This window comes from Manis javanica, chromosome 2 (assembly GCF_040802235.1).
Source record: "Manis javanica isolate MJ-LG chromosome 2, MJ_LKY, whole genome shotgun sequence".
In the NCBI taxonomy this organism is placed as follows: domain Eukaryota; kingdom Metazoa; phylum Chordata; class Mammalia; order Pholidota; family Manidae; genus Manis; species Manis javanica.
In genome coordinates, this window is record NC_133157.1 from 27,784,224 (window position 1) to 28,072,581 (window position 288,358).

The window sequence follows — 288,358 nt, forward strand, 5'->3', positions numbered from 1 at the left end:
ACAGCTATATCTGTGGTTGGAGCAAAACACATAACCATGTACAGTGGTCTAACCTGCAAGTCATGATAGTAAGTTCACAGTGCCTGAAATGCTGCCTGACAATTATTATATATTTCTCTAGTCCATTCCCATTCTTCTCCACTCTTTCTCAGTAAGTTCACGTCTGTTCTGTTTTCTCCTTAAACATCTCCCATAACCCCTCTGATGCTCACTCTTTGTTGATAACATTACTTTATATTTCATTGAGAAAACAGAAGCAATCAGAAAAAGTATTTCACAAAAAAGACCTGGCACTACATCAACTTAACATATACATGTTGGTGTGCATACACTTTGCCTTCCCTCTTATTACTGTTAATAAGCTATGCTTTATGGCGAAGGTCAACCCTTCCACCCATACAATAGATTGTATCTCCTCTCACCTTCTGAAAATCATCACTGTCTTTAGTTCATGTCATTTTTTTTCTTGTCACCTGAGAGTCCATCAACCACACAAAAAGATACATTTTTTTTGTAGGAGCCAAGGGAAAAGACTTCTCTGTTCTCAAAACCCCAGTGCATCTAGTCTGTCATTTTTCTAGAAGTACAACCTTGATGTGATCATTTTCAGTATTTTAAACAATTCCCTAAAACATGGCTTGTAAAAGCTACCTATATTTCACAAGATATACATGGATAGATACAGGTAGATATAGAAATATAAACATAAAATATCCATTCAGTTGTTAAATGTTTAGATTATTTCATAATTTTTCACTTTTATATATAGAATTTAAACATTCCATATTTCTTAGTGGTGAAATAACTGATCCAATGGTTATGCACATTTTTTTTGGCTTTTGATGTATTTTGTCAAATAACTTAGAGAAAAGTTGCATTTATTTAAATATCACTAACATTGTACAATTATGCCTATCCCTACTTTGGAGAATAAGCATTTTTTTTCATATCTTTGCTAATAAGAGTAAGACATTTGGTTACTAGAGCAAATTTTTAAATTTCATTTCAAGACTTTGTCCACATAGAAATGGCATTTCCAGTTTTTTTCTTACTCAACTGTTTCTCATATGTAAATGGTGTTCACTCTCATTGGTATATATGTGTATGTACAATTATACTTTTTATTATTTTATTTTTGAGGTGTTTTAAAATATGGGCACTTATGGTAAAATCTAACAAATTTCCATATTAGGCAATGTGGTTTCTCCATCTCACAGACCTGGGTTTGGATTTCTGCTGTGCCATTTACCATTACAGAAACCACACATATGGCTTTCTGTCTCACAAGGTTGTTGTAGGAATTAACTATTAATAATCCATGTGGAAAAGAATAATAAAGAAAGAAAAACAAAAACAAAAAATTCATGTGGAGTGCTTAAGCAAATAACAGCTAACAGCACAGCAGGCAGTGTGCTAAGTGCTTTCATAATATTATCTCATTTAATTCTTAAAACAACTCTGGAAACTAGGTAAGGTAGTTGTAGTTTACTAAAATTTAATAACTTGCCCCAAATGACAATATGAAGAAGTAGCAGAGCCTAGAGGCTGCCCTTCTAATCACTGTCTAATCACTGTCTAATCACTATCTCCCATGCAAAGTGAAAGTTATTTCTTTGGCAATAAACCACATAGAAATAGAGGTTTCTTAAGCAAAAGTTTCCAGTAGTTACCAGAAGACGAACCCGCTTGGAGTGTTTTTTACAAATACACACTCCTAGGCTCTGCCCAACTCTCCTGAATCAGAAGCTCCAAGGGAGTCTTGGTAACCTATAAGTTTAATAAGGAGCAAGATGCTTCTTCTAATTAAGTAACTTTGGAAAACACTTATTAGGTCAAATATTTGTGGTCATTGCTGTTCATGTCATTTGTTGTTTTGTTCCTGTCTAGACATTCAGTGGGATTCTACGACACACATAATCACTCATCACCCAACCATCTTGTCTTCCATATTGCATATGACATATAAACTGGTCAGTCCTTCAGTTGATTAGGTTCTATCTCTGTTATATTGTATAATAATTCTTAATATTTTCTAATTATGGATAGCACTCTATAGTATTTATTTCAAAATGAGATTTCAATCCTAGTTTTTATTTTATTGTTATAATTGTGATGGAGAATTTATGAGATGACTGGATCAAAAACCTGAAGAAAGACTTCTTTGTCCCTCATTAATTCTTTCCTATAAATTTCTATGAGTTTTCTTTTCAACATTATTACAATCTTTAAGTTCTTACTTCATTTTATTGCTTCCCTTTCTTTGTTAAAATTCAAAGCATGTTAGCTGTGAATTTTCCTATTATTTTAGCTTTTGGTATATTCTTTTTCTTGTATCTACAGTCAGAAATTGTTTTCAATTTCCTGTTTATTCAAGAATTACCTTGAGCCATCTCTTTGAAATATAGTTTCCTTGTGCCTATTTGCTAAACCTTCTAAAAACATATTTCTAGTATTTTTTGTATGTTTGTTTTTGTCACAGATATGGCCTGCATAACTTCTGCTACATGGAAATTATGGGACCACTATATTTACAATATTTTAATTATTTCAGTGATGGGGATAAAAAAGTATACAAAGTATAGCATATATTTCAACATATTATTAATCATAACATTTGAATTCTCTCAATCTGCATTCATGTTTATGTTCACATGAGCTATTAAGAAATGAGAGAAGTATATTATTTTCTCCCATCTTTGGTTAGCTTCTATCAACTTCTCTATGAATTATTAAGCATTTTCTTCTACATGTTCAAGTGTTATATTACTCAGCACATATATATTTATTCACTCATCTTTTTGTAATGGATTACAAACTTTATAAATATAAAATAATTACTTTCTTTCAACTTAATGTTTTTTATATCAAGTTGTACATTGTCAAACTCTAATAATATAAACTCTTTTCTTATATTTTTATATAAAATCATTTTCTGAGGTGGTAGTTCAAATTATTAATGTGCTTTTTCAAAATTTTTCTTTATAAATTTTTCTTTATAAATATTTCTTTATAAATACTGTTCTCAATGTTGCATCTATACAACTTCAACTTACATACCAAGGTCCTAAATTCAATCAGATGGCTGCACATATCTGCAGAAGAGATTAGGCAATGATGTCTTTAAGAAGGTGTTTATGTTCCCACCTAAAATCTTGGCAAGGGAAGAGACCATTGAGAATGAACACTGGGGGGACAATTAACAAAATTGATAATTGTGTTAATTACACAACTGGGCAATTACTCTGTCACAAACAATACTATGTGCTTTCTAGATGATCTGGACTCTCCTTTTCCCCCCAGAAATCCTTCATTTTAAAAAACTTATTCCTCAGCAAATGTGAAATATATCCAGGTTTGGTTTTTGCCTACAGAAAGGGAGTAGACTTTGTTCTCGGCCTAGAACTCAGTTCTTCTAAGTGGCTAGAATCTAAAACTCATAAGCAACTGGAAATAATGCTCTCAATTTAAATTCTAAATTTTAAAATATACCTTATCATGACAACATCTTCTGTTAAATATTTCTGCTAGTAACTACTACCTAGAAAACTACTACCATCTGGGATGCAACTTCCCTTAGGGATTTAGAGAAATGATAGTAAGATAAATTGTTTCCTGATTGCCTCAAGTATCCATCTTTCAGTTTTCTGTCTCATTCCCTGAGACGAGGCAGATAGTGAAGGAATCATGAAACAGAAGACATGATATAAAAAGGCAGTTTTCACCTCTTATTGATAGTCTTGGACAAGTTACTTCATCTCTTGCAGTTTGAAGTTCTTTAGGTGGTGATATAAGTTATTACTCAAATAAACTCCAGTATTATTATTAGTGTGTTATTTCATGGGATGTCTCAATGCATCAGAAACACTAAAAACAACTGAATCACGAAGAACAGTTCTAAGTTAGTAGGCAGGGAGGTTCATGAAGGATCTAAGTCATCATTAATAGGAGAAGTAATTCACGTAATGAAAATCATGGTAATATTTAATGAGAACCTACCCTGTGCCAGGTGATATTTTTGGCACTTTGCAATATGTAAATGTGAGTAAAACAGTCTGCTCTCGGAGTGTTAAAAATGGGGAAGGACATATACTAAAATAAAATATGTTTAATGGAGGGGATTTTTTCATGTTTCCTGAGACAGTTTATAATATGTCCCCAAATTACTCCTCAATTCTGAATTATCACTTACCAAATGTTGTGTTTCAGCAAAATGAATAACTTATAATTTCCAAAACAGTGCAGGTTCATTAGGACCTCATCTTGGAAAACTCTTCAATATCCTTTCCACTGTACCTTGTGCCTCCCTCAGAAATATTCATAAAAATAGTTATCGTAATTTTTTGAAACTGCCTGTTTACTCGTCTGGATTTGCCCATGACATTATCAGCTCTAGGAAAACAATATGAGTCTCCTTTGTTCACTGTTATATCTCCTGTATTCACTTAAGTTGGTACAGGTCCTGACAATAGTAGATTCTCAATAAACATTTATGTTGACTTCATAGATAATAAGACACAAATATTAGCACAAGGTACTCATTGACTTGTCCCTTTTCCTTCCTGCCAAGGAGAGAGTTGTTTTTATCTCCCAAGATTCCAATTTTGGAGAGGAAAAACGCATTCCAAATTGGAGAGGAAAGAAAGGTTAACTTATCTATATAATTAAAAGTGAAAAGGCAAGGGAAGGGAGAAAATGAGAGTAAGAGACATATAGTAGGGGATGGCAGAGAAAGAATGTGAAATATATTTCAGGGCTTAGAAAGAGATGTCATAAAGTAGTTTAAGAGAATATGTAACTAGGAGATGAAAGCAAATATAGTGGTTGTTGTGAAATATATATTGAGATCACTTTCATATTCTTTGAGAAAATAAAAACATTAAAAATTCTTAATAAATGCTCTTTAAAAAATGAACTTTTAGAATACTGCAGAACTTCAAGATTGATCCCAATGGATTTTTTTTAAAGAATCTAAGAGATACTGGAAAAACTTAATTACATGAAGCAGTGATCATTTCTAGCTGTATTATTTAGCAGAAAGTTTGTGAAAAATATTGAGCAAATGGGTAGGATTTGCATATAGAGATGTAGAGAAGAAAGCTATTCTATGTATAGTGGCCTAGCTGGACTAGCATTGATTTGAGGAACAAGTAACCATTTCCATCATAGATGTAAATGTATTTACACATCAGTTATCTTGCCTCAACTACTTAAGTTTAATCAGTCTTTTAATTTCCTTTTAGCTTCTACATATATTTGTTATAATTAGACAAACAAATCAAATTGCTAGAGGTGATCTTTATTTCAGATTCACTGCAGATTTAAGTCAGACTACCAAACTAGAGTTAGTTAGCAAAAAGTTGTTGCGTTTATTTGTACAGTAGTGCATTGATCAACACAAGGCTGGTGAGTTCAATCACTGCTAAAGGGAGCAATTTCATTACCCAGTAGAGGTACATTGTATGGTGGTTAGACTGAATAAATACACTTGCTCAAACAAATAGTTTATACAATTTCTGTTAACATAAACTTCAGAGTTGTTGGTTACATTCCTGGAAGGTTTATAAAGTTACGTAGAACCACTGACTATCACACCAACTGTAAATAAAAAGGAAAGATTTCTAATTATGACAAATACAGATGGTACATGTAACTTGAAAACTTCGAAAGTGTGTTACCCTAACTGGACAGCCTACACAGTCATTTTCATCCAATATATTCCTATGATCACAGAACTATATATGGTCTCTAAATATCCTTTTTTATCTGATTAAGATACTTAATAATAAATAGCCCAGGATTTGAAGTCACAAAATAGATTTGTTCTTCAACATTACCAATTATTTTAAAGTAATTGGCTGACTAAATAATTAGAAATATGGCTGGGAAGAAGGAAAGAAGGAAGGAAGAGAGGAGGGGAGGAAGGGAAACCCTGTACTTGGTTCATGGTAATCCTCCATATAAAGTATCATTTGTGCTTATAGTTATTTTATATTTAACTAAGATCAAGTAAAAATTTTAGCCTTTAGCATTTGCTGCATGTGCTCTACATTTCACACAACGTGAACAAAAATATAGTCTCTTGAGTTTCTCAGAACAAAACAAAGACACAATGAGGTCTTTATTAAATTTCATTATATTCTATAACTATGCCCTTTGTGTGCCTTCACAATTGAAAGACTTATTTTTAGCAGGAAACAAACAAAACCTCTTGAGTATTACATGCTATTTGGTCACTGAATTTACTGAAAACAAGTGAGACATGGGATATATGCTTCTTTTACAAGATGCACTCATTTATAAGAAACACAAAGAAGTTTTTCTCAACTCAGTTTTGTGTCTGCCTGAAACAAGTACTCTAGGCTCATAACAAGCAAACTGAAAAGTGGTTGAAAATATAGCACTGACCTTTGCTGAGGTAATCAATGACTAGATCTTTAATATGCTTTAGGGACACTAAAATGTGTGGTATTTTCTTTGTAAAATGTGCTCATTATAAGTATAATATGGTTCTATCTGTATCTGCTGTTCAAATATGGTTTTTCTAGTGAATTAAAAAAAGATAAAACTCACTCCAAGAATGGATGTGTGAAAAAACTGATTGTATGGCTGTGAAATGACTTCAGTATGTCAGTCTTCATAGTGAATTTATTTAAACTGTGTAGAGGTGAGGAAGAAGCAGCTAAGTGATATAAAATAGATGGTTTTACTATATTATCTATGTTCAAGAATATTTGGGAAAACTGGAGTGGCATGATTTATTGGTACACAACAAATGTTTTCTCTAGCAAACAGGTTGTGAAACAATTCATTGAGATTTTTTTTAACTTAGAAGAAATTTGAATCAGGAACACTGACCATATTGACCAGAACTGAAAGATATTATAGTATGCTTACTAATGCACAATTAGAAATGGATTGATGGTTTCAGCATCTTCGGGTTTTAGGTTAAGAGGAGAGTTTATGCTTTGTCATCACTCCTTTCTGTTCTATAGAAGACAGTGAGTTATCTGTCAAAGACCAAACCTTAGGGTACATGGCTGCCATAGAATGTGCCTTTCAGATCTCTCACTGCAGAAAGCATGACTGACCCATGTCCCCACCTGCTATGCTATGAAATTCATCTCCACATTCATGGAAGGCCATGCTTTCTACATGCCTCTCCAAGCCAATGGTTGAGAGCAGCAGGGATACTACAAGTCTGTAGTATGCAAACAAGTCTGTTTCCAGGAAATAGAACTACTGTGGTGGGCAAATTTTGAATCTGGAAGGCCCCAAAAACCTTATTGAACTTTCTTTACAACTGCATTCTCAGATACTTCCACCCAATTTTCCTTTACTTCTTCCCTCAGAGTCATAACTGTGTGCTCTGATGGTGCTCTCAGCCTTCCAGGATCTCTCCATGTCTTCTCTTACTAGGTATCTCCTCTCACAAGCTTTTAAATCTTGTCTTAGTGTCTTCTACCTAGATAACCTGACTAACTCAGGGCAAATGTAGTATTTCCCTGACTTTGCTTGTATAATAGAGGTTTCCCTAGGCCACACCCCCTTGGTATCACTATAGCTAACAAAGAAAAGCAAAGCTGTTACTCTTGAATTATCTAGCCACCTGTTCTTTCCTAACGCCTTCTGCCTTTGGTCAAGGAAAGGCCAAGAGGCAGTGCCTTTACTCAAAAACAGATGTCCTATTCTTATGTAATTCCCCATGACTCCCATGAGTACGACCTGACTTTGATGAAATTGCAGCCTGGAATAATCAAGAGTCCTTCACTTCTGATTCTGAATCAGTCACACTGAGAGAAGTGAGAGGGTAGCAATACTGCTTATTGCAAAAACAGGGAGGCTGAAAGAACAAAGGCACAGGAGGTTTTACCAGAGCAGGTCTGACCATACAGAGGAAGAACTATAAAGCAACCTCATTCCAGATAATTTATTAACTAGGCCACCAGGTAATAACCTGCCTCTGTTATCATCTTATGACTTTTTACCTTTTTGCTTCATATGAACAATTTATATATTTCTTGGTATCAATACATATATTCATGCAGGATAAGAGATCTGAGCCACACTCTTGAGATGTTTAGTAATGTCAGGATACTTAAGAATGCACCATCAGATACTGAAAGATTCTCAAAATGTTAGCATTGCAGAAGAAGACAACAGAGAGTACCATGAATTAGGGGGAATTTATTGATGTTTTTTGCATGCTTTTGCCATTTCTTTTTAAATGATGAAAATATACTATAAAGTGGGCATGAAAAAGTCTGCCTTAGAAAAAAAGACACCCTTAATATTGTCTTAAAATCTTCTAGTGTTATCCTTTTGTGGAATCATGGATTGAACAATTCTCATGTTTTTGCCAAGCTGACTGATAACTGCATGTATTCATTTATCCATTTATTTATTAACCAATTCACTCTTAAATCATTAAAAAATATTAACTGATTAGTATGAACAGAATAAGGCACTTGAATAGCAGTGGAAAACAAGACTATTTCAGTCATTCTAGAGATCAAGACTTCTGAAGAGGAGTCCTAAAATGGTAACAAAATTATAAAAAATCTGAAATGGCAATGATGAATGAAATTACCTAATTCCTAGCCATTTTAGCAATCTACAAAATATAAAACCAATAAATAATTCTATTTTCAATATATTTATTTGGTAAAGATGGTCCTTTAATGGCAATACTCAGTTATGGCAAAGGTTCAGACTTTTTGATTCACTGATTGTGAATTTCTTCTTGGGATAAATAGAAAGCAATGCATCACAAGCTAAAATGGGCAAAACAAATATCGCTTGGACTTCACAGTCCCATGTCTGGAAATCAATATTAAAGAAATGATATGAAACACAAAATAAGACATCATGTTCTATAGTGAAATATTTATTCTTTAAAAGGATAAATTGGAAACATTCTAAATGAGTATTAATGCAAGTATTTGTTACCAAAGATTGGTAAATGTTAAAATTCTTTTGTTAAAAATGATGCTTATGGAGAATTTGTAATACTTAGATTAAATAAAAAATGTTTAAATATTTAGAGTAAGTAGAAAAAAAAACCCAAATGCAAAATGTGTAATAGAATGAGCTTTAAAATATTTAAAAACCCATGCTTTCGGAGAAGAAAAATGGATGCAGAACCCTATGTTAAAAATAATTGTTTCTGGGTGAAAAATTGTGCATGATTTAATTCTCTTTAACATATGTTGTACTTCCCATTGTTATATCTGGATGTTATTTTTTTATATTTGAGTGAAATAATTTAAAATATAGAAAAATTGTTCTCCAGAAAACCACGGGAGGAAAATTTTATTATGTCACATTTGTTAAGAGCTACAGACTAAGCTGACTGGAAATTATGACAACATAGACAAAAAGTAGTACAGAGATGATTAAATTTGCTCTTCCATGTACTTCTGTCTTAAAAAATACTTATCTCAAATTTTCACAAATGCCTAGGGTGCCTAAATGGTTTTCTTGGCTTCACTGGAGATGGATGGTAATTATAGATTTGCTTTGTTTATGTCACCGTATTCCTATTATGTTAATATGTGTGTGCAAATTAGTTAGTAGTTTAAAACCTATATATACTTAAGGTACTCTACAAGAAGATATGTCAAAGAAATAATCAATCCTCCCATGTTTCCTTCATATGCTACATCTATAGCTTTTCTTCTTCCTTCCTAATTACAACCCTTAAATAGAATTCGTGCCTCATATCGAATTTACCGAGTATCATAATTCCTCCAGGTGGTAAAGATAGCTCGAGACAAGTGCTGGGCATAGAAGCCACAGGGCATAAATCTGCAAAGAAGTAAAAAGCTAACCTTTGCAAACAATATGGCTTCTCTCTCACTTACCAACTTTACATTTCCCTGTATGGCCCCGGAAGATGACTGGTTAGCCAGAGACGGGTAAGATTCCTCAAGGGAGGAACAACCTAAGACAGGCACAGTCGCAGGGGGGCCATCAGGTGAGAATTTGGGGATCAACAGAGGTGAGGCTCAGAACCTCCCCCCCCCCGCTTTGAGAGAAATCTTCTGCATCCGTGGATGTCTTGCTGCCCTTGTCTAGCCTGGATTAATACTTAGTCCATAGGCACACACCTGATCATCTGATCATCTACATTTGCCTTCTTACAGCACTAAACTATGTTTTCTACCTTTATCTTGCATCTACCTACCACTTCAGCATTTTATTAAAAATAAAAATAATAATAATAATAGGAGAAATGTGGGATCAACATATAAATCAAGTACAAAAATCAAACGAATATTCATATTTGACCTGATTGTTTATAGGTCATATTGCATGATCAAAACCGAAAGTTTCTGTGATGACTGCCCTTGTACTGTTCACCATGTAAGAATTTATTCACTGTGTAAGAATTCGTTCACCATGTAAGAACTTGTTCGTTATGCTTCAGAAGATTGGAGACTGACGAGAATTAGGCTTGAGATGGATTAATGATTGTACATTGAGCGTTGACCCCCCTATACTGAATTTTATTGTTGTTAACAACCATTTGATCAATAAATATGAGAGATGCCCTCTCAAAAAAAAAAAAAAAAAAAAAGGTAATCTGGTTGGTCTTCTCTCCTTGGAGAATTCTTTTTTCTCCTACCATTTAGACACGTTACTATAATATGCCTTGTTAATAGTTCTGGTTAATGTTACTTAGAGCAAGAGGAAACCTTTCCATTTCTAATCTCATTTATTTTCTCAGTCTAGGAAAGCTTTTTTTTCCTTCACTGTATTGATTATTTTGATTGCAGGCAAGCTGCCTTTCATTCAACAACAGCCCTAGAGTTAACCCTGCTAGGTTTTTTCCCCCTGAACCACAGTAAGCCTTTCAATTCTTCTTATTCTTGTGATACAGCTTTACTTACTGAGGATGAAATTAAAAGGTAATGAAGAATTTCAGAGAATAGAAAGATCACAGCTGGACCTATTGGTGAAAAAATGACAAAGAAAAGAGTATTCTCATAATAAAATTTTCCCACTTAAAAAAAATAAATAAATAAATAAATAATTGTTTCTGGGTGAAAAATTGTGCATGATTTAATTCTCTTTAACATATGTTGTACTTCCCATTGTTATATCTGGATGTTATTTTTTTATATTTGAGTGAAATAATTTAAAATATAGAAAAATTGTTCTCCAGAAAACCACGGGAGGAAAATTTTATTATGTCACATTTGTTAAGAGCTACAGACTAAGCTGACTGGAAATTATGACAACATAGACAAAAAGTAGTACAGAGATGATTAAATTTGCTCTTCCATGTACTTCTGTCTTAAAAAATACTTATCTCAAATTTTCACAAATGCCTAGGGTGCCTAAATGGTTTTCTTGGCTTCACTGGAGATGGATGGTAATTATAGATTTGCTTTGTTTATGTCACCATATTCCTATTATGTTAATATGTGTGTGCAAATTAGTTAGTAGTTTAAAACCTATACATACTTAAGGTACTCTACAAGAAGATATGTCAAAGAAATAATTAATCCTCCCATGTTTCCTTCATATGCTACATCTATAGCTTTTCTTCTTCCTTCCTAATTACAACCCTTAAATAGAATTCGTGCCTCATATCGAATTTACCGAGTATCATAATTCCTCCAGGTGGTAAAGATAGCTCGAGACAAGTGCTGGGCATAGAAGCCACAGGGCATAAATCTGCAAAGAAGTAAAAAGCTAACCTTTGCAAACAATATGGCTTCTCTCTCACTTACCAACTTTACATTTCCCTGTATGGCCCCGGAAGATGACTGGTTAGCCAGAGACGGGTAAGATTCCTCAAGGGAGGAACAACCTAAGACAGGCACAGTTGCAGGGGGGCCATCAGGTGAGAATTTGGGGATCAACAGAGGTGAGGCTCAGAACCTCACCCCCCCTGCTTTGAGAGAAATCTTCTGCATCCATGGATGTCTTGCTGCCCTTGTCTAGCCTGGATTAATACTTAGTCCATAGGCACACACCTGATCATCTGATCATCTACATTTGCCTTCTTACAGCACTAAACTATGTTTTCTACCTTTATCTTGCATCTACCTACCACTTCAGCATTTTATTAAAAATAAAAATAATAATAATAATAGGAGAAATGTGGGATCAACATATAAATCAAGTACAAAAATCAAATGAATATTCATATTTGACCTGATTGTTTATAGGTCATAATGCATGATCAAAACCGAAAGTTTCTGTGATGAATGCCCTTGTACTGTTCACCATGTAAGAATTTATTCACTATGTAAGAATTCGTTCACCATGTAAGAACTTGTTCGTTATGCTTCAGAAGATTGGAGACTGACGAGAATTAGGCTTGAGATGGATTAATGATTGTACATTGAGCGTTGACCCCCCTATACTGAATTTTATTGTTGTTAACAACCATTTGATCAATAAATATGAGACATGCCCTCTCAAAAAAAAAATACTTATCTCTTATTAGAGATAATCAGAAATGAACATTTTATCAAATCTATTTCCTAATTTAAGCATGATATGATAAATTTCTAAAACAATCAGATCTTTTAAACATTTAGTTACTTTACACACATGTAATGTTTTAGGTTCATAAGTCATTAGTGATGCACATGAAAGATATTATATGTCTTTTCCAATCTGCAATGCCATCCATCACTTTCATAGACCTAGGACTTCCAGCAGTGTAGGCTGATTACATTTTTATTCTGTCAGGGGTTTTTCTGCCATTTAACTTTATTAGTGTTGATCATGCCTGACTTTACTAAGATTCTTTTGGCTCCTTTAACCTTGACATTACTGACCTGGAAAAGATAGTAGCCAGTGACATCTTGGCTGACTGTATTTTTAAACAATATCCTATGTTGTTGAAGAAAAACAAAAAGGCATTGTTAAAGGATAAGTTAAATGAATCTACCACAGATAAAAAATAAAGTAGTATGTGTAATGCTTCCAATTTTTAAACGTTTTGTTCAATATAAGGTAAGATTCAGAAGAAGTTGCTTTAGTATGTGATTGTATTGGGCATAAAGATAAACAGAAAGAGGTTAGTAGAGAAAGAGAAAGAGAGAGAAGCTGCATGTATTTATAAGTTCGTAAGATTGATGAAACAAGGTCATGAGAGGAATGAGAGGACACAGGAATCAGTGCCCATGTGGAGAGGTTACCTTTGGACTAGAGAAGAGAAAAAATTGAAACAGAAGAGAAGAAATTAATAATACATTTAGTGGCAGGCACACTTTCTAAATGTGGTTGGACGGCTGACTGGGTTCATAATTAGTTGCTTTTCTTTTCCCTGTGAAGAAGGAAGCCATTTAAGTAAAAAGTAAACTAAGTAGATTGAAAGCTTGAAGATGCTGATGATATTCTTATGAGGAAGAAAATGGGTAAGTAACAGGCTGATTAGGGAGAACATTAAGTGCTTGGTGAGCATACATCATTGATGTGTGAAAGGAATCAAGATATGGTTTCCCTCAGATGCTGGCACCTATTGTATTCACAAAAGACAACAAACCATTTCATTTAGCCAAGCTAAAGTTTGAGTGTACAATATGTGACAGATACTCTGTTAAACACTGAGAAAAAAATGACAAATAAAATTTAGTCTCACATCTCAAAAGACCTGCCTAACTAGTACAGAAGTTAGGCATATATATATATATATATAATTAAAATGCAAAGCAGAAATTTTATGCACACATGGCAGCTATTAAGAGCCTGGGCTTCACCATCAGAGTATCTGAAACTGAATAATAGCTCCAGTACTTTATACTGGACATAAATAAACAGTCTCCTTAATTCACATGCCCTTTACTTTACCTGGCTAATAGACCACATAGCTGGAACATGTATGTCAATCACTTTATAAATACTAAATCTCTATGAAAATGTAGTTTTCTTTATTATTGTGCCTTACATGAATATTTTAAAATTGTAAAAGCCCTTACAAAAAAAAAAAATGAGAGGGAGGGAGAGAGAAAAGGAGAGGGGAAAGAGAATACTGACAGAGAGGCAAAGTCTATGACAGAGACAGAGAGGGGTACAGGCGCTCCTGTTAGAATGTTTAGAGATGCTTTGAAGAGGAGGTGAAATTTGCCCTAGGCTTTGAAGGATGTAGCGAACAGTAGGTAGAATTAAGATAAAAAATTATAATGAATAGAGAAAACCACCTAGGACCATTTTAGAGAACAAAAAGCACAAATCATATTTGTAACTCCAGGGAGAAAATCCCGGGGCAAAATACCTTCGAAACCAAAATCAGTCAAAGGGAGAAATAAAGTGTGAGAAACCTGTTTATTACTTACAACCAGTCATCTACTTCTGCTCTCCCGTGTCTCTCGCATCCTAGCTGCAGAAGAAGAGACCCCACCCAACCTCTCCTACTGATATGGAGATGGACTACTCTCCACCCCTTGGAAACACCTATTGATAAGGAGATGCACTAAAGCCAGGCGAGAGATTCTGGAAATGTTGCCATTTTACCCACAATATTGAAAAATAGAAAGCAGAAAGCAGGTCCTATTACATAGAAAGAAAGAGAGTAAAAGGTTCATGTAGTTGTGTCCATATTTTAAGGGCTTTGAATTCTACATTAAAGAGTTGTCACTTAAATTATGGTTAGAATAGAAATCAAAACTTAGATATTCCACACAGGCTTATGTGTTCTGCCCCTACCTTTATGTACAACCTCATATTGTTTCTCTTTCCTCTAGTTTTCCATGCTCCAGCAACACTATTTTTCTTTTGGCTCCCTAAACATGACAGAATCTTTCATGCTTTTGGGTCTTTGCAAATATTCCTTTTCAATCATTTTCATTTGGTGGATTCATGGCTCAGTCTTATCATTCAGGTCTTAATTTAAAGTTTCTTAAAGAGGTCATTCTCGACTACCATAATAAAGTAGAACACCTTCTATTATTCTGTATCTTAACATTGTTTTCCTTTAGAACACTAGCTATAATTTTAAATTACTGTTGTCTGTTTACTTCATTTTGCATTGCATCTCCGACTCTCTACATCTCACTAAGAATAAAATCCATGACGACAGGGAGTATATTTACTTTGCTTACTGTTCATTGTCTAGCCCATTACTTAGTATATAGAGATGCTTCATAAATATTTATTGAATAAAGTATATTAATGGAGATTTTCCTTAAGGAGACAGTAAATGATTTTGAGCATGGAAGATATTTTGGGGAAAAGGAATGTGACTTAGAGAAAAGTAAACTAATACTAGATTATGTCATATAAAATATGAAGGTGAACACAAATCACTTAATAATTATTGCAATAGTCATGCATTTATTAATGAAGATCAAATCTACTAAGTATTGCAGAAGTGAAGGGCATAGCATGAGGCTGTCCAGAGATTGTGAAGGAAGAAGAAATAGGAGTAGAAATTGGGTAGAAGATTGAATCCAAAGATTAAAAAAGCAGGAGGACATAATTCTTTTCTTGTTTCACCTAGTGTGGAATATTCCAGCTCTGTTGAACCTTCTTCTAGCTGGGTGATACGGAGGCATTTCAAGAGTCTCTGATAGTTAACTTGATTTAATGCAGCATATTAGGAAGAACGCTATAGCTGAAGTGCACTGTTAAGGTATTATTTTGGAGAAATTTATTATAAAATTTCCATTTTTATCATTTAAGGGTAAGGTCATTCTGAATTTTTCTTATAAGTTTCATGTGTTAGTACTTTATATCTCAACCATTTCAAATGGCAAGCAGATCATTCCTCACTAGTTGTCAACACAAAGAATTTTACGTTTTAACTTTTAAAAACATACTGAGAGACTTTTTCAGTTGAACCTAGTCAAAAACACATATCTAAAAACATTTGGGAAATTTCTAAACCCTAATTGTAGGGTTTGATAAAATGATGTACACACAGAAGTCACATTAATTTCAACCAATTAATTTCAAACCATTATTACAACTAAGAATTATTTAAGCAAAACCTATTTCTTCAAGCATCCAAACATGAATACCTTCAAGGGGCAAATATAAGCTCAAGCAAAATTAATCAACATCACTATTGAAACACAGTTGTTCATGGAATACATAACTTCTCTACCCAGCAAAAAATTAAGCAGCTTACCTGACTGGTAGTGCTGCTGGTTTTGGTGATACTAGTGGTTTCTTTGTGATTCTTGTGGCTTCGTAGAAAGCAGAAGTTAATTATGTGATGTTTACCATACGTATTAAAGAAATGGAATCCAATTACTATCATGCAAACAAATTTAATTGGATTAGATTGTATTGTATTTTTAATTTTTCAAATATGGTCAAATGTATCACTTCATTTTCTCCTCAGGGACATCCTGTGTAGTATATGATACCAATTTATCATTTCAAAGAGGAAGAAATGGAGTTGGCCATAGTATACAGCATATCCAAGGCTCAACAATGATTAGAATCTAGCGTTTTAATCAGTGTGACTTTGTGCATGTCATTTAATTTATTCAGCCTAATTTTTCTCATTGGCAGATATAGATAATATTATCTGCTCTCATCCTCTGTCAAAAATAGTAAAACTGTCAAGTGATGAGCAGGTATAAGTATCATTGTGTAGTCTCAAGCATTCTTGATAAAACCCTTTTCCTTGGTTTTTATGAGAATGATAAATCTGAGGAAAGAATTTGTCACTGTACTGGTCTTTGAAATTACTATAGTTCTCACTTAAATTCAGATGAAATAAATAAAGGTTGGGGAGAAGAAATCTATATACTATGTTAACTAATGTTGATATTATTTAAATTTTACAGATTGGAAAAATAAATAAAATAAGTAATATTCACACTGGATATGAGTTTATAGACTTTTTATTTAATTCTAGGCCTGTCTAACTTTATCACTCTGAAACTATAGTACAATGGATAAAAAGTGTGAGCTATAGAGTCTGAAGCTGTGTGACTTTGAATTCTGCCTGCACCATTCATTTTAGGACCACAGACAAGTCACTTAACCACTATCATCTCAATTTGTTCATCTATAAAAAGAATATAACAGTATCACTGCATAAGCTGATAATGAGGATTAAATGCAGAGTTTAAAACAGAGCTGGCACATAGTAAGAAAACCATAAATATCACTAATGGTGGCTTCCTCTTCTTTTTCTTCTTTTTTTTTAGCATTCCACATTTTACTTTTATTATTTTGGAATTAAAATATGTATTTTTTTTACTTTCAGATGTCTCTAAATGGTAAAAATTGAGATATATAACACATTTCACTACATTCTTTAAAGTGTGCAAATGACTTTAAGGGACTATTGTCTGGATTTTAGAAATTAAAATATACTAGGAATGTTCCGCTTGCAACAATAACTTATATTTACCACATTTTTTCTTTCTGAAGTAATTCCTGATGTCAGTGAAAATTTAAAATGGAGATATGACTGTTATCCATTTGAACTATTTTTGCTGAAGTGATCATCATCGTAAAACAAAGGAATGATGAGAACTTGACAATAGATATTAATAAAAAATGACTGCAAGAAAAACCTATCCATCAGTAATGCTGACAGATCCAGAGATTATAACTCAGTTACAATGAAATGACTGGAAGAATGATTTCTTGATTGATTCTTTGTAAAATCCAGCTTCACAGGAAAGATCAACAAAACCCATTTAAAGATATTTTTAGATATAGCCACCAGTATTGTTGGTTCTTTCTGTAATGCCTTATCATAATTTAAAATAATCCAAAAGGTAGCAAACATTTTATTTTCTTGTTTATCAAAACTGCAACACTTCTATGGTTTGCAAGTAGATAAAAGTTTCAACTTCCTGCTTTGTATTACAGTTGCCCATAACAGATGAACATTTTATTAGTCACTTTTTCTAGCCAACTTTGACATATCTTCTTAAATATGTTTTCCATTCTTAAAGTTATTTATGCTCATCTTTGAGAAATGAGGATCAGAACTGTACATATAATATTGAGTAAAACAGTGTAATATTTTTATAGCCAGATCTAATTTTGAGTAAATATACATATCTATAAATATCTCAATATGTAGGTAGAGATACATAAATATCTAAATATACAGAACAATTCTGTAATACCATTCACAGTCATTGTAAAATGAAAAAAATTTAAAAAGGGTACATGTTTAAAACGTTTTCAACTTGAATTTATCCACATATTTACAAAGTTGTAGATATATGTAATAATAATAAACACAATATATTTTCTGTATTTCTATATTTTTTTCTCAGTATAATGACACACATTTTCTATCCTTGTGCAGGTTTTTCATAGTTATAATTTTAAGAGTGAGCATCATTTACCACTTATTGCTTGGTTATTAGAATTACTTGAGATGACTGTTAAACATGTAGATTTCCAGAGTATATTCCAGAAGAAAAGAGGCCAACTCATTCTGAATATATTTCTTGGGAGAGAACACACCTTTGTCAGAAAATCACCGATAGACTTCCTGTGTGTTATTTGCCAGAAATAGATCACCTTATTTATCTTAAATGAGGCGCTGGTCAAAGAAACAGGATTATCAGGATGGGTAAATGCAAACAGTATGTTCCTCTAAAGAGGGATTGAGGTAAGCAATTTGTGGGATTTGGGAAGTAAAAATAAGGAAGTAGGCAACAAATAATTCTTAATATAATAATCATTTATAGGTAAACTACCAATTTTTTTTGGTTTTTGATTTTATGTTTCTCTTGCTATGGAAGTGTGTCACTTCGATCTCCTAGAGATCCCTCTACTGTGAGAGCAGAGCTGATGAACAGCTTCTTGCCACCCCTTTGGATCTAGTACCACTTTCCCTCAGGCTGCTCGAGGTCCATTACTAAGCTACCATGCTGGGGTTACTAGTGATGTACCATTCCTTCCTAAGGCTGACATTCTCCAGCAGGCAACCGTGGCTCAGGGACACCCACAGCCTGGCTAAGACTTTCTGAGAATCTCACCAGAGTATGAGACTTTTCCTATCCAGTCCTTTCTTCCCTCTCTCCTTTTACAGGTATCTGACCTCCATTGGACTCTTCCTTCCTACTTAGGGCCTATCCCTCTTTGTTTTTCCTAAGACTTTCCCCCAATAAATGTCTTATACTCTAATTCTGCTTCTTGGAGCAACCGAATTGATACAGTATTTAATCATTTGATTCATCCCACAGTGTGGTATACTGTGTAAGGTATATCCGTCTATACTGATAATTACTTTTTTATTTAACTGGCAATTTTATTTAATTGTCAAGTATGTACCAAGCTCTGTATTAGGCAACATGGATATAAAAATTAATAGAAAAAGTTTACTATTCTCAAGTACTCATAGATTTAAAGGGAGACTCAGGCAGATAAATAAATAAAAATAACACAAAATGGAAGAGACTCTAAAAGAGGCATAAACAGAATTTGAAAACCCAATGAAGGGAGATACCAAGTGTTCCTGCTTCTGGAAATCAACACAGACTCTCAAAAACATCCTTTTAAAGTTAAATTCTCTAGGTGGAATGTGGAGGGATAGATTTCACATTATATTAGTTGAGGGCAGTGCTAACAAGATAGATAAAAAAATGTGTAATGGCCCAAACCAAATAGACATTCATTTTTCAGTTATGCAACTATTTGATTCTGGTGGTCCTGGTTTGTGGGGGCTTTCATTTGGGAACTCACATTTGGAGTTAGGGATGTGGCCATGTGAATTGAGAGATTTAGTAAGTAAGGAATAGAGAAAACAAATGTAAATTGGGTAGGTAAGAAATAGGGTCCAATGTTATAATCGTTCATGGGCAGATAGGCAAATATCCTATTCTTTTTTGAATAGTTTGAAGATTTGATTTTATATATTTTGATGTCTATCAAAGTGTGCCACTTAGATATCCTTTAAGAGAGAACTTAATGTGTTCCATTATCTGGACAAGGGAAAAAACATGAAAGACCATGTATGTGGTGATTTAAAGGTAAGACCTAGAAATGGCATGTCTCCTTTGCTTACATTTTGTTGTCTGGAATCAAGTGACATGGCATATTCAACTATGTGGGAAGTTGGAAATTAGTATCTCTGTGCTAAAGAAAAAGAGAAAACTCACAGCAGTCTCTACCCTGCAGGCAAGAACAACGTGCACAATGGTACTGAGTTGTTAAAGTTCTTGGAGGTTTGTAGAAGTAAGAATTTAATACAACTGGAAAGTAGGGTGAATGAGAAAAATGAAAGATAGTAAGGGTAGAGAAGCTAATAGTGCTATTCACTAAATAAACTCAAATTTATGTGAAATTTTTTATGCTTAGGTTATTATATTAAAATTTTATCCATAATTCAATTTATTTTTGGCATCTCATCTTTTCTCTTGATCAATACTGCTATTTTTGTGACATTATTACACTGATCTAATTATTTGAGCAACACTACATTGCAAAGAGAGCTTGTTTTAATAGGTCGATCCAGGATAATTATTTCTTAATTATAAACAACACATTTGTAAATTTAAAATAGCTCTTACCAAAGTCTATAGCAAATCTGGCTTTCATTTGTTCAGGGTTACTTCAGGTAGAAAACTTGCATCTTAATGTTTTACTTACTCAGCAATATGTGTTCCCCAAATAAATCTAAAATAGCAGAATAATAAAAAGTTCTCTGGCAAAATACATGTTGAGTCCTTCCTCGGAAACATCTTTACATGGATCATCTCTCACATACTCAAATGATTTCATTAATGAATGGGATTCACAATAATGTTTTATGTTTTAATATTTCTTTTAACTGTTTAAAATTGCTGAGAAATAAATTGACTTACAGAGGTACCTTATTCTCCTATCATACTGGCAATAACAAAGTCTGACAATAAAAACTGCTGGTGAGACTGCAGAATGGAAATTCGCACACCTTCTGGTGAGTATAAAATGGTGAAAAATATTTTAGAGTGCAATTTGGAAGTACTTAGTAGAACTACAAATGCACATACATCAATATAATAATTCTGCCTAAGTAATTCTCTAGAAAACGTTTTCACAAGTGCACACAGAGAAATTCCCTTTTCACAGTTTGGCATGTAGAAAAAAATCAAATCAGCCAAAATGCCCTTTATCAGAAGGATGGATAAATAAAATGTAATACATTTATGAGATGAAGTTCAACACTGCAGATGAAAGACTGAGCAAGAATCATATTGAATATGGATATATTTTTCAAAATGATAATAAGAGTAGTATAAGAAGGCATACAGTGATCATTTCTATATCATGTATGGTATGCAAATCCAAATATACCTTTAGGAGAAGGAGATGAATAATGGTTCTAGCAATGGGAACAAGGATAATACAACTTTATCTGTAACACATTGTTACATTTAAAATATAAAACTGATATGACAATATTTGAGAAACTGTCCACCTTAGGATATACATATTTATTTTATTACTCATCATAATTATCTAATTAAAAATATTCTTAGGAAAAATATTTAAAAGAAAAGTGAAAACACATGATACTTTTCTAACTAGAGTTAAATTAGTGGAATACTAAGTTATTGGGCAAAAATATTGTTAGTCCTTCTTAAGACCTTACATTTAGAAGGGAGGCTATAGGATAATAAATCCCATTGCTTAGTCTGATATCTGTTCCATATCCTATATGAATAGCATCTCGAAAGAACGATTTAAAACTGATCTACTTGTGTGCATAATTAACTCATACATGGAGTGGTCCTCAGCTCCAGGAGGAAAGCAACACTTAGATAACAGTGTCTCCAGAATTTCAGCCAATGAGTGTTTCAGGAAAATTAATAAGACAAATAAGCTATTTACACACAGAGAGACACACAGAAATTCTCACAGGGAGGGACTATTTGTTCTTATAATAAATATGAAATTTAAGTCATAATATTTTAACATTTATTTTGGCTACTTAGAGATCTATTTTGTTTATGTCCTCTTATATGTACATGTATTGTTTCCAAAACAGATAGATGAGGTTGTTGTGTTTATTAAAAGGGTAACATACATACAGATTCTCACACAGAACTTAGCAAATAACAAAAGTAGCTATTATTATTATTAAAGCAGAATTTTATCTGAGTTTTTAACTAAAGCTAAATTGTTATGTAATTCTTTTCCAAGTTTTCCTTTTGTAAGGGGTTAATAAAAAATAAAGGAGTAGACTCTCAACTGGAGTATTAAAGGAGAATAATTAATCTACAGAAAGACAAGGAAACAGTCTTTTGTTAAATTTGTTGACCATAATGATATTTCACCTGTAATGCCTCCTTATACTCACAAGAACTTTGGTATATTAACAAACTAGCTTAATAATCTATATATACATTGTTTTGTTCCTTATTCTTTCCCTACAATATCCCATTTGTGCTCTAATAGGAAATTTGAATATTCCAGTATTTCCAATGAGAAGCCAGGACTTTGTGAAAATGAAACCACGGGCAAGTGCCAAAGTTTTCCATTTATATATTATCATTCATCTAAGCCTTCCAAAGACTGTGCAGGGCAATACCCTGAAGGCTCCACCTCAGCCCCTCATTTAATCAGAAGCAAGTTGTGCCTGCCTGCTGCTCCTCACTTGCAGTGTCCTTGCCCAGCCAAACAGAGCGAAAAAGCAAGAAAGGGCAGAGAGTGAACAGCTCTACCTCAGCAACGACGTTACCTTCAGAAACTGCTCCCTTGTCAGGTGGCTGCCTTCTGAGCCTCTGCAACAGAGAATTCTCCCCATTTCAGCATTTAGATCACTGATCTGTAGTTGTCCATTTTCCTGTTTATTTCTCTCACTAGCTACAGATCGCAAGGCAAAATTGGTGCCACGTTCATTCCTGTATCTCCAGTACTAAAGATAGGGGGGAAAGCCATTAGCCACTCAGTATGGTTTGTGTGAATCAAAGAGTGAGCAGTAAATGGTTAAAGATCCTAATCACTTTTTCTTCAATCCAACTGTTCATCCAGATTCTCCACTGGCTAAGTCCTTTTGTTTATACTGATTCTTGAGGGAGTCCTGACTGAGACTGACATAAGGACAGGATGAATTCATGCCCTAGTTGAGGCAGTGCAGGGTGATTTGACACTACTTTGGTCCCTGAGATCAGAGCCCTTTGCCTCCCATCACCAAGGATCTTCAAGACTCCTTTGTTGCTTAACAAGGATCAACACCCTTAGCCACAGTAATTTGGTTTCAGCTAACCCAGTCGTGCTTTGACCACACTTGCTACAAGAATTTACAGCAAAGAGGGGAAAAAAGTAGTTTCCAGCAGCATGACGCTTTTACAGAGGTGTAAGATTAAATAACAAAACACTAAACAGCATTACAAAGGGCTTCTAAAACAGTGAAGAAAAAGAATATAAAGTAAGCAGCATGACAGTGCAGGGAGCTCCCCCAAAAGAGAGTAGAATTTCCTGAAAAGAAAGATACATGACTACAATATCTTTATAAACAGAATCAGAGGGCTCTCAGAAGACATATACAACATAATATTTATTGAGATAGTGCACTGTTTTATATATGCTGATTGGTTAAATATTTATAATAACCCTTATATTACCATTTTCACAGATGAACAACTGAAGACACAGAGAAAACAAAACAATGATTTGTCAAATGATCACACAAATTGGACACACAGTTAGCCAGGACCCATCAAAGCCAAGAGATGAGGTTCCAGAGCCTGTAGTTTCTATCTCTTATCTTACTCTGCCTTTTAAGATTAATTGAAAATGTATACTGCTAAAGGTAATGGTTTAAGTCTTTCTGATCTTGTCATACCCTTCAGTGATACTAACACCATTTCATTGCCAAACAGACGCAAATATAAACAAGCCACTCCTGTTTCAAAGGCTCCCCTAAAGATACTGGTTAAAAAGGATACTGTGCACAAGAATATCTGCTATACATTGTCCTCTGCCACTTCACCTTATTCAACTTCTGTTCCAGTAACAACGGATACTAATTTTTTTTTTAGTATCATTAATCTACAATTACATGAAGAACATTATGTTTACTAGGCTCCCCCCTTCAACAAGTCCCCCCACAAACGCCATTACAGTAACTGTACATCAGCGTACTAAGATGCTTACATAATCACTACTTGTCTTCTCTGTGTTGCACAGCCCACCCAGTGTCCCCCCACACATTATGTCTACTAATTGTAATGCCACCTTTCGTTTTCCCCACCCTTATACCTTCCTTCCCACCCATCCTTCCCAGTCCCATTCCCTTTCGTAACTGTTAGTTCATTCTTGGGTTCTGTGATTCTCCTGCTGTTTCGTTCCTTCAGATTTTCTTTGTTCTTATACTCCACATATGAGTGAAATCATTTGGTACTTGTCTTTCTCCACCTGGCTTATTTCACTGAGCATAATACCCTCTAGCTCCATCCATGCTGTTGCAAATGGTAAGATGTATTTTCTTCTTATGGCTGAATAACATTCCATTGTGTATATGTACCATATCTTCTTTATCCATTCATCTACTGATGAACATTTAAGTTGCTTCCATTTCTTGGCTATTGTAAAGAGTTCAGCGATAAACATAGGGGTGCATCTGTCTTTTTCAAACTGGGCTGCTGCATTCTCAGGAGAAATTCCTAGAAGTGGAATTCCTGGGTCAAATGGTATTTGTATTTTGAACTTTTTGAGGAACCTCCATATTGCTTTGCACAATGGTTGAAATAATTCACATTCCCACCAGCAGTGTAGGAGGGTTCCCCTTTCTCCACAACCTCGCCAACATTTGTTGTTGTTTGTCTTTTGGATGGTGACGATCCTTACTGGTGTGAGGTGATATCTCATTGAGGTTTTAATTTGCATTTCTCTGATGACAAGCCATGTGGAGCATCTTTTCATGTGTCTGTTGGCCATCTGAATTTATTCTTTGGAGAACTGTCTGTTCAGCTCCTCTGCCCATTTTTTAATTGGATTATTTGCTTTCTGTTTGTTGACGTGCATGAGCTCATATTTTGGATGTCAACCCTTTATCGGATCTGTCATTTATGAATATATTCTCCCATACTGTAGGATGCCTTTTTGTTCTATTGATGGTATCCTTTGCTGTACAGAAACTTTTCAGCTTGATATAGTCCCACTTGCTCATATTTGCTTTTGTTTCCCTTGCCCAGGGAGATATGTTCATGAAGAAGTTGCTCATGTTTATGCCCAAGAGATTTTTGCCTATGTTTTTTTCTAAGAGTTTTATGGTTTCATGACTTACATTCAGGTCTTTGATACATTTCGAATTTATTTTTATGTATGGGGTTAGACAATGGTCCAGTTTCATTCTCCTACATTTAGCTGTCCAGTTTTGACAGCACCAACTGTTGAAGAGGCTGTCATTTCCAAATTGTATGTCCATGGCTCCTATATCATATATTAATTGACCATATAAATTTGGGTTAATGTCTGGAGTCTCTATTCTGTTCCACTGGTCTGTGGCTCTGTTCTTGTGTCAGTACCAAATTATCTTGACAACTGTGGCTTTGTAGTAGAGCTTGAAGTTGGGGAGTGAGATCCCCCTACTTTATTTTCACTTTTACAGGATTGCCTTGGCTATTTGGGGTCTTTGGTGGTTCCATATGAATTTTTGAACTATTTGTTCCAGTTCGTTGAAGAATGCTATTGGTAATTTGATAGTGATTGCATTGAATCTGTAGATTGCTTTGGGCAGGATGGCCATTTTGACTATATTAATTCTTCCTAGCCAAGAGCATGGGATGAGTTTCCATTTGTAAGTGTCTTCCTTAATTTCTCTTACGAGTGTCCTGTAGTTTTCAGGGTATAGGTCTTTCACTTCCTTGGTTAGGTGTATTCCTAGTTATTTTATTGTTTTTGAGGCAATTGTGAATGGAATTGTTTTCCTGATTTCTCTTTTTATTAGTTCATTGTTAGTAAAGGAAAGCCACAGATGTTAGTGTATTAATTTTGTATCCTGTAATTTTTCTGAATTCCAATATTAGTTCTAGTAGTTTTGGAGTAGAATCTTTAGGGTTTTTTGTGTACAATATCACGTCATCTGCAAATAGTGACAGTTTGACTTCTTCTTTACCAATTTGGATTCTTTGTATTTCTTTTTTTTGTCTAATTGCCATGGCTAGGACCTCCAGTACTATGTTGAATAACAGTGGGGAAAGTTGGTATCCCTATCTTGTTCCCAATCTCAGAGGAAAAGCTTTCAGCTTCTCACTGTTCAGTATGATGTTGGCTGTGGGTTTATCAAATATGGTCTTTATTATGTTGAAGTACTTGCCCTGTATCACCATTTTGCTGAGAGTTTTTATCATGAATGGATGTTGAATTTTGTCAAATGATTTTTTGGCATCTATGGAGATGATCATGTGGTTTTTGTTCTTCTTTTTGTTGATGTGGTGGATGATGTTGATGGATTTTTGAATGTTGTACAATCCTTGCATCCCTGGGATGAATCCCACTTGGTCATGGTGTATGATCCTTTTGCTGTATTTTTGAATTCGGTTTGCTAATATTTTGTTGAGTATTTTTGCATCTATGTTTATCAGGGATATTGGTCTGTAATTTTCTTTTTTGGTGCGGTCTTTGCCTGGTTTTGGTATTAGGGTGATGTTAGCTTCATAGAATGAGTTTGGGAGTATTCCCTTCTCTTCTATTTTTTGGAAAACTTTAAGGAGAATGGGTATGATATCTTTTCTGTATGTATTGTAAAATTCCAAGGTAAATGCATCTGGCCCGGGAGTTTTGTTTTTGGGTAGTTTTTTTATTACTGCTTCAATTTCACTGCTGGTAATTGGTCTATTTACATTTTCTGTTTCTTTCTGGGTCAGTCTTGGAAGGTTGTATTTTTCTAGGAAGTTGTCCATTTCTTCTAGGTTTTCCTGCTTATTCGCATATAGGTTTTCATAGTATTCTCTAATAATTCTTTGTATTTCTTGTGGGTCCATCGTGATTTTTCCTTTCCTGTTTCTGATTCTGTTGATGTGTGTTGATTCTCTTTTTCTCTTAATAAGTCTGGCTAGAGGCTCATCTATTTTGGTTTTTTTTTCTCAAAGAACCAGCTGTTGGTTTCATTGATTTTTTTCTCTTGTTTTATTCTTCACAATTTTATTTCTTCTTTGATCTTTATTATGTCCCTCCTTCTGCTGACCTTAGGCCTCATTTGTTTTTCTTTTTCCAATTTCGACTATTTTGACTTTAGACGATTCATTTGGGATTGTTCTTCCTTCTTTAAATATGCCTGGATTGCTATATACTTTCCTCTTAAGACTGCTTTTACTGTATCCCACAGTAGTTGGGGCTTTGTGTTGTTGTTATTTGTCTCCATATATTGCTTGATCTCTATTATAATTTGGTCATTGATCCATTGATTATTTAGGAGCATGTTGTTAATCCTCCATGTGTTTGTGAGCCTTTTCACTTTCTTTGTATAATTTATTTCTAGTTTTATACCTCTGTGGTCTGAAAAGTTAGTTGGTAGGATTTCAATCTTTTGGAATTTACTTAGGCTCTTTTTGTGGCCTAGTATGTGGTCTATTCTGGAGAGTGTTCCATGTGCACTTGAGAAGAATGTGTATCCTACTGCTTTTGGATGCAGAGTTCTGTAGATGTCTATTAGATCCATCAGTTCTAGTGTGTTTTTCAGTGCCTCTGTGTCCTTACTTACTTTCTGTCTGGTGGATCTATCCTTTGGAGTGAGTGGTGTGTTGAAGTCTCCTAAAATGAATGCATTGCTTTCTATTTCCTCCTTTAATTCTGTTAGTATTTGTTTCACATATGTTGGTGCTTCTGTATTGGGTACATATATATTTATAATGGTTATATCCTCTTGTTGGACTGAGCCCTTTATCATTATGTAATGTCCTTCTTTAACTCTTGTTACTTTTTGTGTTTTGAAGTCTATGTTGTCTGATACTAGTACTGCACCACCTGCGTTTTTCTCCCTGTTGTTTGCCTGAAATATCTTTTTCCATCCCTTGACTTTTAGTCTGTGCATGTCTTTGGGTTTGAGGTGAGTCTCTTGTAAGCAGCATATAGATTAGTCTTGCCTTTTTATCCATTCTGTTACTCTGTGTCTTTTGATTGGTGAATTCAGTCCATTTACATTTAGGGTGATTATTGAAAGATATGTACTTATTGCCATTGCAGACTTTAGATTCATGGTTAGCTTAAGGTTAGCTTCTTTACTATCTTACTGTCTAACTTAACTTGCTTATTGAGCTATTATAAACACTGTCTGATATATTTTTCTATATTTCTCTCCCTTCTTATTCCTCCTCCTCCTCCATTCTTTATGTTAGGTGTTTTATTCTGTGCTCTTTTGTGTTTCCTTTGACTGCTTTTGTGAGTAGTTGATTTTATTTTTTGCCTTTAGTTAGTATTTATTTGGTCTGCTTTCTTTGCTGTGATTTTATATTCTCTGGTGACATCTATTTAGCCTTAAGAGTGCTCCCATTTAGAGCAGTGCCTCTAGAATACCCCATAGAGGTGGTTTGTGGGATGTAAATTCCCTCAACTTTTGCTTGTCTGGGAATTGTTTAATCCCTCCTTCATATTTAAATGATAATCATGCTGGATACAGTATTCTTGGTTCAAGGCCCTTCTGTTTCATTGCATTAAATATATCATGCCATTCTCTTCTGGCCTGTAAGGTTTCTCTTGAGAAGTCTGATGATAGCCTGATGGGTTTTCCTTTGTAGGTGACCTTTTTCCTCTCTCCAACTGCCTTTACAACTCTGTCCTTGACCTTGATCTTTGCCATTTAATTATTATGTGTCTTGGTGTTGTCCTCCTTGGGTCCCTTCTGTTGGGATTTCTGTGTGCTTTTATGGTCTGAGTGACTATTTTTCCCCCAGTTTGGGGAAGTTTCCAGCCATTATTTCTTCAAAGACACTTTCTATCCCTTTTTCTCTCTCTTCTTCTTCTGGTACCCCTATAATGTGGATATTGTTGCTTTTGGATTGGTCACACAGTTCTCCTAATATTGTTTCATTTCTGGAGATTCTTCTATCTCTCTTTGCATCAGCTTCTATGCATTCCTTTTCTCTGGTTTCTATTCCATTAATGGCCTCTTGCATCTCGTCCATTCTGCTTTAAGTCCTTCCAGAGATTGTTTTATTTCTGTAGTGTCCCTCCCAACTTTGTCGGTTAGCTCTTGCATTTTTTCTGCATATCTATCAGCATGGTTATGACCTTTGTTTTGAATTCTTTTTCAGGAATATTGGTTAGGTCTATCTCCCCAGGTTCCCTCTCAGGGGAAGATGTCTCTGTGATTCTGGTCTGAATCAAATTCTTCTGCCTTTTCATGGTGATAGAGGTAGTTGTGAGGAGTTGGCACGTGTGTCAGCTGGGAGAATTTCTCTTCTTGCTAGTTTGTGACCTTCCTTTCCTTGGAGAATGGTGACTAGCGGCTTGTGCTGGGCAGCTGTGCCCAGATGGGGTCTCTGATTTTGCCTGGCTGCTGTGGAGTAAGCTCTGTGAGGTTGCTGTGGGTGTGGCTGTCCTCTGCTATGGTGGGGCTGTGCCAGAGGGTGAATGAGCGGGAGGCTGTTTATCACTGTGAGGATCCTCAGAGATGTCCTGCCGCCCAGGGGTTTAGGGTGCCTGGAATTCCCTGGGATTTCCAGCTGCTGGGCTGAGTGTGCTGAGATGCTACTGTCCAACTGTAAGGCTCCTGTCCCTTTAGGACGTTCAAAAAGCACTCGCTTTTCTTTTTTCCCAGGGGCACTGGCTGCGGGAACCCACTCGCAGGTTTTATTGTCCCATTTCCCTAATATCCAGCACACCATGCACTGTATGTCTGTGCTCCCAGTGTGGATGACTAGAGCTGGGTATTTAGCCCTCCTGGGCTCCCTCTCCCTCCCCGCTTCAACTCCTCTCCTCCCGCTGGGAAGCTTGGGTGAGGGTTGCTCGGGTCCTGCTGGGTCACAGCTTGTATCGTACCCCACTTCATGAGGCACTGGGTTCTCCTCGCAGATGTAGATGTAGTCTGTCTGTTGTACTGTATCTTCTGGTCTCTCTTTTAGGAATAGTTGTATTTGTTGTATTTTCAAAAATATATATGGTTTTGGGAGGAAATTTCCGCTGCTCTACTCACACCGCCATCTTGGCTCCTCCCCCGGATACTGATTTTAAAGGCTATTTAACAATTTTATGTTTTCCTAAAAGATCTCTGTCCTGCTTAGAATGCCTTTCCTATCCTTTTTGGTCAGGTTATTCTTGATTTAATAGGTAGATAATTTTCTTAGAACTACACATGCATATTCACATTTGTATTATACTGTTTATATACCATTTTTATCCAATGAACTGTATTCCTTGAAATATCATGCTCATTTTTGCATGTCCAGGTTTTATAGTAAGTTCATAATATAGCTGTTAAATGTTAAATGAAAAATTGATTGGGAGATTTAGACTTAGATTTTTTTTTCCTAATGTAAATCTTTCAGAAAGTCATGAATCTCAATTAAAAAATTAGGCAATCACGTTTTGTACAGTCAGGAATTAAGGACTATTTCCTATACTAAGACTTCAATGCAACTCTAAGTATTCTTGAATTTGCCAAAGATATTTTGAAAAATAGAGAGGTGGTACCACTTTTACCTTTTTAGCACAACTTTGCATAATATTAGAACCCAGTCATTATATCAAACCAGGTAACCAATTAATGAAATAAGAAAATAAATTAACTGGATTTAGTTGACCAAGGATTCAAAAAAGTTAGCTGTCATTAGATAATCATTTGACTGAATTTATTCACATGGTCACCTCCTGGATCCCTGCATACAGGCATAAGAATGTTCTGATGATGAATAGGTGCCCATAAACATATTTCACTCTCTAAAATAGGTGTTATGTAAAAATAAGGTATTACTTATATCTGTCAATAGAAGAAGGCACAGAATGAGGTATTTTATTGTTCCCATTCTCATGTTATATCTTTTTCCCCTTCAGACAAACACTAGGAGACCATAAAAATGAATCTATCTACAAAATGACTGGCTCACAGGATTCATTTTCATTGTAGCCACATTGAGTTCTCCATCTCCATAAACTATACAAGGTAAACAAAACAGTAGGATATAGAAGTACCTGTGCAAATTCATTCTACTTTATCTTGTGCTTCAATAAATCTCATATATAATATAAAACATTTTTAAATAACTGAAAGAACACAGAGCTTACATATTTTTTTATAAAATAGCTTGTTTTTTTCTGATTAAAGAAGTGAAACTGTGGAAAGTTTCAGATAATACAGAAATGTCTAAAAGTTGCAAGTAAGGTTCACAAATGATCCAACACCCAGCAATATCCACTATTTACAGCATGATTTATCTACTTCCAAATTCTTAATATGTACATGTAATAAGCACCTATATTTATTTTAAGAAAAAAAAATTTATTTTAGACATAGTCTGTGCAACTTGTTTCTTCTTAATATATTGATACTTCCCATGTTAATGCTGATGCATCTACCAGGTTATTTTAACAGTTAAATGCTATTTCATTGTACAGAGAAACCTATTTGTTGTAAATATTGTTTCAGGATTTAAATAATATTGCAATGTGTGTATGTGTGTTTGTGTGTATGAATTCATGAAGAGAATTTTTAAAGCTTAAATCACTACAATCAAATTGGTAAAATTACATTTAAAAGTGATGGATTCTGCCAAACTGCCTTCACAGAATGTTGTACAAATTTATACTGCTATCAACAGTCAATATTAATATAATTTTTCTTATATTTCTCTAACTTCCAGAATCTTCCTGACTACTTATAGTTTTTTTATTACAAGTAAACTTAACATTACTTCAACTTCAGAACAATTCTGTTGTTTTAAATTCTCAAAATCAAAATGTAGACTAGGGTTAATATACTTTCATAACCAGATTTCAGGCATATCTCTATTATTCAAAGTTTTATTAATATTGGACCATGACAGTTTTCCTTGTATAAGAATTACACGTATTTCATTATTCCACCATGTTGTGTGAATATTGTTATTGTTGTCATTATGCTACCAAGAATGGAATAATTTAGTGTCTTATATATTTGTATATTGTACAATATATGCATAATCAATAATGTATGAATATATAATACACATTTCTATTATATTGTTCTTTCTATTATATTTATGTCACTGCATTTAAAGGGAAATTATTGGGTTGCTAGCTTATATTCATTTGTAACCAACAAACTTAATGAGCTCTTATGTTTTAAAATATTTTCATATTTTTCTTAACATTATTTCTAGGCATACAACTCCCCATGCTTCCTTCAAATAATGTTATATTTGTGTCCTCATATTTATAAAATATGACAATATGCTATAATAATATATACATAACAGAACATATAACCATATTACATCTAATGCAATATGTAACATATGTATTTATATGACTCTGTGGTCTTCTTCAATGTCATTGACTAATATTCAGAACAGTACATGGTCTCAATGAAGATTCTTACTCTTCAGTATGATATATTAAACTGATTTATCTAATGCTATTGATTTGTAATTAGCTGTGTCCCATTTTAATATTTTGACCTATTATTTCTTTAAGGCATTGGCCTCATATCTTTGCCTATCTTTTTTGCTTCAGCATGTTCATGTAACATTTAAATGTATATACTTCAATATATCTGTGTTTTTTACAACATTTCCCATCTCCTCTGACCCCCACACCTCCAAAACTTAGAACTGTAGCCTAGTTTTACTAATAGTTATCTTTACGAAATCAAATAAATTTTCTCCTAATATCTCAATTAAAGGAATGATGAAATAATCAAACCAGTCAGGATTCAGTCGGGAAAGTTGAAGTCACAGTCAACGTAGAAGAAAGAGTTCTAATGCAGGAAATTAGAGGTTTACACTGGAAGGGTGAGTGGGTGGACAGGGAAGCAGCAGTAGTTATCTCAGCTGCTGGCAATTCCAAAGACTCCCAACTCGCTTAGGAAAGTCACTCTCCAGAATCTAGCTGCCTACAGAACAGAAGCAGCTTCCTTGCCACTGTTGGGAATTTCAAGAATAGCAGAAAAACTACTAAAACTGACTCAGCTGCCTGTAGCACGTGATCAGTTGATCACAAGAGCTGCGTCCTCCTGCCTGCAACTAATAATGAAAATATGGGCTTTTCCTTGGTGTTTACCTCTTGAGCCAGTGCTCTCACCAACAGACTCTAACCCAGAAGTAAACATGGAAAATGATTCTGGGACACTTTTTCTAAGCTCCTCCCCATTGATGCTAATAATAATGTAGCAGAGAGGAATCATGGATGGAGAAGAACAACAGACAATAAGCAATACATATGACACAAACCCATTAAAATGAAGAACAAAATTAATGCCAAATGCCTTTTTCCCTTATGCACCTGAAACTCCTTATTTTTCTAGAAACTTATGGAAGAATTTATCCACACTATTATTAAAAAACTACTTTTATATTAGGTAGTTTATATTTTTAAAACTATAGTATAATAAATAAATTCTGCTTTTATTACAACTAATTTCATTTTTTTAAAAATTTAATTCCATCTTTGATTGATTCCATACTTACTGCCAACATTTTATTATGTTAATTCTCCATTTCCAAGTTGTTTTTACTAAGGTTTGTTTTGTGTTGACTTGATTATGTCTTAAGGAAATCTATTTTATGCATAAATTGTTTTGTTAAAGGTAATATTTACCCTTGATCTCCATTGTCTATAATATTTTATCTAACTGCAGTACAGTCTTTTTATTTATTTTGTGTGATTTTTCTCAATCCTTTTATTTATCTTATGAATTTAGATGATTGGGATATTTATTGTAAACTGTTGCATCTATTATGACTTTTAGGTATTTTTTCCTATTTTGCTCCTAATATAATTTATTCTTTTTAAATTTATTTCTGCTGCTCTGCCATATCTTCTTTGATAACACTGCATGTCTTCATTTCTTGTATTGTTTTTACTTTTGTAAAATAAAACATACGTAGGTAAAGGAGCATGAAACATTAATGTACTACTTAAAATTGTTGCAACACTCTAGAAGCTTCTTTCATCTCCTGTATTAACCACAGTACTTCCTCTTACCATAAAAGTTAGGATAGGTAAACACCATCCTAATTTTATGGGAATAGTCCCTTGCATTCTTTATAGATTTATGAGTCATGAATGATATCTCTATACCATATTATAATACAGTATTATCTGTTAAGGTTCTCAGTATAAGTGTACTAATTGTGGCTGTTTTTCCTTTCAACATTTGTTGTGTATAGTTATGAAACTTTCCCTTTCATTGCAGGGCAGCATTCCCTTCTTCGAATATGCTGTAATTTATCCAATACACTTTGGATGGGAACTTGTGTAGGTTTCAGTTTTTGACTTTTACAAAGCAGACATACATATTTCTATGTGTATTTTTGTACAAAATATACATTATTTTCTGTACGGCCTTGCAATTTAATGTATGATCTGTGTAGAAGTAACAGAATCACCTGGGTGCTTGTGAGAAATGTACTGTCTAAGGACCTACCCAGGATTATGTCTGAATATCTAACTTAAAACAAGAATCCCTAATAAGATATACACTAAATATGGGAAACACAGCTCAGTGATACATTCATAGGGGTACAACTGTTCATTGACAGAATATTCATATATATAATGATTGATAATACCAATCTGTTTCACAAAAAGGTTGGATTTAACATTCCCACTAAAAATGAATGAATTTCTTCTGTTTCACTCCTTTTCAACACTCTGGTTGCAATAATTTTCAACTTTTATTAGATGGGTGAGAAACTGGTTATTTTCCTGTAGTGTATGTTTATTCACTTTCTTTTTAAAATTGCAAAAGCAGATTTTGTTCAGATAGGTATTTGGTTTATGTTGTAATTCTATATTAGTGTAATTTTATCTATCTTTGCATGGTTATTTTATTGATTTTGAAAGATGTGAGTGAATTGATTATTTTTTCACCCCTTATCTGTGATGGCCTTCCTGTGATGGGTATCTGCTTAATTAAAGTGAATGAATCTATAAAATCAAAGCTATAATATAGAGGAAGGGTTATATAAATATAATAAAATATTTACTAAGGAGTGGTCAGGTAAATATAAAACAAATATTTGTAGATTCAATTTAGAAATACATCTGTTCCAGATTTCACTTTTTCTCATTTAATGTTGTCTAGTTGAGAGGTAGAAAATAAAATTGGCAATAGGTTACAGTTTCTTATTGTTGAAAGTAGATAACACAGGCAGGCATTTACTTGGTATAAATCTTACATCAAACATATGTGTTATAAGTAAAGCCACTCTGGGTTGTATTGGATATTGGAAGGAAAACACTGAAGGACCTTTGGATCATATCTAATGTAAAACTGGATAACACTGCATTTTTAAAACTTAATTACAAAGCATACTTTTTGGGGTGTATTTACACTTCAAAAATGTTTAATAGTGGAATTAAAGGTCCAAAGATTTGGTTTACTAGAGTGAAAAAATACTGTTAATCAATGGAAATGCTTTATTCTTTAATTGCCCTTGTAGAGAGGTATGCTAACTGTTATAAAATTATTCAGTGACTTCTTTAACTTAAAACATGAAATGCCATCTTAGCTGATAAAACTTAACCAGAAATAGCAGGCTGCTCATAAAAATACCATTCTCTAACATTAGTAAATGAAATGTAGGGCAAGGACAATAACGTAAATGTTAAAACAGGTTATGCCAATTAGACAGGAACTGGTAGGTCTCTCCCATGAATATTTAAATTCTGAAATACTTCAATTCTCAGGAACTTTCAACCTTCTATTTTCCAATGGTTACCTACCAGTGCCTTTGTTCCAAATATAGGAGGCAGAATTATGATTTTTGCTAGTAGCACATAAATACAAAAGGAACTGACTTAGCAGAGGGGATGTGTGCAATGGAGGAAACTGAGTGAGGAACATGGCTAAATAAATTAAACCTTAGAAATTAAAAAAATTCCCATGTAGAAATGCTGTTAAACAAACTTTTTGTACCCTCATCTGCATTTGTGGGGTAAGAGAAAAAAAAATTTCCAAGTGAGTAAATTTTATAATTTTTTTTGCAAGGCTGAACAAGTGGAATTCTCTCTTTAATGGCATTTAATGACAAAAAGAACAGAAATGGGCAAATTTTGTCTTTTTGGCAAATACAAACCTGTAATCCTTGTGTTAACAATATCAATGACCCCAATATACCATTTTCAAACACTGGGATAACAAAAGTAATAAAGTTCTGTCAGAAATTTTCCTTATGTTGAATCTTCTTAGTTGAATCTTAATTTCTTAGGTCATCTTAGCCAAATATTGTTTGATATATGGGGCATGTCTGTCTTGAGAACTGCTTCTAAATGATCTGCTTCCTAGCAGGTCCACTGTGATGTTTGACCTGTACTTGTTTCAATAATCTCACATTAATGGAAAAGAGGTTTCACACATCACTAAACTAGCAAACTCTCCCAGTAAAACAAACTTCAAAAATGCCTCACTGGAGTCTAAGACTTCAATCTTAATACCCTTGCTTTCCATTCTTACAGAGAAAGTTCCTGTGGATTCTTAGATTTTCATTTTGATTTAAAATATTTTCTTATATGGTTTTGGCCTGATCCATTCTGCTACATTTGATGATATTTATGGTGAAGATTTATTTCTCTTTCTATAGACTACATAAATTACATTTGGGCATTACCTCTTACCAGGACCTGCAGAGCTGGTCAGACTTCTTAAACCAAGAGCAGAGCTCAAAATTGAAACAGAGTCCGGATATACATGCACTGAGTCCACTAACCAATCAGTTAAGTCCAGAAGATTGCTGAAGCCAAGCTGGTGACTCATGTGAAAAGAGACGTGAACTCCCAGGACTTCACCATTCAATATGTGAAATTTTTCACTAAATCAGACACAGGTATCCATAAAGGAATGGTGAGAGAAGCCAGTATTTTTACAAAATGTTAATAACCAATAGCAAATTGGCCAGAAGTAATTCAGAAATCACAAAATGACCAGCTATTTCTGGTTAATATTTAGTACAAAGCTAAGGAAATAAGTTTGTTGCCATGTATAGGAACCAGAAAAGAAAGCAGAAAACCACTCTAAATTTCAAAAGAAAGGAAGAGATGCTCTGATAGAAAGCCAAAAGTCCAATCCCTTTATAGCAGTGGTGCTCACACTCAAGCTGTACACTGGGATCAACCTGGTAAATAAAAATAATCCTGAGGCTTGGGTGCTAATTAAGTCAAGGATGCGGCCTCTGCATCGGGGTTTTTTGTTTTGTTTTGTTTTAATTCCCTAGTTGATTTCATTATATAATAAAGGTTAAAACCATTGCTTTAAAATGAGTTCCCAGCTTCCAGAAATAGGAAAATAGGTTAAAGATAATTTGAAAGTGCTTTTAATGCTGTTTCCCTATTAGATTTAGAAATCTAGTTTTTTGGTTATAGATTAAATATCAGATATTAGCTATGAGATACACTGTTGATTACTAATTTACTTATGTGAAGGAAGATCCTATAATTAAACTTATATGGCAACTGGAATAAAGCCACCCAGATTTGAAAGCAAGTTCTGCCACATATGTTGGGCAAGTCACTTACCATTTCGCCTGTATTTATAAGTAGTGAAAGAATGCCTGGAGCAACACCAGCCTGACTTCCTCATGGGGTTGTTGTGAGGCTCATAAAAGATATTATCTATTAGAGTGCCATATAACCTATAAACTTTGGCAAAATATGTTTTATAATTACAACTGATTGATATCATCGTCATGACTAAACAACTCTTATTTTGCAACTGAAAGTATTTTGATTTTCTCTGAAAATATTTATCATTGTTATATTTAAATAACACTTTAGAAACATCTAGTTTAGTGCAAATTATAAGGAGTTTACTTGTAGGGAAAACTCCAATTGAAATTTAATGATATAATTTATAAAAACTAAAATTTACATACAGTAAGTGGATGCACTTAAAAATAATGTGTAAATATCTTGTGCATTGAGAATTGAGAGCAATTGCATTACATGTAAATAGCTGTGGACACAATTTTAAAGAATTGGTAACCATTAAATATCATTTGAATGTATGTGTATTGGGTTTTAATTATAGCAAAACTATGATTAGATTTTTAAGTTTGATAAAGATAGTTCTAACTTAATTTGGGGAGTAATTGGCTGCTGGAGATAGATTTTGGATAGAAATTAAAACCTCTATATCCTTAAGATATAGAGATATCTTAAGGAGGCTCTGTTAATAGTCCAACAAAGGAAATAAATGTTGAATTAAAGTAGAAAACAGGTGAGGGAAAACATGTGATATGATATATTCACAAAATAATATTGGATTGTCTTGATGACAAATTACTGAAAGGAATGTGTTTAAAATATTTATAGTGATAACAAGTTTAATATGTATTACTGTCAATTGTAACTGGAACCAGACTATTAAGCAAAAGGAGTTCAGGAAAGATGATGGCATATTAACTTCTATCTCTTGCACCTACTGGATGACTTTCCAGTTAGGTAAGCCCTCTTCATTGTGTATTCAGTGTGGCACTGCAGATATAGATTTAGGACTGAAGAATGTATGATAGTTGAGAAGATTACAGGCTGAGGACAGAACTCAGTAAGATTACATATACATATATATATATATATATATATGTATAGCAGAAGGGGAATGCCTGAAAATTAAGAAAGGAATGAAATATAAGTAGAGGAAGGTGACATTTAGGTACTGTGCTTTGTTATGTGTACTCACAAACAGTAGGTAAAATGGGTGCATAAGTGTGTGCATTTGTGTGTGTGTTTGTGTATGTGTGTTCTATAATCACACAGATATACAGCTTGCAGTTTGTAAATGCAGCTGTGATGTAACTTTGGCCTTCAATAATTTTCCTTAAGTAATTTAACACCTGACATTTTAGGGGTATCACCCTAAATAATAACTTTTAACAGAGGCCATAAATTGAATGTTCATTAGTAAAACACGTATTTCACAAATAAGAAATGCAGAGGTTAGAAAACTTCATCTAAAATAGTTAGTGAAATATCAAAGCTAAAGGCTATTTTTCTTTTTCACGTTATTTCATTGCTTTTTATTGTAATTATGCTAAATATAGCCTAAGAGGAAGGCACTGAATCCCTGATGCCACTCCAGATATTTTCTGGTAGACACTCCTAAGTATTGAAAACATATTTAAAATGATATTTATATCTACTAAGTGACATCTGAGATCGGATAATTTGTTGAGAGGCAGAGCAGATGAGCCTAGAGGATAGCAGATATTTGTCTCTAAGGAAATATTAGCTACAGGAATGAAATTAGGGAATCAAACTGTGTTTTTAATTGAAAGTGAACCAAGAGCATGCAACTTTTTCTTTTTTTTAAATGAGCTATGCTATTGAGTATGAGAGAGCAATCTTGTTAGGGTTTTATTTCAGTCCCATAACATATCTTTGTTGTATAGTTTTAAAAATTCCAAGACAATTTAGATTTAAAAATCTTAACTTTTTTACTCAGACAGTATAGAATTTGTTGGAGATAATTACTTGGATATTTTGGGATGTTAAGCATATATGAACAAAACTATTTTTTTTCTCAAAACATCCAATGTATCTATTCTTGGGCGCTTTCTGTTAAATATGTGTATACACTAAATGAAATGCTTCTACACATTTAAAGTCATTTTACCTTGCTGTAGTTATTTTATACTAAATTTCAAGATTACAGATTTTAAAAATTGTTCATTCTAAAAAGATGCCAGTGTTAGAGATCTAAATTGTATTTTATAGTGTCCATGAAATTGATGGCCTTTTACCTGACTAATTCACTTTAGTTTTGTTGCTCCAAATTCATCCAAAAGTTATTTGAGACAGCTTATGCTAGAAAAGGTGGAGAAATAATATGACAAATATTTAATGCAGGAAAAAAGAAATAATAAATGAAGCATAGGAAATTGCAAGGGGGGACAAATAATATTCAGGCACAATAGTTGATAATTACATCCTAGTAAGGATAAGGGGTTACACTTTAATAATATAGATGTTATTTGATTTATGCATTTTCCTCTGTTTTACAGATAAGAAATGGAGGTATCCTGTGACAGCGGTGATGAAAAAGGTGTCAAATCAGTCAGCTTGACACCAAAACCTTTGTTCCTCCCATTGTAATGTGATGATTGCTTCCACCCTGACCCTTCTCAATAGCCTTAATCTGACTTGCTTTAATATAAAGTGCCAGCTAACTAACAGAGTTTCATATTTGATAAAAACTTCACAGTTGTTGAAGACATTTTTGGAAGCTTATTTTAACCTCTCAATTGTCTTATATTATTAGGGCCACAGAAAATTAAAGTTTAGAGAACTTGAAAATGACATGCTGAATGTCACATGTCTAGATAGTGACTGAAGAACATTTCTTGCATTTCTGATACTGAGGACAGCAGCTGATTAACAGGGATAAAAACCTCAAATGGCATCAACCTAGTAATCAGCTAGTATATTCTATAGCAGTCTCTTTGATCCTGTATGGCTGTGAGGACTCAGTGAAAGGACTTGTAAGCAAACACATCTGAATGCTCAGTCCAAGCATTTTCCACATGTAATGATGGCAGAGGAAGTAGGAAGATAATGGAGGAATGTGGTCTCTAAAGTTGACTATAGGCAAGTATACTTGTCTGCAGAATATCTGAAACTTAGTATTAAACAAATACCTAGTTATCTATGACTACGTAGCAGTGCGCTACTCTCCTTCAGTACATTTTCTCATTCCTCCATTGTATAGAAAATCAATTCAGAACTTTTTGGTCCTCAGGTTGATAAAAGTCAAAGAAACTAATTTAGTATTCAGAGGCATAAATTGATACATCTCAAAACTCCCTGTTCTTTTGATCAGTTAGATAATCTGTGGGTCCCAGTGTAAAGTGAAAATGTAGGATTCCTTCATTCAAAAGCAGTAATATAAAAAAGTGACAGAAGAGCATTAAAGTGATCACTGAGCATAAACTGATTGACTACCAGGTTGCATGTCCACATAAACAGACACTGTTGGATTATGTTTTCTTTTATTAACTGGGTTTTCCATTATACACACACATGCACACACTCCTTCCTTATGTATTGCCCACCCTGTAGAAGAGGCATATTTAGTGCTGGAAGGTTGCACATTCTACTGATTAAAGAAGCAAAACAGCATCCAGATTTGGCCTGTAAAGGGCACAGAGAATTAAGAAAGTGATTATAGATCTCTAATTCCCCCATGAATTTATCATCTACTTACAACACAGGTACTGAAATTTCCTTCATTTGGATTTGTCTTTTCCTTTGTCTAATGTTATTGTTTTATTTATAGGTTCCTTGTTACTCATTGTCAGTAGAGATTATCACTATTCAAATCTCCTGTTCCTAGAAACACACATACTACTAATATTTTCTTCAAGAGAGCTTTCACTCTATTTAGTGATTACATTTTTTGTGGTTCTTGAGTAAAAAGGCTTCTTGATGAAGAAAATTCAGAAAGACATAGAATCTACAATTAATTTTTGAAGTGCAACACAGAACAGTACATGAAATTCCTGTGAAAATCTCTTACGAGTTTCATTTTGAAAAGCTAATGGATATATAAGATGAAATTATCCTAGTCTTGTGTTAGATTCTAATACACTTAGAAAAATAAATAGCATATCAAAAGCAATGAAAATAAGGATTCCATTGCCACATAGGGTATAGGAAGCTTGAAAGTGCATTGTTTCCATAATAATATCAAGACAGGTCAAATAATAAAACCATCTCTATTCATCATGACAGTATTCTCAACAGAGAAAATCTTAAACAATATATAGCAGAACTACTAGAACTAATAAATAAGTTTATCAAATTAGTAAGACACAAATTAATGTACAAAAATAATTTTTATATAGGTAATGAAAAATTGGAAATTGAAAAATTTTAGAACACTATTTACAGTAGCCCCAAGGACACAAAATAATAGGTATAAATCGAACACAATATGTCCATCTTAAGATGTTGAAAGTTAGAAAACACATATGAGTCAAAGAAGACTTAATCAATGGAAGTATATAATGGATTCATAGCAGATGATACTAAGATGTCAAGGCTCCTTAAATGGATATACAAGTTCAACTTTCATTTTGTTGGTTTCCTCTATTCTCCTTTTCATTTGTTTTATCTCTAATATGTGTAACTTCCTGTCCTCTACTTATCTTGTATTATTTGTTCTTCAATTTCCAATTTCTAAGAGTGAAAAGTTAGATTATGGATTTGAAATCATTCTTCTTTAATATAGGATTTTAGAGCTATAACTGTCAGTATTTACTCATGCATATTTATTTTATAAATCAATACTATTTTATTTTGCCCCTCAACAAAATGGATGAATCATTAAAGAAACAACACAGTATGGCCCGTGTATGTGGAGAAAATGGAACCAATAGAAACGGTCTCTGTGGAAACTCAAATTCTGAGCTTAAAGAAAAATTTTAAATAAGTTATAGTAAATATGTTGAAAGAACTAAGAAATGTACAAATGATGTCTTATCAAATAAAGAATATAAATAAAGTGATAGAAACTATAAACATAAAATTCTGTTGCTGAAAAGTACAATGACTAAAATGAAATATTAACTAGAGGAGCACAGAAACAGATTTCACAAGTAAGAAAGAACTGTGAACTTGAAACCTGATGAATCATTATTATCAAGTCTGAGGAGCACAATAGAAAAAGAATAAAGAAAAATGAACAGAGTTTTAAAGATCTCTGGGACACCAAGTATCCCAACATACACATAATAGGGGTCTCATAAAGAGAGGAGGTAGATGAAAGGAAGAATGTTTGAAGAAATAATGCCTGAAAATATTACAGACTTGAAGAAGATACAGTCATCCACACTTCCAGAAGCTCAAATAAGAAACCCAAAGAACTCCACACTTAAAGACATTACAATCAAAAGGCCAAAAACTAAAGATAAAGAGAATCTTGGAAGTAGTAACTGAGATGTGATGTATCATTTCACACATACAAGTGATACTTAATAACATTCACAATGGTTTATCATCAGAAACCGCTGACCATCAGAAGGACAGAAGTCAGTGGGATGACATATTTAGAATGCTGACAGAAAAGGATTATCAAACAAGGATTCTATATCTGCCAGAACTGTCCTTCAAAAGTGAAGGCCATATCAAGATATTTTTAAATAAACAAAAACTGAGGGAGTTCTTTGCTATCAGACCTTCTTTAGAACCACAATAAAGGGAGCCCTTCAGGATGAGTTAAAATTATATTATACAAGTACCTTAAGTATACATGAAGAAATAAAGAACACCAGTAAAGGTAAAAAGGTAAATAGATAATAGGTAAATACAAAAGATAGTGTAATTTATTTTTATGTGTAATTTTTTTCCTATCTGATTTAAAAGAAAACTGCCTAAAATAATTCCAAATCTATGTTGATGGACACACATGCATAAAGATGTATTTGTTACCATAGCACTGTAAAGGAAGGTCAGGTATGGAACTGTAGAGGAGCAAATAATTTATATACTATTAAAATTTGGTATCTTAACCAGATTATTATAAATTAAGATGGTAACTGTGTTCCCCAGGAAAAATGACTAAGAAAAAATATGCTCAAAAATATGTAATAAAATAAGTAATAAAAGAATTAAAATGGTACATTAAAATTTTAACACAAAATAAGGAAGCAGTGGAGGAAATGAGGAACACAAGACATAAGATAAATAGAAAAATAATAGCAAATGGCAGAATCAAGTCATTCCTCATCAGAAATTGCAATAACTATAAATGAAAACTCTTCAGTTAAAATGCAAAGATTGGCAGGAAGGTTTTTTTTTAACATATTATTTATAAAAGATTTATGTTATATTCAATGATATAATTGCACATGATACCTTTCTTAAAATGCGTAAATCTTCAGTAAAGTTACTAAATAACTGCCATCTAAAGCATTATTAGCTTTCTGTGAAAAATGATTTTTTTAAAAAAAGGTTTTTCCCTGGGTAGGTAAGGCCTATGAGTTTCCAAACTGTCACAAGCATAGAAACACACAGAACCAACTATAAGAATGTAACACTGGTCAGTTAAATTATATTTTTTAATTTTCATTTTCTCAGATTATAATTCAAGTTTCTGAGAATCAAGGACAAAACAACTTTTGTTTTAATGTCCTAGAGAATTCTGAAGATTTTGATTGAGTAAAATGACTGTTCCAGTATCAGAGAAATATATTTTCCATCATTCGTTTAAAGTAAAACTGATAACTTAAAAAATATGCCTCAACTATTACGATTGCGATGGTCTGAGACTTTTTGAAATGAAGAACAAGGCACTGGTGTCAGCTAAGTCATATTCTTTATTTCTTAGAGAGCAACAGAGAGTGAAAGACAAAGGGGAAATATAGAATTAGAAATTGACTGGTTCTATTAGGAAACATACAGAAGTAGCATTGGGAAGGAAATGAAGAAGTAAAAAAATTGTTAGAGGAGGTTTTCTCTCTGCTATATAGCTTTTCTTTGTTTCAAAATGTCTGCTTTTTTCTTAAGGGCATCCTGGGCCTGATCACTGCGAAAATATTAATAGTATTTTAAACCCTGCATTTTTAAGTGAGAACCTGATAGAAATTTTAGAAGAAGAAATGATAGGGACAGTAAGAAGGCAAATGCTTGATAAGTAGTGTTCCTCAAGCTTCATTACTTGTCATAAAAAACCTGAATGGGTTTCAATGTCATTGGAAGTTTGGGGAAAACAGTTGAGGACAACAGTTGGAGGAAGAATAGAACATTTGAAAGGAGGTAACTTACAAGATTCTATTAATTATCTCTTCCCACGTAAGGTCTACCGTGACAAATTCAGTGTATCATATTGTTGCCTTGGGAACAACAAAATCATTATTATTGATGTAGATGAACTTGTTTTGAATTGTGGAGCTATGAGTCTTCTCAAGAGTTTCTGAACTTCATTGAGCCTTCTGGTTGCAGTGCAGTTATTAAATAAGTGAATGCTTACATCATGTAAAAACATGCTATTTTATTACCATTTTCCTTCTCAAACCTGGGCTATATCTTCAGCTCATAGGATATCATGGACTTTCAAGGCAGAAATTCATGATGATTTAAATTTTCCAAAGAGTAACACAGAACAACAAAAAATCTTCTTCAGCCCTTTGGATTCATAACTTGTGCTCTCCTTGGCTTTATCCTAAGTGTACTCTTCCCAAAACTCAACACTATACATTGTACTTTCCAATTTCCCTAGTTCAAGTGTGCCACTTAGTAATTGTCATCTAACATTATCTGTTTTTTGACCATAGATATAAGAACACTGTAAAGATTGCCCTTTGAAGTAATTTACTGAGGATGTTCTATGTGCCAGGCACCATACTAGATGCAGAAAATAAAGGGCAAATATGACCTACACTGCTCCTAAGCAATTTTAATTTAGAAAGAGATAGAGATAAGTACACAGGTAAATTTAATGTCAATAAATGCATTTGATATAGGTAATACAGGGAATGGGAGTATATAAAAGAGGCATTTAACTGAAACTACTGTGGTAGGGATTGGAGAAACCTTGGCAGTTATGAAAGCTTCCTAGCACAAATGATAGCTAAGTTGAGGCCTGAAGTATGAATAGCAATTATCCAGATGGAATAAGTAATAAAAAAAAATACATAAACACAAGAAATAACATGCCTAAATGGCTGGAAGAGAGAGACAACTTGAGATGTTAGAGAACCTGAGTACAATTTTACATGCTGTAACATAGTATGTGTGTGTGTGTGTGTGTGTGTGTGTATGCATATGCATGCAGGTGTGTACGTGTGTATGTGTATAATGTCTAGTCAGGAAAATATAAAGGTAAACAGAGGCCAAATCAAATTAGTTCTTAAATAAAAATCACTGTTTAACATTCCAATAAAATGTTTTATTCCTAGTAGACTCACTAACGCTGCACATCACAAATCTTTCTTCCACAAATCATATCTATCACATTTAGTCTTGTTCCATAACAACAGGATTCTAAGACAGTCCCATTTTCACTCTCTACAGAAGGCAAAGCATGAAAATGGGAAAACTCCCAGATGTTCATGTAAAGAGAAAAGAAAGAAAAGCAGAAAACTGGCACATGCCCATTGTTAATATAACATATTACCTGCTCCTTATGCATTACCATCATGCTCTTTCTGAAAAGAAGATATTAAAAATAGAACATGTTTTTTCAGGGCTTACTATCAAATAAAATCATAGATTCAACTCCGAACAAGCTCAGAGGAATAGGAAGTTCTGTTTATTAAAAAAGGTTTTTTCCTAGAAAAACATGTATATTTACATACATAATACATGATAAAACCATGTATGAGGCATCTGTTGTTCATTTATTTATTCGACAATCACATCAAATACTTTTACACTGTCACTGAATTATATGGAACTAAATGAATAGTTAGACATATTACTATGAGCTCCCTTTATAAACTGTTGTCTAAAGGAGCTTTGCTTTTGGTGGGAAGTTAGCCTTATTTATTTGGATTTACTCCTTTCTAAGATGATTATCTTATTTTGATTTTTATAGTCAAATGAATACTTTTTCTTCTTTCTGCAACCCTGAAAAAGTCTCATTTAAAAAGTGTTTTATTCATTTCTGAGCATCTTAGAAAATGGTGGAAATTAATAGAAATTGTTTTATGGTTGTTTTAGGTTATTGCTATGTTTCTTAAGCATAATAAGCAGGCTAATTATTTAGTAAACTTCTTAAAAGACAACATTACTTTTCAAGGAAGAGTCCAGCTATTCAGTTTTATACTTTAAATTACTCTAGAGGCATATGGTTGGTGTTAATAAAGTGTACTTACATACTTCAGTTAGTTCCCCTACAAATTCAAGGTGTAGATTTTACTTATATAAATGTAGGTCACTTTGTGGTACATAATTGCAAGAGACCTTCAAGTATTGCTCAATGTGGGTTATTCTGTTTTTAAACACTTCAACACTCCAATGAGTATTTAAGTAATATGGGTGGTTAAGATGAAAGGCATTTTTTTACAAAAGTATTACCTTTGAAGTAGAGAAATATATGGAGAAATTTTTAAAAATCAGAACTCTGCCGAAGTCCATAAGGTAATACCCTTCACCTTAAAAACTTTAATTAATTCATGGCCAGTGTGGACCTATCTTTTGTAGTTGCTATCCTTCTGCTTCTTTATTTCTCACATTCTTTTTATTGGGGTAGCTTTTACAGAGGAAAAAGTCTATCCTCTAAGATAGAGCTTTGTATTTCAAGTCTTCTCCCTGAAGATTTAGAAATACCCGTGATTTCAGAAAAAGAGATCAGAGATCACTTCCAAAAGTATTCACCAGACTAGTAATTTAAGTAGAACACTTTTCTCCCCCAAAATAGCTGGGAGGCAGTGCATGTTAGTAGGAAAAGTCTAGGCTAGCTGTTAAGGGACATGAGATCTTATCAGGTCAAGGATAATAGAACGTGTGTCTTTGTCTCAATACTTTTTTCTGTCTTTACCCTCATGGATTTTATTGGCAGAGGAGAGTATTTCTAGCTAGCCAAAATAGATTTGAAAGTGGTTTAGTAGAAATATCCATAAATATTATAGCTTCCATATATGTGAATTTGGCCACACAGATGCTGAGTTTTAATTTTGTCCTGATTAATTTGGGAGCTCTCAAAATAACTATTTTATATTGCTCTGAGGCATTCATTTCAGGTTTAGGTTTTCTGATCTTATCAGTCATGGACATAGGAGGGCTGTGGTTCACAGCTGCACAAAGTCTTTTTAATTTGCAAATGGTTAAAAGACATTTTTTTCTTATTTAAGCAAGGAGGTATTTTATTGATAGGACATTTTTTTAAATCACTCAATTGATAAGAGATTGAGGGGCAAGCTCAGATGGGCAATAGCATAGGAATGCAAGAGTCATGCCACAAAGCCAGTCCATAAGGAAGCCAATGCCACCAGGGAAGATTAAAACCACAGGTTGCTCCACTGTCACTGTTTTTCCTGGAAACTGGATGTAGCAGCCCCCACTGCAGCATCCTCCTGAACCCACTCTCCCTTCTTCTTTCTTCCCTAGGTGCTAATTTATGGAGTCCTAGACAGACTCAAGTAAGTATCCAAGCCCGAGTGATACTTGAAGTTCTCTTGCAGAAATTATGATGCCTGAAAACTATGAAATTGATATTTTTCCCATAATAAAGGAGCAGTCCTGTTGCGTGATTACCATCTGAAATGAATTTTTTTCTTTGATTCTGGACTGCTAGTGACACATTAGGGTTCAAATTACAAAGGTACTGAAATGGTAGTAGTTTAAGTCCCTGACTCATATTTACATTATAGTCTAGTGTATAATTTACATAATTAATGGCAAGAAATATGTAAGTTCTATAAAGCAGTTTGTTATGGAATGTATAATAAGAATGATACATTTTTAGCTAAACATAATTCCATGGGGTGTAACATCTTTAGAAGAGAAAATGCTGTTCATCCATTTTACATGCTGATTAGATAAGAATGGTATTCGGTCTTCTTCCTTCATTAATATTTGCCCTAATAACAAGTCATTTTAATTGATACTAGGGTTCAATATAAAAATAGATGTATTACTCTAAGCATTCTGAATATAATTCTGTTTAATTAGATGGCAAAATATATAACTGTCAGGAAAAAATTATTTGTCACTAGTTCTTTTAATTATCATGTTATGTGTTATGAGCATAAATAAAAATTGAGGTGTGACATATACTTAATGGTACTTCCCTAATAAATAATAAGGCATCTTTTCTACAGAAAAATGCCTAGGAAAGGAGTGTGGGAACTAAGAAATAGGGAGCATATGGGAGGATTCAACAGAGATGAAAGGGGACTTCCTGTCTTCCCATACCCAAAAGAAGTGAAAAGAGTTACAGGAAAGAATTAAAGACAAAAAAATTGAATTCCTTTCCTGCTAACTTGAAAAAGTGTGAATGAGGATGGTGCTTTGGTCAGAAATAGGCTAGGTAGACAATTGTTATTTTGTAATCTTTGTTTTCCTGAATACATGCAAGTAAAGAGAACCAGTCAAAAACACACCCTTGCTGGGGGTATAGGAGATATTTCCTTGCTGGGAAATAGCAGATAATGGTTTCTCTAGTCTTGAGAAGACAGAGAAATCTTGATCATTTTATTTTTATCAACAACGTTCTGGGAAGGTTGAGAGACTGAAAAGAGAGGTAAGTTCTCACTGAGATCATTTTTGCCTTACTATGGGAATAAAATGTCAGTGGATTAGGTAAATGGATTTTGCAGGATGAAGTCACTTAGAAGTTTTCAGTGTCTAGATACACAGTTTATTACTTCATCTGAAATATTTACAGAATTTCGTGGTATTTAGAATTGTAATAGCTTTTTCAAAAAAATGTCATAATAAGGACTGCTTGCATTTTCAGCCCTTCCCCATAAATTTTGAGAAAAAGGAAATGAAACCTAAGATAACAGGCATTTTACAAAATTAATTTACTTGAGTGTTTACCAGAACTTTTAAGTATGGTGTTGTGACCATATTTCTATGGGTTAAGAGGAGACTTGAAACTACAATTAGAGCTCATTCACAACCTAAGAATAGTGAATGAAGGCTGACATGTTATCAAAGAACAGGATCTCCCCAGGTAGAAAAGCAGGGATAGTAAGACTAGGAGAATAGGTAAACCACTGGAAGAGAACTAGGCCTTAGTAAGGCAGTTGATACACTTTAACCAACAGAGTTCTGTTTTCTTGTGTTTTGCAGTGATCAAATGTTTTTATTTTACTGGTACTTTTGGGCATCTGTTATTGCTGGTATCCAAGCTATGACTACCAATGGGTGTTAGCAAAATTTTTGCCTTCAGGAAACTCTCATTTAAAACCAGATCAGATAAAAGATACATTATGTGCACTTGCTCATTCTTTTCTATCAGACTGATATGTTAGACTCCATCAGTATCATTAGGTTGACTACAGAGCTTAAAATGCTCAGATCGGAACCCCTCAAATTCTATTCCTTAGTATTTTTTTATTGCTCCATTGAAGGATGTTGCTGTTAACAGGCTTTATTTTACTCTTGACTAAGGAGTGAGGTGACACCCACATTGAGCATTGCAAGTCCCTAGATTATATTCTGATTCTTTTTCAAGCAATTAACAAGCTAAGAATTTCATTTTATCTAAAATTGTTTTATCTTGTTCATTTTGCTCACACTCTGAAAAATAAAAATAAAAAAGAACAAACAAAACACAAAACAAAAATTAATGGCTAAGTTGAGAGACTATAAGATTGCTCCAAGATAAGCGTATTCTCCCCATCTTGTGGAAAACACGGGTTAGTAAGGAGTTTGACATTCTCTATATGAGATTTAAACACTGATTATGTCCTTTACTGCTCTTTTTAGTATAATGAGATGCAAGGAAATAGTATCTGTAATTTTATATCTAAGTCCATGACTTAGATATAAAAAGTAGTCTCCTGTTACACTTTTCCAAGAAGCCTAACTATTGTCCTAAGATAAAGCAAATAATGCCTATTATATTTTAGCATTAACATGCTGGGATATTTCTAAAATCCAAAAAATCAGAAAAATTAGACAAAACAGAAAATTTTAGTTTACCACAAATTTACAGAAGATGAAAAAATCTTGGAATAAAACCACAATACTAGGAAAAATAAACCCTGATGTGTTAAGAAATATTGGAGTTTAATATCACATTAAAAGTTGCAATATATAACTAGGATTTACAAAAAGATAAAATCAACTATTTGTAATGGAAGTATTTCTCTATATACCAAATTGGGATATCAGCATTAACTCCTTATTTAAGACTGAGAAAAGGAAAATCTTTCAATTTATATTCATATTCTATTTAAGGATATTGTTCATGTAATGTAGTAGTACAAGGAGAATCTCTTGAGAGAAGAGCAGCTGTAAATTGTAAAAATAGTTAAGGGTTACAGTTACGGGGGTGGAGATTAGTAGACGATCTCTGGGCTGGGCTTTGAAAGACTAGATTCTATTTGTATGCTGGAAATTATTTTATTTTGTGACCTTGAGCAAGCTGCTTAATTTCATTGTCTCATAATTTTCCATAAGCATACTGAGTTTAGAATTACTTGTTCCTCCATTCTAAAGATTGATTGAAATGTTCTTTCAGAAGAGTGATTATATATTAATCTCATTAGTATTATTTTTAATATTTCATGTCTTCTCCATAGAATACTTGTGTGAAAATACTTCAACAAGGTTTTCAAAGAAATATCTATACTAATATTCTGTGGTTATCATAAATAAGAGTTTATGTTCACCTTAGAACTTCTTCAATTAATAAAAGGATCAGCCATGAATGTTGAATGGTCTATATAGCAATTTTGCTCATTAAATTAAACAGCTCATTTCTTAAATTTTTTGCTTCATAGAAATTGCTTTTCTGCATTATCAATCCTTTCTTTAACTGAGCAATTAACTTGCCCATGGGTATTCTGTGTGTTGATCTGTCATGAGCACTAGGTTTCCTTCTGATAGATTAAATATTGTACTTTAAAACAGTCTATATTTCTGAAATTATATTTCTTCATAAGGAATTAATAGTAATAATGACTTTACTACTTAATTATTTGGAGAGCTTCCCGTAAAAGTATTCAACTTCATGGTATTTTCCTTTACAAAAGAATAAAACATTGTCTTGTTAACATCACAGTATCAGTCTTACAATATACTCAATATTAAACATTTTAAAAGATGCATGTCTTGCTGCAAGATAAGGGGAGGCTAAATGATACCCACTCTAAGACTTGATGGTTGGCTGTGGGGAGAGCTCCAATCTTATTTATTGCTACCTAAAATTTATCTGAAATATATTAATGATTGATAATGCTTATTTCTCAGAACTCTTTATACTGTTTACATATAAAATCTCCAAAAACTTGTTCTGGGTGGAAAAAAAAGTTTCCTTTAAAATCCCAATTCCTGAATTTGAAGATTTCTCTACTTACTGGATAAAGGGTCTGCAATAAAATTCAGGTCTATTCTTGATTTCTGTACATAATTAATGGTACTTAATTACACTCACTTAAATTTTTTTGAAGGGAATATTACTCAGTTTTATTTTCTCAATGTGTAACATTATCTAATAACTATTTGAGTGGAGAATGAATAAATAGATGTGTTTACAAGTTTGCTTTTAATTGATACGTTCTAGATTCAGAACAAACCAACCTTTCTTTACAGTTTACTTCATAGGTTTTGTCATATTTTAAAATTTCTAGCATGGCTACCACTATGGTACTATATTAAAGTAAGAGAAAAGTCATACACATATTTTTAAATTGAAGATATCCACAGGGGATTTACAAATTCCATTCTCTCCCCCCTAAATTCTTGGTGCTTATATTTCATGAGCACCTAATACAGCTCAGATACTTTATATAAGTCATTTCATTTAATCTCCAAGGCAACCAAGTATATTGCACAAAAAAGCCTTTTCCTTTTTTTTTTTTAAGGAAGGACTTTGACCAAATCACAAATCACATGGTGGATAAGTGGTATAGACCCAATTAAACTTCAGGATCATTTTATTAGAAACTCAAGGCTATTTTCATTTTCCTCAACTGTCTTTTTCTTTCTTCCCTCTATTTTTAGGATTGTGAAACACTCTCCATTATTGGAGATTGGCCATCTTTGAAAGTTAGCCAACTTATCTGTCTTTTAAAATCAGGGGAAAGACAAAAGGAGATAATTAAAAGACTGCAAAGGAGTATGGACAGAGCTAAACTGGATTGTAATAAATTTCCACATCAATCTTAGCACACTGATGTACGACTATAGAGCTGAACTGAAAGTCTGACCAGCATGTACAGGCTAACAGCCCAGAAGATACGCACTTCAATGACTACCAATATGGATCCAGATAAATGACAGCAGAAGAACAGTGATCAGTGTATCCTGAATTTAGAGATAAGGGAAAATCATACAGTTAGCCACCTGCCAGCTCCTTCCCCATTTCCTATACAAATAACATTAAAATGAACAGTAAGAGGAACTCGCGTGTATGTGTGAGAAATGAGAAATAGCATATTTAAAAGCATGATCTTTGGAGAGACACAGTCAGCTATGGGACAATCGAATCCCATTGTGTCACAGTAGCCTTTTCTGTAAAATGAGGATAATATAAAAAGTTTGGAGGTAGTAGGTGTTCAGTTAATCATAGTTTTCCCTCTTTGGGTCTTAATGCTCCTGGCTTTTTCTTATGAGTGAAAAGCAAGTCACAAATACAGTCCAAGAGCTGTATTTGATACAGCAATATTTGACTAGGTGATGGCATAAGAGTTTATGGACTTATTTTTGCTGAAACAAAAATAGCACCAGTAGGCAAGGGAACTCCTTCTTCCTTCATGACTTCCAACAATAACAGTATTTATAAGAGAGTTGTTAAGAGGGTTAAATGAGTAATGTAAAGTTGAAAAATAGTAATATTACTATGTTAATCACCATATTATTATTATTATGATGATGATTGTGTCATACATTATAGAGTCATTTGGGGATTCAAGGAGTTAATATTAATAAATCTCTTAGCACAGTGCCAGATAATAATAGTAAATTTTACTCCTTATGTATGTATACTGTGAGACTATTAGTATCTCGACATCTACCAGTTCCTCTGGGTTTAGTATTTCATATCTTCAAATTAATGGTCTGCTATTGACTGGACTCAAAATATTTACCTTGTACTTCACGTGGCACTTACTGATAGTTATGTTATCAGAGGAAATAAGTAATGTGTATATCTAACATTTAGCAAAGTGGTTCCAAAAATTGGAAGCATTTAGCTTATTAGAATATAAATATATATTTTGAACTCTACATTTGAAAATGGAATTTTCAAGTGAAGTTGAATTTTTCCTTTTCAAATAGTGTTAGCATTAGTTAGTATTAGCTTCCAAAGTTCAAACCGACTAGGTAGTGCTCTCATTTGTAGCTAACAGTCTGGTTCCTTACACATTCCCTCTCTTAGAGGTCTTCTGAGGACAGTAAAAATCATAACGTCTTATCAGGGCTTCAGCTCTGGCAAGGCTTATTTCCCAAATCCTCACTTAGAGCACTCCAAATAAACCTCTGAGCAGCGATTTTCAAAGAGCAAAAGAGTATGATGAAAATATACCATATACAGCCCCCTTTTGTGATTCCTGTGCAGTGATTTACAGTACATTGCTTATATTCCTAACTCTTTCTCAGTGTCTGCCTCTGAGAGGAGCCAGTCAACATATCTCCTCTGTCCAGTCATTATCTCAAGGGTTTGATACTTACTCCTCATCGCCACACTCAAAGGCAATACCTTTTTGACCCCATTTATTACAGGTGTACTCCTGCTCACTGTTCTTCCCTTATTTTTCTTCCATCAGTCAAGGTCGTTCCTGCTGTAGAACTTTACCTTTCCCCTGCTTAGAAAGCTCTTATGCTCTCAGCTTAGATTTGTGCCATCTGTTTTCTTGTCATTATTCAGGTCTCTGGGTAGATATCACCTTCTCTAGAGTCTCTCCTGGATCACTCTAATCAAAACATTCTGTACAAAACTTATTCTGTTTTCACTAAATGCATTCATAGTCTTTACAATATTTTTAATATCTGAAATGTTACTATTGATATATTTGTTTACTGTATGTCTTGCTCTTCAAAAAGTAACTCTTGGGGACTTGGTCTCTGTCTCTTTGGTCCACCACTGTCTCTCCAGTGCCTTGGATAGTATTTGACAGAAGCAAGTTGGAGCAGTCATATTTGTTGACTTAATCATCAAATAATCAATTTTCAGCTTTGAGACTTACTTTTAAAAAATAGCTACGTGTCTTAGGAAAGCTGTTAAAATCTCCAATGTAGTTTTTCCATTTATTTAAAAAAAAACTAGCTCACAGAGAGTTATGAGCAATATATGAAATTATACGAAGTAATGTGAACTGTAGTGCTTGCCCTTTAGTAATCCTTCAAATGTTTGTTGTTGTGGCCACAGAAAATATTTATTTAGTAAAACAATTCAGTGAAGTAGACTATTTATTAAATGCGCACACATTTATGCACAGATTTTACAAGCAGAGAAATTAAGGCTAAAAGAAAGCAAGCTGGTTGTTGATAATCATAGAGTCAAAAAGTGTTAGCGTCTTAATTCTGAACCCGTGTTTCTAACTTGAATCTGTAACCTGCTTCCTAAGGCAAAGGGGTGACTAGAGACTCTATTTACCCACAGTCTTTTGGAAAAGGTAGTAGATAATACTGTGGAACTCTGCTAACCTCATTAGTTCATTTCACTTTGAACAGCCAATAGTCATTAAGCAGAATGGATTTAAAGCAGTACCTAGAAATCAAAGGCGGTGTATAACCTATTACAAATCTCTTGAGCCACCAGGCCTGCCAACAATTTTTAAACACTTGAGATTTTGAATTTGGTATGTCATAAAATAACATTTTGGAAATTGCAGAGGAAAGTAATATGATGCATATATGCTTCAAGTCTTTAAATATCACTGTAATTACTAGACAAGAGCAATGGTAACTTAGTAAAATCCAATTACTTTTTTTTCCAAAGGATAAGAGAGAGAGAAGTGGTAGAGAGAAAATAGTTTATTTGTGCCCTACAACTAATTTTTTTCTCTTTCCATATCGTATTCTGATCCTTCTTTCTCTCTAATTTTCAGTGCTATGCATATCATCACACTTTATCACCAATTAACATGTAAGTAATTGTATGATGATGAAAATGATACCGTGGCTTTCTATCTCTTTTCTCAAGCAACCCTGCAGATAAATGATAAGAAATCGATTCCTGTTGAAGTGAACAGATGGCCTAGTTTTGCTGCAATATTTAAGATGTTTTCCCCTGCAGTCAATTCCCAGTGTCCCAGTGATTTATTTACTTTAGCTAAATTTTGTGTTCATGTTCCTTTTACCAGTGGCATGGAATTTTAATGAGCTTTTGATAAAATGTGTAAGAACACTTTAACTAGGAATGGAAAAAAATTACATTTTTTCTACCTCTACATGTCAAGATTTCTGCAAGCTGGTATAAGCTAAAAGGCATTAATAGTTTGTGTATTTTTAACTAAGGATACATAGAGCTATGTATAAGGATAATGTGACAGTCCCAGATTACATCCTGGGAAATCATAAGTTCTGTCATGTTTCTCAATGTAATACTATGGGCTGAGGAACAACTGAGTGTCTATTTATCATTATTTTATGTTTTTATTTTAAAATAATTTTAAATATTGAGAAAATTTGCAAAATCATACAAAATAACTGAAACTTTTTTGCACAGATTTATTAATCTTTAACACTTTCCCACATTTTATTATCCTTTCTCTCTATGAAATTCTATAGTTTTCTAAACCCATAATACTTCAGCATGCATTTCCTAAGACCAGAATCGTTTAATCACATATCCATAATCCATAATACAAAAATCAAATTCAAGAAATTTTACATCAACACATCTTTTATACAGTCTACATTTCATTTTTAATTAATTTAGATATTGATGAATTATTTTTAATTTCTAATTTGTCCCATTATGATAAGAGTGTATTGTTTTTAACTGTTCTATTTTATGGATTTTTTGTAACCCAACATATGATCAATTTTTATATCTGTGGCATATTCTTGAGAAGAACATATATATTTGCTATTATCAGGCTATATTATTTGATATATATCCATAAGATCTCCCTTAGATCTTCTTTACCCCTGCTTATTTTTTAATATCTGTCAAAGTCTTTGATTATTATACTATTTCCTTTTCTTCCATTCTCTGTAGTTTATGCTTTACATAAGTGGTTGATGGGTATATGGAAACTTGTAATATTCTATTGATACTGTGAAGTCTGGTTCAATAATCTATCTTTCTTATTAATCTACAATTACATGAAGAACATTATGTTTACTAGGCTCTGCCTTTCACCAAGTACCCCCCACATACCCCTTCACAGTTACTGTCCATCAGCTTAGTAAGATGCTCTAAAATCACTACTTTCTTCTAGGTGTTGCAAAGCCCTCCCAGTGCCCCCCCAGACACTATTCATGCTAATCGTAATGCCCCTTTTCATTTTTCCCGCTGTTATCCCTCCCTTCCCACCCATCTTCCCCAGCCCCTTTCCCTTTGGTAACAGTTAGTCCATTCTTCGGTTCTGTGATTCTGCTGCTGTTTTGTTCCTTCAGTTTTCCTTTGTTCTTATACTCCATATATGAGTGAAATCATTTGGTACTTGTCTTTCTCCACCTGGCTTAGTTCACTGAGCACAATACCCTCTAGCTCCATCCATGTTGTTGCAAATGGTAGGATCTGTTTTTTCCTTATAGCTGAGTAATATTCCATTGTGTATATGTACCACATCTTCTTTATCCATTCATCTACTGATGGACATTTAGGTTGCTTCCATATCTTGGCTATTGTAAATAGTGTGGCGATAAACATAGGGGTGCATTTGTCTTTTTCAAACTGGGCTGCTGCATTCAGGGTAAATTCCTAGAAGTGGAATTCCTGGGTCAAATGGTATTACTATTTCGAGCATTCTGAGGAACCTCCATACTGCGTTCCACAATGGTTCAACTAATTTACATTCCCACCAGCAGTGTAGGGGGGTTCCCCTTTCTCCACACCTTCACCAATATTTGCTGTTGTTTGTCTTTTCGATGATGGCAATTCTTACTGGTGTGTGGTTTTAATTTGCATTTCTCTGATGATTAGTGATGTGGAGCATCTTTTTATGTGGCTGTTGGGCATCTGGATTTCTTCTTTAGAGAACTGTCTATTCAGCTCCTCTGCCCATTTTTTAATTGGATTCTTTGCTTTTTGTTTGTTGAGGTGTGTGAGCTCTTTATATATTTTGGATGTCAATCCTTTATCGGATCTGTCATTTATGAATATATTCTCCCATACTGTAGGATACCTTTTTGTTCTATTGATGGTGTCCTTTGCTGTACAGAAGCTTTTCAACTTGATATAGTCCCACTTGTTAATTTATGCTGTTTTTTTCCCTTGCCTGGGGAGATATGTTCATGAAGAAGTCACTCATGTTTATGTCCATGAGATTTTTGCCTATGTTTTTTTCTAAGAGTTTTATGGTTTTATGACTTACATTCACATCTTTGATCCATTTTGAATTTACTTTTGTCTATGGGGTTAGAGAGTGATCCAGTTTCATTCTCTTACATGCAGCTGTCCAGTTTTGCCAGCACCATCTGTTGAAGAGACTGTCATTTCCCCATTGTATGTCCATGGCTCCTTTATCATATATTAATTGGCCATATTTGTTGGGTTAATGTTTGGAGTATCTATTCTGTTCCACTGGTCTGTGGCTCTATTCTTATGCCAACACCAAATTGTCTTGATTACTGTGGCTTTGTAGTAGAGCTTGAAATTGGGAATGAGATCCCATCACTTTATTCTTCCTTTTTCAGGATTGCTTTGGCTATTTGGGGTCTATCGTGGCCATTTTGACAATATTAATTCTTCCTAGCCAGGAGCATGAGATGAGTTTCCATTTGTTAGTGTCCTCTTTAATTTCTCTTAAGAGTGTCTTGTAATTTTCAGGGTATAGGTCTTTCACTTCCTTGGTTAGGTTTGTTCCTAGGTATTTTATTCTTTTTGATGCTATTGTGAATGGAATTGTTTTCCTGATTTCTCTTTCTATTAGTTCATTGTTAGTGTATAGGAAAGCCAGAGATTTCTGTGTGTTAATTTTATATCCTGAAACTTTGCTGAATTCTGATATTAGTTCTAGTAGTTTTGGAGTGGAGTCTTTAGGATTTTTTATGTATGATATCATGTCATTTGCAATAGCGACAGTTTAACTTCTTCTTTACCAATCTGGATTCCTTGTATTTCTTTGTTTTGTCTAATAGCCATGGCTAAGACCTACAGTACTATGTTGAATAACAGTGGGGAGAGTGGGCATCCCTGTCTGGTTCCCGATCGCAGAGGAAAAGCTTTCAGCCTCTCACTGTTCAGTATAATGTTAGCTGTGGGTTTATCATATATGGTCTTTATTATGTTGAGGTACTTGCACTCTGTGCCCATTTTGTTGAAAGTTTTTATCATGAATGAATGTTGAATTTTGTCGAATACTTTTTCAGCATCTATGGAGATGATCATGTGGTTTTTGTCTTCTTTTTGTTAATATGATGGATGATGATGATGGATTTTCGAATGTTGTACCATCCTTGCATCCCTGGGATGAATCCCACTTGGTCATGGTGTATGATTCTTTTGATGTATTTTTGAATTCGATTTGTTAATATTTTGTTGAGTATTTTTGCATCTATGTTCATCAGGGATATTGCACTGTAGTTTTCTATTTTGGTGGGGTCTTTGTCTGGTTTTGGTATTAGGGTGATGTTGGCTTCATAGAATGAGTTTGGGAGTATTCCCTTCTCTTCTATTTTTTGGAAAACTTTAAGGAGAATGGGTGTTATGTCTTCTCTGTATGCCTGATAAAATTCCGAGGTAAATCCATCTGGCCCGGGGGCTTTGTTCTTGGGTAGTTTTTTGATTACTGATTCAATTTTGTTGCTGGTAATTTTTCTGTTTAGATTTTCTGTTTCTTTCTGGGTCAGTCTTGGAAGGTTGTATTTTTCTAGGAAGTTGTCCATTTATCCTAGGTTTTCCAGCTTGTTAGTATATAGGTTTTCATAGTATTCTCTAATAATTCTTTGTATTTTGGTGGGGTCTGTTGTAATTTTTCCTTTCTCATTTCTGATTCTGTTGATGTGTGTTGACTCTCTTTTTCTCTTAATAAGTCTGGCTAGAGGCATATCTATTTTGTTTATTTCCTCAAAGAACCAGCCCTTGGTTTCATTGATTTTTGCTATTGTTTTATTCTTTTCAATTCTATTAATTTCTTCTCTGATCTTTATTATGTCCCTCCTTCTGCTGACTTTAGGCCTCATTTGTTCTTTTTCCAATTACGACAATTTTGACTTTACACTATTCACTTGAGATTGTTCTTCCTTCTTTAAATATGCCTGGATTGCTATATACTTTCCTCTTAAGACAGCTTTTGCTGCATCTCACAGAAGTTGGGACTTTTTATTGTTGTCATTTGTTTCCATATATTGCTGGATCTCCATTTTAACTTGGTCGTTGATCCATTGATAATTTAGGAGCATGTTGTTAAGCCTCCATGTGTTTGTGAGCCTTTTTGCTTTCTCTGTACAATTTATTTCTAGTTTTATGCCTTTGTGGTCTGAAAAGTTGGTTGGTAGGATTTCAGTCCTTTGGAATTTACTGAGGCTCTTTTTGTGGGCTAGTATGTGGTCTAATCTGGAGAATGTTCCATGTGCACTTGAGAAGAATGTGTATCCTGTTGCTTTTGGATGTAGAGTTCTATAGATGTCTATTAGGTCCATCTGTTCTAGTGTGTTGTTCAAGGCCTCTGTGTCATTTATTTTCTGTCTGGTGGATCTGTCCTTTGGAGTGAGTGGTGTGTTGAAGTCTCCCAGAATGAATGCATTGCATTCTATTTCCTCCTTTAGTTCTGTTAGTATTTGTTTCACATATATTGGTACACCTGTATTGAGTGCATATATATTTATAATGGTTATATCCTCTTGTTGGGCTGAGCCTTTTATCATTATGTAATGTCCTTCTTTATCTCTTGTTACTTTCTTTATTTTGAAGTCTATTTTGTCTGATAGCAGTATTGCAACACCTGCTTTTCTCTCCCTATTGTTTGCATGAAATATCTTTTTCCATACCTTGACTTTTAGTCTGAACAAGTCTTTGGGTTTGAGGTGAGTCTCTTGTAAGCAGGATATAGATGGGTCTTGATTTTTTATCCATTCTATTACTCTGTGTCTTTTGATTGGTGCAGTCAGTCCATTTACATTTAGGGTGATTATTGAAAGATATGTACTTATTGCCATTGCAGACTTTAGATTCATGGTTATCAAAGGTTCAAGGTTAGCTTCTTTACTACCTTAGTGTCTAACTTAACTAGCTTATTGAGCTATTATAAACACAGTCTGATGATTATTTCTCTCCCTTCTTATTCCTCCTCCTCCCTTCTTCACATGTTGGGTGTTTTGTTCTGTGCTCTTTTTAGGAGTGCTCTCATCTAGAGCAGTCCCTGTAAAATACCCTGTAGAGGTGGTTTGTGGGAGGCAAATTCCCTCAACTTTTGCTTGTCTGGGAATTGCTTAATCCCTCCTTCATATTTAAATGATAATTGTGCTGGATACAGTATCCTTGGTTCAAGGCCCTTCTGTTTCATTGCATTAAATATATCATGCCATTCTCTTCTGGCCTGTAAGATTTCTGTTGAGAAGTCTGATGATAGCCTGATGGGTTTTCCTTTGTAGGTGACCTTTTTTCTCTCTCTGGCTGCCTTTAATACTCTGTCCTTGTCCTTGATCTTTGCCATTTTATTTATTATGTGTCTTGGTGTTGTCCTCTTTGGATCTCTTCTCTCGGGAGTTCTGTGTGCCTCCGTAGTCTGAGCAACTATTCCCTCTCCCAGTTTGGGGAAGGTCTCAGCAATTATTTCTTCAAAGACACTTTCTATCCCTTTTTCTCTCTCTTCTTCTTCTGGTACCCCTATAATGCGGATATTATTCCTTTTGAATTGGTCACACAGTTCTCTTAATATTGTTTCATTCCTGGTGATCCTTTTATCTCTCTCTGCATCAGCTTCTATGCGTTCCTGTTCTCTGGTTTGTATTCCATCAATGGCCTCTTGCATCTTATCCATTCTGCTTATAAATCCTTCCAGAGATTGTTTCACTTCTGTAATATCCCTCCAGATATCATCCCTTAGGTCTTGTATATTTCTCTGCTGCTCTGCCAGCATGTTTATGATTTTTATTTAGAATTCTTTTTCAGGGAGACTGGTTAGGTCTGTCTCTGCAGATCCTGTCTCAGGTGTTGACTGAACTATCTTGGACTGGACTAAATTTTTTTGCCTTTTCATGGTGATAGCAGTGGCTGTAGGTAGGTTGCGGGTATGTCAGCTGGGAAAAGAAAGTCCTTTCCTGCTTGCTAGATGCCTTGCCCTTCTCCGCTGCCTGTGTCAGTTACCCGCACTCCTGGAGCAGCCACCGGGTTAATCCCCTAAACTTCTGTGGGAGTGGTCTCTGCTCCCGGTAGGCATGCCAGGTGTGCTCCTCTGCAATAGCAGTGCCCCTGCCATGCAGCTGTGTGCCATCAGCGGCCTTTCAGCCTGGCCTGGGCAGCTGCACATTGGGTCGAGATTCTTGTCAGCTGCTGGGAGCATGGCTGCTCCCTCTGGTACCGCTGCAGGTGCATGCGGGCCTCTCCCGTGTGGACCTTTCCTGGGCTCCTCTGGCGCCACTGCCGCCAGTGCACACGGGCCGCACCTGGGCTGTTCAGTCGCTGCCACGGTAGGCTCGCATGACCCGCTCCTCTGGCGCCATCGGTGCATGCGACCCGCTCCCGGTCCCCTGGCGCCGCCACCCCTGGCACACATTGCTACTCTCCCAGTACTGGGCTGGTGTGTCAGGGTCCACGCCAGTTGGAGGAACAACTGGCAGGCTGCTTAGTGCTGCAAGGTGCTTCAGAGCTTCGCTGCCACCCTGGGGTTTAGGATAGCTAAAGTTCCCCATGATTCCCAGCTGCTGGTTAAATGTGCCAGGACGACTTCGTCCAGCTGTGGAGTCCCTGTCTCTTTAAGACTTGCTGAAAGCCCTCACTTTCCTTTTGTCTGAGGGGCACTGATTGCAGGGACCTGCCCACAGGTTTTGCTTTTCTGTTTCTCTAATATCCAGCACCCTGTGCACCTTGTGTCTGCGCTCTGGGTGCAGATTTCTATAGCTGGTTGTTTAGCAGTCCTGGGCTTTCACTCCCTCCTCATTCTGACTCCTTTCTTCCCACTGGGTTCTGGGATGGGGGAGTGTTCAGGTCCTGCCTGGCCATGGCTTGTATCTTACTCCCTTTGTGTGATGTTGAGTTCTCGCAGATGTCGATGTATCCTGGCTGTTGTACTGCATCCACTGGTGTCTCTTTTAGGAGTAGTTGTATTTATTGTATTTTCATAAATATATATGTTTTGGGGAGGAGGTTTCTATTGAACTACTCATGCCACCATCTTCCTGTGATCCTTTCCAAGAATCTTTTTAAATTATGTCTTGGGTGTTTATGGTCAATATTCCCAAGTGCACATGAGGTGTTTTTTTTTTTACAAGAACATTTTTCATGTACTGCAATTTTAAACACTATTTCTGCTTCTTGGTTTTCTTTTCCTTCTTCAGGTCATCCAATTATGTTTTTCTTCAGTTCAATCAACCCTCACTGCATTTCATATTGACTTTCAAAATTTCAAATTATTTCTCAAATTTTGAGATTCCATTCTTGTTTAATAATTGTTCATGTTGGCTTGAGGATTTGAGTGCTATAGAACAACTCCATTCATTTTGAAGTTCTTTAGTTTGTGAGAAATTGAAACAGCTTATTTATATTTTTCTATGCTTACTATAGTAACTTCATACAGACTTGTTCTGGCTTTTCCCTATATCTGGGTAACCCATCCCATCTTCTATTCCATTCTTGCCATTTCTCTAAGAATCACCACTTGTCTCTACATTTTCCTTTTCTCCTAGAAAAAGAGAAAAAATGTTTCTCTGAGGGTTTGACCTCTGAGAACTAACTCCGTTTTTTGTAGCTAGTGTGGTGAATTACTAAGTCCCAGATGTGTGTACAGTATTTTGAACTCAGTTTTAGACTTTCTCTTTCTGTGGGTGAGAGACTTTGCAGACTCTCTTAAATTCCCTCTTCCTCATTCCCTGTCCCCACAGCATGGACTCTTGAAACTTGGTGTTTGTTAATAATTTCATTTGTGAAAATCTCTGCCTCCTAATACTGGTAAGTTGTAAAGCCTGTGTATCTATTTATGTTTATTTTATTTTATTTGTACATAGCATGTTTATCTCAGAAGACATGTCAAGAAATTAAGATTTAGGCAACTGCTATTATTCTAGAGCAACTCTATTCATCAAGTAATTCAGCAGTGCTAAATGGTGGTATAATAAAAAATATAAGTGCAATCATTAAAAAATATATGTTACCATAATTGATGATATACTTTGTTTCAAAATAATATTATTTCTATGTTTTTTCCACTTAATTCCTGTGATACTCCTAAGATAAACATTTATTTTTGTTTTAAAGATAACTAAGATTTCAATGATAAGTGGCAGAAGTGATATTTCAACCAAGTTCTACTTTTCCACAATGTCTGTGCACTTTTCACATTTCAATGTACAGATTTTGCTCTCACTTCTGTTAGGTATATATTCAAGCTCCTTAAACAATGTATGTATTCAAGCTTCTTAAATCATCTCAACTTTCTGAAAATAAAAGTTAATTCATAAATAATAAATTCTACTTAACTCAGTTGCCGAAAAGATTAAATTTATATAAATCACCCAGTTTGTTGCCTGGTAAACCACAGGCATATAAAGAATAGCAACTTGCTATTACTTATTCACTGGTTGTAATTTAGAATATGGTGATTTGTGCCATGTGCTGGGCACTGAGATTAAGGGAATTGTGCCCATTGACTATGGTGGGTTCAGCTAAAGGGTTTGGAAAAAGCTTAGAATCAAGACAAAGAGAGGCAGACTGTTACATGATGAAACTGAAAGGGTGAGCTACAGAGATGCTGTTAAACATGGAACCTAGGAAAATGAACCAAGAATGAGGATCACAAGCTGAAAATAGAAACTGGAGTCTAGTTGCTTCTACTTTTGTGGTATATCTAAGCATGTGACAAAGGCTGGGAGGTCAATATTCAGGAGACATAACTGGTTCCAATACTGAAGAGTGGCTGAAATTTTTCTCTCTTTTATTTTTCAACTGAACCTGATGGAATTTATTGCTTCTGCTAAGGGACAGGGTAGATTTCTGGAATTCCATTTAATATGCTCACAATTACAATAAATCAATGTCTAATGCACATCACATGTTAAAAATCTATGAGCAACATTTGGGCCAGTGTGACATATTCTCTTTAGATTACTTGTTCAAAATTTTAGCTTATAAGCTTTGAAGATAGAGGGTTATTTCAGACAATTCAACTTTAAAATTATATTATGTCCAGAGGGTGGAGCCAACATGGCAGCGTGTGTATGACAGTGGGAATCTCCTCCCAAAAACATATATATTTTTGAAAATACAACAAATACAACTAATACTAAAAGAGAGACCAGAAGACACAGGACAACAGCCAGACTACATCCACATGTGCGAGAGCCCAGAGCCTGGTGAAAGGCATAAGATAAAATCCCCAGCCTGGCGGGACCCAAGTATGCCTTCCACCAGCTCCCAGCGGGAGGAGAAGTATTGGAGCACAGGGAGGGAGAGGGAGACCAGGACTGCTAAACACCCAGACCCAACCACCCGCACCAGAGCACAGGCACAGTGCATGCGTGGAGGGCTGGAAACTAGGGAAACAGGGCAGAAAGAACTCTGAGCAGGTTACAAAGCTCATGCCCCTGTGACAAAGAAAAGCGAGCGCTTTTTGAAAGTCTTAAAGGGACAGGGATCTAACAGCTGGATGGAAACAACATAGGGCACAGCCCAGTGGCTGGAAATTACAGGGAAAACCGGGTGCACTAAACCCCTGGGCAACAGCTCTGAGACCCCTCACGGAGGTAAACAGTCAAACAGCCCCCCCGTCCATTACCCCTCCGGGGCACTACCTCCATACCGGCTGGGCAAGACACAAAGACCCAGTCTACATGCAATTACCCAACACAAGCCACTAGGGGTCGCAGTTGTCCCATTAAAGAAAGGCCAGTAGCAAGTGAAAAGTTTGGCCTTCCCAAGTGACAGTCAATAGCACCTATCAACATGAAAAGGCAAAAAAATATGATCCAGATAAGACTAACCCAGACAGCTTCGGCATCTGCTACATCTTCCCCTGAGAAGGGACCTGGGGAGATAGATTTAACCAGTCTTCCTGAAAAAGAATTCAAAACAAAAGTCATAACCATGCTGATGGACTTGCAGATAAATATGCAAGAACTAAGGAAGGAGAATACAGAAATAAAACAAGCTCTGGAAGGACATCAGAACAGAAAGGAAGAGATGCAAGAGACCATTAATGGATTAGAAAACAGAGAACAGGAACACAGAGAAGCTGATGCAGAGAGAGATAAAAGGATCTCCAGGAATGCAAGAATTCTAAGAGAGCTGAGTGACCAATTGAAATGGAACAATATCCACATTATAGGGGTACCAGAAGAAGAAGAGAGAGAAAAAGGGATAGAATGTGTCTTTGAAGAAATAATTGCTGAAAACTTCCCCAAACTAGGGGAAGAAATGGCCTCTCAGACCACAGAGGTACATAGAACTCCCATGAAAAGGCAACCAAGGAGGGCAACACCAAGACACATAATAATTAAAATGGCAAAGATCAAAGACAAGGACCAAAGTATTAAAGGCAGACAGAGAGAAAAAAAAAGGTTACCTACAAAGGAAAGCCCATCAAGCGATCATCCGACTTCTCAACAGAAACCCTACAGGCCAGAAGACAATAGCATGATATACTTAATGCAATGAAACAGAAGGGCCTCGAACCAAAACTACTGTATCCAGCACGATTATCATTTAAATATGAAGGAGGGATTAAACAATTCCCAGACAAGCAAAAGTTGAGGGAATTTGCCTCCCAAAAACCACCTCTACAGGGCATGCTACAGGGACTACTCTAGGTGCGAGACCTCCTAAAAAGAGCAAAGAACAAAACACCCAACATATGAAGAAGGGAGGAGGAGGAATAAGAAGGGAGAGAAATAAAGAATCATCAGACCGTCTTTATAATAGCTCACCAAGCGAGTTAAGTTAGACAGTAAGATAGTAAAGAAGCGAACCCTGAACCTTTGCTAACCACAAACTTAAAGCTTGCAATGGCAATAAGTACATACCTTTCAATAATCACCTAAATGTAAATGGACTGAATGCACCAATCAAACGACACAGAGTAATAGAATGGATAAAAAAGCAAGGTCCATCCATATGCTGCTTACAAGAGACTCACCTCAAACCCAAAGACATGCACACACTTAAAGTCAAGGGATGGAAAAAGATATTTCATGCAAACAACAGAGAGAAGAAAGCAGGTGTTGCAATTCTGGTATCAGACAAAACAGACTTCAAAATAAAGAAAGTAACAAAAGATAAAGAAGGACATTACATAATGATAAAAGGCTCAGTCCAACAAGAGGATATAACCATTCTAAATATATATGCACCCAATACAGGAGCACCAACATATGTGAAGCAAATACTAACAGAACTAAAGGAGGAAATAGAATGCAATGCATTCATTCTGGGAGACTTCAACACACCACTCACTCCAAAGGACAGATCCACCAGACAGAAAATAAGTAAGGACACAGAGGCCTTGAACAACACACTAGAACAGATGGACCTAATAGACATCTACAGAACTCTACATCCAGAAGCAACAGGATACACTTCTTCTCAAGTGCACATGGAACATTCTCCAGAATAGACCACATACTAGGCCACAAAAAGAGCCTCAGTAAATTCCCAAAGATTGAAATCCTACCAACCAACTTTTCAGACCACAAAGGCATAAAACTAGAAATAAACTGTACAAAGAAAGCAAAAAGGCTCACAAACGCATGGAGGCTTAACAACACGCTCCTAAATAATCAATGAATCAATGACCAAATCATAATGGAGATCCAGCAATATATGGAAACAAATGACAACAACAACACAAAGCCCCAACTACTGTGGGACACAGCAAAAGCAGTCTTAATAGGAAAGTATATAGCAATCCAGAAAGAATAATCCCAAATGAATGGTCTAATGTCACAATTATCAAAATTGGAAAAAGAAAGAACAAATGAGGCCTAAGGTCAGCAGGAGGAGGGACATAATAAAGATCAGAGAAGAAATAAATAAAATTGAGAAGAATAAAACAAAGCAAAAATCAACGAAACCAAGAGCTGGTTCTTTGAGAAAATAAACAAAATAGATAAGCCTCTAGTCAGACTTATTAAGAGGAAAAGAGAGTCAACACAAATCATCAGAATCAGAAACGAGAAAGGGAAAATCATGACGGACCCCACAGAAATACAAAGAATTATTAGAGAGTACTATGAAAACCTATATGCTAACAAGCTGGGAAACCTAAGAGAAATGGACAAATTCCTAGAAAAATACAACCTTCCAAGACTGACCCAGAAAGAAACAGAAAATCTAAACGGACCAATTACCAGGAACAAAATTGAATCAGTAATCAAAAAACTACCAAAGAACAAACCCCCTGGCCAGATGGATTCACCTCGGAATTTTATCAGACATACAGGGAAGACATAATACCCATTCTCCTTAAAGTTTTCCAAAAAATAGAAGAGGAAGGGATACTCCCAAACTCATTCTATGAAGCTAACATCACCCTAATACCAAAACTAGGCAAAGACCCCACCAAAAAACAAAACTACAGACCAATATCCCTGATGAACATAGATGCAAAAATACTCAACAAAATATTAGCAAACTGAATTCAAAAATACATCAAATGACTCATACACCATGACCAAGTGGGATTCAACCCAGGGATGCAAGGATGGTACAACATTCGAAAGTCCATCAACATCATCCACCACATCAACAAAAAGAAAGACAAAAACCACATGATCATCTCCATAGATGCTGAAAAAGCATTTGACAAAGTTCAACATCCATTCATGATAAAAACTCTCAGCAAAATGGGAATAGAAGGCAAGTACCTCAACATAATAGAGGCCATTTATGATAAACCCACAGCCAACATTATATTGAACAGCAAGCTGAAAGCTTTTCCTCTGAGATCGGGAACTAGACAGGGATGCCTACACTCCCCACTGTTATTTAACATAGTACTGGAGTTCCTAGCCATTGCAATCAGACAAAATGAAAAAATACAAGGAATACAGATTGGTAAAGAAGAAGTTAAACTGTCACTATTTGCAGATGACATGATACTGTACATAAAAAACCCTAAAGACTCCACCCCAAAACTACTAGAACTGATATCGGAATACAGCAAAGTTGCAGGATACATAGTTAACACACAGAAATCTGTGGCTTTCCTATACAGTAACAATGAACCAACAGAAAGAGAAATCAGGAAAACAACTCCATTCACAATTGCATCAAAAAGAATAAAATACCTGGGAATAAACCTAACCAAAGAAGTGAAAGACTTATACTCTGAAAACTACAAAATACTCTTAAGAGAAATTAAAGGGGACAGTAACAAATGAAAACTGATCCTATATTCATGGCTGGGAAGAATTAATATTGTCAAAATGGCCATCCAGCCCAAAGCAATATAGAGATTTGTTGCAACCCCTATGAAACAACCAGCAACATTCTTCAATGAACTGGAACAAATAATTCAAAAATTCATATGAAACACCAAAGACCCCGAATAGCCTAAGCAATCCTGAGAAAGAAGAAGGTAGTGGGGACCTTACTCCCCAACTTCAAGCTCCACTACAAAGCCATAGTAAGGAAGACAATTTGGTATTGGCACAAGAACAGAGCCACAGACCAATGGAACAGACTAGAGAATCCAGACATTAACCCAGACATATACGGTCAATTAATATTTGATAGAGGAGCCATGGACATACAATGGTGAAATGACAGTCTCTTCAACAGATGGTGCTGGCAAAACTGGACAGTTACATGTAGGAGAATGAAACTGGACCATTGTCTAAACCCATATACAAAAGTAAACTCAAAATGGATCAAAGGCCTGAATGTAAGTCATGAAACCATTAAACTCTTGGAAAAAAACATAGGCAAAACCTCTTAGACATAAACATGAGTGATCTTTTCTTGAACATATCTCCCTGGGCAAGCAAAAATGAACAAGTGGAACTATATCAAGCTGAAAAGCTTCTGTACAGCAAAAGACACCTTCAACAGAACAAAAAGGAACCCTACAGTATGGGAGAATATATTTGAAAATGACAGATACGATAAAGGCTTGACATACAGAATATATAACAAGATCACATGCTTCAACAAACAAAAAGCATATAAGCCAATTAAAAAATGGGCAGAGGAACTGAACAGACAGTTCTCCAAAAAAGAAACACAGATGGCCAACAGACACATGAAAAGATGCTCCACATTGCTAATTATCAGAGAAATGCAAATTAAAACTACAATGAGGTATCACCTCACACCAGTAAGGATGGCTGCCGTCCAAAAGACAAACAACAACAAATGTTGGCAAGGCTGTGGAGAAAGGGGAACCCTCCTACACGGCTGGTGGGAATGTAAATTAGTTCAACCATTGTGGAAAGCAGTATGGAGGTTCTTCAAAATGCTCAAAATAGAAATACCATTTGACCCAGGAATTCCACTCCTAGGAATTTACCCCAAGAATTCAGCACTCCAGTTTGAGAAAGACAGATGCACCCCTATGTTTATTGCTGCACTATTTACAATAGCCAAGATATGGAAGCAACCTAAATGTCCATCAGTAGATGAATGGATAAAGAAGATGTAGTACATATACACAATGGAATACTACTCAGCCATAAGACGAGGGCAAATCCTACCATTTGGAGCAACATGGATGGAGCTGGAGGGTATTACGCTCAGTGATATAAGCCAAGTGGAGAAAGAGAAATACCAAATGATTTCACTCATCTGTGGAGTATAAAGTAAAGGAAAAATTGAAGGAACAAAACAGCAGAAGAATCACAGAACCACAGAATGGACTAACAGGTACCAAAGGGAAAGGGACTGGGGAGGATGGGTGGGTAGAGAGGGATAAGGGGAGAGAAGAAGGCGTGTATTAAGATTAGCATGCATGGGGGAGTGGGAGAAAGGGGAGGGCTGTACAACACAGAGAAGACAAGTAGTGATTCTACAACATTTTGCTATGCTGATGGACAGTGTCTGTAAAGGGGTTTATAGGGAGGACCTGGTATAGGGGAGAGCCTAGTAAACATAATATTTGTCATGTAAGTGTAGATTAATGATAACAAAAAAAAATAGAAAGAAAGAAAAGGGGGATTACTCCCTGATAGGATAAAACTACCTGTAAATCAATGATTAATGCATGCTTTAAATATCCTTAATTTTGATCACTTAGTGTGTCAGAAGATTGGCTATAGAGGTACATTTTTCTGATAATATTCCTTTCTCTTAAAAAAAAAAGCAGTTCCTGTGTGGTGACCTCCAATGAGTTCTACACAATGGTATAAAGGGCATAACAAAGTGTAGACAAAGGGTCTGTTTGTGTTTGTACAGAGCCTAATTTGGCTACCCAGAAAATGAACTAAGATACGATATGAAGAAGAACTTCCAACATCAGCACTCTATGGAAGACTTATACCAGAAGATGACCATCAAAAAACCTCCACAAAGATCCAGGCGCTGCTACAGCTGTAGGTGCACTCATTCCACCAGTTTCTGGACTTGCCATGGGAATGAAGAAGGAGATATCTAAGCTGGCCTGTGCATACAGTAAAACAACAAATTTGACTGGATCTATACTGTTGTAACTCAACCAAGAGTTAGGAGAAGTGCAAGTTGTAGTGCTCCAAAATCTTACAACTATAGACTATTTACTGTTAAAAGAACATATGGGATGTGAACAGTCCCCAGGAATGGGATGTTTTAATTTGTCTGATTTCTCTTAGACTGTTCACGTTCAGTTGGACAATATCCACCATATTGTAGATAAGTTTTTGCAAATGCCTAAGGTGCCTAACTGGTTTTCTTGGTTTCACTGGAGATGGCTGGTAATTGTAGGTCTGCTTTGGTTATGTAACTGTACTCCTATTATGTTAATGTGTGTGCGCAATTTAATTAGTAGTTTAAAACCTATACATGCTGAAGTTACTCTACAAGAACATATGTCAAAGAAATAATCAATCCTCCCATGTTTTCTTCTGTCTGCTACTTCTATAGCTTTTCTTCTTCCTTCCTAATTACAACCCCTAAATAGAATTCATGCCTCACATTGAATTTACTGAGTATCATAATTCCTCCAAGTGGTAAAGATACCTCAAGACAAATGCTGGGCATAGAAGCCACAGGGCATAAATATGCAAAGAAGTAAAAAGCTAACCTTTTCAAACAATATGGCTTCTCTCTCACCAACTTTACATTTCCCTGTATGACCCCGGAAGATGACTGGTTAGCCAGAGACAGGTAAGATTCCTCAAGGGAGGAACAACCTAAGACAGGCACAGTCGCAGGGGGGCCATCAGGTGAGAAATTGGGGATCAACAGAGGTGAGGCTTAGAACCTCACCCCCCCTGTTCTGACAGAAATCTTCTGCATCCGTGGAGGTTTTATTGCCCCTGTCTAGCTTGGATTAACACATAGTCTACAGGCACACACCTGATCATCTACATTTGCTCTCTTACACTAAACTATGTGTTCTACCTTTATCTTGCATCTACCTACCACTTCAGCATTTTATTAAAAATAATAATAATAAAGAGAGAAATGTGGTATCCACATATAAATCAATTATAAAAATCAAACAAATATTCATATTTGTCCTGATTGTTTATGGTTCATAATGCATGATCAAAACCCAAAGTTTCTGTGATGACTGCTCTTGTACTGTTCACCATGTAACTTATTCACTATGTAAGAATCTGTTCTCCATGTAAGAACTTGTTCATTATGCTTCAGAAGATTGGAGACTGATGAAAATTAGGCTTGGGGTGGATTAATGATTGTGCCTTGAGCTTTAACTCCCCTATACAGAATTTTATTGTTGTTAACAACCATTTGATCAATAAATATGAGAGATGCCCACTCAGAAAAAAAAAAAAAAAGAAGTACAGACTTCCAATTGTAAAATAAATAAGTAACCGGGATGTAATGTATAGCATAAGGAATATAGTCAAAATATTGTAACAACTTTGTATGGTGATAGCTGGTAGCTAGAATTATCCTGTATATAAATGTTGAATCACTGTGTTGTACACCTGAAACTAATGTAATACTGTGTGTCAACTACCCTTCAGTAAAAAAATAATTAACTACAAAAAAAACTATATTATGTCCATTTTCCACATTAAACATTAGGCTAGAATTAGGTGCACAGTGTGCATTTGCAGAAATACGGTCTTATAATCGAGTTTCTAATTTAAAAAAACTTCTAAGCAGAATGTATAAGAAATTAAGACATTGAAAGATACAATTTAACAGACTTCAGATCTCACATTAAAAATAGTGAGTTTTTAAGTACGCATTATCTATGTTCCTACAACACCCATTTTGATAATTCTAATTAAATATAATTAAACTGAATAATGTATAGAGATAGGCACCATCTGCCAATTCCTGATGTTTATACACAACTTATTAACACTTCTTGAATAAAATCCAGAGTCAGCTTTAGTGGAAAGAATAATAAAATCAGCAAAACTAGGATCATATCCTGGCATTCTACTTTTTTCCTGAATAAATAAAAGGCAACTCACTAAATATCTCTGAGTTTTATCTTCTTATTTCAAAGTAGTAGTAATAATATGAATCCCATGCTATTGATGTGAGAATCAAAAGCAAAGTACTTACTGAGCACAACATAATTTTGAGAATTTTTTTAACATGCATACATGCATTCAGCTGCATGCTTGAAAAAAAAAACCTAACTACATGCATTGATCTTATATATCTTCTTTTTCAAAATTTAAATATCTGCTGTGAACTGAACTGTATTCCTCCTAAATTAATATGCTGAAGCTCCAAACCCCATTACCTCACAATGTTACCATATTTAGAGATAGGTCTTTAAATAGATTATTGAGTTAAAATGAGGCCTTCAGGGTGCAGACTAATCCAATATGACTGGGACCTTAGAAGAAGAGAGATACCAAGGATGAAAGTGCAGAGATGAAGGGCTAGGTGAAGAGGGAACAGAGGGAGGCCAGCTGAAAGCTATAGAGCAAAACCAAGTTTGCTGGCTCCTTGATCTTGGATATCTGGCGTCTGAACTGTGAAAAAACATTTCTGTTGCTTAAGCCATCTAATTTGTAATATTCCATAATGGTAGACCTAGCAAACTAATGCAATATTCCACTTATCCCCATTTATTCTCATATGCTGAAACAAAACATCACAGAATAAACAACATAGAAGAGACATAGTTTTAAGACTGTGATACTTGTGTTTTTTAGTTACGTAAAAGTGTTAACCTGCTAATAATGCTTCACTTATCAATATTTTGAGTCTCTTTGTTCCATCTTCCTAAGAAAAATTCCTATGAGTAACTGCTCATTAAGAGCTGTGTAAAAGTGCAAATAAAGGCATCACCACTACAAGATGCTGTTGTTTTAGCTGACCATTGACCTGATACAAAGTTGATACATGCATTTGGGAAAAAATTAGTGGCAAGAAAAGCTGACAACAGCAAGCAACAAAATCACTTTGTGTTTTTCTGTTGCTATCACTTGTTTAGAGGCACGTGGATGATTGCAACATACTACAAAGAGTAAAAGGCCAGTGCCCTCCTTTTGAGATGTATTTTGTTCATGGAAATTTTTTTGCAGTATCTGCTTCCACTGTGGCTTTCCTGTGTCTGTTATTTCTTAAACCATCTTTGGCTCTCTCAGAGTCTGCTACACTTCAGATTCCAACAGGTTAAAAGCATGACTAGGTAAAATCAATCATTGTCTCTGCTCTTCCATCAAATGTCTACTGCTTTTCCTAAAAAGATCCTGTACCACTCACCATTCATTTTATACACTAAAATGACTTGCATAATCATATAAAAGCACCTATTTTGATATGAAATAATTTCATTCCATTTTTGTTTATTACAAATTATTCATAGGATTGCAGACTTTACAAGATATCCAAAACTATTTTTCTAAAACTCAAAGCTTAAAATTAAGTCGTTGGCATGAAGCAAATTCTGAATTATGCTTACACATAAAACACACATATTTCAGTTTTTCTTTCAGACACTGCAAAGCCTCAAACTAAAGAATGACTCAAGAAACAAAATTTCTCATTCTGTATTCCACGTCACCCCAACACACACACACATGCACACACACATATGCAAACACCATATTGCCACTGCAAAGAACTACTTTAATTTATTACTATGTTTTAGGGCTCCATTCTCAATTTCCAATAGCTCCTTATCCTTCTGTCTTACTTTGCTTTAGGCCTCATACATGATGTTTATGTGATGTATCATTATTTATCAAATCTCTGATTCTCTATCTTCCAAGCCCATCATCTGAATGGTGAACAGCTTTTTCCTTCAAATTTTCTAATTTTTTAATGTCTGGAACATAATGATAGAGGGCTTTTATTTGTTTTGCTTAAAAAATTTTTGTTTATAATTATGTGGAAATGGGGGCAATGAATATTGATACCATTTTGAAATGAGCTCAACGAAGTATTATAGTCTTGTCTGTGTCAAATTGGCTAAGCTGGTGTCAGTTTGGCTAAGTTGTGTGCTACTCTCTGTAGTGCCATTGTGACCATTTTGAACCATATTAACTTGGCTCAGCTGAAACCAAATTTCTGAATACCTACTCTGTTCAATTTCAGGTTAAAATTAGTAAAAAAATTGAAGAATATCATGAGATTTGGGATGTATAAGGGAAACAACAGGCACTAGATATGAGGTGTACTTGGAGTGTGTCATGGTTGGACGCAAAGTTAGATATGCCAGCAGCTTCCAGCTTATCCTTGTTCTTACCTACTATATGTCTGTCTCTTCCCAACTTTGATCCATCATGGCCAACAGCAACCCAAAGCTGTATCCAAATACTTGGCTGTGAAATTATGGAGGCTTTCACCATCATGAGACAACAATTGCCTATAGAAAGCAAATATCTGGGAGACCACAAAATTGGTGCAATAGTGAACATAATGGCATCAGTAAACATAAGGCATGTAATAGGTTTAATCTGTTATTTCTAATTGCATTGAAAAACTTGGAGAAATAAGATGTTAAGCTTGGGCTTTTAATTTTCTACTCTAATTTTGGTAAGGATCCATAAAGCTTTGATAACTGCCCTGAAAGAAACCACTTCCATAACTACAGGACTGACTTTCTCAAAACTAACTACAGCCTCTATTCCAATAGGTCACTGCATTAATACATAAATTATAGTCACAGTCTTGCAGAACTACTGTTAAAGTTTTGATTGGGAAGGAGCCCCTAAAAATTTGTTATGTAATTATTTGGGAAATTTCCAGTAAAGCTCAGGATTTTGAAACCTTACACTGTTTTGACCTTCCTTTGCTAGCCTAAGCAACCCTTTTCCCACTTCTGAGGTGAATCTTTCCTTGAATTAAGCATCTGATGAGCCATACTAAGGTAATCCTATATGGACCGAGGTTCTCCCTGATCTCCACCACCCACGTCACTTCTCATTGCTTCTAAGCTGGAAAAAATGTGACCACTTTTATGTAGTGGTGAAAAGTTAAGCCACAAGGTTACTTAAGATAATGTGTGAAATGAAAAATATATCTAATCGAATTGAATATTTGGGTAAATAAATTTCTGGGCAGAAGTTTCAAAGTGCCCACTGGTTTCAATAAAGCCATCTATTTATCTATAATCATCTGATACACAGAAATGAACTCATAAACACTGAAGTTTTCAATAGAATCTAGAGAAAACATTCCCATGTAAGGACATGTTGAGTTTTGAACAGTTTGTTTCACAGAAGTTTCAAAATAAGAAATGGCTGCAGGTTAAAGATCACATTCAGGGCTCTGTCAGTAAAAATATGGTCTCAAGGTTGGCAGAACTGAATAGCTACATGTAAGAAAATGAAACTGGATCACTGTCTAACCCCATACACAAAAGTAAATTCAAAATGGATCAAAGACCTGAATGTAAGTCATGAAACCATAAAACTCTTAGAAAAAAAAATTGGCAAAAATCTCTTGGATGTGAACATTAGCGACTTCTTCATGAATATATCTCCCTGGGCAAGGAAAACAAAAGCAAAAATGTACAAGTTGGACTATATCAAGCTGAAAAGCTTCTGTACAGAAAAGGACACCATCAATAGAACAAAAAGGTACCCTACAGTATGGGAGAATATTTTCATAAATGACAGATCTGATAAAGGCTTGACATCCAAAATATATAAAGAGCTCATGCTCCTCAACAAACAAAAAGCAAATAATCCAATTAAAAAATGGGCAGAGGAGCTGAACAGACAGTTCTCCAAAGAAGAAATTCAGATAGCCAACAGACACATGAAAAGATGCTCCACATTGCTAGTTATCAGAGAAATGCAAATTAAAACCACAATGAGATATCACCTCACACCAGTAACGATGGCCACCATCCAAAAGACAACAACAACAAATGTTGGCAAGGTTGCGGAGAAAGGGGAACCCTCCTACACTGCTGGTGGGAATGTAAACTAGTTCAATCATTGTGGAAAGCAGTATGGAGGTTCCTCAGAATGCTCAAAATAGAAATACCATTTGACCAAGGAATTCCACTTCTAGGAATTTACCCTAAGAATGCAGCACTCCAGTTTGAAAAAGACAGATGCACCCCTATGTTTATCGCTGCACTATTTACCATAGCTAAGAAATGGAAGCAACCTACGTGTCCATCAGTAGAAGAATGGATAAAGAAGATGTGGTACATATACACAATGGAATATTATTCAGCCATAAGAAGAAAACAAATCCTACCATTTGTAACAACATGGATGGAGCTAGAGGGTATTATGCTTAGTGAAATAAGCCAAGCGGAGAAAAACAAATATCAAATGATTTCACTCATCTGTGGAGTATAAGAACAAAATTAAAACTGAAGGAACAAAACAGCAGCAGAATCACAGAAGCCAAGAATGGACTAACAGTTACCAAAGAGAAAGAGACTGGGGAGAATGGGAGGGTAGGGAGGGATAAGGGCAGGGAAGAAGAAAGGGGCTATTATGATTAGCATGTATAATGTGGGGGGTGGGGGAAAGGGGAGGGCTTTGCAACACAGAGAAGACAAGTAGTGATTCTACAACATCTTACTTTGCTGATGGACAATGACTGTAATGGGGGTTTGTGGGGGGGACTTGGGGTAGGGGAGAGCCTAGTAAACATAATGTTCTTCAAAAAAAAATATCCCAAGGGTGTGGTTATAACGCACTTTTGTAAGACCTCAGAAAGATTTAGAATTGTGCCTCATAAATCTCTACTAGACACAGAATTTCTAAGAATTTTACAGGCATTCTTTTTAGACCCTGTCTTCCAGATAAGAGGTAGAAAGAGGTTTGTCTCAAAGAGATTTGTGGATATGGCTTCTGTCTAATGTAGTGGATTGTAATTTGATACACAAAGTCTACAAAAATTTCAAAGAAGTTATACAGCTTGAAAATAAAAGTATAAACAGTTCAAAATGCAAAGAGATCTTTGAGTCTCCAGCTTCCTACAGAGCAGGCTATGAAAGCTAATCAAATGTTAAAAATAGACCATTTTTTGTGTGTGAAAATTGGAGGGGTTATGAACCCAGTGGGCTGAGGAGAATCAAGGAGTAAAAGTTTAGCCTAATCAGTGGAGCAGGGGAAATTGTTCACCCGTACGTGTCTGATTTTAGCATTGCTATGGACTAGGGGCTGCCCTGTGCTCCCATTTTGACACCCCACCCACCACTTTGGTTGTTGCTGTTTGTTTAATTCTTCTGTACCTGTTTCACAATTGTATGTTGTGAATGTGGAGGAAAGATAATTTGTCATTTTAGTTCATATGTCTTCATATCAGGACGAACTGTATATACACAAGGAACCTCATCTATACTGTGACCTTGTTTACATGAAGATATATTAAGCCTCAACATTGAGCCTAAGGTCACCATAGGATAATGCTTTTAGGGTTCTTGGGTCTGAGTGTACTTTTTAATGTAAGAAGAATATTAATCTTTGGAGGCCAGAAGGTTGACTGTGGTACCTAGTCTCCAAAGATCATCTATATTTTGCAATAACCAATAGAATGTGGTGGAACTGGCATTATGTGTGATCTAAGCCTTGCCTAGAGCTCATGCTTCTTCTCTCTTGGAACTCTTGATTTTTGAAACCCTGACCCTCTATGCAGAAAGTTATCTACTATTCTGCTGGAGAAACCATGTATAGAGACAGATGTAAAAGCTATGTGAAAAGGAGAGGTACTACGACTACATGAAGAGGAGGAGAGGCTCATCATTCCAGAATCTCAGCTGAGCCCATAATGATGCTAGTATCAGCTGGAGCCTTCATGGCACTTCATAAAGGACTCCAACTAAGGCCACCAGAAGAATGACCAAGCTGACTTCATAACTGACAGAACCCTGCTACATGATAAAATAAGTGATGTATAAATCCACTAAATTTAATAGTGGTTTGTTATAAATAATAAATAATGGTGTTTTTTATCTTCTCTGCTGAGATGATAAATAGAAGCTCCTGCAGTTGTATTTTATTTTTGAGGCTGCATCTATACTCTTTCCTGACTCTAACTTATCCTAGGTAATACATAACATTTCCTTCATGGTGGTCAAAATTTCCAGGAATAAGGTGAAATCCAGACATGAATAATGCCTCTTGTTTCTATGGGGTATTTTGAGCCTCTGAGACTAATAATCCTGGATGAGCCAATTCACTAGGTTAGAGATTTTCTCTGAGAGCATCACCATCGGATATTAATATATAAAAGGGTAAGGTTAAGGTTGTCTGATTTCTTGAACACAGAGACATTTTGCATTTTTTCTCATCAAAAACTTCTTTAGCAAATGTTTTAAAATTGTGAAATATTTGTAACATTTAAAGGCTTTTAATGAATCTAGTTTCAAATTTTCTTCCAAAATGCTCTATCATTAATGTTAGAAACTAAAAGAGGGAATCAAGCGTGTATCATTTTTGTTTCTCCTTTACCTCCACACACAAGACAAATACTGTTAACTAACTATGATATTATTTCCCATTGAGCTCAGACTTGACTTAAGAAAACTTCACAACACATTTCTCAAAACAACTACTATTAGTAGATTGGATTTGGCATTGTAATACAAAACAAACTTGCTATATTTACAATAGAGGCATTTCCATTGCTGTCAAAAAAGAAAATTATGTATGCTTTCAACAGTATTATTTCATATTGTTCTTTAAATCTCAGCAAATGCAACATAGTAAAAATATTTAAGAAAAAAAGGAAAAGAGAATGTTAAGGAATCAATACTTAGAGATAATATGATCATATACTTTTTGCCCTAGCATGTTAGCTGAGAAAGAATGAAATTTTGGCAGATATTGTAATTAGAAGTTATTATATAAATATTTAGATATAATCTTAGGTATCAATACTTTAAAAATGCTGATGTTTATTTTAATATTTTTAAAGTCAAATATTTTACTTTTATAGTATTAATTTACTAAAAAGTAATGACAGTAACAATGTACTTGTGATTAGAGAATAAGGATAAGTGAAATGAATGACAGCAATTTTATGAAGGAGAGGAGGGAGTAACTGGGAATGTTCTGTTTTGAAGTAACTGCTATCACTGAAACAGTATAGTGTTCATTGAAAATGGACTTGTTTGAATGAATCAGTAATTCCAAATTTTAGATCTTACCCCTAAACAATACATTACCTCACAGTTTTCATGAAACTACATAGATGAAAATATGCATTTTAAATTGTGAAGTGTGTTGCATATTTAAGTTTTTTTTTATTAGTTGACAATATATACTTGGCTTCTAGATTATTTTTTGTTTGATACGTTTTACCCCTTCACTGATTTCTCTCACTCCCAATCTTTCACCCTGGCAATTACCACTCTGTTCTATCTGTATGAGATCCTTTTTTTTTTAACATTGTACATGTAAGAGAGCTCATATGTTGTCTTTCTCTGACAGCCTGATTTCACTTAGCATAATGCCTTCAGAGTCCATGCATGTTGTCACAAATGGCAAGATACTATTCTTTTTTTATGACTGAATAATATTCCATTGTGTATATATACAATAATTTCTTTATTTTGTATCTATCAATGGACAGAGTTTGTTTCCATATCTTAGCTATTGTAAGGAACCCTGCAATGAACATGGGAGCACATATATCTTTTCAAATTAGTGTTTCCCTTTCTTTTCAGATAAATTCCCAGAAGTGGAATTGCTGGATCAAATGGTAGTTCTATTTTTAATGTTTCAACATGCATTCACAACATGTTACAGTTTTTTTACAACAGTTTTTCCAGTTTACAATCCCACCACCAGAATGCACAGGGTTTCCTTTTCTGCACATCTTCACCAACTCTTGTTACCATTTGTCTTTTTGATAACAGACATTCTAACAGGTGCAAGGCGATACCACATTGTAGTTTCTTTTTAAATTGAAGTACATAAAATAAATTGCACAAATCTTACAGCTTGATGAATTCTGAAATGTGTATATACTTATGTAACTATCTCCCTGATCAAGATACCAAACTTTCTGTTTTTTTTTTCCTTCATCTATTTCACCCATCCTATCCTCACTATCCTATGGTAACCACCAGTCTGTTCTCTGTGTATATGAATCTATTTCAGGTTTGTTTGTTTTGTTTTTCGATTCCACATAAGTGAAATCATGTATTATCCATCTTTGCCTGACTTAATACACTTAGCCTAATATCCTCTAGGTCCATCCATGTTGTCACAAATGGCAACATTTCTTTTTTTATGGCTGAAAAATATTCCATGGTAAAAAATGTACCATATCTTTTTTATCTACTCGTATATCAATGGACATTGAGGTTCTTTCCACATTTTGGCTGTTGTAAATAATGATTCAATAAACATAGGATTAGTTTTTCTGGTAACTAATCCAGTGACTTTCTTTTCTTCAGGTAAATTGCCAGAAGTGGAATTTATGGGTCATATGGCATTTCTATTTTTAGTTTTTTTGAGAAACATCCATACTGGTTTCCACAGTGGCTGCACTAATTTGTAATTCCGCCTCATTGTAGCTTTGATTTGAATTTCTTGATGATTAATAATGTTGAGCATCTTTTCATGTACCTACTGGCCACATGTATATCTTTGGAATAATGCATATTCAGATTTTCTGCCTATTTTTTAATTGAATTATTTGTTTTTTTACTATTGAGTTGTAGGTGTTCTTTATATATTTTGGACATTACCTCTTAATAGATATGTGATTTACAAATATTTTCTCCCATTCATTAGGTTGCTTTTTCCTTTTGTTAATGGTTTCCCACTAATGTTTATTTTTATGACTGATTTAATATACCTTGGTGTATTATTGAATTGGAAACAATCTTTTGATAATTTGAAATGTCTCCTGTAATAAGAAATATAAACTTTAATTATACACACACATACAGGCATATAACTGAAGCCACATGTTAATTCATTGACTAGGATAACATGTCTTTTTGAAAAGCAAGACTTCACTTAGAAAAAAAACCCTGCCATCATTTAATGTAGAGCTAAGTTTTGTTCTTTAAGACTGCTAATTATAGTCAATACAATCTTTCCTACATAGACTGCAATTATAGTACATAATCCATGGCACAGTTTGACATTTCTTTAAAATATAACATAAAATTAAAAACACTTGCAAGAATCCACTCCAAAACTACTAGATCTAATATATGAATACAGCAAAGTTGCAGGATACAAAATTAATACACAGATATCTGTTGCATTCCTACACACTAATGATGAACTAGCAGAAAGAGAAATCAGGAAATGAATTCCATTCACAATTGCATCAAATAGAATAAAATACCTAAAAATAAATCTGACCAAGGAAGTGAAAGACATATACTCTGAAAACTAAAATACACTCATGAGAGAAATTACAGAAGATACCAATAAATGGAAACACATTCCATACTCATGGATAGGAAGAATTAATATTGCCAAAATGGCCACCCTGTCTAAAGCAACCTATAGATTCAATGCAATCCCTATCAAAATACCAACAGCATTCTTCAACAAACTAGAGAAAATAGTTCTAAAATTCATATGGAGCCACAAAAGACCCTTAACAGCCAAAGCAATCCTGAGAAGTAAAAATCAAGCTGAGGGGATTACACTCCCTGACTTCAAGCTCTACTACAAAGGCACAGTGATCAAGACAATTTGGTACTGGCACAAGAACAGAACCATAGACCAATGGAACAGACTAAAGAGCCCAGATATAAACCCAAGCATATATGGTCAATTAATATACTATAAAGGAGCCATGGATACACAATGGGGAAATGACAGCCTCTTCAACAGTTGGTGTTGGCAAAACTGGACAACTACATGCAAGAGAATGAAACTGGATTATTGTTTAACCCCATACACAAAAGTAAACTCAAAATGGATCAAAGACCTGAATGTAAGTCATAAAACCATAAAACTCTTAGAAGGAAACATAGGCAAAAATCTCTTGAATATAAACATGAGCAACTTTTTCCTGAATGCATCTCTTCAGGCAAGGGAAGCAAAATAAAACATGTACAAATGGGACTACATCAAGCTAAAAATCATCAGTACAACAGAGGACACAATCAGCAGAAAAAGGCATACTACAGTTTGGGAGAATAATTTTGTACATGACATATCTTTCATGGGGTTAACATTTAAAATATATAAAGAACTCACATGCTTCAACACCCAAAAAGCAAATAACCCTATTAAAAAATGGGCAGAGGATATTAATATACACTTCCCCAAAGAAGAAATACAGATGGCCAACAGGCACATGAAAAGATGCTCCACATTGCTAATTATCAGGAAATGCAAATTAAAACCACAATGAGGTATCACCTCACACCAGTAAGGATGGCTACCATCCAAAAGACAAACAACAACAAATGTTGGCGAGGTAGAGAAAGGGGAACCCTCTTACACTGCTGGTGTAAATGTGAACTAATTCAACCATTGTGGAAAGCAATATGGAGGTTCCTTAAAAAACTAAAAATAGAAATACCATTTGACCTGGAAACTCCACTCCTCAGAATTTACCCAAAGTAAAAAACTTCTCAGATTCAAAAATACATACGCACCTGTATGTTTATTGCAGCACTATTTGCAATAGCCAAGATATGGAAGCAACCTAAGTGTCCATTAGTAGATGAATGGATAAAGAAGAGGTGGTACATATACACAATGAAATACTATTCAGCCATAAGAAAGAAACAAATCCTACCATTTGCAACAACATGGATGGAGCTAGAGGGTACTATGCTCAGTGAAATAAATCAGGCAGAGAAAGACAAATATCAGATGATTTTTGTCATTTGTGGAGTATAACAACAAAGCAAAACTGAAGGAACAAAATAACAGCAGAGTCGCAGACTCCAAGAAGGACCTAGTGTTTACCAAAGGGGAGGGGTGGGGAAGGACAGGTGGGGAGGGCGGAGAAGGGGATTGTGGGGTATCAGGATTGGTGCACATTGTGTGTGTGGGATCACAGGGAAGACAGTATAGCTCAGAGAAGACAAATAGGGACTTTGTGGCATCTTACTACACTGATGAACAGTGACTCCAATGGGTTATAGTGGGGGACTTGATAATAAGGGTGAATTAATAGCCACATTGTTTTTCTTGTGAAACCTTCATAAGTGTGTATATCAATGAAACCTTAATAAAAAAATTATAAAAAAAAATACTTGCAAAGCTTTCTGAAAGAAGAATCACCTTATTTTGTACAGGATTTTTCCTTAATTACTTCCTAAAATTAATGCTGCAGGATTTTTAAAACAAATATTTTCTAAGACACTTCATTGAATTGTCATATAAATCACTTATTTTCACATGTATATTTTAGTTTTTGAGTAATAGTTAATGAAGCTATATACTTGTATTAACAAATGTAATAAAAATTAACAATTACTCTTACCAAAAACTCTTAACTTTTCGGTAGACATTTTAACTCTACTGGTGTAACAGAAGCGTTCAGGTTAATAAAGAGAAAACCACTAGCCATGAGGGTTCAGTGTTTAGCATAGCAGGAAAGCAGTCTTTATGTGGAGTAACTAATAGTGTTAGCCAACCTCTCTCTCAGTTAAGTGTGGTTCTGTGAGGAAAACTATACAATGTAAAGCTATTTTCCATTTATGGCCCACCAAATGCACACTCCTCAGGAATGCAATTTTAAATATGTGTCATACTAGATTACTGGATAAACTCAGTAGAGTACAAACAAGAAATTGCATTAATGGTTATTTTTAAAATTTATGTTTTTAAAAAAGTACATATATAGAAAAATGTATAAAACACAATTGTGCAATTTTGCAAATATTGTAAAGTGAAGTGCATATAATTACCTCCTGGTTCAAGAAGTTGCTAACATACCTGACCAATCAAAATGCCTCTCTTCCCACAAAAATAACTGCTGTCCTGATTTTCATGGTTATTTGTTTTCTTTACATTTTTTACCTTTACTTTTTATGACTTTTTACTAACCAGTCTTTCATTTGTAAGCAACAGTTTACTTTTACCTGTTTTTTAAAATACGTAAATATGGAATTTGTCTACCTTTTTTTCTTTAACACTATGTATGACATACATCAGAGAGTTGCATGGAGTGCCAGACTTCTATGCCTTCTTGGTGTTCTTTTTAGAATGTGGATATACTTGATGACTGTTACCCTTAGATTTGGGGCTAAGGTCAAAACATGAAACTAAAGTCCCTTTCAACATTAAATTTCATTTGTATCTTTACCTGTGTTCAAATCCATATAAAGAGACATATTGTTTAAATAAAATAAACTTTAAGAAGATTCTGTGAATGTACTAACTTTCTCATTTCAATTACATATTAACTAAATGTTTGAAATCCAACTAAAATTTTTGGTGTTCATTGCAATATATTGTTCAATAATAAATAATTGAAGAATAACATTATGTGACAAATAGACAACTATTTATTTAAATAAGCAATATAAGGTCTAGAAGGAAAAATACAAATGCATTAATATAACCATAGTATTAAAGTAACTTTCTTGGCCTTTGAAAGGGCTCGAGTGTTCCTATATCCAGGTACTTTGAAGATTTTACTATTCTACTATTTACAAATATACATACTAAAAGAAAAAATGTTTACTTTTTGTTTTTAGCCTTATAATAAAAATTCACAAATGTTCAATTACAGATAAAATAATAATCCTAATTAATACTGGTAACAATATTTATAAATGTTTCTGATTTTTAATTATTTAACATTAGAGGTTTTTGAGATATGCACCATTATTGATTATTTAAAAAAGGTTATTTGCCTAAAGATTTGATAAGCCAAGCTCAAATATAACCTTTACTAAATTATAAAATATTTAAATGCTCTATCTTTATTGTGTGACAAGCATAGATGATTCTGAGTTTAAAACCCATCAAATTTCAACACAGATTGCTGACCCTTTAATTTATTTCAGAGATGAAATTATTAATACTAATACAAACTACTGATAATTTTTGAGCTAATATACTCTTATTCAGTATTTATTAGTTACTTCAATGAAGGATTATTTTAACAGACTACTTCTGTATCATATAGCAACTAGTTTCATTTACCAACTCAAGTTATCCCAACAGAAGCAAATAATGTATCTTAAAGATTCTCTGTAAACTAGTCACATTATAAGTATTCCTTGAGTAAATTGTTATAAATTTGTTTTGATAAAACTGGAAGTTCTAGGGAGTTGGAGCTAGAGTAATTTAGTATATTCTGTCTGTATTCCACCATCAAAAACTGATATGATACCAGAAAGTTAATTTTAAAAATTCATTATAGTTCTTCTCCAAACATTTTAATGAAGGGTAAATATGATACCAGAAAGTTAATTTTAAAAATTCATTATAGTTCTTCTCCAAACATTTTAATGAAGGGTAAAAATGGCACATTTAGAGCATCTTTAATTTCAAAACTAAAGTGCTTAACAACTTCAAAATCATTTTCTTTCACCTCACTGATGGCTCTAATTTTCAAAGGTAGATTACAAGCAGCCCCTGTATTTCTCACGAAGCAAGATGAAATAGTGCCTAATCAGTTATTTTGAAAGAAGTGATTATAATTACCTCAAAATAAAATACCTCCCCAGGAAGTAAATTTTGAAATGATTGCAACTGAACACATTCAAATTATTATTTTTACTAAATCTAAGAAATATAAGTTCTTTAGCATAGTTCACATAGAATCACTAGATCTAAGTTGCAGTATTTTCTAAGTTAGAGTCTTATTTATCATTTTGCAAAACTAAGGTAAGGTTGTTACGGTCACTTATTGCTACACTGCACAAATACATACCTGGCCAAAAAAAAAAAAAATGGAAGTAAGAGTGTGATTTACATGAAATCATATCAAAACTTAAAGGATAAAATTTAGAAAAAAATAGCACACTTAAACAGAAATACATTGGAGAATAATTATACCCAGGATTAACATAAATCATACTTTCAGCCTTGTTGGTATTATTCAGTTTTACAGGAGATTAGACACTTCACTGCAACTTATTTTTCTACATTTGTCAATACCCTCATCCTACCCATCATAAAACATAATAAATGCACATACACATTAACCATCATTCCTCAGTACCAGCCTCTGAATACTCTGAAGACCTACAAATTGTCTGTTTTGCTCAAATCTTGAATTTGTGATGTAGGGAGGGTTGAAAGAAAGTATAAGGCTAGGTGGGGTAGGACAGCAGAGCTGGTAGAAAGAATCATTATTTTTTAGTAAGAAGTCTCTCTTTTGGGTTTTATCATAGGAGGTTTCAAGATGGTGGCCTTTCTGTTTGGACCTATCAGTCATTTTTTAGCAATTGCTCCAGAATTCTGGAAGTGGGACTATCAGATTTCATAACTCTTTTGACTTTAAAAGTATTTAAGGGGAAACTTGGTGAGTCAGAAATTGTTTTTAGGGATTGCTAGCCTTTTAAATAAGCATTTTATTTCAGAATTCTTTGCAGGAACACAGTACACAGTTTGTACATACCCCACACTCAGTATTCTCCATTAGTAACATCTTTCATTAGGATAGTACATTTGTTACAGTTAACCAAATTTAGTACTTTATTGTTAACAAAAGTTGATATTTTACTCAGATTTCCTCAAATTTTCATTAATGTCATTTTATGTCCATTCAGGAAATCATATTTAGTAGTCATATCTCCTAAGGCTCCTCATGGTAGTGACAATTTCTCAAACTTCCTTGTTTTTGATGACCTTGACGGTTTTAAGGACTGATCAGGTAATTTGTAAAATGTCCTGCAGATTGGGATTTTCCGCTGTTTATCTCATAACTAGTCTCGGATAATGTTTTGGGGAAGAACATAACAAAGATCAAATGCTATTCTCATTATATTATATCAGGGGTGTATATTACCTATATGACTTATCATTGTTGAAGTTAACCTGATCACCTGGCTTGAACTGGTAATCAAATTTCTCCCTTGTCAAATTTAAAGCTAATTTTCTTCTCTCTTTTCTCACAATATTCTTTGGAAGAAAGTCACTATGGGAAGTTCCCACTGGAAGAGTGGAGAATTATACTTCACCTTCTTATGGTGAAATATCTACATAAACTATTTGGAAAATTTCTGCATGGGAGATTTGTCTATTCTTCCCCATTTATTTATTTATATCAGTATGGATTCATGGATATTATTATTGTATACTTTGGGTTATAATCCAAGACTACCTTATTTATTTTCCTGTTCAAATTGTTCCAGCTTTGACTTTTGGGAGCTCTTTAAGTTGACTACTGGATCCTTTTGACGTATGCCCATTATTGTTATTATTACTATTTTTAGCATTTTCTTACTTCCTGTCACTACAAGATGATGCAGGTTTATCTGGTGTAATTCCTATCCCAGTACAAGTTCTCCTTGGTTGAGAAATGATTTCTTTGAGGGACCCTGGTTCCTTTTGTTGGAAAGCAGTATTTGAATTCAAGGTCTGGATGCTACATATGCTCATTGTTACTGGAGCATCATTGCTACTAGGCCCTCTCAGCTGACAAAGCAAGGAGGTACATGTGTGTACACGAACCCATGTATGCACATCAACTCCTCCACCCCAACATGTATTTCTATATAATCATTACTTATCTACAGTAAGTTAAACATGAGTTTATACTGATATCTCCAAAACTAATCCATTAATTGCCACATGGAACAATTTTAGCCTACCACCTTTTCTTATCTGTAGCCTCTCACTCCAAAAATGAGACACCTGGATCCCACCATTTTGCATTCATTTACTTATTTGTTCAATTATAATATACATGTACAGTGGTTTCTGAACTATTAATCTATACTCCCATGATAAAAACTTTATCAATGACAGTACAACGTATAAATAGTTCCTTTATCTTTAGTCTTACAGAGGCCACTCATTTCAAAAGCTATAACTTCAGTCAGTATCTCATATCCCTGCTCCCTTCAGTGAAGTTGGTTTATGCATTTGTACTATATTTATATTGTTTTTTAATATCCTATATTTCATCCTGAGAGTCCCCAACTTTCTCACTGATTTTTAAAATTTGCATTCATTAAGGCTTATTTAAAGTTGTGAAGCTCTGTATAATGTAAAGTTCTATGGTTTTTGACAAATGCCTAATGCCCTGTATTCAACATTATAGTAGCTATCATACAGCATAATTTCAATGCTCAAAAATCTCTGTGCTTCACCTATTCAGTCCCCTCATCACCTCCCAATTCCCTGGAAACCACTGATTTATTTAAAATTCTATAGTTTTGTCTTTTCCAGAATGTCATATAATTGGGAACATGGAACATGCAGTTTTTTCAGACTGTTCTCTTTTACTTACTAATATATACTGAAAATTCATCCATGTCTTTTTTATGTTTGATAGGTCTTCTTTTATTAATTATTAAATAGTACCATATTGCATGGATATACCACAGTTTATCCATTCTACTGAAAGATATCTTTGTTGCTTCTGATTACAGGCAATCCTGAGTAAAGCAGCTATGCTGCTATAAACACGTGTGTGCAGGTTTTTGGGTGAGCATACATTTTCAAATCAGTTGAGTAAATAGCAGAGTACAATTGCTGGATTGTATGGTAAGACTACATTTAGCTTTGTAAGAAATGTCAAACTGTCTTCCAAAGTGTACACTAACCCATGTATACAAATCAGCTCCTCCTCCCCACTTATTACCACTTTGCATTTCCAAGTGCAATGAATGAGAGTTCCTGTTGCTCCATAGCCTTGCCAGCAGTTGGCATTGTCCATTTTTTGGATTTTAGCTAGTCTAAAGATAGATTATCTTACTGTTTTAATTTGTAATTGCATAATGAAAAATGCTGTTGGGTGTCTTTTTGCATGCTTATGTGTCATTTAATATTATCTTTGGATAAATGAATGTTCAAATATTTTGTCCTTTAAAAATATGTGTTAGCTGTTGGAACTCAACCAAGAATTAGGAGAAGTGCAAGTTGTAGCGCTCCAAAATCTTACAACTACAGACTATCTACTGTTAAAAGAACATATGGGATGTGAACAGTCCCCAGGAATGGGTTGTTTTAATTTGTCTGATTTCTCTCAGACTGTTCAAGTACAGTCGGACAATATCCACCATATCATAGATAAGTTTTCACAAATGCCTAAGGTGCCTAAGTGGTTTTCTTGGTTTCACTGGAGATGGCTGGTAATTATAGATATGCTTTGGTTATGTAACTGTATTCCTATTATGTTAATGTGTGTGTGCAATTTAATCAGTAGTTTAAAACCTATACATGCTTAAGTTACTCTACAAGAAGATATGTCAAAGAAATAATCAATCTTCCCATGTTTTCTTCCACCTGCTACTTCTATAGCTTTTCTTCTTCCTTCCTAATTACAACCCCTAAATAGAATTCATGCCTTATATCGAATTTACCGTGTATCACAATTCTTCCAAGTGGTAAAGATACCTCAAGACAAATGCTGGGCATAGAAGCCACAGGGCATAAATATGCAAAGAAGTAAAAAACTAACCTTTTCAAACAATAAGGCTTCTCTCTCACTTACCAACTTTACATTTCCCTGTATGGCCCCGGAAGATGACTGGTTAGCCAGAGACGGGTAAGATTCCTCAAGGGAGGAACAACCTAAGACAGGCACAGTCGCAGGGGGGCCATCAGGTGAGAAATTGGGGATCAACAGAGGTGAGGCTTAGAACCTCACCCCCTCTGTTCTGAGAGAAATCTGCTGCATCCGTGGATGTTTTATTGCCCTTGTCTAGCTTGGATTAACACATAGTCTACAGGCACACACCTGATCATCTACATTTGCTCTCTTACAACACTAAACTATGTTTTCTACCTTTATCTTGCATCTACCTACCACTTCAGCATTTTATTAAAAATAATAATAATAAAGAGAGAAATGTGGTATCCACATATAAATCAATTATAAAAATCAAACAAATATTCATATTTGAACTGACTGTTTATAGTTCATAATGCATGATCAAAACCGAAAGTTTCTGTGATGACTGCCCTTGTACTATTCACCATGTAACTTATTCACTATGTAAGAAATTGTTCTCCATGTAAGAACTTGTTCGTTATGCTTCAGAAGAGTGGAGACTGATGAAAATTAGGCTTGGGGTGGATTAATGATTATACATTGAGCATTGAGTCCCCTATACAGAATTTTATTGTTGTTAACAACCATGTGATCAAAAAAAATAGGAGAGGTGCCCTCAAAAAAAAAAAAAGAAAAGTACACACTTCCAATTGTAAAATAAATAAGTAACCGGGATGTAATGTATAGCATAAGGAATATAGTCAAAATATTGTAACAACTTGGTATGGTGATAGCTGGTACCTAGAATTATCATGTATATAAATGTTCAATCACTGTGTCGTACACCTGAAACTAATGTAATACTGTGTGTCAACTACCCTTCAATAAAAAATTATCATCTAAAAAAAATGTTAGAAGTTTTTCATTTCACTGACTTTATCTATTAATTTTTTATTTTCTATATCATTAATTATTCTCTACTCTTTATTATACTCTGCCTTTTGCTTGCTCTAGATTTAATTTGCTCTTTTTTAGATTTTTTAAAGTGTAAGGTGAGATTATTGATTTGAGATGTTTTCTTTTTAAATATAAGCATTTACAGCTTTAAATTTTTGTCTAAGCACTGAGTTAGTTAAATCTCAAATTTTTGTATGGTGTGTCTTCATTTTCATTCATCTTAATATATTTTTTAATTTATCTTATGATTTCTTTTTGATTCATTGGTCATTTAGTACTGTGTTATTTATTTGTTTATTTATTTTTTAAAAAGTTCATGAATCTTTGAGTTTCTCAGGCTTCATTTTGTTACTGATATCTAGTTTCATGCCGCTGTGCTTAAGGAACAAACAGTAGCATTTCCATTCTTTTAAATTTATTTGAGGTTTGTTTAATGGCCTAACATACTGAATTTTTTTTGGAGTGTGTTCCATGTGCACTTGAGGAAAATATACATTCCATTATTGGGTAAAGGGTCTATAGATGTCTGTTAAGTCTAGTTGGTTTACAGTTAAGTCTTCTATTTCATTGTTGATTTTCTACCTAGTTTTATCAATCTTTGAAAGTATGGTATTAAAGTATCCATCTATTAGTGTTGAATTGTTTATTTCTCCTTTCATTTCGATTGTTTTCCTTCATCATATTTTGAGGCTCTGTTTTTAGGTGAATACATATTTATAACTGTTGTATCACTTTGACACATTATTATAAAATTCTCTATTTCTAGGACCCTTTTAATTTTTGGTTTAAAGTCTATTTTTTTCTCATTAGTATAGCCATCCCAGCTTTCTTACGGATACTGTTTGCATGGCTACCTTCTCCCACTCCTTTGTAATTACTTTATTTCTATGTATGTGCATCTCTGAATCTTAACTGTGTCTCCTATAGACAGAATATAGTTGGCCCTTATTTTTTCAGTCTGACAATTGCTGCCTTTTGATTGGCTTATTTAGTCCATTCACATTTAGTGCTATTATTGACATAGTTGTGTTTACATCTGTCATTTTACTTAAAAAAAAATTATCTCTTTTATTCTTCGATTTCCTTTTTACTGCTTTATTTTACATTAAATTACTATAGTGTAATGTAGCACTTAAAATTTTTAGTGATTTTTCACTATATCTTTTGAGTTTTTTCCTTTTTTGTTAGTGGACTTATCATGAACAATTTAGCAGAATTAGCTTGCAATATATATAACTCAGATATGCTATTTCTTCTTGGCTTTTTTTTTTCAGGGGAAGTATTACTTATTTTATTTTATTTTAAAGTATCGCTGTTATACAATCTTATATTGGCTTTAAATATACAACAGTGGTTCACTCCCACTTCACTCCCACTAATGTGGTTACTATCTGTCAACAGAGAAAGATGTTACAGGAACATTGACTATATTCTCTATTACTGAACTACTATCCTTGCAATCAACTTATACTATGATTGAGCATTTTTGTGCCCCTTATATATGCTATTTCTTATTTAGTCAGTTGTGGTATTTAGATCTTTCTAGGTATTTCACCTATGTTATTTAATTTGTTGGCAGAAAATCCATTTTTTATTTCAGTAAGGTCTGTAGTGTTATTCTCTCTTTCATTCCTGGTTAGTAATTATAATTGAGTCATTAATAGAGGACAAGTTTGAATTAATAGTGATTTTTTTTCTAGAAAAGTGTTAAAAAAACACAACCTATAATTATTGAATGATGAAGAGAAAAAGAAGTATGCTGGTTAGAATACTCTTTGAAGACTGAAAGTAATCATTAGTTGGTTGGATCAAGTGAAAGAAAAAAATGCTCTTTTCAATTAGTTGCTACAAAATAACTATTTTACTGTATTATTGGAGACAGGAAAAGCAACATTGTTATATCGCTAAGACAAATATTGAGAAAGATTGTCCATACCTAGGTAATGCATTTTTAATAAAATGACAGTAAATCACTTCCTAATGATTTAGAGATATATAAAAATGATTGTATTTATGACTTCTGCTGTAATGAATTATAATGAATTGCATCAAAACGTCCAAGTCAGAGAAATACACATAAGAAAAATGCAAGCTTCTTTACAACTGCAAGAAAAAATTAAAGTTTTGGGAGGATGTATACAGGCCTTCTTTAAAGTTACTACATGTTATATAAACACACACATACACACACTCCTAAGTAGTCTGCCTGGTCGGGAGCTATAGCAAGGGTTGTGATATGTTGTATATATTTGTGTGCCTCTCTGATTGCTTGTCTTAGAGTTGCAAACATGGCCTAGAACTGGTATATTAAACAAATATGTCAAGAAACACAACATACTTAAAGGTGGTGGCACAGAAAGAGCAAATATGTTATCTTTAGTATACAAAACTGGATTACTTTAAATTATCAGGATTCCTCTCAGTAAAAGCTACCAATTTTATTAGCGATACAAAGGATATTTTTTGAAAGATAAATATTATAAGGAATGTTATGTACTTTTAGCCTATTCCTTAAATGCAATCAGAAACATTTGGAATGTTAAGTTTAAAATGAAACTTAATTTATGAATTTATAATTTGTAATGTCAGTATGTAGTATATTAGCTTTAGCTACATGATATAACTAAAGTTAATGAAGAACTTAATTATGAATAAGAGTTTGGGAGGTTATAATTTAAGCTGAGGGTTACAGACATGGAGATTTTCAGAAATGGCTTATCCCCAAAATCTGAAGGATTACTATGGAATTTAGAGTTAGTTTATTGAAACAATTTTAGTATTGTAAAGAACGAACAAAGTGCAAATCAAGTTCATTGCAAGGTCATATTTGTTTTAAATCAAGTACCAGTTTCTTGTGTATACAAAAATAATACTAAAAAAATGGTGATGTTCCAACCACCAGAGAGTCTATCAAAGAGTATCTAAAATTGTATGTTTAGTTGGTCTTCAGACTTGAGGAACTAAAAATTAAAGCTAATAGCCAAATTTTATATTCCCTCTTTGACAACCTATAGAATCAGGTACTCAAAGGTAAGCATTATGAGTGAGGAAGGCAAATAAAACATGATTTTCTACATAGAATTAAATCAATTAATTATGATGAAAGTTTCAATGAAAGAGATAAGATCAAAAGATATAAGGGTTTTTGCATGGCATCTAGGATCCATTTGATCTGCATTCATAAACTTAATTTCTACACCTGGAAAATGGCATAATAATACTTACCTTATATGGTTATTGTAAAGATTAAATTAAATAATATTGATTAAGTCCCTGGCATCTAATCATTTAATATTCTTGGTATGAGAATGTCACTATCTTCTCAAACTTGTTGATACTCTAGTTAAAAAAAAATAACACAATGCATCTACACATTTACTGAGCACTACTACACATCGTATACTACTAGTAGTATACATTGTATACACTACTGGTAGTATGTGCCAGATGCAAGGGAAAAGCAATCTTTTCATTACACTTCAGCCACATATCCCCATTTTATAAGGAGGAAACTTAAGACCCACCCAAAAAGCTAAGTAAATCACCTAAGGTTACATGCCTAGTTAGAAGTAGCACCAAAACACGAATCCAGGCAGACTGGCAACAAAGAACCCACTTTCATTCTCTCATTGAGGGGCAAAGGTTAGGGAATGCTTCACAACAGGCATTGTCCCAGAAATATACATTTAAAATACTGTAGTTATATGTATTGTTATAATCCATACATACCACAATAAATGGTATTAAAATTAATTCAGTTATACCTTGAACATCTGAAGAACCCAATTGAATCTATGTGATATAGCAAGCATATCAGCAGACTGAATCACACTGTGATTTCTGTTTTCTTTCAAGAGTTAATATATGCCATTCAGACAAAGCACAATATCATTCCACCCCCTACCTCTGGCCTTAAAAAAGATTTCTATAGATATTTTTAAATATATTTAACAATTCCCAGTATTACTTTACTCAGATTATGAGCTTTATCAGTCAACGTGTTTGGGGCATTATGAAGTAAAAGCACAATGGGATGACTTTCCAAAAGAGATACGCACTTGACCAGGATTACCACCAACTATTATATTTAATTCTTTTAATGTTAATTTGGCAACTTCATAATAAAATTTAAACACCTTTAAGGAAAACAAGAATTTCATTTCATGAATGAAAAATGCATATATACGTTAATTACAGAAAAGTAGACCACTTGATATCCTGCTTTATGACAGAAACCACAACAATATCAGCTGCCATACATTGAGGACCTGTGGTATGTCAGTCATATGGCTGTGACTGTATGTCTTCATCTGAATATGATCTATAACACTACACTATTCCCTGTTCCTACTGCTGCCACCTGCTGTCTGACAACTTATTCTGTTTCTGGCTATCAGTTCACCTTTGACATTAATTCCTTTTACAGCAGAATTTATACTGCCTAGAAGTTTCCTCTGTATTAAATTCTCAATTCTTACTTTCTCACAATATCCCTGTCTATCTTACAACATGTTAAACCTTTCAATTTCACTGTTCTTTCCTCCACTTATTCTTCAAATCCATTGACTCTTGTTTTTTTTCACTACAGTAATTTAAAAAAATGATTTCTATTACTGAATCTTAACTAAAACATTCTCTGGATTTTATGATGGACAATTATTTTAAGTGCTCAGGGCACTTTTTTTTCCTAAAATTCACTCCTCTTTAAATAAACAGATTTTTACACCTTTGATATCTGCCCAAAAGCAAGGAAAACGAGATTCTTTGCCAATACCACAGTGCACCTGTTTACCATTAGTCACTACCCAGTGTATGCTAGATTAAATGGTTAGTTGACATAAATTTACATTACTATCTTGGCATTGTACCAAAATGAAGAGAGTTGGAGCTTTTGGTGGTCCCAGCAGATGTTTGACAAGAGTTCTATGATGAAGTTTTTGTGTGCACTATATAGGAGCCAATTTTGCATATCCTAGATTTTTTTGGCCAAGGTACCACATTAGTTACAAGTTGTGTCTGTGCCTCACTTTGTTTCCATTGTTATGGGATGGTTGCCCTGCCGAATCCAGGACAATGTAGATACTATTGTTTGCCTTTGATTAGCTGCTACTGTTTTACATTTAGCCTCCTCAGAAAAATGTTTTCTGAGGCTGGTGATCCAGACAAGTAATAAAGAGCTTCTACTGGCATATGGTCTCCTCTAGTCCTTACTCCTTAGAATTTGGAGGACATTAATGAGGATTTGTATTTCATTGTAGAAAATGCTACCATTTTCTCTTCATCTTCCTCAGAAGAAGCAACTACAAATCATTAACTTTCCTACTCTTCCTTTGTATAAGTAAAAGAGTCTGGCCTATGAATGAACAGTTTTTCAAGTTTCAGGGACATTTGGGGTCCTCCTTGATTCTTCTATTTCTGTTAATTTCAACACTGTTCAGGGTATAGGAGGAGTGGATTAGTTTCCTGTCAGCACTGTACACAGGAGTCTTGGTAAAGATAACTTTACAATTACTTACAGCCTTCTAATTCTACAAAAGAAATAAACCTTGAAATAATCTACTATTTTTCAAGTTTAGTTTAATTAGATGAAAAATTCATTATGATAATATATAAGTTGAAAAGAAAACTAAAGTGCTTGTTCAATAAATAATATTTTTTAATTTTTCATATAAAATGTCATCCATTCAAGGTCTTCTATTCTAATAACCTTTCATCTCTAATATTCTTATTTGAATCTAGTCTGATAGTAATTAAAAATTGACAGAAGAACCCTGTAGCAATAATGATTTTTAAATTCAGATGCACACACATACATACATATACACACACCAGTACAATAAATTCACAAATAATTTTTATATATTCAAAAATAAATTCTTACAAATAAATGTATAAATAAATTTAAACTTTTATGTATTTGAATACAGGTAACTTAAAAACACTGAGCTTGAGTGTTATAAATCATTTCCTTATTGTATCTGGAATAGTTTATACAACTTGTTCTATTAAACTCATTATAAATGTTCACACATGAAATTGAGTTGTACTGCTTTCACAGTTATTTCTGTGTAGATAGATTTTCTATTCTCAGCAGCAAACGTTACTAATTTCTCACATAATCTATGCTAAGATTATATGTATCTATATCTTTTGATAGATTGTCAGCCATCAAATGAGGAATTTAAACAAATAGATGAATCAAGGTATTATAAAAGAAAAAAATACCATAACTTTAATGGCTTTATTTGTGTATGTTTTAAAACAGATCAATTATAAATTTAGTGAATATTTTACTAATATTAGATTAATGTTGGTTATCACATGTATTCATCAGGGCCCTGACAAGAAATGAATGTCAAAATAGAAATGATTTATTTTTAGAGCAAAAGAAAGCATTTCTGTAGAGTGTAGGGAAGTCACGAGGACACTGCAGTAATTTCAGGCTAGTAATAGTAAGGCTATATATTCTTCTTAGGTATGAGAAGACAAAGGAGAGAGGAGAAGGATGGGCTGAGGCAGTCTGCTAAGAGAAATGCAGCCAATCCTAGATGAGGTAAAGTGGCAGGTATGTAGTCTGACCTCATCTACCTCCTCTTATTGACATTTCTTAATGGTGCTCCCCTTTGGCCAAATCCAATAGGACAGCAGAAGGCAAGAGAGCCAGCCAATTTAATGAATGTAGATCAGTTTCTTGGGGCAGAGTCAGATGAAAAAAATGAAGACTGAATCTTGAGACGCACATGAAAGACAACAAAGCAGGTTTTATATTTAAGAAAACAGCAATATCCTTATTTGCTAGAGACCTAAGCCATTTGGTAATGACCACTTTAAACTTATGTGCAGTCCTTACACCAAAACAAAATAAAACAAAAAACTGTATTAACAAGGTTGGACAAATACAATTCCATTTAAATTGTGGTACCTACTCACCCCATTTTTCTCTCTCCTACAACACAACAATAAAAATAATGCAGTCATACTAATGTGAATGGGGTTCAATCTGTATGTTATAGAACACTTTCCAATTCATTCATTCAATGGACCTCTATTCAGCACCTTCTATGTGCTTGGAATATGCCAGTTTTTGGATACCAAGATGAATCAGCTGAGGCTTTTAAGTCCATGTATTTAAACTATAGCTGTATTTCTTATGCTTTTGCAGGGCTTTGTATCATCTTCCTCTTCCCATGACAGTAATTCTATTTTTCTAAGGGTACTGGTTTGTATATTTGATCCTGACATTACACTTTTAATATATTCCCTTTCCAAAGGGCATTTGTATTGAGTACTTGTGGCTTTTTCTGAAAATTAGACAGTGACAGTGGATCACACAGAAACTCATGCGGTAGACCAATGAATTCCAGGTAAAGTTGAGTTTATTGTCTTTTTTTTTTCTAAGTATTGTTGATACACTATCTTATGTTGGTTTCACCAGTTATCCATATTATTAAATGCTCAACCCCTCTAGTGCAGTTTTTATCTATTAACATAGTAAGATGTTACAGAATCATTGACTATATTCTCCATGCTATACTAACGTCCCTATGACCAACTTAAATTGTGATTACAAATTATTGTGCCCCTTATTCCCCTCCACCCTCTTTCGCAACCCACCCTAACCCCTCCTCTATGGTAAACACTAGTCCCTTCTCGGTGCCTATGAGTTTATTGTTATTTTGTTTCTTCTGTTTTGCTTTGTTTTTATACTCCATAGATCAGTGAAATCATATGGCATTTTTCTTTATCCACCTGGCTTACTTCACTGAATGTCATATTCTCCCGATCCATTCATGTTGCTGCAAATGGGAAGATTTCTTTTCTTTTTATGGCTGATTTATGGAATATTCAATATCCCACTGTGTATATGTACCACATCTTCTTTACCCATTTATCTATTGATGGATACTTAAGTTATTTTCATATCTTGACTATTGAAAATAGTGCAGTGACAAATATAGGGATGTATATGTCTTTTTGAATCAGAGATTTTGTTTTCTTCAGGTAAATTCCTAGGAGTGGAATACCACTGGATCACGTGGTATTTCTATTTTTGTTTTTTGAGAAACCTCCATATTGCTTTCCACAATGGTTGCACCAATTTACATTCCTACCAACAGTGTAAGAGGGTTCCCATTTCTCCACATCCTTGCCAGCATTTGTTATTTCTTGTCTTTTGGATAGTGGACATCCTAACTAGTGTGAGGTTATATCTTGTGGTTTTAATTTGCATTTCTCTGATGATTAGTGATGTGGAACATCTTTTTATGTGCCTGTTTGCTATTTGTGTTTCTTCTTTGGAGAAGTGTCTTTTCAGGTCCTCTTCCCATTTTTTAATTGGGTTATGTTTTTTAGGTGTTGAGGCATATGAGTTCTTCATATATTTTGGATATTAACCTTCTATCAGATGAGTTATTAATGAATATATTCTCCCATATTGTGGAATGTCTTTTCATTCTGTTGATGGTGTCCTTTGCTGTACAGAAGCTTTTGAGTTTAATGTAATCCCATTTGCTCACTTTTGCTTTTGTTTCCCTTGCCCAAGGAGATGTGTTCAGGAAAAAGTTGCTCATGTTTATATTCAAGAGATTTTTGCCTATGTTTTCTTCTAAGAAATTTATGGTTTCATGACTTACATTCAGGTCTGTGATCCATTTTGGGTTTACTTTTATGTATGGAATTAGATAATTCAGTTTCATTCTTTTTTTTTTTAGATAATTATTTTTTATTGAAGGGTAGTTGACACACAGTATTACATTAGTTTCAGGTGTACAACACAGTGATTGAACATTTATATACATGATAATTCTAGGTACCAGCTATCACCATACCAAGCTGTTACAATATTTTGACTATATTCCTTATGCTATACATTACATCCCAGTTACTTATTTATTTTAGAATTGGAAGTGTGTACTTTTTTTTGTGAGGGCATCTCCCCTATTTATTGATCAAATGGTTGTTAACAACAATAAAATTCTGTATAGGGGAGTCAATGCTCAACGTATAATCATTAATCCACCCCAAGCCTAATTTTCGTCAGTCTCCACTCTTCTGAAGCATAATGAACAAGTTCTTACATGGAGAACAAATTCTTACATAGTGAATAAGTTACATGGTTACTGTCATGCAGTCATCACAGAAACTTTCGGTTTTGATCATGCATTATGAACCATAAACAATCAGGACAAATATGAATATTCGTTTGATTTTTATACTTGATTTATATGTGGATACCACATTTCTCTCTTTATTATTATTATTTTTAATAAAATGCTGAAGTGGTAGGTAGATGCAAGATAAAGGTAGAAAACATAGTTTAGTGTTGTAAGAGAGCAAATGTAAATGACAGGTGTGTGCCTGTAGACTATGTGTTAATCCAAGCTAGACAGGGGCAATAAAACATCCACGGATGCAGAACATTTCTGTCAGAACGGGGGGGGGTGAGGTTCTAAGCCTCACCTCTGTTGATCCCCAATTTCTCACCTGATGGCCTCCCTGCGACTGTGCCTGTCTTAGGTTGTTCCTCCCTTGAGGAATCTTACCTGTCTCTGGCTAACCAGTCACCTTCCAGGGCCATACAGGGAAATGTAAAGTTGGTAAGTGAGAGAGAAGCCTTATTGTTTGAAAAGGTTAGTTTTTTACTTCTTTGCATATTTATGCCCTGTGGCTTCTATGCCCAGCATTTGTCTTGAGGTATCTTAACCACTTGGAAGAATTGTGATACACGGTAAATTCGATATAAGGCACGAATTCTATTTAGGGGTTATAATTAGGAAGGAAGAAGAAAAGCTATAGAAGTAGCAGGCGGAAGAAAACATGGGAAGATTGGTTATTTCTTTGACATATGTTCTTGTAGAGTAACTTCAGCATGTATAGGTTTTAAACTACTAATTAAATTGCGCACACACATTACCATAATAGGAGTAAAGTTACATAACCAAAGCATACCTATAATTACCAGCCATCTCCAGTGAAACCAAGAAAACCAGTTAGGCACCTTAGGCATTTGTGAAAACTTATCTATGGTATGGTGAATATTGTCCAACTGAACTTGAACAGTCTGAGAGAAATCAGACAAATTAAAACAACCCATTCCTGGGGACTGTTCGCATCCCATATGTTCTTTTAATAGTAAATAGTCTGTAGTTGCAAGATTTTGGAGCACTACAATTTGCACTTCTCCTAATTCTTGGTTGAGTTCCAACAGTATAGATCCAGTCAAATTTGTTGTTTTACTGTATGCACAGGCCAGCTTAGATATCTCCTTCTTCATTCCCATGGCAAGTCCAGGAACCGGTGGGATGAGTGCATCTACACCTGTAGCAGCACGTGGATCTTTGATGGGGTTTTTTGATGATCATCTTCTGGCATGAGTCTTCCAGAGCCTGCTGATGTTGGAAGTTCTTTTTCATATCATATCTTAGTTCATTCTCGGGGTAGCCAAATTAGGCTTTGATCCTCTGTATAAACACAAACAAACCCTTTGCCTACACTTTTATATGCCCTTTATACCATTGTGTAGAACTCATTGGAGGTCACCACACAGGAACTGCTTTTTTTTTTTGTTAGCATTAATCTACACTTACATGACAAATATTATGTTTACTAGGCTCTCCCCTATACCAGGTCACCCCCAGTTTCATTCTTTTACATATAGTTGTCCAGTTTTGCCAACACTAGCTGTTGAAGAGGCTGTCTTTTCCCATTGTATATTCATGGCTTCTTTATCATATATTAATAGACCATATATATGTTGGTTTATATCTGGGCTCTGAATTCTGTTCCTTTGATCTATGAGTCTGTTTTTGTGCCAGCACCAAATTGTCTTGATTACTGTACATTTGTAGTAGAGTTTGAAGTGAGGGAGTATAATCCCCCCAGTTTTGTTCATCTTTCTCAGGATTACTTTGGCTATTCAGGGTTTTTGTGGTTTCATATGAACTTTAGAACTATTTGTTCTAGTTCATTGAAGAATGCTGTTGGTATTTTGATAGGAATAGCACTGAATCTATAAATTGCTTTGGACAAGAAGACCATTTTGACAATATCAATTCTTCCTATCCATGAGCACAGGATAGATTTCCATTTATTGATATCTATTTTCTCTCATGAGTGTATTATAGCTTTCAGAGTAGAAGTCTTTCACCTCCTTGGTTAGGTTTATTTCTAGGTATTTTATTCTTTTTGATGCAATTGTAAATGGAGTTGTTTTCCTGATTTCTCTTTTTGCTAGTTCATTGTTATTTAGGAATGCTAAAGATTTATGTATATTAAGAGTGTACTATCTTTTGAGTCTAAAAGCAAGAGAGAAGCAGAAATTAAGAATCTTGCTGATTTTGTCAGTATAACTTCCTTTGTTCTTCTTTCCACCTCTTTCAACCATCCTTCTCAGACTGAGATCATTGCATGTGGTCACCTTTTACTGTAACCTCTTCTTTGGGTTTGTCTTCATTATTTCTGTTATTTTGTGGCACTTTTTACTAAAGTCCATCACTCTTGTGTGTGTACTTACTTAAGTACCACTGTGCAGTGGTCCCCAGAAAAAACATCAGGGACTGATGAAAACAGTTTTTAAAGAGTACCAATTAGTTAGAGGTGCCGGCATCTAGTAGTACTACTTCCTATGGACCTTTCTCTTGTGTGCAAGGCTACATAAACTGTTTTAATGGCAATGTTAGCAGGATAGCTCCAGATGAGAGAGTCAATCATTCTGCCATTTGTAAAGTCTTGAATAGGAATTAGGAAGATGAGCTCTAAATCTTAGCTTTTATAATAATTTACCTCTCTGTTTATCATGCCTGTTGCCTTCACTAACCCCTGGCTATAATGATTTTACTAAAAGTCCAAACAAACACATTCTATTCCTGCATAATGATATCGCCATCTTCTTCATGCTAAAATCCAGAGTGGCCACAGACAATCCCTCTTAACTCATTCTGTTTGTCCTCAAACTTATACATTGGGACATATACCAAATTAACTGTAAGATCCTAAGATTTCCATCCATGTTCATGCTCTTGTGAGTTTTCACATGTCCTCTGCCTTAGCTAGAATGTCATCTCCTTTAAGACCAACTGTGTAAGACCAACATATATTTCAAGAAGGCAAACCTTCCCTCCTCTCTAAGGATCCCCTCTATTTTCTCAACATGTTACTGTATCTTCTACCTTTTGTGTCCTCATTGTAATCTATGCAGGTCTTCTGGCAGGCTTCTTCTTTTTGCGTGGATGTTTGTACCTTTCTTAAACCACCCTTTATATTATAATTTGTACAACCTCATTACTTTATCATGGTATTATTTTTCTTAAAGATGATAATTATCCTTTTATTTTTATGGCTTTCTTGTGAATTTGAAATTACTAAGCACCAAATATATATTTGCTGAATAATTATATTTACTAGGAAGTTTCTGGAACATCCAGAGAAATGGTATTGCTAAAAAGTACAATAATTCTGCCTTCCCATCACTATTCATAAAGAAATTATGTGCAGAGTTTATAAATTCTGGTTATTCTTTTGAAAAATTAGCTGAGGTAGGAAAGGCATGAATAATTTAGTTTCAATTATTCTAGTATATTCTGCCTCCTTAAGAAAGGAAATGAAAGAGAATGTTAACAGAAACAAAGCAAACCTCATTGGGAATTTTGTATTGATTCTTCTTTTTGTGTAAGATTATTAACATAACTATTACATGGAGTTCATTTACAAATAAATCTGCTCATAGAAATAATAATAATTTAAGCACAAAGTTTCAGATCTTTGTTCTAATTGTAAAAGCATAATGAATGTCATAAATCAGGAGCTTGCCAGCTACGAGATATCCTTATTTCCCCTGTTAGTAGTTTTCAGACATTTTCTGCATCTTGATTAAATCAGTAACACCCATTTTTTAAAGCTCAGAGAACTTTCATTTCACAGATATCTCCAGTTTATGCTTAAGAAATATAATGATTTGGAAAATGGATATATAGCCATCAATTAAGGAGAACAGTTCTTGAAGTAAAAGGGTCTGTTTTTATGAATAATTTTCTTGTGGTTGATTCTTGAAGAAATCACAATACTGCCTAGCTAAAAATAGGAAACGATGAAAATAAACGATGTAACACTTTCTACGTTCGATTATCTATAGAACTGTTGAATATACAAAAATTTGCTTAAAAACATATTATCTATTTCCCACTATATCCTGATACTGAAAGCTGAATAACATATTAAGTTAATAAAAACATGAACAGTGTGTATAAAACATATTGAGTAAGACAAAACCAAAATTATATTTTATACATGTTGGAAATGGAAATGTGAAAACACAAACCACAAAGTGGGAGAAAATTTCTCAAAATTCTTACTCAGAATATACAAATAATAAGTATACATCGATAAGAAAAGGTAAAATTGGCATTCAATATTATAATTAAAAAACTCGAATAGATACTTCACAAATGAGAACACTCAAATGGCCATTAAGTGTATACAAAAATGTTTGATATCATTATGAAAATGGGAAATGAAATTTAAAACTACAATGTGATAAAATAATACCTGCATATTAGTTTATATATCTAATCTTCAATGCATATGTAATTATGGATATATATATATATATAAGTAAAATTAATTCAGATATATCTTTAAAATGTGGATATTTTAACAGTCAAAATTACACCTCAGTATAGAAAAGGCAAAAAAAATTGCAAATCAGAAGGACTTGGATCATCAGATAAATAAATACATATATGGATCTGGGACTCTTCTGAGAGGCTTTTCAATAATTTGTAGCGGGGCCAGCCATATGTATTACAATCCAGTTTGTTCATATGCCTGTCAATAACTTTCTTGTATTTTTTCAATTTTAAACAAAAACTTTCCTTTTGATATCAGGGGAATGTGCTCTACAGGTTGGGCATGGAATTAAATGAAACAGAATGACAGTTTAGCAGCAAATTCCCTTGAACAAGTAAGAAAGAAGGCAAGTGGGAAGGGAGAAAAGGAAGTAGGAACAAACAAGGAAATGGAAAGAGGGAGGGATAGAAAAGAAAACAGAAAAGATTTATTCAAATCTTTCCATTTTGTCAAATCTATGTTAATGAATGCTTTGAGTTAGGATTTAATCATCTGTAATAATATACAGCTTGAATACAAATCAAATTTTGTTACTATATGTTTGGAACAATCCTATATTCTAAATAACTAGTTCTCTATTTTAGATACTAGGGTATCAATTTTATAAGGTCTGTGTTAATTCGTGGATCTGGTTGTTAATGTTAGATTTTTGGATGAGAAATATATCCGTATTTCATTAAAGAAAAATACAGTAGACTGTATTTTAATGTCTAAAGGCTTCACAGTTCATTTTCAGAAATATATTTAAACTAGTAAAGGAAATAATTTTAATAATTACACAAATAAAAATAAAACGGTATATGTCAATTATACTTCAATTAAAAATAAAATTAAAAAGAATTTCCAATATGTAAAAATTAAATTAAAAATTTTGACAGTTTTTGAAAAATAAAAATACTATCCAAACTACCATATTGTACATTTTTATACCTGTGCTCTTTGATAATTGACTATTCAGACACTGAAACAAGGATTAAAAACACATTGGGCGATAGAAGAACACTCATTTGCATATTGTGTTTAGTTTCTGTGGGTAACTATGTTGTAAAATAATTATAACAACAATCAGATATCAAGAGCTGAAATACACACATGAAAACCAGGTTTTACTATTACAAAAAATCAAATATATTTGAAATTATTAAGAGTTCTGTGTCTTTAGATAATTTTAACATGTCATCAGTAACTTCCACTATTCTATTATCAATTTTAAAAAATCAGATTCACATAAATAACTATCTCATGAGATTATTGGATACACACATTGGGGTTGCCTTCCTTTCAAAGTATTCCAATTATCCTTAATGTTTGTTCTATTAATATTGTACTATCTGTTCCAAGTGGCTAGCCTTTTTTTTCCTTTGTCTTCTTGTTCTAAAACTAATGAGAAACCAGTCTTCTCTGTGCTTTCAGAATATATTGCAATGCTCTGGTGTGAGCCCTATCCTTGTAGACATTATGGTTAATTGGTGGCATTCTGTCCTGTCTGTTATGGAAATTGGGCTATTTAGAGATTTCTGAGAGTGTCCTAAATTGTTTTAACGATACCACTCACCCCTTTCTTTTCACATTTGGATCAGTTATGATTGCAGCCAAAATTACTTAGTTTAAAGCCCATCAACTCTCAGTTTAAAGCCTGTCATCTCTCAGGAGCTGTCATCTTTCAAGTCTTACATGATGGGTTTTTCCTGGAACTATTGAACTTTGCTCTTATCAGGTCATCTATTTGACCCAGGTTCCTCCCATACATCAGCACAAAGTGGACTTGCCAATTTTTCTGAGGATTCCTGCCATTTCTGTTTAACATACTTTATACATCTTGATTTCAGTTAGACACAAGGCATGAACACCTCTATTGGTTATATCTTTAACACATTTCCTTGGTTAACATTTCTTCTTTTTTCTTTCACAGACATGGGCAAAATATTCTAACTTACACGTCGTTGGCATTAATTTTCCAGTACAGAATTTTCCCTCTATTATTCCTTTTCTGCCTTACTTGTAATGCACTCAGCCTCTAGCAACTCATCAAAATAACCAATTATGTGCCTATTGATTTATGGCCTCTAGCAGTTTCTGTTCCAGGTAGGCAAATTCTGGTTCCTGCATCTCTATAGATGCGTCTGAGTCTCCAGATCTCAGGGTACAGTTTTCCATGAAACCTAAGTTCAAAAAAGGTTATTGATTTTTAGTTTATCTACATTTGTTTTATTGTATAAATGGGAGGGTCATCTTCCAAGCTCTTTATATTTCAAGTTAAAACCAGATAGATATACTTGCTTTGATCTGTGTGGTTTTGATACCTTCTATACCTAACTTTTTTATTCAGTCAATCATTTGTCTAATGAACAGTTATTTCATACTTGCATTACATATATTTAAATTTTTGGTGTCTTTGTTGTTTGCAGTATTTAATTTTGGAGAACTAAGAATTATGTTAAAGTTCAATAAACTAATAGAAAGAGAAATCAGGAAGACAATTCCATTCACAACAGCATCAAAAAGAATAAAATACCTAGGAATAAACCTAACCAAAGAAGTGAAAGATTTATACTCTGAAAACTACAAGTCAGTCTTTAGAGAAATTAAAGGGGACACTAACAAATGGAAACTCATCCCATGCTCATGGCTAGGAAGAATTAATATCGTCAAAATGGCCATCCTGCCCAAAGCAATATACAGATTTGATGCAATCCCTATCAAATTACCAGAAACATTCTTCAATGAATTGGAACAAATAATTCAAAAATTCATATGGAAACACCAAAGACCACGAATAGCCAAAGCAATCCTGAAAAAGAAGAATAAAGTAGGGGGGATCTCACTCCCCAACTTCAAGCTCTACTACAAAGCCATAGTAATCAAGACAATTTGGTACTGGCACAAGAACAGAGCCACAGACCAGTGGAACAGATTAGAGACTCCAGAAATTAACCCAAACATATATGGTCAATTAATATTTGATAAAGGAGCCATGGACATACAATGGCAAAATGACAGTCTCTTCAACAGATGGTGCTGGCAAAACTGGACAGCTACATGTAAGAGAATGAAACTGGACCATTGTCTAACCCCATATACAAAGGTAAACTCAAAATGGATCAAAGACCTGAATGTAAGTCATGAAACCATAAAACTCTTAGAAAAAAACATAGGCCAAAATCTCTTAGACATAAACAATGACTGACCTCTTCTTGAACATATCTCCCCAGGCAAGGGAAACAAAAGCAAAAATGAACAAATGGGACTATATCAAGCTGAAAAGGTTCTGTACAGCAAAGGACACCATCAATAGAACAAAAAGGTATCCTACAGTATGGGAGAATATATTCATAAATGACAGATCTGATAAAGGGTTGACATCCAAAATATATAAAGAGCTAACACACCTCAACAAACAAAAAGCAAAGAATCCAATTAAAAAATGGGCAGAGGAGCTGAATAGACAGTTCTCTAAAGAAGAAATTCAGATGACCAACAGACACATGAAAAGATGCTCCACATCGCTTGTCATCAGAGAAATGCAAATTAAAACCACAATGAGACATCATCTCACACCAGTAAGGACGGCTACTATCCAAAAGACAAACAACAACAAATGTTGGTGAGGTTGTGGAGAAAGGGGAACCCTCCTACACTGCTTGGTGGGAATGTAAATTAGTTCAACCATTGTGGAAAGCAGTATGGAAGTTCCTCAAAATGCTCAAAATAGAAATACCATTTGACCCAGGAATTCCACTTCTAGGAATTTACCCCAAGAATGCAGCACTCCAGTTTGAAAAAGACAGATGCACCCCTATGTTTATTGCTGCACTATTTACAGTAGCCAAGATATGGAAGCAACCTAAATGTTCATCAGTAGATGAATGGATAAAGAAGATGTGGTACATATACACAATGGAATATTACTCAGCTATAAGAAAAAAACACATCCTACCATTTGCAACAACATGGATGGAGCTAGAGGGTATTATGCTCAGTGAAATAAGCCAGGCAGAGAAAGACAAGTACCAAATGATTTCACTCATATGTGGAGTATAAGAACAAAGGAAAACTGAAGGAACAAAACAGCAGCAGAAGCACAGAACCCAAGACTGGACTAACAGTTACCAAAGGACGGGTGGGAAGAGAGGGATAAGGGTGGGAAAAAAGAAAGGGGGCTTTACGATTTACATGTATAGTGTGGGGGGGGGGGGGCACGGGGAGGTCTGTGCAACACAGAGAAGACAAGTAGTGATTTTATAGCATCTTACTACGTTGATGGACATTGACTGTGAACGGGTATGTGGGGGGAACTTGGTGAAGGGGGGTAGCCTAGTAAACATAATGTCCTTCATGTAATTGTAGATTAATCATACCAAAATAAAATTAATATAAAAAAAAAGAATTATGTTAAAGGTGCTTTGCTCTGGAGCGAATCTAAGTGTGATTCTACTGAATCTCATTAGGTACTACGATCTACAGCCACTTTCTTTTAATATCTTGGTTTAGGGTTTCCCTGACTACAAGGATACTAAATATTTTATCCCCAGGAACATGTGTAAGAAGATTATCACTACTTATTCTCAGAAGGGACTTTTATTTCTATTTTCTGATTAGAGCAAAACAGACACATTTCTCATAATTTTATTTAATTTTATCTTAGCCTTCACTTTCACTGAAGTTGTAGCTACTGCAAGGGACCTCTTTCAGGTTTCGCTGTTGATTTAGACTACATATCCCTAAAGATCTATGTTCCCAGGTCAGGTAAACTTTTGCTGGATATCCTTGGTCTTTGATTTTGCTTTATATTTTTGTTTCTGACCTTAGTTTATTTTTATGAGTCCTTTAGTGATATCCTCACTTTTCTATTAGGTCAGCAATACATTTTAAATGCTTAACAAATTTTTTTTGTTAAAAAATATATGTATTTTGCAGCATAAGATCTTTTCTTAACATTTAGTCTATAACTTCTGGAAGCTGAGTAACTCATTCATGCTTTAAACTTCTCTGACTTCTCTCTTCTCAGTTACAATAAAAATGACCTGTAAAAGTCACTGATTATCTCTGTTATGACCATTCCTTTGTCTACCTGACTTTTCTTTTTCTTTTGAAATGAAAATTTCAAATGAATCATCCTTTCATCAGTATTCTGCACTGGCCTCACCTCTCCTTTTGAAGTGCTTTCTTTTTGTCTGCCTGGCTACTAGTAGTCTAGGCAAACTTCCTGATTGTCAGTATGCATCTTATTTAAAACATAAAAAATTAAAAAGGAAGGAAAAAAGAAAGAAAGGAAGGAAGGAGAGAGAATAAGAAAGAGAGAGAGGAACACACATTGCTGAAAATTTAGGAACATTTATCTGATATTTCTCACTTATCTAAAGCCGTTATCTCTCCTGCGTTTTCCTTAAAATACTCCATGTCTTCTCTATGTCATACCATTTCAATTCTCTCAACTTTTATTGCACATTTTGACATCACCAGTAGTTTAACACTAAATTACCAACACTTTAAATAACCAGTTTTAAAATTAAACACTAAATTTTTGCTCAATTTTTTACATACATTATTCTTAAATCAGACACACTTAAAGACTCTAAAGTCAGGAATTATTGTGTTTGTAAGCAAGATATCTCTCAACTATAAAATTTAGCACAGGGCTCAATCACGAAGCCATAATACTTGTATTCTAAGTTAATGATAGTACAGTGCTTGGAATATGGTTGTTACTCAAAAAGTTTGTCAGATTCTACAAAGGCTTCCTATTTTGTTTAGTTCTAAAAAAGTGCCACAAGATCCCTTCCTCCATTGTTTTAATATCTCTGAAGTCACTTACTGATTTTATTCTTACTCCACACCAGCCACTTTGGCCTTGACAAATGCTGGGCACACAGATAATTTTTGCAGTTGCTGACTTCTTTACCTTTATTTTTCCTTCTTATAATTAAATGGCTTTCTTCTCTATCACCTTTTCTGTTTTTTATTCCAGTGTTAACTTACTTCTCACTGCCTACACATTTTAAAATTGCATCTTTTCCCAAACTTTCTATACTCTTCTCTCTTTCCTCAGATTTGTTTTTTCTATCTTTGTTAGAGATATTAGTTGGTACGGATATACACAATTTGACAGTCTACAACTTTTACTCATTTATTGTTTTATTGTATTTTTTCTCTAGGAGAATGAAAGGTGCAAGAGAGCAGGTTGCTTTATTTTATTTTTTTCAAGTTCCTGGCACACATCCTAAAACATAGTAGGAGCTCAGTAAATATATATTAAATGCATAAATGAATTAAGTGGTGAACTGTATTTAAGGCTTTGCATATAATGGTAATTTCTTTCTCTTTTCTTGCCATCATCAGAAAGATTTCCTGCATTTTGTAAATCCTGGTCTTAAGACATCTTGGTGAGGACAAGAGCTTGGTTCCCATTTAACAGATTAAATTAACAGACTGACTTTCAAGGCCTCCTTTGCAGCTAGTCACATGACCAAATAAAATCATCAGATATATCCTTCAACTTTGAATTATGAATTAGGGTATAAAGTAGGAGGTTCAGATGAAAATGCACACAAGTGTGATAAGAATAGCATTCATTTTCTTGGAAAGCCAGGGTAGGATTTCCAAGGACAGAGTCTATTCTTCAGTGCTACTGTAGAAATTACAGCATGTGGTACTTGGCAGCAGCAAGATGGTAGCATTCATCTGACTCTGTAACATGATTTGGGTAGATGCTGGCTCCTGTCGATTCTTCTGATTACACCTCTTTTCCCAGGCTTGTCATCACACTTACATAGTAGATATAGAAATACATTACAGATAACAGCAATTATCTTTTTCAACACCTTGCTGCAGTCTGAATGCAGGTTCCATTTAGCCTGAAGTAATCCAAAGACCTTTTACTTGGTTTCCTTTCCTTCCTCCATTTTCATAACAATTCTCTCCCTGCTCTCCACTCCATTTTCAATTCACCTTCAAAGATATTATTTTCTGAAATAAAATTGTATTATTTTATTCCCTTACTTCTTTTTGAGTAAGTCCATAGATTTTATTCAGGCCTCTTTGGGAATCTGAGGAAAATACACTTTCTACCCACAAAATGCACATATGGGTAGAATTTTATATGTAATTTGTTGAACAGCACTTCATTTACATTAATTTTATAAACAACATAAATAACTATGTCATTTTAGCTTGAAATTAGTCGTCACTTGATAAAAAAGGGTTACAATATCTAAATTAAGAAGTCAAATTTTATTCTTACTCAGATGTCAATTTTTTAAGAAATGTACTGTTTTGCTTGAGAAGGTGAAGGTAGTTCAAATTATGGAACCATCTTTGGTATTGTAATGCAAATTATCTTTGAAGTTCATTATATATTTTTTAATGGACTTTATTTTTTAGAGCCGTTTTAGGTTTCCAGCAAAACTGAATGGGAAGGGCAGAAAGTTCCCATATACTTCCTGCACTTACACTTGCACAGTCTCCCATACTATCAACATCCCACTGATGAATCTACATTGACACATTGCTATTACCCAAATTCCATAGTTTACATTAGGGTTCATTCTTGAGGTTGTATGTTCTATGGGTCTGACAGATGTATAATGACATGTATCCAACATTACAGTACCAAACAGAATAATTCTGCTGTCCTAAAAATCTTCTATGTCATGTGTATTCAACCCATTCATTACATTTGAGTTTTAATTTGACTTTTTTTCCTGACTAATGATAACTGCTTTGCACTACTGAACTTAAAGGGCAAAACAAGGTTCAAATTCAGACTACCTTACTTGAGCACCCTGGCATCAGCCTTTATCTATGAAGAGAACACCTATTCGTTTTTGAAAAGTAGCATTTTCCTGCCAAACTTGAACTCTCTTAACTATAATTTTAAGAAAAGCACTGACAGTCTGCTTTACCCTAAAAGGATAGGTCTGTGTCACAGCACAACAGAATTATTGTTGAATTTATGTTGCAAAATTTCCTTCATAAATAATCACAGCCATATTTAACATGGGGCAAAATTTCATTCCATCTTTATCAGATGAGAGAATTATGAAACTTGTATCCATCATATTTTGACACAATAATGCTTAATAATAAAAACACATAAAATCTCAGGGATATACATTTGGTATATACTGCTCATGCACGTGTAGACTGAGCTGTGCTAATGCAATTTGGTCCTGCAACATGTGTCTCTCATCCTTCTCCTGGGGCTGGAAGCTAGTCTCCTTCTTATCAAAGAGATTGCAGAGGTGTAAGAAGGCAAGTAGGAACAGACTAGTGGTCTTCCAATTTCCAATGGCTAATGCAAGTTGTGGGAAAGCCCAATGGGAGGGCACTGCAAAGTTGCATGACTAATGGCAAGGATATGAGAAGAGATGAGGATTGAGGATAGTAATGCCTTCTTAATAGTATGGCTCTAGCATACATTCATACTTAAATGACATAAGTATATGTCAAAAGATTTAAGTAGTGCATCCATGTATTTGCAGGATTCAGTCTATAGATATATTTAAAGACTTTCAAACATGCTGGTCATAATAGCAGCATGTGTAGAAATGCTTCATCCAGCACTGAGAAGTTAAATTGTCTATGTTTATGCCCTTCTTGTTGAGTGACAACCTGATCGCCCCTCCTCCCTCCAAAAAAATGGATTTCAAAAGTACCCATAATGGTAACAAAAGGACTTTAAAAGGCATCATTTACTAACTCCCTTGAATAAAGTAAGCCAAGCCATGCAAAAACTAATCATTTTTTGAAGTGAGTTTTCATTTTCTTTCAAACAAAAGAAAATGTCTTTAAGTATTTAAAGATGTAGTTTGTGGAAATAAAGAAAATATTTGCTTAGTAAAGAACTGTATATTCTTTTTTCATTTCTGACAAAACTTCTTGAAAATGCCTAGGTTCTGATGGTGACATTTTTCATTTTAATAAATAAGATGGTTTGAAGTCCTGTAAGCCTCTGCTTACCAATCAAAAACTTACAGATATGTCTGGGCTTATTTCTGTATAAAAACAGCAAAATCATATATATTAAAAAGCATCCCTGTGGCTACATCAGAGAACCAAGATTTTCATTCAAGGCAATTTTCTAAGAAAGAGTATACTTGTCTCTTTAAAGAGGCACTGGCCATAAATATTTCTTAAAAGAGTCTCAACCATTAAGAATTCTGCTTTGCTGATAACAGCAAGGATATACAACAGTTAAAAATCAGTTGCTGACTGAACTGAAAACTAACAGTAAAATTATACAATTGCATGCGAGAACCTAAAGGTCAGAGTGGAAATTTTTTCTCTTTCCCCATGAGATGCTTTGAAATATGCAATATAAGGCAGATATGGTGTAGGGTTGAGAGAATCATTGTTAGAATAATGTTTCAACTATCCTTCACTACTTTAAGTGATAAAACAGCTCAGCCACTCCAAGAAAACGTTTTTCATCAATATGCCCCCAATTGTGTCTGATTTATTTTTGCTTGGAAATACAATTATAAGCTTTTCAACCAGCTAGACAGGCAACGTTTTTAGTTTTATGTTTCTGCTTGATCAGTTTCATGTTTCTAGCTTTTCCCACTTCAGCATCATTCTCACTGAAACAGCAGGAAAAAAAATTATTTAGAAGATTGACACACTTAAGGTGTCTCTATAGGTTTGTTAGCTTCTTGTTTTCATTAGTAAGATAATTGAACAAAAGGAACACTGTAACTTTTGGACCTAATAACATGGATATTAAAAATAAGACAAATTTTATGAAGTACTTGTATTTTTTCTTGACACTATCTACTAAAGCTAGACAGTTTGTAAAAGTAAATAAAGACATCCATATCCTTAACAGCAAGGCCACAGTCCCTTTACCTCCATTTAAGAGAAACTTATAGGATTCATACATGATATTGATAATGGTAATTTGTTAGTTTAGAGTATAATCATAAATTTTTACTTGATTTATGATGCAAACTCACCTATCACTTGTTTTTAGTGAAACTCTAGCACATTAACATAATTTTACAACAAAGTTGATAATATTTTCCAAAGAATGAAAGAAAGTTACAGATATAAATATTTTGTTTTCACTTGTATTGGATGCATAGGAGACTAGAAGTCTTAATCTAATTATTACCTATTTCTCCAATCTCATTTCTTAGAGGTTATATGCTCATTTTATGAGTCAGATAAATAAAATTTGAATCCTCACTCAACAACTTACTAAGTGGGGCATCTTATACTAATTACTTAACTTTTTGGGAAATGGGTTTTTTTGAGCTCGGAATTTTTCTTAAATAGGAATATATTCTATGTTACTATTTGTTACATGAATTAAATGGCATATATATATATATCCTAATAAAAATATACGCTACACATAAGTATGTATACATAATGTATACAAATATACACATTTTAACTGTTACACAAATTGAATCACATTATATATACTATTTAAAACATACACACATGCATACTCATGCACACACACACACCCTGCTTTAAATAATATCAGATACCTAGAAAGCTCACTATAAATTGTATTTAGCTCCTACAAAGGCATGATATATAATAAGCATTCTGGAAGATTTGTTGGATGAATTAATACCTACTATAATTATTATCATTGTTTTATTATGTCCTGCTGTACTTCAGTAATATTAATCTACTTTCAATTTTATAAGTACACAGCGATCTTTTTTGTTTCTGACACTCTCCATGCTTTTTTCTTCCTTTTGGAATGTATTTCCTATTTTATTTCTACCTAGTAATTACCTGCTCTACTGCTATAACTCATATCCATTGTCATCTAATATTTGACTTTGACCAAACCCCTGACACCTAAGTTGTTTCAAAAATATTGACTGCATTTCTAATATAATTGACAACTAATATAAGGTGCTTTAAATGTTCTCTACTATTGATATCCCTCACTAGACTATTAGCTCATTGAAGGAAAGGGTTCTGAATTGTTATTTATCTCGAAGAACTAGCATGTTGTGTTCTGATGAAAATGGCTGATTATATTGTTTCTTTTTGCAATTCAACACTATTATCTTCTCTAAGGCATTCAATATTCTCTGTCCAGCATCTAATATTCATCTTGAAGTCATACTGGAATTAATTAGATGCAAAGAGAGGGGAGAGCATGATCTGTGAACCTACATATCAAGCTTCATTTCGCAGTCTCTATAATATTCAATGGTAGATGAGGAAGTAATTTGACTGAATATTACTGAAATAGTCATTCAAGCTACTGTGCATTGTACATTTCTCTGAAAGGAAAAGACACATTATATTCCATTTAGGAAAATCAAGATGATTGTCTCTCTTTGGAAAGGTTATGAATGTTCTGTCATACATATAATTTGAATAGTTTTAAAATATAATTTGTTTTCAGATAAGGGTATGGCACTATAGAGATTCTTAGTAAACTGACTGATATTCCTGAAAAATTTTTGGTTGTACAGCATACATTTTTATAAAGTCACTAATTATGTGGCTATTGCACATTTTCAGAGCCCAAGTACAGGTAAATTCCTTGCAGTCCTGAATAAAATACCTGAAAAAAAATCACTTAACTGATGAACTAGGTTTAAATTTGGATAATCTAGAGAGACAAATATTCTTTCTATTTTCAAAGATCTCTACCAAAATATATTTTCTCGCTTTGCTCTCTCATTGCCCAGTGCAGTTAATTACATGTCATGTAGACCCATGAAAGTATGATCCTTTACATACTTCTTATTAAGGACAGGGACTTTCAGGTTATCCTCATTTATCTTCCACTACTAAATCCATTCTTCCCACTGTTTCAGTCATGATAGTTTCCACACACTGGTTTCACCCTACCCTTGTACAGTGGCGTGTTGCAGAAAAACTGAAGAAACTAATTGCTTTAAATCTATGTATTCGTTAGGTTGAGCTTTTTCGTCAGATTCAAGGTGAATACTTCTAAGCATACATTCTAAGCTTTATTTTACCTTAAGCTGTATGGAGAGGTCAGTAACTAAAATTTTTGATAAGTGAATTATTTTCTGACATGTACCTCTCAAGGACTACTTCTTGGAGTGTAACTGATTAAGATCCACAATAGGGAGATACCAACTGTTAGCTTTTCTTTTTTTTTTTTTAAGGCTTTTTTTTGGTATCATTAATATACAATTACATGAGCAACATTGTGGTTACTAGATTCCCCCCATTATCAAGTCCCCACCACATACCCCATTACAGTCACTGTCCATCAGCATAGTAAGATGCTATAGAGTCACTGCTTGTCTTCTCTGTGCTATACTGCCTTCCCCGTGTACTCCCCCGCTGCATTATGTGTGCCAATCATAATGTTCCTTATTCTCCTTCTCCCTCTCTTCCCACCCAACACCCCCAGTCCCTTTCCCTTTGGTAACTGTTAGTCCATTCTTGGGTTCTGTGAGTCTGCTGCTGTTTTGTTTTTCTTATATGTTTTTTTATTTCAATTTTTAAATTGTGTTAAAATACACATAGCATAAAGTGTACCATTCTTAGTCACTATTAAGAGTACAGATCAGTGGCATTAAGTACATTAACACTGTTGAACAGCCATCACCACCACCCATCTCCACAGCTCATCTTGCAAAACTGAATCCTTATTACCATTAAAAAATAATACTCATACATGCATCCCTTCAGCTCCTAGAAACAACCACTCTTTGTCTCTATGAATTTGACTACTCTTGGTGTCAAATATAAGTGGAATCATATAGTATTTGTCCTTTTGCAACTGGCTTCTCTTAGCATAATGTCCTCTAGTTTCATCCATGTAATTCTGTGATTACAGGTATGTATATACATATACTGTCTAATATGATAGGCAGTAGTCACATGTGGCTATTGAACATCTGAAATATGGTGTATAACTTAAAATCTTCAATTTAAATTTATTTTAATTAAGTTTTAATTGCCACATATGATTAGAGGCTGGCTATTTGGTTAGACATCCTAGTTCTATATAATCTTCATCAATAATTTTCTTGGTTTATCAATTTTAGATATGATTTTTATTGCTATGATATAGTTTAGCTCATATTCGTCTTCCATTCAATTACTATCAGTTTTTAAAATAAATTTATCTCTCACTGATCTTTGTAACTTTTAAAAAACACACAAATCCTTTACATCCTTCTTTTAGCAACTACCCAGAGGTCTTTTGAATGGTATTAACTCTCCTGTCTTTTCTTATAGTTTCTGTACTTTTATGTTTACATGCCATGAAAATTTATAACAATTTATAGTTTCTTCAGTAATCATTTTTCAGACTTCATTGTTTTGAACTGGCAAATATTATTTACATAGTGCAAATCCTAATAAGAATTTTGTTTATCTCTCCTTTCTTATACTGATCTTTTGTTTCTCTAGAATTTTTAAATCAATACTTTTTCTGGCACTATTTGAACTTATTATTTTTAATTTTCTTCCCAACTTCTTCATTCAATTAAATATTCTATACGGTTTCTGTTTCAGAGACTCTTTGCAATAAATACCTTACTGTTCTCCAGCTTCAATATAGAACAGTTGCTCTTAAGTCCTACTCAACATTAGCAACTTGACCTTTATATTTTCTGCTTTCCAGAATTTTTCACACTGCTTTCTATGTCCTGTTTCTACATTTTTCTCCTTAATTTTGAGTGGTTTGTCAAGTAATTTCCCAAGAATGGATATTCCAAAGGCAAACTTTTGAGTCACTGCCTATTTTAACATTTTTATTTACTAAAACATAAACACACTTGGTTGCAAACTTGGCTTGATATCGAGTTCTGTGCTGAAACAGTTTCCCTTCAGAATATTGAAGCCATTGTAGTTTTGTCTCAGTACAGCTTTTGAGAATCTGTGTCATGTGCATTTTCTCGTTTTAGGTGACCATTTATTCTACCTTAAAGCTTTTACTATCTGCCTTTTTATAATTGACTCCATTTTTTCTTTATATTTTTTGCTACATCAAGCCAAGCTTCCTGTGTCTGGAACATGTGTTGATAAACTGTGGCATCTTTTTATATATTTCATGCAGATTAGGGTAGGTCTTACTATATGACATAGATTTCTGAAGAATGCAGACGCTCTAAAACCCTACTTCTAGTAATGAAAATGGCATTAACATCTTTTTTGAGATGATTTCACTAAATAAATATAGATTCCAAATAAAGGTAAGTTGTATCCAACATTGCCATACACTTCAATCAGCTTGCTAATTAGGCAGTCTACTCTCCCTTTTTTCCCCACCTTAGGAATAGCACTCCTTGAGGTGCGGTGTCTCATACTCAACAAAGAAATGTAGAAATGAAAAGTATTTACATTTTAGATATTAGGAGAATGGAATTTAGGTCATATCAAGCCCAAAGCAGTATTTCTCTCGTATATTAAATTGAAATTTCCATCTGTTTACTGAAAGTGTTTTATAGGAACCACCATGAGGATATTCAGGTTAATTATCTTGGCAACTTAATAGTACCCAAGAGTTTCCTTCCCTCATGCTTCAGCTGAGTGAGGAGCTATTTCCTGTTAATACCAACTCCCAAAGTGGCAATCCACTGTTGATATTCATGTGATTATAGAAAAGATATGTACAATTATTTAATTATTTTACTCTTTTTTCTTAAATGGCAATGTCCTGGACTTTGGGCACAGGCATATCTTCTTGAGGTAAGACTTATGACAATCCATGATTAATAAAGGGCTCTATGCTTAGAATAAACTCAGACAATAGCCCAATGATTCCTTTTAGTATTTTACTAAAATAGTTAGGAAACTTATCCAAACACTAGAATCTAGAATTATTAAATCCCAATTTTTATCTTTGCTTCCTCCAATAAAATGCTTTACCACAAAGACAGCAGAGGTTCTTTCTCTCATAAACTAAGTGAACAAAGGATTCGAGAGAGCTAAGAAAATTGAGAGATTTTTCTTATATTAGAAAATTCATCAAGTCTCAGTTTAGAAAAGGAAGGTCAATAAAGAGCAATGACATCATCATTCTCCCTAAGGTATTATGTCAATTCTTAAAATGGTGAGTTCAAAGTTTTTTGGGTAATTTCAAACTTTTAATGTAATATTTTTCTTCATCTATGATAATTTATTCCAGTTATTTCTATCTCATCTCATCAGCAGCTCACAACTGATTCAAAAGTGAAACACTCAAAAGAGCTGTGTCTCTTTTGATTTTAGTGGCTGTCAATGGAATTTTTATGACAAAAATCTTGTTAGAAAGGATAGCACACATGACAATAATTTGATAATCTAGCTAAATTTGAAGTTGCTCAAAACAAAATCACAGTGACAACTAATTCTTTAGTTGCACCTGGAAGATTTTAACCATTTAAAATCTGGAAAGATTTTACACCCTTGGGTACAGGTCTAAATAGGGTTTAACTGATATAAAATATCACCTAAGCTTTATTCAATTTTTATGTTGCAATTTCTCAGTTAAGGCATAGAATTACTTCCTTATAGAGGTTTTGCCTTCCTCAGACTCTTAGTTTCAAGTTTCCATTGACAAGATAATTTTTAAAAATGAGAAACATAACTTGTGCTTGAGAATGTGTTCTGAATTTAAATGTTTAGCCTACCAAATTTCTTCCTATTTACCCATATGTCACTAAAACTCATCAAATTTCTATTTTTTGTATCGATTAGTTTCCTTTCCATTTTATTCTGATGGCAAAGACGGACTGTATTTTTGTCCTTTCATTATTTTCTCAAGTATGTTTTCCCTTATGATTAATTAACTCTGACTTTTGTTTGAATCTCTTTCTCTGTGCATCAGGATGATAGAATTTCTTTCCGGTAGGAAGCTTCTGTTGGGAAGTAAGAACTGAGATCAGAATAAACTTCAAAATTAATCAAAACGTATGGCTTGTCTTGGGAGCAACAGTAGCATTGTATACGCAAGCAGATTTATCTATTGTATTTCTGTTTTTATTTCTCTGGACTGTTGGTGGTCAAAATGATTAAGGAAGATACAAATAATTGTGCCAGTTTTTAAGACACTCAAATAGATTTGTTTCCTATTTTGTAAAAAGACATAAGCAAGGAATAGTATGTTTTCCCAGTTGTTTTGGAAGTTGTGATTTTGTTATCCATTTAGCAGCTGTCACCTTTGTTTCTAAAACTAAAGAAAACAATGTGGTAATAGTTAATAGATGACAAATAGTTAACTAATAAGTACCTCGAGAGAACCATTAAAAAAATGAATATTTTTCATTGGAATCTATGACAAAGCCAATGCTACCCGTAAGTGTGCAGGTGTGTGAATACAAGTGTGTGATTGTGTGTATGCTAAAGGGTAAAACTGAACCCCATGTGCATCCTAACCACTTAGTGCCTCCCAACATATGCTGCTCTCCAGAATAGCATGACCAAGACACTGCTGTGCTGATGCATAAATGTAAGTGCACCAAGTGTGTTGTGGATGTTGTTCAGGTGTGCAGTGGCAGCAAAAATGTTGGAAAATAGGCTTTTAGTGGATAGACAGCTTTTAAGTGTTGGTTAACAAGATGATAGAAAGCCACCCTCAAATGCATTGGGGCATCAAGGCTGTTTTTTCCCTAATTGTGACTGTTAGAATTCCAAATTGTAAGACAGCCCAATAGCCATTGAATAGGTGAAGCCTGAGAAACCTATTGTTCAGATGAGAGATGTGTTAATTATTGTGATTTTTAATACTCCTGGACTCTTGTCTAGTGATTATGGTGCCACTAAAAAGAATCTAAGTAGGACTACTGTATCCACAGGCACTGACTGCATTTCAGTCTCTCTATTATGACCATCTACTAAGGTCCCCTATTTTAATAAACCCAAATGACTATCTTTCTTTTTTCTATTCTCCAGGGGAAGTTCTAGGTGCTAAATTCTGTGCTACATTCTAGGCCCTAATCAAATTAGTCTTTCAGTGGTAAGGAACCACAAAAATGTGTTTTGTCGGTGAACAACCTATACAAAATATCCCTGGGCTTACCTACATGACTTTCATAAAATATAATTTCTCTTCATTAAAACTAATCAATTCAAAACCATGTATATCTCAAACAAAAACAAGCACACATACACACTCATAATGAAATGAAGAACAACTGAAAATTCTGCCACATTTAACCTTACATAAAAAAGTTACATGGTGAAGTCTTGAATGATATAGATTGGGATGCAGTATTAATTAATAATAGGAGGATATTTGTCAGCTCATTAACCCCTCCATTCTGATCATGGGAGTTTGAAACATTTACTGAGCAAATGCTTATACTTCACCATCACCAGTAATTCTCCTATACTAGACCCAAAAAAAAGCCAGGCACTTTTCATTTCTGTTTTATGTTTATTGTAAGATGTAATTGTTATGTGAGTCTCAGAGACACTGAAATGAGTGTGGTGGAATGTGATTGAAATAGCCCTCAATAAAGTAACCATGGAAAAATAAAAATAAATTAAAAATTGTATGGAAAAATCTGGAAGTGCAACACATGAAATATTAAGTGATGCTTTTACATAGTGATATTTTTGTTTACTTCTTTGGTTTTATTCCAATGTTTTAATAATACCCATGCATTATTTTAATATAAAAATATTTTCAATGTAATATTTTTGATTGACAATAATACAAAATCTTTCTGCTAATGACAGCACTTCAAAGGACGTACAATCTCAGAGGAAATGCATTTCATGTTTCAGAGTTTTGAAATGTTGAATTCTTTTTATAATAGATTTCATTCATTTACTTGTCAAGTCAGAGCTAAGTTCTGAAAGGAACATGATACTGCATGGAGCCATTCTTTTAGAGATAGCTATTAAATATTTAATAGCATATGAAAACTGCCATTGCAATAGGATTCCCAGAGCAGGATTAATTTGAGGTTAGAGTACAATATGCCTGAACACATTTCTTCAATAATGAAAAATTTCATTTGTATTTTGATTAGAAAATCATCCTGCTTGGTTAAACCTGCAATCTAAGAGGCAATTTTATTTTTTGGCTAAACTGCATATGCTTTCCTTTTGAAAATAACTTCTCAGAATTTTTGAAACTATTTCAATATGCTTGGTTTTAATTCTTGTGAACAACTTTGAGAATGGTCATTGTTACAGTTTTCAAGAATATAGTGCCATGTATCTTGGACCCTAATCATGTAAGATCACAGAAAGAGACCCTTATGGAATGCAGAGTTTAAGAGATTCTATTGACTTCATCTTGTTTCTAATAACTACTGATATCAGGAATTTTTAAGTTCACTTGAATCTAATTCTTATACAAAGACTTTATACACCAGTCTTCACTTCTCTAGTAGTCTATCATTCTACTCCAACAAAATACAAATTATATGACTCAGGAGGTGGAGGTTGAGATGGGAGTACACGGAGAGAATGTTATTAGTAAAAGGAAAATAAATCAATGGTTTGAAACCCTGCCTATTGTTCTGAGAACAACCCCCCTAAAGTTTCCGTAAATTCTAGGCATTTTTTAAATCACTACTGGCATCTATTCACAAATCCTTAGAAGTCTAGACTTTGTTATGTATCTTAGATTTTGTGAACTTTCTCCTTGACCAGTGTCATTAGTTCAGGGAGCAATACAAGTGTTGCTATATCAAACACATGACCTGTGGACACTGTTAAATCAGAGGTTTTTTCCAAGTAACTCAATTCCTTTGGTAAGAAAATGCAAGCTGAGAACTATATGATCTTAAGGGAAGGTGAAAAAAAATACGATAAAAATTGAGGAGGGCATGGGGGCTGGTTATTTTTCATTTACTTTCTCCTCCAGGAACCCATTATTTACTTTTTCTTCTTTGATTTGTGAGACAAAGTCCTGTGAAGTATTACTTCATTCAGACTTCCTTTAGTCACCTTCAGATTGCGTTTAGCACATGAAAGTTACAGCAAAGACCAGAAGGTGATAAGGACAGACAAGTCAAGGTATTTCTTATATGCTCCCCTCTTGCTCTTACATAAGCTGTACCTCACTAGGGCTGTAATGACTACCAAGAAGCCCCTCTGTCAAAATTCCATGTCTCACCTAGCTTCAGCTACCCGCTTCTTCCTGACTCCTCTACGTCTGCTGTGGTAACTGCTTCTCCCTTCACATGAAGGTTTGAATCCATCCTGATGGATGTACGACATTCATTCTTGAAATAAACTTCTCTTTGACTATTTTTAAAGTTGCATCTGTTCAACAAACTAACACGTTTTCTTGCTTCAATTTTCAATGTTGTTATGAATTGTCCTAGCTATCTGTGCCTTCATGCGTAATTATATTGTTGAAGTTGTTTTAGGATTTGTTGGCCAGGTGCCAATTTAGATGTTATATATTTAATTTGAAAAGAGTATATTTTAGTGTCATGATAAGAGTTTTTTCTCAAAATTTAGAATCAGTATTTGAAATATAATTATGTGGCCATCTGTTTGAAATATTTAAGTGGTTTGTGTTCCTCATAAGAAAAAGTTGAATTTCCTTTATAACTGTGGTTCTCAAAGTATGATTCAGATCTCAGAGATGCTTTCAAGAGATCTGGCTGTCAAAACTATTTTTGTAATAACACAAAGATTGCATCTGTTGTTTTTTTTTGCCCTGACATTTACACTGATGGTTCAACAACGTAGATCCACAGATTGCTTGTGCCTTAGTAGGAACCACAGTAGTGGTGACAAATTGGAGTAAATAGCTGCTGTGTTGTTCACCACATGAGCTTGCCAAAAAGAAAAAAAAAAAGCAGCAGGGCAAATTTCATTTAAAAATGTACCTAATGAACTAGTAAAAATTACTGATTTTATTAATCACAACCCTTGAGTGTATGTCATTTTCTACATGAAGACCTGGGGAAAACATTTAGGTAGTTCACTGCATAGCAAAGGGTGATGATCATCCCACGGAAAGGTGCTTGTGCAATTGTATAGGTTGTATAGTGAACTAAGGCTTTTTTATGGAACAGTTTTCACAGGACATTTTTATGGAACATTATTTTTACTTGTCTGAAAGAACAACAAACAGAAAAACTATCATTAGTTAGTCCTGAGTACGATGCTCAAGAAATAGCAGACACATTATCAGAATTAAGCAAAGTTACCACTTCCAGGAAAACAACTTCCAATATGTGTCTCCAATGATAAAATCTGAGCTTTCAAGCCAAAACGCAAAATTTTGGAAAACTTGTATCTATTGTAAGTTTTGCACTTTCCTAATAATAAAGGTTCTCCTGATGAGATTGGTATTGATATTAATGTCGTTTTTAAAATATTGTGTCATAAAATGAGTCACCATTTGAAAGACCTGTATAATGACTCAATGAACAAATATTTTTCAAATAAACAATGTACAATGTATACATGCATGGGTGAAAGGTTCATTCAAGATGCAAGACAAACAAATGTATTTAATGTAACTGTGCAAAAAGTTAATTTACATGGTTTTAGATTTTACATTGTAGCTAAATCTACATGAAACTAGTTCTTGTTAAAATTTATGTACTATCTAAGAATATCCACAATTATTTGACATGTCTGTTAAAATAATCCTCCCTTTCCCAAGACGCATCTGTCTGGGATCAAATTATCTTCAAGTACTTCAAGTACTTCAACCAAAAATACTATGACAAATAAAATGTAGAGGCAAATATGAGAATGCAGTTATTTTAAATATTTTTTAAAAGATAAAACATCACTCACTACACAAAGTTTTGGCTTTGGAAAAGACAGCTTTTTTCTTTTTCATAAAATACATTATATATGTTAACTCTACTACATTTATTATTTTTATATAAACTAGTAACTATTTGTAACTTTTATATGAACTTCTAGTATGGTAATTCTTACAGATACAACCTGAGTTGTTTAAAATGAAATTTCAGAATGGCAAAATAATATCTAGATAAAACTATAAAATTTTATAATAAACAAAACAATATAGAGGTGTCTGACAATTCTTAGGAGTCAAATAGCTGAAAAACAGTTTCAGAACCAAGCTCAAATCCTCAGATATCCATGCATCCATGCACAGAGTAGTGTATGAACTTGAACATTTAACAAAAATTGCCAAAAGTTCTATCTGTGGATATCAGCACACTTAATGGAATGGAAATCATGATTATGGCATGGAAAGTCCATGCCTTAGCCACAGGAAATGGATAAAGGATGGAAGATAACAACAGTAAATAAAGAAATAATTCTCCTATATAGAAATTCACAAAACTGGCAGAGGAAAATGATGAAAAGTTTCTGGATGAGAAGAAATTAGCAGGATATGGATATCATATTTTGATGGAGGATTTGGAAATTTGGAAAATAATTAAAAGGTAAAATTGTTAAATTAAGAGACTCAACAGGGTAAGGTTATTTAATTATAATAACTTTGAAATAAACTAAGAGTTTGTAAAAAAATGAAAACACAAATATATCTATCATCATGCAATAATGACTATTATGCTGATGTAGTTCTTTCAGTATTCCCCCATTCTCAATCAAAAGAGAGGCTTCCAGGCCAATTGTCTCTGTCTCTTAAATAGTGTACTATGATATAAAGGACACTGCAAGAGTAAAAGAAATAAAGCATCATAACAACAAATAGACATAATGTATGTTAGACAGGTATCAAATTGGTTTTAACAAATCTTTTTCTAATGGAAAAGTATAATGAGGGTGGTGAAAGCAGCATTTGGCACACAATGCTTTGTATTTTGGTTTTTCACCTATCTATATATATTTAGTTTAACTGATGCCAATTCATATTTGAAAAATACAGAAACTGTAAAGATAAATTCCACCATCCATTAAGTAATAACTAACATTAAACATATTTACCGTTAGTTCTATGCTTTAAAACTTACTAAACTATTATTTGTTTAACTTACAATTTTGACATAAGTTTAGACCTAAGGAAGACTTTACAAGATTCTACAGAGAATTTTTGTAATATGTTAACATCCTACATGCCATGGTACAATGATTAAAACTACAAAATTCATCTTGTTATGATGTTATTAACTACAGACTTTGTTCAGATGTCATCAATGCTGCTACTAATGCCCCCTTTGGTTGCAGGATTCTACCTAGGATACACAGTATTTAGCTGTTATTTCTCTTCAATCTTCTGCAGTTTGTAACACACTTCAGTCTTGCCTGTCATAACCTTGACACTTCTTGAGGAATATTGGTCAAGTACTTTGATGAATGGCTTTCAATTTGACTTTATCTGATGTTCTGTCATAATCAGATTGAGGCTATAAATTACTGGGAAGACTATCACAGATACAATTTTACAACATTAAAAGTATTCCATTTAAACAATTTTGAAACTTTATTTTCTCAAGATATTATGTCATATGGTTTTCCTTATATCAGTGATACTTTTCATGGGCATTATTTGCTTATATGAGGTAATCAGAGGGAAATAATAAATACATTACATATAGACTAATAAACTATTACAGTAATATAATGGCATTAATTAAACATAACCTGAGGAGTCAAACTGAGACAATTTGTATTTCTAATTTTTATCACCTTTCTATTTCATTTTTGGGTTCTCTAGTATTAACGATATAAATCAGTGATGTAATAAAAATATTCCATCTAAATCATGTCTTCTCTTTTTTTTTGAATTCCTATTTTTGCTTTATCTCATGAACAGCTGAGAGGCAGTTTTTTCTTTTTTCAGAAATCATATTTTTAAGACTTTGAATACCTATCCATATTTTCTTTCTGTTATGTTCATATGTAAGAGAATGGTTGAATTAGTAAACATTTTTGGGTTAACTACTTTTCATTAAAATGCTACAGAAATTGCTCTTGTGGATTCAGTATTACTAAAAGTCTAACACAAGCCTGAAAGTTATTTTTTTTAGAAAACCCAGTAAGGCAACAAAACAGAAAACAAATTTTAAAAAATACATTTGATGCATATAGTTTTTACTTAATTTTAATAGGAAATGTAGTTGCATTTTTCATAAAAATATACACACATTTGTTATTTATTTATTTATTATTTTCTCTCATGCTCATTGTCATCTATTTGTCTAGTTCTCCCTCATGCCTATCCGTAGGTAATCCTGTTATTAGTTTCTTGTGTATCCTTCCAGCATATCTTTATATACGAATATGCGTATGTGTATACTGTATGTGAAAATAAACACATATTCTTATTTAATACACAATGGAGTCTAGTATATATATATATTATTCTATAGCTAGATTTTTCCTAAAAATGTTGGGGATTTTTCCACATAGTTTCTTTATTATCTTTTTTACAACTATATAGTGATCTATTATGCTCTGTGCAAAATATAATGTATATTAAATTATGGAAAAATGATTTGTGATTATATAGCATAAAGGCTCAGATCATTATTAACAGTTTGCATTAATCTAAATGAATATCCAGTTGGACAATGAAAAATTGTGTGGAAAATGAGTCAGTTGTTCCAGGTACAGAAATATTCTGTTTTTGTGTCTGTCTGACATCCTTGGCCCTTGATCACAAAATGCCATTAATGCACTACAATCATTGTGATAAATCCTAAAGAGCCAAAATAATTCTAGAGGAAACTGTTGTACCAGTTGAGACACACTCTATTATAGAATAATACTGTAATTTCTGTCTCATAAACAATAAAAAAATATAAAACAGCCTAAGACTAGAGTAGCTACAAAAAGAAATTTTGATTTGTATCTAGCTATTTTTCTGTGATCAGTTTTGTCCAACGGTCGAATGGCCTTTTGACAAGTCTATGTTACATGGAGAGAATGTTAAAGAAGTTTGTGAGTTAGCTAAGTCTCTTCAAGATACCGCTTTTGCAGTTGGAGCAATGCTGTGTTTAATGTTGGCTGGAAAATGTGCCATTTGGATTACACTGTGAGATTGATATAGATGAATAAGACGTTCAACTAGATGAGCTTCCGACGTTCATGTATTACAATTCTCTAACATGAGATATTCCCTAAATCTTTATAAAAACACTGAGGATTACTGAAGAAAACAAATCTCAGTTACAATGTACTTCCCAAGCTGTTATTTCAGTCTTTTGCTTTCACACATATGTTTTTTGGGAGCTAAAACATTTGAAGATTTTGGGTTGTCATTCTTTCACTCAAATTTCATCACTGATGTTAAGAAATAAAAGGATGTGTTATATTAGCTTGGCTTTTGTTAAATGATGTAGATTATAGTTTCTATAACTAAGCATAGCCCAATTAAAGTCATGCATTCAGTGTTGAAACGTGACATTAAATCAAACATTACACATTTTAATTCAATTTTAGTACTTTCAGGTGGTTGTATAAAAACATTAGTCATTGTAAGCTGTTCACTGTACTAAATAATATAGGATAACATGTCTTTTCTACTCACCTCTAGAAATAACATTCATTCTCACTCTTGCTTTATTACAGTTCTGAAAAACAGAAATATAGGATCATAATATAATTTCACATTGCCTCCTACTATCCTAAATATATCTTCTTTTGAGATATCTATATATAAGTAAATACATTCTCATTATGAAATCAGTGATTTTAGAAAATTTTATGAACCAAATAATCTTTGGGTTATTTTATAAACTAGTCATCATCTAATTAATAAATATATACGTATTTTACAAACCATGCTTTTATGGGATATTTTATAATGGGTTCATTTGCCAGCACCATGATGGAAATGTTATCTCATTATAGGTTACAAATCTTTGAGAATCTAATTTTGAAATCAAGCCTATTTAGGGAATTTTCTCTCTCTATTAATCATTAACTGACAAAACTTGGACATGTCATTTAAACTTTCTACACATCTATTTAGTCATCTGTAAGGGATTAATACAAACATTTTTCTGTCATGGCTAATGAGTGCAATCACCATAAAACCTTTTTGTGGGGGCATACAAAAAGCCATTAGTAAATAGCATCTCTTGTAATCAACCACTTCTGTATTATTATTTTTATAGCAGCCATAATGATTCATTATATTCTTACTGACTTCTTGTCTACTCTTCTATGAATTTCTTGGAGAGAGGTGAAGAAATCCAATTCAAATTCCCATTTGGTATCTTTGTTCTTCTACCTGAAGAACTTCTGTTAACATCAAAGGCAGGTCTGCTGGCAATTCATTCTCATAGCTTTTTATTTTACCGTAATACTTGAAAGACATTTCTCTGCTTATAGAACCCTAGGCTAAGTTTCTTTTTTTTTCCTTTCTTTTAACACTTTAGAGATGCTATGACATTGTCTTCTTGCTTGCACAAGTTTTCACACAAAGTCTGCAATATTCATTCTTCTTTAATATGTCTCTTAGGTGGTTTTGATTTTTCTTTATTACTGTTTATATTGCAATTTGATTTTGTGCCTGAAGTGCTTTGTGGTTTTTGCTTATAATGTGCATCCCACATGGGGTTTGTCAAGCTTCTCTGATTTCTCAGAGTTTTCATAAAATAAAATTGAAGCATTTGTATTCATTCTTCTTTTGGTCTTGATTACGCTTTCCTTTTCTGGACTCAAATGATACAAATACTAAAGCACTTGAAATTTTCCCACAGGTCACCAAGGTTATGTACATTTACCTTTTCTCTCTGTGCATTATTTTGGATAGTTTCTATGTCTTTATCTCCAAAATATCTGACCATTTCCCCCTACATAATCTCTAATGGTCTATTATTTCATCCAACTTATTTTTCATTTCAGATAGTGTATTTTTCATCTTTAGAAGTTTCATTATTGTTTTTACCCATTTTCTTAATAACTTCTCCCTTAATTTTGTGCATAACTTGCTTTGTGTTATTGTACATATTTATAAAACATATATACTATAAATATTAAAAATATTTATAAAGTTCTTGTCAGCCTTTATCTTGTGATGATTCTTATTTTTCCTGTTTCTTTACATCCCAGGGAAATTTTTACTTGATTAAATATTGAATTTTAGATTGCTGAGTGTTATATTTTGTTATTTTCCCTCAGTGTGTTGGATTTTGTGTGGCACATTGACAAATGATTTTGGATTAGTATGATTCTATCAAAACTGCTATAGTGAATTCACAGTAGCCTTTTCTCTCACATCAATTTAGTCCCATCATTAAGTTGCAATCCTTCTGAGGTCCTACAAAGGTAATTTATTCCATGTAGTGTGAACAAATCCTCTGAACCTTTTGTGAGCACAGAGACTTTTCAGCTTTTGCTTTCTGATAATTATTCCTTGACCTTATGAAGGTTCAGCTCATATAGATGCAAATAAAATTTAAGTGCATCACTCTGCATATGTCAAGAGCTCCCTCTTCTTTAGTATTCTGCTCCATAAATTCTTACTACCTCTGCTACCTTGAACTCTAGTCTCAGTCTTATCAAATTAATGAGACTGATATGCTCTTTTTGGCTTCTCCCTCCCTGCTCTAATGCCTCCAACCAGTAATCTGGAGGTGATCATAAGACCCATCTTATCTATTTCCCTTCTATCTGAGATCACAAATCTGTGCTGCTTCCTTTCTGGTGTCTAAAAAAGTGTGGTTTCATACATTTTTCCATTTTTCCTGTTGCTTAAAATAGAATGACAATTATCATTGCAGTTCATTTACAGATGAAAGCAGAAGTCCAATAATGCTGTCTTTTAAAGCAAGCAGTGAGTTTACAACATATTTTATAAGTTCCTGTTTGGACGTAAAAGACCAAGTTCTTTCTATTGAAAGCTAGTATGTTTTGTTTGTTTTTAAAAAAATAGTTTCAGGGGGTGGAGCCAACATGGCAGCATGAGTAGGACAGTGGGAATCTCCTCCCAAAAACATATATATTTTTGAAAATACAACAAATACAACTAATCCTAAAAGAGACACGAGAAGACACAGGACAACAGCCAGACTACATCCACACCTGCAAGAGTCCAGCACCTGGTGAAAGGGGTAAGATACAACCCCCGGCCCAATGGGACCGGAGCATGCCTACACCCAGCTCCTGGCAGGAAGAGAGGTGATGGAGCAGGGAAAGAGAGGGAGCCCAGGACTCCTAAACACCCAGACCCAGCCACCCGCACCAGAGCACAGATACAGTGCATGCATGGAGGGCTGGAAACTAGGGAAACAGGGCAGCAAGACCTCTGAGCAGGTTCCGAAGCTGATGCCCCTCTGACAAAGAAAAGCTACTGCTTTTTGATAGCCTTAAAGGGACAGGGACATACTGGCTGGACAGAAACAACACAGGTCACAGCCCAGGGCTGGAAATTACAGGGAAACCCAGGTGCACTAACCCCTGGGCAACAGCTCTGAGGCCATTCAAGGAGGTAAACAGCCAAACAGCTCCCCCTGGCCATTACCACTCCGGGAGCTGCGAAAGCAGAGAAGCAGCCTAAGGCTGGCCATGCCCTCAGAAAGGGAGGTTCCTCCATACTGGCGGGGCAAGACACAAAGATCCAGTATACACACAATTGCCCAACACAAGCCACTAGGGGGTCACAGTTGTCCCAGTAAATAAAGGCCAGTAGCAAGTGAAAATTTTGGCCCTCCCAGCTGACAGTCAATAGCACATGTCAACATGAAAAGGCAAAAAAATGTGATCCAGACAAGACTAACCCAGACAGCTTCGGCATCTGCTACATCTTCCCCTGAGAAGGAACCAGGGGAGATAGATTTAACCAGTCTTTCTGAAAAAGAATTCAAAACAAAAGTCATAACCATGCTGATGGACGTGCAGATAAATATATAAGAACTAAGGAAGGAGAATACAGAAATAAAACAAGCTCTGGAAGGACTTCAAAACAGAATGGACGAGACGCAAGAGACCATTAATGGACTAGAGAACAGAGAACAGGAACGCAGAGAAGCTGATGCCAAGAGAGATAAAAGGATCTCCAGGAATGAAAGATTTATAAGAGAGCTGAGTGATCAATCAAAATGGAACAATATCCACATTACAGGGGTACCAGAAGAAGAAGAAGAGAGAAAAAGGGATAGAAAGTGTTTTTGAAAAAATAATTGCCAAAAATTTCCCCAAACTAGGGGAAGAAATAGCCTCTCAGACCACAGAGGTACACAGAACTCCCATGACAAGGGATCCAAGGAGGGCAACACCAAGACACATAATAGTTAAAATGGCAAAGATCAAAGACAAGGACAAAGTATTAAAGGCAGCCAGAGTGAAAAAAAAAAAAGGTTACCTACAAAGGAAAACCCATCAGGCTATCATCAGACTTCTCAACAGAAACACTACAGGCCAGAAGAGAATGGCATGATATACTTAATGCAATGAAACAGAAGGGCCTCAAACCAAGACTACTGTATCCAGCACAAATATCATTTAAATATGAAGGAGGGATTAAACAATTCCCAGACAAGCAAAAGTTGAGGGAATTTGCCTCCCACAAACCACCTCTACAGGGCATCTTACAGGGACTGCTCTAGATGGGAGCACTCCTAAAAAGAGCACAGAACAGAACACCCAACATATGAAGAAGGGAGGAGGAGGAATAAGAAGGGACAGAAATAAAGAATCATCACACTGTCTTAATAAGAGTTCAACAAGTGAGTTAAGTTAGACAGTAAGATAGTAAAGAAGCTAACCCTGAACCTTTGGTAACCACAAACTTAAAGCCTGCAATGGCAATAAGTACATACCTTTCAATAATCACCCTAAATGTAAATGGACTGAATGCACCAATCAAAAGACACAGAGTAATAGAATGGATAAAAAAGCAAGATCCATCCATATGCTGCTTACAAGAGACTCACCTCAAACCCAAAGACATGCACAGACTGAAAGTTAAGGGATGGAAAAAGATATATCATGCAAACAACAGAGAGAAAAAAGTAGGTGTTGCAATACTACTATCAGGCAAAATAGACTTCAAAATAAAGAAAGTAACAAAAGACAAAGAGGGACATTACATAATGATAAAGGTATCAGTCCAACAAGAGGATATAACCATTATAAATATATATGAACCCAATACAGGAGCACCAACATACCTGAAACAAATACTAACAGAACTAAAGGAGGAAATAGGATGGAATGCATTCATTCTGGGAGTCTTCAACACACCACTCACTCCAAAGGACAGATCCACCAGACAAAAAATAAGTAAGGACACAGAGGCACTGAAAAACACACTAGAACAGATGGACCTAATAGACATCTACAGAACTCCACATCCAGAAGCAACAGGATACACATTCTTCTCAGGTGCACAAGGAACACTCTGCAGAATAGACCACATACCAGGCCACAAAAAGAGCCTCAGTAAATTCCAAAAGATTGAAATCCTACCAACCAACTTTTCAGACCACAAAGGCATAAAACTAGAAATAAACTGTACAAAGAAAGCAAAAAGGCTCACAAACACATGGAGGCTTAACAACATGCTCCTAAATAATCAAGGGATCAATGACCAAATTAAAATGGAGATCCAGCAATATATGGAAACAAACAACAACAACACAAAGCCCAAACTATTGTGGTATACAGCAAAAGCAGTCCTAAGAGGAAAGTATATAGCAATCCAGGCATATTAAAAAAGGAAGAACAATCCCAAATGAATGGTCTAATGTCACAATTATCGAAATTGGAAAAAGAAGAACAAATGAGGCCTAAGGTCAGCAGAAAGAGGGACATAATAAAGATCAAAGAAGAAATAAATAAAATTGAGAAGAATAAAACAATAGAAAAAATCAGTGAAAACAAGACCTGGTCCCTTGAGAAAATAAACAAAATAGATAAGCCTCTAGCCAGACTTATTAAGAGGAAAAGAGAGTCAAAACAAATCAACAATATCAGAAATGAGAAAGGAAAAATCACGATGGACCTCACAGAAATACAAAGAATTATTAGAGAGTACTATGAAAACCTATATGCTAAAAAGCTGGGAAACCTAGGAGAAATGGACAACTTCTAGAAAAATACAACCTCCCAAGACTGACCGAGAAAGAAACAGAAAATCTAAACAGACCAATTATCAGCAATGAAGTTGAAGTGGTACTCAAAAAACTACCAGAGAACAAAACCCCCGGGCCAGATGAATTCACCTTGGAATTTTATCAGACATACAGGGAAGACATAATACCAATTCTCCTTAAAGTTTTCCAAAAAATAGAAGAGGAGGGGATACTCACAAACTCATTCTATGAAGCTAACATCACCCTAATACCAAAACCAGGAAAAGACCCCACCAAAAAAGAAAACTACAGACCAATATCCCTGATGAACATAGATGCAAAAATACTTAACAAAATATTAGCAAACCGAATTCAAAAATACATCAAAAGAATCATACACCACGACCAATTGGGATTAATCCCAGGGATGCAAGGATGGTACAACATTTGAAAGTCCATCAACATCATCCACCACATCAACAAAAAGAAAGACAAAAACCACATGATCATCTCCATAGATGCTGAAAAAGCATTTGACAAAGTTCAACATCCATTCATGATAAAAACCCTCAGCAAAATGGAATAGAGGGCAAGTACCTCAAGATAATAAAGGCCATTTATGATAAACCCACAGCCAACATTATATTGAACAGCGAGAAGCTGAAAGCTTTTCCTCTGAGATCGGGAACTAGACAGGGATGCCCACTCCCCCCACTGTTATTCAACATAGTACTAGAGTTCCTAGCCACGGCAATCAGACAAAACCAAAAAATAAAAGGAATCCACATTGGTAAAGAAGAAGTTAAACTGTCACTATTTGCAGATGACATGATACTGTACATAAAAAACGCTGAAGACTCCATTCCAAAACTACTAGAACTTATATCAGAATACAGCAAAGTTGCAGGATACAAAATTAACACCCAGAAATCTGTAGCTTTCGTATACATTAACAATGAACCAACAGAAAGAGAAATCAGGAAAACAACTCCATTCACAATTGCATCAAAAAAATAAAATACCTAGGAATAAACCTAAGCAAAGAAGTGAAAGACTTATACTCTGAAAACAACAAGTCACTCTTATGGGAAATTAAAGGGGACACTAACAGATGGAAACTCATTCCACGCTCATGGCTAGGAAAAATTAATATCGTCAAAATGGCCATCCTGCCCAAAGCAATATACAGATTTGATGCAATCCCTATGAAATTACCAGCAATATTCTTCAATGAACTGGAACAAATAATTCAAAAATTCATATGGAAACACCAAAGACCCCGAATAGCCAATGCAATCCTGAGAAAGAAGAAGAAAGTAGGGGGGATCTCACTCCCCAACTTCAAGCTCTACTACAAAGCCATAGTAATCAAGACAATTTGGTACTGGCACAAGAACAGAGCCACAGACCAATGGAACAGACTAGAGAATCCAGGCATTAACCCAGACATATATGGTCAATTAATATTTGATAAAGGAGCCATGGACATACAATGGCAAAAAGACAGTCTCTTCAACAGATGGTGCTGGCAAAACTGGACAGCTACATGTAGGAGAATGAAACTGGACCATAGTCTAACCCCATATACAAAAGTAAACTCAAAATGGATCAAAGACCTGAATGTAAGTCATGAAACCATTAAACTCTTGGAAAAAAACATAGGGAAAAACCTCTTAAACATTAACATGAGTGAGCTCTTCTTGAACATATCTCCCCGGGCAAGGAAAACAACAGCCAAAATGAAAAAGTGGGACTATATCAAGCTGAAAAGCTTCTGTACAGCAAAAGACACCTTCAACAGAACAAAAAGGAACCCAACAGTATGGGAGAATATATTTGAAAATGACAGATACGATAAAGGCTTGACGTCCAGAAAATATAAAGAGCTCACATGCCTCAACAAACAAAAAGCATATAACCCAATTAAAAAATAGGCATAGGAACTGAACAGACAGTTCTCCAAAAAAGAAATACAGATGGCCAACAGACACATGAAAAGATGCTCCACATTGCTAATTATCAGAGAAATGCAAATTAAAACTACAATGAGGTATCACCTCACACCAGTAAGGATGGCTGCCATCCAAAAGACAAACAACAACAAATGTTGGCAAGGCTGTGGAGAAAGGGGAACCCTCCTACACTGCTGGTGGGAATGTAAATTAGTTCAACCATTGTGGAAAGCAGTATGGAGGTTCATCAAAATGCTCAAAACAGACTTACCATTTGAGCCAGGAATTCCACTCCTAGGAATTTACCCTAAGAATGCAACAATCAAGTTTGAGAAAGACACATGCACCCCTATGTTTATCGCAGCACTATATACAATAGCCAAGAATTGGAAGCAACCTAAATGTCCATCGATAGATGAATGGATAAAGAAGATGTGGGTTCATATACACAATGGAATACTACTCAGCCATAAGAAGAGGTAAAATCCTACCATTTGCAGCAACATGGATGGAGCTGGAGGGTATTATGCTCAGTGAAATAAGCCAAGTGGAGAAAGAGAAATACCAAATGTGCAGTATAAGAACAAAGGAAAAACTGAAGGAACAAAACAGCAGTAGAATCACAGAACCACAGAATGGACTAACAGGTACCAAAGGGAAAGGGACTGGGGAGGATGGGTGGGTAGGGAGGGAGAAGGGGGTGAAGAAGAACGGGTGTATTAAGATTAGCATGCATGGGGTGGTGGGAGAAAGGGGAGGTCTGTATAACACAGAGAAGACAAGGAGTGATTCTGCAACATTTTGCTATGCTGATGGACAGTGTCTGTAAAGGGGCATATAGGGGGGACCTGGTATAGGGGAGAGCCTAGTAAACATAATATTTGTCATGTAAGTGTAGATTAATGAAAAAAAAACAAAAAAAAGAAAGAATGAATGAAAAGGGGGCTTACTCCCTGATAGGATAAAACTAACGGTAAATCAACAATTAATGCATGCTTTAAATATCCTTAATTTTGATCACTTAAAGGCTGTCAGATGATTGGCTATGGAGGTACATTTTTCTGATAATATTCCTTTGTCTTAAGAGTAAAAAAAAAAAGCAGTTCCTGTGTGGTGACCTCCAATGAGTTCTACACAATGGTATAAAGGGCATATAAAAGTGTAGGCAAAGGGTCTATTTGTGTTTATACAGAGGATCAAAGCCTAATTTGGCTACCCAGAAAAATGAACTAAGATACGATATGAAGAAGAACTTCCAACATCAGCACTCTCTGGAAGACTCATACCAGAAGATGATCATCAAAATACCTCAACAAAGACCCAGGCACTGCTACAGCTGTAGCTGCATTCATCCCACCAGTTCCTGGACTTGCCATGGGAATGAAGAAGGAGATATCTAAGCTGGCCTGTTCATACAGTAAAACAACAAATTTGACTGGATCTATACTGTTGGAACTCAACCAAGAATTAGGAGAAGTGCAAGTTGTAGCGCTCCAAAATCTTACAACTACAGACTATCTACTGTTAAAAGAACATATGGGACATGAACAGTCCCTAGGTATGGGTTGTTTTAATTTGTCTGATTTCTCTCAGACTGTTCAAGTACAGTTGGACAATATCCAGCATATCATAGATAAGTTTTCACAAATGCTTAAGGTGCCTAAGTCGTTTTCTTGGTTTCACTGGAGATGGCTGGTAATTATAGGTCTGCTTTGGTTATGTAACTGGACTCCTATTATGTTAATGTGTGTGCACAATTTAATTAGTAGTTTAAAACCTATACATGCTGAAATTACTCTACAAGAAGATATGTCAAAGAAATGTTCAATCCTCCCATGTTTTCTTCCTAATTACAACCCTTAAATAGAATTCGTGCCTCATATCGAATTTACCGAGTATCATTATTCCTCCAAGTGGTAAAGATACCTCAAGACAAATGCTGGGCATAGAAGACACAGGGCATAAATATGCAAAGAGGTAAAAAGTTAACCTTTTCAAACAATATGGCTTCTCTCTCACTTACCAATTTTACATTTCCCTGTATGGCCCCAGAAGATGACTGGTTAGCCAGAAACAGGTAAGATTCCTCAAGGGAGGAACAACCTAAGACAGGCACAGTCACAGGGGAGCCATCAGGTGAGAAAAAGGGGATCAACAGAGGTGAGGCTTAGAACCTCACCCCTCCTGTTCTGAGAGAAATCTTCTGCATCCGTGGATGTTTTATTGCCCTTGTCTAGCTTGGATTAACACATAATCTACAGGCACACACCTGATCATCTACGTTTGCTCTTTTACAACACTAAACTATGTTTCCTACCTTTATCTTGCATCTACCTACCACTTCAGCATTTTATTAAAAATAATAATAATAAAGAGAGAAATGTGGTATCCACATATAAATCAAGTATAAAAATCAAATGAATATTCATATTTGAACTGATTGTTTATAGTTCATAATGCGTGATCAAAACCGAAAGTTTCTGTGATGACTGCCCTTGTACTGTTCACCATGTAACTTATTCACTATGTAAGAATTTGTTCTCCATGTAAGAACTTGCTTGTCATGCTTCAGAAGATTGGAGACTGATGAAAATTAGGCTTGGGGTGGATTAATGATTGTTCATTGAGCATTGACTCCCCTATACAGAATTTTATTGTTTTTAATAACCACTTGAACAATAAATATGAGTGACGCCCTCTTAAAAAAATAAATAAAAATAAAAATAAAATAAACAAAAAGTACAGGCTTCCAATTGTAAAATAAATAAGTAACCAGGATGTAATGTATAGCATAAGGAATATAGTCAAAATATTGTAACAACTTTGTATGGTGATAGCTGGTAGATAGAACTATCATGTATATAAATGTTGAATCATTGTGTTGTACACCTGAAACTAATGTAATACTGTATGTCAACTACCCTTCAATAAAAAATAATTATGTAAAAAATAATAGTTTCATTGCATTACTGGGTTTCAGTTATGGCTCCAGGTCTCCAAGTCACACTAGTCAATCTTTAATCCAGGTCTCCAATATATGGATAGTTAGTTGACAGCATGTATCTGAGATAGAAAATGTTGCATATGTTTGAACAAATTCTAAGGAACAAAATACTTAATAAGAGGAATAAAATTATGTGGAATTTTTTGCTTTTTCTGATCTGCATAAATTGTAAGTCTAGGATGGCTCTGTCTCCCTTCAAATCAAGAAAGGTAATTTAACACCCAATAATTATGTTCCTTATGTAAGGGCTCTTATAAATTGTATGATACATGTATGGAACAAAGTGATTCCTCCTGATAGTTCTATAGGTCTTAATTTTTAACAACATATTTCTCCATTTGTCACTGACAAGATTCTTTTATTAAAGGGATTAAAATATTCCCCTAGTCAGAAAAGTTTCAATACACAGTCTAAAAATAGCATATGTTCAAAATAAACCTAAAAGTCTATTTTGTCACTGATCTCCTTTCCCCCTTTTATAATGTGTGTGATTTGTGAATGCAGGATGTGCTCATTTTATTTGAGATTTAAAAGTGTTAGGGTTACCTACACACTTAAAATTAACAACAAATTAGTAACAAAGATAACTGTGTACACTGCATGTATAAAGACATATTCTCAAAATGGTATTTATATATATAAGAATAAACTCTAGTCAGTATAGTTGTACCAAGGTACAATATACAGAGAAGCTGACCTAGAAGTAACTCCAAGATTCATGTTATTAACTTCTGTCTTAAAAGTACTGTTCTCCAAATCTTAAAAGTACTGTTCTCGTTACTCTGCCCAGTCCCACCCTTTTGAAACACTACATGGTTACTCTAGTGTTATTTCTCTCCTGCTGAAGCACACTAATAATACTCAGTTTGCTTGAATATAAATATGTTCGTCATTATCTCTGGCTAGTAGCATTTAAGAAGTAACTTATTCCAAAGTAGTTCTTAATTTTTTTTCACAGAAAAAAAGTCCTACTTCTAGTATACATATGTTGGTATATAAATATGCACGTATTTTCCTATATAAATTGCACTCCTGTATTTACTTTCTGAACATTGTAAGCTCTGGACTATAAAGTAGTATACAAGTTATCTTCTGATGTCCAGAGTTTTCTCTAATGATCTTGAAATTAGTAAGTAAATTTGGGATATTCTCTATCAACTAAAATATTTGTTATGGACTAAATGTTTATGTCCTTCCAAAATTTGTATTTTGGAATACAAAACCAAGTGTGACACTAATAGGAAATGGGGCCTAAGAGAGGTAATAGGGTTAGATGAGGTCAGGACAGTGGACCCTCATGGGCACATTAGTGCCCTTGTAAGAAGAGGTAGGTGAGAGCTTGCTCTTTCTACCATGTATGAACACAGTGAGAAGGCAGCCATCTGCAAGTCAGGAAGGGAGCTCTCATCACAACCAGACCATCATGACACTCTAATCTCAGATTTCTAGCCTCTAGAATTGCAAGAAAATATGTTCAAGTCATCCAGTCCATGGTATTTTGTTATGGTAGACCAAGATTACTAATAAAATGTTTATGATGTAATTTAATTGAAAAGAGCAGTTTATAAGCCTTTCTATATAGCATGATCACGATTTTATTTAAAATAGAGTTATACACATACAAAATGATTTTATATGGATACATCTGCATGAAAAATACTAAGATGATGTGTGTGGTTTTCATTTTTTATTTTTACTTTCACTATTGTTCACATTGTCTACAATGTAGGAAACTCTACAAATATTCTGAAATGGATCTTTAATCTACTTTCTCAACACTCTTCCCTATGCTATGTGCTCTTCCTTACATGTGAATAATAAGCAAAGCCAAAACCTGAAGCTTACTGTGGACTTTCACTTCTGCAACCATCCAGGCATTCTCAAATACAGCCCATTGTTTTCTATTCCCAATACTACTGCTTCAGTCTTGCCCACACTTTCTTTTTCTTTTTCCCATGATTGGGCTCCTCACTGCACCTTACAGCACACAAATTCATTCTTCAGAATGCAGCCATAGTGACTGGCTTCTCTAAAACATAAATCTAAGCTTTAGTCTTGCTTAAATTTCCTTGGAAGACTTCCCATTCATTTAAAAAGTCAAAGCCAAAATTTCAGTTAATCATGGTTTACATAATACAGTCAAACAAATTCCTGAGAAGGAAGAGTCTGTAGTTTAGAATTTCTAGCTCCAGCCTGCTGTGATTTCTCCATTGGGGTCCAGCAAGTGACTTAGGGAAGAAGACATGGATATGGATGATCCTGAGGCAAGGAGCTCATTGCACAATATATTTTGGTATACTCACTCATGGTCTTTTTCTTTTACTTTTCCTTTATTCTTTTTTCCTTTGAAAGACTTGGTTGAGGAGATTAGAAGTTGTTTAATGATTTACTAACTGTATAGGAGAATCTGTGTAGGATTATGATCAATATGTGTTCGGGGTCTCTTAAAAATATCTAGCTAAAGAGCATGGATACAATAAATAAAAGATGGGTATTTCAATAAATAAAGTGATGCTATTTTTCTGAAATTTCCAAAAGTTTACCTTAGTATTTTATTTAAAAATTATGTATTTAGCCCTTCCTATTTATCAAGGACTTGGGTCTTAGGGACAAGAATATTAGTTTGAAAAATCATGAAGCAGCCATTGTAATGTGTATATATATCTTTAAATAATTAATATCACTGTGTACAATACATTGCTACATGACAATACCAAGTTTAGTAAATTCAAATTATTTCAAGTTGCTGAGTTAGGAAATTTTTTTTCCTGCATACCGTTTATCTTACTTGCCTACAAGGTCTAGGTATTAAACATTTTGCAACATACTGTTCAGGTTGCAAATGCTCCTGATTTCAGAGTGCAGAAATAACTGCTTCACTATGATAACTGTAAAATAGCACACAAGTAAATCTTAAAGGGGAAGGGTTGCACTTCATAATCTTTTTATTCATTAAGCTTTCATTATTTCCCAGGGGGGAAGCTTCTACCAGCTACAGAGACGTTAGATGCTAACTAGAACTCTCAGATTGATGGGGGAGGTTAAGTCCTGGGGAAAAGGAACAAAGCATGTGAAAATGGAAACAGTAATTTCACAAAATCAACTTTGTCAAGAGGTTTTATATCCTAGATGCTGAGCTGCAGTACAGGACAGATAGCCATATATAAGCTCTATTTTCTAGGAAGTTAAAACAAGCAGTTTAAAAAATATATTACCTCTTCATTATTTTGGGATGATATTAATACAAAGTTTAAACATTTGGCTAATTTTTACACTTAGATCTGAATAGAGTTCAAAAAGCTATTTTAACTGATATTAATACTAACAAAAGTTTGAAATTATTTATTTTGAGATTAAGTATATAAAAGTTCCATAAGGACAATTTTTTTAAAAATATTATTTTGGTATCATTAATCTACAGTTACATGAAGGACATTATGTTTACTAGGCTCCCCACTTCACCAAGTCCGCCCTACATCCCCATTCACAGTCACTGTCCATCAACAGAGTAAGATGCTGTAAAATAACTACTTGTCTTCTCTGTGTTGCCCAGCCTTCACAGTGACCCCACACACACACTATACATGCTAATCGTTATACCCCCTTTCTTTTTTCCCACCCTAAACCCTCCCTTCCCACCAGTCCTCCACAGTCCCTTTCCCTTTGGTAACTATTAGTCCATTCTTGGGTTCTGTGCTTCTGCTGCTGTTTTGTTCCTTCAGTTTTCTTTTGTTCTTATACTCCACATATGAGTGAAAACATTTGGTACTTCTCTTTCTCTGCCTGGCTTATTTCACTAAGCATAATACCCTCTAGCTCCATCCATGTTGTTGTGAATGATAGAATTTGTTTTTTTCTTATGGCTGAGTAATATTCCATTGTGTATATGTACCACATCTTCTTTATCCATTCATCTACTGATGGACATTTAGGTTACTTCCGTATCTTGACTATTGTAAATAGTGCAGCAATAAACATAGGGGTACATTTGTCTTTTTCAAACTGGAGTGCTGCATTCTTGGGGTAAATTACTAGAAGTGGAACTCCTGGGTCAAATGGTATTTCTATTTTGAGCATTTTGAAGAACCTCCATACTGCTTTCCACAATGGTTGAACTAATTTACATTCCCACCAGCAGTGTAGGAGGGTTCCCCTTTCTTCACAACCTCGCCAACATTTGTTGTTGTTTGTCTTTTGGATGGTAGCCATCCTTACTAATGTGAGATTATATCACATTGTGGTTTTAATTTGCATTTCTCTGAAGACTAGCGATGTGGAGCATCTTTTCATGTGTCTGTTGGTCATCTGAATTTCTTCTTTAGAGAACTGTCTATTCAGCTCCTCTGCCCATTTTTTAATTGGATTCTTTGCTTTTTGTTTGTTGAGGTGTGTGAGCTCTTTATATATTTTGGATGTCAACCCTTTATTGGATCTGTCATTTATGAATATATTCTCCCATACTGTAGGATACCTTTTTGTTCTATTGATGGTGTCCTTTGCTGTACAGACGCTTTTCAGCTTGATATAGTCCCATTTGTTCATTTTTGTATTTGTTTCCCTTGCCTGGGGAGATATGTTCATGAAGAAGTCACTTACGTTTATGTACATGAGATTTTTGCCTATGTTTTTTTCTAAGAGTTTTATGGTTTCATGACTTACATTCAAGTCTTTGATCCATTTTGTATTTACTTTTGTGTATGGGGTTAGACAGTGATCCAGTTTCATTCTCTTACATGTAGCTCTCCAGTTTTGCCAGCACCATCAGTTGAAGAGACTGTCATTTCCCCATTGTATGTCCATGGAGCCTTTATTGAATATTAGTTGACCATATATGTTTGGGTTAATGTTTGGAGTCTCTATTCTGTTCCATTGGTCTGTGGCTCTGTTCTTGTGCCAGTACCAAATTGTCTTGATTACTGTGGCTTTGTAGTAGAGCTTGAAGTTGGGGAGTGAGATCCCCCCCCCCACTTTATTCTTTCTTCTCAGGATTGCTTTAGCTCTTCGGGGTCTTTGGTGTTTCGATATGAATTTTTGAACTATTTGTTCCGGTTTATTGAAGAATGCTGTTGGAAGTTTGATAGGGATTGCATCGAATCTGCATATTACTTTCGGCAGGATGGCCATTTTGAAGATATTAATTCTTCCTTGCCAAGAGCATGGGATGAGTTTCCATTTTTAGTGTCCTCTTTAACTTCTCTTAAGAGTGTCTTATAGTTTTCAGGGTATAGGTCTTCCACTTCTTTGGATAGGTTAATTCCTAGGTATTTTATTCTTTTTGATGCAACTGTGAATGGAATTGTTTTCCTGATTTCTCTTTCTATTGGTTCATTGTTAGTGTATAGGGAAGCCACAGATTTCTGGTTGTTAATTTTGTATCCTGCAACTTTGCTGTATTCTGATATCAGTTCTAGTAGTTTTGGAGTGGAGTCTTTAGGGTTTTATAGGTACAATATCATGTCATCTGCAAATAGTGACAGTTTAACTTCTTCTTTACCAATCTGGATTCCTTGTATTTCTTAGTTTTGACTAATTGCCGTGGCTAGGAGCTCCAGTACTATGTTGAATAACAGTGGGGATAGTGGGCATCCCTGTCTTGTTCCCAATCTAAGAGGAAAAGCTTTCAGCTTCTTGCTGTTCAGTATGATGTTGGCTGTGGGTTTATCATATATGGCCTTTATTATGTTGAAGTACTTGCCCTCTGTACCCATATTGTTGAAAGTTTTTATCATGAATGAATGTTGAATTTTATCGAATGCTTTTTCAGCATCTATGGAAATGATCATGTGGTTTTTGTCTTTCTTTTTGTTGATGTGGTGGATGATGTTGATGGACTTTCAAATGTTGTACCATCCTTGCATCCCTGGGATTAATCCCAATTGGTCGTGGTGTATGATTCTTCTGATGTATTTTTGAATTCGGTTTGCTAATATTTTGTTGAGTATTTTTGCATCTACGTTCATCAGGGATATTGGTCTGTAGTTTTCTTTTTTGGTGGGGTCTTTGCCTGGTTTTGGTATTAGGGTGATGTTAGCTTCATAGAATGAGTTTGGGAGTATCCCCTCCTCTTCTATTTTTTGGAAAACTTTAAGGAGAATTGGTATTATGTCTTCCCGGTATGTCTGATAAAATTCCAAGGTGAATCCATCTGGCCCAGGGGTTTTGTTTCTGGTAGTTTTTTGATTACCACTTCAATTTCACTGCTTTTAATTGGTCTGTTTAGATTCTCTGTTTCTTTCTGGGTCATTCTTGGAAGGTTGTATTTTTCTAGCAAGTTGTTCATTTCTCCTAGGTTTCCCAGCTTGTTAGCATATAGGTTTTCATAGTACTCTCTAATAATTGTTTGTATTTCTGTGGGGTCTGTAGTGATTTTTCCTTTCTCGTTTCTGATTCTGCTGATTTGTGTTGACTCTCTTTTCCTCTTAATAAGTCTGGCTAGAGGCTTATCTATTTTGTTTATTTTCTCAAAGGACCAGCTCTTGTTTTCACTGATTTTTGCTATTGTTTTATTCTTCTCAATTTTATTTATTTCTTCTTTGATCTTTATTATGTCCCTCTTTCTGCTGACCTTATGCCTCATTTGTTCTTCTTTTTCCAATTTCGATAATTGTGACATTAGACCATTCATTTGGGATTGTTCTTCCTTCTTTTAATATGCCTGGATTGCTACGTACTTTCCTCTTAAGATTGCTTTTGATGCAATCCCACAGTAGTTTGGGCTTTGTGTTGTTGTTGTCATTTGTTTCCATATATTGCTGAATCTCCATTTTAATTTGGTCATTGATCCATTGATTATTTAGAAGCATGTTGTTAAGCCTCCATGTGTTTCTGAGCCTTTTTACTTTCTTTGTACAATTTATTTCTAGTTTTATGCCTTTGTGGTCTGAAAAGTTGGTTGGTAGGATTTCAATCTTTTGGAATTTACTGAGGCTCATTTTGTGGCCTAGTATGTGGTCTATTCTGGAGAATGTTCCATGTGCACTTGAGAAGAATGTGTATCCTGTTGCTTTTGGATGTAGCGCTCTGTAGATGTCTATTAGGTCCTTCTGTTCTAGTGTGTTGTTCAGTGCCTCTGTGTCCTTACTTATTTTCTGTCTGGTGGATCTTTCCTTTGGAGTGAGTGGTGTGTTGAAGTCTCCCAGAATGAATGCATTTCATTCTATTTCCTCCTTTAATTCTGTTAGTATTTGTTTCACATATGTTGGTGCTCCTGTATTGGTTGCATATATAATTATAATGGTTATATCCTCTTGTTGGGCTGAGCCCTTTTTCATTATGTAACGTCCCTCTTTATCTTTTGTTACTTTCTTTATTTTGAAGTCTGATACCAGAATTGCAACACCTGCTTTCTTCTCTCTGTTGTTTGCATGAAATACCTTTTTCCATCCCTTGACTTTAAGTCTGTGCATGTCTTTGGGTTTGAGGTGAGTCTCTTGTAAGCAGCATATGGATGGATCTTGCTTTTTTATCCATTCTATTACTCTGTGCCTTTTGATTGGTGCATTCAGTCCATTTACATTTAGGGTGATTATTGAAAGGTATGTACTTATTGCCATTGCAGGCTTTAAGTTTGTGGTTACCAAAGTTTCAAGGTTAACTTCTTTACTATCTTACTGTCTAACTTAACTCACTTGTTGAACTCTTATTAAGACAGTCTGATGATTCTTTATTTCTGTCCCTTCTTATTCCTCCTCCTCCCTTCTTCATATGTTGGGTGTTCTGTTCTGTGCTCTTTTTAGGAGTGCTCCCATCTAGAGCAGTCCCTTTAAGACTCCCTGTAGAGGTGGTTTTTGGACGGCAAATTCCCTCAACTTTTGCTTGTCTGTGAATTGTTTAATTCCTCCTTCATATTTAAATGATAATCGTGCTGGATACAGTATTCATGGTTCGAGACCCTTCTGTTTCATTGCATTATGTACATCATGCCATTCTCTTCTGGCCTGTAAGGTTTCTCTTGCGAAGTCTGATGATAGCCTGATGGGTTTTCCTTTGTAGGTGACCTTTTATTTCTCTCTGGCTGCCTTTAATACTTTATTCTTGTCTTTGTTGTTTGCCATTTTAATTATTATGTGTCTTGGTGTTGCCCTCCTTGGATCCCTTGTCATGGGAGTTCTGTGTACCTCTGTGGTCTGAGAGGCCATTTCCTCCCCTAATTTGGGGAAGTTTTCAGCAATTATTTCTTCAAAGACACTTTCTATCCCTTTTTCTCTCTCTTCTTCTTCTGGTACCGCTATAATGCGGATATTGTTCCGTTTCAATTGGTCACTCAGCTCTCTTAGAATTCTTTCATTCCTGGAGATCCTTTTATCTCTCTCTGCATCAGCTTCTCTGCATTCCTGTTCTCTGTTTTGTAGTCCACTAATGGTCTCTTGCATCTCGTCCTTTCTGTGTTGAAGTCCTTCCAGAGCTTGTTTCTGTATTCTCCCTCCTTAGTTCTTGAATATTTCCTGCAAGTCCATCAGCATGGTTGTGACTTTTGTTTTGAATTCTTTTTGAGGAAGACTGGTTAAATCTATCTCCCCAGGTTCCTTCTCAGGGGAAGATGTAGAAGATGCCAATGCTGTCTGCATTAGTCTTGTCTGGATCAAATTTTTTGGCCTTTTCATGTTGATATGTGTACTGGGTTGCTATTGACACATCTATCAGCTGGTAGAGTCAAGCCTCTTTCACTTGGCTTCTGGCCTTTCTTTACTTGGACAACTGTGACCCCTAGTGGCTTGTGTTGGGCAATTGCGTGTAGACTGGTCTCTATCTTGCCCATCCAGTATGGAGGAAGCTCTCTTGCTGTGGGTGTGGCCAGCCTCAGGCTGCTGTTCTGCTATGGTGGGTCCCCAGAGGGGTAATGGACGGGGGGCTGTTTGGCTGTTTTCCTCCATGAGGGGTCTTAGAGCTGTTGCCCAGAGGGTTATTTTGCCCGGAGTTCCCTGGAATTTCCAGCCACTGGACTGTGACCCAGGATGCTTCTTTCCAGCTGTGGGGTCCCTGTCCCTTTAAGACTTTCAAAAAGCACTTGCTTTTCTTCGTCATAGGGGTGCCAGCTTCAGAACCTGCTCCAAGGTCTTACTGTCCTGTTTCCCTAGTATCCAGCACCCCACACATGCACTGTGTCTGTGCTCTGTTGCGGATGGCTAGGGCTGGGTGTTTAGCAGTCCTGGGCTCCCACTCCCTCCCTGGTCTGACTCCTCTCCTCCTGCCAGGAGCTGTGGTGAGGGGCGCTCAGGTCCCGCTGGGCTGCGGCTTGTATCTTACCCCTTTCACCAGGCGCTGGGTTCTCGCAGGTCTGGATGTAGTCTGGCTATTGTCCTGTGTCTTCTGGTCTTTCTTTTAGGATTAGTTGTATTTGTTGTATTTTCAAAAATATATATGTTTTTGGGAGGAGATTACCACTGTCCTACTCACACCGCCATATTGGCTCCGCCTCAACAATTTTTTAAGATTGAAAAATTTTAAGGCAAAATTTCATTTTTAATATACTGGATGATTTAATATTTTTAGTTTTAATAAAATTCAACCTATATCACCATGACTTGCACTTTGCCTATCAATAACCAAGGTGGTAAATAAATGTAGGATAAGATATAAACAGATAAACATTCTGAATACAAAATCACCTACATAATTTGTTGAGTCTTCTTCCTTTAAAAAAAGTGTTACATGTAGAATAGCAAAAGAGCAGATGTATGAAACTATTTCAAGACAGCAAAAACCACTAATCTGGGCTCCATTTACATGTGTATATGCCAGTGGAATAAACAAAATAAACCCTGCCACAAATGACTGATATTTCTGTTCAAAAGTTTTCTATTTGATTTAATTACAGAGAGGGAATTATAATTGAGTACTGTAGACATTAATTACTAGTAATATGAGAAAAAAGAAGCATTTAGTAGCAGAACTAACATTTAAGAGTACTCTGATGTTTACATAGCACTTTTTACATGCATTGTTTAATTATCTAATTAACCTTTAATTAATGACCTTTTCCAAAAAATGTTTTCCAACTAATCATCCACCCACTGTTTTCTCCTTGCGATATAGTGAAAGTAACATTATAGAAAGTGTCTACTGTAACTATTACTAAGCTAATGAAGACATACAATGAATTAATTAAATGTAAAAACAATATGAAAATGAGACCACTGAAAGGTAATACATAAGAAAGGCTTCAGTTCTTTGGCATTAACTTAGTATATATCTTTCCATATATACAATTGAAGGAAGAAATCTTTGAAAAACTATAGTGTTAGACATGACTACATAAATAAAAAGGAACTTGATGTCAGTTAATACTGCAAACAGAATTAAAGACAAGATAGAATACTTGCATCACACACATAAAGATAAAGAGTTAACAAGTTGTAATGTTAGATTTTGTTTGTTTTATGTTTTAATTTATGCCTAATTTTCTTGCCAGAATTGGGGGTGGTGGCCTTAATAAGTAGTTTCAACAAAAACCAGAAAACTAATGTTCGGCGGAGAAATATCTATTGGACATGAATGGGAAATATAATAAAAATAACAGAAATGGCTGTTAATATATAAAAAAACTGTTCAATCACAGCAATAATTAAATACATGCAAATATGTGACTAATAATATGTAAATTTAGCCTATTATGGCAAAATACTCCTTATAGAATCATTTTTTAGCAGCAAAATATGGGCTAAATCAAAATACCTTTACAAAGACATTGTAAGTTCAAAATATGATGAAATAAATCAAGATTTTAAATTTTTAGTAACTTCTGACATTGAAATGACAAAATGAACACATTAAAGTGTTGCAAGTAGCACACTGGATATATGTTGTAATGTGTATGTAGTAATTTAATATTTGGTATCTCATATATACATATATTATCAAATATTGGAAATAAATAAAATCATAATTTTTGATTAAACTTAGAAAGTTTCACTTGGAGGATCCAGATATGCTCATTGTGAAAATGTTCATTCTTATAATAACTTTTGATTTATATGCTATCTGACAGGTATTTCATTTAAATCTGTTGTAAAGAACTGGCTGATTTATCCAAACAGCCATACACACACACACACACACACACACACACATATTTTTCTTCTGCTAAATGGAATAGCTATAAGGTATCTGTGGTTTAAAACAAAGATGTTTAAATCTTCCACATCATTATGTTACCTTCAAAGATATTCTTAGAAAACTATATTTGTTTTTCATGTACCAAGATCTAACAATTCAAATGGCACATTTTAAATATAATTCCACAAATAAGTCCAAAATGAGCCTGTTACAAAATATTTTTTATTGGCTACAGTGTTAAATCCACTGAGCTGAAGTTTTTTCTCAAACATAATTTATATTCACACTAATTATTCAGAAATGGATTAACCAGTTTATGGGTTTCTCAGGTGTGTGACTTCTTAACAGCTTTTTTTGCCTTTCAGGTTAGTCAATAGCTATGCTACTACTCTTAAAACGCAGCTCAAATCAAGCCTAAATTTTGAGGTTCAAATTGATCTTGTTAAAAATATTAACTAGGTCACACATTATATGTGAAACCTTCAGCAAAGAATTTTTTGGAGCTTTATTTGTAAAAGTGCTATATCTAAGAGATAAAAATAGTAACTATTTATTGAATATTTACTATATCACTGGTTACTCCTCTAAGCATCCTATATTAACTCACACGTCTTCACAACAAATAATAAGGTCCCCTTTTTAGAAATGAGGACAAGATATGGAGAGGGGTTTGCCAGTGGTCACAGAGTTGTAGATGTTAGTCATGCTTTGAAGTTAGGAAGTCTGAGTGGCAACACGATCTCCTTACCATTTAAACCCTTTAATCAACATGCATTGCTGAATTAGAAGCACAAGCAACAAAAGAAGAATACATTAATTTGACTTCATCAACATTAAAACTTTTGTGCTTTGAAGAACACTATCAAGAGAAAGAAAAGACAACCTACAGAATGGGAGAAAATATTTGCAATGCATACACCTGATAAAGGTTTAATAGCCAAAATATGTAATGAACTATGAAACCTCGGTAACAAGAAACAATTCAATTCAGAATTAGGCAAAGGACTTCAGTAGACATCTATCCAAAGAAGATATATAAATAGCCAATAAGCACATGAAAAGATGCTCAACATCATTAGTCATTACAAAAATGATAATCAAAACTATAGGCAGATTTCACTTTATACCCATTATGATAGCTATTATAAAACAAACAAAAAACAAATGGAAGGTAATAATTGTTGGCAAGGATGGAGAGAAATAGGAATGCTTGTGCATTACTGTAGGAATGCAAAAATGATGGAGCTGCTGTGGAAAACAGGTTTGCAGTTCCTTAAAAAGTTAATAAACTATCAATTCAAAATGACGGCATGAGAGGTGGGACAGAGAACTCCTCCCAAAGCTGCAAATAATATGAAAATATAATTAATACAACTGATTCTAAAAGAGCAACAGGAAAGAGGGCTGCACCAGACTGCATACACCTGGAGAACACAGCAGACCTCATGAAACAGGGTAATGTACCAGGGCCTGGATCTGGCAGGAGCCAAGCTCTTCCCCCACCCCAGCTCATGGGCAGGAAGGGAAAGAAGAGTGGGGAGGAGGTGGAGGCCCTGGACTGCTGAGCACCCGGTCCTGGAGATATGCTTTGAGAGAATGAGCCTACATTGAATGGTGCTCTGGAGAGTGGTTGGGTTGGAAGGCTAAGTCAGGGTGAGTACTTGAGAGACTGAGATTCCAGCCATTTGTAGAGGACAGAGATGAGCACCTGGCCACTCTGGGACAGAGGAGTGGCAGGAGGTCTGAGAGGCTTTCTAGCAGGAGGAGGGCTACTCAGGGTGTGGGGTGTGCACAGAGCTTGCTGGGTGGGAGAAGGGATAGGTGGACGGTGTTGTCTGGGCCCACTCTGCCCAGTAGGTTGGGAACTTGCAGGAGCTTCAGGCACTCCATCCTCCTAGCTGGCTGCTCAGTTCTGAGGCATTCCACTGTGATATGAAGCCTGCTATGACTTCCTCATGGCCTGCAGGCATTGGCTTGAAACTGGCAGTCACTGCCTTGGTGTCAGGCCAGCCAGAGGAAGGCCCCACCTGTAAAAGCTGCAGACACAAAACACGGAGGCTTATATATACCTGGGTGCTCAGCCTACTGTCTCTGACAGTGGAGAGAGGCACTGTGGCTGGGAAGCAGGAAACAGCTCTTTCCTTTCCTACCCCCAGGCACCAGTGCTGCTCCTCTATGACCCCCGACCTCATTCCAGGGGTTAAGCAGTTCCAGAGACTATAGCTTCTGGGTACTTGGAGGGTGCCACATAGAAATATGAAACATCAAAGGAACCTGGTTCAGACCAAAATCTCATAAACACCAGAAGGAGGCCCAAATGAAACAGAACTCACCAATCTTCCTGAAAGAGTGTTCAAAATAAAGGCCATAAACCTAGTCATGGAGGTACAGAAATATATTCAAGAAATAAGGAACGAATGTGAAATGGACATTCAATCATTAAGAAATTCCATATCTGAAATGCAACATACAATGGAGGAATTTAAAAGCAGATTAGATGTAGTAGAAGAGACAGTAAATGGAATAGAAATAAGAGAAAATGAATACAAAGAAACTGAGGCACAGAGAGAAGAATCTCTAAGAATGAAAGAATATTGAGAGAATTGTATAACCAGTCCAAACGGAACAATATGTGCATTAAAGGAGTACCAGAAGAAGAAGAGAGAGAAAAAGGGATAGAAAGTATCATCAAGGAGGTAATTGCTGAAAACATCCCTATTCTGGGGAAAGATATAGTCTCTCAGACCATGGAGGTGCACAGATCTCCCAAAATAAGGGATGCAAGGAAGACAACAACAGGACAGAAGCGAGTGGCATGATATATTTAATGCAATGAAATGGAAGGGCCTAGAACCAAGAAACTCTACCTGGAAAGGTTATCATTTAAATTTGAAGGTGGGATTAAACAATTTTCAGATAAGCAAAAGCTGAGAATTTACCACCCACAAAACACCTCTACAGTGCATTTTGGAAGGACTGCTGTAGATGGAAGTATTCCTAAGGCTAAATAGCTAACACCAGGGAAATAAAACCACAGCAAATTAGAATAATTAATTATTAAGCAGAAGCAAAATCAAATCAACTACCCCCAAAGTCAATCAAGGGATAGACAAATAGAACAGAATATGATACCTAATATATAAAGATGAAGCAGGAAGAAAAAAAACCCTTCAGGTTGTGTTTGTAATAGCATACTAAGTGAGTTAAATTAGACTGCTATAAATTAAAACCACAATGAGATATCATCTCGCACCAGTAAGGATGGCTACCATACAAAAGACAAACAACAACAAATGTTGGTGAGGTTGTGGAGAAAGGGGAACCCTCCTACACTGCTGGTGGGAATGTAAATTAGTTGAACCATTGTGGAAAGCAGTATGGAGGTTCCTCAAAATGCTGAAAATAGAAATACCATTTGACCCAGGAATTCCACTTCTAGGAATTTACCCCAAGAATGCAGCACTCCAGTTTGAAAAAGGCAGATGCACCCCTATGTTTATCGCTGCACTATTTACAATAGCCAAGATATGGAAGCAACGTAAATGTCCATCAGTAGATGAGTGGATAAAGAAGATGTGGTACATATACACAATGGAATATTACTCAGCCATAAGAAAAAAAAACAAATCCTACCATTTGCAACAACATGGATGGAGCTAGAGGGTATTATGCTCAGTGAAATAAGCTAGGCACAGAAAGACAAGTACCAGATGATTTCACTCATATGTGGAGTATAAGGACAAAAGAAAACTGAAGGAACAAAACAGCAGCAGAAGCACAGAACCCAAGAATGGACTAATAGTTACCAAAGGGAAAGGGACTGGGGAGGACGGGTGGGAAGGGAGGGATAAGGGTGGGAAAAAAGAAAGGGGGCATTATGATTAGCATGTATAGTGTCGGGGGGGGGGCACAGGAGGGCTGTGCAACACAGAGAAGACAAGTTGTAATTTTACAGCATCTTACTATGTTGATGGACAGTGACTGTGAATGTGTATGTGGGGGGGACTTGTTGAAGGGGTGAGCCTAGTAAACATAATGTCCTTCATGTAATTGTAGATTAATGATACCAAAATAAAATTTTAAAAAAATTAGACTGCTAGATACTAAGGGAACTACCCTTTAACTTTTGGTAACCACAAATCTGAAGCCTGCAATGGCAATAAGTAGATACCTATCAATAACCACCCTAAATGTAAATGGTCTGAATGCATCAATCAAAAGACACAGAGTCACTGAATGGATAAAAACAACAGTACCCATCTATATACTGCCAACAAGAGACTCACTTCAAACCCAAAGACATACACATACTGAAAGTAAAGGGATGGAAAAAGATAATTTGTGCAACTAATAGGGAGAAAAAAGCAGGAGTTACAATACTTGTTTCAGACAAAATAGACTTCAAAACAAAGAAACTAACAAGAGACAAAGAAGGACATTTTGTAATAATAAAGGGATTAGTCCAACAAGAGAATATAACTATTATAAATATCTATGCACCCAAAACAGGATCACCTACATATGTGAAACAAATGCTAACAGAAATAAAGTGGGAAACAGAATGCAATGCATTCATTTTAGGACACTTCAACACACCACTTAGTTCAAAGGACAGATCAACCAGACAGAAAATAAGTAAGGGGACAGAGGCACTGAACAACAAATTAGAACAGATGGACCTAAGAGACATGTACAGAACAGTCTATCCGAAAGCAACAGGATACATATTCTTCTCAAGTGCACATGGAACATTTTCCAGAATAGATCATATACTAGGCCACAAAAAGCAACACAGTAAATTCAAAAAGATTGAAATTATACCAATCAGCTTCTCAGATCACAAAGGTATGGAACTAGAAATAAATTACACAAAGAAAATGAAGAAGCCCACAAACACATGGAGGCTTAATAACATGCTCCTAAATAATCAATAGATCAATGTACAAATAAAAACAGAGATCAAGCAATATATGGAGACAAATGACAATAACTCAATACTGAAAAATCTGTGGGACACAGCAAAAGCCATGCTAAGAGGAAAGTATATTGTAATACAGGCCTACCTCAGGAAAGAAGAACAATCCTAGATGAACAGTCTAAACTCACAATTAATGAAACTAGAAAAGGAAGAACAAATGAGTCCCAAAGTCAGTGGGAGGGACATAATAATGATTAGAACACAAACAAATAAAATGCAGAAGAAAAAAACAATAGAAAGTATCAATGAAAGCAAAAGCTGGTTCTTTGAGAAAATAAACAAAATAGATAAACCCTTACCCAGACTTATCAAGACAAAAAGAGAGTCTACACAAATGAACAGAATCAGAAGTGAAAAAGGAAAAATTACTATGGACAGCACAGAAATACAAAGAATTATGAGAGAATATTGTGAAAAATTATATGCTAACAAACTGGAAAACCTAGAAGAAATGGACAACTAACTATCCAGGAAAACACAACCTTCCAAGGTTGACCCAGAAAGAAACAGAAAATCTGAATACATCAATTACCAGCAATGAAATTGAATTGGTAATCAAAAAACTTCCTAAGAACAATACTCCTGGAGCAGATGTTTTCACTGCTGAATTTATCAAACAATTAGTGAAAACCTAATACCCATTCTCCTTAAAGTTTTCCAAAAAATAGAAGAGGAGGGAATACTTCCAAACTCAATCTATGAGGCCAGCATCATGCTAATACCAAAACCAGGCAAAAACACCACAAAAAAAGAAAATTACAGACCAATATCCCTGATGAATGTACATGCAAAAATACTCAACAAAGTATTAGCAAAGCGAATTAAAAAATACACCACCAAAAAGATCATCTGTCATGATCATGTGGGATTCATCCAGGGATGCAAGGATGGTACAACATTCAAAAATCCATCAACATCATCCACCACATCAACAAAAAGAAGGACAAAAACCAAATGATCATCTCCATAGATGCTGAAAAAGCATTTGACAAAATTCAACATCCATTCATGATAAAAACTCTCAACAAAATGGGTACAGAGGGCAAATACTTCAACATAATAAAGGCATTATATGGTAAAGCCACAGCCAAAATCATACTGAACAGTGAGAAGCTGAAAGCTTTTCCTTTAAGATCGGGAACAAGACAAGGATGCCCATTCTCCCCACTTTTATTCAACATAGTTATGGAGGTCCTAGCCACAGCAATCAGTCAACACAAAGAAATAAAAGGCATCCAGATTGGCAAGGAAGAAGTTTAACTGTCCCTGTTTGTGGAAGACATGATACTATACTTTAAAAACCCTAACGAATCCAGTCCAAAACTACTCACAAGGAGAGCAATGCACAGAGAAGGCACATAATGAATCTGTGGCATCTTGCTGCACTGATGGACAGTGACTGCATTGGGGTATGAGTGGGGACTTGATTATATAGGCAAATGTAGTAACCACATTGTTTTTTCATGTGAAACCTTCATAAGAGTGTATATCAATCATACCTTAATAAAAAATAAAAAATAAAAAAAAGAAATAAAAGGCATCCAGATTGGCAAGGAAGTTGTTAAAGTGTTCCTGTTTGCAGATGACATGACATTGTACATTAAAAAAGCCCTAAAGTATCCACTCTAAAACTACTAGATGTAATATCTGAATTCAGCAAAGGTATGGGATTCAAAATTAATACACAGAAATCTGTGGCATTCCTATACATTTATGATGAACTAGCAGAAAAAGAAATCAGGAAAACAATTCCATTCACAATTGCATCAAAAAGAATTAAATGACTAGGAATAAACCTAACTAAGGAAGAGAAAGATGTATACTCTGAAAACTACAAGACACTCATGAGGGAAATTAAAGAAGACACCAATAAATGGAAACACATCTGATGCTCATGGACAGGAAGAATTAATATTGACAAAATGGCCATCCTGCCTAAAACAATCTACAGATTCAATGCAGCCAACTCAAAATACCAACAGCATTCTTCAACGAACTAGAGAAAATAGTTCTAAAATTCATACAGAACCAAAAAAGATCCCAAATATCCAAAACAACCTTGAGAAGGAAGAATAAACCTAGATGGAATACACTCCCCGACTTCAAGCTCTACTACAAAGCCACGGTAATGAAGACAATTTGGTACTGGCACAAGAACAGACCCATGGAACAATGGAACAGACTAGAGAGCCCAGATATAAACCCAACCATATGTGGTCAATTAATATATGATAAAGGAGGCATGGATATACAATGGGGAAATGACAGCCTCTTCAAAAGTTGGTGTTGGCAAAACTGGATAGCTACATGCAAGAGAGTGAAATTGAATTACTGTCTAACCCCATACACAAAAGTAAACTCAAAATGGATCAAAGACCTGAATATAAGTCATGAAACCATCAAACTCTTAGGAGAATACATAGGCAAAAATCTCTTGAATATAAACATGAGCAACTTTTTCCTGAATGCATCTCCTTGGACAAGGGAAACAAAATAATAAAATGAACAAATGGGAGTACATCATGTTAAAAAGCTTCTGTACAGCAAAGGACACCATCAGTAGAACAAAAAGGCATCCTACAGTATGGGAGAATACATTTGCAAATGACATATCCGACAAGGGCTTAACATCCAAAATATATAAAGAACTCACATGCCTCAACTTCCAGAAAGCAAATAACCCTATTCAAAAATGGGTGGAGGATATGAACAGACATTTCTCCAAAGAAGAAATTCAGATGGCTAACAGGCACATAAAAAGATGTTCCACATCACTAATCATCAGGGAAATGCAAATTAAAGCCACAATGAGATATCACCTCACACTAGTTAGGATGACCAACATAGAAAAGACTAGGAACAACAAAAGGTGGTGAGGATGCGGAGCAAGGGGACCCTCCTACACTGCTGGTGGGAATGTAAACTAGTTTAACCATTGTGGAAAGCAGTATGGACGTTCCTCAAAAATCTCAAAATAGAAATACCATTTGACCTGGGAATTGTTCTCCTAGGAATTTATCCTAAGAATGTAGGATCCCATTTTCAAAAAGACGTATGTACCCCTATGTTTATTGCAGCACTATTTACAATAGCCAAGAAATGGAAGCAACCTAAGTGTGCATCAGTAGATGAATAGATAAAGAAGATATGGTACACAATGGAATATTATTCAGCCATAAGAAGAAAACAAATCCTACCATTTGCAACAACATGGACAGAGCTAGAGGGTATTATGCTCAATGAAATAAGCCAGGCAGAGAAAGACAAGTACCAAATGATTTCACTCATCTGTGGAGTATATGAACAAAGCAAAATCTGAAGGAACAAAACAGCAGCACCCAAGAATAGACTATCAGTTGTCAAAGGGTAAGAGTTTTGAGGTTACAATATGGGTGGGAAGGGAGGGAGAAGGGGAATAAGGGGCATTACGATTAGCACACATAATGTAGAGGGGTGCACGCGGAAGGCCATATAGCACAGAGAAGACAAATAGTGACTCTATAGCATCTTACTAAGCTGATGGGCAGTGACTGTAATAGTGTATGTGGTGGGGTCTTGATAATGGGGGGAATCTAGCAACCACAGTGTTGCTCATGTAATTATGTATTAATATAAAAAAAAAGTTAATAACCTAGAATTACCATATGATCCAGCAATGCTTCTGGGTATACACATAAAATAATTGAAAGGAGTGACTCAAATAGATTTTTGGATGCCAATCTTGACAGCAGCGTTATGTACAATAGCCAAAATGTGGAAACAACCCAAACACCTATCAACAGACAAATGGGTTATCAACATGTAGTATAAATTGATATATTATTCCATCATAAAAAATGAATTCTGATAAATGCTACAACATGAGCAAAACTAACTAAAGTAATCTAGATACAAAAGAATAGATATTGTATGGTTCCAGTTATATGAGGTACATAGAAGAAGCAAACTCATACAGATAGGTAGCAAAATTGAGAATACCTAGGTCTGGACAGGGAGTTATTATTTAATCATTATAAAACTTCTGTATAATGATGAAAACGTTCTGGAAATGGATAGTGATGACGATTGCTCAGCACTGAGAATGAACTTAATGTTTTTTGGATTGTGCACTTAAAAATAGCTAAAATACTATATTTTAGGTAAATTTCATCACAGTAAAAATAGCTCCTTGATGTAAGGCAAAGATGTGAGACAGGCATCATGATTAATTTTTCCAAAAAACTGCCATATAAACAGTATAGTAAGAACAGAAAGGATTCCATCTTAAGGCTAAGATTCCATTTTCCAAACTAGGAAGTTATGAGGTAAGATTCTTAACATATTCTTTAGTAAAAAGAAAGTAACTCAACCCACTTTGGGCACAGGGCAGGTAGTCTTGATTGATATGTCCTAGAGGGAAGTTGCTGTCCTTGAGAGGAACTGACCAATTTCTTCTGTTAATTTTGCAGAATTACCTGGAGGACTGATAATAGAAGAAACATAATGTCTCTCATGAGAGATAAGCATTTTGAGACTGCTTTACAAGTCTATACTGCCTGACCCGTTGTCACGTTCCTGAAAAATCCTTAAAAGATGGAACCTCCAGACTTTTGGTGTACCTCCTAAATTTGTCCGCACTCTCTGTTCTTTAAGTGCATACATTTAATTAAAGCTTTCCCACTGCTCAACTTAACTGCAATTTGTTTCTGTGCTTTTGCTGTAGTGTTTCATCTGTTTGCTATTTCATTCTATCTCCAAGAATCTGTTTTACTCCTGACAAGTAGGGAGGGGCTGCTAAGAGCTCAGATTTGGACCTGTAAATTCCTGTCGCCTAGGTGACTTGGATGAACTGCAGCTGCATGATCCACTCTTTAGTAGCCTGCCTGAAAATCTCCTTTCTTTGGGGAGTTCTCAGAGCATAATCTCACTCTATCCATGCTCTGTGGTACAAAAATCCTGTGATGGTAGGGGCTACTTCCCATGCTATGCAGATCCAAGCGGACACAGAATGCCAAATGATCCTGGCTTTAGGAGTAGGCAAGGGAATCTGCCCTAGGCCAAGAAGTATAGCAAACTTTCCCTCTTTCCCTCTGCACTTACCTAGCCACCTACAAGGCAGCTGCCATTCAACTCCACTTTCTGTCTAATGAATTCCTTGCTTAACTGCCCCTGTCCAACCTGCTAGAGAATTCTTTCTTATTCAGTCAAGAACTCTCCCCATCAAAGTTGAGGTTTCACCTGGTGCACAGGGAGAGACCCCCCCACCCCAGATGCAATTGCCTGGCAACATCTCCCAAAAAAGCCATCCTATGAATTTTAATTTTCAAAATAGTTCTAAAAATGTCATTTCTCTTTCATTACTTTACCACCTTACTCTAAGCCACTATCATCTTTAATACAGATTTTTGCAATTGCCCCAACTGATCTTTCTATTCCTATCCTTGGCCACTTCATTCTATTCTCCACACAATGTCTACAGCCAGGCTTTTAAAGTATAAGATAGATCATGTTACTCTTCTGGAAATCTTTGCAGTCTCATCAGAGTCATACCCAAGGAAGAGTAATGGAAGTGATTTTCTCAAGAGAGAGAGAAGTTTTATCACTGACATTAAGTAAAATCACCAGGTATATGTCACAATTAATAGCAAAATTACTTTTACTCAGTTTTATTAAAATTTATAATTTTTCTACAGAAATACACCCCTTTCTGCCTTCATCTGGGATTGGAAATGTGCCAAGGACTCTTTAGAATCCATTGACTCCTACCACTATTCTTTACACCACTCTATTTTGATCTCCTTACCTGTTGATTAAACTCACTAAGCATCTTTGTATGACTCATAGCCTTAGCACTACTGCCCTCTAAGACTAGACCGTCATGAATCTGAGTAGCTAGCTCCCTCATCTACAGCAGTTATTAACTCCTAAATCATTTTCTCCCTGACTACTGTTGCAAAGTACAATCACACTGTCACCAACTATGGGTAAAACTGTAACATTTCCAGATTATCTCGCCTGGCTTTAGTGCATTTGCATATCATCAGGGGTGGAGAGAAGTTCATCTCCATGTTAATGGGCAATTACCTGGGCAACCGAGGGTGTGTCTGAACCCGAAAGTTTAAGGGGAGGGGCTGGCTTGATTGCTTGCTTACTTGCTTTGGGAGCAGGGGAGAGAGACGGCCCTGGACTGCAGTTTGTAAGCAACAAACGGGTTTTAAACTTGATTTCTCACTTTGACTGATTTTGGTTTTTAGATGTATTTTGCTCTGGAATTTCCTTTCCCCGGACTTATATCTGGTGACAGTCAGCAGGGTGCCTCTGAACCTGAAATGTGTCATAATGTGTGCAACCTTTGGGAGGGCTGCTCCTGTGGATGGTAGGGAGGCCCCAGTGGATGCAGTGGCAGAGGGTGCCGCTTCACCTGTTATTATCTCCCCAGCTGTGGGGCTTCCAATTTGGGAACCCCTAGTGGAGAATTGGCCTAGAGTAAAGTACCTCTTAGAGGGGTGGGGCATTCCCCAGAACTGGAGAAGGGTGGAAACACCAGAAACTGCAGAATTAGTCCTCCATGAGTTTGAAGACTGCTTGGAGACCTTAGGAGGCCTGGCATTGTAGGGTGTTTTTTCATCTAGATAGTGGAAAATACTACATAGGAGAAAGAGAGGATTATCAACAGGTTTAGCGATGAGAGAGAGGGTTTTAGCCAGGAGAGAGACACATTTCATCATCGCTTGGAGGAGCTGGGTGATAACCTATGGGATGCTACTAAAGAAGAGAGACAGTTACTGAAAAGACAGGTCATGCTCCTAGAAGACTCCTTAGCGGCAAAGGCAGCAGGAAAAGCCATATTGCAGGAGGCTTTGGGGAAGGAGGAGGAAAGAGTAGTGCCTTCAGCCCTGGAAATGGTGGACAAGGAGCTGGTGGTGGAGAAGCCCAAGGGAGGAGGAGGAGGTGGGGCCACTAGCAGACCTGCTACCCAGGCCATCCTGTTTTAAAGGCCCACCAAGTTGTAATTAAGAAAATAAAAATGAAAAACTATGGGCTCCTCATGGGGAGAGCCCCCACCTCAGGTTGTGGAGCACTCCATGCTCTGCCCCAATACCCAGGATGAGCTGGTGGACATGAGCATCTGCTATAGGCATAGGCCATTGGAATCTCTGCCTACATGGCTTTTATGTCTCTGGGATATGGGGGTGGAAAACATTGTTGTGTCAGGTACTGAGATGAGTAGAATGGTTTCTCTGATGACTCACCCTTCCCTTCAGCAGCGGTTGCAAAATGCCCATAATGCCTCAGGGAATCAGATACTCTTGGAATGGCTGACAGCTGCCATCAGGATAGTTTTTCCTTATCATGGTGATATACCGTATTTTCCTAGTAGTTGGAAAACATACGCAGAGCTCCAATAGGTACTGTGGGAATTGGGTATGAAAAATATCATCTATAATATGGACCCCCAGGGCCCTGATGAGGAAGTGTTCACTATAGGAATGAGAAATCTGGTGAGGCATACAGCCACATATCTCTCTTTGGGTCCCTAGTGAATACTCTTGCCCCCCACCTAGGGCAACCCACAAGTGAGGCTACTGGTACTTTAGCAGATCTGGGGGAGGTCAAAACAATAAGGGCATGGAGGGAGGTATAGGCCATGAGTGAAAGGAGAAATGCAAAAGGCTCCATGAAGGTCTTGAGGACCCAGATGTGGGTTGATTTGATAAAAGCCAGGTTCGTGAAAGAAAAACTTGATGGGAAGCCCAACAGAATATTGTTAGAACTGTGGCATCAATTAAAGCCAGAACAGCAGTTCCAGCCACTGAGGTCCAGGACACGGAAACCAGAGTCAAGGCCTCATGCCTGGCCTGTGTCCTGCAAAACATCATGGAAGACAGTACTCAGGATTTGCCTGAGCCCTCACCCCCAGAGTAGGATGATTGGGCATCGTGGTTCAGTGGGGTGGGGGGGGTCAAAGTCCCCACCTTGGGGGACATGGTGGGGACCAGAGGCCATATGTAGAATTAGCAATTCATTGGTCCCCTGTGAATGTACAATCTGTTGTGGCACTGATGGACACAGGAGCTGAGTGTTCTTTGATTCAGGGCAACCCTCATTATTTTCCTGGGACCCCTGCTGTGATAGATGGCTATGGAGGTAAGGCAATTAGAGTGAAGAAAGCCTAAATCTCATTGGGGATAGGGTGTTTACCCCCAAAAGAATATACCATGTACATTTCTCCCATCCCTGAATATATTTTGGGGGTAGATTTCCTGCAGGGCCTGTGGTTACAGACCACCACAGGTGAGTTCAGACTGAGGGTACGTGTGGTAAAGGCAGTTCTGAGGGGACACGCTAAGCACCCACCTGTAGCTCTACCTGTACCTCGGTGGATGACAAATACTAAGCAATATAAATTGCCTGGGGGGAGCACAAGGAAACTGGAGAAACTCTACAGGAGTTGGAGAGGGTGGGCATCATAAACCCCATTTAGTCCTTTTAATTCCCTAGTGTAGCCAGTGAGAAAGTCAGACAGCTCCTCACCTATGACTGGATTACAGGGAATTGAATTAAGTCACACCCCCTTTGCATGCTGCTGTCCCCTCTATGGCAGACATTCTGGACACCCTCAGCCATGAACTGGGAACATATTATTATGTAGTATACCTTGCTAATGCTTTCTTCTCTATTGACATAGCACAGAAAAGCCAGGTACAATTTGCCTTCACATGGGAAGGCTGGCAGTGGACATTCACTGTTCTTCCACAGGGATATTTCCACAGTCCCACCATCTGTCATGGACTTGTAGCCCAGGACTTAGCCACATGGAAGCAACCCCAAACAGTGTGGTTGTATCACTACATTGATGATATTATGCTCACATCTGATTCTCTTTCAGATTTAGAAGGGGCAGTTCCTAGACTGTTGCAGCATCTACAGGAAAAAGGATGGGCTGTGAACAGCACCAAGGTTCAGGGACCTGGGTTGCCTGCAAAATTCTTGGGGGTTGTCTGGTCGGGTAAAACTAAAATTGTTCCTGAAGAAATTATTGATAAGGTCCAGGCTTTCCCCACCCCTACCATTGTGGCAGTATTACAAGAGTTTTGGGGTCTTTTGGGCTACTGGAAAGTGTTTATCCCACACTTGGCACAAATTCTGAAGCCCTTTACCAGTTGGTATGAAAGGGCATCAGGTGGGACTGGAATGAGACATGTGTGGCTGCTTTTACTGCTGCCAAGTGGGCAGTCAAGGCCATAAAGGCCTTGAATGTAATGGACTCATCAAGGCCCTATGAACTAGATGTTCATGTAACCAAAGATGGTTATGAATGGGGTCTTTGGCAGCAGCTTGAACAGACACATCAACCTACTGGATTCTGGCCACAACTATGGAAAGGAGCAGAGGTCTAGTATACCTTGATAGAGAAGCAACTGGCTGCTGTGCACCACTCCTTGCTGGCTACAGAGCATATCACCAAAACAGCTCCGACCAAGGTAATAACCACCTATTCCATTGCAGGGTTGGTGTGAGACTGGACCCAAAGGCCATGGAGTGGCATGGCACAGACACCTACCCTGGGCAAAAGGGGCACATATTTACAGCAGTGCAGCACCCTCTCTACTAGTTCCTTAAATGGAGAACTTCAACACTTATTGAGGCCAGTGACCTATACCAGTGGAAAGCAGTAAGAACTTGCTTTTGAGCCACTGGTATCCAAGACTCCTTACCGGGAAGGAAAAGCCCTTATACCTGAAGGTGCTTGGTACACAGATGGCTCTAGTCATGGGCAGCCCCCAAAGTGGAGGGCTGTGGCTTTCCATCCTAAGACTGAGATAATATGGATGGAGGATGGGGAGGGAAAGAGCAGTCATTGGGCTGAGTTGTGGGCAATATGACTCATAATCATCCAGGAGCCTTCCCTCATAGTTTTCTGCACTGACAGCTAGGCTATCTATCGGGGCTTGACCCTGTGGTTACCAACATGGTATCATGCCAACTAGATGGTTGGTCACCTGTTCCTTTGGGGACAAGAGTTGTGGCAAGACCTATGGGCCTCAGGTCAGACTAAGACTGTTACTGTATATCATGTGACTGGCCATTTGCCTTTGGCATCTCCAGGGAATGATGAAGCAGACACATTGGCCCAGGTGCATTGGCTAGAAGGAAAGCCTGCCTCTGATGTGGCCCAATGACTACACCGCTGTTAGTTGCACTCAGGGCAAAAGGCAATGTGGGCTGTAGCCCTTAGGTGGGGCTTGCCATTGACCTTTGAAGAAGTCAACAGAGCCTGGAGGGAGTACCTTGTGTGCTCTAAGAGGGACTTACACTGAGTCTCACAGCAACATGGGACAATAGTAAGGGGGTCAATACCCCTTGTCAGGTGGCAAATAGACTATATTGGCCCTCTGCCCACATCAGAAGGATATTGGTATACAATGACTTGTGTGGACACGACTACTGGACTGATGGTTTCTTTTCCTGCATGTTGTGCAGATCAGCAAAGTACCAAGAGGGACCTGGAGTGTCTCTTCGCGGCCTATGGCTGGCTGCAGGTGATTGAGAGTGATCAAGGCACCCACTTTACTGGACATCCGTTACAAGAATGGGTGCAGCAATTAGGAATAAAGTGGACATTTCATGTACCACACAATCCTACCAGGTAGGCATGATAGAGAGGTACAACAAAATGTTGAAATCTAGCCTGAAGTCAGACACCAATAGTGTATGGGGTTGGTCAGTTGACCTATGGACAGTGCTGTGGCATTTGAATGAGGAGCCATGTAAAGGAGCTTTGAGCCCTGTGAATATGCTTACACACCTTGCTGCCTCCCCTATACAATTCAATGTCCAAACCAAAGAAGAGTTATTGAAGCCAGGATATGGCCAGCAGAGCAATGTCCTGCTGCCAGCCCTTACTGCATTAAGCCCTGAAGACACCGTTGAATGGACCTGGCCCTGGACATTTTGACAGATGGACCAGCGATGGCTGGCCCTTCTGGCACCTTGGAGAAAGGCCTGGAAGCCGGCCTCCTGTGTGTTCCTGTAATAACAGCTGAATGGCCCCCAAGGGTTATGATAGTGTATCCAAAATGTCCAGGAGGTAAGAGCATCTTGCGGGGAAGTTTTGTTTTATCTTTATGGCCAGTGCATGTACCTCGCATACATTGACCCATCTGTAATTCCCACAGGGAGGGAGGGGTGAAAGTCTGGTATACTAGACCTGGATGAGATCCCATTCCTGCCACTGTTTTATCACAAGACCACTCTCTTGCATGTATCCTACCTGATAGACATGATTTGCCTATGTTGGTGTCATTAAAACGTGTATTTTATCGCCTTTAAGGTTATTTTCTCCTACAGTCCTTGTGGCCCAAGTGCATCCCCTGGCTGAAACTGCTGCAGATCATTGCTCTGAACCCTCAGCTTCTGCCCGCCTATGGAGTGGCTGAGCTATGGACTTAATCTGCGTAAGACTTTGAACCTAGCTGAATCCTCCGGCTTGAGGATTGTCATAATTTTATTGCTGTTGCTATTGTTATGTCATTAGTCTGGTCACAATGCTCCAGTTTTCTCGCCCTGGGACCACTGTGGAAGAAGGGGAACAAGTAGATTGTAAAGTGAGATTTCTGGAGGGGTGGTCTGTGGGTAAAATTGTAACATTTCCAGATTATCTCACCTGGCTTTAGTGCATTTGCATATCATCAGGGGTGGAGATAAATTCATCTCCATTCATCTCCGTGTTAATGGATAAATACCTGGGCAACTGAGGGTGTGTCTGAGCCTGAGAATTTAAGGGGAGGGGCTGGCTTGCTTGCTTACTTGCTTTCTTCCAGAGCAGGGGAGGGAGATGGCCCTGGAATATAGTTTGTAAGCAATAAACGGGTTTTAAACTTTATTTCTCCCTTTGATGGTTTTTAGAGGTATTTTGCCCCGGGATTTCCTTTCCCCGAACTTACACGACCACACCCCACAATCTTTCCATCTTTATTTCTGAGCACTTTTTACTCTCTAACATTGATTTTTTTTTTACTTACTGTGTTTATTGCTTGCTTCTTCCACAGGTCTAAAAGCTTCCCGTTTTATGATTTTTCATTTGGTGGTTTAATATTGTAAATCCAGCAAAGAGAACACTGCCTGGCTCATACTGAGTACTTAATAAGTCCTTGTTCAGTGAATGAATGAATAAATGTATGAACGAATGAAACAAGTCATTGGTATTTAACTATATACTTGATAGATCCAAATGGCACTATCTGCCTACCCAGAACACAGGAAAATGTTTAATATAACTAGCAATTGAAACAAAGTTAAATGATAAGACTTATTTTATTTTTTATTTTATTATCAACATCAATAGCACTTCTTTTAAAATTTAAAGAATGTACCCATAAGTACTACATTTATTTTTAATATATTCATATATCTATATCTATATCTATATCCATCTATCTATCTATCTATATATATATATTTGTGTGTGAATGTGTGTACCTGTGGGCCATGAAGATAATTCTTTTCCAAGGGATCCTTCAAAGATGTTCTCTTCATCTTTCAGTGTATTTCTGTGCAGTAATTATTGAGGCCACTATTAGTTTGTATGCAAACTTGATCCTCGATTCAAAGGATTGACTAAATTAGACCTCAAAGGAACCAACTATTTTGTTCAGTTGCAAAGCAGGAATTTATAAATGATGACATCAAGGGTAAGTTGGGCATTTGAATATTGCTGTTTATTATTTGCCCAGTGCAATAGCCTACCCACCTACCAAGATCTGATTTTGACGTGATTGAATCTCTCAAACTGAGAGGTGTGTATCATGTTGGCATGTTTCCTGACAATATCAATGTATACAGTTTTTTAGTCACTTAATAGTGCTTTCTAAGAGCACTGCTTTTGTATATCTGGGAAATTACTGAAATATTTTTAATCAAGGAGTAAATTTCTGAAGTATTTTATCTATGTAGTCAAATAAAAAATGTGAATCAGCTTTGGGACTAGAAAGCCTAGTGAAAATGAAAACAATCATTGTAGAAATAAGAGCAAAAATTTCAAAGTGTCAAACACACAAGTATTAAGTAAAATAGGTATTAAATATGTATTAGATCAGTGAAAGAATCTTCTTCCAATTTAATACCCTCTGCTTAATAGATATTTGACAACAGGAGAGGTCCATGATCTGTAAAATCATCTGTACACACTGTATCTGAACCTAACTGAGGGTAAAATACCATGTAGAAGAAGAAAGATATTGTACAAATTAGTGCAAAAGTACTCTGAATCATTTAACTATCAACATATAATAACATTAATTACATAATTACAAATGGTGCCTACATATCAGTATAAAGGCCAAGGAATGAGATTAACCCCTTTCAACCTCCAACTGATTTTTAGATGGCCTTTTGTGGCTTTAAAATTTTAAATTTAAAAATTACAATACTGACATGCCATTAAGTTTGACTTTATTTTGTAAAAATTTGACTTAGAAGCAAATGGTGGACTCAGAGTGAAAGGATGAATTAATGAATTTGGTATTAATCATATAACACTTGTCTTAGTTAATTGGGTTGCTATAACAAAAATACCATGACTGGGTGGCTTATAAACTACAGAATTTATTGCTCACAGCTTTGGGTGGTAAAAGTGAAGATCAAGATACCAGCATGGTCTCAGGTGAGAGTCCTCTTCCAGGTTGCAGACTTTTCATTATATCCTCAAACAGCAGAAGAGACAAACTAGCTTTCTGGGTCTCTTTTATAAGGACACTAATCCCAATAATCAAAGCTCTGCTCTCATGACCTAATTGCCAAATCACAATTGTTTTTTAAACAAAGTACTTTTCTCTTGTCCTATAACATAAAAGGTCATGACTAAGCCTATTAAAGCAAGCACATCTACTTTTTCTGTTGAAGAAATGGAGACTTGGAAATGCACCTCAAAAATATTTCCCAGATACTTAAAGGTCTTTTATTATTATCACTTTTAACTGGTATTATGATTTTATGTTTCATAATCTATCCCTGTCTCTATAACTATGTTATTTATTGCATGATTTTACATAATAAATAACATCTTTAATTGTTTAAAATTATCTTTCATCTAAAATAACATCTTGCTAGAATCTTGGTGTTACCTCTCAAATTCCTATTATACTATTTGAAAATAAGCAACAAATAAAAATTTATAACTTGAAAAGGGAAATATGAAAACTAACATAATGCCTAAATATAAGTGGTATTTTCAGTAACTACAAGACAGTGGTATTGAAGTCAGAATTCTTCTCAGGGATGAACACAAGTTTTACCACTTTAGAAGAACAAGTTTGCTAGACTGAAAGAAAAAAAAGGGTGCTGCTTCATCTTTCTGCCTTTACCTGATATTGGGTGCAGTCACTTGAAGTCCGTATCGAAAAGCTAACTGGGCAGGCAGCTATTGACTTCACAACTATTGATTTCTCCAGTGGCTAAAGCTTTGTCTCTCCACCCTCAAAAAGTATCTCTTTTTCTGCATGAATTTACTGCATGAAGTTCTTAGGAAACAACTGCAGAGAAAGTGAAAGAAAGCATCAGATGGAGCAAAGTGGATCCTAAATTGTTCAGGCACAACGATATGAATTCTAACAAGTGTTATCATTTTGTAAGGTTGAAATTAGGAACACACCTGTAGCCTTATACCCAGGTTAAAAATTTTAAGTGTCAGTCACACTTCCTATAAAGAGTGCTTATTAGTTTTCATAGTTATTTTTAAATCACACTCACATTCCAGTAAGACAAGTTTAAAGGTTCCAATTCCCAGCAGAGAAAAACTTTAATAACTCCACTACATTCCCTACCCTAAGCATGAAGTACAGTTAATCACCTATCTACTTCCTCCTAGCACTTGACATGTAGAGAACATAACAGTTTCTACTTTAAAAATGGTATGCCCCACATTCCAGCATGATGCTTGGCACTTATGTAGTAGAGGTAAAAAGTGTAAGCATTTAAAGCTGGTAGAATATTTTTTTAATGGAGTGAAGATAGGGAAGGCAAACTGTGAGGCATGGGGTGGGTGGGTGCTGCAGCCAAGGGAAACAGTCACAGTTTTCAGTAACATAAAATGAGAGGTTTACAAGTATCACTCACCTGTGGAGTATAAGAACAAAGAAAAAACTGAAGGAGCAAAACAGCAGCAGACTCACAGAACCCAAGAATGGACTAACAGTTACCAAAAAGGGACTGGGGAGGATGGGTGGGAAGGGAGGGATAAGGGGTGGGGGAAAGAAAGAAAGGGAGCATTACAATTAGCATGCATAATGTGTGTGGGGGGGGCACGGGGAGGGCTGTACAACACAGAGAAGACAAGTAGTGATTTTATAGCATCTTACTATGCTGATGGACAGTGACTGCAGTGGGGTATGGGGGGGAACTTGGTGATGGGGGGAGTTTTAGTAAACATAATGTTCCTCATATAATTGTAGATTAATGATACCAAAACAAAAAAATATGAGAGGTTTGGTTTCTTCATGAGAAAGATGAACTGTAAAGGAATGAAAAAAGAAGCATGAAACAATCCAATGAGTTTTAGGCTACAGAGGTTCAAGTAGGTATTAACAGTATATAGTGTCCAAAGGCTCTTCTTGAAACAAGGTTGCTAATGTTCACTTTGAAGCTGTTTATATTGCAATGCTATGACATCACTTTTCCATCTTCACCAATTTTTACTAACATCTAATAACTCTATGTCTTGGGTGGACATTGTATGTGTGTGGCTGGGAGGAGCAGGGGTTTTTTTGTACTTTGTTTTTTCTCAAAAGCAAGGAATTGGCTCATTTCAAGTCCATGTTGACATAATGTAGGTCAGATATTGCACATATAGGATGGCAAAAAACATATCAACCAAGGAAGTAAATGGTTGAACCTTGAGAATATAAATCATTTTTACTATCCTCTAAGACACTTCCAAATACTTGAGGACATTTCAGAGCATGCAAATGTCTATTTAAGCCAATAATATCTAGATCTTAAGTTGGCAGAAGGATCTAGGACCCATGTAGCAAGTGAGTTACAATGAATGAATTGATAAATATTTGTATCATTAAAGAGTCCAGTGAAATTGTATAGACTATCCCTTTATTTTAGACATAGGAAGGAGAAGCAAAAAAAGGTGAAGTGATCTAATTAAATACATCAGGAAGAAGGTGGCAACACCGAAAATATAACCCAGGATCTCTGCTTTCTAACATTTAACAAGACCAGAGGCTCTTTGTAACATTCCATGATTCAAATCCCTCTGGTTTAATAAAGTTACACACTCTAAATTTGCTTTAAAGAACATCCTTCAGATTTCCTATCTGAATGCATTTGAATGTATAAATGGATTTGAATGTAAAAAGTCACATTTCAGAAATCATGGTAAGAGTCCAGTATTTTTTATGCCCCTTCATCCTGGTCTATACAATACATGCTTAATTAGCATATTAATTTAGAAGTGTTCTTCTCTAGTGTAACTCCAGGAGGAAAATGTGTTGCCAGCCTAGGGCAAATAAACGTTTGAAGCCGAAATCAGTCAAAGGGAAGAATAAAATGGGAGGAACCACTTTTGCTTACAAGAAGTCATCTACTCCATTTCACCCATGTCTCTCCCCATCCTAGCTGGGAAGAAACCAAAAAAAACCTTCTCTGGTCCCAAGCTCACTTGCCTCTTCACCCCTCCTTGTAATCACCTATTGATATGGAGATGGACTAAGGAGAGAACAGCTTCTCTCCATGCATTGTAAACATCTATTGCCATGAAGATGATTAAGGCCAGGCAAGAGATTCTGGAAATCCTGCAATTTTATCCACACCTGGGTCTCTTAATATTGGTAGATATTTTGACCCATATTGTTAAATAAAATACATTAAATCAAAATAGCTTTTCTAATCTATTGCTTCCTAAATTTAACTTAATGCCTTCCTTTAGGCAAGGAAATTATAAGTAACTGAAAAAGGGAACTACAGTTTAAGTTCTATTATTGGAAATGCTGAAATTCAGATAAGACTCTATTTGATTCTTTAAGAATTACTCATTTTATACTGTCTGTTTCTATTCTTTTCCCAAGCATTAGACTCAGAATTCTTCTAAGAATAGCAGTTACAGCATTTTCCTTGAGTAAAAATAGACCAGATTTCTATAAATAATGCATTTCAAATTAACTATCTGCAAAATCCTTGACATGCAAAATCCTTCCTGGTTATGAATTCCAGATACAAAATGTGTGTACAAAATATAATCACCACCATAGATTACTATTACAGAACTTTATTCTTTCCCAGTTGATTGCAGTCCAGTTTATACTAGGAAATAGTTCATTATGAAATTTGCAGGGTGTTCTTATTTATGCATTCCATCTTCATAAATATTACAGAATATTAAAAATTGTTCCCTGGAGAAAATAACATGGCACCTTTTTCTGACATTATTATATAATCTATTTAAACATTTTTGATATGTTGAAAAATAAAATAATCTAGATGTAACTTGTGGCTATATCTCAAATTTAAAATAACAAATTCATGGATTTATAGCTGATAAATATTTTGTTTATATCTACTTGGAACTAACTTGAAAACTAAGCAGGAACCCAGATGACTTAACTTTCTCTTAACTGCTTCCGTCTAAGGCCTCCAACCATTTTCTTTATACTTCCTATCTGTACTGAATTTTAAATTATTTGTAATTCTGACTGAGTTCCACATTTCTTCTGTGAAGTAATAATTTAAGAGTTAAACTCTTACAATACTTAAATGTTTTAAAAGTGCCTTGATGAGTAATATCAAATTTAATGATTATTAATATCTATGAAGGTATAACATTCTAATTTATAATACAAACTATATATTTGGTCTTTGTCCTCTTTTTTGGCACAGAGCTTCCAAAATGCTTGGAATGAGTAACCAAGCTATCTTCTGTTATGTTAATGAGGTCACTTTTGGAAACCCACCTAAGGAATGGGGGCTAGTTGTCAGGAGAACCAGCCATATGATTAGAGAGTTGGAACTTTTAGTACTACCCTCCGACCTCAGAGGAGGGGAGAATTGAGTAGATTGCCAATGATTTAATCAATTATGCCTATGTAAAGAAGCCTCCATAAAAACACAAAATGACTTGGTTTGGAGAGCTTCTATGTTGTGGAGTTTTGGGGAAAGTGGTATGCTCACAGACAGCATGGAAACTGTGTGTTTTTCATTCCTTGCCTTATGCATTTCTTCCATCTGGCTGTTCCTGCATTATAATCCTTTTATAATAAACTAGTGATCTAGTAGTAAATTGTTTCTCTGAGTTTTGGACCTCCTCTAGCAAATTAATCAAACCCAAGGAAGGAATACTGGGAACTTCTGATTACAGTCAGTCAGTCAGAAGTACAGGTGACAACCTTGACTTCCAACTGGTGCCGGATGTCCAAGGAGGGGGTTGTGAGAACTTCCAATCTGTAGCTGGTAGGTCAAAGCACAGGTAATAAGCTAGACTTCCAACTGGCATTTGAAGGGGGGAGGGTGGAGCAAGTCCTATAGGACCAAACTCTTTCCTGTGGAATTTGATGCTATCTTATGGTAGAGTGCCAGAATTGAGTTGAATAACAGAACACCCAGCCAGCGTCCAGAGAATTGCTTGTCGGTGTGGGGAACACCCCCACCCAACCACATAGCTGCATACTGGAATGGTTCCAGGAGTCCAAAAGTTCTGTTTATTTCATATATGAGAAATAGTGTCCTGAGTTTGTCCGTGAAATTTTCATGGCCACCGAGTCTTCTATTCTTGGTCTTCCATAGAAAGACAGAAATTTCTATGACTCTGAATCATCAAATCCCAACAAGTTTGTCCAGCTTCCTCAAAGAAACATCTGGGCAAAAGGTCATTTTATTTCTAGAGGGCATTTGCAAACTCATAACCTTGATGTACAGAGCTGGATCACATATGAGCACAACACATTTTAAGATTCATCTTGACAAAAGCAGGCTAACCACTCTCCCGTGAGGTGATAGTATATACTTAAGAGAAAGTATTTTGAAAGTTGGAGGTCTATGTTCAATCCCACCTCAGGTACTTTCTGACTCTATGCCTTTGAACCTGTTACTCATTTCTTTAAATGTTTGTTGTATATACCTCAAGGATTCGATATGAAGACTTAAGGAAATAATGCTTGAGAAAAACCTACAATAATGCAAGCACAGAATAAGCAATCAATAATAATTATTATTATCATTTTTATGAGCTCATAAGCTCTTAGCATTTGGTGGGTAGAACAGAAGTATTAAAAGACAGACTTGAATTAAAAAAAAAAAAGGCCAAAGTCTTCTTAAGTCTTGAGTACAGTTGAAATAACATACCATTCTGTAGCCATTTTTAGGACAGGTCTACTTTCAATCAATCAAGAAACAGCCCAAAACAGTTCCACCACATCACGGTGTAGAGCTCTTTGACCACACAGGGTAAAGCTGATGTGGGTAAAACTCCAATATTTCCAGAATCTCTCACCTGACCTTAGTGCATCTCCATATTGATAGGTGTTTCCAAGGGGTGGAGAGAAGTAGTCCATTTCCTTATCAACAGCTGATTACAAGGAGGAGTGAGGGCATGTATGGACCAGAGAGGATGGATACGGCCCCCTCTTTTGCAGCTGCAGTGTAAGAGAAATGGGAGAGTAGAAATGGACAACTGCTTGTAAGAAATAAATGGGTTTCTCTCACTTTATTTCTCCCTTTGACTGATTTTGGTTTCAAAGATAATTTGCCCCATACTGGGAACATATTTCCACCTGGGGTAGTCAGCAGGATCTCTGAACCTGAAATCTGTCATTATAGAAGCAACAATTGGGCAGGCTGCCCCTAGAGATGCTGGGGAGATACATGGAAACCCCCATGTGGATGGTAGGGAGGGCCCAGTGATTAAAGTGGTAGAGGGTGCTGCTTCACCTGGTGTCCCCTATCAGTAGGGCTTCTACTTGGGGAGCTCCTAATGGGAAATTGGTCTAGAGTAAAGCATCTCCTAGATGGGTGGACCCTTCCCCAAGGAGAAGGGTGGAGAAAACGTAAGCTGTGGAATTAGCCCTTTCTAAGAGGGAAGACTGCTTAGAGGCCCTCAGTGGCCATGTCGCAGCTGGGATAGTTGGATGTTTGTTTCTCAAGGTAATGGAAATGGTTATCAAGGAGACAGACACACTTTGGCAGGAGAGAGACACACTTCAGCATTGCTTGGAGGAGCTGGGTGATGACCTATGGGATGCCCTTAAGAGAGACAGTTATTGAGAAGACAGATTGCAACACTGGAAGATACATTAGCAGTGAGGGAAGAGTCAGCAGGAGAATCCATGTTACAGGAGGCCATGAGGGAGGCAGAGGAAAGAGCGGTGCCTTCAAACCTGGAGATAGTAGAGGAGATGTTGGGGGAGGATTAGGGGGTGGAGCTAAGGACAAACTGTTGCCAAGCTGACCGCCCAAGGCACCAGCCACTCCTGTTATAATTAAAGGCCCCCAAGTTGTAATTAAGAAAATAAAAACACAACCGTGGGCTCCTCAGGGGGAGGAACCATGCCCTTCCCAGGTTGGGGAGCACACCATGCTCTGCCCTATACCCAAGATGAGCTGGTGGACATGAGCATCTGGTTTCGGCAGAAGCTATCGGAACCTCCGTCTACATGACTTTTGTGTCTTTGGGACATGTGTGTGGAAAACATTGTTATGACGGGTTCTGAAATGGGTAGACTGACTCCCTGATTACTCACCCTTCCCTCCGGCAGTGGTTGTGAAGTGCCCATCACACCTCAGGGAATCAGGTGCTTTTGGGTTGGCTGACAACAGCCATCGTGATTTACCTTATTTATCCACTAGCTGGAAAATGTAAGCAGAACTCCAGCAGGTGTTATGGGAGTTGGGCATGAAAAATATCATCTATAATATGGACATCCAGGGCCCCAGTGAGGGTTGGTTCACCATACGAATGAGAAATCTGGTGCTCCATACACTTCCCCCATTTCTCTTTGGTCCCTAGTATCTATTCTTGCCCCCAACATAAAGCAACCCATGAATGAGGCTACTTGTACTTTAGCAGATCTGGAAGAAGTTGAAATAGAGCACAGAAGAAAGTATGGGCAACAACTGAAAGGAGAGGCACAAAGGGCCCCATGAAGGTCTCAAGAACTGAATTTTGGGTTCATTTGATTAAGGTGGGCATAGTAAAAGAAAAATTTATGGGCAGCCCAATAGAATCTTGTTAGAACTGTGACAACAATTAAAGCCAGAGCAGTAGTTCCAGCTGCTGAGGTCCAGGATATGGAAGATGGAGGCAAAGCCCCATGTCTAGCCTGTCCCTGCAAGACTTTCTGGGGTCCTTGCACACAAGGGCACAAGGGAGGACGACTGTGTGTCACAGTTTGACTGGGGGAGGGGTGGTCAAGGCCCCCATCATGGGGGACATGCTGGGGACCAGAGGCCATATGTAGAATTAGCAATTCATTGGTCCCCCATGACTGTACAATGGACACATTTGTCCTGGTGCTGCTGGACACAGGAGCTGGATGTTCTCTGATTTATGGCAACCCTGAGTGTTATCCTGGGCCCTCTGCTGTGATAGATGGACATGGGGGTAAGATTATTAGAGTGAAGGAAGCCCAAATCCCACTGGGGATAGGGCGTTTAGCCCAAAAGGAGTATACTGTGTACATTTCTCCCATCCCTGAATATATTTTGTGGGTCGATATCCTGCAGAGCCTGTGGTTACAGACTAGTACAGGTGGATTCAGACTGAGGGTATATGTGGTAAAGGCAGTTGAGGGGACATGCTAAGCACCTTACTGTAACACTGCCTGGACGTTGGTGGGTAATAAATACCAAGCAGAATAAATTACCTGGGGGACAAAAGGAAATTGGAGAAACCCTACTGGAGTAGGACAAAGTGGGCATCATAAAACCCACTCATAGTCCTTTTAATTCCCTGGTAAGATCAACGAAAAAGCTGGATAGCTCCTGACATATCACTGTAGCTACAGGGAATTAAATAAAGTCTGCCTGTACTTTGGTGGGTGACAAATACTAAACAGTATAAATTGCCTTGGGACACAAGGAAATTGGAGAAACTCTACCAGAGTTGGAGAAGGTGGGCATCATAAAGCCCACTCTTAGTCCTTTTACTTCTCCAGTGTGGCCAGTGAAAAAGCCAGATGGCTACTAGCGTATGACCATGGACTATTGGGAATTGAATAAAGTCACCCCCCCTTTGCATGCTGCTGTCCCCTCTATAGCAGCCATTATGGACACATTCATTCATGAACTAGGGATGTATCATTATGTTGTGGATCTTGCTAACGCTTTCTTCTCTACTGATATAGCACTGGAAAATCAAGAACAGTTTGCCTTCACGTGGGAAGACTGGAAGTGGATATTTACTGTCTTTGCACAGGGATATTTCCATGGTCCCACCATTTGTCATGAACTTGTAGCCAAAGACTTGGCCACATAGAAGAAACTGCAAATAGTGTGGCTCTATCACTACATTGATGATAGCATGCTTGTCTGATTTTCTTGCAGATTTACAAGGGTTAATTCCTAGACTGCTGCAACATCTACAGGAGAAAGCATGGGCTGTGAATAGCACCAAGGTTAAGGGACCTAGTTTGTCAGTGAAGTTCTTGGGGGTTGTCTGGCTGGGTGAAACTATAAAGTTATCCCAGAAGCAGTCATAGACAAGGTCCAGGCCTTCCCTACCTCTACCACTGTGGCAGTATTACAAGAGTTTTTGGGTCTTTTGGGCTACCAGAGAATGTTTTTCCTGCACTTGGCACAAATTCTGAAGCCCTTATACTGGTTGGTAAAAAAGGGCACCAGGTGGAACTGGGATGAAACATGTGCAGTGGCTTTTACTGCTGTTAAGCGAGCAGTCAAGGCCATACAGGCCTTGAGTGTAATGAACTCATCAAGGTCCCAAGAGCTAGATGTTCATGTAACTGAACATGGTTATGGATGGGGCCTTTGGCAGCAGCTTGAACAGATATGCCAACTTACTTGATTCTGGTCACAACTATGGAAAGCAACAGAGGTCTGGTACACTTTGACAGAGAAGCAACTGGCGGCTGTGCACCACTCCTTGCTGGCTATCAAGCCCATCACTGGAACAGTTTTGACCAATGTAATAACTACCTATCCCATCACAGGGAGGGTACGAGTCTGGACACAAAGGCCACAGAGTGGTGTGGCACAGATGCCTACACTGGCCAAATGGGGTCCAGCTTTACAGCAGCATAGCACCCTTTCCAATAGCACCCTTAGTTGGAGAACTACAACACCTATTGAGGCCAGTGACATATACCAGTGGAAAGCAGGAAGTATTTGCTTTTAAGCCATTGGTAGCCTAGAGTCCTTATCAGGAGCAAAAAGCCTCTATACCTGAAGATGCTTGGTATACAGATGAATCCAGTCATGGGCAGTCCATGAAGTGGAGGTCTGTGGCTTTCCATTCCAAGAATGAGACAATATGGATGGAGCATGGAGAGGGGAAGAGCAGTAGTCAACTGGACAAGTTGCAGGCAGTATGGCTTGTGATCACCCAGGAGCCCTCCCGTATAGCTGTCTGCAACTGACAGCTGGGCTGTCTACTGGGACTTGAACCTGTGGCTACCTACATGGTATCATGCCAGCTGGATGGTTGGTTACCAGCCCCTTTGGGGGCAGTGTTGTGGCAAGACCTATGGGCCTCTGGTCAAACTAAGACAGTTACTATATATCATGTGACTGGCCATTTGCCTTTGGCATCTCCAGGGAATGATGAAGCAGACACATTGGCCCTGGTGCATTGGCTAGAAGGAAAGTTTGCCTCTGATATAGCCAAAATGGTTACATTAGCCTTTGTTGCACACGTGGCAAAAGACAACATGGGCTGTAGCCCATTAGTGGGGCTTGCCATTGACCTTTGAATAAGTCAGCAGAGACCAGAAGGAGTGCTTTGTGTGCTCTAAGAAGGACTTACACTGAGTCCTGTAGCAACATGGGACAACAGAAAAGGGGCCAATACCTCTTGTCATGTGGCAGACAGACTCTGCCCCTATTAGAAGGATATCGGTATGCCATGACTTGTGTGGACACAACTACTGAACTGTGGGTTGCTTTTCCTGCATATTGTGCAGATCTACAAATGACCAAAAGGAGCCTAGAGCATCTCATTGCAGCCTATGGCCAACCACATGTGACCGAGAGTGACCAAGGCACTCACTTTACTGGACATGCATTACAAGAATGGGTGCAGCAATTAGGAATAACATGGAAGTTTCATGTAGCATATAACCCTCCTGGGGCAGGCATGATAGGGAGGAACAATGGGTTGTTGAAATCTGGCCTGAATTCAGATTCCAACAGTCTGCAGTGCTGCTCAGTTTGCTTATGGTCAGTGCTATGGAATTTGAATGAGAAACCCCAAAAAGGATCCTTAAGCCCTGTGGACATGCTAAACACTCATATTGCTGACTCTCATATACAACTGTCTGTGCAAAACGAAGAGCAGTTACTGAAGCCAGGATATGGCCAGCAAAGCAACATCCTGCTGCCAGCCCCAACTACACTAAACTCTGGAGACTCTGTTGAGTGGACGTGGACCTGGATATTTCAACATATGATCCAGCAGTGACTGGCCCATCTGGCACCTTGGGGAAAAGGCATGGAAGCTGGCCTCCTGTGTGTCTCTGGAGTATCAGCAAAATGGCCTCCAAAATCATAGTAGTGTACCCAAAACAGCTGGGAGATAAGAGCATCTCACCAGGAAGTTTAGTTTTATCTTTATGGTCAGTACATGTACCTCTCATAACCCTACATACTGACCCATCTGTATCACCAAGAGGGAGTGGGATGAAGGTCTAGTATATTAGACTATGATGAGATCTCATTCCTGCCACTCTCCTATCACAGGAACACTCTCTTACATGCATCTTACCTGATGGACAAGATTTGCCTATTGTGATATCATTAAAACATGTATCTTATTACCCTTAAGTTTATTTTCTTCTATAGTCCCTGTGGCCTGGACCCACCCCCTGCCTGCAGTTGCTGTGTGGTGAGTGCATGGAACTCCCTACTGGTTCAGTTACTGGCCTCCTGTGGAATGGGTGATCTGTGAAGTTAATCTTCATAGGACTTTGAACCTAGCTGAATCCTCCAGCTTGAGAATTATTATGATTTTTTTGCTGTTGTCATTGTACATTATTAGTCTGGTTACAGTGTGCTTGTTTTCTTGCACAGGGGCCATTGCATTAGATGGGGAGTCATTAGATTGTGAGGTGAGATTTCTGGAGGGTGGGCTGTGCATAAAATTGCAATATTTCCAGAATCTCTTTCCTGGCTTTATTTCATCTCCATATCAACATGTATTTCCAAGGAGTGGAGAGAAATAACCCATCTACATATAAATAGGTGATTACAAGGGGGAGGGAGGGCATATATGGACCAGAGAGGTTGGGTTGCAGCCAGCTAGTGAGATATGCAGATGAGCAAAAGTGGACAACTGCTTGTAAGCAATAAATGGGTATCTCCCTCTTTATTTCTCTCTTTGATCCATTTTGGTTTCAAAGGTAATTTGCCCCGGGCTGAGAACATATTTTGCCCCTAGAGTTATACCTTCAAATTACATATTTATTCCTACCTGCCTTAGACTATGAGCTCCTTAAATTTGGGACTGTTCTATTTGCCTTTGTAAGTACAGCACATGACATTGTACTTATGCCAGAATAAGAACCCAATGTTTGCTATAGGAAGGTAGGTTTAAATAGTAAGCTCTGTGATGAAGGAATATTTGCAGCAAACTTCTGACTTGTTCATCATGACACATAACAAGTGGCATATAAAAGCTATAAAAAACTAAAATAACATTTTCCACACACTAATAAAATTGACTTCATGCTCTGTGTCTATTCAAAGTACTTTTTTGCAAAACAGTTCTGTTGTCTGTTGTATTTTAGAAAAAAACAAAGATATAAGTGTCTTCTTTTGATTTGGTTTTAAAGAAGTGATTTTCACTTGTTTTTCTTAGTAAAGGATTTTGAAATTACACCATGCAGAAGCACACCAAGTACTTGGGAGAAAAATGCATCCAGAAAAGAAATACATATCTACACTCACAAATGGACCATAGTGATTAAATAAATCAAGAGATGATCTACTCTGTACTATCATACCTAATCCATTTAGCAATTTTCCATGTTTATGGTTCCTATTTTATCATTCTTCATATTGATTTCAGTCCTGTAGAAAGGGGGAGAAAAATCTTGAGGGTAGAGTGCTCTTGTTAAAAAACATGTGTTACATGGTTATATAAAATCAGGTGAATGTTAATTTTCATTCATGCAGTTTTCTACTACTAGTTGCTGGCAATAGTATAGAAAGATATTACAGTCTAGTCTTATATGGAAAAACTCAAAAGAATTGAAGAAGCAGATATTTGGATAAAATGCTTTGAATGTAACAAAGACCTCCACTAGTGATAGTAATATTTTTCAGTAAGTCAACCATTAAAAAAAACCATTTTTATATATCAGGAAGTGAATGAAGCACTGGAGATAGGGCAGAAGGCAGAACAGATAAAGTCTCTGCCCTCATAGAATTTATGGCCCACTGGAGATGAAAGGCATTAAGCAATTAATTAGAAATGCTTCCAGTAAAGAGCTAAATATGTAATGTGGGATCTATCCTCACACGGGGAGTAGTACTAGGGAAGGTTTTCTTGAGTTAATTGTGTTTAATTTGAAACCTCAAGGATAAGGAGGAATTAGGTAGGCTAAAAGAGAAGATGCAGCAGCACTTCCAACTTTTTGCTAACAAATAAGAAATTTATTGTTGCAATTTTATTTACATATTTTGAACAAAGGAACTAGATAAATCTTAAAAAGTGGAATTACTCAGAATACGTGATAATTCATTCAACTGCATTTTTACTTATGTATAAATAGAAATTTTGATTAGCAAAGTAATTGGGGAACAATCACTTGAAATGGGACTTTACATTATTTAAGAAAGTGGTTTAGTAAATGGAAACTTACAAACTTAAAGAAATGGCATTTCAGTATTTAAGATTGGCCTTCTTAAAATTTATTCCAAATTAGCAAAATAATACATTACATTTTAAAGTGTCATTTGCACTGTCTGGAAGTAGCTCAGCCAAGAATTTTTTGAAATTATGCACCAGCTGTCCTATGTTGGACAAATAATTAATTCTCTCTAGACCTCTGTCTCTTCATCTATACTATAGAGAAAAAATATATATTACCCCAGGATACATAATGAGAATTAAACAAATATAAACAGAATGTTAAAGGTCCTAAAGTTCATAGTAGGTAATGAATAGAGTTTACTTTCTTTATCCAATCATGTATTCTTTTATTCTTCTACCAAACATATATGTAGTATCTACTATTTGAACAGCATAGAGATTGGTGTAGAGGAAAGATTTGAGACCCAAACAAACTTAGTTTTAATTACAACTGTACCTCTTAGTATTTGTGTTATCATGCATAATCACATAAATTCTCTTATCACTTTCTGAATATATAAAATAGAAATAATAACTACCTTTCAGAAACATTGTAAAACAAATGGCATTACATATCTAAAATGTTCAGCAAGTAAAAAACAGTATACCCTCAAAAAATGTTTATTTTCTCTTTTATCGAATATTATTTGACACTATGATAGGAATAATAGAGAAAAAAGATGAATTAATTATAATCTTCTCATGGAGTTGATGTTCTTATATGGGGAAATGACATACAAATAATTTAAATATATCCTAATATATGCATTCTCTACTAAGGATAACATAACAATAATACAAGTAAGGTATTACAAGTATTCAAAAGACATAATAATTAAAACTAAGGAATAAGTAAAACTAGTATTGTTTTCCAGAAATACATATATATTTTAAATGTTTTTACTTTATATCAATGTTTATATTTTAAACAAAATGCAGTTATGCTTCATGAAACTATGCTTGATTCAAAAATAGAGTTGTTAATAAGATAAATTATGTTTTGTCGAAAACAAATTGGTGAATTTGGAGTTTAATCATGTTGGTATGTGTCAGATGTGAAGATTTGGAAGAAGGAGGGGATGAGAGACATGGCTTTAACTGAAGCTGGATTTACTAATAGGATTCAAACTGTCCTGGCTGCTCTGACTGCCCGTGTACCAAGGCCATTAAAGGTCTAATTGCATGATGGATAGGGAAAAATGGAAAACAAGACATTTTAACAAAAACAAAGTTTACAAACATTTTGATGATGCAATAAAAAGTTTCAGTTATCAAGAGAAGAGGATCTGATGTAATGCTTTTATACATGCAATGTATAGAATGCAACCAAAGGGGTACTTGGAATTTATATTAAGACTCAACTATTTCTATCAAAGGTAGCTCAATAAAATGTGTCCTTGTATTGTTATTACCTTTGAGAGAACACAGTTGGCAAAGAGAATGCTGATCTTAGCAAGAGAGCAGAGTGGGCAAGTAGAGAGTACAAATGCCATTATTAAAGGAAACAGGTGATATTATGCAATGCACACTGGAAGAAAACAAATGCTCACAATAAGTGAAATAACTGAATTATATTTGAAAGTAAAACTTGACATTTTACTTAGTATATTGTTTATAATTATTTACTTTTATATTTTAGCATTTTAATATTAAAATACTAACACATTTAATGTTAATATTGTAAACTACTTAATAATATTTTCTGATTAAGTATATATCAAGCTCATTCTATTGCCTGTATATAATCATTACAGAAAAAAAGGTAACATAGAAATCCCTTTTTTCTTTCCAATGATACCCATATATTTAACATTTTGTAACTTCATACAGTAAAATGTTATGACTGAAATGAAATAATGTGTCAGGAAAATATATAATAACATTTAATCTTTAATAAAGTTTATTAGGTACTTATCATATGTCAGCAGCTGAAAATAATAAATTAAAAATATAATGTGAATGAGTATATAGATGTTGTCTTGTGCAGTGATTGTATGGAATTTATGTTTTGGAAAGACAAAGTAGATGCTTAATAACTAGATAAATGAAAAATGTACCATTTAAAAGCTCCAAAAACCTCCCAAAACAATGTGACTAGAAAAAAATGTTCAAAAAGATGACTAGTTGAGAGGTAAGGGCTTCCCTGTTCGTATGGTCGAAAAGTCATTTTTGAGGAGCTGACTTTTGACCAGAGACTTTAAAGATAAATTAGTTATGCTAAATTCTTATAGGAGAACCATCCTAAGGGAACTGGTCCCCAATAATGTAGAGTAAGCACACTTTACTCTATCATAAATAAATAAAAAAAACCTGACAGAATGCATGGGACAGTAATTTGAGGGCTCTGAAAAACAAACAGTGGCAGGCAGGCGGATCATGGAAGCACACCAGATTTTGAAGTATCACCAAACTGGCTTTGAGTATACTATTTATTTTTCCTACTAGTACCCCCATCCCACTCCAACCTGAAGTGACTGAAATCAGGAAATCAGAAGTAAGTATGGAGGTTCAGACAGAGCACTAAGGAAATCATTCTGGCTCTGGCAGAGTTCCTGGAAATAAAACTTCCAAAGAAGAGAGTGCAGATATTTGCTAGTTTCCTCCCTCACTTCTTTCTTATTTTTCTCTGCTAATTGCCCAGCCCCAAACAATGTCATGGAATGAGGACAGCATCCAGGAAGGAAAACCCAGAATACCCAAACTCTGGGAAAAGGAAAATTTTCTTTCCATTGGTGGAGCTACAGTTCCAAGAAGGTTGAGTCAATCCTTCCCACTCCCCTTTGCTTTTTCCCCTCGTCTTTCTATAAGTTAGGGGTCACAATATTCCATTCAAAGGTCCAGAAGGGAGCCCCAGGGAACCAAAAGGTACCATAGAGATCAGAACATTATAAAACAAATGGCATTATATGTCTAAAACGTCCAGCAAGTGAAAAACAGTATATCCTCAACAAATGTTTATTTTCTCTTTTAGCCAATATTATTTGACACTATGATAAGAATAATAGAGAAAAGAGATGAATTAATTATAATCTTCTCATGGAGTTGATGTTCTTATATGGGGAAATGACGTATACAAATAATCTGAATAATTTGAATAGAGATGGAAGAGATTGGGAAATCCAGATGATAAACTTTATGAATTCTGGAGCTCTTCTTCAAGGTATGCATGCATGGATGTGATCCTAATAAGCACACCAAGGTTTCTGAGAAAGTGAACTAAAAAATTGATCATCTTGAGGTCTGTGGCTAACTGCTAGGTAGAATGCATCCAGGACACACTTAAGCAGCTCTATAGAGGCTTTCAGAACTCAGAGGATATTGAAATCATAGCCTACCAGAGTTGGGTTTTTACTAGTGTCCTATAGGTTCAATTGCTTGCATAAGCAAAGATAACATTTTCCATAAGATTAACAAAAACTCAGAGTCTCACAGCATAATACTAAAAATTTCCAGAGTAGAATCCAAAATTACTTGGCATAGGAATTACCACCTACACCTCTGCTCATATAGGTAAAATATTCAACAGATACCAACTCAGATTTGACACTTTAAAGCAGCTATTACAAAAATATTCAAATGAGCAATCAAGAACATTCCTACAAGGGGCGGAGGCAAGAGCGCGGCGTGAGTAGGACAGTGGGAATCTCCTCCCAAAAACATATATATTTTTGAAAATACAAAAAATACAACTATCCCTAAGAGACCAGAAGACACAGGACAACAGCCAGACTACATCCACACCTGCGAGAACCCAGTGCCTGGTGAAAGGGGTAAAATACAAGCTGCAGTCCAGCGGGACACGAGGCCCCTCACCCCAGCTCCTGGTGGGAGGAGAGGAGTCGGAGTGGGGAGGGAGAGGGCGCCCAGGACTGCTTAACACCCAGCCCTAGCCATCCACACCAGAGCGCAGACACACATTGCATCCATGGGGTGCCGGAAACTAGGGAAGCAGGACAGTAAGACCTATGAGTGAGTCCCGCAGCTGGTGCTCCTGGGACAAAGAAAAGGGAGTGCTTTCTGAAAGTCTTAAAGGTACAGGGACACAACAGCTGGACGGAAGCATTCCAGGTCACAGTCCAGCAGCTAGAAATTCCAGGGAACTCCAGGTGCACTAACCCCCTAGTCAACAGCTCTGAGACCCCTCACGGAGGTAACAGCCAAACAGCCCCCTGTCCATTAACCCTCTGGGGTCCCGCCATAGCAGAGCAGCAGCCTGAGGCTGGGCACACCCACAACAAGGGAGCTTCCTCCATACCTGCCAGGCAAGATACAGAGGCCCAGTCTACACGCAATTGCCCAACACCAGCCACTAGGGGTCGGAGTTGTGCCAGTTGTCCCAGTAAAGAGGCCAGGAGCAAGTGGAAAAAGTCTAGGCTCTCCCAGCTGACAGACACGTCAATAGCATACCACTGCACCTATCAACATGAAAAGGCAAAAAACTTTGTTCCAGACAAGACTAACCCAGACAGCTTCGATATCTTCTACATCTTCCCCTGAGAAGGAACCTGGGGAGAAAGATTTAACCAGTCTTCCTGAAAAAGAATTCAAAACAAAAGTCATAACCATGCTGATGGACTTGCAGAGAAATATGCAAGAACTAAGGAGGGAGAATACAGAAATAAAACAATCTCTGTAAGGACTTCAAAGCAGAATGGATGAGATGAAAGAGACCATTAATGGACTAGAAAACAGAGAACAGGAATGCAGAGAGGCTGATGCAGAGAGAGATAAAAGGATCACCAGGAATGAAAGAATTTTAAGAGAACTGTGTGACCAATCGACATGGAACAATATCTGCATTATAGGGGTACCAGAAGAAGAAGAGAGAGAAAAAGGGATAGAAAGTGTCTTTGAAGAAATAATTGCTGAAAACTTCCAAAAATTAGGAGAGGAAATGGCCGCTCAGACTACAGAGGTACACAGAACTCCCATGAAAAGGGATCCAAGGAGGGCAACACCAAGACACATAATAATTAAAATGTCAAAGATCAAAGACAAGGACAAAGTATTAAAGACAGCCAGAGAGAAAAAAAGGTCACCTACAAAGGAAAATCCATCAGGCTATCATCAGACTTCCCAACAGAAACCTTACAGCCCAGAAGAGAATGGCATGACATACTTAATGCAATAAAACAGAAGGGCCTCGAATCAAGAATACTGTATCCAGCATGATTATCATTTAAATATGGAGGAGGGATTAAACAATTCCCAGACAAGCAAAAGTTGACGGAATTTGCCTCCCACAAACCACCTCTACAGGGCATCTGACAGGGACTGGTCTAGATGGGAGCACTCCTAAAAAGAGCACAGAACGAAACACCCAACACATGAAGAAGGTTGGAGAAGGAATAAGAAGGGAGAGAAATAAAGAATCATCAGACCGTGTTTATAATAGCTCAATAAGTGAGTTAAGTAAGACATTAAGATAGTAAAGAAGTTAACCTTGAAACTTTGGTAAACACAAACTTAAAGCCTGCAATGGCAATAAGCACATACCTTTCAATAATCACCCTAAATGTAAATGGACTGAATGCACCAATCAAAAGACACAGAGTAATAGAATGGATAAAAAAGCAAGATCCATCCATATGCTGCTTACAAGAGACTCACCTCAAACCCAAAGACATGCACAGACTTAAAGTCAAGGGATGGAAAAAGGTATTTCATGCAAACAACAGAGAGAAGAAAGCAGGTGTTGCAATTCTGGTATCAGACAAAACAGACTTCAAAATAAAGAAAGTAACAAAAGATAAAGAGGGACATTACATAATGATAAAGGGCTCAGTCCAACAAGAGGATATAACCATTATAAATATACATGCACCCAATACAGGAGCACCAACATATGTAAAAACAAATACTACCAGAATTAAAGGAGGAAATAGAATGCAATGCGTTCATTCTGGGAGACTTCAACACACCACTCACTCCAAAGGACAGATCCACCAGACAGAAAATAAGTAAGGACACAGAGGCACTGAACAACACACTAGAACAGATAGACCTAACAGACATCTACAGAACTCTACATCCAAAAGCAACAGGATACACATTCTCCTCAAGTGCACATGGAACACTCTCCAGAATAGACCACATAGTAGGCCACAAAAAGAGCCTCAGTAAATTTCAAAATATTGAAATCCTATAAACCAACTTTTCAGACCACAAAGGCATAAAACTAGAAATAAACTGTACAAAGAAAGCAAAAAGGCTCACAAACACATGGAGGCTTAACAACACGCTCCTAAATAATCAATGGATCAATGACCAAATTAAAATGGAGATCCAGTAATATGTGGAGACAAGCAACAACACAACACAAAGCCCCAACTACTGTGGGAAACAGCAAAAGCTGTCTTAAGAGGAAAGTATATAGCAATCCAGGCATATTTAAAGAAGGAAGAACAATCTCAAATGAATGGTCTAATGTCACAATTATCGAAATTGAAAAAAGAAGAACAAATGAGCCCTAAGGTCAGCAGAAGGAGGGACACAGTAAAGATCAGAGAGGAAATAAATAAAATTGAGAAGAATAAAACAATAGCAAAAATCAATGAAACCAAGAGCTGGTTCTTCGAGAAAATAAACAAAATAGATAAGCCTCTAGCCAGACTTATTAAGAGGAAAAGAGAGTCAACACAAATCAACAGTATCAGAAACGAGAAAGGAAAAATCATGACGGACCCCACAGAAATACAAAGAATTATTAGAGAGTACTATGAAAACCTGTATGCTAACAAGCTGGGAAACCTAGGAGAAAAGGACAACTTCCTAGAAAAATACAACCTTCCAAGACTGACACAGAAAGAAACAGAAAATCTAAACAGACCAATTACCAGCAAAGAAATTGAAGTGGTAATAAAAAAACTACCAAAGAAAAAACCCCCGGGCCAGATGGATTTACCTCAGAATTTTATCAGTCATACAGAGAAGAAATGATACCCATTCTCCTTAAAGTTTTCCAAAAAATAGAAGAGGAGGGAATACTCCCAAACTCATTCTATGAAGCCAACATCACCCTAATACCAAACCAGGTAAAGACCCCACCAAAAAAGAAAACTACAGACCAATATTCCTGATGAACGTAGATGCAAAAATACTCAACAAAATATTAGCAAACCGAATTCAAAAATACATCAAAAGAATCACACACCATGACCAAGTGGGATTCATCCCAGGGATGCAAGGATGGTACAACATTCGAAAATCCATCAACATCATCCACCACATCAACAAAAAGAAAGACAAAAATGACATGTTCATCTCCATAGATGCTGAAAAAGCATTCGACAAAATTCAACATCCATTCATGATAAAAACTCTCAACAAAATGGGTATAGAGGGCAAGTACCTCAACATAATAAAGGCCATATATGATAAACCCACAGCCAACATCATGCTGAACAGTGAGAAGCTGAAAGCTTTTCCTCTGTGATCAGGAACATGACAGGGATGCCCACTACCCCACTGTTATTCAACGTGGTACTGGAGGTCCTAGCCATGGCAATTAGACAAAACAAAGAAATACAAGGAATCCAGATTGGTAAAGGAGAAGTTAAACTGTCACTATTTGCAGATGAAATAATATTGTACATAAAATACCCTAAAGACTCCACTCTGAAACTACTAGAGCTAATATTGGAATTCAGCAAATTTCCAGGATGCAAAATTAATACACAGAAATCTGTTGTTTTCCTATACACTAACAATGAACTAGCAGAGAGAGAATTCAGGAAAACAATTCCATTCACAATTGCCTCAAAAAGAATAAAATACCTAGGAATAAACCTAACCAAGGAAGTGAAAGACCTATACCCTGAAAACTATAAGACACTCTTAAGAGAAATTAAAGAGGTCACTAACAAATGAAACTCATCCCATGCTCCTAGCTAGGAAGAATTAATATCATCAAAATGGCCATCCTGCCCAAAGCAATATACAGATTCGATGTGATCCCTATCAAACTACCAACAGCATTCTTCTTTGAACTGGAACAAATAGTTCAAAAATTCATATGGAAACACCAAAGAGCCCGAATAGCTAAAGCAATCCTGATAAGGAAGAATAAAGTGGGGGTATCTCACTCCTCAACTTCAAGCTCTACTACAAAGCCATAGTAATCAAGACAATTTGGTACTGGCACAAGAACAGAGCCACAGACCAATGGAACAGAATAGAGACTCCAAACATTAACCCAAACATATATGGCCAACTAATATTCGATAAAGGGGCCATGGACATACAATGGGGAAATGACAGTCTCTTCAACAGATGGTGCTGGCAGAACTGGACAGCTACATGTAAGAGAATGAAACTGGATCACTGTCTAACCCCATGCACAAAAGTAAATTCGAAATGGATCAAAGATTTGAATGTAAGTTATGAAACCATAAAACTCTTAGAAAAAAACAGGCAAAAATCACTTAGACATAAACATGAGTGACCTCTTCTTGAACATATCTCCCCAGGCAAGGGAAACAAAAGCAAATATGAACAAATGGGACTATATCAAGCTGAAAAGCTTCTGTACAGCAAAGGATACCATCAATAGAACAAAAAGGTATCCTACAGTATGGGAGAATATATTCATAAATGACAGATCCGATAAAGGGTTGACATCCAAAATATATAAAGAGCTCACACACCTCAACAAACAAAAAGCAAATAATCCAATTAAAAAATGGGCAGAGGAGCTGAATAGACAGTTCTCTAAAGAAGAAATTCAGATGGCCAACAGACACATGAAAAGATGCTCCACATCGCTTGTCATCAGAGAAATGCAAATTAAAACCACAATGAGATATCACCTCACACCAGCAAGGATGGCTACCATCCAAAAGACAAACAACAACAAATGTTGGCAAGGTTGTGGAGAAAGGGGAACCCTCCTACATTGTTGGTGGGAATGTAAATTAGTTCAACCAGTGTGGAAAGCAGTATGGAGGTTCCTCAAAATGCTCAAAATAGAAATACCATTTGACCCAGGAATTCCACTTCTAGGAATTTACCCCAAGAATGCAGCACTCCAGTTTGAAAAAGACAGATGTACCCCTATGTTTATTGCTGCACTATTTACAATAGCCAAGATATGGAAGCAACCTAAATGTCCATCAGTAGGTGAATGGATGAAGATGTGGTACATATACACAATGGAATATTACTCAACTATAAGAAAAAAACACATCCTACCATTTGCAACAACGTGGATGGAGCTAGAGGGTGTTATGCTCAGTGAAATAAGGCAGGCAGAGTATAAGAACAAAAGAAAACTGAGGGAACAAAACAGCAGCAGAAGCACAGAACCCAAGAATGGACTAATAGTTACCAAAGGGAAAGGGACTGGGGAGGATGGATGGCAATGGAGCGATAAGGGTGGGAAAAAAGAAAGCGGCATTACGATTAACATGTATAGTGTAGGGGGGCACGGGGAGGGCTGTGCAACACAGAGAAGACAAGTAGTGATTTTACAGCATCTTACTATGTTGATGGACAGTGACTATGAACGGGTATGTGGGGGGGACTTGGTGAAAGAGGGAACCTAGTAAACATAATGTCCTTCATGTATTGTAGATTAATGATACCAAAATAAAATTAATAAAAAAAGAGAACATTCCTACAAAAAATGTTAGAAAATCCCAGCAATGAAATAGAACATATAAAGAAGAACCAAGTAGACATTTAGAACTGAGAAATACAATAATAACTAAAATAAAAAATTCACTGTATAGACTTAGTAGCAGAATAGAAATGGCAGAAGAAAGTGTCAATTCACTTAAAAATATATCAATAGAAGACTTCCTATCTGAATAATAAAGAATGGAAAAATACTAGGGATAAAGAAAAAAGCCTCATTTACCTTTGAGGCAAACAAAATGTCTAACATTTTTGTAATTGGAATCTAAAAAACAGTGTCATTCTGAAAAAATAATGCTCAAAAATTTCCTAAGGTTGGAAAAAGAAACAAACTTTGGGATGCAAGATGCTGAGTGAAGCTCAAACTGAATAAATCTAAAGAAATTCAGGGCTAAATACAGCATAATCAAAGTTGAGAAAGTTAAAGACATAGGTAAAATCTTGAAAGCAGCTAGAGGAGAATATAATTCATACCCTGTAGGAGAATAATGGTTCAACTGGTTGAACATTTCTCACTACAAATTGTGGAGTCCAGAAGGATGTGGTACAATGGTGTAAAGAATTGAAAGACAGTAAGTATAAGTCCATATTTCTGTATTCAGTACTAATATCCTTTAGGAATGAAAATGAAATAATGACATTCTCAGATGAAGGACAACTAAGACAATTCAAAGCCAACAGATTTGCCTTGGCTAAAGGATGTTCTTGAGACTAAAGGATAGTTCTTGAGACTAAAGAAGGAACGGAAAGAAAGAACAACAGAAATGATAAACATCTCAGTACATACGATAGACTTGCTCTTTTCCTTTTAATTCTTTAACTTTTTCTGATGGCTGAAAGCGAATATTATTACCTCTTAAGTTTTCAATATGTTTAGATGTAATATATGCAACAACTGTAACATGAATGAATTTATATGGTGGTAAGGTTTCTACATTACAATTGAAGTGGTAAAATACTGACTGTGAAAGGAGAAGTATATCTTTTGTAATGCCCAAAACAACTGTAAGGGGGGAAGAAAAGACTATGTAGTCAAAAATCATAATAGATAAGTTAGAATACTAAAAAAAGGTCAAATAACATTTTCCTCCCAAAATGGAGGAAGAGAAGAGTAAATAAACAGAGGGGATAAAGAGAAAACACCAATAAAAAGTTATACAAGTAACTACTACATATCAGTAGTTACATTCAATGTAAATAGTCTAAACACACTAAGTAGGGGACAGAGATTATTAGAATGGAAAAAAATTATGGCCTACTTTTGTGATATTTATAAAAATTTACTTCAAATGTAACAATGAAGATAGATTAAAAGAATCTGTCCAGGGAAACAAAGCAATTAGTACAAAAGCCCTGAAACTATAACGAATTTGGCATGTTAAATGAAATGTTGTTAAAGATGTTTATGAATGCATGTAAGAAACCAGAGTTTATTAACATTTTAAAGCCAAGTAATTCCATGTAATGAGACAGAAAACTATTTTTGTTTTGCTGAGACTTATTTGTATTTTTTTACATTTTCTAAAATGAGCATTGCTGAATTATCCCTGAAATAGGTTCTAATAAATGTTTGGGGAGATGAAATGGAGAAATAAATATTTTTTGTAGTTAAAAAAAATAGATTTTAGGGACCAACTAAAGAAGCTGGGGATATGAGCATAGGTCAAACTTCTTTTTTAGAAGATAGCAATGTTTTAGATGTAAACCAAGAGTTCATGAGAAAGGAAAGCTATATTTTAGACTGATGAAAAAGCTCAATTTAGAAATTGTGAGGGACACTTGTAAATAAGTTAGTAATAATTAGGTAGAAGTTGGATGGATGTCTGGGTAAGAATTTCAAAAATGTTAGAGCTAGAAACATAGATTAGGAGTTTCATCAGGTAAATGGAGTGTAGCTTTAAAGGTCATAGTTTAAAAATCTGTTTATGGAAAGCTAATTTGTTTAAATGACTGAGTATATATCATAGTTTTGTATTCAGAAGCAGTGGCACATGGAGATTTATTATTAGTATTAAGTGGGAAGGGTTTATGTCAAATTCTAAGGGCAGTAGTGTTAATATGCATATTTATAACAAGTAGTTTCTTCTCTATATTTTACCACTTAAATACACCTCTGATTGCTACAGTAATTTAACCTTTACCTAACTTCATTAAATCACTTGTAAACATCAGCTAGTAAAAGTTAATTAAAGAAAATGTAATTGGATATTTTGAGTATGGCCCTATGACACAATTAAGCAGTTTTTTCTGACTGATCATTATAATGAGATATCAGTTCAAAGTAAAAGCTTGGAAAATATATATTCCTGACCTTAATTATTGGGCTTCAAATGAAGGAAATACTAATGGGCAAACAGCATTGTAGTTTTAGTCAAGAAATATTTATTAAGAACTTGCAAGGAAGATAGGCATCATTCATTGGTGGCCTCAGCTTTTTTTGGGTTTTTTTTATATTCATTCAATTATTATTTTAAATAAACAGGATATTAAGAAAGTCTGAAAAAAATGCGCCAAAGCACTTGGTTAGTTCAGGAAATATTCTTTGCTTGGTATCAAACAACAAACACAAGGAAATGGCCATTCCAGTTCATAGCTATGAGCTCTAAAGTGGATGGTATTCACAGTAAGAGCATGAAAAGATATGTTTTGACACCAAGTCTTCTGATTACAATTGCTCAAATGTAAGACTTTAAAATAGCACCTCCATCAATCATATTTCTATCTGGGCTATATATTCCTTCCATTGCTGGACTTTAATCTTTTCTCACTCTTATCCTGGCCTACTCCAAAATCACATAACCAAGCAATTCTTTGTGACTGATAGTTTTAACGAGGAATCAGTTCTTCTAAGAATTGGTTCTGAACAAACTTTTTTCTGATCATACGTGAAAGGCAGTTGCACTAATTCTCAGTGAGGAAGGATTAGAATCACATGCTATATCATTTGCTCTTTGATATGTTAACATTTTTGTTAAATAAATGTGGCTTTCAGTAGTTACTACAAATGAATTATGATGTGATTCATTACAAAGTCCAATGTTTATTTTTATTTTCTGATTTAAATGTTTCTGTATTTATTCAAATTGTCCAATGTGAACATTTATGAATTCACAATGAAACATTGATTGCCATAAATAAAGGCCTTTGAATTTAAAGATGCAATTGGATTATAACCACAAGTCTTTCTCTATTAAGTTTGCCGTAAATTATTACTGAAGATACAGGAGGGTTGGGATTGGGGGTAAAGAGTGAACTTAACCAGAATAAAAGATGGAATAGAAATCACACTTTATACATTTGAACAAAATTCTGAGTAGAAATTTAAAAGTATATATCCTTTAAGAGCCTGAGCTGCAAAGTTTCGGAATTAGATTCAGACTTTTCTTCTCTGATTCTAAATGACAGAATAAAGGGTGCAATTGCAGTGGATCACAGAGGAAAAATATTGCACACCTAGAATTTTCTATCAACTGATTTTCTTTTCTCTCTGAGAGCAGCAGATTGATAGTTTTAAATATAAACCAGTTGATTTACCCCTCTTAAATAGTTGTCATTCAGCAGAGAGAGTGATTAATTGAAAAAGAAATCCTAGCCTCTGAGAGTCATAATATAAAATACCTGATACTCTCTTAAAACATCATCAAATGCTGCCAGGTAGAAACGGTATATTATAAATTTACACAAGTCCAGGAATTTAATTTCATCGCTGGAATTTTGAACAAATTATTTAACTTCACTTGATTTCATGATTTATACATTCAGTGTATCAGTACCACATTCTTCCAAGTCTTATTTCAATGTGAAAAGGACTTTTAAAATGCTATAAAAAGATAACTGTAAGTATTATATGTCAGTTAATAAGTAGTGACTACTGTTCTAAGAAATTTATATAATTAACTTGTATAGTCCTGGGACCAGTATTGTAAATTAGGTAGTATTATTATTGACTATTTTGTAGGTAATGAAAGTCTGGTACAGACAGATTAAGTTTTTTCCCAAAGCCACAGGACAAAGTGGCAGAGCTAGTATTCAGGCCCAGGCAGTCCGGACCTGGATTCTGTGTTTGAATCATTATTGATTAAGGGATTATTAATATACTGATTTAGGATTTTGAGGATTTTAAGTAGAAGAAGAATACTTTTAGCAACACTTGCAGGTTTTTTAATACAGAGTTTACAAATTAATATTCTCCCTTATTAATGTAGTTGACATAGTATAAACTATTAAACTACTATATATAGGTTAAACTAATAAAAACAACTATATCTCAAATTTATGAAAAATTAAACTTAGCTTTTGCTTAGATTTTGATACCTCTCAGAATCTGACCCCAAAACATTTCTAACTTACTTCTCTTTATAATATAGTAAAGGTAGGCTTCCCCTCCTATTTTTCCTCTATGTGGTAGATAGAATTCTAGACTGAACACTGAAACTCCCATCCTCTAACATACAAAGTTTTCATAATCTCTTCCCCTTGAGTTTAGGAGGAAACTGTGAATATTGTGGGATATTGCTCCTGTGATTTGGTAACCTTAAATGGTAAAAGTGTGGTTATTTTACAGATATAAATCCTAATATATTGACTTTAGGTTAATCAAAAGGGACATTACCCTGGGTGGGCCTGACTTCATCAGATGAGCCTTTTAACAGATAATCTAGAGATCAGCTATGGTGAGAGTCAGAGACACTTGGAATGAGACAGATTCTTCTGCTGGATTTGAATAAACAATCTGCAAGGTTTTGAGAGAACTGTCATAAGAATCCAAGGGCAGTATCTAGTACAGTATCTAATATTTGAGAGTGAGCTCTGGCTAACAGCCTACAAGAAATTGTTGACTTTTGACCTTCAACTGAAAGTAATTGAGTTCTGTTAACAATCTGTACCATCTTGCAAACAGAGCTTTCCTTAATTAAACCTTCAGATGAGAAGACTGATAAATTGATGCCAGCCTTGTGAGATCCTGGATGGAGGATCTAGCTAAACTGTACCCAGATTCCTAACCCACAGAAACTGTATGGTAAAAAATTGTTTTTTTAAGATGCTAAATTTGTGGTAATCTGATAGCAAAGAAAACTAATACACCCTATATTTGGCTTTCTTTGACTGAAACGTTTTTATAAATCCAGCTGGGTTCTTTTTTTGGCTTTGGTTTATTTACTATCTGTATAAAAAATATGGGTTATTTAGTATCAGCATTAAAAATGGCCATTTTGTATCTTCTATTAGATTTCTCCAATTTTACCCCACTCTAAAGACGTTCCTGATAACTTTACTTCTGTAGTGTTCCATAATTTTGTAATTTATCAGTCTGACCTGTGCAATTATATTACATAATGTTAGCCATATTACCTACTTTCCTCTACTGAAAAACTAAGAAATGTTATATTTTGCATGAATATTGTCATCTACTCTTAATCTGGGTAAGGTTGATGTTTATCTAACATTTTAATAACAGACATTTTTATTAGTGTTTTAGTAAGATCTTCACTGTATAAACATAAATAATACATTTTAGAAAGAAACAGCTATGAAATAATGTGTCATTCAAGTTACGAAAAATCGCATATGGTGTTGTATATATATGCATTAATAAAGGATAAAAATAGATGGCCACTAAAGTGTGGCTGTTGGTTATCAATACAATGAGATATTAGGTGATTGTTATTTTCTTCCTAATGATAGTATCTACAGTTCAAATTATTTTGTCAACCATATGTTATTTTATAATCAAAGCAGTTCCCTTGTGAAAAGATAGAAATAAAATTGTGAGAAAACATAAACTAAAATATTGACAGTGATTATCTTTGATTGGAAAATGAATAGTATAGTTTTTTATTGACTTATTTTTAATTCTTTACTAAGATATTATTGATATACATTCTTATGAAGGTTTCACATGAAAACACAATTTACCCATATTATCAAGTCCCAACCCATACCACATTGCAGTCACTGTCCATTAGTATAGTAAGATGCCACAGAGTCACTATTTGCCTTCTCTGTGCTGCACTGTATTCCCCATGACCCCTCACACCATGTGTACTAAACATAATAACCCTCAATCTCCATCTCCCTCCCTCCCTCCCAATGCACCCTCCCACACTCCTCCCCTTTGGTAAGCCCTAATCTCATCTTGGACTCTGTGAGTCTGCTGCTGTTTTCTTCCTTCAGTTTTTCTTTGTTGTTATACTCCACAAATGAGGGAAATCATTCATTTGGCACTTGTCTTTCTTCACCTGGCTTATTTCATGGAGCATAATATACTCCAGCTTCATCCAGGTTGTTGCAAATGGTAGGATTTATTTTTTCTTATGGCTGAATAGTATTCCATTGTGTATATACTACATCTTTATCCATTCATCTAATGAGGGACACAAGTTGCTTCCATATCTTGGCTATTGTGAATAGTGCTGTGATAAATATAGGGGTGCATATGTCTTTTTGAATCTGAAAACTTGTATTCTTTGGGTAAATTCCAAGGAGTGAGATTTCTGGTTCAAATGGTATTTCTATTTTTAGTTTTTTGAGGAACCTCCATAATGCTATCCACAATGGTTGAACTAGCTTACATTCCCACCAACAGTGTAGGAGGGGTCCTCTTTCTCCACCTCCTTGCCAGCATTTGTTGTTCTTAGTCTTTTCGATGTTGGCCGTCCTTACTGGTGTGAGATGTTATCTCATTGTGGTTTTAATTTGCATTTCCTAGATGATTAGCAATGTGGAGCATCTTTTCATGTGTCTGTTGGCCATCTCAATTTCTTCTTTGGAGAACTGTCTCTTCATACACTCCGCCCATTTTTTAATTGGGTTATTTGCCTTTTGGGTGTTGAGGCATGTGAGTTCTTTATATATTTTGGATGTTAACCCCTTGTCAGATATGTCATTTACAAATATATTCTCCCATACTGTAGGATGCCTTTTTGTTCAGTTGATGGTGTCCTTTGCTGTACAGAAGCTTTTTAGTTTGATGTAGTCCTATGCATTCATTTTTGCTTTTGTTTCCCTTGCTCGAAGAGATGCGTTCAGGAAGAAGGTGCTAATGTTTATATTCAGGAGATTTTTGCCTATGTTGTCTTCTAAGAGCTTTATGATTTCATGACTTACATTCAGGTCTTTGATCCATTTTAAGTTTACTTTTGTGTATAGGGTTAAACAATAATCTAGTTTCATTCTCTTACATGTAGCTGTCCAGTTTTGCCAACACCGGTTGCAAAGAGTCTGTTTTTTCCCCACTGTATATCCATGGCTCCTTTATTGTATATTAATTGGCCATATATGGTTAGGTTTATATCTGGGCTTTCTAGTCTGTTCCATTGGTCTATGGTTCTGTTCTTGTGCCAGTACCAAATTGTCTTGATTACTGTGGCTTTGTAGTAGAGCTTGAAGTTAGGGAGCATAATCTCCCCAGTTTATTCTTCCTTCTCAAGATTGCTTTGGCTATTTGGGGTCTTTTGAGGTTCCATATGAATTTTAGAATGATTTTCTCTAGTTCATTGAAGAATACTGTTGATATTTCTATAGGAATTGCATTGAATCTGGAGATTGCTTTAGGTAGGATGGCCACTTTGACAATATTAATACTTCCTATCCATGAGCACGGGATGCATTTCCATTTACTGCCATCTTCTTTCTCTCATGAGTGTCATGTAGTTTTCTCTCATGAGTGTTATGAGAGTATAGGTCTTTCACTTCCTTGGTTAGGGTTATTCCTAGGTATTTTATTCTTTCAGATACTATTGTGAATGGAATTGGTTCCCTGATTTCTCTTTCTGGTAGTTCATCATTAGTGTATAGTAATGCAACAGATTTATGTGTATTAATTTTGAATCCTGCACCTTTGTTGAATTCAGATATTAGATCTAGTAGGTTTGGAGTGGATTCTTCAAGGTGTTTTATGTACAATATTATGTCATCTGCAAACAGGGAGAGTTTGACTTCTTCCTTGCCAATCTGGATCCCTTTTATTTCTTTATGCAGTCTGATTTCCATGGCTAGGACCTCCAGAACTATGTTAAATAAAAGTGGGGAGAGTGGGCATCCTTGTCTTGTTCCCAATCTTTAAAGAAAAGCTTTCAGCCTCTCACTGTTAAGTATAATGTTGGCTGTGGGTTTTTCATATATGGCCTTTATTATGTTGAGGCACTTGCCTTCTATACCCATTTTGTTGAGAGTTTTTTTCATGAATGGCTGTTGAATTTTGTCAAATGCTTTTTCAGTGTCTATGGAGATGATCATGTGGTTTTTGTCCTTCTTTTTGTTGATGTGGTAGATAATGTTGATGGATTTTTGAATGTTGAGCCATCCTTGCATCCCTGAAATAAATCCTACTTGATCATGATGGATGATCTTTTTGATGTATTTTTGAATTTGTTTTGCTAATATTTTGTTGAGTATTTTTGCATCTATGTTCATCAGAGATATTGGTCTGTAATTTTCTTTTTTTTGTGATGTCTTTGCCTGGTTTTGGTGTTAGAGTGATGCTGGCCTCATAGAATGAGTTTGGGAGTATTCCCTCTTCTTTTACTTTTTGGAAAACTTTGAGGACGATGGGTATTAGGGCTTCATTAAATGCTTGATAAAATTCAGCAGTGAAGCTATCTGTGCTAGGGTTTTGTTCTTAGGTAGTTTTTTGATTACCAATTCAATTTTATTGCTGGTAATTGGTCTCTTCAGATTTTCTGTTTCTTTCTGGGTCAAACTTGGAAAGTTGTATTTTTCTAGAAAGTTGTCCATTTCTTCTAAGTTATCCAGTTTGTTAGCATATAACTTTTCATCGTATTCTCTAATAATTCTTTGTATTACTATGGTGTCTATAGTGATTTTTCCTTTTCAATTTCTGATTCTGTTAATGTGTGTAAACTCTTTTTTTCCTTATAAATCTGGCTAGGGTTTTATCTATTTTGTTCATTTTCTCAAAGAACCAGCTCCTGCTTTCATTGATTCTTTCTATTGCTCTTTTATTCTTCTGGATTTTATTTATATCTGCTGTAATCTTTATTATGTCCCTCCTTCTACTGACTTTGGGCCTCACTTGTTCTTCTTTCTCTAGTTTCATTTATTGTGAGCTTGGACTGTTCATGTAGGATTGTTCTTCTTTCCTGAGGTAGGCCTATATTACAACATACTCTCTTCTTTGCTTGGCCTTCACTGCATCCCACAGATTTTGCGGTGTTAAATTTTTGTTGTCATTTGTCTCCATATATTGCTTCATTTCTGTATTCATTTGTCATTGATCCATTGGTTATTTAGGAGCATGTTGTGAAGCCTCAATGTGCTTGTGAGATTTTTCATTTTTTTGCATAATTTATTTCTAGTTTCATACCTTTGTGAACTGAGAAGCTGGGTGGTACAATTTCAATCTTTTTGAGTTTACTGAGGGTCTTTCTGTGGCATAGTATATGATCTATTCTTGAAAATGTTCCATGTGCACTTGAGAAGAATGTGTATTCTGCTGCTTTTGGGTGTAGAGTTCTGTAGATGTCTGTTAGGTCCATCTGTTCTAATGTGTTGTTCTGTGCCTCTGTGTCGTTACTTATTTTCGGTCTGGTTGATATGTTCTTTGGAGTGAGTGGAGTATTGATGACTTCTAGAATAAATGCTGTGCATTCTGTTTCCCCCTTTAATTCTGTTAGTATTTGTTTCACATATGTAGGTGCTCCTGTGTTGGATGCATAGATATTTATAATGGTTATATCTTCTTGTTGGATTGACCTCTTTATCATTATGTAATGCCCTTCTTTGTCTCTTGTGACTTTCTTTGTTTTGAAGGCTATTTTGTCTGAAGCAAGTTCTGCAATTCCTGCTTTTTTCTCCCTATTAGTTGCATAAAATATCTTTTTCCATCCCTTCACTTTTATTCTGTGTATGTCTTTGGGTTTAAAGTGAGACTCTTGTAGGCAGCATATAGATGGGTCTTGTTTTTTTATCCATTCAGTGACTCTATGTCTTTTGATTGGTGCATTCCGACCATTTACATTTAGGTGATTATTCATAGGTATGTACTTATTGCCACTGCAGGCTTTAGATTCGTGGCTACTAAAGGTTCAAGGTTAATGTCCTTATTATCTAAAAGTCTAACTTAACTCACTTAGTATGCTATTACAAACACAATCTAAATGTTCTTTTTTTCTCCTCCTTTTTCTTCCTCCTCCATTCTTTATATATTACATATCACATTTTGTACTTTTGTCTATCCCTTGATTGACTTTGAGGGTGGTTGATTTATTTTTGAATTTGCTTAGTAATGAACTCTTCTACTTTATTGCCTCTGGTGAAAGCTATAAAACCTGAGGAACACTTCCATTTATAGCAGTCCTTCCAAAATATACTGTAGAGATGTTTTGTGGGAGGTAAATTCTCTCAGTTTTTGCTTTTCTGGAAATGGTTTAATCCCTCCTTTAAATTTAAATGATAATCTTGCTAGATAGAGTGTTCTTGGTTTGAGGCCCTTCTGCTTCATTGCATTAAATACATCATGCCACTCCCTTCTGGCCTGTAAGATTTCTGCTGAGAAGTCTGATGATAGCCTGATGGGCTTTCCTTTATATATGATCTTATTCTCTCTCTCTCTGGCTGTTTTTAATATTCTGTTCTTATCCTTGATCTTTGCCATTTTAATTATTATATGTCTTGGTGTTGTTTTCCTTAGGTTCCTTGTGTTGGGAGATCTGTGCACCTCTGTGTCCTCAGAGACTATCTCCTTCCCGAGATTGAGGAAGTTTTCAGCAATTACCTCCTCAAAGACACTTTCTATCCCTTTTTATCTTTCTTCTTCTGGTATCCCTATAATGCAAATATTGTTCCATTTGGATTGGTCACACAGTTCTCTCAGTATTCTTTCTTTCTGTTTTTTTATTTTCTATTGCAATTTAAAATTATAATTTGAGTATATACTCTAAGAAAAACAACTCAAACAACAAAGGGTTCACAGTGTAGATAGTGTAGAAAGTTTAAATATTTTTACTAACACTTGTATCTCTGTACCCAACCCCAATGCAATTCTTTTTAAATAAAACTCACTTTTTTTTTAAACAGTTTGATCTATACTTTCACATACATAGTTGCAGGGGAAAAATGACAAGCAGTCTGTATCCATAGAGATAGGGAAACAATTTAGCAAAATCTTGATATATTTAATGTATAATTGGTTTTTTCTTTATTCATCTAGGTTCAAGAAGAGGGAGAAAAGGAAGGAAGCTCTTCCTTGAAGTGTACAATTTGATGCATTTTTACATTGTATACTCTTAAAAATCACTGCTGCAATCAAGGTGCAGTATATTTTCACCAGCAACTGTTTCTCTGTACCACTTTGCAATCTTTCTCATATTATTTCCTGTCACCATACACTGGTTTTATTTTTCTTAAGTACAGATAAATTAAATCATCTATTGAAGTAAAAGACACTTTTAATTTTGGCTTCTTTTACTCAGCATAATTATTTTAAGATTCATCATGTTTTGTTTTTTATTTTTGTTACCAGTGGCATTTTCATCTCAATTGTGAATGCATTCTTCTTTTTATCATTGTTAAAAAGAAATTATTTAGGAGAATTTTGAAAGAAAATGTAACAAACAAGTATCAAAGCTCTGTTGCTAACCAAATGTATTTTTCCATAAGGGCATCTTTAGCCTTTTTCAAACAACATTATCCTGGTCTGTTTTTTATTTCAGTAAGGTAACTAATTAAATGCCACTACTTCCTTGAGGTAACCACAAGGAAAGAAATGCATAGACTTGAGCAATCACACAGATGCTTCAGGCATATATCCAACTATTCCCTTTTAACGATAGGCAACTTATGTAAACACAGTCTGTGGCAGGTGTGGTCTCCCTATTTCAGTTGTGGAACTTGATGTGAATCTAATCAAAGCTCTTAAATCACACAATAAACAGGCTTCCTTATCTGTAAGGGCACACCTCACATTCAGGTGAAAATGAATAGAAACTTTCTAAAATTGAATGCTTTCCAGGTAAAAAGGAAAAACATGTTGTGAATGCATTCTTTTATATGGATATTACACATTTTGCTTACTCACTCACCAGATGATGAACATTTGTGTTGTTTAAGTTTTTCTCTAGTATAAGGAAAGCTAGTATAAATATTCTTTTCCAGCTCTTTGTGTGGACATGTTTTCATTTGTTTGAGGTAAATAACTAGGTAAAGAATCACTGAATTTCATTATAAGTGAATAGTTAACTTTTTAAAAAGTTGCTAGACAGATTTCCCAAGTGGTTTACCATTTCATATTACCACCAGCAGAGTACAAGATTTCAAGTTGTTCCGTATCTTCACAATAATTCTGAACTTAAGTCTTTCTAATTAGTCATTCTAAGAGTTGTGCATTAATATCACATTGTTTTTAGTTCGCATTTCCCTTATAAATGATATTGAGAATGTATGCTTATTAGACATTTGTGCATGCTCTTTTGTTAAGCATCTGTTCAAATCATTTGTAATTTTTTTCTATTGGATTGATGCTTTTCTTACTATTGAGTTGTAAGTTCTTTATATATTATGGATACAAGTACTTTGTGAGATTTATTAAGAATATTTTATTTTAATTTGTGCTTTGCTATTTATTTTCTTTATGGTGTCCTACAAAGATTATTTTTAACTATAATAAATTGTAACTCACCATTTATTGCTTTAATTTCATGGTTTTTGCTTTATATTACTAAAACATACTTGATAATGTCAAATTCATAAACATTTTTATATAAATATTATAATTTTAACCATTATATTTAGATCCATGACTCATTTTATTATTTCTGTGTATAATATTAGGTAAAGTTTGAAATTCATCTTTAGTCCTATGGATATTTAGTTCTTCAGGCACCAATTATTTACATATCTTTGTATATCCTATTTAAATGCCTTGGAACATTTAGGGAAAATCATTAGCAATATATATTTTCTATATTTCTATACTTTCTATTCTGCTCTCTTACTCTAGTGCCTATTCTCTTGCCGACACCATATTTCCTTTATTAATGCAGCTTTATAATAAGATGAAATCAATATAAGTTCTCCAACTTTTTTTACTTGGTAAAAATTCCTTTAAGAGACTTCCAGTCTAGGCAAGATGGTGTAGACTGACTTTTTCCCCCTCTTCTGGCTATTAACCACAACTATAAACCCTAGAAATGACACAAGAGACAAACAAAGGGGAATTCTTAAGGTAGCAAGAGGAAGGTGAGGAATGGTAGAATAGTGAGGTGTCTTTAGTCCTCCCAACCAATAAAGGAAAGCTATGTAGATGGAATGTTTCCTATTCCCTAGCAACAGAAGGCAGCCCAGGTAGGCTCATCATCCATACAACCAAAGGGGAGACCCTAGGGCAACATCAGACAAGCTTGACACCACTGGGAAGGAGTATCAAGTGGGAACCCCAAAAGTAAGTGGCCAGGAGAAGCACTCTTTATCCCTTTTGGTCTAAGACCTCCTTTTCTACCAAGAGATAAAAAAAAACAAAGTGAGGGAGTGGATGGTTTGAGAGAGATTCAGCTACACCAGGTTTCCCAGTCTGGGAAGCCTCTTACCTTCACATGCTTAAGACTGGACTCCTTCCCTGCCCAAGGATACAGGCAGAACAAGAATAAAGGCTGTTGTCACAGCAACTGACCTAACCTGAGAAGCCCATTTATTTCCACAAGCTGAGACTTTCCGCTCTAGGATAGGGATATTGGAGCAACCAGGGGCCACTGATAAAACCATTCCAACACATGCCTTCCCCATCAAGAAACACTCCTAGCTGGTATGGGTAAACTGTTCAGCCCACTCAGACAATATCAATAGAGACCAGGAGGAACTCAAGTAGTACCAGATAAACCAAGCAGACCAAAGTAAGATTACAAGGGCTTTAAAAATTAAACTGACATTGGAAACAGCATCTTTACCTTGAATATATAATGATAAAGATCCCAGGAAAGACAATGATTCTAAATGTATACACACCAGATGACACTCAAACTGCATGAAGCAAAAACTGATATAACTGAAAGGGAGAAATCGACAAATCTGAAATTATAGTTGAGAACTTTAACTCACCCATTACCCTCAAAAATTGAAGGAACTCTTAGAAAATCAGCAAAGACATAAAAGATCTGAACAATGTCATGAACCAAAAAAATACATATTTTACTAAATAGAATATTCCAGTATAAGAATGTACTTTTTTTCAAGTGCCCTTGGAACACTTTACAAGATAGACCATATCCTGGGCCATAAAAAAAACTTCAACACATTTAAAGTAATTGAAATCATACAGAATGTGTTCTGACTATAATTAAATCAAACTTGAAGTCAATAAAAGGTAACTGTGGGGGTAGTTTTGCATCCTGATTATAGTGGTAGATAGACAAATTTACACAGGTATTAAGATAGCATAGATTTTTCTGCACATGTGTGGGCACTGAACTTAAACCACCTGATGATGTAACTGGCCTATTGCTAGGCTACTGCTTCCACACCAGTAGGCTATAAGCTATTATTGCGCTATATAGATAGCTCGGCCCAGCGCTATGGGCGGAGGCAGAGAAGTTTGTGCTCGACCTACCACCAGAATAACAAGCCGGGTAATAAACCCTTTCACTCCAAGAACGTTTTATAGTCATTTTCTTTGGTCACACTGAATCCACAGTGAACTTGCCAGAGGCTGAAACTCATTGGCAAGACAACATAAATCAAGTGTAAACACTTGAGTACAATGTTAAAAAGTGTGCGAGCAGGCATTATTGTATTGTTACTAATCTTAAAGGAAAAGCATTAAATATTTCAACATTAAGTATTAAATTAACTTTGTTTCTCATGATGTCCTTTATCAAATTCAGGAAATTTCTTTCTCTTGTTTGCTGAGAGGTTTTTAAATTTTTTTCATGAATAAAGAGTATTGAATTTCTGTCAAATCATTTTTTTTTTGCATCTACTGAAATATTTTTGGCTCCTTTATTCTCTTAAATAAGATGAACTACACTGATTAAGCAAGCTCAAATATTCTGCTCTTGGAACTGAACCTATTTGTTCATAATGCGTTTCCTTTATATATTGTTGGATTCAATTTGATAATACTGTTTTTAAGATTTTTGTGCCTTTGTTAATGATGAATATTCATCTGCAATTTCCCTTTCTAATTTCATGTCAGGATACATCTTTAGGATAAGCTGGTCTTTAAAATTTCCATCCTCTGCTTTATCTGTAAAACTTCAAAATTAAATATTTGATAGAATTCTTAGTGAAAGCATCTGATCATGAATTTTCTTTGTAGAGTGTTTTTTGACAATTCCTTTTCTACTGTGAAATATATTTATATAATATTTATCTCGAGAAAGAGAGAGAGAGAGAGAGAGGAGAGAGAGAGGGAGGGAAGATGGGAGGGAGGGGTAGGTGGAGATCAAAGACCAGCGGTCGGAGTTTGAGGTAGACAAGATTACTTGGGCACCATCTATTGGGAATAACGTGAGTATTCCAGCAGCTCCTGGAACAGGTGTAACCACTGACTCTCCTGAACTAACTACAGCGTCCTCGAGAAGATTAAGATAATAATGCCTTCTGGAGGATTCCCAAGCCCATCATCACCACAAAACAGTCTCCCAGTAGTGTCAAAAGAACCACAGAACATACCAGCCCACAAGGCTTCTGGCAGCAGACGAGGGCCGAGCAGGCGTGCGGGGCGAGGACCGCTGCAAGCTGATGCTCAGCGCGCGCCACTGTGAATACTGCCAGGAACTACTTCTGGTCCAAGCAGGCCAGCGAGATCCGCAGTCTCTGGAGGGTCTCGGCTCCCGGTGGCAGCCACGCTGCCTTCGCGCCCGCCCAGGCCCCTGACGGGCCCCTGCCCCGTCCTGACCCCCCTACCCCCCGAGTCCCCGGCGTCGCCCGCACGGAGCCCTGCGTGAGGAAAGCTAAGGCAACCACGCGGCGAGCCTCTGCGAACTGGCTGCCAGCTCGCGCCCTGCCTGAGGCCCCGCGAGTTCGCTGGAGCCCCAGGGCAGCCCCAGAGCGGCCTCCGCCCAGCCGCGCTCTGGCAGGGAAGCCACAGCCCGTTCCTTGCTCCCGGAGGGCCCAGCTCTGCTCCTGTGAGAGGCCCGCCCCGGCTCTCCACGCGAGGCGCTGCCTCCTGCCGCTCACCTGCCCGGAGCCTGCGGGGTGTGCCCACCAGCGCTGGACTGTGCCTCGACGGGCCCAGAAGGCCTTGACGCGCAGCCCCGCCGCAGCGCGGAGCAGCTTCCACGCGCGTCAGGCTCAACTTCTTGGCGACTGAAAGCCGCGCCCAGGTGTGACGGGCCCCACGTCCTGAGGTAAGGCCTGAGGTGAGGCCTGCGGGCGGGCGCCTGAGGAGACGTGCGCCCAGCTCCCGCGCCGCGCTCTCGCGGGGGCTGCGGCCTGGAGGCGCCGCTGGGCCGTGAGCAGCGCCGGGCCGGCCGGCGGACCGCGTGGGAGGCGGGGACCCGTCCTGTGTCTAAGATTGCCTCAGTCAGAAAGGCAGCTTTCTGCTCTTTAGATTTTCTACATTGTTGGTCCAATTGCCATTTTGTTTCTTCTACTTTTATTTTTAGTTTTTAAATTTCGATTTAGTTTACTTTGTTCTCATTTTAAAATTTTGTTTTAATATAGACTCCTGTGTCGTTAATTTTAGACTTTTTTTTTAAATATGAACACTTAAAGGTAAAAATCTCCTAACAATGTTTGGTTGACTCCCCAAATTTTTGTATGCTGTGTTTTGTATTATTCAATTCGTACTATTCTGTAATTTCTCCTTTAATTTTTTTCTTTGATTGTTATTTGGTGGTTGAATTGAAATTATTTGCAGTTATGTTGTGGTTGCTATCCAATTTAATTACACTATGATGAGAGAATTTATGCCTTATGATTTCAGTTTATTGAACTGATTCAGAATTTATGGACCAGCTTATGGTCTATCTGAGTGAATATGAGCACTCAATGTGTATTCCGACATTATCACATGTAATGTTCTATAATTATCCGTTAGATCAAGGTTCTGGATGTCTCTTGTTAGTGTTTTTATCCAGTGGTTCTATCACATATTCAAGGGGACTTCTAAAATCTCCTCTTAATGACTGTGGAATTATCTAGTTCTCTCTTTGACACTGTAGTTTTTGCATTATGTGTTTTGAGGTTTGGTTATCGGGTTATGCACATTTATGATCTTTCTCCCTGATGAATTGAGCCTTTTATTATTATTAAATATCCCGCTTCATCTCTGGCAATAGACTTCTTGGTGGTTATCTCCTATTAAAATAGCTAATTCACCCTTCTTATGCTTAGGGTTTGTATTATGTGTCATTTCTATCTATGCACCCTCAACCTATCTGAGCTTTCTTTATATTTAAATTTCATCTCGTATGTGTAGAATATGGTCAGATACTGATTTTATTATTCTGATAATATGTGTCTTTTAATTAAAGTTGTTTATCCATATACATCTCTACAATTTTTGATAACATTTGATTTAGTTTCATCATTTTATTAGGAAATTTCTGTATGTCCCCTCTACTTTTGTAACACTTTTCCCCTATTTTCTACCTTCCTTTCTTACTATTTGAATGAATTTTAGAATTCCATTCTAAATTATGTATTGGCACTTTTTTCAGTAGTTGCTCTAGAATTAAGTTTTTACAGTCTAAATAGAGTTAGCATTATACTGCCTCACATGATATATAGGAAACCTGCAACCGCATGGATCAATTTATCACCACCTCATCATTCTATGTTATTTATTATCTCATTCTGTAGATTTTAACAAACACAAGACAGCATTATAGTTTTTAAATAGTCATGTGTATGTTGGCTAAATAAGAGAAAAGTTTACATTTATCAACATATTTATTATTTATTCTTCATTCCTCTCTGATGGTCCATGTTTTTCCTCTGGTAGTATTTTTCTTTTTCTTCAACTAGAAGAAATTTCCTTAGCATTTCTTACAGGCAAAATGAAGATGACTGAGTCTTTGAAAATATGGTTCTGTGTTTACCCTTTTTTTCCTTTATCTCTTAATGATATTCTTCCACCTTCTTTCCACCTCCATAGCTTCTGATATGAAGTCTGTGGTAATATGAATTTCTCTTATCCTGTGTATAATATGCCATTTTCTCTAGCTAATTTTCATATTTTTCTCTTCACCTGTGATGTTCAGCAAGTTTCTGTTCTGAGATTTAGTTTTATTTATATTATTCTTACTTGGAGTTTACTGAGCTTTTTATATAAAATTATGTCTTCCACACATTTGGGAAGTTTTTGACCATTATTTCTTCAATTTTTATTTCAAGCCTTTTGACAATTCTTAAGCTGAAATTCCATATGCTTTATACTTCTAATATGTTCCACATATCCCCAAAGCTCTATTTATTTTTCCCCCCATTTTCTTGGTCTTCTTCATACTGCATTAGTTCTATTTATATGTCTTCAAGATCACTGATTTTCTTTCCTCCATCATCTTTGTTCTTTTTATCCAGAAAATGTTTTATTTAGGCAATGTATTTTTCTGGAATTCTTATCAACTTTTTAATCAAGTTTTTAGAATTTTTTCTGCTAGGTATTTTAGATTTTTATGCATTAGGTGTGTTTCTCCCTTACCACATTGAAAAAACATAAATATATATATATACTTGCTGCCTTAAAGTCTTTCTAAGATGATTTCAACATCTGGAAAATATAAAGGTTATAATCTCTTGATAATTTTTCCTTTAAAAATGAGTAACATTTTTTGTGATTCCTCAAACATGATTAATTTGAATTAGATCCCTGTCAGTGTGAATTTAATATATAGATGATTTCCATTTGGTTATATTCTTAAGAGTAGTGAGTTTGTTTTAATAGAAAATTAATTTAGTTTCAAATTTCAAACATTTCATTATATCTCAGATCTCAGTTTAGTTATTTAAGCATCCATTGCAAAAAAAAAGCACTTTGAGTCTGCACCATGAATGAATGTATGGTTCAGGAGCCAGTCAGGTATTCTGGGAGGGTTTATACTCAGGATTTGGGACTCCTCCTCTCTGGCTCTGTTCGTTCCAATATTCTCCCCTCAGTTTGTAGAAGTATAGTTGCCTTGAAATATGTCTCTGTTTTTTTTCAGGTCAGAAAATCTGCAGGTTTTTATAAGAGTTATAGCCATTTCACACATTGAAAATATTGGCCTTGTCTTCAAACTAAAAGCCAGGAAAAGAACACATAATTCACATAGTAGCTCTTTTTTTTCTTTAAGCAAGTGTCAGTGCAGCTATAGAATGTACCTGCATTTGATTACTATCCATGGCTTTGAAGTCATTGCTGTTTTTGTAGTTTGTCTGAAGTTTATAGTTTTATACAGGATGTCTGGGTCCATTAGGAGCTGTTTGACCATGTGGCAAGTTATAGTGTTTGTTTCTATTTTTCTTATTCTATCAAAGCTCCATGCAGGGGGGTGGGAGAAGAGGAATCAGCAAGAGGAAGGCTGGGGCTAGCCTGGGTCTCCTGCTCCCCACTGGATGATCTATGTTGTCCTGTCAATGGGTTCCAGTCCCCAGCAAGTTCGCTCTGGATTCCATGTGACCAAATAAATGACAGTAGAACATTCCTGGGGTGAAAGGGTTATACCCAACTTTATTTCCACAGTGTCAGGTCAATCACTAAAATCCTGTTCACTTAGAGTGAGTCTGCATGCAGCAAGCCAGTCTCTGCTTCTGGGCCCCTATGTTGGCACAGCCGTCCTCTGGGCCTCTGTCCTCAGTGCTGCCACCACTCCAGCCTCTACTCTGCTCCCCTGCAGCCGTGCCACAGTGCGGCGCAGAGCACTGCACGGAGCTCTTTATATAGAGTCAACAGCAGCATACGGCCCACACATGTGCAGTGAGCTAGCCAACCAGGGCTACGTGAGAATCTTGGCCACAGGAACTTTCATTTTATCCACAATATGCTCACAGTTAGTTAATACTTATATTTGGATAATTTTTATTCTATCTGGGAAAGGGGTTCTGAATTGTATTTCACATCACCCCTTTATAGGTTGTTATCCTCAATACATTACCTCTTGGTCAAACCATGATTCATAGGAAGTTTGTAACTTGAACATATTTAAATGCTCAGGAGATACTAAGGCTTCAAATCAGTCATGTCCTTTGTCTCATTTTATTTCTATGACATGCAATTAATAATGTTAATAAATGGTTCACTTTATTGAAATTATATATTATTGTTGCATTATATAATTTTCAAATTTCACTAAGCTGTGCAAATGTCTTCAGTGACAGCATATTCTAGATATGTTCAGAAACAATAGTCCAGATTAATTTGGATCTAATGTAGATTCATCAACAGACAATTCAAAGTTGCTTTCATAGAAATTCAAAGGGAATTCTTACGTGTAATTTTTATATTGCCACTTTATTCTTAGGAAATGCCATGTGCTTGCTAATTTAAAATGAAATAGACACCTTAAATTTGTTTGTGAGGGGAAATGCATTCTGGTTGTCAGTTCCCATGGTGATTGATTGAATAGCACAACTTAAAGCACATATCTGCTTAATTAATTACTTGAATCAGTCAAAGATAAATAGGTGAACCAAATAAACTTTGCTAAATGAACTGCCATAGGTATGTCATGAGGAAAATAATCATAGCTATCATTTAAAAAAGTACTAGTGCAGATCCCAACGTTCTTACAGAGCATTTAATATTATAAACATATCTGTTTTCAATTCTTGGGTGATACAGTGAAGCAAAAATTTAAAATGAGGGAAATTTACTGACCCCTGATAGTTAAACTAGGGAATACACATTTAACAGGAATTTGGTAATTCTAAAATCACAAACTTTTATAGTCCATTGTAAGATAAACTCATGGATTTCTCCTAACCAATATCAAATTATAGCTTATAGCACATTTGTCAGTAGAAGCAAGATAAAACTAGTCTACAGAAAATATTAATACAGGGAAAATTAAAAGACATCCAGAGAAGATTCAATTGCCCAAAGGAAGTTTATTTAATAAATATTGCAATATTCCTCTAAATATTAAATATATTTTAAATTGCATTGAATCTGTAATCAAATGCAAAGAAACTATATTATCATTCAGATTCTTATTAACTAGACAATAAGAAAGAAAATAAAGATGTTAATTGATACATATTATCTTCTTATATGCTTGGGCTTCTATGTATTATCTGTTTCAATACTAATGATAGTGCTCCTAATCCTGTTTTCATGAACGTTCAATGGCTCAGAACAAATTATTAAATGGGTTTCTGTTGTCTACAATATCTGATATTGTATACATCTTTTAGTTTAGATTATATTTTAGATTAGGCTCTTAGGGACAGATTATTTCTGGGTATTAAGCAGCAAGCCTAAACTTTCAAACTATTATACTGGTGAACATGTCTAACTAGTTGAGGTAATATTTTGCATTGCTATTTAAATTCATCATTTCATCCCTTGCTCTTTAACTCAGTGACATTGAAGCATATTAAAAAATATATTAAAAGATATATAAAGCCTAAATTTGTATATTCCTAGCATGCAAATTAGGTAAGCCTAGAAATATGACCATAATAAAATATGATTTGCCATTACAGAATAAGCTAAATGGGGAGTTATGGAACACCAGTAATGGCTTAAGTCATCAGCAGCACTGTACAGAATAGGCAAACAAGTTAGTGGAGGACAGAGAATGTCACAGTGACAGAGCAGGGAACACAAGAGAAGAGAATATAAGACAAAGCTGAACATTTTCTGTCGCTTTAGCCCAGCAAAGGGATGATGCTACACTAATGGGGCAAGCCTGACTGGTTCATGATGGGAGATAGAGAAAGATAATTTAAGTAGAAAAAGGGACCAGGCTCTGGGCATTGCATTCAGGTAAAGGAGTTATTTCTTTTAGCAAAGACAAATTGTTTTATTTTCTACATAAATTTAGGATTAGTTTTTGTCATAAAGAATGAAGAATTTTCCAATTAATGGATTGTGCTATACCAAAAACAAATCTTTATTCATCTAAGAGGAAGCAGCTTACTTATATTTTAATACATATCCTGCTGGAAGGAGAAGTGCAAACTTCTAATACTGCTGCTAGATAATTTTTAAATGTGTCAGTGAGGAATGCTGATAATTTTTCATGTTATATATATGCATGTGTGTGTATTTATGCAATCTAAGAGGTAGTGATTTGTCCCAGGTCAAATTGAGATCTTCTGTTTCACTCATTTATGATGCAAAATTGCAGTGTTGAGATGGATGATCCTTGATTAGGATGTTAAAGTACTAGTCCCCATTACACTTGAATTTTTTATTTTTATTTACATCTCATCAGATGGATATAGTGTTTAAATGGAAACTTTTGTCATGTACAGTGAGCAGGTGGCATTATTTCTAATCCATTGTATATTTGAGAAATTTTCTGTTTTCTTCATGCAGGAAAAAAAAGCCCAGATTTAAGTATAATAATTTAATATTACTTTCATATAAAAATTTATTCTTTTTGTTTTTAATTTAGTGTTGAATTTAGTGTTGCAGAGACAAAGTCTGAAGCCAGTTTAATAGCTGTTCTCTTCTTGCATGTGACTTACTGTTACAACAGCGTTAGTGTTACTGTTGGTTGCTTATTCTACTTTAGCTTCTGGGTTTCTTTTAGTCATAGTTTTATTTCCTTGCTTGCTTTAGCCTCCCTTTGTCCTTAAGATCCTACTGCTTTGTATTAAACTCTCATAAACTTCAGGACAAGTTTCTGTTGGTGCTCAAGCATAAGTGGACACATTTTCATTCATTTTAGAAGTTCTACCATAAAATGTTCCCTCTAAACAAAAAGTCCATAACAAATATTAACATTTCTTGATATATAGCAACACTTATATCCCTGTTGACCTTAAAATGTGTACATCTTTATTCAGTGATCTTGATATTTGAAAATTTAATTTTGTCTGCTAAGTCCAGGCCAGTCTTGCAGGTTATTTTTGAGGATTCTGTCACAATTTGTGCACATTGATGGAGGTACATATCATATGTCCATTAAATTAAGTACAAGAAACCTCTCTCAGAAATTTAGTTGTTAGCTGTTAGCACATGGATTCCTTATACTTTATCTCATATAAAAGTCTTTAATAATCAGGAATTATACCAAATCATTTAAAATATCTCTTGAGTATTGTGCTTCATTAGTCTGTGTGCTTATGCATGTATACATCATCTAATCAAATATAATTGAAAATATAAAAATATTTTTAAAAACACCAAGAATTAGGGAGCAGAGCCAACGTGGCGGCGTGAGTAGGACAGTGGGAATCTCCTCCCAAAAACATACATATTTTGAAAATACAACAAATACAATTAATCCTAAAAGAGAGACCAGAACACAGGAAAACAGCCAGACTACATCGACATGTGCGAGAGCCCAGCGCCTGGTGAAAGGGGTAAGATACAAGACCCGGCCCAGCGGGACCCAAGCACACCGCCCCCCAGCTCCCAGCGGGAGGAGAGGAGTTGGAGCAGGGAGGGAGAGGGAGCCCAGGACTGCTGAACACCCAGCCCCAGCCATCCGCACCAGAGCACAGACACAGTGCATGTGTGGGGTGCTGGATACTAGGGAAACAGGGCAGCAGGACAGGTGAGTGGGTCCCTAAGCTGATGCCCCTGTGACAAAGAAAAGCGAGTGCTTTTTGAAAGTCTTAAAGGGACAGGGATGCAACAGCTGGACGGAAACAACACAGGTCACAGTCCAGTAGCTGAAAATTACAGGGAACTCCGGGTGCACTAACCCCCTGGGCAACAGCTCTGAGACCCCTCACGGACGTAAACAGACAAACAGCCCCCCGTCCATTACCCCACTCGGGGGAGGCGAAAGCAGACAAGCATCCTAAGGCAGGCCATGCCCTCAGAAAGGGAGCTTCCTCCATACCAGCCAGGCAAGACACAAAGACCCAGTCTACACGCATTTACCCAACACAAGCCACTAGGGGTCGCAGTTGTCCCAGTAAAGAAAGGCCAGTAGCAAGTGGAAAGTTTGGCCCACCCCCAGCTTACAGTCAATAGCACCTATTGACATGAAAAGGCAAAAAAAATGATCCAGACAAGACTAACCCAGACAGCTTCAGCATCTGCTACATCTTCCCCTGAGAAGGGACCTGGGGAGATAGATTTAACCAGTCTTCCTGAAAAAGAATTCAAAACAAAAGTCATAACCATCCTGATGGACTTGCAGAGAAATATGCAAGAACTAAGGATGGAGAATGCAGAAATAAAACAAGCTCTGGAACGACTTCAAAACAGAATGGACAAGATGCAAGAGACCATTAATGGACTAGAAAACAGAGAACAGGAATGCAGAAAAGCTGATGCAGAGAGAGATAAAAGGATCTCCAGGAATGAAAGAATTCTAAGAGAGCTGAGCGACCAATCAAAATAGAACAATACCCGCATTATAGGGGTACCAGAAGAAGAAGAGAGAGAAAAAGGAATAGAAAGTGTCTTTGAAGAAATAATTGCTGAAAACTTCCCCAAATTAGTGGAGGAAATGGCCTCTCAGAACACAGAGGTACATAGAACTCCCATAACAAGGGATCCAAGGAGCGCAACACCAAGACACATAATTAAAATGGCAAAGATCAAAGACAAGGACAGAGTATTAAAGGCAGCCAGAGAAAAAAAAAAAAGGTCACCTACAAAGGAAAATCCATCAGGCTATCATCAGACTTCTCAACAGAAACGCTACAGGCCAGAAGAGAATGGCATGATATACTTAATGCAATGAAATGAAAGGGCCTTGAACCAAGAATACTGTATGCACCACAATTATCATTTAAATACGAAGGAGGGATAAAACAATTCAGACACAAGCAAAAGTTGAGGGAATTTGCCTCCTACAAACCACCTCTACAGGGTAACTGACAGGGACTGCTCTAGATGGGAGCACTCCTAAAAAGAGCACAGAACAAAACACCCAACATATGAAGAAGGGAGGAGGAGGAATAAGAAGGGAGAGAAATAAAGAATCATCACACCGTGTCTATAATAGCTCAACAAGTGAGTTAAGTTAGACAGTAAGATAGTAAAGAATCTAACCTTGAACCTTTGGTAACCACGAAACTAAAGCTGCAATGGCAATAAGTACATACCTTTCAATAATCACCCTAAATGTAAATGGACTGAATGCACCAATCAAAAGACACAGAGTAATAGAATGGATAAAAAAGCAAGACCCATTCATATGCTGCTTACAAGAGACTCACCTCAAACCCAAAGACATGCACAGACTTAAAGTCAAGGGATGGAAAAAGATATTTCATGTAAACAACAGAGAGAAAAAAGCAGGTGTTGCAATACCAGTATCAGACAAAACAGACTTCAAAATAAAGAAAGTAACAAAGAGGGACATTACATAATGATAAAGGGCTCAGTCCAAAAAGAGGATATAACCATTATAAATATATATGCACCCAATACAGGAGCACCAACATATGTGAAACAAATGCTACCAGAATTAATGGAGGAAATAGAATGCAATGCATTCATTCTGGGAGACTTCAACACACCACTCACTCCAAAGGACAGATTCACCAGACAGAAAATAAGTAAAGACACAGAAGCACTGAACCACACACTAGAAAAGATGGACCTAATAGACATCTACAGAACTCTACATCCAAAAGCAACAGGATACACATTCTTCTCAACTGCACATGGAACATTCTCCAGAATAGACCACATACTATGCCACAAAAAGAGCCTCAGTAAATTCCAAAAGATTGAAATCCTACCAACCAACTTTTCAGACGACAAAGGCATAAAACTAGAAATAAACTGTACAAAGAAAGCAAAAAGGCTCACAAACAGATGGAGGCTTAACAACACACTCCTAAATAATCAATGGATCAATGACAAATTAAAATGGAGATACAGCAATATATGGAAACAAATGACAACAAGAACACAAAGCCCCAACTACTGTGGGATATAGCAAAAGGAGTCTTAAGAGGAAAGTATATAGCAATCCAGGCATATTTAAAGAAGGAAGAACAATCCCAAAAGAATGGTCTAATGTCACAGTTATCAAAATTGAAAAAAGAAGAACAAGTGAGGCCTAAGGTAAGCAGAAGGAGGGACACAATAAAGATCAGAGAAGAAATAAATAAAATTGAGAAGAATAAAACAATAGCAAAAATCAATGAAACCAAGAGCTGGTCCTTTGAGAACATAAACAAAATAGATAAGCCTCTAGCCAGACTTATTAAGAAGAAAAGAGAGTCAAAACAAATCAACAGTATCAGAAACGAGACAGGAAAAATCACGACGGACCCCACAGAAATACAAAGAATTATTAGAGAGTACTATGAAAACCTATATGCTAACAAGCTGGAAAACCTAGAAGAAATGGACAACTTCCTAGAAAAATGGAACTTTCCAAGACCGACACAGAAAGAAACAGAAAATCTTAACAGACCAATTACCAGCAACAAAGTTGATGGGGTAATCAAAAAACGACTAAACAACAAAACCCCGAGGCCAAATGGATTCACCTCGGAATTTTATCAGACATACAGGGAAGACATAATACCCATTCTCCTTAATGTTTTCCAAAAAATAGAAGAGGAGGGAATACTCCCAAACTCATTCTATGAAGCCAACATCACCCTAACACCAAAACCAGGCAGAGACCCCACCAAAAAAGAAAACTACAGACCAATATCACTGATGAACGTAGATGCAAAAATACTCAACAAAATATTAGCAAACCGAATTCAAAAATACATCAAAAGGATCGTACACCATGACCAAGTGGGATTCATCCCAGGGATTCAAGGATGCACCACATTCGAAAATCCATCAACATCATCCACCACATCAACAAAAAGACAAAAACCACATCATCATCTCCATAGATGCTGAAAAAGCATTTGACAAAATTCAACATCCATTCATGATAAAAACTCAGCAAAATGGGAATAGAGGGCAAGTACCTCAACATAATAAAGGCCATTTATGATAAACCCACAGGCAACATTATACTGAACAGTGAGAAGCTGACAGCTTTTCCTCTGAGACAGGGAACTAGACAGGGATGCCCACTCTCCCCACTGTTATTTAACATAGTACTGGAGGTCCTAGCCATGGCACTCAGACAAAACAAAGAAATACAAGGAATCCAGATTGGTAAAGGAGAAGTTAAAGTGTCACTATTTGCAGGTGACATGATATTGGACATAAAAACCCTAAAGACTCCACCCCAAAACTACTAGAACTGATATCAGAATACAGCAAAGTTGCAGGATACAAAATTAACACACAGAAATCTGTAGCTCTCCTATGCACTAACAATGTACCAACAGAAAGAGAAATCAGGAAAACAACTCCATTCACATTTGCATCCAAAAGAATAAAATACCTAGGAATAAACCTTACCAAAGAAGTGAAAGACTTATACTCTTAAAACTACAAGTCACTCTTTATAGAAATTAAAGGGGACACTAACAAATGGAAACTCATCCCATGCTCGTGGCTAGGAGGAATTAATATCGTCAAAATGGCCATCCTGCCCAAAGCAATATACAGATTTGATGTAATCCCTATCAAACTACCAGCAACATTCTTCAATGAACTGGAACAAATAATTCAAAAATTCATATGGAAAGACCAAAGACCTGGAATAGCCAAAGGAATCCTGAAAAAGAAGAATAAAGTAGGGAGGATCTCACTCCCCAACTTCAAGCTCTACTATAAAGCCATAGTAATGAAGACAATTTGCTACTGGCACAAGAACAGAGCCACAGACCAGTGGAAGAGACTAGAGACTCCAGACACTAACCCAGACATATATGGTCAATTAATATTTGATAAAGGAGCCATGGACATACAATGGCAAAATGACAGTCTCTTCAACAGATGGTGCTGGCAAAACTGGACAGCTACATGTAGGAGAATGAAACTGGACCATAGTCTAACCCCATATACAAAAGTAAACTCGAAATGGATCAAAGACCTGAATGTAAGTCATGAAACCATTAAATTCTTGGTAAAAACATAGGCAAAAACCTCTTAGACATAAACATTAGTGACCTCTTCTTGAACATATCTCCCCAGGCAAGGAAAACAACAGCAAAAATAAACAGGTGGGACTACATTAGCTGAAAAGCTTCTGTACAGAAAAAGACACCATCAATAGAACAAAAAGGTATCCTACAGTATGGGAGAATATATTTGTAAATGACAGAGCTGATAAATGCTTGATGTCCATAATATATAAAGAGCTCACATGCCTCAACAAACAAAAAACAAATAATCCAATTAAAAAATGGGCAGAGGAACTGAACAGACAGTTCTCCAAAAAAGAAATACAGATGGCCAACAGACACATGAAAAGATGCTCCACATTGCTAATTATCAGAGAAATGCAAATTAAAATTACAATGAGATATCACCTCACACCAGTAAGGATGTCTGCCATCAAAAAGACACAACAACAAATGTTGGTGAGGCTGTGGAGAAAGGGGAACCCTCCTACACTGCTGGTGGGAATGTAGATTAGTTCAACCATTGTGGAAAGCAGTATGGAGGTTCATCAAAATGCTCAAAACAGACTTACCATTTTACCCAGGAATTCTACTCCTAGAAATTTACCCTAAGAACACAGCAATCAAGTTTGAGAAAGACATATGCACCCCTATGTTTATCGCAGCACTATTTACAACAGCCAAGAATTGGAAGCAACCTAAATGTCCATCGGTAGATGAATGGATAAAGAAGATGTGGTACATATACACAATGGAATACTACTCAGCCATAAGAAGAGGGCTAGTCCTACCATTTGCAGCAACATGGATGGAGCTGGAGGGTATTATACTCAGTGAAATAAGCCAAGTGGAGAAAGAGAAATACCAAATGATTTCACTCATCTGTGTAGTATAAGAACAAAGGAAAACTGAAGGAACAAAACAGCAGCGGAATCACAGAACCCCAGAATGGACTAACAGGTACCAAAGGGAAAGGGACTGGGGAGGATGGTTTGGTAGGGATGGATAATGGGGGGGAAGAATAAGGGTGGTATTAAGATTAGCATGCATAATGGGAGGGAGGGAGAAAGGGGAGGGCTGTACAACACAGAGAAGACAAGTAGTGATTCTACAACATTTTGCAATGCTGATGGACAGTGACTGTAAAGGGGTTTATAGCGGGTCCTGGTATAGGGGATAGCCTAGTGAACATAATATTCTTCATGTAAGTGTAGATTAATTTAAAAAAAAAAAGAAAGAGAAGGGGGATTACTCCCTGATAGGATAAAACTAACTGTAAATCAACAATTAATGCATGCTTTAAATATCCTTAATTTTGATCACTTAAAGGGTGTCAGATTATCCGCTATGGAGGTACATTTTTCTGATAATATTCCTTTCTCTTAAAAAAAAAAAGCAGTTCCTGTGTGGTGACCTCCAATGAGTTCTACACAGTGGTATAATGGGCATAACAAAGTGTGGGCAAAGGGTCTGTTTGTGTTTATACAGAGGATCAAAGCCTAATTTGGCTTCCCAGAAAGTGAACTAAGATATGATATGAAGAACTTCCAACATCAGCACTCTCTGGAAGACTCATTCCAGAAGATGATCATCAGAAAACCTCAACGAAGATCCAGGCGCTGCTACAGCTGTAGCTGCATTCATCCCACCGGTTCCTGGACTTGCCATGGGAATAAAGAAGGAGATATCTAAGCTGGCCTGTGCATACAGTAAAACAACAAATTTGACTGGATCTATACTGTTGGAACTCAATCAAGAATTGGGAGAAGTGCAAGTTGTAGCACTCCAAAATCTTACAATTACAGACTATCTACTGTTAAAAGAACATATGGGATGTGAACAGTTCCCAGGAATGTTTTGTTTTAATTTGTCTGATTTCGCTCAGACTGTTCAAGTACAGTTGGACAATGTCCATCATATCATAGATAAATTTTCACAAATGCCTTGGATGCCTAACTGGTTTTCTTGGTTTCACTGGAGATGGCTGGTAATTATAGATATGCTTTGGTTATGTAGCTCTATTCCTATTATGTTAATGTGTGTGTGCAATTTAATTAGTACTTTAAAATCTATACATGCGGAAGTTACTCTACAAGAACATATGTCAAAGAAATAATCAATCTTCCCATGTTTTCTTCCATCTGCTATACCTCTATAGCTTTTCTTCTTCCTTTCTAATTACAACCCTTAAATAGAATTCGTGCCTCATATCGAATTTACCGAGTATCATAATTCCTCCAGGTGGTAAAGATACCTCAAGACAAATGCTGGGCATAGAAGCCACAGGGCATAAATATGCAAAGAAGTAAAAAGCTAACCTTTTCAACAATATGGCCTCTCTCTCACTTACCAACTTTACATTTCCCTGTATGGTCCCAGATGATGACTGGTTAGCCAGAGACGGGTAAGATTCCTCAAGGGAGGAACAACCTAAGACAGGCACAGTCGCAGGGGTGCCATCAGGTGAGAAATTGGGGATGAACAGAGGTGAGTCTTAGAACCTCACCCCCCCTGTTTTGAGAGAAATCTTCTGCATCCGTGGATGTTTTAGTGCCCTTGTCTAGCTTGGATTAACACATAGTCTACAGGCACACACCTGATCATCTACAATTGCTCTCTTACAACACTAAACTATGTTTTCTACTTTTATCTTGCATCTACCTACCACTTCCGCATTTTATTAAAAATAATAATAATAATAAAGGGAGAAATGTGGGATCCACATATAAGTCAAGTATAAAAATCAAATGAATATTTATATTTGACCTGATTGTTTATAGTTCATAATGTGTGATCAAAACCTAAAGTTTCTGTGATGAATGCCCTTGTACTGTTCACCATGTAAGAACTTATTCACTATGTAAGAATTTGTTCACCATGTAAGAACTTGTTCGTTATGCTTCAGAAGATTGGAGACTGATGAATATTAGGCTTCGGGTCGATTAATGATTGTGCATTGAGCATTGAGTCCCCTATACAGAATTTTATTGTTGTTAACAACCATTTGATCAATAAATATGAGAGATGCCCTCTCACAAAAAAAAAAAAAAAATATCACCAAGAATTATGGTAATGAAAGACATTAGCTAAATCTCCAATGATTCACAGATGGTAGAAGAGCAGAAACTGAGTAGAGATTTAACAGTAAGTTTTTAGCAGAGGTGCAATAAAGAATTATGGAATAACAGAGGAGGGATTGTCATTTACTTGAACAGTTGCTTGCATGTCTTAAATATTTTGATTTTAATGTTCTTAAGCAAAGATTCTTCATGGCAAATCTAATGGATTTAGCTAACAGTTCTCATTAGAAGTGATTTTTTTATATGCCTCAATTAATGAACTAGAATTACTGGAGTTAGGGTTAGGGCTCTATAGTGATTTGGAATTCTATATCACTATAAAGTGATCTATATTTTTTATTAAGAATAAAGAAAAACAATGTAAGCACCATTTTAATTGTTTTGAAACTGAAATTTTAATGCTATAGAGAAGGAATGCATGTATTAAAGTTTCTTCCTTTGAAAAATCAATGCTGATGTCATGACAGGAGAGGGTTGTAAAGAAAGATTTTTTTAAGGCTCGCAGTCCAGTTATCAACTGTTGGTCTCGTTACAAGACTCTGTTGCTCATATGCAGGCAGAAATGTCATTGATAGTAATTCAGAATGTAATGCAAAATTCGTATATTCCTTTTTTGTACATTTTCTCATTTCTTTAACCATTAAATATTAATTTTTTGTTATAAATCACATTAAATTATATTACAAATATAAACCTAATGTTTTCTTTATCCCTATTAAGCCTAATTTGTAAGATAAATGTGTGTACACTAATTCCATATGAAACAAACTATTGAAAAGTAATCTATAGTACAGCATTTTGGCTAGACATGTATTGTAGCAAGATCACGTGTTATGAGTCAGGCAAACTTGCATTCACATGCATATTTTGCATCTGTGACTGTCAAGACTTCTTATTTTGAAGAGCACCTATTTGAATATACTGTTGTATCGACTAAACACATTATAAAGTGCTTAGGATAATGAATTTGTAGTACTAATGCTTCAATTATAAAACAAGGCCAAATACACTGGGAAAAATAAGTTCTTTTAGATGTTAACAATTTTCATAGTTAATTTACTATCAACTATCTGTCCCCTTCGAGTGAAATTTAAAAACAAATGTTGAGAGTCAATTAATTTGTCTTGGCTTAGGTGGGACTCTATCACAAAAGAAAAATCTACTGTAAATGGTCGAACTTCCTACTTTTCCTTCTTGGAAAATCTGAGCCAGAATCTGTCACCTACTTCTGGCAAATATACAGGATATTATTGAATAGCATATTCCTGAAGCTTCACTCCTGGCTTCATCTGCTAATCTCTCATGCTGGTCAGATTAAATCACATTGACTTGTTCAACTCCAGTTCAACTCTGCCATTTCTCAGCTGGGTGAACTTAAGATATTTCAATTCCCTAGGTCTGAATTTCCTATGTGGTAAAATAGGGTTAACAATATCTACCTAAAGAGATATGTGAGGATTAAAATATATGATCTAAACAGAGTATGGTAAAGTTAATTACTCAATTTTTATTCTGTTATCATATTTTTAGTCACCTATTATTTTATATGCATATATTTATATAAGAAGCTGTATTGCCAATGGGTTTCAGCCCTGGGCAAGTTCGCTATGGATTCAGTGTGATCAAAGAAATTAACAGCAAAACGTTCTTTGGGTGAAAGGGTTATACCCAACTTTATTTCCAGATGGCAGGTCAGTCACTAGAATCCCATTCACTCAGAGTGAGTCTGTATGCAGCAAGCCAGTCTCTGCTTCTGGGTCCCTCTGTCCACACAGCCGTCCTCTGGGGCCTCTCTGCACAGTCGTCCCACACAGCCGTCCTCTGGGCCTCTGTCCTCGGTGCTGCCACCACTCCAGCCTCTGCTCTGCTCTCCTGCAGCCTTGCAGCCCTGCCACCATGTCTCTCCCAGAACTCTGGGTGGAGCTCTTTTTATAAAGTCAACAGCCATGTATTGCCTACAGGTGTGCAGTGAGCTAGTGAACCATGGCCAGGTGAGAATCCTGGCCACAGGAACTCTCATTTTATCCACCGAAACCCTATTTTGAGGAACTATATATACATAGATGAACTCAATGTTACAATGATTTATTTCCTTCAATCTGATGTTATTCATAATTTTAAGTAACATTAGTCATTTCTCTTTGGCACTCTCTATAATAATGTTCCTGATTTCAGAGAAAACATCAAAGATCAATTATTTAGCTGAGTGTCCTACGTTTCCCTGATCCCTCCACTCTTTGAACTTGAATAAGGCAAAAATTCCCTTTTCTTTTCCTTCCAAGCATTGAAAGCTAAATCTGTGAATGAAAGGAAATAGAGACTAAATGAAAAGCCAAACTAATTTTACTTAAGCAGTTACAGCTTTCACAATGAATGATTTGGAGCTCTTCAGTGTTACTTAGTGAATGTAATCACACATATTTGTCTTTCTTAGAATTATACTGTGACACATGCGTGGTAAGCAGAACTGCTATTATATAAATTACCCGAGATTTGTTGCTTGAAGTTGCAGAGTACGAAAAGAAAGCATGCATGAAGTTTTCTCAACAAATGTATTTCCATTATTTAAATAAAGCTTAGTGAGTTATTAACTAACCAGTAAGACTAACCAGAAACTTAGTAATATTTATGCATTATTTGAGTTCAGTACTAGAAATGCCTCAAACATCTGATAAGTGGTAGAAGAGAGAAGACCTGGTTGATGTTCTGACAAGCAGGACAGGATTCAAAATTCTTAGATATGGAGATCAAATATATTTCTTCATGGGCATAATGAGAGGTTTCTTGCAAATGCTATATTCTGCAGTTCTGTTTCTTTAATTCCTTCTTTCCTTCCCAACATATGTGTGTGTGTGTGTGTGTGTGTGTGTGTGTGCATGTGTGTGTGTGTTAATCTCTCTATATATACACCTTCTAGAGTTTAGAATGTTGGAAGAGATAGATAATAATCACATAAAACAAAAACTTACATGAAGGGGGTACCAGAGCTTATAAAAGGAGGGCTGATCTAGCCTGGATGCATTACAGGGAAAACTTAGCCAAGGATGTATTGAACTGAGATTTCGAGGATAACCAGGTTTTATCTGAGTGAATGAATGGAAAGAAGATATTCAAGATAGATGAATACTTCTTTGGAAGTTCTGATGGAGAAATTATTATGACTTTTTTTTTAAGACTGGGAGAAAGACTAGTGTGGCCAGAGCACAGACTGACAAGTGAGTGGTAAGATATGAATCCTTATAAAATCTTTGTGAAATTTTACACCAAAATTATTCAAAGTATTGTGGAAGGAAAATATTTACCAAGGATTGCTTGATAATCAACATATTTTCAACTGTGCAAAATATTTATTCCTGGAATCAAAGACTGTTTTTTTCTTCCCCTTATTTCTAAAACAATTAATTTGCATCATGGATAATTTAGACTGTATAGAAAGAAAAGTCCACAAAAGAGAAAAACATGACTCAAAACCAAATAGTCTTATATATTCTGAAAATAAGTCTTGGAATATAGTTCACTGTCAAATCAAATGATGAGATCATTACAACCAAATGGTACAATGTAGCAAATTCCATTACAAGTCAGGTAGGTTGTACTGCTGTCAAACTAACAAACAACAAATCTCCAAAGCTTTTAACAAGAAGCATGTTTTTTGTTTTTTGCCCTCATGTTCACCAACCTGCAAGTCCACTATGGTTTGGCTGATCTTCATATTGCCTATTAGCTAAGATTGGCTCCAGTTGCAGTTTGGATTCAGGCAGGGCTGCTTGAAATGTCTCTACATTCTCTTTGGACAAGGAGCAACCTGAAGTATGGTCTCCTTTTGGCACACGGCAGGAGCACAAGTGTAAATTGCTGATACCTCTTTACACGTTTATGTGGAGTTGTTACACTGTCACTTTCACCAACCCATGCTTTTGGCTAAAAGTAAATTGCATGGCCAAACCCAACTTCAATAGTGGTGAAATATATTTTTCCCATGCTTGTTAGAGGTGGTGTAAAGCCACACGGCAAATGATTTGGATGAATAATGCTAATACACAAAGGATATGAAGAATTTTATGATTCAGTTCACCTGAGAGGTAAAAGTGGAGGAGCGCAAACTGCAACTTCTGAAGGTCCTAAACCCTAGATTAGGTAGCTAGCACCTCCAGTAGCCATTGCCATTACCTGCTTAGAATTTGTGAATTATTTGGCAAAACCGAGGAGACTGTTTTGCTTAAAGTCACCATGTTTCTTATCTTTGAAGCCATCAGTCAAAACCGATCAGATCTTTATCTGTCCTCCTCCTTCAAATGATAGAACCATCAACACTTAGAGAAGCCAATACATTGTGAAAAAAATGTTTTCATGAAACATCTTGTTCACTTAGAGTTCACTGGAGGCAAAATCTGATAATCTGTGATCTGATAATCTGTGATGTACTTTCCTTTCGCTTCATTTCCATAAGCCTTTTAGACCTCCTATAATTTCCAGTCTACTCTCTTAAATTACCTTTTGTATTTTTTTGTTGTATTTTTCTTGTTAGGATTATATTTCCCTTCAGATAATGATTCAGTATTATTCCTTTCTTCTTGTTTTCTTCAAATGGCAGCTTTGGATGCAAGCAGAATGAAAAGAATTTCATGGGGAGGGTCAGGTAGTAGATGAAGAAAAATGATTTGTGTTACATTAGACATGTAGAGGGAAAAATGCTGCTTAGTTCCTTGTTTGGTAGAAATTGTAGGGTATCCAAACTGGGGAAAAGACAATGGTGAAAAAGGGTAAATGGGAAAAAATGTTACTATATTTTCTTGTTTTCTTTATGGTCTTTTCAACTGATTTTTTTCCTTATCATTAAATATGTATCATTACTGTTAATCAGTGATGACTCACATTTTAATGCAGTTGGTTCTATAATTATTTGAAAAATATCCAGGACTTGGGTAAACATTGAACAGTAGATTTTTTTAAACCCAATAGTATGCTTAAAAAAACAAAGACACTTTTTCTGCCAAAAATTTAAGTAAGAGGAAATAAGTGTTTAACTGACAATAAGTGAGCTCCATTTCATAATTATTTCTTATCAATTTTATCTACTAAATTATTGAGTTCATGGGCCCCACATAAATTCAGTTAATATTTTATCTCCATATTTTAATAAGAGGGTGTTTAAGGGAAACAGTTTCATTGCCTATATTACTTTAGAAAGTTTATTCTAACTATATACAGGGAACTGTCAATTCCTGGAAAACCTCTGTAATTAGGGTCAATGTTATTTCCAAAGTTGAAGCTTTGGTTACTGCTTCATTGTTGTTTTTCATTTAGCTCACTTTATCAATAAAATTCAGTCTTATAATAGTTTAATGATTGTGACATCTATTTTTTAAATCTTTCCTACTTAAAGGAACCCTTTGAGCAAAGTAAGCCAGTAATATTTCCACTTTTCATGTGAGCAAAATACATGAGTGTAGATCCATATTGGTGGACTAAAAATAAATGCCCTATGACATTAAATGATATATATACATTTCCTAGTAAAACATACTTTTGAGTTCAAAGAATATGTCTTTTATTTTTGAAACAAACTTCTCAGCAGTGTGCTCAAGCAGTAAATAAACATGTGGTTGAATTTTTACATGTTCTGCAAATCACTTGGAATTATATCGAGGTCACTTGTAAATGAGAAGTAATTCATAAAAAGCTTCACCTTTTTTAGTTTGCCACTTACTGGCTATGTGACCTTCACCATGCTGCTTAACAGCTCAGTGTCTGTTTCCTCATCCATAAAATGGAGACAAAAATTATAACCAATCTTAGACAGTGTGTAGGTTATATGAATAAATATGTATTAAGTACTTAGCATAGGTCCTGGCATACAATAAGTGCTATGTAAATGTTAGCTACTGTTAACATTGTCATCATCATTAATCCTGTTTTTCAATCATGGTTTCAATTCTTGGATGAAGAATAAAGATTGACAGTGTTTACATGTTTTTTTAGACAAAGGATAAATGATGAAATCATGTAAGAAGTGAACAAAATTGGTTTTAGGAAAACAGGAATAGGAAAAAAATTTACAATTAAGGATTAAATCTATGCCACAACTGTCAGTAAATCAAAATTAGGAAATGTAAATTTCATGTTTATTAATATCTGAAAAATAAAACAAAATCTAGATTTAGAATATAGCTGTAAAAGAAATTATATTAGGACAGTTATGCAGTAAATACTAATCTGTGAATCTTTAATGTGAATATTTAATCTTTGTTGTCTCCAAATTGCACCTAACCTAAGCAGATATTAATAGGGAAATGATAACACATATTCGAACACTGATCCTCATTCTCATTTTGGTGTAGCTTGAGAAACAGCAACTGATGTAAGTTATTCCTAAATCTATAAAATAGTTAAAGGTCAGCACAGTTAGTTAAACTTGAAATTGAATAGGGGAGATTACACACTGTAGTGCTCCAGGTTAGAATACAGCCATACTTTCAGTTATGGCTCATGCTTTTCAGCTGTGGCTGCAAAGTGACCTTGAAGTTATATCTTCTTGTGTGCATTGCAGTGATAACCGAAAATCTCAATATGTTAAATTCTGAGGCAATATTTGGATTAGGAATAAACCTTGGCAACTTCAGTAGTTTTAGGGAAAAGACCTTAGAGTGACAGTCTGCAACTGTTTAAGAAAAAATTTCCAGCTTACAGAGCAGTATAGAAGAACCCAAGTGAATGAAGAAGAATTATAAGGAAAATAATTATAGTAAAGTTGAGTAGAACTTAGTGGAGACTTAAAAAAAAAAACAATTGTACATGAAGAATTCTTAACCTTCATTTTCTAGGGAAAAGCAATTCTGGTTCTAGATATGGGTTGCTTAAGAGTTAATTTATTTTTCAGATTTGTTTCCCTAAATACTTAAGAGGGATCTCTAGGGACATATGTACAATTTTTTTTTTTCTGAGAGCTAAATATGTACCTCCTCTTGAGTTCAAGAAAATATCTCTTGTGCCCCTACCTTTGACCTTTCTAATTTTGATTGCTTCTCTAGTGAACTAATCAACTATTTTTGGTTGTATTATCAAGGGTCTTAGTAAATCTTTTAATTATGGTATATTAAACTCTATGGACTTTGTGTGTCCCCCTTGTGAATACAGATAGACTGAAATAGGACACAGAACAGCATTCCAATATTTTCTGGAAGTGACCAGATTGTCTAGGTTTGTATCTAGAGCTTAATCTTTCTCCTCCAAAGTTGGATAGTTTGTGTTAAAGATAAATCTGTCTGCCTTGCCATAATCTGAACTCTGACATGACTTTGTAAATCTTTAAGAAAACTTTAAATCTGTAAATCTTTAAGAAAACTTTCAAAGATATAAAGAACATAATATTGGTTGGAATTAACAAGAAGAAAAAAGCCCAGTAATTTCCTTTCTAAAGGTCTGAGTAGTTATTTCTTTAACTCATGGCCAAAGGGAATTTTTCCTGCTATTGTAAATATATATTTAGCAAAGGAGTATTTAAGATAGTTTTAGAAAATGCAATCTTTTATATTCAAGAAGTTAATTAATATTATTCAAAAGTGTTTGCTTCTATTACATATTATTTCTTTGGATATATATACTCAAAGATAAAAAGCTTTCTTTGGTTTTTGTTCTCCATCTACAAACAGCTTTGCAAACATTTTAGAATTTGTTTCTCCTAGCAATGAGTGAGATTGAATACTGCAATACAACTATTGTTTTTAGTTGTAGTTTTCCATATATTTTCAACTGACCAATTTATTATTTAAGAAGTTGGTGTCTCTCCAAAAAAAACTGGATTTTTAGAGAAATCAGTGTATATGGTACCAATTTCCCAGCCAGTATCAGCCATAGAAAATATACAAAGCATCTTTATCAATTAGTGCACACAGACACATAATCATATTTATCTGAGATATACAGTGTATGCATTTTATATATGTGTGTGTGTGTGTAATGTATACGTCAACAGGGTAAATAACATGTTAGTTCACACACTCACATGTAGCTGCATTCTAAACCAGTTACAACTGTTCTTCCACATTGGTTGGTGGAACATTATATTGGTCTGTAGAGGGAAGTATATTTTATGCATATGGCCTGGATTTCTCTTTATCCATTAATAACATATACACAATGTATATATAATGAATCACATAAACAGTACCAATTCCATTCAATTAACTCTTTGTTCACCATGTATTCTGTGTCCATGCTTGTGACCATTCATTACTGAGGAGGAAAGAGTTAGCATTCGACCTGCAACCTGTTTCTTCTCCTTTTGGGATACCCAGGAAAGAGAAAAGATGAACTGTAAGTCTACCTTAAGCATGCTGGTTACAGAAATTCTGGAAAACACACTAATAGGACTTACTAGAAGGAACAGCCTTTTCTATGAATACTCTTAACAGTATGTACCTGTCCACATAATACTTGTCAAAATTTTGAAATCCTTCTGGGTTAGAGAAGAAAAGAAGCTAACATCTTTGATTTTATTGCTCACCCTATGAGTGATCCATACAGCTGAGCTAGAAAAACCCCATTATGGTAGAAAATTGGTGGATCCAAAGAAAGCAATACTTGGAAATGGAAAATTGTGACGAACAAAGTTTGCTCGTAAATGAGCCATGATCTTAGGTAAGAATGTAATCGTACTATTGCCACAAGAGTGCCTCAGAACAAGAGAATAAGACTGTTGGTCTCTGTCAAATCTAGCATTCACTAATGGCAGATAGTGGGAGAAACCTCTGGATCTGTTTCCTCCAGAAAAGAGGAATTGGACCCTTGATGATTTATGAGCTTTCCCCAAAACTCCACCTAGATAATTTGGTGAAAAGATGTGACACAGTACCCCTGATGCCAGCAGTCACCTGCTGCCATTTGATTGACAGTTTATTGTTTATATTTACCATTCTAGTTATTTTTCTGATGACCTGAGAAAAATACCAACAATGAATCATAGAAGGTAGAGAGAGCTGAACAGCGGAGCTTCTGTCACTCTGTGTAACTATTAATCAAGGTGATGCACTGCTAAGACAGCAGCCTGGGTGTGACAGAAAACAGACTGCTGCCTTCCCAGCATGTCAGAAGTTTATTTGATACTTCGAATATATGGAATGTGAATATCAATGGGATGCATTTAAAGAAATTGCAAATGGAACCTGAAGAGCTTCAAGGGAAGTCAGTTTGGAAGTGATTTAGTGTCCTGATATTACCAATAGTGCCCCTCTGGAGATATGGAAGCAACCTTATATCCTTATATCACACCCAGATGGGAAAACACTAAATGACTGAATATACCTAAATGGCAGTTTTACAGGGCACCTAATTTTTTTGGGTGCATATAGTTTCAAAAATTGTATAAAAACATCGAACAGTTGATGGCAGTAACATATACAGTGGCTTGATCAAAACCAGCTATTCAGACTAAGATGATCTGTGAAGATTTAAGGAATTGGTCTTGGAATAATGGTGGGTGTGGTCAAAGTAACATGATTAGACTTTGTCATCTGGAGTAAAACTTGCTAAGTCCAAGTACGAACCCTAGAGGAACCTCTGTATCAGGAGAATGACCATGGCTAGAATCACCCAGAAGATTTAATAAAGATATAAGCAGATGAACTATTTGAATAATAATTCTTATGGAAACTCAATGATGTTGAAAGAACTCATACCCTCATACAGAAAAGACTAGTGGATATTCTAATATTTATGGAATATAATGGTTTTAAAGGTCAAGGGGACAGGGAGCTGTATTAATAGGATTTGTTGTAAGTCTAAATTAAGGCAGGCTGTCACTGGACAATGTGTTAAATACCACTTGCATTTGTAGTTGAATGGACCTGGAGGCTAGGAGGAGGGCAAGAGAAAGGCTAGGAGTGGAAAAGTACTTACTACAGTCATAGTGGAACAAAGTATCTTTAAGGTTCCCCCTCCTCCCTCCAATAAAGAGATTTTTGACAGAGGCACCTGAAGAAGGTATATGCCAAATGGGCCAGATAAAGAGGGCTTCTGAATGGAGGCCCCTGGGCTAGGGATGAAGATTTGTATAAGAGCTGGCTGGCCAGGGGAGGCTGAGTCCCTGACTACGACTGCCTTCAGAAACTGCTGTGCATTTGCTGTGCACCAAGAAAAAGGTGTAAGAAAGCTGTAAGAAAAGAAAAAAAAATCTGTCAACTCGGAATATTATAACCAGTTAAAATATATTTGAAACTTGAAGTTAAAATATGAAATTTTAAATACAGTAAACAGAACTGAGAAAATTCATTAAGGGCAGATCATCACTACAAGAAATAATTTCTAAAAAGTATTATGGCAGAAGGCATAATATTTCAGGATAAAATTTGGATCTACACAAAGAAATAAAAAAGTCTGGAAATGATTCAATTAAAAGAAATCTTGAGTGATTAGTTTTAAGCACTATAAAGCTGATAAATTGTTTAATTCAGGGATTGGTGAACTCTTTCTGTCAAAGAAAAACAAATAAATATTTTAGACTTTGTGGAAGAAACCATTTAGTTTCTGATGCAGCTGTATAGTACTATTTAAGGGTGAAAATAGTCATAGATAATAGGCAATAAATAAACATGGCTCTATCCTAAGAAAACTTAGAAAGGTGGGAAACTAAAAATGACCCACAGTTTGTCAATTTATCCAAACTAAAACTAGTTTCAATATATTGCTGATTTATAGCATATGTAAATGTATAATATTAGCACGGAAGATGGGACAAAGAAATTGAAGGTATAATGTTAGAGTTTCTTTAATTGTGTGTAAAGCAATATAATGTTATGTAAAAGAAGGAACTAATTAGTTAAAAGTGCATATTTTAAACTCTGGGGAGACTACTATCTTTAAACAGATATATATATATATATGTATATACACACAAACTGAATAGTGGACATAAAATGGAATAACAAAACCCAAAATAACCAAAGAGAAGGAAAAAGGAAACATTATGTAAGAAACAGCAAATGGAACAAATAGAAAACAAGCAAGGGAATTGGTATTAGCCCATTTGTATCAGTGAGTACTTTATGGAGTTTACCTAAATACATCAAATAAAGACAATGATAGCTATATTGGATTATAAAAAAAAGTAAACCCAACTATTTACTGTCTACAGGTAATCCACTTTTAATATCATGATATACCAAAGTTAATAGTAAAAGAATAGACAAAGATATATTACATAAACATTACTCAAAATATAGCTGGACTTGTTATATTAATATCAGGCAAAGTAGACCTCAGAAAACTAAATCTAAGAATTACTAGGAATAAAAAGGGCAAATAATAACAAGATATAAAAATTATGAATGTTTACACATCTAACAATAGGGATTCAAAATATATAAAACAAAAACTGATAGGACTGGAGAAAGACATAGAAATTCCATGATTTGGGGGGATTTCATTTCTATATAATATAATTAGAAAACCATAACAATATAGTAAAACTGAACAACACAATCAGTACTTGATTTAATAAACATTTATAGAATATTCCACTGTAAACAGGAGAAGGTACATTCATTTCAAATGCATAGTATTAATGTATATCAAATTTTTGAATATTTAACATTGTAAAACATAAGGTAATTTAAATTGTAGGAGGATGTGTTCAGACCAAATAAGAATCAAATCAGAAAACATAATGAAAAGATATCTGAAAGACTAATAATTATTTTGGAAATAAAACTTCATATTTCTGATAACTTAAGAGTTTATAGGCAAAATAAAGTAAGATAGTCCCCCCAACACAAAGAATTGTTTGGTCCCAAATGTAAGTAGTGCTGAGGTTGAGAAACCCTCTCCTAGAAAACAGAAGGGTAGGAAATAATGTAAAAGTAATACTGTATATTATAAAACACAATACCATCAATTAATTCCAAAACCTGAGGAAGAAAGCAGAAGAAAATCAATAGCCTTAAGATCACAGACTGAAGGATGCTTAATAAAATTATAAAAAAGTAATATAATAATATGAAAAATATTAATAATCATGTCAATGTAAGGCTTATGCCAGGAATGAAAGATTAATTTGATAATAGAAAATCCATAAAATTTTCCATATATGCAAACTAAAGAAAAGAAAACTATATGAGAATTTTGAATATTGCTATTATGATGTTTAACTGGATATCTTTGAAGCTAAGGCACAAGACATTCTAGTTTCCAGGTGGATATTTTGAGCAAGCTTACAAAAAGAGGCCAAAATGGCCTTATCTATTTTGAGACCTCAGTACTCATCTTCAGTTAGGAGTCCAGACTCAGTTTTTTAGGGTAACTTCATTCCACGTGACTTGTTCTCTGCCTCCATGCTCTTGTCATAGGAACCCCGGGCTACCATGGAAGACCTACCCAGCTTCATATGTGGAGGGCAGATTCTGGAGCTTTTGTTCCTTACCTCCTAAAGACCTGTAACTTCAGGGGAAAATATGTTCCCAGCCTGGGGTAAATAACCTTTGAAGCCAAAAACAGTCAAAGGGAGAAATAAAGTGGGAGAAAGCTGTTTATTGCCTATAAGCAGTCATCTACTTCTGCTCTCCCATGTCTCTTGAAATCCAGCTGCAAAAGAACTCCAAAGATACCTCTCCAGTCCAGGTGTGTGCTTGGTCTCCACCCACTTTGTAATCACCTAGTGATATGGAGGTGGACTTCTCTCTACCCCTTGAAAACACCTATTGATACAGAGATGCATTAAGGCCAGGTGAGAGATTCTGGTAATACTGCAGTTATGCCCACAGCCCACCCCCAGAAATCTCACCTCATAATCTACTCATTCTTCATCTTCCACAATGGTCCCTGTGCAAGAAAACTGGAACACTGTAACCATACTAATAACGTACAATAACAGCAGCAATAAAATCATGATAATCCTCAAGTCAGAGGGTCCATCTAGGTTCAAAGTCCTATGCAGATTAAATCCATAGCTCACCCATTTCCCAGGAGGCCAGTAGCTGAACCAGTAGGCAGTTCAGTGCACTCATCACACAACAACTGCGGGTATGGTCTGGGTCCACACCACAGGAACTGTAGAAGAAAATAACCTTAAGGGTAATAAGATACATGTTTTAATGATGCCAGCATAGCAAATCTAGTTCATCAGGTACTATGCATGCAAGAGAGTGATTCTGTGATAAGACAGTGACAGGAATGGGATCTCGTGATGGTCTAATATTGTAGACCTTCAACACCCTCCCTATGGGAGATACAGATGGGTCAATATGTAGGGCGATGGGAGGTAACAATCACTGGCCATAAAGATAAAACAAAACTTCCCAGTAAGATTCTCTTATCTCTCAGACATTTTGGGTACACTACTGTGATCTTTGGGAGCTCTCTGCTGTTACTCCAGGAACACACAGGAGACCAGCTTCCAGGCCTTTTCCCCAAGGTGTCAGAAGGGCCAGCCATTGCTGGATCACATGTCAAAATGTCCAGGTCCAAATCCACTCAACAGAGTCTCCAGAGTTTAATGCATTTGGGGCTGGCAGCAGGATTTTGCTCTGCTGGCGATATCCTGGCTTCAGTAACTCCTCTTTGGTTTGCACATACATTGTAAAGGAGAGGCAGCAGCATGTGTTAGCATGTCCACAGGGCTCAAGGTTCCTTTTCGGGTCTTCTCATTCAAACACCATAGCACTGTCCATAAATGAACTGACCACCACCATAGGACTATTGGTGTCTGACTTCAGGCCAGAGTTCAACAAACCATTGTACATCTCTATCGTGCCTGCCCCAGGAGGGTTATATGGTACATGAAACTTCCAATTTATTCCTAGTTGCTGCACCCATTCTTAAAATGCATGTCCAGTAAAGTGGGTGCCTTAATTGCTCTCAATCACCCGCAGGTAGCCATCAGTTTCAAAGAGATGCTCTAGGTCCCTTTTGATGGTTTATTGATCTGCACAATGTGTAGGAAATGCAACCAATAGTCCAGTAGCTGTGTCCACACAAGTATTGGCACACATATTGGGCAGAGGCCCAATATAGTCTATCTGCAGCATGAAAAGGGGTATTGACCCCTTAACTATTGTCCCATGTTGCTGCAGAACTTGGTGTCCCTCTTAGAGTACATAGGCACTCCTCCCGGGATCTGCTGACTTCCTCAAAGATCAATAACAAGCCCCACTGATAGGCTACAGCCCACATTGTCTTTTGCCCCATGTACAAAAAACACTTATGTAACCACTGGGCTATATCAGAGGCAGGCTTTCCTTCTAGCCAATGCACCTGGACCAATGTGCATGCTTCATCATTCCCTGCGAATGCCAAAAGAAAATAGCCAGTCATATGATATATGGTAACTGTTGTAGTCTGACCAGAGGCCCATAGTCTTGCCACAGATCTTGCCCCCACAGGGGCCAGTGACCAACCATCCAGTTGGCATGGTACCATGTCAGTAGCCACAGGGTCAGGCCTCAATAGATGGCCCATCTGTCAGTGCAGACAACTATAGGGGAGGGCTCCTGGATGATCGTGAGACATACTGCCTGCAACACAGCCCAGTGGAAGCTCTTCCTCTCTCCATACTCCATCCATATTGCTTGTCTTAGGATGGACAGCCACAGAGCTGCCCATGACTGGAGCTGTCTGTATACCAAGCATCTTCAGGTTTAGGAACTTTTCCCTCCTGTTAAGGACTCTACACTGCCAGTGGCTCAAAACCAAATGCTTCCTGCTTTCCACTGGTATATGTCACTGGCCCCAATAAGTGTTGGAGTTCTCTACTTAAGGGGCAAGCAGAGAGGGTGATACACTGCTGTAATATGATTCCCTTTGGCCAGTGTAGGCATCTGTGTCATGCCAGTCCATGGCCTTGGGTCCAGTGTTGTACCTACCCTGTGATGAGATAGGTGGTTATCACATTGGTCGGAGCTGTTCTGGTGATGGGATTCATAGCCAGCAAGTCATGGTACACAGCAGCCAGTTGCTTCTCTATCAAGGTGTACTAGACCTCAGCTCCTTTCCGTAGTTGTGACCAGAATCCAATAGGTTGGCATGTCTGTTCAAGCAGCGTCCATAACCATGTTCAGCTATATGATATCTATCTCACAGGGCTTTGATGAGTCCATTACACTCAAGGCCTGTACAGCCTTGACTGCTCACTTAGTAGCAGTAAAAGCAGTTGCACACGTTTCATCCCAGTCCCCACTTGATGCCCTTTCATACTAACTGGTATAAGGGCCTCAGAAATTGTGCCAAGAGTGGGATAAACACTCTCTAGTAGCCCAGAAAACCCACAGACTCTTGTAATACTGCCACAGTGGTAGGGGTAGGGAAAGCCTGGACCTTGTCGATGACTGCTTCAGGAATAACTTTACTTTTACCAGACAACACCCAAAAACTTCACTGAAAAACCAAGTCCCTGAAGCTTGGTGCTGTTCACAGCCCAACCTGTCTCCTATACATGTTGCAGCTCTATAGGAACTAACCCTTCTCAATCTGCAAGAGAATCAGATATGAGCATGATATCATCAATATAGTGATATAATACTGCTACACCATTTGCATTTTTTTTCTTTGTGGCAAAAGTCCTGAGCTACAAGTCTGTGACAAGTGGTGGGACTGTGGAGGTATCCCTGTGGACGGACAGTGAATGTCCACTGCTGGCCTTCCCATGTGAAGTCAAACTGTTCCTGAATTTACTGTGCTATGTCAATAGAGAAGAGATCATTAGCAAGGTCCACAACAGAATGATACATCCCTAGTTCATGACTGTGTCCATAATGGCTGCTATAGACAGCAGAATGCAAAGGGAGTGTGACTTTATTCAATATCTTGTAGTCCACAGTCATATGCCAGGAGCCATCTGGCTTTTTCACTGGCCACACTGGGGAATTAATAGGACTATGAGCATGCTTTATGATGCCCACCTTCTCCAACTCCTGTAGAGTTTCTCCGATTTCCTCATGTCCTGCTGGAAATTTATACTCATTATTTGTCACTCACCGAAGTATAGGGAGAGCTACAGGTGGGTGCTTAGCATGTCCCCTCAGAACTGCCTTTACCACATATACCCTCCATCTGAACTCACCTGCAGTGGTTGGTAACCACAGGCCTTGCAGGACATCCACCCCAAAGATATATTCAGGGATGGGACAAATGTATATGGTATACTCTTTTGGGGGTAAATGCCATATCCCCAGTGGGGATTTGGGCTTCCTTCACTCTAATTGCCCTGCTCCCATAGCCATCTATTACATCAGCAGTCCCAGGAAAACACTCATGGTTGCCATAAATCAGAACATTCAGCTCCTGTGTCTACCCTCACCAGGACAAGTTGTACATTCAACCAATGAATTGCTAATTCTACATAAAGCCTCTGGTCCACACCACATCCCCCATCATGGGGGCCTTGATCACCCCTCCCCCAATCAAACTGTGACACCCAGTCATCCTCCTATGTTGGCAAGGGCCCCAGTGAAGCCTGAGTACTGTCCAGCAGAAAGTCTTGCAGGGACACAGGCCAGACATGGGGATTTGCCTCCAGCTTCCATGTCCTGGATCCCAGTGTCTAGAACTACTGTTCTCGCTTTAATTGGTGCCACAGTTCTAACACGATTCTATTGGGCTGCCTATCAAGTTTTTCTTTTACTACCCTGACCTTATCAAATCAATCCACACCTGGGTCCTCAAGACCTTCACAGGGCTTTGCATCTCTCTCTTCAGTTGTAGCCCATACTTTCTTCCATGCTCTTTTTATTTCAACCTCTCCCAGATCTGCTGAAGTACAAGTAGCCTCACTTATAGGTTGTGGTACACTGGGGGAAAGAACAGTCACTAGGGACCCAAAGAGAGATGGGGGAGCTGTATGGAGCACCAGATTTCTCATTCCTAAGGTGAACAACTCCTTATCGGGATCTTTGCGGTCCATATTATAGATGATATTTTTCATGCCTAACTCCTATAACACCTGCTGGAGCTCTGCATGTGTTTTCCAGTTAGTGGGTATTATCGTAAATCACCCAGATTATGTCAGACTGCCCTAATGGCTGCTGTCAGCCAATCTGGAAGCACCTGGTTTCCTGAGGCGTGATGGGCACCTTGCAACCGCTACCAGATGGAAGGATGAGTCATCGGGGAAGCCAGTCTAACCATTTCAGAACCTGTCATGACAGTGTTTTCCACGACATATCCCAAAGACACCAAAGTCATGTAGGCAGAGGTTCTGATGGCTTCTGCCAAAACCAGATGCTCATGTCCACCAGCTCATCTTGGATATAGGGGAAGAGTATGGAATGCTCCACAACCTGTGGAGGTGGTGGCTCCTCCCCCTGAGAAGTCTGCGGTTTTGTGTTTTTATTTTCTTAATTACAACTAGGGGGCCTTTAACTATAACAGGAGTTGGTGCCTTGGGCAGTCAGCTTGGGAACAGTTTGACCTTAGCTCTAGCCCCTAATCCTCCCCCAACATCTCTACCATCTCCAGTGCTAAAGTCTCTGCTCTTTCCTCCTCCTCCCCAATGGCCTCCTGAAACGCAGATTTTCCTGCGCCTCCCTCGCTGCTAATGTATCTTCCAGGAGTGCCACCTGTCTTCTCCATAACTGTCTTTCTTAAAGGCACCACATAGGTCATTGCCCAGATCTTACAGGTGACACCAAAGTGTGTCACTCTCCTGCTGAAGTCTCTCTGTTCAGTAACCCTTTCAACTACTTGGAGAAACAAGCATCCCGCAGTGCCAGCTGCCACATGGCCACTCAGGGCCTGTAAGCAGTCTATTTCAGAGAGGGTTAATTCCACAGCTTCTAGTGTCTCTTCCCATTTCTTGAGAAGGGCCCACCCCTCTAGGAGGTGCTTTACCCTTTTCCCACACTGGACTCCCCAAGTGGAAACCCCACCAACAGGGGGTTCCTGGGTGAAGCTGTAACATCTGCAGTGACCAGGACCTCCCCGCAATCCCTAGGGACAGCCCATCCAAGCATGGCACCCATTAAGACAGATTTCAAGTTTAGAGGTCCTTCTGACTGTAGTCAGGTGTAACTCTGGTGGGAAAATAAGTTGTCAGCCTGGGGTAAATTACCATCAAAGCCAAAATCAGTCAAGGGGAGAAATAAAGTAAAAGAAACCTATTTATTGCCTTCAGCTCATCAGTGTCTCTTGCAACCTGCCTGCAAAAAGGGGCAGCACCAAATCTCTCTGGTCCAACTTTACCCTTACTCCTCACAACTTTGTCATCACCTATTGATATGGAGATGGACTACTTCTCTCCAACCCTTGGAAACACCTATTGATCTGGAAATGCATTAAAGCCAGGCAAGAGATTCTGTAAATATTGCAGTTTTACCCAAGGACCTGTGTCTGTAAAATATGTTGCAGATATTACAATCCCTACCACCTTGCAGGGCCCACTGCCAGCTTTGCATATCAGGGAATATTTTTGTCTCAGTAATGTCCTTGATGATATCCCTAAAGTTTCTTCTATGTCTTTCTCTGTAGGTCAGTAAATGCTGACTCAACCAGTATTTACATAATTAAGGAAGATCAGTCAAGTGGATATTTACAAAACACATAGTCTGCTTCAAGGTGATTTCTATCCTTCCTACAAAATTAAAGCTCCTGGCAACACACAGTCAGCAGTTGCATTATCATTATATGTATGTTATCTAGAGTATTGTTATAGGTTGGAGAGTTCTATAAGAGAAGGTGCAAGTTCTGAATTAATTCAATATATTTCTTGAGCCAAAAGTTTGTACCAGAAACTTGTGTTATGAAATTAATGTATCAGATCTATATTTTAGTACCATCGCTCTGGAGAAGTATTGAAAATGAGTGGGAAAAAGTGAATGTTAGAAGGCCTTCACAGGTATCCAAGTAAGAGATAATAACAGCCTAGACTAATGCTAACTTACTCTAGTCTTTCTTAACCAGTCTTGACAATGTAAGAAAATAGAGTTTGGACAATTTGGGGGAGATAAAATCTACATGACATATGAATTGATGTGAATACTTTAGGAAACATTCAACAGAACCATATATAGTTGGATGATGGAATTATCATGGATTCATAATACAGAAGAGAGAACAAATTTGGTTGGAAGATATATAAATTATTTTAAACAAGCTGAATTTTACATATCTAATAATTTTATAACTGTTGGTAAAATTTTAGAGATACAGAATTGAAAGTAAGAAGTAAGACTGCAGATTACTGTAGTCAAACCATAGAATGTAGAAAATTTCAAAGACAGATTATAGAAAGGATGGGATCATCATATACAGACCCCTGGATGACTATAAACCTTCACAGGGAAGGATACATGAAGGGACATCCACTGAAATACTAATAAGTGAGCTTTTGTGAGAGTGAAGTCATCAAACCAAAAAAGTAGAGAGTTTTTAAAAATGAAGTGAATAGCGCACTGTTTAGAAGTTAAGGAGGATAAGGAATAAAAGTGGCAAATATCTTTGAAAATGAGGATGTATAGAATGACTATAATGAGAACAATTTTATTGGATTTGAGGGTAACAACTGAAAATTTGGTTACATAATTAAACAACAGAAGCTTCTTTTTCTTTCTCTTGGATCTCAGGTTTCCAAGATTTGCTTTTATTTTAGAAATAAAATGATTCTTGAACAACCAAAAGATGAAGAACAATGAAAGTAATCAAAATCAATAAAACTACAGAGAAAATGCATTCAAAACAAAAAAAGTTTTGTTGCTGAAAGAGATTGTGTCGAACATCTTGAAAGTCCATTAGGGATCTCAGTTTTGCTACTGCAACCATTATAGCCCTTAACTTGTAAAAATTTGCCAGCAAGAGTACTTCATGTATTTAAAATCACAGTCACAGACAATCACCTCTGATTTCTTTTCTTCAGCTACAATTTTAAGTGTGAAACACTCCTCAAAGTACATTTATTCCTGATACTTAAAAAACAATTTGCCTCCCTTTAAAGATAAGTATATGAGCAGATCATTCAAGCCCTTTCTATAAGCTGAATTTTGAAGTTGGTATACATAATGTCACCCTACTAATTATAGCATCATGGTAGATTTGCTTTATATTGATAGTAATGATCATTTTGGTCCTGAGGATTTATTTAAAAGAAGAATCTTTACTTTGTTTCAATTTTAACAAGGAAGAACTGGAATTAGTCACATATACACATTCAGTCAATGTTTTGTAACCATTAATGATTGAGGATATTCATTGTTCTGTTTACTACAGGAAGAGAAAATCTAAATTTGTATCTGAGTTTCTCACATGGAGATTTTAAAGAGGAGGATGGTAGGGGAAGGGGAGAGGGGACATACTAATTTGATACCACTATGCCATCTTTTGACTGAGAGATGCCCTGGAAAAATCATTGATTGAGTTAATGAAGGGAGGGGATAGACAGCTAAGAATATGCCCCAAATGAGAGAATTCTCAAAATTATTTGAGATGAGAATATGGGTCACACAGAACATATAGCTGACATTTATAGAGGCTTCAGGTAATGTTCTTGCCCTCAAAATAGGAATTGTAAATAGGATACCAGATATTTACATGGTTTGACTTTCACTATCAGTATACCACCCACATTAAAATTTTAACCCAAAGTTTTATTTTCCCTTAAACTGCTTCCAGTATACTAATAATTATGTCTGTGGAGTATGCATCAACAGTTTTCCAAGTTACTGTGTGAGCCTCTCAGAGTATTTCAATTCAAATAGCATACACAGTTTGTAAATATTTTCTATAATCTCATAGGTTATATTTTCTCTATGTTGATTGTATCCTTTACTGTGTAGAAGCTTTTTAGTCTGATTTAGTTCCACTATCCATTTTTGTTTTTTTTGCTGATGCTTTTAGTGTCATATCTAAGAATTCATTGCTCAGACCAATGTCATGAACGTTTCCTCCTTGTTTTCTTCTAGGTGTCTTACAGTCTCAGGTCTTACATTAAGTATATCATCCACTTGGAGTTGATTTTTGTGCATGGTGTAAGATAAGGGTCCAGTTTCATTATTTTGCAATGGGGCATCATGTTTTCCAAAAACAATATATTGAAAAGATAATAATTTTCTCATTATGTATTCTGGGGAGCTGTGTTGAAGTTCAGTTGATTGTATATGAGTAGGTTTATTTCTGGGTGCTCTGTTTGGTTCCATTGGTCTATATGTCTGTTTTATGCCCCCTATCATACTGTTTTAATTACTATAGCTTTGTGATATATTTTGAAGTTAGGAAGTGTGATGCCTCAAGCTTTGTTCTTCTTTCTCAAGATTACTTTGGCTATTCAGAGTCTTTTGTGGTTCTATATGAATTTTAGGATTGTTTTTCCTATTTCTCCAAAAAAATTCCATTGAGATTTTAAGAGATTGCACTGAATCTGTAGATTAATCACTTTGGTAATAAGGACATTTTAACAATATTAAATCTTCCAAACTATGAGCACAGGATGTCTGTTTAATAGTGTCTTCTTTAATTTCTTTCTCAGTGTTTTGTAACTTTCAGTCACTTTGGGTAGTAGGGACATTTTAACAATATTAACTCTCCCAATCGATGAGGATTAACTCTTCCAGTCTATAGTGTCTAATTTCTTTCATCAATGTCTGTAACTTTCAATATAAAAGTCTTTCACCTTATTGGTTAAATTTGTTCCTAAATATTTTTTTTTGATGCTATTATAAGTGGGATTACTTGCCTAACTTTTTCAGATAGTTCATTGTTAGTGAAAATGTTTGCAAATTGCAATCTGATAAGTGGTTGATATCCAAAATGTGTAAGAAACATACAACTCCTATAACTCAATAGCAAGAAAACAACCCAATTAAAAAATGGGCAAAGGTCTCAAATAGATATTTATCCAAAAAAGATGTATAAATAGCAATAAAGCACATGAAGAGATGTTCAAAATCACTAATCACCAGAGAAATGCAAATCAAAACCACAAAGAGATATCACCTAGCGCTTGTTAGGATGTTCATTACTGGGGGAAGAAGAAGAAAAAAAAACTATTGGAAAGTATGTGGAAAAATTCAAAACCTTGCACAGAGTTGGTGGGAATTTAAAATAGTACATCTGTTATTGTAAACAGTATGGAGGTTCCCCACAAAATTGAAAAGAGAACTATGATATGTAACAGCAACCTCATTTCTGGGTATGCATCCAAAAGAATTGAAATCAGGACCTTGAAGTGATACTTGTAATTCCACGTGCATTGCAGCATTATTCACAATAACCAAGATAAGGGAACAAATGTCCACTAGTGGATGAGTAGATAAAGAAAGGGTGGTATATACATAAAATGGAATGTTATTTGGCCCTAAAAAAGAAGACAAACTGCTACATTCAAAAGCATGGGTAAACCTTGAGAACATTATGCTAAGTGAAATAAGCCAGGCCTAATTAGTCAAATGACTCATTCTGCCTGTTTCCACTTTTATGAGGTAACAAATTTTCAAATTAATAGAAACAGAGAATAAAATGGTCATTGTGAAGGGCTAGGGGAAGAGGGACATGAGGATTTGCTGTTCAATGGGTATGATATTTCAGTTATAAAATAATAAGTTCCAGGGATTTGCTGTACAAAACTGTGCCTATAGTTAACAATATTGGATTGCTCACTTAAAAACTTGTCAAAAGGCAAAGAAAATGGTGTATTTTTCCCTTTTTTTTTTGGCGAGTGCTTTTTGCAGGCCTTAAAGGGACAGGGACCCCAATACTAGGGAAACAGGGCAGCAAGACCGGTGAGCGGGTGCCTAAAGACAAAGAAAATCGTGTGTTTTTCCCTTTTTTTTTTTTTTTTCTCATTCATTGTTGCTGTTGTTGTTTTGGTTTGGAGAGTGCTTTTTGGAAGTCTTAAAGGGGCAGGATAGGACACTTAGCCCAGAGGCGGGGAAACTGGGGATCTCTGGGCACTCTAACCCCCTGGGCAACAGGGAGCACAGAGGCCCCTTATGGAGATAAATAGCCTCCCGGCTACTCCCCCTCCAACTGGGCTCCACCATTCTGGAGGAGCAGCCCCAGCCAGGCCATGCCCACAGCAACAGCGGAGATAAACTCCAAACCAACCGGGCAGGTAGCTGAAGCCCTGTCTGCGCACAGCTACCAAGCATAAGCCACTAGAGGTCGCTATTCTCCCAGGAGAGGAAGGCCACAAACCAACAAGAAGGAAAGCTCTTCCAGCTGTCACTCGTACCAGCTCTGCAAACTCTCTCTATCACCATGAAAAGGCAAAATTACAGGCAGACAAAGATCACAGAGACAACACCTGAGGAGACAGACCTAACGAGTCTTCCTGAAAAAAGAATTCAAAATAAAAATCATGAACATGCTGACAGAGATGCAGAGAAAAATGCAAGAGCAATGGGATGAAGTCCGGAGGGAGATCACAGATGTCAGGAAGGAGATCACAGAAGTGAAACAAACCCTGGAAGGATTTATAAGCAGAATGGATAAGATGCAAGAGGCCATTGAAGGAATAGAAACCAGAGAACAGGAACGTATAGAAGCTGACATAGAGAGAAATAAAAGGATCTCCAGGAACGAAACAACACTAAGAGAATTATGTGACCAACCCAAAAGGAATAATATTCGTATTATAGGGGTACCAGAAGAAGAAGAAAGAGGAAAAGGGATAGAAAATCTCTTTGAGGAAATAATTGCTGAAAACTTCCCCAAACTGGGGGAGAAAATAATCGAACAGACCACGGAAATACACAGAACCCACAACAGAAAGGATACAAGGAGGACAATACCAAGACACATAATAATTAAAATAGCAAGGATCAAGGACAAGGAAGGGTTTTAAAGGCAGCTAGAGAGAAAAGGTCACGTATAAAGGAAAACCCATCAGGATAACATCAGACTTCTCGACAGAAACCCTACAGGCCAGAAGAGAATGGCATGATATATTTAATGCAATGAAACAGAAGGGTCTTGAACCAAGGATACTGTATCCAGCACGACTATCATTTAAATATGAAGGTGGGATTAAACAATTCCCAGACAAGCAAAAGCTGAGGAAATTTGCTTCCCACAAACCACCTCTACAGGTCATCTTACAGGGACTGCTCTACATGGGAGCACTCCTAAAAAGAGCACAGAACAAAACACACAACATATGAAGAATGGAGGAGGAGGAATAAGAAGGGAGAGAAGAAAAGAATCTCCAGACAGTGTATATAATAGCTCAATAAGTGAGCTAAGTTAGGCAGTAAGATACTAAAGAATCTAACCTTGAACCTTTGGTAACCACGAATCTAAAGCCTGCAATGGCAATAAGTACATACCTCTCAATAGTCACCTTAAATGTAAATAGACTTAATGCACCAATCAAAAGACGCAGAGTAATAGAATGGATAAAAAAGCAAGACCCATCTATATGCTGCTTACAAGAAACTCACCTCCAGCCCAAAGACAGGCACAGACTAAAAGTCAAGGGATGGAAAAACATATTTCAAGCAAACAACAGTGAAAAGAAAGCAGGGTTTGCAGTACTAATATCAGACAAAATAGACTTCAAAACAAAGAAAGTAACAAGAGATAAAGAAGGATGCTACATAATGATAAAGGGCTCAGTCCAACAAGAGGATATAACCATTCTAAATATATATGCACCCAACACAGGAGCACCAGCATTTGTGAAATAAATACTACAGAACTAAAGAGGGAAATAGACTGCAATGCATTCATTTTAGGAGACTTCAACACACCACTCACCCCAAAGGATAGATCCACCAGGCAGAAAATAAGTAAGGACACACAGGCACTGAACAACACACTAGAACAGACGGACCTAATAGACATCTATAGAACTCTACATCCAAAAGCAACAGGATATACATTCTTCTCAAGTGCACATGGAACATTCTCCAGAAGAGACCACATACTAGCCCACAAAAAGAGCCTCAGTAAATTCCAAAATATTGAAATTCTACCAACCAATTTTTCAGACCACAAAGGTATAAAACTAGAAATAAATTCTACAAAGAAAACCAAAAGGCTCACAAACACATGGAGGCTTAAAAACATGCTTCTATATAATCAATGGATCAATGAACAAATCAAAATAGAGATGAAGGAATATATAGAAACAAATGACAACAACAACACAAACCCCCAACTTCTGTGGGACGCAGCGAAAGCAGTCTTAAGAGGAAAGCATATAGTGATCCAGGCACACTTGAAGAAGGAAGAACAATCCCAAATGAATTGTCTAACATCACAATTATTAAAACTGGAAAAAGAAGAACAAATGAGGCCTAAAGTCAGCAGAAGGAGGGACATAATAAAGATCAGAGAAGAAATAAACAAAATTGAGAAGAATAAAACAATAGCAAAAATCAACGAAACCAAGACCTGGTTCTTTGAGAAAATAAACAAAATAGATAAGCCTCTAGCCAAACTTATTAAGAGAAAAAGAGAATCAACACAAATCAAGAGCATCAGAAATGAGAACGGAATAATCACGACAGACTCCACAGAAATACAAAGAATTATTAAAGACTAGTATGAAAACCTATATGCCAACAAGCTGGAAAACCTAGAAGAAATGGACAACTTCCTAGAAAAATACAACCTCCCAAGACTGACCAAGGAAAAAACACAAAAGTTAAACAAACAAATTACAAGCAAAGAAATTGAAACGGTAATCAAAAAACTACCCAAGAACAAAACCCCAGGGCCGGATGGATTTACCTCGGAATTTTATCAGACACACAGAGAAGACATAATACCCATTCTCCTTAAAGTGTTCCAAAAATCAGAAGAGGAGGGAATACTCCCAAACTCATTCTATGAAGCCAACATCACCCTAATACCAAAACCAGGCAAAGACCCCACCAAAAAATAAAATTACAGACCAATATCCCTGATGAATGTAGATTCAAAAATACTCAATAAAATATTAGCAAACAGAATTCAACAGTATATCAAAAGGATCATACACCATGACCAAGTGGGATTCATCCTAGGGATGCAAGGATGGTACAACATTTGAAAATCCATCAACATCATCCACCACATCAACAAAAAGAAAGACAAAAACCACATTATCATCTCCATAGATGCTGAAAAAGCATTTGACAAAATTCAACATCCATTCATGATAAAAACTCTCAGCGAAATGGGAATAGAGGGAAAGTACCTCAACATAATAAAGGCCTTATATGATAAACCCACAGCCAGCATTATACTGAACAGCGAGAAGCTGAAAGCATTTCCTCTGAGATCAGGAACCAGACAGGGATGCCCACTCTCCCTACTATTATTTAACATAGTACTGGAGGACCTAGCCATGGCAATCAGACAAAACAAAGAAATACAAGGAATCCAGATTGGTAAAGAAGAAGTTAAACTGTCACTATTTGCAGATGATATGATACTGTACATAAAAAACCCTGAAAACTCCACTCCAAAACTACTAGAACTGATATCAGAATACAGCAAAGTTGCAGGATACAAAATTAACACACAGAAATCTGAGCTTTCCTATACACTAACAATGAACCAATAGAAAGAGAAATCAGGAAAACAATTCCATTCACCATTGCATCAAAAAGAATAAAATACCTAGGAATAAACCTAACTGAAGAAGTGAAAGACTTATACCCTGAAAACTACAAGTCACTCTTAAGAGAAATTAAAGGGTACTCTAACAAATGGAAACTCATCCCATGGTCATGGCTAGGAAGAATTAATATCATCAAAATGGCCATCCTGCCCAAAGCAATATACAGATTTGATGCAATCCCTATCAAATTACCAGCAACATTCTTCAATGAACTGGAACAAATAATTCAAAAATTCATATGGAAACACCAAAGACCCCTAATAGCCAAAGCAATCCTGAAAAAGAAGAATAAAGTAGGGGGGATCTCACTCCCCAACTTCAGGCTCTACTACAAAGTCATAGTAATCAAGACAATTTGGTACTGGCACAAGAAGAGAACCACAGACCAGTGGAACACATTAGAGACTCCAGAAATTAACCCAAACATATATGATCAATTAATATTTGATAAAGGAGCCATGGACATACAATGGCAAAATGACAGTCTCTTCAACAGATGGTTCTGGCAAAACTGGACAGCTACATGTAGGAGAATGAAACTGGACCACTGTCTAATCCCATATACAAAGGTAAACTCAAAATGGATCAAACACCTGAATGTAAGTCATGAAACCATTAAACTCATGGAAAAAAACATAGGCAAAAACCTCTTAGACATAAACATGAGTGACCTCTTCTTGAACATATCTCCCTGGGCAAGGAAACAACAGCAAAAATGAGCAAGTGGGACTACATTAAGCTGAAAAGCTTCTGTACAGCTAAAGACACCATCAATAGAACAAAAAGGAACCCTACAGTATGGGAGAATATATTTGAAAATGACAGATCCGATAAAGGCTTGATGTCCAGAATATATAAAGAGCTTACATGCCTCAACAAACAAAAAACAAATAACCCAATTAAAAAATGGGCAAAGGAACTGAACAGACAGTTCTCTAAAAAAGAAATACAGATGGCCAACAGACACATGAAAAGATGCTCCACATTGCTAATTATCAGAGAAATGCAAATTAAAACTACAATGAGGTATCACCTCACACCAGTGAGGATGGCTGCCACCCAAAAGACAAACAACAGCAAATGTTGGTAAGGCTGTGGAGAAAGGGGAGTCCTCCTACACTGCTGGTGGGAATGTAAATTAGTTCAACCATTGTGGAAAGCAGTATGGAGGTTCATCCAAATGCTCAAAACAGACCTCCCATTTGACCCAGTAATTCCTCTCCTAGGAATTTACCCTAAGAACACAGCAATCAAGTTTGAGAAAGACAGATGCACCCCTATGTTTATCGCAGCACTATTTACAATAGCCAAGAATTGGAAGCAACCTAAATGTCCATCAGTAGATGAATGGATAAAGAAGATGTGGTACATATACACAATGGAATACTACTCAGCCATAAGAAGAGGGCAAGTCCTACCATTTGCAGCAACATGGATGGAGTTGTAGAGTATTATGCTCAGTGAAATAAGCCAAGCGGAGAAAGAGAAATACCAAATGATTTCACTTATATGAGGAGTATAAAAACAAAGGAAGAACTGAAGGAACAAAACAGCAGCAGAATTACAGAATCCAAAAATGGACTAACAGGTACGAAACGGAAAGGAACTGGGGAGGATTGGTGGGCAGGGAGGGATAAGGAGGGGGAAGAAGAAAGGGGGTATTAAATTAGCATGCATGGGGGGGAGGGTGAAAGGGGAGGGAGGGCTGTACAACACAGAGAGGACAAGTAGTGATTCTACAACATTTTGCTATGCTGATGGACAGTGACTGTAATGTGGTTTTTAGTGGGGACTGGGTATAGGGGAGAGCATAGTAAACATAGTATTCTTCATTTAAGTGTAGATTAAAGATTTAAAAAAAAGGAAAAAGAAAGAAAGAAAAGGGGCTTACTCCTTGATAGGATAATACTATTGGTAAATCAAAGATTAACGCATGCTTTAAATAACCATAATTTTGATCACTGAAATGGTGTCAGATGATCGGCTATGGAGGTACTCTTTTCTGATAATATTCCTTTCTCTTAATAAAAATAAAAAAACAAAAATAAAAAAAAAAGCAGTTCCTGTGTGCTGACCTCCAATGAGTTCTACACAGTGGTATAGAGGGCATGTCAAAGTGTGAGCAAAGGGTCTCTTTGTTTTTATGCAGAAGATCAAGGACCAGCTTGGCTACCCAGAAAATGAACTAAGATACGATATGAGGAGGAGCTTCCAGCAGCAGTACTCTCTGGAGAACTCGTGCCAGGGAATGATCATCAAAAAGCCTCCACAGGGATCCGGGTGTTGCTGCAGTTGTGGCTGCGTCCATCCCACCGTTTCCTGGACTTGCCACTGGAATGAGGAGGGAGATGTCTAGGCTGGCATGTGCATACAGTGAGACAACGAATTTGAGTGGATCTGTACTGTTGGAACTCAACCAGGAGTTCAGAGGGGTGCAAGTTGTAGCGCTCCAAAATCTTACGACTATAGACTATCTACAGTTAAAAGAACATATGGGATGTGAACAGATCCCAGAAATGGGTTGCTTTAATTTGTCTGACTTCTCTCAGACTGTTCAAGTACAGTTGGACAATATCCATCATATCATAGACAAATTCTCACAAATGCCTAGGGTGCCTAATTGGTTTTCTTGGCTTCACTGGAGATGGCTGGTAATTATAGATTTGCTTAGTTTATGTCACCGTATTTCTATTATGTTAATATGTGTGCACAATTTAGTTAGTAGTTTAAAACCTATACATGCTTAAGGTACTCTACAAGAAGATATGTCAAAGAAATAATCAATCCTCTCATGTTTTCTTCCATATGCTACCTCTATAGCTTTTCTTCTTCCTTCCTAATTACAACCCTTAAATAGAATTCGTGCCTCATATCAAATTTACCGAGCATCATAATTCCTCCAGGTGGTAAAGATACCTCAAGACAAATGCTGGGCATAGAAACCACAGGGCATAAATCTGCAAAGAAGTAAAAAGCTAACCTTTTCAAACAATATGGCTTCTCTCTCACTTACCAACTTTACATCTCCCTGTATGACCCTGGAAGATGACTGGTTAGCCAGAGACGGGTAAGATTCCTCAAGGGAGGAACAACCTAAGTCAGGCACAGTCACAGGGGGCTATCAGGTGAGAAATTGGGGATCAACAGTGGTGAGTCTTAGAACCTCACCCCCCCTGCTTTGAGAGAAATCTTCTGCATCCGTGGATGTTTTAATGCCCTTGTCTAGCTTGGATTAACACATAGTCTACAGGCACACACCTGATCATCTACAATTGCTCTCTTACAACACTAAACTATGTTTTCTTATGTTTTCTACCTTTATCTTGCATCTACCTCCCACTTCGGCATTTTATTAAAAATAAAAATAATAATAATAAAGGGAGAAATGTGGGATCCACATATAAATCAAGTATAAAAATCAAATGAATATTCATATTTGACCTGATTGTTTATAATTCATAATGCGTGATCAAAACCGAAAGTTTCTGTGATGAATGCCCTTGTACTGTTCACCATGTAAGAACTTATTCACTATGTAAGAATTTGTTCACCATGTAAGAACTTGTTCGTTATGCCTCAGAAGATTGGTGACCGACAAGAATTAAGCTTGAGATGGATTAATGATTGTGCACTGAGCATTGACCCCCCTATACAGAATTTTATTGTTGTTAACCATTTGATCAATAAATATGGGAGATGCCCTCTCAAAAAAAAAAATAATAATAATAATAATTATTATTATTATTATTATAATAGCAGTGGAGCTGCCTCAGAGAGTATGTCCTATGTGCCAGTGCCTTAGAGTATCTTACATGAACTCATTTAGTTTTCATCAAAACCTATGAGATGGACAGTTCATTATCCCCACATTACAGGTGAGGAAACTGAGGCACAGGCAGGCTCAGGGACTTGCCCAAGGTCACACAGCTCCCTTGAGTTCAACTGCCATTGAGAGAAGCCAGCACATGGGCAATCACAGCATGGGGGCCTGGGGGAGCTGGCGAGGGACATCTGAGCTATGTCAAAGCACCACAGTGAGCATGGTGGGCCTTCCTCTGGCCAGGAACAGGCCACCTCTTCAGGAATGGGAGGACTGAAACTGGGTGCAGACCCTGCCCCCGGAGGAGGGCCACTGCTCAGGATTCCATCAGGGAATCCATCAGGGAAAGGCTGAGCCTAGAGTCCCTGACCTTGTGGTGGACATCGGAGCCTCCACTGAGGTCTGACAAGGTCCTCCCCCAAGAACCCACGTGTCAGCCACTAACAGACTTGGAGAGAAGGGCCTCTGCCATGAGGCTGACTGGGAAAGAAGGACCAGTCGGGCAGACCTGGTGTGAATTTCTCTGGACTCTGTCAGCTGTTTGACCTTGCAAACTGTCCCTTACCTCACCTAAACATGAGCATCACAAGCCCTTTGTAGTCCTGCTGCGCAGAGTAGTGGGGTAACGTATGAAAGAGGTCAGCCCTGTTTGGAACATCTCAGGCCTCGAGAAATGGAACTTTCCCTTTCCCTCTCCAGGTCATGGGGGAAATGGAAGTAGAACCTGGCAGAGCTCGGGCTGGAACCCAGGAGTCCTGACCCTACCACCCAGGCTTGTCCTTCTAGAGGTGACAGTCTGCTGGTGCCCGCAGAGCCAGGCAGCGTTCAGCTGGACACTCACTCATCCATCTGGTCCCTACTTCTTGGGGAGCTTTCAGGGCTGTGGCTGGGGCTGTAGCCCAGACACAACGTGGTGCCTCCTCCCTAGATTCACAGTCCAGTAGAGAGGCAGAAAAGACGCAACAAGTGCCTGGAATCCATGCTGCCTCGTGTCCACCTGACAAATTAATTACCTGTCAGGAAGACCATGTCCACGGGGAAAACAGTGTAGCACAGAGAAGGCAAATAGTGAATCTGTGGCATCTTACTACACTGATGGACAGTGACTGCAATGGGGTATGGGTGGGGGCTTGATAATATGGGTAAATGTAGTAACCACATTGTTTTTCATGTGAAACCTTCATAAGAGTGTATATCAATAATGCCTTAATAAAAAAAATTTTTTAAAGACCGTGAAAAAAAAAAGTTGTCAAAAGGGTAGATCTCATCTAAAATTTTCTTACCACTATATATATATACTTACATACATATACACACACACAAATGAACTGAAATAGGAAAGTCTTAAGGGAGATGTAGGTGCCAGCAACAAAAGATTTTTGCAAAGAAATCATTAGACATGAAGATCTTATAACCTTTGTATGTACTGTAGGCTGGAATTCAGGACCTCTGTGACAAAGATGAAAAAGTATGAGTAAGCATAAATGATAATGAAAAAATTTGAGAGAGAATAGTAAAACAAAGGCATTAAAGTCTGTAGTAGAAAGAGTTGTATAAATATATATATATATATATATATATATATATATATTCAAGCTAAATCTATGATCCAGCCTTTTTCTATTTTTATAAGCCAGTTTCCATGACTTTTGAATAAGCAACTCTCTCTTGATTCTCGACTTCTTTGCATACACTATTTTTTAGGAGACCCTCCTTCAGCCCTTCCTTGCATTTTATTAACTTCCTCTCATCCCTTATTTTCCACAAGAAGGTCTTCCTAAATCTCAGATAATGTTTCCCTCATATTATATCCCTATAGCAACATGGATTTTCAATTTTAACCTAATCATACTTCATTATAATTATATCTTTTTAAAATACTAATCCTGAAACTTTATTTTAATATTTTGGAAGGCTAGTAACCATTTTACTCTTTATTCTGTTCCTAGCAATAGCCAGTTAGTGCTAAATAAATATGGTTGAATAATTGAACAAGTGGAGAATTGAATTATAATTTATCATTTATTTGACTTGGAACATCAGACAAAACAATTATCTTTATACCAATGGAGGGAGTGATTAGGTTATCTTTGATTACTTTAGCTTTGCAACGATCTATTAAAAGATAGCATTGATATTAGAGGATCTAGTAGGATGTTTTGAGGAATAAGTGAAATATAATCTTTGAATTTTCTATATGACTATTACTCATGGATTATTCAACCATTTGAAAATTTGTTGAATATTGGACAATATTTGCTTTTCAAATATTTCCTGGATAAGAAATCAAAGTTATTGAAAAATATGTTATTGGAATATCAATGTTAAATTATAGTTATAACTGGTAACATGCTTTGTCAAGTCAATCTTTTAACCTCTTAAGGATGACATTGTCATGTTTAAACTATTGATTGCTTTCTGTCATAATGAAATGTTCGGATGAGATACCAAAACTCATCTTTCTGCAAGGGTTAGCTTTTTAGAAACTCATTTTTTACTTGTATAATAAATCATATTTGGCTTGATGGGTGAAAAGGATGAGAGGAGAAATCTAATAGAGTCATCAAAGACAATTTCACATTCATTTTTTCAAATACATGAGATGAAAGTTATAAAGCAAAAACTGGGCATCAGAGGATTTTTGTTAAATTTTAGTAATGCAAACAAAAATGGTTAGAGAATATCCTGCTACTCTATTTTGCTAAATTACTAGAGCATGCCATTTTAGTTAATCTCTCTATTAGTGTCTGTTTCCCAGGAGCCTCAGCCGAAGACAATTGATATCAGATAGGGTCCAAGAAAGCAGAGATAGGGTGATGTGGTATGGCTGGACTACTTGCTGCCACAAGGACGTCTCAGTGGTGTTTCCTCTTGGTGGAACACAGAGAGATCCTGGAACAAAGCAAAGGTGCAGTTGTTAAACTTTTGTAAGCTGATGGTATACTGATGGAAAGAATTGTATGAAGTATGAAGCATTTGGGAACTATGGGAAAAATAGTAACTGCAAGGAGAGTGGAATTTGGTAGTTACTACAAAGCACTATTGATGCTTGGACAGTGATGAATGATGAGAACAATTAATAAAGTAAAATCTAAGTGCAGAATATAGAGAGTCTCCTTGGTTCCATATAACAAGGTCCTCATCCCTTTCAAGGGATAGCAGAGATAACTGAGGACCTGGCCCTGCAATAAACCATCAGATTAGCTGAGCTCTCAAGAAGTAAGTAGGTCTGATAGACAAGGTCAGGATCCTGTTGGAAAAGAATAGGACCTTGATTCATGAGATCGGAAATTTGTACTGATGCACTGAAAAGTCTTGGAAGACCATATTCTTAAGGACCTTCTGAGACTATAAATGGCCCAAAATTTCCTATTAAATGCTATCACCAAGCTTGGTTGAAGAGACTTCTCCCTAAGACAAATCTATCCTTCTTAGGCCATGGACTAAATTTCTCATCTTGCCCAACTACAGTAAATAGGGTGAAATTACAAACATGTCCTATTTAAGGATAAGCTGGGTTGGATAAGAAATGAAGGGACCATAACCCAAAAAGGTAGTAAGACCTAGCTTGTGCATACCAGACGAAGTGAGGAGAGTGTGCAAGGAATATACTTGCCTGTGCTTGATCAAGGGGTCTTTAAATCGAAGTTGGCTAAATTACAGGCTATTAATTTGTGGGGGTCTTCCAGGATTCAAGATTTAATAGAATGAAAGACCCCTAGGAGATGGTGTAAACATGCTACTAGGATGGCTTTTAAAAACATGAGAAAAATGGCCCTATAAGCTACAAATTTCCTTACAAATTTCCTTGTTTAGTTTTAACAAGTTATTTTATAGATTACTTTGGATTTTCTGTATCCCCATTGTCTATTTAAAAAGAAGTTTATTCTCCTTGGATATTCAGCATCTATTTCATGATTGGTCAAGTTAATTATTATCTTGTTAAGGCTAAATTCTCTTCATTCTCACTCTAAATTGTTTATTTTTGTCCATTTTCTTTGAATTGGGGGTTCATAGAATGTCCTTATTCTTCTCTCTCAGCTAACTCCTATTTTATCTTTCTTACTCATTTAACTTCTCTTATCAAAGGCTAAATCATACCTAATTTGCCTTAGAACATCCCTTCCTGCATGGAAATTACTCCCTCAGTCTTCTGAATATTCAACTACTTGTTCTTCAATGAATCTTTCCCATTGGATTTTAAGTATACTTAACACTTCACTCTTTGAAAGGAAAAAAAAAATAATAAGGAAAAAATTCCTTCTGCCAGCCTTTTATATCCCAAGATACAACCCATTTTTATCTCTTTTCTAGCAAAAATTCTGTGTTGCCTTTACTTCTTGCTATTCATTCATGCTTAAAACTGCTATAATTCAAATTCCAAACCATATCACTCCACCCAAATTGTTCATCCCAACTCAGCAATAAACCCTCATGTAACTAAATACAATGGGAATGGCTTATTTCTTCTTTTAATACAGTATGATACATGGAAACTCTTTCTTCCTTGGGTTATATGTCAAAGCCATGTCCTACTTTTCCTTTTCCTTCTCTAGGAAATCATTTACTTTCTTTTTGGAAATGTATAGCTCTTTATCCAAATATAAAATATTTGAGTTCTTCAATACCAACCTTCTACCTTTTTTTTTTCATTTTGCAGTATTGAGGAAATTTTGTCCATACCTAAGATGAAATTGTCACTTATGTAAAGATGCCTTCCAAATTTTAATTCCCAGCATCAATCTCTTTTCTGAGCTTGAGTCTTATATATACAGTTGTTTACTTGAGTTTCCTCTCTGATCCTTAAATGACAATTACAGTTCAACATATCTAAAACTCTGTTCTTGTTTGCCACTCACATAATAGAGTTCTTTTTATTGTTCCCTATATTCATTAATGGAACTGCCACCCAACCAATAATACATAGATATAATGCAAATATGGATATCATTCTGGACTCCTACAGCTCCCATAACCACCATATTGTATACCTAACTTTGGTAGATTAAATTATGATTCAAATTCTTCACTCTCTTATAGTAGGATTATATATCCATACCATTTTTCATGTTACTTACAATATTTCCCTTATAATTCCCCAATCCACTGATGTGCAGTGCACTGTTCTCTTGCATTATTGTGAAACACCATGAAAACAGCATATTCCATGTAGCTGCATGCTCTTTATTCTAAGCCTCAGAATAAAGACACACAGAGCAGAATTGACCCAACCAATAGCTTGGAGTCCCTTAATGCCCAGACAGGTCCAGTCGAGCTAAAAATAACTGGTATTTTATTTGCACAAATGCAAATCTGCAACCTATAAGCATGAAAACATGAAAGCCAGAAGGGCTGTCACCCTTTTAAATATGCCACATAATGATGTGGCATATGATGATTATCATGGTGGTATGATATGATATGGTATTATATGATGTGGCATATTATGATGATTAATATCATTAGTCCTATTAATTTTATCTCCTACATATCCCTTGAGTTGATTTCTTTTTATGTGTCTCTTCCCTCTACTCTAATCAAAGTTACTACTATGCCTTACATACTGAAATAATTGTCTAATGTCTCTACCTGTGTCTATTCTTGTCTCTTTATGTCTTGTCTCAACATTGTTTCCAGAGCCTTCCTTTGGAAATATGAATTTGATCAAAATACTCTCATTTTCTTCCAACACTACTATCTTTACAGACTCAAAATTCTATTCTCTGCTTTGAATAAGACAGACACAGTTTTCAAAAGCCATTTATTATTAGGCTTGTGGGTCTCATTTTATCCCATGCAGCCCCATCCCCTCTGCTTCAATCAAACTGACTTTGGATCCTTCATGCTTGTGTTTTCTTGGTATCAGAATTATACCCATGCTGTACTCAGCCAGTCTCTATTTTTTTTCTAGTTAACTCTTTTTTGCTTTTCACATATCAGGTCAATTATCCCTTTCTCAAAAAACATGTCAGATACTTCCTGACTAAGTCAAAACTTTATCACACTCTCCCATTACTCTGTAGATTCATAGTTATAACACTTGAAAACAAATATTAGTTTGTGTATTTCATTATTACTTATACCTTGTATGAAGTATGTAAGTTCTTGAGAGCATGACTTATGCCTATTTTGGGTGACCAGTATATCCTCACTCAATAGGACAATGTCTGGCATATAGAGTTACTTGTTAAATAGGAATACATAGATTTTATTTTAACCGTTGCCTCCAGAGGCAGTCACATCAAAACTTGCTGCTGCTACAGAATTTTGCATTGATGTCTCACTTTGCCACGTCTTACGCATTCTGAACTGAGATAGCATCTTTGTTGAAATTGTTGTGTGGTTTGCAGGCATATAGATTTGTACATCTGATCTTGTATATATGCAATCACAAGTTTTTCCACTTTGCAGATCAGCCAATTATGTTTTATTGTTGCCATTGATTGCATTGGATTACTGTTATTCATTTTTAAAATAATTTTTTTCACATCTTAAAATATGTTCAGAGTGGAATGCTAAAAGTTGAAGTTAAAGGCTTGCTCATTCTATTTTATTTACATACTTGTTGATTCTAAAGAAGTTGTCTCACTTCTAAAGTGAGAAATTGTTTCACTTTATTATTTTTAACATTTTTGAACCTTATATAACTTTATTCATAATATAAAAAATTCAAAAAAGCTAAGAGGAAAATTGTGGAAAATATAAAAATTGGGAATATTCATTAAGAATATATGGAAATTTATTAAATCCAGTTTTAATTTTCTACCCTGTAAATTGTTTTCTTTTGACTTTCCACTTGTTAAACAATGATTACTCCTTCAGAAGGATTGATATATGCCAGAATAACAATGTAACCACTTAGTTTTGACTGTCATTTAAAATCATTTCTTAGTTCTCAGCAAAAAATAAATGTCTTTTTTTGAGATAAGAGGTTTTTAAATTACTTTAGCTCACTTGAGCATAAGAGTCCATCTTCTTATTCTTGCATACTTGAAAAATCATTGTCATAAATTATAGGATAGGAAAAACTCAATATAACATAAAATGTCCCATTCAAACCAAAAGATGAAGGAGAAAATCTACATTTTTTTTTTCCTAATCCAGTAAGAGTGGACAAAAAGAAAAGGAAAAAGAGCTGTGCAACAGAAGTAGGCCATGGATACACTACCCTCTTTAAGCCAAAGTGCAACATGGACAATATTAGAAACTTTAGGGGAAAGCTGAAAGTAAAGAGGATTTGCACCTGTTCCTGTTTGGAACCCTGAAAAGAAAACCATTGCACAAGAAAGCCTGCATGTTCTGTGTAAGCTTTGAAAAGCATGTGTATTCAGCTGTTTTTGCAAGAAGTATTCTATAAAATGTCAATTATATCCAGTTAATTGATGGTGCTGTTCAACTCAACTATGGCCTTAATTACGGCAATAATGATGAGAGAGGTCACAAGACAGTAGCAATAGAGGAGGGAAGTTAGGTTACAGTTGTGGCTGTTTGGTATTTAGGGGATTATGACTCCTCTCCTTTTCTTGGATTTCCTCCCCAGCATCCAATAAAAGGAGAGAACCTTTTGAAATATACTCAGATCATTCTGTTCTCTTTAACACTAAGAGACTGCTGTCAAAAGAAACTGTTTTACTAGGGATTAACTATCCTAGAGAAAGGAAATACCTAACTATAACCTCCTCTTGCTTTTGATGTGGGGAAAAGAAAAAGAACTCTAGCCCTACCAAGTCTTCCTGTTGCAACTAAGGGGAGAAAAAGAAAAACTGAGAAGCACTTGCAAATGTCACAGCCCAGGGTCACAGATTTACTAAAAGATTTAGATTTAATCATAGGATTATAGTATGCTTCACTTCTTCCATACTTCACCATCCCTTCAAAAATGCTTTATAATAATTGGGACTATGGCTGAAATAACTTCAAAGCTCAGGCTCTATTTAACAAGGAGTATCTTGGGAATACAAAGACCACAGGGGGAATAAAACAAGAACACTAGAGAAATTTTAGCATCTGACACCATAGGTACAGTGAAGAGTAGACACAGCCTGATTTCTAGCCAGATAAACAAAACTCCAACACCAAAGACCTATTTGTTTTTTTAAACCTAATACATCATGTCCAGTTTTCAGTGAAATTACAAGACATATTACAAAGCAAAAACACAGTCTGAAGATGAAGAAACAAAAAAGCAACAGCACTGGACACATATATGGGAGAAGTTTAGGAATTATAACAGAAATTTAAACAACTGTGATTAAAATGTGAAAGGCTATAATTGGAAAAGTAGATATCGTGAAAGAACAGATAGGTAATAGAAACAAAGAAATGATGGAAGCTCTAAAGAAAGAATCAAAGGAAATCCTATAAAAAAACAAAAAGAAAATTGTAATAGAATGTCTCTGATCATTTCATCAGTAGCCTAGACACAAAGAGACCATGAGATTGAAGATATGTCAATAGAAAATTCCATATGGAAAATCAAAGAAAAAATAAGTATAAGGAACAAAAGCAGAAGAATATTCAAGAACTGTGAGACAGTTACAAAATATGTAACATATATATGAGAATAGAAGCAGAACAGAAGAGAAACAAAGAAATATTTAAAGTTATAATAGTTGAGAATTTTCCAAAATTAATGGCAAGCAAAAAATGACAGATGGAGTGTCAGAGAACACAAAAGATAATTTTGAAAAAATCTGAAATTCCGTGTATCATATTCAAACTAGATAATCAAAGACAAAAGTTGAAAGAAGGCAGTGAAAAGTAATACCTTACTTATAGAGAAACAAGGTTAATAATTTCATCAAGTTTTTCTTGAGAAACCATGTAAGCAAAGAAAGAGTGAAATATTTAAAATATTGAAAGGAAAAAATCAGTCTATAATTCTAGGTAAAATTATTCTTCAAAAGTGAAAGAGAAATAAAGACTTTCTCAGAAAAACTTGTTTTCAGCAGACCTGCCTTTCAAGAAATGTTAAGAGTTTCCTCAGAGAGAAAGAAAGTAATATAGGTCAGAAACAAACAGAAAAGGAATGTATTAGAGGAGGGATAGATAAAGGTAAAATAAAATATTTTATTCTTATTCTTAATTGATCTAAGAGATAATACTTCATTCAAAATAATAATAGTAATGATGCGTTTGGTTTTTATAGTTAATTGCTAAACAAAATGTAGGACAGCAACGTTTTTAAAGGGACAGGGCAAAGGAATCAGAAATATTTTTCTATATGGTACTTGCATTACCCATGATTTGCTATACTATTTTTCGAAAGTGGACTTTAGATTAGTTGTAAGTGTACATCGCATACTTTATGGTACCACTAAAGATGAAATTTAAAAAAGAAAAACGATAAAGTGTGTCCCACACTTGAGAGAAAATAAAATCATTAAAAATGCTCAGGTGAAACCAAAGAAGGCATGAGAAGAACCAAAACACACAAAAAGAAACAAAAATCAACTTCAATGAATAGAAACCAATTACAAACAATCATTAGTTCAACTATATCAACAATCACTTTAAATGTGAATGGTCTAAATAAAAAATTAACAGTGTTTGGGTAAAAGACAAAACTATATTTTGGTGAAAGAAACCTATTTTACATACAAGACACCAATTAAAAGCAAGGGGATGAAGAAAGATAATCATGTAATAACAACAATCATAAGAAAACTGGAATATTAATGTCAGACAAAACTGACTTTAGAATGAGAAATGTTATCAAGGATAAAGAGGGCATTGAATAATGATTATGGTATAATTTTCCATGAAAACCTAAGAATTCCTAATGTGTATGTGCCTAACAAGAAAATGTCAAAATACGTATGGCAAAAACTGTTAGAACAGCAAGGAGAAAGAGATGAATTCACTATTATTGTTTGTGACTTCAACACTTACCAGCAATTGACAGATCCATCAGGCATAAATAATTAAGGATATAGTGGAGTTGAACAGCACCATCAATTAACTGTATGTAATTGAAATTTTGTAGAATACTTCTTCCAAAAACAGCTGAATACACATGCTTTTCAAAGCTTACACAGAACATTTGCCAAGATAGGCCACAATCAGGAACACAAAACATACACTAACAAATTCGATGAAATAGGAAGTAAAACAAAGTATGCTCTCTGAGCACAGTGGAATTAAACTAGAAATCAATAACAGATAATTATAAAATCTCAAAATATTTGAAGATGAAACAAAAACACTTTTAAATAACACATGGGACAAAGAAGAGACCTAAGGGAAATTTGAAACATTTTGGAACTAAATAAAAATGAGAAGTTAACTTACCCAGATTTGTAAGATGCAACAAAACCAGTGAATAGACAAAACTTTATAGCAGTCAATGGATATATTAGAGGGAAAAAAGGTTCTAAAGCAAATAATCGTGCTTCCACATTATAAAAGAAGAGCAAATTAAATCCATAAGCAGAAGAAAAGAAAAACCAAAAAGAAGAAATTAATGAAATTGGTAACAGGAAATTGATAGAATCAACAAAACCCAAATAATGTTCAAAACTAATAAACCTCCAGCCAGGCTAACCATGAGTGAAAGAGGAAAGACACACATTATTAATATCAGAAATGAAAGGGAGGCCACCACTACTATAACCATCTCTATGGGCACAAATTCAATAACAGATGAAATGGGCTAATTCCTTGAAAAATACAGTGCCAAAACACTCACAGAGAAATAATCTCAGTAGGCCTGTATCTATTAAAAATTGAATCAATGTCTAATAATTTTCCAAAACAGAAATCACTGAAGTCCAGATAGTTTGAATGGTGAAGTCTATCAACATTTAAGGAAAATGTTACCAATTCTCTATGATTTCTTTTCAGAAATAGAAAAATGGAGAGTACTTTCTAACTCATTTTGTGGCAAGCATTACCCTAATACTGAAATAATACAAAGACATTACGAGAAAGAAAAACTACAGAACAGTATCTTTCATGAACATAGATGCAAAAATCCTCAAAAAACATTAGCAAGTCAAATTCAACAATGTATAAAAATATAGTCCTTGACCCAGTGGTACTTATTCCATGCAAGATTAGTTCAACATTCAAAAACCAATGAATATAATCCATCACATCAATAAAGAATTTTATCTATAGATTCAATGTAGTTCTAAAGTCCCAGCAAGTTATTTTGCAAATATAGGCAAACTGATTCTAAAGTTTATATGGAAAGGCAAAAGACCTGGGATAGGCAACACAATATTTAAGCTGAAAAACAAAATTGGAGGCCTGACACTACCTGATACTAAAACTTACTATGAAGCTATAATGAGACATAGTTGTATTGATGAAAGAATAGATAAATAGATTAATTAGGAGAATAGAGAGCCCAGAAATAGCTATGCACAAATATAGTCAACTGATATTTGACAAAGAAGGAAAGGATACTTTTCTCAACAAAGGATGTTAGAGCGACTGGACATCTTTATGTCAAAAAATAAGTCTCCACATAGACCTTAAACCCTTCATAAAAGTTAACTCAAAATGGATCCTAGACTTACATCTCAATGTAAGTCTAGGATCTAAATCTAGACCTAACTCTAAAATCTCTAGAAGATAATACAGAAGAAAATGTAGGTGACACTAGATTTGGCAGTGACTTTTAGAAACTATCAAAGGCAAGATCCATGGAAGAAAAAAAAGATAAATTGGACTTAATTAAAACTAAGTTTTTAAAAATTAAACTCTGCAAAAGGTATTTAATAGATTCTTTCTGTTAAGAGATAGAAAAAATAAGCCACAGACTAGGAGAAACATTTATCTGATAAAGAACTTGCAGCCAACATATAAAAGGAAATCTTAAAATTCAGAAATAAGAAAACAGACAACTCAACTAAAAAAAAATGGGCAAAAGATCCGAACCTTACCAAAAATGATACAGACAGTAAATAAACATATGAAATGATGCTCAATATTATATAACTGAAAATTAAAAACAACAATGAGATAACACTAGGAACTTACTAGAGTAACCAAAGTCCACAACACTAACAAAATGAAATGCTGTTAAGGGTGTGGAGAAACAACAACTCTCATAAATGCGGGTGGGATGGTACAACCACTTTAGAAGACAGTTTGGCAGTTTCTTACAAAGTTAAAAATACTCTCAACCATACATTTCAGGAGCTGTGTTCCTATTTATTTATCAAAATGAGTTGAAAACTTAGGTCCATAAAGAAGCCTACATATGCATTTTTATTAATAGCTCTATTCATAATTGCCAGAAACTGGAAGTAATCAAATGTTCTTCAATAGATGAATGGATAAGCAAACTGTAGTACATCTATGTAATGGACTATTATTCAAAAAAAAAGAAATGAACTATCAAGCCATGAAAAGACATAAAGATATAGAGGAATCTTAAATGAATATTGCTAAGTGAAAGAAATCTGTAGTCTGAACAGGCTACATAATCCAGTATTATTTCAACTATATGACATTCTGGAAAAGGCAAAACTATAGAGATGAAAATATCAGCAATTGCCGGGGATTTGTGGGGAGGGGGAGATGGGTAGGTGGAGAACAAGGATTTTAGGGCAGTTAAACCATCCTGTAGATACGGTATTGGTGAGTAAGACCACCAATACATTTAAGACCCATGGTACTTTAAAAGAATGAATCCTAATGTATACAAGGAGTTTAGTTAATAATTATGTATCAGTACTGATTCATCCACTGTAACAAATCTACAACACTAATGCAATATGTTAGTAACAGTGGGAAATGTAGAAAGGTATTGGGAAAAACAGGTATATTGTAGCCATATACTTTATGCTCATTTTTTCCATAAACCTAAAACTGCTCTAGAAAAAACCCCAAAAAACCTCATTAATAAAAGAATTAAAGCAGGGTATCACAAGGAGAGATGTCATAATTGGGCAATTATTATGGATATGTAAATCTTGTAAAATATTGCTTCTGGATAGAATGATAGCCTATGAGAAGCCAATGTTCCCACTGAAAAATCCAAAAAGAACAAATTAAATTACAAAACTCATATTTGCACTGAAATCAGAAACTTTTGGAATCAACTAAGACTAAAATGAACTAAACATTTGGAGGCATTTTTGAGGTGAGCCATCAGGATTATCTCCAGCCATATTTTTCATTCCAGGGTATATGTCCAAATACCAGATACATGCCCAGGCAGAAGGCTTCTGCTGGGCAAAAAGAAAAAGCAAAGTATTATGGTTCCATGAGGCTGATATGACAAATTAGAAGCATGAAGAGACTCAAACACATGTTCGTTTTCCTCACAGTACAATTGCTGAAGTATTGTTGAGAGGGAGCTAGGGAGTAGGCAGAAAGCTTCTAAAAGACAAAATATCCCAGTTTCATGATGCTTAGGAAACAAAAACCAGACAGAGAAGTACCTACCTCATACACTTGCCTGATCTTTTCTTCAAGGTATTTACTAGATTTTCAAACCAACAATGAAGGGGAGCTGGAAAGCTGGGATAGAATCCAGGAAGCCCAGACAGAGCTGGGTGTACCCAGCTTTTAGGGCTGAAGAGTCATAGATGTTCAAGGCTTGGAATCAAAGGCCCTGGAAGTATGTACTCTAAGATCAAAGGTGAAATGGATATAAATTTAATGTTTCTGTAATTGAAGCCTATTGAACTATGTATTTGGGTTAAGTTAATCTGCTTACCCCCTTGTTAGACTAAAGGTGTGAGAACATCTCTGGTAAAAAATGAACGAAAACAATGCTCAGCATAAACATATTTAAAAAGCAATTAGAAATACCACCAATAATTACAATACTTGGAGATGACAGATGATCCAAATGTTTGAGAGCAAAGTAGGATTTTAATATAACTATGACTAATATGTTAAAGGAAAAAAGAGAAATATGATGACAATAGAAAAAAGATGATTTTCAATATGGAATTATAATTTAGGAATGAATTAAACCAGTGTTCATTAATTGGAAGAATCGATGTTATAAAGATAATTTTACCCAAATTATTACATAAATTCATTTAACCATAAGTAAGTTTACTCCAACATTTTCTCTGGTCACTGACATATTTTGGATTTTGTTTTGGTTTGGTATTTTGTGCTTAAGTCTGTTGGGGAAATATAATTAAAACCAAGATCTCCTAACCTGAAAAACCACTCCATAAAGGTAGAAGATAAAGAAAATAATTTTATTATTGAGTAAGCATCTAGAATGTAGTATGCATCACAAACAACCCATTAAGAGATTGCAAAGACAGAAATTTCACCCTTTTATATAGTCAAGCAGATATAACCCATCACACACATTCCCAAGTTAAATAATAACTAGTCCGCAAGTAAGAGGACTTAGCACCTCATTTCCTGGCAAAAGAGAGGAAACATGAATGTTCAAATTATGGAGGAGCTGGGCAATAATTATGTCTGAAAGCACAGTTCAGAGGCCTATTAGTGAAAGAGACAAAAACAATAGAGAAAATCAATGGTACTTTTTTATATCAGCATATTTATCAAATTATTTTGTATCATTCCTTCTTGTATTATTAATATTTTCTCATGGGTTCATTTGTTTGTTTATTTTGCGAGGTGTCTTTTAGTCACTCTGAATCATAATGTATGAAGACATTACTTTACTGAAAATTTCCTTGATTCACTAATGTTGTTCAGTGTGAGTTCAGCTGGATATACAATTAACACTCCTTTTTTTCTCAGTATTTGGAGTTCATGTTTCTATGATCTCTTTTGGGCTCATAAAATTGTGTTATTAGTTCAACTGTAATTTTTGAAGCTAATTATTTTTTATCTTAACTCTTTTATCTTTCTGTGAGTGGGCTCTTGTTACAGAGTTTAAATCTATACTGAGAAAAATATGGTTTGTTTCTGTAAATTTTTTTTTTGTGGTCTGCATTTTTTTTAAATTTTTATTTTGGTATCATTAATCAACAATTACATGAAGGACATTATGTTTACTAGGCTGACAGTCACCCCAGTAAGATCACTACTTGTCACCAAGTTCACAGTCACTGTCCTTCAACACTAGTCCCACCCTTATCTCTCCCTTCCCAACTGTCCTCCCCCCCCCCACATCCCTGTTGACAGTCACTGTCCATCAAAATAGTAAGATGCTGTAAAATCACTACTTGTCACCAAGTTCACAGTCCTAGAAGTGGAATTCCTGGGTCAAATGGTATTTCTATTTTGAGCATTTTGAGGAACCTCCATACTGCTTTCCACAATGGTTGAACTAATTTACATTCCCACCAGCAGTGTAGGAGGGTTCCCCTTTCTCCACAACCTCGCCAACATTTGTTGTTGTTTGTATTTTGGATGGTAGCCATCCTTACTGGTGTGAGATGATATTGTGGTTTTAATTTTCATTTCTCTTATGACAAGCGATGTGGAGCATCTTTTCATGTGTCTGTTGGCCATCTGAATTTCTTCTTTAGAGAACTGTCTGTTCAGCTCCTCTGCCCATTTTTTAATTGGATTATTTGCTTTTTGTTTGTTGAGGTGTGTGAGCTCTTTATATATTTTGGATGTCAACCCTTTATCAGATCTGTCATTTACAAATATATTTTCCCATACTGTAGGATACCTTTTTGTTCTATTGATGGTGTCCTTTGTTGTACAGAAGCTTTTCAGCTTGATATAGTCCTATTTTTTCATTTCTGCATTTGTTTCCCTTGCCCAGGGAGATATGTTCAAGAAGAGGTCAGTCATGTTTATGTCTAAGAGATTTTTGCCTATGTTTTTTCTAAGAGTTTTATGGTTTCGTGACTTACGTTCAAGTCTTTGATCCATTTTGAATTTACTTTTGTGTATGGGGTAAGGCAGTGATCCAGTTTCATTCTCTTACATGTAGCTGTCCAGTTGTGCCAGCACCATCTGTTGAAGAAGAGTCTGTCATTTCCCCATTGTATGTCCATGACCCCTTTATTGAATATTAGTTGACCATATATGTTTGGGTTAATGTTTGGAGTCTCTATTCTGTTCCATTGGTCTGTGGCTCTGTTCTTGTGCCAGTACCAAATTGTCTTGATTACTATGGCTTTGTAGTAGAGCTTGAAGTTGGGGAATGAGATCCCCCTCACTTTATTCTTCCTTCTCAGGATTGCTTTAGCTATTCGGGGTCTTTGGTGTTTCCATATTAATTTTTGAACTATTTGTTCCAGTTCATTGAAGAAAGCTGTTGGTAATTTGATAGGGATTGCATGGAATCTGTATATTGCTTTGGGCAGGATGGTCATTTTGACGATATTAATTGTTCCTAGCGAAGATCATGGGATGAGTTTCCATTTGTTAGTGAGATCTTTAATTTCTCTTAAGAGTGTCTTGTAGTTTTCAGGGTATAGGTCTTTCACTTCCTTGGTTATGTTTATTCCTGTGTATTTTATTCTTTTTGATGCTATTGTGAATGGAATTGTCTTCCTGATTTCTCTTTCTATTAGTTTATTGTTAGTGTACAGGAAAGCCACAGACTTCTGTGTGTGAATTTTGTATCCTGCAACTTTGCTGAATTCCAATATTAGCTCTAGCAGTTTTGGAGTGGAGACTTAAGGGTTTTTTATGTACAATATCATGCCATCTGCAAATAGTGACAGTTTAACTTCTTCTTTACCAATCTGGATTTCTTGCATTTCCTTGTTTTGTCTAATTGCCATGGCCAGGACCTCCAGTACTATGTTAAATAACAGTGGGGATAGTGGGCATCCCTGGCTTGTTCCCAATCGCAGAGGAAAAGCTTTTAGCTTTTCACTGTTCAGTATGATGTTGGCTGTGGGTTTCTCATATATGGCCTTTATTATGTTGAGGTACATGCTCTCCATACCCATTTTGTTGAGAGTTTTTATCATGAATGGATGTTGAATTTTATCGAATGTTTTTCAGCATCTATGGAGATGATCATGTGGTTTTTGTCTTTCTTTTTGTTGATGATGTTGGTGGATTTTTGAATGTTGTACCATCCTTGCATCCCTGAGATTAATCCCACTTGGTCATGGTGTACGATCCTTTTGATGTATTTTTGAATTCAGTTTGCTAATATTTTGTTGAGTATTTTTGCATCTACGTTCATCAGTGATATTGGTCTGTAGTGTTTTTTTTTTTTGGTGGGGTCTTTGCGTGGTTTTGGTATTAGGGTTATGTTGGCTTCATAGAATGAGTTTTGGAGTATTCCCTCCTCTTCTATTTTATGGAAAACTTTAAGGACAATGGGTATTATGTGTTCTCTGTATGTCTGATAAAATTGCGAGGTAAATCCATCTGGCCGGGGGTTTTGTTCTTGGGTAGTTTTTTGATTACCGCTTCAATTTTGTTGTTGGTAATTGGTCTGTTTAGATTTTCTGTTTCTTTCTGGGTCAGTCTTGGAAGGTTGTATTTTTCTAGGAAGTTGTCCATTTCTCCTAGGTTTCCCAGCTTGTTAGCATATAGGTTTTCATAGTACTCTCTAATAATTATTTGTATTTCTGTGTGGTCTGTCGTGATTTTTCCTTTCTCGTTTCTGAATCTGTTGATTTATGTTGACTCTCTTTTCCTCTTAATAATTTTGGCTAGAGGCTTATCTATATTGTTTATTTTCTTGAAGAACAAGCTCTTGGTTTCATTGATTTTTGCTGTTCTTTTATTCTTCTCAATTTTATTTATTTCTTCTCTGATTTTTATTATGTCCCTCCTTCTGCTGATCTTAGGCCTCATTTGTTCTTCTTTTTCCAATTTCAATAATTGTGACATTAGACCATTCATTTGGGATTGTTCTTCCTTCTTTAAATATCCCTGGATTGCTATATACTTTCCTCTTAAGACTGCTTTTCCTGTACCCCACAGTAGCTAGAGCTTTGTGTTGTTGTTTCATTTGTTTCCATATATTGCTGGATCTCCATTTCGATTTGGTCATTGATCCATTGATTATTTAGGAGCGTCTTGTTAAGCCTCCATGTGTTTGTGAGCCTTTTTGCTTTCTTTGTACAGTTTATTTCTAGTTTTATGCCTTTGTGGTCTGAAAAGTTGGTTGGTAGGATTGCAATCTTTTGGAATTTACTGAGGCTCTTTTTGTGGCCTAGTATGTGGTCTATTCTGGAGAATGTTCCATGTGCACTTGAGAAGAAAGTGTATCCTATTGCTTTTGGATGTAGAGTTCTATAGATGTCTACTAGGTCCATCTGTTCTAGTGTGTTCTTCAGTGCCTCTGTGTCCTTACTTATTTTCTGTCTGGTGGATCTGTCCTTTGGAGTGAGTGGTGTGTTGAAATCTCCCAGAATGAATGCATTGCATTCTATTTCCTCCTTTAGTTCTGTTAGTATTTGTTTCACATATGTTGGTACTCCTGTATTGGGTGCATGTATATTTATAATGGTTATATCCTCTTGTTGGACTGAGCCCTTTATCATTATGTAATGTCCCTCTTTATCTTTTGTTACTTTCTTTATTTTGAAGTCTATTTTGCCTGATACTATTATTGCAACACCTACTTTTTTCTCTCTGTTGTTTGCATGACATATCTTTTTCCATCCCTTAACTTTAAGTCTGTGCATGTCTTTGGGTTTGAGGTGAGTCTCTTGTAAGCAGCATATGGATGGGTCTTGCTTTTTTATCCATTCTATTACTCTGTGTCTTTTGATTGGTGCATTCAGTCCATTTACATTTAGGGTGATTAATGAAAGGTATGTACTTATTGCCATTGCAGGCTTTAATTTTGTGGTTACCAAAGGTTCAAGGTTAGCTTCTTTACTATCTTACTGTCTAACTTAACTCACTTGTTGAGCTATTATAAACATGGTCTGATGTTTCTTTATTTCTCTCCCTTCTTATTTCTCCTCCTCCCTTCTTCATATGTTGGGTGTTTTGTTCTGTGCTCTTCTTAGGAGTGCTTCCATCTAGAGATGTCCCTCTAAGATGCCCTGTAGAGGTGTTTTGTGGGAGGCAAATTCCCTCAGCTTTTGCTTTTCTGGGAATTGTTTAACCCCTCCATCATATTTAAATGATAATCGTGCTGGATACAGTATCCTTGGTTCAAGGCCCTTCTGTTTCATTTCATTAAGTATATCATGCCATTCTCTTCTGGCCTGTAGGGTTTCTGTTGAGAAGTCTGATGATAGCCTGATGGGTTTTCCTTTGTAGGTGATCTTTTTTTCTCTCTGGCTGCCTTTAATACTTTGTCCTTGTCTTTGATCTTTGCCATTTGAATTATTATGTGTATTAGTGTTGCCCTCCTTGGATCCCTTGTCATGGGAGTTCTGTGTACCTCTGTGATCTGAGAGGCCATTTCTTCCCCTAGTTTGGGGAAGTTTCCAGCAATTATTTCATCAAAGACACTTTCTATCCCTTTTTCTCTCTCTTCTTCTTCTGGTACTCCTATAATGCGGATATTGTTCCATTTTGATTGGTCGCTCAGCTCTCTTAGAATTCTTTCATTCCTGGAGATCCTTTTATCTCTCTCTGCATCAGCTTCTCTGCATTCCTGTTCTCTGTTTTCTAGTCCATTAATGGTCTCTTGCATCTCATCCATTCTGTTTTGAAGTCCTTGCAGCGCTTATTTTATTTCTGTATTCTCCGTCCTTAGTTCTTGCATATTTCTCTGCAAGTCCATCAGGATGGTTATGACTTTTGTTTCAAATTCTTTTTCAGGAAGACTGGTTAAGTCTATCTCCCCAGGTTCCTTCTCAGGGGAAGATGTAGCAGATATTGAAGCTGTCTGGGTTAGTCTTTTCTGAATCAAATTTTTTTGCCTTTTCATGTTGATAGGTGCAATGGTGAGCTATTTACTTTCTGTCAGCTGTGAGGGCCAAGTCTTTCCACTTGCGCCTGGCCTTTCTTTACTGGGACAACTGTGACCCCTAGTGGCTTTTGTTGGGCAATTGCGTGTAGACTGGGTCTCTGTATCTTGCCCGGCCGGTATGGAGGAAGCTCCCTTGCTGTGGGTGTGACCCACCTCAGGCTGCTGCTCTGCTATGGCGGGGCCCTGGAGGGGTAATGGACAGGTGGCTGTTTGGCTGTTTACCTCCATGAGGGGTCTCAGAGCAGTTGCCCAGGAGGTTAGTGCGCCCAGGGTTCCCTGGAATTTCCAGCTGCTGTACTGTGACCCAAGAGTCTTCCATCCAGCTGTGGCATCCTTGTCCCTTTAAGACTTTCAGAAAGCACACGCTTTTCTTTGTCACAGTGGAGCCAACTTCGGGACCTGCTCAAAGGTCTTGCTGTCCTGTTTCCATAGTTTCCAGCACCCCACACATGCACTTTGTCTGCGCTCTGCTGCAGATGGCTAGGGCAAGGTGTTCAGCAGTCCTGTGCTCTCTCTCCCGCCCTGCTCCAACTCCTCTCCTCTCACCAGGAGCTGGGGAGAGGGGCGCTCAGGTCGTGCCGGGCCGGGGCTTGTATGTTACCCCATTCACCAGGTGCTGGGTTCTCACAGCTGTGGATGTAGTGTGGCTGTTGTCCTGTGTCTTCTGGTCTCTCTTTTAGGATTAGTTGTATTTTTAAAAATATATATGTTTTTTGGGAATTGATTCCCATTGTCCTACTCACACTGCCATCTTGGCTCTGCCCCCAAATATCTTGTTTAAAATTTTTACCCAAGTCTTTATTTAATGTGGGAAAATGTTAACAATTTTTGGAAAATTATTTCTCTTATTTTCTTCTCCTGCAAATCCTATTAGATATATATTGGACCTTTGCATTCTATATCCTATGCCTCTACAGTTTTTTTTTTAAATAACCTTTTTATTTCTTTATATCTTTGTAATTTATTCTGAAATTTTCCTAAGCTGTAGATATCACTACAGTAATCCTTTTTTTTTTTTTGGTCATATATTTCTGAGATGCATCTTAAACTTTACATTCAGGATATTTTTTTTTTTTGAGAGTGCATCTCTCATATTTATTGATCAAATGGTTGTTAACAATAATAAAATTCTGTATAGGGGAGTCAGTGCTCAATGCACAATCATTAATCCATCTCAAGCCTAATTCCTGTCAGTCTCCAATCTTCTGAAGCATAATGAACAGGTTCTTACATGGTGAGCAAATACATAGTGAATAAGTTCTTACATGGTGAACAGTACAAGGGCAGTCATCACAGAAACTTTCGGTTTTGATCATGCATTATGAACTATAAACAAACAGGTCAAATATGAATATTCATTTGATTTTTATACTTGACTTATATGTGGATCCCATATTTCTCCCTTTATTATTATTATTATTTTTATTTTTAATAAAATGCTGAAGTGGTAGGTAGATGCAAGATAAAGGAAGAAAACATAGTTTAGTGTTATAAGAGAGCAAATGTAGATGATCAGGTGTGTGTCTGTAAACTATGTGTTAATCCAAGCTAGACAAGGGCCTTAAAACATCCACGGATGCAGAAGATTTCTCTCAAAACAGAGGGGTGAGGTTCTAAGCCTCACCACTGTTGATCCCCAATTTCTCGCCTGATGGCCCCCCTGCGACTGTGCCTGTCTTAGGTTGTTCCTCCCTTGAGGAATCTTACCCATCTCTGGCTAACCAGTCATAATCCGGGACCATACAGGGAGATGTAAAGTTGGTAAGTGAGAGAGAAGCCATATTGTTTGAAAAGGTTAGCTTTTTACTTCTTTGCAGATTTATGACCTGTGGCTTCTATGCCCAGCATTTGTCTTGAGGTATCTTTACCCCTTGGAGTAATGATGATACTCAGTAAATTCGATATGAGGCACGAATTCTATTTAAGGGTTGTAATTAGGAAGGAAGAAGAAAAGCTATAGCGGTATAGCAGACGGAAGAAAACATGGGAAGTTGATTATGTCTTTGACATATCTTCTTGTAGAGTAACTTAAGCATGTATAGGTTTAAAACTACTAACTAAATTGCACACACACATTAACATAATAGGAATACAGTTACATAACCAAAGCAGATCTATAATTACCAGCCATCTCCAGTGAAGCCAAGAAAACCAGTTAGGCACCCTAGGCATTTGTGAAAATTTGTCTATGATATGATGGATATTGTCCAACTGTACTTGAACAGTCTGAGCAAAATCAGACAAATTAAAACAAACCATTCCTGGGAACTGTTCACATCCCATATGTTCTTTTAACCGTAGATAGTCTGTAGTCGTAAGATTTTGGAGCGCTACAACTTGCACTTCTCCTAATTCTTGGTTGAGTTCCAACAGTATAGATCCAGTCAAATTTGTTGTTTTACTGTATGCACAGGCCAGCTTAGACATCTCCTTCTTCATTCCAATGGCAAGTCCAGGAAATGGTGGGATGGATGCAGCTACAACTGCAGCAGCACCTGGATCTTTGTGGAGGTTTTTTGATGGTCACCTTCTGGTATGAGTCTTCCAGAGAGTGCTGATGTTGGAAGTTCTTCTTCATATCATTTCTTAGTTCATTTTCTGGGTAGCCAAATTAGGCTTTGATCCTCTGTATAAACACAAACAGACCCTTTGCCCACACTTTGATATGCCCTTTATACCATTGTGTAGAACTCATTGGAGGTCACCATACAGGAACTACTTTTTTTTTTTTAGGAGAAAGGAATATTATCAGACAAGTGAACCTCCATAGCCAATCATCTGACACGGTTTAAGTGATCAAAATTAAGGATATTTAAAGCATGCGTTAATCGTTGATTTACCATTAGTTATATACCATCAAGGAGTAATCCCCCTTTTCTTTCTTTTTTTTTAATCTTTAATCTACACTTACATGAAGAATATTATGTTTACTAGGCTCTCCCCTATACCAGGTCCCTCCTATAAACCACTTTACAGTCACTGTCCATCAGCATAGCAAATGTTGTAGAATCACTACTTGTCTTCTCTGTGTTCTACAGCCCTCCCCTCTCTCCCTCCCCCCCATGCATGCTAATCTTAATACCCCCCTTTTTCTTCCCCCCCCTTACCCCTCCCTACCAACCCATCCTCCCCAGTCCCTTTCCCTTTGGTACCTGTTAGTCCATTTATGGGTTCTGTAATTCCGCTGCTGTTTTGCTCCTTCAGTTTTTCCTTTGTTCTTATACTCCACAGATGAGTGAAATCATTTGGTATTTCTCTTTCACCACTTGGCTTATTTCACTGAGCATAGTACCCTCCAGCTCCATCCATGTTGCTGCAAATGGTAGGATTTGCCCTCTTCTTATGGCCGAGTAGTATTCCATTGTGTATATGTACCACATCTTCTTTATCCATTCATCTACTGGTGGACATTTAGGTTGCTTCCAATTCTTGGCTATTGTAAATAGTGCTGCGATAAACATAGGGGAGCATCTGTCTTTCTCAAACTTGATTGCTGTGTTCTTAGGGTAAATTCCTAGGAGTGGAATTTCTGGGTCAAATGGTAGGTCTGTTTTGAGCATTTTGATGAACCTCCATACTGCTTTCCACAATGGTTGAACTAATTTACATTCCCACCAGCAGTGTAGGAGAGTTCCCCTTTCTCCACAGCCTCACCAACATTTCTTGTTGTTTGTCTTTTGGATGGCAGCCATCCTCACTGGTGTGAGGTGATACCTCATTGTAGTTTTAATTTGCATTTCTCTGATAATTAGCGATGTGGAGCATCTTTTCATGTGTCTGTTGGCCATCTGTATTTTTTTTTTTGGAGAACTGTCTGTTCAGTTCCTCTGCCCATTTTTTAATTGGATAATTTTTTTTTGTTTGTTGAGGCATGTGAGCTCTTTATATATTTTGGATGTCAAGCCTTTATTGGATCTGTCATTTACAAATATATTCTCCCATACTGTAGGGTAACTTTTTGTTCTATTGATGGTGTCTTTTTCTGTACAGAAGCTTTTCAGCTTAATATAGTCCCACTTGTTCATTTTTGCTTTTTGTTTTCCTTGCCTGGGGAGATATGTTCAAGAAGAGGTCACTCATGTTTGTGTCTGAAAGGTTTTTGCCTATGTTTTTTTTGAAGAGTTTTATGGTTTCATGACTTACATTCAGGTGTTTGATCCATTTTGAATTTACTTTTGTGTATGGGGTTAGATAATGGTCCAGTTTCATTCTCCTACATGTAGCTGTCCAGTTTTGCCAGCACCATCTGTTGAAGAGACTGTCATTTTGCCCTTGTATGTCCATGGCTCCTTTATGAAATATTAATTGACCAGAAATGTTTTGGTTAATGTTTGGAGTCTCTAATCTGTTCCACTGGTCTGTGGCTCTGTTCTTGTGCCAGTACCAAGTTGTCTTGATTACTATGACTTTTAGTAGAGCTTGAAGTTGGGGAGTGAGATCCCCTCTACTTTATTCTTCTTTTTCAGGATTGCTTTGGCTATTCGTGGTCTTTGGTGTTTCCATATGAATTTTTGAATTATTTCTTCCAGTTCATTGAAGAATGTTGCTGGTAATTTGATAGGGATTACATCATATCTGTATATTGCTTTGGGTAGGATGGCCATTTTGACGATAATAATTCTTCCTAGCCATGAGCATGGGATGAGTTTCCATTTGTTAGTGTCCCCTTTAATTCCTCTTAAAAGTGACTTGTAATTTGCAGGGTATAAGTCTTTCATTTCTTTTGTTAGGTTAATTCCTAGGTATTTTATTCTTTTTGATGCAATTGTGAATGGAATTATTTTCCTGGTTTCTCTTTCTATTCATTCATTGTTTGTGTATAGGAAAGCTACAGATTTCTGTGTGTTAATTTTGTATCCTGCAACTTTGCTGCATTCCGATATCAGTTCTAGCAGTTTTGGAATGGAGTCTTTAGGGTTTTTATGTACAGTATCATATCATCTGCAAATAGTGACAGTTTAACTTCTTCTTTACCAATCTGGATTCCTTGTATTTCTTTGTTTTGTCTGATTGCTGTGGGTAGGACCTATAGTACTATGTTAAATAACAGTGGGGAGAGTGGGCATCCCTGTCTGGTTCCCAATCTCCGAGGAAATGCTTTCAGCTTCTTGATGTTCAGTGTAATGTTGGCTGTGGGTTTATCAAATATGGCCTTTCTTTTGTTGAGGTACTTTCCCTCTATTCCCATTTTGCTGAGAATTTTTATCATGAATGGATGTTGAATTTTGTCAAATGCTTTTTCAGCATCTATGGAGATGATCATGTGGTTTTTGTCTTTCCTTTTGTTGATGTGGTGGATGATGTTGATGGATTTTCGAATGTTGTACCATCCTTGCATCCCTGGGATGAACCCCACTTGGTCATGGTGTATGATCCTTTTGATATGCTGTTAAATTCTGTTTGCTAATATTTTATTGAGTATTTTTGCATCTACATTCATCAGGGATATTGGTCTGTAATTTTATTTTTTGGTGGGGTCTTTGCCTGGTTTTGGTATTAGGGTGATGTTGGCTTCATGGAATGAGTTTGGGAGTATACCCTCCTCTTCTATTTTTTGGAACACTTTAAGGAGAATGGCTATTATGTCTTCTCTGCATGTCTGATAAAATTCCGAGGTAAATCCATCCAGCCCCGAGGTTTTTTTTCTTGGGTAGTTTTTTGATTACCATTTCAATTTCTCTGCTCGTAATTGGTTTGTTTAACTTTTGTGTTTCTTCCTTGGTCAGTCTTGGGAGGTTGTATTTTTCTAGGAAGTTGTCCATTTCTTCTAGGTTTTCCAGCTTGTTGGCATATAGGTTTTCATAGTAGTCTTTGTATTTCTGTGTAGTCTGTTGTGATTTTTCCATTGTCATTTCTGATTCTGTTGATTTGTGTTGATTCTCTTTTTCTCTTAATAAGTTTGGCTTGAGGCTTATCTATTTTGTTTATTTTCTCATAGAACAAGCTCTTGGTTTCGTTGATTTTTGCTATTGTTTTATTCTTCTCAATTTTGTTTATTTCTTCTCTGATCTTTATTATGTCCCTCCTTCTGCTGACTTTAGGCCTCATTTGTTCTTCTTTTTCCAGTTTCGATAATTGTGATGTTAGACTATTCATTTGGGATTGTTTTTCCTTCTCCAAGTGTGCCTGGATCCCTATATACTTTCCTCTTAAGACTGCTTTTGCTGTGTCCCACAGAAGTTGGGGCTTTTTGTTGTTGTTGTCATTTTTTTCTATATATTCCTTGATCTCTATTTTGATTTGTTCATTGATCCATTGATTATTTAGAAGCATGTTTTTAAGCCTCCATGTGTTTGTGAGCCTTTTTGTTTTCATTGTAGAATTTATTTCTAGAGTTATACCTTTGTGGTCTGAAAAATTGGTTAGTAGAACTTCAATATTTTGGAATTTACTGAGGCTCTTTTTGTGGGCTAGTATGTGGTCTGTTCTGGGGAATGTTCCATGTGCACTTGAGAAGAATGTATATCCTGTTGCTTTTGGATGTTGAGTTCTATAGATGTCTGTTAGGTCCATCTGTTCTAGTGTGTTGTTCAATGCCTGTGTGTCCTTACTTATTTTCTGCCCAGTGGATCTATCCTTTGGGGTGAGTGGTGTGTTGAAGTCTCCTAAAATGAATGCATTGCAGTCAATTTCCCTCTTTAGTTCTGTTAGTATTTGTTTCACATATGCTGGTGCTCCTGTGTTGGGTGCATATATATTTAGAATGGTTATATCCTCTTGTTAGACTGAACCCTTTATCATTATGTAGTGTCCTTCTTTATTTCTTGTTACTTTATTTGTTTTGAAGTCTATTTTGTCTGATATTAGTACTGCAACCTCTGCTTTCTTCTCTCTGTTGTTTGCCTGAAATATGTTTTTCCATCCCTTGACTTTTAGTCTGTGCATGTCTTTGGGTTTGAGGTGAGTTTCTTGTAAGCAGCATATAGATGGGTCTTGCTCTTTTACACATTCTATTACTCTGTGTCTTTTGATTGGTGCATTCAGTCCATTTACATTTAGGGTGACTATTGAAAGATATGTACTTGTTGCCATTGCAGGCTTTAAATTCGTGTTTACCAAAGGTTCAAGGTTAGCCTCTTTAGTATCTTACTGCCTAACGTAGCTCGCTTATTGAGGTGTTATATACACTGTCTGGAGATTCTTTTCTTCTCTCCCTTCTTATTCCTCCTCCTCCATTCTTCATATGTTGTGTGTTTTGTTCTGTGCTCTTTTTAGGGGTGCTCCCATGTAGAGCAGTCCCTGTAAGATGCCCTGTAGAGGTGGTTTTTGGGAAGCAAATTCCCTCAGCTTTTGCTTGTCTGGGAATTGTTTAATCCTAACATCATATTTAAATGATAGTCATGCTGGATACGGTATCCTTGGTTCAAGGCCCTTCTGTTTCATTGCATTAAATATATCATGCCATTCTCTTCTGGCCTGTAAGGTTTCTGTCAGGAAGTCTGATGTTAGCCTGATGGGTTTTCCTTTATAGGTGACCTTTTTCTCTCTTGCTGCCTCTAAAACTCTTTCCTTGTCCTTGATCCTTGCCATTTTAATTATTATGTGTCTTGGTGTTGTCCTCCTTGTATCCTTTCTGTTGTGGGTTCCATGTATTTCCGTGGTCTGTTCGATTATTTCCTCCCCCAGTTTGGGGAAGTTTTCCGCAATTATTTCTTCAAAGAGACTTTCTATCCCTTTTTCTCTCTCTTCTTCTTCTGGTACCCTTATAATACGGATATTGTTCCTTCTGGATTAGTCACATAGTTCTCTTAGTATTGTTTCATTCCTGGAGATCCTTTTATCTCTCTTTATGTCAGCTTCTATACGTTCCTGTTCTCTGGTTTCTATTCCTTCAATGGCCTCTTGCATCTTATCCAATTTGCTTATAAATCCTTCCAGGGTTTGTTTCACTTCTGTGATCTCCTTCCTGACATCTGTGATCTCCCTCCAGACCTCATCCCTTAGCTCTGGTATATTTCTCTGCATCCCCGTCAGCATGTTCATAATTTTTATTTTCAATTCTTTTTCAGGAAGACTTGTTAGGTCTGTCTCCTTCTCATGTGTTGTCTCTGTGATCTTTGTCTGCCTGTAGTTTTGCCTTTTCATGGTGATAGTGATAGTTTGCAGAGCTGGTATAAGTGACAACTGGAAGAGCTTTCCTTCTTGTTGGTTTGTGGCCTTCCTCTCCTGGGAGAATAGCGACCTCTAGTGGCTTGTTCTGAGCAGCTGTGCATAGACAGGGCTTCTGCTTCCTGCCCGGGTGCCTGGAGTTTATCTCCACTCTTACTGTGGGTGTGGTCTGGCTCGGGCTGCTGCTCCAAATTGGTGGAGCCCCATTGGAAGTGGAGTGGGTGGGAGGCTATTTATCTCCATAAGGGGCCTCTGTGCTTCCTCTGCCCAGGGGGTTAGAGTGCCCAGAGATCCCCAGATTCCCTGCCTCTGGACTAAGTGTCCTGATCTGCCCCTTTAAGACTTCTAAAAAGCACTCTCCATGCCAGAACAACAACAGCAACAACAAAAGGAAAAAAAAATTAAATAAATAATTTTAAAAAATAAAGAAAAGAAAAATGCATGATTTCCTTTGTCCTCAGGCACCGGTCTCTGGCGCCCACTTACTTGTCCTGCCGCCCTGTTTCCCTAGTATCCAGGACCCCATGCATGCACTATGTCTGCGCTCTGGTCCGGATGGCTGTGTCTGGGTGTTCAGCAGTCCTGGGCTTCCTCTCCCTCCCTGCTGACTCTTCTCCTCCCCCCAGGAGCTGGGGGGAGGGGCTCTCAGGTCCCACCAGGCTTTGGCTTGTATCTTACCCCCTTCTTGAGGCGCTTGGTTCTCGCAGGTGTGGATGTGGTCTGGATGTTGTCCTGTGTCCTCTGGTCTCTATTTTAGGAAGAGCTGTCTTTGTTATGTTTTCATAGATATATGTGGTTTTTGGGAGGAGATTTCTGCTGCTCTACTCACGCTGCCATCTTGGCTCCGCCGATCCATTCAGGATATTTTTAAGTTTAATTCTAACACTCCATTTCTATTTCATTATTTTTCCTTTCTTCTGATTTTTAAAATAAATTAATATCCTTTTTTCATTATACTTTATTCCTCTTCTTTTTATTGTAATAATTTAAGACATACTTGACAATTTCTCTCAAATTTACTTTTACCTCAATTCAGGAAGTTACTCTTTCTCTTTGTATTGTGTGTAAGTTTTAGCTTTCTTTCATGTTGCTTTTCCATGAATGAAGCATGATCTCATTTGGAAGCTCCTCTTTTCTATAGCTGTTTTCATCTCCTCACCATCAGCCCCAGCACAAGGAGGGAAAATGCAGCTACAGAATATTTTTTATATTTGGGTAAGTGTTCTTGTTGGCCCAGAGTTTTAGTTGTCTCCAGAACAGTCCTTAAGTCAGTTTGCTTTTATCTGGTTATCTTGCTTCATCAGAAATATAAAGTCTGATCCTATACCCATGTGAATCATAGACTTACATTCCTCATTGGAGATATTTTTTAAAAGTAGATTTGTGAACTGTGACAAGATCCTCTGACATGACATTTCCTTATCCAGTGGATGGCTTTTTATTTGTTTATTTTGTTTTTAATCATTCCTTTCCAAAGTTAGTCTATCTTTTAAAAATGCTTTAGTCAAGGGTCTTTAGTTCCAGTTCCATAAGTCTAATTCCATCTTTCCCATCTTCTAATGGTCCTTATGGTCTATCTTCTAGGTCTAGCTTCTAAGCGTCTTGAGCCACCATAGAATCAGCTCGTAGGTTTACCGCTGATGTCTAGCTCTCTCTTCATTTATGGAGCTGGAGATGTTCTTTTCTTTTTCTTTTTCTTTTTCTTTTCCAAATCCAATTGTAGATTTAAATTGTTTACCTTTAATTTATAATTTCAATAAATATGTGTTTATAGTGATGATGGTAGGAGAAAAAGGGGAGGGATGTCTATAACATCACAATAGGTCATGGAGTTAGAATACACTGCAAACCACTTTCTGTATAATTTAAATCCTTGTGGGAAGGATTGTTTCCCAAAATTTGAGTGCCAAGGAAAGGACCAGTTAGTTGTGCAAATGTAAACCACAGACTTTAATTGAAAGTGAAAAAGGATGAGAAACTGTGATTGTGAGGAGTTAAAGTGATTTGTGTAGTAAGGAAAAAGATTGAATATGTTGTGGTAGTGTTCTTTCTTCAGAAGAAATGCTTCTTTCTTATGGAAGATTTAGACTGTGTTGTGTCTGTAAACTCATGTTTATTTTTCTTAGAAGTGTATGGTTTGTGTTGTGTTGTTTTTTTTTTGTTTTTGAACACTTGCAAAAGACTGCAGGAGGGCTGTGTAGGTCTTACATCCACCAGAATCAAGATGAGAGATTGATTGATATCTGGGTGGGGCTTAATAAGTGCTCTTTTGAATTGAACAAATATATTGCCCTTCATTTATATTATAGAATTTTTTGAGGAATGGGACATAATCCAAGAGTTTCTCATTTTTTAACTTGGAAAGAATTTTAAATAGAAACTATTAACTTCCTTTAAAAAAACTGATTATATTTAATTTATTCCCTTGGATCCTCTTGTTAAGCTAGAAATTGGGCAGTTACAGAAAAAAAATATTGTGTTAGACATTTTTGAGACAGGAAATATGGCCTGGGAAGGGAAGCTGGGCATTATTTTGGATTGAGAAGTAAATCTCTTCCTAAGTGCCTCATTCTCTTTGAACTGGATTCTGAGCAAATCATGTGTGCATAAGGGCACCCTAAGGTGAATCTGGATTTTAACACAGACAAAGTGACAAGAAGAGAAGCGCTTTGACTTGTTAGAAAGGCAGCTTCGCCTCACCACTTAGAGTGTGGTAAGCAGGAAAGCAGTAGGAAGAGAAGGGACATCACCTGGGAGCTTGTGCCCTAACTCAGATTTACTGCAGAATCTGCATTTGAATAAGATCCCCAAATGAGTTGTAAATGAATATTCAAGTTTGGGAAGCCCCTGCTGTAAAGAGCTGAACAAGACATATCAGGACTGTGGATTTTAATTTCTGTCTTATCTGTTTGCTAAGTTTAATTATTTGCATAATCAATTTAAATACTACCTGTTATTATCCTCTAGCCTTTAGTAAAGAGCTATTAAATTTTCCCAACCTAGGTTCATAAGGACAAAAAGAAAATTAAGCCATGTCTGTGCATCTTTTTTGTATCAAAATGACCATAGAAATAAGTGTCTTCCAGGGCCACTGTGGTTAGAAAGAGGAGCTTCAATATTAGATGTTAACTGTCCTGTACTGCAGAAGATAATGAGAAGCTGAATGGTCAGGAGCCTATTCATAAAATAGAGAGCTTCTGGAGAACAGAGGTAGTGTCACAGACAACGATCTAAACTGACTCAACACCATGCAGTATTTCTCTTTATATCTTAGTTCCCTATACAGTGCAACAGTGCCTGTAGTTGGAACTGAATAAATGTTTGCTGAATTAAATAGAAATACAGTGAATAAAAGCTTCTTGACGTGTGAATCATTTCATATTTTATTGATCTTTATTTTTTAGTGTAATTACACGAAGTCTACCTCTATGGATCTTCTAGAAATTAATCTTCATGGGACCTCTGAAATGTAACATGATATTCTATATATAAAGCAGCCCTTAAATATTTGAAGCTCTCCATTATGATACCCCAAGCTCAAAGGTGAACACCTATCTCTTCTACATGCTAACCACACTCACAGTTTTCAAATATCTCTCCTTGGGAGTCATTTACCCAGACCCTTCATCATTATGACCATAGTACTCTTATCAAGTGTAGACATGTTAGGGTCTCTTTTGAAGGGAAGAGTCAAGAATTAAAGAGCACAGGAGAGACTGTTTTCCTCCTCATAGCTCAAAGAATATTCTGAGGACTTCAGATCTACAGAGTTGAGAGAATTTAGCTGAAGAAAACTCATCTGAAGTGTTTGAGTTGATAAAATCAATGACTGCTGGTTAATTGAGAGGCACATAGCAAATAACACTGTAAAATGAATTAAATGGTAATTGAAAATACCTGCAGAAAATTTGATTAGAATCTGGGGAATCTACAAAGGGTATCCAGATAATAAGAAATGCATTTCCAAAGCTCATTTAATTCTGTCAATGTACCTTAGTAAATTTGCAATTAGTTTCATTAAAAGAGTTAATTTAAATACATCAAACTTTTCATATTAAAAGTAGTGTAGTGGAAAACTTTGGATGCACCTGAAATTGTTTTCCTTGTGGATCCACAAGGATAGGTCCCTTTAATTATGTTTTAGAAGTTTTAAAAATTATTTTATTAAACTCAATATATAATATTTTATGAAACTGATAAAATTAGAATGTCATTTATCTTACATGAATTGAAATTAAAAAACTTACAGATGTTTCAGGTAGCTGTGCTCTCTGGAAAATATTCCAAAATATTGTCTTGAAATCTAGTGTTTTTGAGGTTTGTATCATCAAACTCTATCAAAATGAGGGTACCAGTATTTGGAAAACATAAAGTCAAACATGTAAATATCAAAAAATAAGAAATATTTAGACATGATACAGAAAAGTTAGAGATTGGAGAAATAGTTGAATTTCAAAGACACTTGGGTATAAGCTTTAATTAGCTAATCAATGCATAGTAGGCAAGCCATTTTTATATGCCCAAACAATGAGAACATTATTAAGATCTCAAAGGCCACAAAATAAGACATTGTTTCCAACTTAATGAAATTACAGCCTGTAATGTAGATCCTCAAGTATAAGGACAAAAAAAGCAGAAAAACTGAGAATCAGAGACCCAGGAGAAAGGATGGGAGTACAGTCTTAAGGCACAACATAAATAAAGCAATGCAGTAATAACATAGAAGATTCAGGTAGACAGTTTTCAACAATGATTATTCTAACTTGACTTGGAGACCTGGAGATCTATTAGCAAAGACTCAAAGAATGAATAAAAGGGGCTCAAAGAGGCTGGCATGTGGATTAAGATCCACAGATAAACTGGGATCAGAATGCTAGTTGTCATGAAATCAGAATTTGAGCAACAGTATATAGAGGTCAAAATGTGGGTTCTGTATGGAGCTGATTTAGTTGTGAGCTGTGCCTAATAGAATACAGGAATATGGATTAAATAAATCAACTACTTTCCTTATATAGCATCTCACAGTTTCTGTTCTGTATGAAAGAGGAGATTTAGGGTTTTATAGAACAATGAGGGTGCTATTTATGTTAAACAATGTGCTACAAATTTTAACTGCAACATATAGGAAAAGGAGACCAAATAAGCTAAAATATTTAAGCGATACTGGAAAAAAGTTCTAAATTGACCAAGTTCCCTGGTCTTTCAGGGATCTCCTGAATGATGCAGTGTCAAGCTCTGTGTGTGGTCTGTGCAGCTCTGGAATAAATCTTGGTTTGGCCACCTGCATAGCCTACGGAATGTTACTAAATTTCTCTTTCATTTTACATTTGTTGAAATAAGAATATCTCACTTAGAATTACCTTGGAAGGACTAAATGAGATAATACCTTGTGTTTGTTGTTATTAAGGTTTTCTAAAGTATTTAGTGTAAAATACTGGCAAAAGCTCTTTAAGAAGAAAATAGTGGAAATACAACTGCATGGATTTCCCCAAGGAAAGACCTGATTTAGGCGAACATGAGACAAATATGGGGAATAATGGGAAGTGATTACAAGTAGTGCTTATTTGAATGATTCTCCCCTGATTCAGATGAAACCATCATGTATTGGTCAGAATGAGGTGGTGTCAGCCAAAGCCAATAGGAACAGCTTAATTCCCATAAAAGTATTAAAATAAGCATATAATTATCATTTTATTTTCATTGTTTTCAGGGCTGAAAACATATTTCTATGCAAGGATAGGAAAAAGAAAGAATTTGCTTACCCCTTGATTTCTTTATAGTAATTAATGGATTCCATATTGACATAAACATCAGCATTTTTATTTTACTAAACTAGGTTTACATGTGGTTTTATTTTATGAATTTAGCCAACAAATATTTCTGAGTTAGAAAAACACCTTTTGGAAACAGGGGGAGTATTCATTATTTGTCATTTGTGACAAAAATTATTTGTTAATACTAATAAATAAATATATATATACATATATATATGTATGTATATACATGATATGTTCCCAGCTAGTCACATTATAGTATTATGGTTTTCTTTTGGGCTCCCATATTCAAGAGATCTGGAATTAAACTTACATT